The sequence below is a fragment of the Sminthopsis crassicaudata genome, chromosome 3, assembly GCF_048593235.1.
Source record: "Sminthopsis crassicaudata isolate SCR6 chromosome 3, ASM4859323v1, whole genome shotgun sequence".
Taxonomy (NCBI): Eukaryota; Metazoa; Chordata; class Mammalia; order Dasyuromorphia; family Dasyuridae; genus Sminthopsis; species Sminthopsis crassicaudata.
Genome location: NC_133619.1, coordinates 571,332,998 through 571,621,355, shown reverse-complemented (window position 1 = coordinate 571,621,355; position 288,358 = coordinate 571,332,998). Strand labels below are relative to the sequence as shown.

General features: G+C 34.4%; 1 protein-coding gene across 5 annotated transcripts in view; it reads left to right on the top strand.

Moving 5' to 3' along the window:
• SGCZ (sarcoglycan zeta) overlaps positions 1 to 5,768 on the top strand; it is a 531,956-nt gene extending 526,188 nt beyond the window's left edge. Inside the window, exon 9 of one of the 5 annotated variants that reach the window (XM_074304818.1) lies at positions 1,998 to 5,768. In XM_074304818.1, coding sequence (XP_074160919.1) covers positions 1,998 to 2,192 — 195 coding nt within the window. In that variant the 3' untranslated portion in view covers positions 2,193 to 5,768. The remainder of the gene's footprint in view (positions 1 to 1,997) is intronic. The other 4 variants (XM_074304815.1, XM_074304814.1, XM_074304819.1 and 1 more) reach the window with 4 other exon arrangements.
• The last annotated feature ends 282,590 nt before the right edge of the window (positions 5,769 to 288,358 follow it).

The following is a 288,358-nucleotide window of genomic DNA, read 5'->3' as shown; positions in this document are numbered from 1 at the left end:
GAGAATCTATTTGAATTGCATTTGTATGCCTAAGGAAAAGAATAAAAGCAGCTAGAGAGTTCTGCCTCTCTTGATTTAATGATTCCACTGCATTTGCTTTGATTACATAATCATAGTGTTAGAATTAAAGGGACTCTAGATCTGATATTGTCCAAAGGTCTCATTTTACAGACAAAGAAACTGAGGCCCAGGGAAAATCATAGAATTAAAGCATTGCAAGTGATGTTGACATTTTCTTTGTCCAATCCACAGCCAAATAAAAATACTCTAAATACACCCTATGACTGTTTATCCACAAATGACTTGAAAATCTCTGATTAGGAAGGCTCTACTACTCCCTGATATTTCCCCTTCCACTTTTGCACAGTTCTAATTGTGTCACTTTCTTTTCCTCAAGCCTATATTTGCCCTCTGCAATTTACAGCAGTTGTCCCTACCTCAGCTTTCCAGAGTCAAGAAGAATGAATTTTATACCTTTCTACATAATGCTTCATTATACACACATGGCCTCCATCCCAGCTCCCGTCCCCTAACCTTCTTTTCCAGACACAATATGCCTCATAGCTTCAATAGATATTAATAGGGCCTTTCAACCTGTGGACATTTCCACCTTGTTCAGAGAAGGCATATCTTGTTAGGGTTGTTTTTAACATAGTCTTAATTTCCTCTTGCAGCCTTCTCATTCTTCACTTCCAGAGAACCATTCCTATATAACAGGTAACTTTGCTTGAGGGAAAAAAGGAAGAAGAAAAAATTATCAAACTATTCTATAGATTTAAAAGAAATCCATACCCATTTACCTTTCAAATCTGTAAAACAGTGGAAGGAGGTATTTTCCTGAGGCTAGGATAATTCTTTGTAATTTTGCAATATTTTTAGATTGTTTTGCAGGTGTTGTTCTTCCTTTTACACTGAAGTCGTATAACTTTAATTTTCCTGACTATTTAATTTTCATCAATTCATATAAGTTTTTACATGTTTCTGTGTTCTTCAAATTTCTTGTTTCTTACAATATTGTAATATTCCATTACATTCATGTACTACAAATTTTTAACCATCCCTCAATGAATGGATAGGCTTTGTTTCTCATTCTTTTCTATTAAAAAAAAGTATTTCAATAAATATTTTGGTGCATGGGAGGACTTTTTTTTATCAATGATCTCCTTGGGATATAAGTCCACAAAATCTGTGGATAAAAGTATATAGACATTTTAATCACTCTATTTGCATAATTCCAAATTGCTTTCTAAAATGTTTATACTAATTCACAGCTCCACCAGAAATGTCCTGGGAGGCCAGTCTTCCCACAATCACTCCAATATTGAATATTCTATCTCTTTTCATCTTTGCCAATTTTAGGAGCATGAGAAGAAACCTCAGAGGTGTTTTGATTTTCATTTTTCTTGTGTTTAGTTATTGAGTTACATTGTTTCATATAGTTGTTGCAATTCTACTTTTGAGGATTGTTTTGTTTCTATCCTCTGACCACTTATCTATTGGAAAATAGCTTTTGGTAAGAATTTCTTCTCAAAATCTTTCCTTTCCTCTTAATCTAGTTTTCCTTTTAGAATTTAGAACTTTTTAATTAATTTTCTTTTTTTTTTTTTTTTTTTTTTTGCTGAGGCAATTGGGGTTAAGTGACTTGCCCAGGATCACACAGTTAGGAAGTATTAAGTGCTTGAGACAATATTTGAACTCAGGTCCTCCTGAATTCAGAACTGGTGCTCTATCTACTGCACCAACTAGCTGCCCCTTCCCCGCTTTAAAAAAAAATCTCAGTCTAAAGTGGAGTGGTAAGAACAAGGGATAGCTGGCAATCAATTGACAGATTCAATTGTTAAGAAAAACCCTCCTTCAGCACCTCAGGAAGATCCTTTGTGATAAACCTAGGCAAAGACATGGACAAGGGTTCCAGAGGATGGGCAGGCATTGGAACCAAGTTCTGAAGGGATCAATCATGTCCAGAAACATTAAACTATGGTTTCTTTTTCTCCTAGATATTTTTAAATGCAGACACCATTCGTCTAGGAAATCTACCTGTGGGATCCTTTTCTGCTGCCCCACCAAGCTCCCCAGCACCTCAACAGACTGTGTATGAGCTCTGTGCCTGTCCCAATGGCAAACTGTACCTTTCCCCAGCTGGAGCGGGCTCCACGTGTCATTCCAGCAGCAGCATCTGCCTGTGGCACTGACACGCCCCTGATGGCACCTCACACCAGAATAGCCTTCCCTTCCTGGCCGTCTGCTACCCAGTTCTGCTCAGTTTGCCTCCCAAGGAGTCCAAGGCACTCTCATACTTTGCAGAGAGTCTCAGTCAAAACTACTCACAGGGAGACAGCACCAAGGTTTGGAGGGACGCTGTTATCTTCAGCAGGAAATCTGGATCCTTCTTGTCCCCCTGGGTGTCTGCTACACGGAGGCGAGCACATGCTTTAAACTTTGGCAGGACCGGGATGGAAACTGCACGTATATACGTGATCTAGAAACATTCCCTCAGCATCCCATAGGGAGACATATTGGGAATTGGGAAACCTGTATGATAACTAACACTACTGTCTGAAAGCACAATTTTCCATTCATCTTTTTGGATGTAAACTTTTATCCCATAATTTTAAAATATTGAAAGCATTGTGTAATGCTTGCTTTACTAAACAATTAAATTCAATACATGTTTTTAAGGAGGAGAGAGAGAGAGAGAGAGAGAGAGAGAGAGAGAGAGAGAGAGAGAGAGAGAGAGAGAGAGAGGAGGGAGAGAAGGAGAAAGAGAGAGAGAGAGAGAGAGAGAGAGAGAGAGAGAGAGAGAGAGAGAGAGAGAGAGAGAGAGAGAGAGAGAGAATATGATTGAGGGAGAGAATGAGAATCCTGCTCTGAATTTTGTTTTTTTCCAATCTAATGTGTCTTTCCTCTTTGTTTGGTATGTCTAGAACTCTGTACATTATGTCATTTTGAGTGTCGTCGCCATTATAACCCATTGTTAAGATGCCACACAATCCTGTCCTCCATCAGATCTGAAGAGCCTTATGGAAACTTTAATGGTTGATACATATGAAGCATTTATTTCAAATGAACATCTAACTTATCAAAATCTAGATCAGAGAAAAAGAAATCTCCTGATGGTATGGAAAATGGATCAAGTTTTAAAACTCATATAGTTATTTAAGCCTTGTTAATAACAAATGTGTGTCAATGGGAATTGAATCCCAATATTTCCTATGTATTCTTTTTATATAGTTAGCTCTGTGTTTCCAAGTTATCCCATTAAATATCCATTAGCTGATGGAAATAAAAGAAAGAAAAAGAAAGAAAGAAAGAAAGAAAGAAAGAAAGAAAGAAAGAAAGAAAGAAAGAAAGAAAGAAAGAAAGAAAGAAAGAAAGAAAGAAAGAAAGAAAGAAAGAAAGAAAGAAAGAAAGAAAGAAAGAAAGAAAGAAAGAAAGAAAGAAAGAAGGAAGGAAGGAAGGAAGGAAGGAAGGAAGGAAGGAAGGAAGGAAGGAAGGAAGGAAGGAAGGAAGGAAGGAAGGAAGGAAGGAAGGAAGGAAGGAAGGAAGGAAGGAAGAAAAAGAAAAAGCAAGTACTAAGAAATACGGCATCCACACTGATTCTACTGAACCATAATTTATATCAAAGTGTCCTACTTTTCTTTAACTCTCTCTCTCTCTCTCTCTCTCTCTCTCTCTCTCTCTCTCTCTCTCTCTCTCTGGAATGTCTTTGATGAAACTGTTTGATTAGTCTACCACCAGAATTCTAGACTTTTATCATTCTCCACTACTTAATGACTTTATTTAAAGTGTACATCTAAAAAAAAAAAAAAAAAAAAAAAAGACTCTAGAATGTTGTCAATCAATTTATCAAAACCCTGCCTAACAAGAGTGTCTTGAAAGTTGCAGGATTGTGGAATGTAAAACAATATTAAATGTTTCCTATTTTGGAAAGGTTGTTTGTTTAACATAAGGTAAGTTGTCTTTTTTACAGGTTGTCAATCAAACTTCAGTAACTCCTAATACCTTTCCTAGTTTGAGAGGTATAATCAGAAGTACCTGACTGATTCTTTTGGGATGGCTGCCTGCTCAGAGTGTCAGTGAAACAAACGGAGACAGTATAAAGTGAAGAGGGTGGGGTGACATTTCTCCAAGTATGTTCATAAGTCACTGGCTTACCAGCTTATTAAAGACCTCTGAAGTCTTTTGGGACAATGCAGATATAAACAAGTTTTCTCACCAGCACCTGTGACAAGTGGTCACATAACTTTTCTAAAAGACCTGCAAGAAGAGGAGGAAGCCCCTCTTCCCTAAAGCAACCCATTTCTACTTTAGGAGAACTCTCTCTGTTAGAAAAGCTTTACATTAAACCTAAATTTGTCCTTATCTTTTTACTCTGTCAAATGATCCCCATTACTAAGTGAAAAGTCCTACCAACATTCTAAAAACATTCCTCATGTTCCCCCAAGCCTTCTCTTCTTTAAGCTTCATGTCCCCATTTCTTTTATCCAATTTTCATATGTCATGAGCTTGAGCTTCTCTTCCCTTGGATAATGCCTGGTTTATCAGTAATAGACAAGGTTTTGAACTGCTATTTCATTGGCACAGATAATTCCCTCTGTCACCACAGGTTGGCTCTTCTTCTTTAGCACAGAGTATTGACTTGAGTATTGAAGTGAAATGACTTTCCCAGAATCACAAAGTCATTATGTATAAAAGGTAGCACAGTAGGTCAATGTACTTCTTTATTTATAGCATCCATCATTGGACTCGATTCTCCAGGTGTCATGTGGCCAGATGTGAGTTTGGTGGAATAGTGACCTGCTTAGGTATAAATAGCATGTCTCTATTCTTGCCACCTACAGTGCACTGGCTGCATGAGCTTCCATGTCATTATTGACCCAACATTGAGCTTGTAGTCCACTCAAATCCCAGGTCCTTTTTCAGATACACTGTTTTCTGGCCATTGGATTGTGTGACCCAAGAGCCAGGTCCTACATTTATCCCTATGATATTTTATTATTAAATCTGAACCAACATTGTCACCAGCCAAGATCATTCTGAACTCTGACTGACCACCTCTTTCAACATTGTGCCATCTATAAATCTGACAAGCATGCCATCAATTATTTTATCCAAATCAACAATAAAAGTGTTGATTTGATCAATAAGCCCAGAAAAATGTGAAAGGTTAAGCAACATTGTCTTGAATCATCTGGATTAACTGTCTACTTAGAATAATTTAAATGATTCTATTCTTCCCCCTGCTTTGATAATTACCCCAAACTTTCCTCTTCATTTAATGTTACATATAGACAATCATTTTATTGAATCTTGTATTATTGCCTCAAATCTACCTGGACAAGGGGTGGGAGAAAGAGCCAATTAAACAAGCAATTATTTAAAAAAAAAGTGATATAATTGTTTAATTGGGTTCAACTATTAATTTAGTTATAATCATACAAAATATTACCCAAGGAGGTTTGAAGAATTTCTAAGGATAAATTGTGACATTTTACTTAGTTAATAATGGTTTTCAATTCAAATTTTCTGAATTTATATAAATTCATGAAAGAACATAGCATGGTAGAAAGAGCCTTGGACCAGTGTCCATGTCCTGGTTCTATCACAAATCAATTTATGACTTGAAAAGGTACCTCCCTTCTCTGGAACTCAGTTTTCTCATCTTTGAAATGAATAACTGGCAGAATATCTAAAATTTGATGGTTTCTTAACAAAGCATGAAGGTGAGTAAAGTTATAAAAGATTATTTGGGGAGCATAGTAATTAGCAAAGAGGACATATATGCTAATTGACACTGAACAATTATAAGATATGAAATCTTTTGTAAAGTTTCCTCATATATAAATATTATATATAATATATAAACATATATAAATAATAATGCTTACAAAACTTATCTCTCAGGGTTTATGGAGCAGGAAGGAGGGTAAATCAAAGGAAATAATGTAGACAAAGTCAATCAAAAAGTTGCCAAACATTTATTAAATATCTATCAGATGCCAGGCACTGTCCTAAGTGCTAGGGATACAAAAAGAAGCAGAACACAATCCCAAGAAACTTATTCGTGGGGTGAGACAACAAGCAAACAAATGTGTACTGACAAATTCTATACAGGATAAATAGAAAATAATTGACAGAGGGAAGGCACTAGCATTAAGAAGAATTGAGAAAGGCTTCCTGGAGGAGGTGGGATTTAGTTGGAAATGAAGCCAAGGAGGCTATGAGATAGAAATGAGAAGGAAGAGCATTCCAGCAATGGTGGACAGCCAGAGAAAATGTGTGGAGCCAAGAAAGTGTCATCGTACAACAGCCAGGAGTTTTATGTCATTGGACTGAAGTACACGTGGATGAATGTAAGGTGCTCAAAGTTCTGGATAAATCTAGGAGGTTTCATAAATGTCAACTATTAAGGAGTAAAATAAATTGAATAGGCAATGATCAAGATCAGGGCCTTAAAAGGATAAAAGCCAGGCTATGTGCACAAAGGCACATAGGTAAGAGAATTCAAAACAAACCTGGGTACCAGCATGGAGTTGTGGCTAGAGTTCTGTGCTTGGAATTAGAAAAACCTGGGTTCGGATAATATCAGTGGGGATTTATTTGCAGTATAATACACTAGACAAGTCACTTCATCTGTGCCTCAGTTTCTTTATCTATAAAATGAAGATTAAATTCAACAGCCTCTAAGTTCTTTTCCAACTCTAAATCTATGACTTTGATTCTATAAACCAGTAGCAATTAGTTCTAATTTGGCTAGAAAGTACATTGAGGAAGAAAGGTCATGTAGATGATGAGCCAGGTCATGGAAACCATGGAAATCATGCCAGGCAATTCATCTTTTATCCCCATGGGCACTCAGAAGTCACTAGAGAGTTTCATAAAGGACAATGACATGGTCAAATTTGAGTATTAGGCTGCTAACTGAAAGGTAGTTTGGAAGGAAAAGAAACCAGAATGAAGAAAACTTCCCTTCACTATAAAAAGGCTACTGTATTAACCATGTAAGAGAGGTTCTGAAATAGGGTCAGTGCATGTATGAATGGTCAAGAGGACATAGATGTGAAGGCAAAGCTGATGAGACTTGGAAAGGGAGGATAAGGAGTAAAGCACGATCCAAGGATTGCTACTGTAAGTGATGGAAGGATAATATTCCCTCCAGCTGGAATATGGAAGTTATGAAGCTGACAACTTAGGGGGAAGTTCAAGTTTGGACATAGAAAATGCTCAAGTTTACTTCATTCCAGATGTTTCTCCCCCCAACCTTCCCCAAGATATTAGAATAACATGACTGGAGTTTTTCATGCAACTACAAACACCGAGCATCAATGGAAGGTGCAAAAGGGACCATGTATATTCATACCAATGGAGTATTTGAGGGTCTTATGCACAGACCTCCAAGAAGAGAATCCTCTTTCTAGCCTACATCAGTGTACCCAGTAGCTTCTCTCCTAGAAAATGTGCCCTGAAAAACTTATCTCTCTCTATTTAACAAATGAATAGAAGGAAAATATATCCTTAAGAACTTACCTCTTTCTATTGAACATGTGCATAGATAGTGATGGTCCCCATGCCCTAGTTGGTCTCATCATATGCAAAGCAAACAGGAATAATCCTGCCTAGTAATCTTTACATCCTTCTTCACTTATCTTCACTGGCTGAACACTGTAAAAGAAGTAGCATGCAATATTTATAGACTGTCTGAAGAAACAATGATGTCCATGGTAATGGTCTATGTTGCAACCCCATTTTTAGGGAGGATAAGATTGCATGAGGAGAAAATAGTCATTTGCCCAGCAGAGAGGCAGAAGGACAAAGAGCAATCTTGATCCTCTCCAAACCCTACAAGATTTTCAGAAGGATGAGATGTGCATACAATTAACCATTATTTATTAATCTACTACCATATATGAGAAATACAAAGCCAAATGGAGTAAGAAAAATACAAAGGTTCAGTTTAGAGCAGAGAAGGGAGGCTTTAGGAAGGAGAGGGCATTTAAGCAGGGCTGTGAAGGATAAAGTAGAAGAAAAGAGAAGCAAAGGAATCCTCTAACCTGATTCCTCTTTAAATATATTGACACTCAAATATAAACATTTAAGATCATCAGTTCCAAGTCAGAATAAACATCATCTAGCCCATTTTTCAGAACAGAAAACTGAAGCTCAGAGAGAAGAAGGGACATGGCCAGGGTCACACAGTTCATGAGTGATTGTAGCTCTGAGTTTACTTCTGAGAACTATCAGCCTTCCCAGTAACCCTTCCCAGTACACACTTTTGGCCAAAAAACAAAACAAAACCCTTTACTTTGGACTCTCCCTTCATTCTCACCATGACAATCAAGGAATGGCTCTTCCAGAGAGAAGTGTGAGCTTCTCTGTTCTTGACTTTCAGTGAATGGCCTTAGGTTTATTTGACGCAAACCTGAAGTTTGGAGACTATCTCCCTTTCTTTCAGAGATGCTCCCATTGCCTAAAGTTCTTTATAATTTGACCTCATCCTCCCACTTAGATCATTTTTTTCTTCAAGAACCCCTGAAAATTCATCGCCCCATTCACACATTTCTTTTTTTTTTTTTTTGATCCTCATTGTTTATTTTTTTTTATTAATTTTTATAATTATAACTTTTTTGACAGTACATATGCATAGGTAATTTTTTTTTTACAACATTATCCCTTGTACTCCCTTCTGTTCCGAATTTTTTTCCTCCTTCCCTCTATCCCCTCCCCTAGATGGCAGACATTCCTATACATATTAAATATCTTATAGTATATCCTAGGTACAATATATATGTGCAGAACCGAATTTTGTTGTTGTTGCAAAGGAAGGATTGTATTCAGAAGGTAAAAATAATCTGGGAAGAAAAACAAAACAAAACAAAACAAAAAAACAATGCTCACAGTTTACACTCATTTCCCAGTGTTCCTTTTCTGGATGTAGCTGATTCTGTCCATCATTGATCAATTAAAATTAGATTAGCTCTTCTCTATGTTGAAGATATCTACTTCCATCAGAATACATCCTCATACAGTATTGTTTTGAATCCCTTACAGCTTACACTTGTGAACACCAAACTGAGTTTACAGAACCTCAGTAGTTGAGATCTCTATCCCATCAACATTGTGGATAATAATCAGTCAGAGTCAGAGTCAGAGTTACTGGCTACCATTTTCGATAGGTATCATGAAAATTTGACCAATGAGATCAATCCTAATGATCGCATAGAGTGTCACTGGTTCATTTCCCACATTGAAGATAATGGAGGCCCTGCTCAAAGGAAAGTCAAAATGTTGAATTACAGAAGTAGTTTGGAGTGCCTTGAAGTATATATAGACCTTCAGTACCTAGTTCTAGTCTACTAATTGGTATTACACAGTAATCTCTTTAATTGATAACAGCTTTGAATCTGGCAAAGAAGGGGCAAATTCAAAGGACTGTAGTTGCTTAGTTGAGGATTTGATTTTGGCATTGTGCTATGTAGAAAGTATGCTAAATGTGGCCCCTCATTTCCTAGGGGGAAAATAGAGGAGGAAACAAGTAATATAGGGAACAGGGTTGGGGGAAATGCATACATTTATATTCTTGCCACACCTTCAAGTTAAATATTCTTTTACAAAATATCATTGTTAAGGGTTTAATTGGAACTGATGTGCTAGTCAGTGGTGGCTAAAACAACTAGAATGAATTCTTGGGCCATTGTCATTAAAGAAGAGACATCTCCATCAAAATATAAGATTTCAATCTTATAAAGGTGAGATTGATAGATCCTTTCTACAGGGCTCTAGTTTCAGTTCCACAACTGCCATCAAGCAAAGACACTGCTGCTCACTTTGTGATTAGCAAACCAGAACGATTAGAATCCTGTATCTGTACAGTGGAGATCCAATCTGGCTCTCAGGAGTTTATCTGTAGTCCAAAGCATCCACAAAGAAAGTTCTAAAAAGTATAGATGCTGCCTCAGGATTCAATTCCCTCCCATCGTGTGACTGCAGTTAATTTCCATTTGAAGCAAGGTTGTGGGGTTACAAGGGAAATGTCTGCTTTACTAGGAATACAGCTTTCTGAGACAGTATTTTGATCAGGCAATCCTTATGCAACTGGTTAGATGGTTTCTTTGACTTAAAATCTGAGGAGGTATAAGTTTTAAGACTTGTCTCTACATATTCATAGTTCTCCTTTGACTGTTTAGTAGATAGCTAGTTGTCTAGTCCTTTGATAACTTGGACTTGCATAGTTACACTAACTTTTTGTAAGGCTCCTAGTAAATTTCTGTCTCCCTATTAAAGCTCTTGACAACAAACTCAGGAATTATATAATCCTTTTTTCCCCCTAGCAGGTCTCTTCTGAGCTAAAATCATGATTAGTTGGGAGGCTTTTTTAGCCTCTTAGTTGGAAAAAAAATGTATTGGTTATGAGTGACTGCATCATTTCTATTCTTTAAGACCTCCGTGCAAATCACTAGATTGGTGTAACTCTCACCCAAACCATACTATAAAGTCTATATGTCTACCTTTCCTAATGGAGTTGTACTAAATAATGCCATGCAAGGATTCCACTGAGGTTTGGGGGTTTGTTGGGGGTGGGGTTGTTTGTTTTGCTCTCACTGTTCCCAATATGTTCAACAGAGTGAGACTGAAAAACTCAAGCTTTGAGTCTCCTGGGGGATGGTTATCTGTGTTTCTATACTTCTTGATGCTTACCCAAGCTGGCATTCCATTGACTAGTAGACTTACAAAGTCTCTACCATGGTCAAATGGATCCTGGCAGAGAGCCCACATGCTAACAGATACTTCAACCACTATACATTAGCAGCAGTAGAAAATTTCCAGCTCCTTGTTGAGCCTGTGAAAACCTGGTAAAAAAAAATCCCATGTGTAAAATGAAGATAATAATAGCACCTACTTCACAGGATTGTTGTGAGAATCAAATTAGATAATATTTGTAAGATGCTTAACACAGATCCTGATAAATAATAAATATTTGTTTTAAAAAATGGATTGGGGTTGGTTCCAATCAGCATTGACACCCCCAAAAAAGTTGGTTTATGTGGAAATTGCAGAAGTGCAATATCCACCTGAATGTTGACATAACCTCTTGGGAATATTCATACTTTCTCTGATATGTTCAAGAAATAGATAGAAGTAGTGTTGTTGTTTTTCACCCAGTATTCCAATAAAACCCTTTCATAGATTAAAAAGCAATTTTCTCAAACATATCTAATAGAATAACTGTAATATGATAATCACTTGACATGGTCCTTTGAAAAAATCCAGTGTAATTCATATATTCTGTCTTCATGTGAGGTTCTATAAGTCCAGAAGAAATGCAGCCATTTGGATTCAATATTTCAGTTTATTCCTAATGTTTTTAAATCTAGAATAACTTCATTTCCTAGCCCTAGCTCCTTTTCCCAAAAGCTCAGGTCTCAAAATTAGTTTCTCTGACAAGAACTCTGCTTTTTCTTTTTTCCTCTCAGGTACCAGACACAATCTTGTGCCCATCTTCCCCAATTAGGTTTAGTGTAAAACCTTGTATTGATTACAGGAACTTCCATTATTTTGCTGATTTTTTCGAGTGTTCTATTCCTCATCCTGTGCTATGTGTTCTTAGCTTTGTACCTGGATCTTGAGCATACTTGCCTTTTTCTTTTGCTTCCGTTGCTTATTCATGAAAGAAAGTTTCAATGAGGTTTATTTTTTTTCCTATAGAAATTTTTCTTTTTAGTCCCATGACCATACTCTAGCTCTGATTTTTCCATCAACTGATGAATATTTGGATTCCACCAAAGTCTATGTTTATTTAAATATCCTTTTAGGACTCAGCTGCATACCATGCCACTGCATGATCCAGTCTAACTCTTTTCTTTAAATTATCTTATTCAATTTTTCTAACTGTAATTCACAAAAATTTCCAACTCAGAAAGAATCTCACTTTTGTACTAATAGATATTATAAATGTGGCATTTACTTGCCCAGTGTTCAACTTTTACCATTCTTCTTTGGCAAACAGATTTATTTATTATGAATACAGAGTTCTTAAACCTTGATTTCTTTACAACTTTAAAAGTAGCTCCTCAAAGACTTTCCATAAATCTTTTCTAAGTATGATGCCTCCTAGTTCTGTAAAGATTCTGATACATGACCTATCCAATCTGCCCATGTCTCTTTTCCAGCATGATGTGATCCCTTCTCAGACAAGATTCTCAACTTGGCTCCACATTGTTGGTGGAGAACAAGGGTACAAAGACAAGCAGTTGACTGTTTAGCACATGAACCACTGCACATAGGCAATTTGCTTGAAATATATAAATTAGCAAGTATAAACATTCAATAAAATTGGAAAAGCCAAAACTGAAGCTATTTGTGAAGACTGAACACAAGATTTTGGTGGATCCAAAACAAGATGTGGTTGAGCAGAACCAAAACAGAAATGCTGGACCCAAACATTCATCAGCTTCCCTAGAGCATCTCTGAGGTCAGTCTGACTTCTATGGTAAGTTTTGGGTGAGTAGTAGGTGAGAGGTTTGTTTTAATTTCTGACTTAGGTATTCTTCTTGGTTTCTCTGTAGTTTTGGGTCATTTTTAAGTTGTGTCCAATTCTTTGTAACCCTATTTAGAGTTTTCTTAGCAAAGATACTAGAGTGGCTTTCCTCCTGCTGCTCCTTTTACAAATAAAGAAACTGAGACAAATAAGGATAAGTAACTTGTTTATAGTCACACAATTAATAAGTGTCTGAAATCACATTTGAACTCAAAAAGATAAATTTCACTTCCTTTAGATCTAGCATTCTATCCACCAAAGCACTTTTCTATATGACTAACCCCCCTTTTCTCATTATGACATGGTCCCCTGCTCTGCTGACCATATCTTCATCCTCTTCAAGTCCCATCAGTTTACCTAAAGTTTTTAAATAATCAAACTTACCAGATAATTTACAAAGTGCAACCAGTGAGGTCTCCCAGGTCTTAAATTTACTGTATATTACCTTATAATCTACCAACTCTTTCTCATGTTTCTCTTCAGTGCTTCTGTTATAGCCCTGTTTTTTTATGCTCTGGGCCAACTTCTAAATTAAGTGGAAAAATAGCCTGAGGCTCTTCTATTTCTATTTCAATAACATTATAATCCCTTTGATGAAAGTTATATTCCATCTGCTCAATAAAATTGATCCATAATGATCATATCTAACAACCTATAATACAAAAATGTGAATGTAAATGAACTATTATACCTTAATAACACAAAAAAATTGTTCTAAGCAAGCAGTACTTAGCATATAAACATCAAAATTATTATGCAAATTAATGACAATTAACAACAATTTTATTAATATACCAAAAATTGTTAACAATACATATTTCATCACAACATATATATAGATACAAAATCAATAACAAATAACAGGACTAAGGTTTCAAATCCCTTCACAATTATTATCTCATTTTATTTTCGAAACAACTCTGGGTGGTAGGTGCTATAATTATCTTCATGTAAAATGAATAAAGATAAATAAAGTAAGACCAGAAGAAGACAGTGAATGACTTACCCAAGCTCATACACCTGTTAAGTGTCTAATGCCAACTCTGGCCTTAGGTCTTTGTTATTCTGGGTTCAGTATATCCTCTGCATCACCATCCCCTAATCTCTCCTTGTCTGCAGAATTTGACCCACCATTACCTCTGATAAAGCCTACACTCTCTACCTTTCCTTACCAAATCAGGTGAACTCTGTACTATATTTTAATAGTATTAAACTGAACAACTAGGTGGTGGGGATAGAGTGCAGGATCTGGAGTTCAGAAAACTCATCTTCCTGAGTTCAAATCTGGTCTTAAACACTTCCTATCTGTGTGCTAAGGCAAGTCACTTGCCTCAGTTTCCTAATCTGTAAAATTAGCTGGAGAAGGAAATGGCAAAACTCTCCAGTGCCTTTGCCAAGAAAGTCTCAGTTGGGGTCATAAAGTATCAGATATGACTGAAAAACAACAAAACAACAACTATTGGACCATTGTTTAAATATCATAAAACTATCCCATTTGAATAGCATAAAGCCATTATTGAATTACTCTCTTCTATATATGTAAAACTCTCTTGATTCTTGTCATCATGGCCTCAAATATTAAACATTTATTGGCACACATCAGCCAATGCAAAAATACAGAGATAGAAGAAAGAGAAGATATGATAGACAAAGAGAAAGCCAGTGTGGCTGGATCACAGATTGGGGAAGGGAGAAAGTAAATTAAACCTGGGGAGATTGAAGTTGTAATGTGCTTTAGGAGTTAAACAGAAGAGGTTGCATTTTATTCTAAAGGAAGTAGGGAGTGTCTGGGATTTATTGACTAGAGGGGTGATATGGTCAGCTCTGTACTGTGTGGGATAGATCAAAAGAGTGAAAGACTTGGGGAAGGGAAAAATTCTGAGGCTATTGCAATATTCATTGCAAGTGGTGAAGTAGACCAGAGCCCTGGTCCCAGCTGTGTGAGGAGAAAGAATGGATCCAATGCAAGAGATGTTGTAGGGAGAGAAAATGCAAGATTTGGTACATGAATATATAGGGGGAGGGAGAAGGAAAAGTTCAGGATAATACCAAGATTGCTGCATTAGAATGAGTCAGGGGGCTACCATAATTGTGGCACCGGACTGAAGTCCTGGGTCTCAAGCTCAAGAGGCATCCTACTCGTTGTTTAAAAATTCAGGAAGAATGACTACTCAGAATCCAGTTGCAGCTCATTACCATACAGCACATAGAATAAGTGAAAGTATAGAAGAGAGATAGGATCAGTGAAGAGAATATAAAAACAGACTGAATTTTGTCCATGCAGGGGGAGAAGGCACAAAATGCAAGGTCACAGGATGCCAAAGTCAGAAAATTCTCAACATGAGGCTCAAGAATGGGAATTGTCTGAGGCAAAAAGGTCTTATCCAAAGTCTTATCCAAAGCACCTTAGGATTAGCCATTTCTACACTGGAGAGACCTTAAGGGTCTCTCATTTGCTTATCCTGGCCAATTACTGCTTTGGGTGAGAACCACAGAAGCCTGATGGATAACAACTTAAGGCCTACTTGCTATGGCTTTTTCAACCACTTAGCCTAAATAACTCCATTTTGTCACATACAACCTCCATTATAAACTGCAATTATAAACCAGAGAAATTAGGAGAATGGTGGGGCCATTGATAGAAATAGGGTCACTTGGAAGCAGGGAATGTTCACTTTTAGTCATGTTGATTGAGTTGTCTGCTGGAAAGCCAATAGCTACCCCTAAAGCTTCTGCCCACTCCAACCTTTTTAAGATTTTGTAATTCTTGTTTTTGAATATTGAATATATTCTTGCTATTCCAGATCCAAAGCTCAATCCTCTGCATCACCTTGCCTTCAGAATTTGGCCCAACCATTATCCCTGATTAACCCACATTCTCTACCTTTCCTTATCAAATCAGGGGAATTTGTACAATATTTTAATAGTATAGAACCACTATTGAACAGAACAGCTAGGTGGTGGGGATAAAGTACATGATCTGGAGTTCAGAAAACTCATCTTCCTGAATTCAAATCTGGCCTCAAAAACTTAGGTAAGTCACTTGACTCACTTTCTTATCTATAAAATTAGATGGAAAAGGAAATGGCAAAAAAAAATTTCTCCTCTGCAATGGGAGATAATCATTTCCTACTTAATTTAAATAAATACCCTTTATGAATTGTCTCTCCCAGGTATCCATCCCATTTAGAATGTAAGCTCTATGAGAGCAGGCGATGCTTTGTTTATTTATTTTTGCCATTCCTGAACTTAGTATAGTGTTGACACATAGTAAGCACCCACAAATTCTCTAAATCTCATTGTCTATCAAATATTTATCCATCTATCTATCCATCTATCATCTGTCAATCATCTGTATCTGGCCATCTGTTATCTGTCATCTCTGTCATATGTCTTTTATCAATCTATATATCTATCATTGCTATCATCTATCATCTTTTTTAATCTATCCACCTACCTATCATCTCTCATATATATCTATTAATCTATCTCCCTTTCTATTTATCTATCTTCTCTATTATCTCTCTCCACAATGATTTAAATGCAGGGCCCTATACAAGAGATAAAACATTTTTTTTTAAATACAACCTTTGACTTCATGAAGAATACAATCTCATAGGGATATATGTCATGTATACATATGGTCAAATTAGCATGTGGTTTGTATTAGAACTAGTCTGCCCAGTAATAAGTGGAATGAGTACTTCCCTGCTATGGAAAGTCAGAAAGGCTGAGTTTGGATCCCTCATCAAATTATTACTTAATATCTGTGCGACCCTAAGCAGGCAGCTAGGTGGTGGCAGCTGGTTGAAGTCTATAAGTTCTGAGTTCAAATCCAGCCTCATAGGCTTACTAGCTGTGTGACTCTAGGCAAGTCACTTAAATCTGTTTATCTTAGTTTTCTTATTTTTAAAATGAGCTGGAGAAGGAAATGGTAAGCTACTCCAGTATCTTTGCCAAAGAAAACTCCAAAAGAAGTCAGAAAGAATCAGACACAACTGAAAATGACTAATTAGCAGACCCTAAGTTCCTTCACCTCTCAGCCTCAGTTTCTCCATCTCTATAATGGGATCACAGAGTTATTATGAAATTCTCTGAAATAAGATACAAAAAACTGTGAAAACCTTGAAGTGCCATATAAATGTTGGCTATTATTAATGCTACTAACAACCATATGCAGGGAGTCATTTTTATAGAGTTCCTATCTATTTTGAACTTTGTCACCTTGACAATTACCCAGCCTGAATTAGTTCAGGAGGACAACTCGATTGCCGTACTTACAAAGAAAACTGGCTAGCTTTGTTGTTCCTGCTGATGGAATCACACTGAATGAGGTCATTAGTTAGATATGAGACATGGCACTGCCTGCTCAGCCATGTGAACTGCTTAGCGCCCATTGGCACTAGAAGCATGGGTATGTGTGTGTGTATGTGTGCATGCTTGCATCTGTGACAGGACAGAGGAAAGGTATTTTTAAAAAAACTGATTTGATGCATCGAAAAGATGTAGAGTAAAAGCATTCATTCTATCTAGTATCAAAGTCAAGAAGTAGGTCAGACACACAGGTTACACACATTGGTGTCAATAGGTTGAACCTGGCAGAGTGTGGAGTGGGTGGTTGGAACAAAGAAGATTTGTGTGGTTTTGATTTCTATCTCTATGACTATTATGGGGCCCTGAGCAAATCACTTAATTAATGGATGGCTCAGGAAACTCACATGAACTCATTCCCAAGTCATAGATGGATCTTGCATTGGTGAAGGAATTCTCTCTTTAGGAGTGTCCGATAAAATGACATTTTTATGTCAGTGTTAACACAGAATAAACATCTAAAAGGTAAAAACTCACCTCAAATTATTCCTGATTTTAAAATTGACTCCTACTAACTATTAATTAAATTAAAGTATTTAATTAGCTTGATTAAGTCAAATTTCTTAATTTAAGTGATTAAGGGTTGGGTTAGATTAATTAAAGTATGAATTCTTTAAAATGGAGACGAATCCTTAAAAAATAGAGCCCACATTATGCCAGATATCACCAGGGCTGTTAAAACTGGTAAATGATAAACCAGTAGGTGAGATTCTCCTGGAAAACATGAAGAAGAGCTGCACTTTGAGCAATATAGTTCTTGTGAGGGTTATTGAGTCTTCTCATTTTTTTTGCAGAGGAAAGAAGAATTATCCCTGAACACAATGATTTAAGAAACAAATTCAGATCAACAACTATTAAATGGGGCTGGTATTGTAAGACGGGGAGAGTTCATGCCATTCTGACTTTCAAATAAGGAAAGATGTATCTAAATCTTATGAGTCAAAGGCCTTGATTCTGGGTCCCAGCCAATACCAGAGCAGAAAATTTAAGTTAGTCATTAGTGTTGAATATGTTATAAATGCAAATAAAAACAAATTGAATGGGCTAGAGATCCATGGTTTTCTATGTAGTAGACCTCCTTTTCTATTCTTTATTATGGGATTAGCAGGAATCAGAAATGTAACTAAGAAAGTTAAGGAAATCTTAGCATAATGTGCAAGAATAAAGAAATCTCTTTGTTTCTATCTCTCTGTCTCTGTCTCTTTGTCTTTGTCTCTGTCTCTCTCTCTCGTTCTCTCTCTCTCTTTCTCTCTCCTCTCTCTCTCTCTTTCTCTCTCCTCTCTCTCTCTCTCTCTCTCTCTCTCTTCATCTCTTTCTCTTTCTTTCTCTGTCAGATGCATGCACACACACTCCTAGCTTCTGTACTTCTCAGAACACATCTAGAGCAGTGTTGTTTTAGATACTATAGGAAAGATATTACTATGTTGATAACTATGTAAAGCAGGATGACCAGGATGGTGAAATCATTGCTAAATGAGGATTATTTAAAGAAATCTAAGATGTTCAACATAGCAGTGGATGTACTTAAGGAGATTATGAGGGCTGTGTATTTGAAGGAACATCCTGTAGAAGAAATATTAGACAGTTTTCTACTTGGCACAAGAAGACAGAACAGAAAATTGATAGAAGTATCAAAGAGAGAAATTTATACTTGATGTCAGGGGAAAATCCTATTAATTGGATCTATCTCAAAATGAAATATGCTTCCTGCGAAGATACGGGGTTCCTCCCCATTTAAGGTCTTCAAGAGAAGGCCAAGTAAATACATATTGGGCACGACATAGACTTTTTTAGGTTTGACTTGGATCAGATAACTGAAACCACTTCCATTTTTAACATTCTGTAATTTTATGATTCTCTATCATCTGCTAATTTGATAAGCATGTCATCTATCTGACAGGTGTGACAGGGAAGAGATTACATTTCCCAGTAGAAGCTACCTTTGGGACAAAGAGAATTGGAGCAGAGGCTGACGGATGACTCCCAGGCTTGCCCTATCCTCCCTTTTGAAAAGGACTTATTGGGGGAAAGTATGGAAAGTCAAAAGAAGGGATGAGAAAGCCAAGAATGAAAGCAGGCAGCACCTGGAGAGACCAGCATGAGAACTATTCAGAAGGCTTTGGCTGATGGAAGGGAGGAAGCCACGGCATGGGGGTGGGGCTGGGGGAGAGAGAGAGAGATCCCAAGATCCTCCAGCATTCTAGACAATCAGCCCAAAGGATATGATGTAATGCAACCCTTGAAAATAATTTATACTCCAATGTTCTCATCAAGTCCACTCTGTTCCCAGAGTAGACCTTATCTTACACAAATAAAAGGCCCCATTCCTTGAACTGTTATCTTGTAGCAGGTCCAGACAGCAACAGGAAGAGGTGAGGGTTTGGGAGGAAACATAATGAGTTCAGTTGGGGATATGCTGAATTTAAAGTGTCTACAACACTTTCTCAAGATGTCCAAGAGAGTTGGAGATGGCAGGCTGGAGATCAGGAGAGATGTGAAGAATGGATAAATAGATCTGAAAATCATCTGCATAAAGATGGTCATTAAATCTTCGGGAGCTGATGAAATTAGCAAATAAGATAGTTTAGAAGGGAAAGAAGAAGAGAGCCAAGGATAGGCACATTGGGAAGACTCTTGGTTAATGGGCACCACTCAACTGAAGATACAGCAAAGGAGACTAAGAAGGAGTGGTCAGACAGGGAGGAGGAGAACCAGAAGAGAGCATGTCACAAAAACCCTAGAGAAAAGAATGATTGACCATGTCAGAGACTTCAGAGAGATTCAGAAGGATGGGAATTGAGGAAAGACCATTATATTTGGCAATCTAAAGATTAGTATTGGGGTTCACCTAAAATGTTGGGGTACTGGGATATAGGTTGCAATGTCATCTCTGAAAGAATTCAGACACAAGCCATCTCCAGATTAAACAAGGGCATTTGCGGGGGGGGGGAGGGGGAGAGATTTACTTGGAGTAAAGGGTGACATAACCTCCAGAGCTCTTCCTTAAGGGTGACAGGGCAGCAGAGTAAGGCAAAGGATTATATTGAGAAGGAAGAGTAAGATAAACAGGATAATTAAAGAAAGCATGGAAATTAGACAATCTTGGGTATGTTTCATGGGGGAAATCTGTGATTAGATATGGCTCAGATAAGATATGCAAGAAAAATTCCCATTTTTTTTTTTTTTTTTTTGTTTTTGCAGAGGCAATTGGGGTTAAGTGACTTGCCCAGGGTCACACAGCTAGGAAGTATTAAATGTCTGAGGTCAGATTTGAACTCAGGTCCTTCTGACTTCAGGGCTAGTGCTCTATCCACTTCACCAACTAACTGCCCCCCCCCAAATCCCCTTTGTTTTAGAAAGAGTCAAGAAGTCCTTTTGAGGAGTAAAGATATTGAGCGGCAACTAAGCAACCATCAATCAGGAACTTTGGAGAGGGCAACTCCTCTTCAGTGACAGGATCAGAAGCTAGATTATAGAGAATTGGAAGAGAGAAAATAGAGATCCTGAATAGAGAACTCATACTACAATGTGTTTATATATGCTTCCTCTCTTCTAATTTTTCTAATTGTATGGAGGGATGGATAGATAGAGAGATCCACACATGCACATACATATATATATATCTGCACACCCATGTGCTTACATATGTCTGTATATATGTGTGGGTATAAATACATATTCTAAAATGTTTATATGCACATATATTATTTATATATAATATCTAAAGGTAACTTGCTCCAGGTCTCTTCATTTTCCATCAGCTGCTCTATTTAATTTTAATTCTATACCATGCCTTCCCCAAGGGGACTCAACACCTGAAACCTTCTCATCATAAAGGTTTTTAGCTTTGATTACTTGATTTAGCTTTGATTACTCAATACCTCCTCAGCACCTTCAGTTGTATCTCCTCTCTGATTGGAGGGCTGGATGGTTCAACAGGGAACTCAACCCAAAGCCTCCCTTTATAAAGGACTCTGAAGTTTCCAGTCAAGTCATGTCACATCAGTTACTAGGCTTGGTTTTGTCTCCCCAAGAGTATCACGCCCTCTATCTCAGGTACCCTTCTAACAACTTCCTTTCCTTTACACTTTACTTTTGTGTATTAGATTGCAACTTCTGGAAAGCAGGGATTGTCCTTAGCATCGTGCCTGCTTTGGCATATAGAAGGGAATTAGCAAATGTTTGTTGACTATTGACTAAGAAATATAGCTAAGAAAGAGAAGAGAGATTCCGGAAGATAGCTAGAGAAGATTAGATCAAGTAAGTTGTGTTTTTTCATTTTGTTTTGTTTAAGTTGAACAAGACATGGGTATGTTTGTAAGTTCAAAAAAATTGGTTTGTAGGAAAGTATCCAGTAGACAAAGAAAGCTTAAAGGTAAGTAAGAGAGTGAGGGTGACAGAAGGTGCAGTTTGTTGGAGAAGACTGGATAGAATAGATCATTTGTGTATAAAAAGGTATTTTTCTCTTGGTAAAAAAGATCACCTCTTTGTGAGAGGTAGTTTTTAAGGAGGAGACACATGGGGAGGCAGCTGAGTGTTCTGAAATGGAGAGGAGGAAGAAGAGGGGACTCTTGAAGAATGGGCTTCTTTTTTCAATAAAATATGAGTCAAAGTTTTCAGTTGAGAGAACTGGCAAAAAGAGTGCAAAGGGAAGTTTGGAAAGGTTTGAAAAAGTGGCATGCTGAATGGGGAAATGAATTGACTAGGTAAGGTTAATAGGGGGCAAATAGGTGGCACCATGCATAGAATGTAGATCTGAAATCAAAAGATTCTCCTTCTTGGGTTCAAATCTGGTCTCAGACACTTATGAGTCGTGTGACCCTGGGCAAATCACATAACCCTTTTTGCCTCAATTTCTTCATCTATAAAATGAATTGCAGAAAGAAAATGGCAAGCCACTTCAGAATCTTTGCCAAATAGGGTCACCAAGTTAGACATAGCTAAAACAGCAGAATAACAACAAATGTGAAGCTAACATAGAAGCGTTTAGAGATAGGCAAGTGGTATTATGGATAGATCATTGGTTTTGCAGACAGGAAGGCCTGAGTTCAAATCCAGACTCAGATAGTAGTTTTATATCTCTGTAAAGTTATTTAAATCTCTGTCCACTGTAATATTCTTCTCTAAGATGTAATATTCTCTTGTTGGGGTTTCCTTGGGGTTCTCTGGAGGCAGCCTTCATTTCAGTTCAGTAATCACCACAAGTGCAGCCAGGAGTTAAAGTCCAAATCCTTTATTGTCTCCTTCCAAGTCTTGTCTCCTTTCCCACAGCCCAGTTAGCTTTCTTATAGTCCAGATCCTTTATTATCTCCTTCCGGGAGCTGGGCAATTTTCTGGAGAGCCTTTCAGTCTGGCCTTGGTTCCAAGAGCTTGAGCTCCCACCTGCCTTCTCTGGCTTGTGAATTCTCTCACTCCAAAGGTTTGTACTTCAGCCTTCAGCCACAACAAAGGTGAAAGATGGAATGAATCTGTCTCAGCCTCCGAGAGCTTCTAGTGTGCTTGTCCTTTTTGGCCCTGAGAGCTTCTCCTTTTATACCCCACACTGAGTACAAACCAATCATTACATCACCAGGAAACAAAGCATTACTTGTTGTAGGATTAAATCAATGCTAAACTAGATTTAATCACTGTCTCCTCAATTCCACTTAGTATGTTGTTTCAAGTTCTGGCCCATAACATCTCCTTCTAGGATCAGCTCAATCATACTGAGCCATGCTAAATTAGATAACTATTGTCTCTATCAATTCCACTGTCTTAGTACCTTGTAAAAATTCTTTGTTTCAAGTTCAGAGTTCTGGCTCATAACAGTCCACCTCAGTTTTCACATCTATAAATGGAGATAATAATAATACCTAGGGATATAATGAGAACAAAATGACATTCTTGTGAAACATTTTATAAACCTTAAAGTACTATTAATGTTAGCAGTAGTATTTAAAAGAATTGCCTTGCTGCAGTGAATGTCCAGTTGAGATTATTACACAAATTTGTAATGGACCCAGTCAGCACAGTTTTGAAATAATCACCAACTTCATTCAGAAACAGATGAAGAATGTCCAGTTTTACATTAGTGATTTCACTTCAGACGGCCAACCTGCCATCAAATAGATCATCCAGGTCACCAGTGGTGCTGTTCTGCAGCTGGCATTGTCTCTGCCTTAGGAAAACAAGAGCAAGAAGAAGAAGCTGATGCTAGATGAAAACAGAAGGAGGTTTGTAAAAATGGCAAGGGTAGGTGAGTGAGTTCAAACAACAAACATTTATAAACTGCCTACTATGTGCTAAGTACCATACTAAGTGCCAGGGATAAGCGATGGAATGTAATAGGGAGAAGAGCTTAGCCTCCCTATTTTAACTCAAATATTTACCTTAAAAAATCCTTCCCTGTTGAGAGAAAAATCGCTAGAATCATATTATTTTGATCAAAGTCTTCTCAACTCAAGTTAATATCCTATAATTTGTCATCATGAAAATTCCCTCAGTCTTTTCAAAGGTGCACGTTCAACCTCCTCGTCCAGAAAAACAAATAACTGTTGTAACTAAATCTACTTGACACAAATGTATCACCCACTCTGCAATAGTTTATTTTTAAATGTATACTGATGTATCCTTTGAGGATATATCATTTTGGAGAGAGAGAGAAGGAGGGAGGGAAGAAGAGAAGGAGGGGTGACAGAAAGAAAGAAGGAGAGAGGGAAGGAAGAAAGCAGGCAAGAAGGCAAGGAGGGAAATGGGAAGAGGGAAAGAGGAAGGAAAGAAAGGAAAGGAAAGAGGGAGGGAGGGAGAAAAAAGGAGAAGGGAGGGAGGAAAGGAAGGGGTGAAGGAGGGAGGAAAAGAAAGAAAGCGGGAAGGAGAGAGGAAAGGAGAGAAGGAAAGAGGGAAGGATGGATAGATGGACTACAGGGAGGGAAGAGAAAGAAATCAATACGTGTAGTGTATATGTGTGTCTGTATGCATGTATTATATACATTCATAATTTGCGTGTGTTAACAACCATATTAGCATTCCTTTAATTCCTTCATGGAGGAAATCCAGAAATATTTCTAGAAAGAGAAATATATATACATGTATATATATAAAATGATAAAGATATGAAAAATGCTAGATACATAGGTACCATCTAATAATCCAGCCAACTGGCATGGCAAAGAACTCAGAGAGCATTTTCATGGTTAATTTTCCATTCTCTAGACCAGAACATTAGAATCTTCTCCCTAATTATGTGTTATGGGCCAGAACTCTGAACTTGAAACAAAGGATTCTTACAAGGTGCTAACTCAGTGGAATTGACAGAGACAATGGTTGTTTAGCATGGTGCTTAACAGTTCTCTAGTTCAATACATGTACTTAGTACTTACTATAGTTCCACAAGATTCATAGCATTGATAAGAGAGCACAATAAGTTCGGACAAACTCAGCCAGGCTCAGAACTGGAAGATAGAGATCGTGGCAGGGATCCTCCTACCTCCCCCACAGAAACCAAGACACATTCAGGAGGGCCTCAAGAAACTGGCAGAGGCAGAGAACACAAAGAACTGGTGGCAAGAGCTCAAGTTCTAGGAACCAAGGAGAGGAATAGGCCTCTAAGAAAGCTAACCAGGCCCCAGGAAAGGAGAAAAGACTTGGAAAGAGATAATAAAGGATTTGGACTTTAATACCTGGTTGTACTCTTGGTGATAACTGAACTGAAATGAAGGCTGCCTCCAGAGACCCCAAGAAAACCTCAGCAGAGAACATTACATTTTGGGCTACAATTTATGGGCTCTCATGAGTTGAGAGGCTCAACTGGGCAGCTCACAGTATCTGTATCAGGTAGAAGACAGCATTTACATAACATTATTATTAATTATTTAATTAATAATTATCATCAATGACAAATTATAACAGATTTTGGAGTGTGGGCCTGTAATCACAATTTCAGCTTTGTTTAACTCCTCATGATTGGCTCCCCATGATTCTTCCATCTATTTCAATACTTTAAGCATCTATCATTCCATCAGTGTGAACACTTTCTTCACTGACCCTGTATAGTAGAAAGAACACTCTTTCTGGAGTTAGCTTCTGAGTTCAAATCCCACCTCAAACACATACAACTTTAATAGCCTTAGACAAGGATCTTTGCCTCCCTAGAATGTTTTCTAGAGAGGTTTTATGGAAGAAAGATCAAACTTGTTCTTTTTTGTCCTAGAAGACAAAGTCAGGACCTGTTAGAACTGGAAATGAGTACAATTATACTTGGTCTCAGATCAAGTTTTTAATAATTTATGCCAATACTGTCTCTGTCCAGAAAGCAAACAAAACAAAGGCAAGTAGATCTGCTCTCTGTTATGTGATAGTTGAGGATTCTTCACAGGTTTGGGTTGAAAGAATTGACTTCTGAGAGCCCTTTTACCTTTGAAGTATTATAATTCTATTCCCTGCAATATTGCCCTCTCTAGATAAATTAACATATATATAATTATACCTTTTCAGGGCTCAGGTAATACTGAAGACACATCTGATTTTTCTTTTTTTTTCTTTTCTTTTAATTAAAGCTTTTTATTTTCAAAATATACCTTTTTTTCTTTTCTTTTAATTAAAGCTTTTTATTTTCAAAATATACATATATATGGATAATTTTCATTCATTTATTTATTTGTATTTTTATTTATTTATATTTCTAAAAGTAGTCAATAAATACGTATTAAGCACTTTCTTTGTGCCATATATCATGCTAAGTGATGAGCATAGAAATAAGAAAGATTATTTGAGCTTCTAACATAGAAAAAGAAGCTGGGAGTTGGGAGGAGGAAACGTACCCAGTATGGTGATATGATAAAGCCTAGAGGAACACAGCCTCATGGGAGATGAAGGATTGCCTCCAATTATAAGAGCCTCAAAGGTAAGAGGTATTGATAAAGTCTGAACTCTTTGGAATGATGGAAAAGTTCCAAGGTGTTCAGCTTGGTGGTGAATGAACAGATGGCTAACTTGAGAACCATCCTTAAGTGAAATATTAAAAGTTTCTGTAAAAAAGACAACAGAACTTTTTTTATATGGATACTAATAAGATCATATCAGAACTTGCTAAATTTGAGAGTCAGCAAAAGGGCAATGAGAAGGCATATGGAAAGTTGTTATCATTGTTGTTTGTCCTTCATTCTCAAAGAGAACCATGATATCATGGAGGTGATGCTATGACATGTATGTGAATTGAATTTAAGTAATGGAGAGTTGTGCAAAGTCATCTGCCTCACTTTCTCCTCCAGAGCCATCTAGATTCAGTGGCAAGATATACATCAGGATGACTGGACATGTCCCCAGATATAATGGGAGACTTTGACCTTTTTAAGCTAAAGTCTTTAACAGATTTGACTGAGGCAATGCTGGATCAGTGTTTAAGAATAGGAAAGAAATGAGACAGAGGATAACCTTTTTTACCTACTCTTAAAAATAATCAGTCTTAGAGGAAAGACAATTGGGGTTTCTGGCCAAAACAGAAACAATTGCTACATTCACTTATCCCAGCAGGACCCAAACAGTGACCAAGTTGGGCTTAGACTGGGACCTATGCTTGATTAATCAATGAAAGTCAGAGTGACTTGGGTTTAAAGCATAGTCCCAGCTCATAAATCCCAAGATATTTCATGAAGTTTCAGCAATCAAAATTTACATTCCTTTGGGCAGAGCACCCATAAGTAAGGGTATAATAACCTATTTGGACAGAGGGAACAGAAGGGAAAGAAAAATAGGAAAGGAAATAAAAGAAGCTGTTGTCCAACTGGCCAGTTCCAGTTGAACAGCTTCTACTTTTACTCATAGAGGTTGTTTGCCTTCATTCTTGAAGAGAAACATGATATCAGGGAGTGATGTCATGACATACAAATAAATTGGATTTTAAAAAAAGTTTTAAATTAATATTATAATTATAATTTTTTGACAGTACATATGCAGGGGTATTTTTTTACAACATTATCCCTTGTACTCCCTTCTATTCTGAATTTTCCCCTCTTTCCCTCTATCCCCTCCCCTAGATGACAGACAATCCCATACATGTTAAATGTGTTATAGTATATCCTAGATACAATATATGGCTGTAGAACCGAATTTTTTGTTGCACAGGAAGAATTGGATTCAGAAGGTAAAAGTAACCTGGAAAGAAAGATAAAAATGCAAACAGTTTACACTCATTTCCCAGTGTTCCTTCTCTGGGTGTAGCTGATTCTATCCATCATTCATCAACTGGAACTGGATTAGATCTTCTTTATGTTGAAGATATCTACTTCCATCAGAATACATCCTCATACAGTATTGTTGAAGTGTATAATGATCTCCTGATTCTGCTCATTTCACTCATCATCAATTCATGTAAATCTCTCCAGGCCTTTATGAAATCATCCTGCTGGTCATTTCTTACCGAGCAATAATATTCCATAACATTCATATACCATAATTTACCCAACCATTTTCCAATTGATGGACATCCATTCATTTTCCAGTTTCTAGCCACTATGAAAAGAGCTGCCACAAACATTTTTGCACATACAGGTCCCTTTCCCCTCTTTAGTATTTCTTTGGGATATAAGTCCAGTAGTAGCACTGCTGGATCAAAGGGTATGCACTGTTTGATAACTTTTGGGGCATAATTCCAGATTGCTCTCCAGAATGGTTGGATTCGTTCACAACTCCACCAGCAATGCATCAAAGTCCCAGTTTTCCCACATCCCCTCCAATATTCATCATTATTTTTTCCTGTCATCTTAGCCAATCTGACAGGTGTGTAGTGGTATCTCAGAGTTGTCTTAATTTGCATTTCTCTGATCAATAGTGATTTGGAACACTTTCATATGAGTGAAAATAGTTTCAATTTCCAGATTAATTGGATTTAAATCAGGATTTAAAATTTCACAGGCTTGTGAAAGTTGTGATCATTATCAAAAATATCACATAGGAAAGAGTGTGAAGGATATTATAAAAGATGTATAACTGAACAATGAAGTGAGCAAAAACTGATGGATAACCCAGGATTATCTGGCATCTGTGCTGTATCAAGAGTTCTAGAGGAAGGCCCTGTAATGTGATTGAAGATTTATGAGAGGATGTGATCAAGTGTTATACAAGAGAAGAAGCAGTAGATCGTTACTATCTGTTTATCTTTGGAGCATAAAAATACTTTGATAAACTCATGGAATTATAGCTATGAATTGGAAAGGACTTAGAGGCCACCTACTTCAATACTAAGGTAGCATGATAGCTAGTATGCCAGGACTGAAGTCAGAAAGACTCCAGTTCAAATCTAGCTTCAGATACTAGCCATGTACTCCTAACTCACTTAACTCTATTTCCCTCAGTTTTCTCATCTGTAAGATAAGTTGGAGAAGAGAATTTTTAAAAACACTCCAGGATCTTTGCCAAAAAAAAAAAATTCCAAAACGAGGTAATGAAAAGTCAGACACTATTAGGCAACAAAAGTTCAGAAACAAGGACCCTGAGGCCCAAAGAGAAGACACAACTTGCCTATAGCCACACATCTAATAGTTGGCAGAACCAGGATTTGAATCCAGTCTTCCGACTCCAAATCCATCACTCTTTGTACTGAAAACACAGAATCTCACAGACCCACTGAAAGATTGTCCAATATAACTAGAAAGGGAGAATCTGAAGAGAAGAATCTGAAAAGAGAAACATGGAGAAATCCAAATATTTATATAGAGAGCTATGCTCTTTTATAAGGAGCTAGAGACACTAGGGAAATTGCTGCTTTTAAGGATTTCAAGAAATTGACTGGGGAAAAAAAGTCCATCTTTTTAAGTTATAGTATTTTCTATATCTTGTTCTGTGCCTCTATATTATGAAACATGCCAGTTTAAATAACAATCCCAACTTTTCAATTAAAAAAATAGAAAAAATCCCATATTTAGATGAGCCAATAAGTGATCAATGGTAATATCTATCATGGGTGAAAGCAGGCTACCCTTCTCAAACCTTGTATAGAAAATGGAGTAGCATGTTATTGATGACTTCTATGAACAAACCAAGGTAGAGCTGATATGAACTAGACAACTCAACTTCTACCATGAACAGATAATATCCCAGAGGGAGGCACTCCAGAGCATCAGGGAAATCCTTTGAGGATGTTTAACCAAGGGCACAGGACATTACAAAAAGTGAGGAGACAGACTATATACAAGGAGGAGGAAAGAAGCTGCCACTCTGGTTAGATCTCAAATCCATTTATTCAAGAGAGAAAGGGAATTCTCTATCAACATTTCTGTTCTATTATTTATCCAAATGTTATTGTAAAGTGGACACAAACATCAGAAGCAGGGTGGGGGGGAGAAATCTGTGGGTCAGGTTGGATATACACATATGTTTCAACATGAAAGGTAATAACTTTTATGCTTAATTAGGAAATTAGAATAAGATTTTTTAGCTTCTTTTTAGTTCAGCAAAGTTCAGACTTTGGATAATGAAAAGGATGAAGTGATTATACCAGATATGTTCTCATTACCTATGCACTTGAGTGGCTTTATTGAAGATAGATGAGGGAACTTGCTCAAAATTACAGAGATAGGAAATTTGAGAAAGACAGACAGTTGACAGAAACAGGGGGAAAAAAGATGGTCATGGGGAAAAAAAGAGAATGGCCCAAAAATAAAGGAATTCGAAAAAGGGGAAGTATAACACTAATACAAGCTTTTTACTTGTATGCAAAGTTACACGGAGCCCATTTCCTATAGTACTGATGCTGAAAATAATTCCTTTCTCAAATGTCTAAATATCATGAAAAATATTTCCTTATAGTTTCAAAATGTTTTTATACTTATGTGGTTTGTGTATGTATGTCAAGTTCAACTTAGATCAAATTTAGTGAGTCCTTCCAATGGGTCTTCCATTCTCCCACAGATGCAAAGTAAATGATATACTAATGACTTAAGCAAAAATTAAACAAATGTGAAAAACCTTGATCATAAAACAATAATCATGGATTTCTTATTATCCCTTTTTGAGAACTTGCCAAAACTAAAAGAAAGATTAAATAAGAAGGAAATGAGGCATGGTGGTATAGTACAGTGATTACAGGATTTGGCATTAAAATACCTGGGTCTTACATACAACCCATGTGGCCTTAAGCAAGGCACTTCACATTTTGGGGTTCAGTTACCTCATCTGTATAATGAAGTTCCTAGATTTTACTCAACTGTTTCTCCAGTCTCTTCCAATGCTAAAATCTGTGATCTTTTCCTTAACTTGGTATTAAGTATCTGAAAAAAAAATATAGGGAGAAATGAGCTATGAGGCCAATAATGACTACTGAAATGGGACTATCAAGGAGTTTAGTCATTTTCTGAATCATGCAGCACAATTAAAAATGATTCTGTCTAATGACAAAAAAGATTTTATAAATAAAAGTAAAAAGAAAGTAATCCTAAACCCATCCATTATAAGACCATTAAAAAATAAAAATAGTATTCATTAAAAAACTATGAAAAAAAATCAAATCTAAATAACTATACCAAAAATAGACTAAGCAATTCTATCATTGCTAATAATTGGGCCAAAGAGCAAATTATAGAAATAAAAAAATTATACTGTAAAATGAAAACTGTTAGAAAACATGCCAAAATTGAAGGGATGTTGCTAAAGCAATTATTAAAGGAAAAAATGTCTCTGGGAAAAAAAAATATATATATATATATACTAAAAAAAGAAGGAAAGAAAAATTATAAATAAACCATGAAATTAATACCACAGAACAGCAACACTAATTCCAAAATTAATTAACTAGCAAACATTTAAGTACCAGTCATTATTCTATGAACTAGGCATACAAAGAAAGGATGATCCTTTAAAGAATACACATCCCCATAAAAGAAACAACATGGACATAATTACACACAAAATATCAATGTTATGAAAGTTAATTTGCCTTAGAAGGGAAGATTCTATGAAAAACTTCCTACAATAGGTGGCATTTGAGCCTGAGTCTTTAAGGAACTTAGGGATTCAAAGAGGTGGAATTGAATAGAAAGAGTATTCCAGACATGAGAGACACTCAATACAACAGACCTGAGATGAGATGTAGTGTGTTAGGTGGGAAGAATACTATACAGGTTAGTAAAGCTGGCTTGTAGTATATACATGAAGAAAAATAAAGTATAAGAATATTGGGGAAGTAGCAGTGTGCCAAGTTGTGATAAAATTTAAATAGCAAACAAAAGTTTGTGTTTTTTTTTTTTAGTCTGAATGTAATAGGAGCTTTTTAAGTGGATGAAGGGACCTACATTCTAGAAATGTTACTTTGAGAGCTCTGTAAAGCATGGATTGGAATGAGATTGGATCTGAAGAAGGAAAACTCATTAGAAAATTGCTGGAAAGGTCCAGGCAAGAGGTCCTAAATTGTGATGATAACCATATGAGTGGAGAGGTTGGGATCATATATGAGAGATTTACTGGCAATAGATTGCCTATATGGAATCAGTGAACTTGAAGTGTCATGATAACAACAAGGTCATGATTCTGGGTAACTGGAATGTTTATGGCTTTCTTGAAAGTAATAGGGAATTCGGAGAGGGAGGCTGCTTTTGGGGGGAAATTGAATTCTGTTTTAAATATGTTGAGTTTAAGAGGACTATGAGACATTCAACAAGAATTAATAATAAGGCACTGGGGCTCCAGAAAATAGGATTGGATATAGAAATCTTGGAAGTTTGTGCAAAAAGATGATAATTGATGAGATTGGAGCCATTGACAGAGTGCCAAAAGAAAAAGGAATAAGGTTCAATACAGAGCCTTAGAGGTCTCATATAGTTAGTGCCTATGATGTGGATGAAAATCCAAGGGAGAAAAGTGAAGAGGAGTCATCAGAATAGAAAGGGAATGAAAAAGAGCAACTTCATAAAAAGTGGAAAGGGACAGTGTATTCAGTAGAAGAGACTTGAGCATGCCAAAGGCTAAAAAGAAATCAGGAAGAATGAAATTCAAGGGAAGACTATTCCATCTGACAATGAAGAGATGCAAAACAAGCACAAGAGGAAAAAAATTGAGAATCCCCACCCCCAGTACTTTGAAGGCTTCAGAAATGAAATATCCTATGGCCCAGTAGAGATGCTGCCATTGGTAATCCTAAACTAAACGAGGAATAAGAGGAAAGAACAGTTAGAATTTTGGACTGTCTTCAAGACCATATGAAGAAACAAACCCCTAAGATCTCCTACTATTGTCACCTCTATATGTGGACCTTGTGGATTAATGCTAAGTAAAGGGGGGAAAGATAGAAGTTAAAAATAAGCACCAATGCCTATAACCATGTTAGTGGAGCTATGAGCTTTTCTGGCATCCATAGGCAATGATGAAAAACTCATTTCATGCTTGTCTACTTCATTAAAAATCATGGTCGAATTGTTTGGGAATGTTCAAGATTGTGATTGGTTGCAAGAATGCCCCCAAACTATGGGTCACAAAGAAACAAGAAGAGCAATCCTGATATTTCTGATCTTAATTTATACAGGGACTTAGCAAGAATGTTTTTAGGAGTTAATCAAACCACAGAAGTTATTAAGTTAATTTAAATTATTAGAAAAATGGCATGTGCATTCTGACAAAGCTATTTGCCATCACGAAGCTGTTGTGTAGTATTCCCAAACCTCTAGGTAATGAAATATATATATACATATATATATATATATATATATATATATATATATATATATATATATATATATATATATATATATATATATCAATGACTTAAATGTTTGCAACAAATTGAAATAATTTACAATAAAATTTTTTAAATTATCATATCTCCCAAAAAATCCAATTTCAATGCTTCATTGTGCTGTAAAGATGAGCCAATGAGTTGTCATTCTGTGGAAGCAGATAATCATATCTACTCTGCCATTAATACTGTGAACAAAGGTAAGATTGAAGTTGCAAATAAGGGAAAGCATGGTTTTATTATAGTTTCAAAGAAATACTATTTCTTGGGACAGTTGCTTATCTTTTATTGAATTTTTATTATTGATAAATACTTGCAAAACACTACCATGAAAATATTTGCAACCTGTAACAATAATCATAATCTTTTCTACAGCATCTTGAGATGTACGAAAAGATTTACCTATATAAACTCACTTGATCTTCACAACCTTGGGGTGGTAAGTACTATTATTATTGCCATTGATTTGCCCAGGATCACTTGACTAGTGTCTGAGGCAGTATTCAAATTCAACTCTTCCTGACTCCAAATCCAAACCTAGCTGCTTGGTTTATTCATGTTTAACAGAGGATAGAAATGTAGAAAAAATTAAAGTATTTGACAAGATCCATGAAACATCTTCAACCTGCACCCTGTTACTCAGTGACTTCATTGAAAAGATGGGAAAAGAGGAATATGGTTAGAAGTATGTAGGAAAGCAGGGTTCAGAAGAAAGGAAAAAGTCTTATAGACTATGTAATAATCTTACACCTTTATCTCATCAATACTTTCTTAAGAAAAGAATTTGTGAGCAGTGGAAATGATGAGCATGGAATCACATTACCAAAAAATAAAATGATTATATTGTTAGACAAGAAAACATTCATTATTGATATTGAACTAGCTATCTGTGTATAGTTAAGCCACTGACTGTTCAGAGTAAGAATCAGAATGAGGAAAAAGCTAGGAGAAAAATAATGAAAAAATTATGACATACAATTGAAACAGCTTAATCACAAGCTAACTAAACAAATAATTGCTTATGAAAAATGGGAAATGGACACACAAATGAAATCACAACTTAATATAATAATGAAATTGGAAAGAAAGAAGTTCAACTGATGTAAATCAACTCCTACAACTAGAGGTGGGGCAAAAGGAGCCCAGAAATCAATTTATCAGAAAATTTGACTTGTCAAATATAGGAATGAATGAATGAATTATTTACTAAGCACTTATTATATGTAAAGCATATCACAAAGCACTGCAGATACAAATAGTAAAGTAAAATAGCCCCTGCTCTCAAGAAGCTTGCATGTTAATGAAGATGACAACACAATTAGAAGATTTCAGCCACAAGTTAGATGCATTTGTATGACCCATCATCATGTTCCATTAATAACTAAACATCAGTCATAAAGAGCTGAAATTTTGCACCTGGAGTAATTAAGAGTCAAGCAATGTCCTGTGAATTTTCTCAAATGCAACCCAACATGATTTCTTCTTATTCAGTTCTGGGTTATGCTCACTATCTTCATGCAACATTTATTTTAAAATTTTGTGATTGATTGATAGATAAATTCAGTGGGTAAACTGGTAGATTTCTATCTCTATTGTCAACTGGAAAATAGTCAATTTTTTTCTTTTTTTGTTTTCCTACCATGGACAGAATTCTTTAAGCAAAGGCCAGGGAAACACTAGTTAAGGATTCAATGAATGACATCATTTGAGGGGTATATGCTGGATTGTCTATGAAGTCCTTCTGAAATCTGATATTCTATGATTCTTTGTTATTTTATAATGCAAAAAAAGAAAAAGATAGCTGCTTTCTCTATTATAATTGAACTTTCTTTTGATCTGAAAGGTGCTCAATTATTTTATTTTCTTCTTTAACATCCTCTTGATCTTGTAAATTATAGTATAAAATGAGATTATTTTGGTTATTAAAAGCAAAGAAAACCATTGCAATAGTCCTATGGAAAATGGGAGACATACAGTACCCAAGGGAAAATTTCACAAACTTATAGGATCACAGTAACAAGTCAAGTCATCTAGTCTAATCCAAATCCAAATAGAAATCTCCACCATAATTTCCATTACAAATGTAAGATTGTATAAATGAGGAAAGCCAAAAGATTGTGGTCCTTATATTAGTTGTTACAATATACTAGATGTTTAAATATCAGGTGTTTACACTAAGTTATCGTGCTTTATTTTCAGATGAGACTGTAGGTCATACCTGACATGGCCTTGTCCAGGGTGGACAGAGAAATTCTTTCTATAAGTGGTCAGCCAAGCAGACATCAGTGCTCTATATCAAGTGACTAAAACCATGTCATCCCATGAAGAGTTGCAAAGCTCTGACAACCAACTGTGCTCACTGCTTCCTAAAACACAATGACCATTTCTGCTGTCTGAAAGATGTTACACACTTCCAACTTCCAGATTAACTGCAGGTGTATGGAGAGTCAATCCACAGGAAGAGAATTTTCCTGGAGCTAAAAATGGCACTGGCTAATCTGAAATAAGCAGAGCTCCCTCTGGTTCCTGGAATATGAAAAGTTTAGCAGAACTGTTTACCCAGAGAAATTAAGCTTCTTTTAACAGTAAGGGGCTTTGCCCATAAGCTGATTGTAGAGACTGCAAGAATTTAAAATGTAAATAACTTTAATCTTGCTTTAAAGTATTTTCTTCTTCCATTAATCCTTCAAATCACTCAGTTTAATTTACTTAAGTCCAACAACTGCCAAAAGTAGGACCACACAAATTTCTCAGTGGCTTGATCCAAAGGAAGAATGAATGAATTTATAAGCAATTCAATTCAATTCAGTTCAATTTGTGTTTATATATTAGCCATCGTCTCCCATCCACTCTGACTGCTACACCTTCCAGACAATAAATCATGATGCAGAGCAAAGCTTCTTAAACTGTGGGTGTCACCCTGAGGTGTGGTCAATAAATGTTTGATTTGTACACCTATTTTATGTTCTCATATACTCAGGGTCACAAAAAAATTTCTCTGGCAAAAGGGATTGGAAGTGGAAAAAGTTTAACAAGCATTGCTGTAGAGGACCTCTAACTTTCTCTAGAAATCTGCCCTTCTCTCTCTTTCCCACCCCATCTCACTTTCATCAAACACATGCCCTACACATCTAGCCAGACTCAATTTAGACTCTTAGGCCTAGGCCATCTTCTTGTCATCCATCCATCTTTCCACTGTATATATGCTCTCTCTTTCCTCCACCGTTACAACTATGGAACCCTAATGATATGGCTCCTAAAAAGGATGTGTCTGTCTATCCCCCTGTGGTTCCATTGAACATCCTTATAACTTTTCCAAAGTACCTCTCCCTGGAAAACACTCAACTAGGTAAATGTAGTCACCCCTTATTAGAATACAAACTCATTGAGGTCAGGTACTGTCTCCCTATTATATTTGAAATCATAGTTCCCCAATATCTGCAACATAGAAAGTGCTTAATAGGGAGAGAGAGGTGGCATAGTGAACAGAGCACTGACTTTGGAGGCAGAAGGAGCTGAGTTCAAATCTAGCCTCAAACACTTGACACTTAGAAACTATATGACCTTGGAAATCATTTAATCCTAATTGCCTTGCCAGAAAAAGTACTTGGCAATTCACTCATTATGCTTATTATATTATATATATATATATATATATGCATTATACAAAAGATAGTGTGATACTTATTCATTCATCTACTTGATCATCATTTATTGTTGTTATTATTATTAACAGTGCTTAAAAATTTTCCAAAAAATATATAAATATCTTATTTGATTGTCAAAACAACCCTATAAGGTAAATACCATTATTATCCCACTTTACAGATGAGAAAACTAAGGCCAACAAAAGCTAAGTGTCTTGGTCAGGCCTACACAGCTAGCACATGTCCAAATCAAAATTTGAACCCAGATCTTCCTAAATCTGACACTATAACCACTATATCACCTTGTTGCCCTTCATTCAGAACCTACTCCAATTCAAGGCCTAGTACTAGAATGCAAAACCAAAATAAAATAACTCGATATACAGTTATATTGGCATCCCAGAAGATGTGGATACCCTGAAAAAAAGATGACTCCTTTGTTGGTCTCTTCTTTCCCCATGCCTGAAGAGTCCCCTCACCACTTACTTAAAGAAATTTTATATCCTCGTGACTTTCCTTTGGTCTTACCTGTAATTAGGCAGCCAGATAGTGCCAGAGTGCACAGAGAGCTGGACCTTAAGTCAGGAAGACTCATCATCCTGAATTAAAATCCAGACTCAAACATGACTAACGAATTGTCATCTTGGGAAAATCACTTATTCTATTTGCCTCAGTTTCCTCATCTGTAAAATGAACTAGAAAAGGAAATGGCAAACTAGTCTAGTATCTTTATCACAAAAAAAAAAAAAATCCCAAATGGGGTCATGAAGAGTAGGACATGATCAAACTGCAAAAATTCCAATTCTTCACCCTCTTTGAGGCCTTCAGTATCTCTATTTCATTGTACTTTGCTCTGACTCTACTCTCACCTCCTCTCTCGTCTTGCCCTGATAGTTAGTTATTTCAGTTTTACCATGGAATCTCTTGCCTCCTTGTTCTATCTCCAGTTTTCTCTTGACAAATCTCATAATTTGATTGCTCCTACTATCTGCATTCTCTGCTCTCTACAGTATCTGCTCATAAGTCGCTGAGCACAGGCAGAGTTAATTTTATGACCCTTGACTGTATCTATTACAAATTCATATTATCCATTCACAATTGGACCTCACTAAAAGGCAACACTTTTGTTTCTCCCTTCTTGATTCCTTTTCTCACTCCTCATAGAAATGATTCCAAAATTTCTTTTCCCTTTCTAAGCTTTCCTCAGCAAAAGATCGTGCCTCTTACTTCATTGGAAAAAATTAAGTCATTCAGTGTGAGCTCCCTCTTTTGCCATTCTCTTCACTGCAAAACATAATGACACCTTTGATTCATTCTTCCTTTATCCTACTCACTGATAAAAAGGTGACTGTGTTCTCCTTACTAAGGAATAATCCTTTTCCACTTCCCTCAGCTCATTTTCAATCAAACCCACCTCCTCACTCCACTTTTGAACCTCTTCTTATCAAGTGATTCCTTCCCATCCAAAGGTGTATTCAAACTCAAATCTTATTGACTCCAAAGGAAGTGCTCTATCCATCATACAACCAAACTATCTGATAAGAAAAGCAAACTATTAACAACTTGCTGAAAATGTATCCAAAGTCCCTTACTGAAGAGAATCAACTTGAAAAAGAAAACATCTCTAAGAAATAGCTTCATACCTCACAAAATGGCAAAGGAAAAAATGGAAAAACTAAATGTGGAGATGGAGAAAATAAGTGAAATAATTTATCATTGGTGCAACATAGTTACTGTGTAATTATTCAGGAGGACAATATGGAATTATTTGACTATGTTTTCAATATTTTTCACACTCTTGAATACTGAGATTCTACTACCATAACTAAAATAACTTTATGTACACTGATATTCTTAGCTTATCTTTTATGTGACCCCATTACAGGAAAATGACTAAATAACTATGTCATATGGATGTAACAGAACTATACCATAACAGAACAGAACAGAATTACACCATAAGGTATATTAAATTTTGACAATTCACAGAAACATCAGAAAACTTGAATGAAGTAATGGAAAAGGAGAGAAGTGTAGAGTATCACAATATAAGTGAAATCAACATGGAGATGGGATAAGACAGTTCAACTACAATAAAAAAGAAGGGTACCCTTATGTCCAAGTTGATTCACTTTATTGAATTTGAGAGTTGGAAAGGATGTCAGTAATCATCCAGAGCCACCCACATTCAAAGAGAAACCTCCCTTCAGTGTACTTGACAAGCTGTCAATGAGCTCAGGGGTTTTTAAACTTTTCCCACTCCCAACCCCTTTTTACCCAAGAAAATTTTATACATAGGCATATAAAATAGGTATACAAATTAAACGTTTACTGATAATAAATCATACTTTCATGATTCACATTCAGTTATGTGAAGAAGTTTTGATTTAGCCTTCTTTTCAAGACCTCCAAGGACAGAGAACCCACTATCTCTCCATATATTTCATCATCTTGTTATCTACCCTTCTGTTCATGTAACCTTATTAAATGTAAGCTCCTAAAAGAATGGATTTTCTTTGTACTCTCACCCCATCAATCATCTAGCCCAATGGTTTGTGTGAATATGTATTTATAATAGACGGGTTGACTTTCATCTGAGTAAAATCTAAAAAAGATGTCAAGCTGACATATTGTTGAGTTACCATAATTATCTTTTTATCTCTTATTTAACTCTTATTAAACTTAAGTTAATTTATTTAACAAAGACATACATTTGCCTTCTTTTGTTATCTTTTCCCCCTCAGACAATTTAATTTTTTAAAAAAGAAGTTCCTTATACTTCACATTCAATGTGTCTAACTTCTGCCATGAAACAGAGCTAAGCACCTAGAAACTGAGCAGTTAAGTGAGTCTTCAGTAACATGAATTGTATTACCTATTTTAAGAGATATCACTCCTGAAAGGAATATAATATTTTTAAAGAAACACTAGCTTTACAAAATAATTTTAATCTTTTAAATTTGACTCTTCTGATATGTTTAAAATATTATTTGAAGTACCAAAAACATAAAAAGCATGCTTTAAGAGAAGAAATATACATCAAGGATCTTTTAGTATTTTTCTTTCATTTTGCAAGTGAGAAAATGGAAAAACACTGTATCATAGAAAGAATGTTGGATTTGGAGTCAAAGGACCTAGGTTCATATCTTTTCTAATGTATTACTTCTAGTGCTTCCCTGGGACCAGGTTTCCTTATCTGTGGTAAGAAGGTTGGAGTAAGTGGCCACAAAGCTCCTTCCACTTATTTCTATAAACTGTCCCTTCTGATAAAAATGACTAAATCATAGGACTTTGTAATATTATTTGCAATAACTATCTTATGGTTTTACATAGACATTTTTTCTTTTTTCATTATTTTTTTCTTAAATGTTTAAAGGAAATATATTTTTGGATTATATTTTTAGTCTTGGAAAGATGTATCAACAAAGTTAGTCACTAGTTCCTGTTGTATGAAAGTCTCTAAGATATTTGCTTTGTCTAATGTCCTTTCTTGTCATTGCCCCTGTCTTCTGCCCTAACCCCAAAGGAGATATTGCTTAGTTTATTTCAATTAAATATAAATCTTAGCCCCTAAATTTGAAGGTATGGGAAATGGAGGAAAAATGAGAAAAAATGACCCTTATCGAATATTCCCTGGATTTTCATTTTCTAGAATTCTAGGCAAAAATGAGACTTCTTTCATTACTCTCCCACAGACATGAAAGAAGCTTGATTCAGTTGCAGCATAACTTCTAGTGATGATGCTAGATGGAACTGTTTTATTATAATAAGCCAAAGAATGCCGGAGGTATCTGTACACTGTGAAATTTAATGGTTTGTGAAAGAAAGGTGCCTGGGGAGCTCAAAAGGAAAACAAAGCTATAAAAGCAGCCAGACATTGGGCTGTCCTGTCCTAGGAGGGTTCTCCAATTCATTGAATACTGATTGCCTTTTTATTATCAGAATCAATACAAATGTTGTTAATGTGGTATCTAGAAGTCATAAAAATGGAAAATTGCTCCTTTAAACATTAGCTGAACATGACTATTTTAAACCATCTATGTGGAAACTACATGGAAATATGGAGACAATAGGTCCCCACGTGGGTAGGTCTGGCAGTGGCTTTTTTTTTCTTCAGTTTTTGTATTTTCCAGTATATTTCAGGTGCCTCAATTTGCAAATGATTCAGTACATTATTTCCCAAACCAAAAGGATTAGCAGTCTGCCAAGTCTGATTCCATAGTCCTATTTACTTGTGTTTTGTTTTCTTGGCTTCTGAATAAAATGAATATCCTTCAAGCTATTGTCTCTGCCTTTTAGAAATTCAATTAGAGTCAATCAGTTGAAAGGCAATGTAGGATAATGGATATAGAAATGTTTGCGAAGTTCAAATGACCTAAGTTCAATTCATGTCTAATCAATTTCAATTCAGGTTAGCCTCTGTGGCCTTATCCAAGTCATTTAAATTATCAGTTCTGAATGCGAGTCTCTAAGGCCATACATTTCAGACAAGATGTTGACCTACTTTCTCACCAGAGAAATTACAGATATGATCCAAAATGATCAACCAATTCATTATTTAACCAACATTTATTAATATCCTACTATATGAAACATGAGGACAAAGACTTTTTTGTTTTAATAAACAAATTATTCCAAAGATTTCTTGTTTATCTCTCTCTCCCACAGAAAGTCCTTCTGTTCTCTTCTGTTAATTTTTTTAAAAAGAAAAATATTTCTATTCTTTTTCTTCTTTCCCCCTTTTTATTTTCTTTCTTTTTTATCATTACCATCAATTTGTACTGACCTCAATTCATCAACCTCCAGTCAAAAAAACAAACAGAAAACTTCTAGCAAGGGAGCATAGTGAAATAAGGCAAAATTATACATTGTCAGTATCTAATATTCCATGTTTCCTTCTGTATCTTGTTGAGTCTCTTACCCAGCATCTCTATCAAGAGATAGAAAGAAATATGTTTCAATATCCATCTTCTGAAGATATGCTTGGTCATTGCGCAATTAAGAAGTCTTAAATCAGTGGTCCTCAAACTTTTTAAATAGGGGGTCAGTTCACTGTCCCTCAGACTGTGGGAGGGCCGGACTACAGTAAATACAAAAACTCACACTCTGTCTCCGCCCTCAGCCCATTCGCCATAACCTGGTAGGCCACATAAATGTCCTCAGCGGGCTGTATCTGGCCTGCAGGCCATAGTTTGAGAACCCCTGTCTTAAATCTTTCAAAGTTGTTGTGCTGTGTCTAATGGGTATTATATTGTTTGCCTTCTCAATGGGTGAGGGAGGAACAGAAAGAGAGAGAAAATTTGCAATTGAATAAAAATGATTTTTTTTTTTTAAATTAAAAACAAGGTTACTGTGCTTTGCTTTACGATGTTGGAGTAACTGCATAAGTTATACCCCTGTTTCTTCCTACTTCATTTTACATCAGTTTGGTTGGTTGATTGTTATCCTTCATTTTATTCTCAAAGAGGACCAAAATGGCATCACTATGTTAGAGTCAAATTAGTGTGTTAAACTGTGGCTGATCAGAACAATATGAGCCTGGAATGGTTTGCCACAGACTGGACACAGAGTCCCTATGAACATTTGAGATGGTTTCTTTAACTTTGAACATCTCATCTTTTTTCTGAACTAATAATTCATTTCTACTTTGCTCCTCAGAGAACAGCACAGTTCCTGATGAAGGCATGCCTTATTGGGCAGTCCTGTGCCAGTGTCTCCCATATCATACACTTTTAAAAATCTTAAGACAGACCTTGGATGGCTTTTTCTGACCATCTTCTAAATAATTGCCATGTGTGAGTTTTCTGCGAATAATCTAATGCTTCTCAGATTTCTTTAAACCCATTCTTTTCTTCATTTCTTATGGAACAATAATAGCTCATTATATAAAAGTAATGACTTTTATATAATAAAAAGTATTTTTATATAACATACTTTGTTCAGTCTTTTCCCACTTGATGGGCACTATGGATTCCAATTTTTTGTTACATCAAAAAGAGCTGCTATAAATATTTTATATATTTTAGTCCTTTTTCTCTTCCTTTGCTATTACTGGCTCCTGTGCTTGGTAGAGCTATTGCTGTGCCAAAGGCTATGCAGTATAGTGACTTTGGGAATTTACTTCCAAACTACTTTCCAAAATTACTGGACCAATTCATAGCTTGAATAGGGCAACAGTGTATCTATCTTCTCACCTACCCTCCAACAATTATTTCTCTGTCATTGTTGCATTTGATTCGAAGATGTTCAAATTTCTATTGCTACTAAGTTTAAAATTGTTTATAATATTGTTAACAGCTCTTTTTTTTTCCTTTGAAAAAAGAAAAATATATTTACAAAGCATCTACTATGTGACAGGCAACATTCTAAATGCTTTATAAATGTTATCTGATTTGATTCTTTAGCAATGCCAAGTGGTAGTTATTATCATTTTTTTACTTATGTGGAAAGTGAGGCAAGCAAAGGTTAATTGACTTGCACAGGGTCCCCAAACTAGTAAGTATCTGACCTTGGATTTGAACTCAAATCTTTCTAACTTAATCCCATTTTACTATCCACTGGACTTCCTACCTGACTGAAATAACTCCATTATGTTTATAATTTTACTAACATTGAAACAACTCTACATTCCTGGTATCAACATGAATTCATAATTGAACTTGAATATGGTTCAATATATTTCAATATCCTTTCGTATAATATTTTCTTCAGTATTTTTACCACAATATTCATGAGGTATATGTATCTGTTATTTTATATCTGTTTTGTCTCTTCCTGGTTTATATCAAGATCATAATTGTATTTTAAAAGAATTTTGTGGAAACCCTTATTTTTCAATTTGGGAGATTTTTTATTTATCATTGAAATATTTAGGGGGAGACAGTTAAACATTTGATACAGGTGACTTTTAAATTCATCCAGATGTGTTTTATTTGTTTTACTTTAGTTTTTTCATGACTTCTTTATGTCCTTCCCTGCTTCCCTTTCCTGCCCTTCAAAACTGTGTCATTTAATTCTCCATTTTTTGTTTCATTAATCTGAGTATATTTGGCAACTATTCATTCATTTTAATTAGCAATTTCATTGGCATATAATTTAACTAAAGAGTTTCAAATAATTTCTTTTATGTCTTCTTCATTCACTGTAATTTTTTTTTTTCTTTTTCTCATCTTGCTAAGCCATTGGCAGCTTGGCTATTTTTCTAATTATCTAATTTTTTAGTTAGAAAAATAAGTCATCATTTTATTATCATTTCAATGGGGTGAAGTATTTTTCAACTTTATTTTGATTTTCAGAATTTTATATTGTTGTTGTTTAGGGATTTTCTTGGCATTTTTTGTTTGCTTGTTTGCTTGAAAGCATGTACTATTCATTTATTTAGACTTTATGTTTTTTGATGACAAAAGTGTTTAGATATATACATTTACTTTAAAGACTGCTTTGTCTGATTCTTTAAAGTTTTCCTGTAGTGTCTCATGGATAGCATTCTCTTTGATGGAATTAGCTATTTCTATTATGATTTGTCCTTTTTGCTGTTGTCAAGTCACTCAGTCATGTCCTATTGTTTATAATTCCATCACAGCATGTCAGACCCTTCTATCTTCTATAATCTCTTAAAGTTTGTTCAAGTTCATTTTCATTGTTTCCATGATATTATCTATTAATCTCATCCTCTGCCCATCCCCTTTTTCTTTTGCCTTCAATTTTTCCCAATATCAGGGTCTTTTCCAAAAAAGTCCCATCTTTTCATTATGTGGTCAAAAGATTCAGGCTTCAGTATTTGACTTTTCAGTGAATATCCTGAATTATTTTTTTTTGGCAACAATCTGTGGTCCTTGGTGAACTTTATTTATTTATTTTTTATTTTATAATTATAACTTTTTTTTTTTGGATAGTACATATGCATGGGTAATTTTTTTTTACAACATTATCCCTTGCACTCCCTTCTGTTCCGAATTTTCTCTCCTTCCCTCCACCCCCTCCCCTAGATGGCAGGCAGTCCCATACATGTTAAATGTGTTATAGTATATCCTAGATACAATATATGTGTGCAGAACCGAATTTGTTGTTGCACAGGAAGAATTGGATTCAGAAGGTTAAAAATAACCTGGGAAGAAAAACAAAAATACAAACAGTTTGCACTCATTTCCCAGTGTTCCTTCTCTGGGTCTAGCTGATTCTGTCCATCAATTGGAACTGAATTAGATCTTCTCTTTGCTGAAGATATCCACTTCCATCAGAATACATCCTTGTATCGTTGTTGAAGTGTATAATGATCTCCTGGTTCTGCTCATTTCACTCTGAATTATTTTCTTAAGTATTAATTGATGTGATCTCCTTGCTGACAAAGGAAGTCTCAAAAGTCTTCTCCAGCACCATAATTCAAAAGCATCAATTCCACAATCTTCAGCTTTCCTTATAGTCCAGTTCTCATAGCCATCCAAAAATTGCTATTGGAAAAACCATAGTTTTAATGCTATGGATCTTTATTAGCAAGATGATGTCTCTGCTTTTTAGTATGCTGTCCAGATTTGCAATAGTTTTCCTTCCAAGAAGCAAACTTCTTTTAATTTTATGACTATAGTCACCTTATGACCGACCAGTATTTTTTGCATTAAAGTTTTAGTCTCTTTAATTTTGAATGTTCTTTTCAAAGGTCATTTATTACATTTTTTGTAAGTACAAAGTATATTAAATTAAATTTAAATATTTAAATTAAATACAAATAAAAGAAATATGTTTGAAACCTCAGCTCTGGCAGAAGGAGAACATACTTCATAATTAAATCTAGCTGTTGCCTCAGTTTTTTCATCTGTCAAATGATTAAGTTGAACTAGATGGCTTCTAGCCAGAAGAACCCAAGAAACATTTCAGAATACACAAAATTTGATGGCTCATGGACAAGATAGATTGCCATGAGACAAAGAGCCTCTAGTTCTTATGTGTTTGAAAGAATTCCTGGAAACCAGAGAATATATTAGTTGTAATTTTATTTACATTGTGATCAGTAAAGAATATGTTTAATATCTCTGCTTTTCTACTTTTGTTTATGAGATAGGTATGGCCATAGAAAATGGCCAATATTTGCAAAGCTTCCATACACACCTGTGAAATACATATACTCCTTTCTAATCCTAATCATCAATCACTAAAACTTTGTCAGATTTATATTTCCTAAAAATTTACTCTGATGCTTCTCTTTTTTTGTGTTTTTATTCTATTTGTCACAGTTGCAATTGTTAATTGCACCATGTCCCTCTGGAGAGCCTTCCTTCCCATTCCCAGTCAACAACTCTGGTCCACAACACCACACGGAACCCTGCACTGACACACGTTCCAACTCCACTGAAACTTCCCCATTAGAACATTCTAGCCTTCCCACCCACAGGAATAGATTGGGATAGGACTCAGGCATCCCTGGAAGCTTCCGGAGCACTAGAAGTGTCCACCTTGTCTACTTTCATTTTTGCCATTTTTCCTAACCAGACCTCTTTCCCAGGATCTATAGACTTTCTAGAAATTTGTTTTATAATCCTAAATCAGTCTTTAGATTTGGAGAATTCATTATTCAATCCAGGGCTATTTTACATCTTTATTGGAGGACGTGTGGGAGACTTGGTCTTCTGAACTACCTCCTCATGTCACCATTATAACTGGACTTCTGCCAAATGCTCTCTTGATGGTTGAATCTTTTCTCCATTTTCATCTCCCTCATGGCAGCATTTGACAATGTGGTGTCCAATCTCTCTTCCTAGATAGTCTTTCCTTTCTAGGTAGTCTCTTAGTTCTATTGTCTAACTACTTCTTGTCAGTCTCCTTTACAGGTTCACCATTCACATTATCCTCACTAATAAATGGCATCCCCCACAGTTCTGTTCAAGGTTCTTCAATTTTCTTAGGACATGTTCTTACTTAACAGCTATATCAGCTCCCATGAGTTTAATTATTATCTCTGGGCCAATAACTCCCATATCTATATATTTATCAATAGCTTAGAACCATTGTCACACATATCCCTAACCACTCCTTAGACAATCCAGGAAAGTAAAAGTGTCTAGAGCCAGATGTGGACTCAGACCTGGCACTTTTTTCAATTCATCATGTAGTTGTCCCAGAATCAAGAAAGCCTAAGATCAAATATGACCTTATACTTACTAGCTGTGTAATCCTAGGCAAGTCACTTGCCCTCTGTCTATCTCAATTTGATAATGTAAATGAGAATGAGAATAATAACAATAACAATAATAATGATAGCATCTACTTCCCAGGATTGCTGTGAGGATCACATGAGGTAATAATTGCTCATCACTTAGCATAGTGCCAAGCACATTGTAGGTAGTTAATAAGTTCTTGTTTCCTTTACCTTCAAAATATATTCACAGTTAAATAACTCTTTAGGTATTATTTTAAAAATGCTTTCCAGAAAGGCTTAACCAATTCACATTATTATGCTTATTTTCCTATAGCCCATACATAGTCATTTCTGCTTTTGTCATATTTGCCAATTTGATGCGTGAAATAGATCCCCAGAAGAGTTTTCATTTGAATTCCATTGTTTATTAATGTTGGAAAGCAACAACACACAGAGCCCATTCTTGAAGTCAGGAAGATATGAGTTCATATCAAGCTTTATTCAATAGCTGTGTGATCCTGGGAAAGTCATTTAACCTCTGTTTGTATCAATCTCCTCATCTATAAAATGAGGGTAGTAATGGCACCTATTCCCCAGGGTTGCTGTGAAGATCAAATGAAATAACAATTATAAAGCCCTTAGCAAAATATCTGCAAATAATAAGCACTATGTAAATATGAGGTATTACTATTACTTCTAAGAATTTTAAAAATATAATGTTGGTAATTTGAATTTCTTCCTTGGAAAACTGCTGGTTCATATCCATTGATCTCTTGGGGAATGGATTTTGCTTGTTCTTATAAATTTAAATCCTCTCCATATATATATATATATGCATATATATATATATATGGAGAGGATTTAAATTTATTTAATTTATTATTATTATTAATTTATTTAAATCCTCTCCATATATATATACATTATATATATACGTTATATATATATATATACATTATATATATGCGTTTTATATATATATATATACATTATATATATATTTTATATATATATAGTTAATGAGATTTTTATTAGAAAAATGGACTGCAAAGATTACTCCCTTTTACTCAACCTACAGTTAATTCTTTCCATTTCATTTCAAATGGCCTTTTCTATTTCTGCAAAATCATTTTGATTTTATGTAATCAAATCTGTCCCTTATGTCATCTATGATCCACTTATGTGGTCATGAACTCTGCTTTTAGCCATTGCTCTGAAAGGTATTTTCTTCCTCACTCCACTAATTTCTTTAAGATTCAACTTTTATATCTAAGTCTTGCATCTTTTTGGAGTTGATTTTGATGTTTAAAGTGTGAGGTTGATATATACTTAATCTCTGCTATTTGGCTACCTGATTTTTCCAGCAGTTTGTCAAGTAGTGAGTCCACCCATATTTATTTATTTATTTGTTTGTTTGTTTGTTTATTTTTTTATTTAAATAAATATAAAAGTTGTATTTACATATGTTTATATAATTAGTTATATAAATATGTATATATTTATTAATAGATATGTTTATATTTATGGATTTAATTGTATATATTTGCTATAGTTGGTATATACTATATACTACTATATATGCTAACTATATGTGGGATACATATGACATATACATACTTTCTGTATGCTATACTAACTATAGTGTGTGTTATACAAACACATGCACACACATACACACTATTTTTAGTATAGTGCTATTACTACTTCCTGCCCTATTTTTCATTATTTTCTTTGAGATTCTTGACACTTTGCTCTTCCAAATGAATTTTGCTATTACTTTTTCAAAGTCTGTACAATATTTTTTGGTAGTTTGACTGGTATAGCCCTAAATGGATAAAGTAATTTAGGCAGTATTGTCATTTTTAAGTTATATTGGAATGCCCATAAGCAATGAATTTTTTTCCAATTATTTAAGTCTGCTTTTATTTCTGTAAAGAGTGATTGTGGTTGAATTTTTATGATTTCTCTGTATGTCTTGTTTTTTAAAAAAAAGACTCAAATTTAAAATTATTCTAAAAGGAATTATTGTCTCTGCTACATTTTATGGGTGAATTTATTTCATTTTACTTTTTGTGGCCTACACAAGGATGGTGGTTATTTCTACAGAGAGCAGGGACATATACAAAATATGTTGTGAAAAAAGAAAGAAGATTTGTTAATAATTACAATTAGGCATGAGAAATGGGTGTTAAAAAAAAAGTTGAAATGATCCCTAATTGTAAGACTGAATGACTGGGAAGATGGTACTCCTGATAATAATAGGAGAGAGTGAGTAGAGGGGGGAAGATGCTGTGTTATTTTTCAGATACTGGACTTGAGTTATTTATGAAACCATCCACTTTAAGATATTCAAGAAGCTGTTGGAAATAAAAAGTAAAAAATCAGGAGATGAAGCCTGGATGGATATATATATATATATATATATATGGATATAATATGTCCAGAAGGCTCTGGAAGCCTGGATATTACAGATAGATAGATAGATAGATAGATAGATAGATAGATAGATAGATAGATAGATAGATAGATATGTATATATAATATATATATGCATGTGTATGTATGTATATGAATATAACCTGAGAATATATCTAAGTTGCCCTAAGAGAAATGATCATCGAACTGATGGTATTTGATGGAGACACCAAGTAAAGTAAAATAGAGGAAGGAGAAGACCCAGGACAAAGTCTTCAATTAGTGGCCTGGACCTAGATGAATATCCAGTGGAGACTGCAAAGAGGTCATTCCAGAAGGAGTATCGAGGAGAAGTGAGGAGCCAAAAGTGTCAAAGACTGTAGAAAGATCAAGAAGAAAATGGACTGAGAAAAGTCATCATTGATAATTTTGAAGAGACATATTAAATGATGGGATCAGAGGAAACCAAAGTGCAGAGTTAAAAAAATAGTGAGAAGTGAAATGATTGTAGATGGCCTCAACAAGAAGTTTAGCCATAAAAGGGAGGAGAGTTATAGGATGATATTTAGACAAGGTGGACAGATCCAGTCAGGTAATAAATCAAGGAGACCTTTCTATATTTGTAGGCAATAAGGAATCAATTAGTAAAAAGGGATCAAGCTAGATGATAGAATATGGGTAAAAGGTGGGGCAATTATCTGGAAATGACAAAATAAAATGGGATCACTTTTTTATATAGAGGAATTTGCACTGTTAAGGACTACCTCTTCACATAAGACAGAAGTGAGTTAGGAAAGAATGGCAGAGGACACCCAATTGATGTGAAAGGAAGAGAAAAGACAAGGGTATTCTAAGAGAATGGCTTAGAGAACAGAATATGAGGCAAAGTTTTCAATTGGAAGGATAAGGAGATGGGGAGTTTGGGAAACTTAAGGTTTGAAAGTTTGCTGTGCTAAGTGGTGTAGTATGGGTTTTCTTAAACTTTTTCCACTTGCAACACTTTTTTGCCCAAGAAAATTTTATATGACCCAGAATATAAAATAGACATCCAAATCAAAACATTTATTGATAATAAATCATAATTTCTCAACTCCCATATTCAGTCACAAGACTGAATGCAGTTGAGACCCACAGTTTAGGTCACTGGGCTATAGTGACCCAATTATGGAAATGTAGAAGGATTGCCTTGCCATAGTGAGGTTCAGTTGAGATTACAAAACATAGTGGATTTCACCAGCATGGTTTTATAGATGAGGATTGGTACTTGTCAGTGTAGGCTGGGCACTGTCTGCCAAGCTGGTCCTATCTCCTACAGAAACCAAGGAGCAGGCTTCTCTTTGGCTCATTTGCAAGGACCCTTTGCCTTGAACCTACAGCATCTCTTCTCCAATTAGACTTTGCACAGTGTTCTGGCAGTCTTCCTATTCTAGACCTAGACTGGGAAGAGGGGGAAGAGGTTGTAACTGACTCTTCTTAATTTTATTTATTATTATACATTCTGGGAACATTTTGGGAGCTTTCCCAGGATATTTATGAGTAAGAAAGGCTCTTCCAGTTATGGACACATCAGAATTGCCCTACCACAATTCTTAAATCCTAGAGTTTATATCACCAAGACCAGTACCAAAATATGATGATTATAAATTAGAAATATTATTTCATTGATCTCTATGGTTCTATCCTTTCCTAAATCTAATACCTATGATCAAAACTGTGGGTACTAGTTTGATTAGAAAAGAAATAAATGAGAATATCTTCCAGTGATTGTAATGCTAGAGAAACTGAGGCAAGATAGAAAATAGAGAATATTTAATAATTTATTTAAAGGGAGAGATTTACTGGGACCAAATAGATGTATGATTTGGTCCCAGGGCTGAATGAAACTATCATCTCCAAGAATCCAACAAACCGTGTAAGTTCTCAATGACATATATATGTGTAGCTCAGATACAGGGGGTAGACAGAGGCAGGGGAGGAGTCAGGGTGCTAAGAGCTGGAATGGGACTCTGCCAGGGTGGGATGAGCCACTGGAGATGGGATGATATAATGGGGGAAGGCCCTGGTGATGAGGGGAAGCATCTGATAAAACAGTATCTGATATTCTGATAGATTGGAATTGGGGAGAGGCATTATGACATTCTAAAATATAAGATCTTTTATCCTTATCAAATATTCTGATGATTAAGAGGGAGGGGTGGTTTTGAAGGATGGAGCAGAACAATTAGAAACAGAGGCAGTGAGAACAATTAGGGAAACTGAGTCAGGACAATAAAAGAGAACTGTGGCACAACATGATGAACCAAAACATCCATGCTAATTATGCTTATTTTCTTTATTGTATCTCTCTTAGGTCTTTTTTTTTCCTTCACTGGATGTTCTGAATTCTGAGATATTCAACAGCAAGCAGTATATAAAAGAATGAAAATCTAGACATTTGGATTTGCAATTTCCATAATGTGTAATACAGCGGTTTGTAAAACCAGGCTTTCCAAATAACTGGGGAATGCTATCTGCTTAATCATTCCTTTTGAGATACATCTCATTTCTAAAAAGGCCTCTGGAGGAAAACTCTCACCCAACTGGCTGTGTAGTATTTCAGCATACTGTCCATTGGTTCTTTCCCCAGAATTGAGCATCTATTGGAGCCATCCTTTTTACCAGGAAATTGGTGCACTCACCAGCTTATAAACCTTTCTATGAGAACACTGCTTCTGAGGCTCACAAAGAAAGACATTGTATACCTCTGCTGCAGTGGGGCTTGGTGAGGAATTCAGCCCCCAAAATGCTAAGTCTCAAACTCAAAGACTTCCGGCCTCCAGGAAAACAGAAGCTGTCAAGCTATGAATTGTAAAAATATTTTTTATTCTCTTTATTTTTGCCATTTCCCAAAGGGGGAACAGAAAGTAGCTTTACTTTTGATATTGCTTATTTACATCGATGCTTTGAAATGTCCACCAGTTTCACAGGATAAGTGCTCTCTCTACCAAAGCTAAGTTTATGTGTCTTAGCCACTGTCTTCCTATGATGCTATGGCCAACCATCTGACAATGAATTAGCTCCACTGTGCTTAGTGAGGCTGGAAGTAAACAGATGTACACATGAGCCCTCTTCTTGGCATTGCCAATTTCAACAATCATTTGTTAAGCACTTTTTATGTTCCAGACCCTGTGTAGACGAAGACAAAAATGGAACAACTCCTGCCCTCTTGGAATTAAGATTCTTTTGTGCCAGCTAGTGTTTCACTAGCATAGCTTTGAATAAGCCAAGTTCTCCACACCAAGAAGCACCATCTAGAGGACTTTTGTAGAGTAGAGGCATATCCATACTACAATTTAAAAGAGATACTTTAAAATTTCACAATTTCTAAAGAGACACTTTACATTCTCCAGTATTTAAAAAGATACTTAAAATTCTACAATTCAAAAGAGATACTTTAAAATTTCTTAATCTCTAAAGAGATACTTTAAATTCTCCAATCTTTAAAAAAGATAATTTAAATCTTTTCAAAGATACTTTAAATTTTACAATTCAAAAAAGATACTTTAATTCTACAATCCCTAAAGAGATACTTTGAAATCTATAATCTTTAAAGAGACACTTTAAAATTCTACAATCTCTAAAGAGATATCATAAATTTTACAATCTAGAAGATAGACAGGTTTCATTTTGATTAAGACATTTACTCTCTGGCCAAGCCAGTTGTCCTCTGTTAGCAGGGCACCAAATGGTTGTTGTGTGGATCCAATGAAATAATATATGTAAAATGCTTTGTAGCCCTTGAAGTGCAATAGGAATATTTGCTTTTGAGATCATTGTTAAGTCTCCAAATCTAACTAAGCCAAAGTTTCTTCATCTGTAAAATGAAGGAAGTGGAATAAAAGGCCTCTGAAATCCCTTCCAGAGTTAGCTCAGGGATCCCATAAGTCCATAATTAAAAAACACAAAGGGAAGAGAACTTAGGGGTATGTCATTTTAAAAGAAATGACCAGAACCATTGCAATTTTGCTTTTGAGGGGGACATTTTTAAAGAAAATCAAGGTGTTTTCTTAGGAGGATTCTGGAGACACAAGAGGCCCTGATGTCTGATGGGATTCAAAACATCATTCTTGCAATTTGAGCGGGAAAGCTACCACCTAGCCCCTAGCCTAACAGAAAATGCTGGAGACTCCAAGGGAGAAAAAAAATAGAGATACAACAGCTGAGTTAGCAGAGGAACATGAGGGAAATTAGGGAAGGGGTATGTTCTAGAAGGCATGATAGCCACTGGCCTCAGAATCTCCAATGACCAGCCAATTCATGGGATTTCAGTTTTTCCTGGCAATGCCCTAGAAAGGGAATAGTCCTTATTGGGGATCTGAGTAGGTGATGTAAGAAATGGATGGCATTTGTTTTCCACAATTATGAAAATTAAATTAGAAACCTGAAATCTACAAAGACATCAAATAATAATCAAGGGTAGAGTTTATCTTACCCCCCAAAAAAAAGAATGTAAGCTCTTTGGGAGCCTTTGGGGGGCTCTTTTGTAATCAGGAGTGTGTGTGTGTGTGTGTGTGTGTGTGTGTGTGTGTGTGTGTGTGTGGCAGGGGGGAGATTTGAATATTTTGTTCTTTATCCTTAGCCCTCCTCTGTTACCCTTCCCCTTTGAAAACTGGAAGCTTCTTTGGGATCAAAGAATGGCTATGTAATGAGCAGTGAAAATTTATGTTCTGTAACTTCTGTAATATCCAATTAATGGGGAAGCAGGGGAAGGACTTGTGTTTTGGGATAGGAAATAAAATCTGCCTTTGGAATTTCAAAGCTGTGATCTACTAACCTAGACACCCATTCTTGCAAGAATGTAAAATAAATCTTTTCTGCATTCATCAGTGAGTCAGTGGAGTTCTTGGTAAGATATTTTGTTTCTTACTGTGATCATCTTGGAATATGCAGTAAGACTTGAAGAATGAGTTTCCAGAAAAATAATAATGACTCCTCCCTTAAACCTGGTTTACCTATCCTTGTCTTTCTGAGAAGCATGCTGGGTACAAAGGAACTGGGTGTTTATCACTATGATAGTGTCTAGGACCAAGATACAAGATATAAGGGGGAAACCGTGGAAAATCCAGACCAGTACAATCCAAATGGGTAATTAATGCAATGCCTTTCACTATCCATTTCAATTATCTAATTTATTTAGATTTTTAATTATTTATTCAGTAGTTTCAATTAAACATTGATGGCAGAAATTAGATATGGATCCACACTTAACACCATATACCAAGATAAGATCAAAATGGGTCCATGATTTAGGCATAAATAATGAGATCATAAATAGATTACAGGAACAGAGAATAGTCTACCTCTCAGACCTGTGGAGGAGGAAGGAATTTATGACCAGAGGAGAACTAGAGATCATTATCGATCACAAAATAGAAGATTTTGATTACATCAAACTAAAAAGTTTCTGTACAAACAATACTAATGCAAATAAGATTAGAAGGGAAGTAACAAATTGGGAAAATATTTTTACACTTAAAGGTTCTGATAAAGGTCTCATTTCCAAAATATATGGAGAACTGACCCTAATTTATAAGAAATCAAACCATTCTCCAGTTGATAGATGGTCAAAGGATATGAACAGACAATTCTCAGATGATGAAATTGAAACTATATCCAGTCATATGAAAGAGTGTTCCAAATCACTACTGATCAGAGAAATGCAAATTAAGACCACTCTGAGATACCACTACACACCTGTCAGATTGGCTAAGATGACAGGAACAAATAATGATGAATGTTGGAAGGGATGTGGGAAAACTGGGACACTAATACATTGTTGGTGGAGTTGTGAAAGAATCTGGCCATTCTGGAGAGCAGTCTGGAATTATGCCCAAAAAGTTATCAAACTGTGCATACCCTTTGATCCAGCGGTGCTACTACTGGGCTTATATCCCAAAGAAATACTGAGGAGGGGAAAGGGACCTGTGTGTGCCAAAAGTTTGTGGCAGCCCTTTTTGTAGTGTCTAGAAACTGGGAGATGAATGGATGTCCATCAATTGGAGAATGGTTGGGTAAATTATGGTATATGAAGGTTATGGAATTTTATTGCTCTGTAAGAAATGACCAGCAGGACGAATACAGAGAAGTTTGGAGAGACTTACATCAACTGATGCTGAGTGAAACGAGCAGAACCAGAAGATCTCTGTACACTTCAATGCTGTATGAAGATATATTCTGATGGAAGTGGATATCTTCAACATAGAGAAGATCCAACTCACTTCCAGTTGATCAATGATGGACAGAAGCAGCTACACCCAGAGAAGGAACACTGGGAAATGAATGTAAACTGTTAGCATTACTGTCTATCTACCCAGGTTACTTATACCTTTGGAATCCAATACTTAACGTGCAACAAGAAAATGGGATTTACACACATATATTGTATCTAGGTTATACTGTAACACATGTAAAATGTATGGGATTGCCTGTCATCAGGGGGAGGGAGTGGAGGGAAGAAGGGGAAAATTTGGAAAAATGAATACAAGGGTTAATATTGTTTTTTTTAAAATTACTCATGCATATGTAATGTCAAAAAATGTATAATTATAAAATTAAAAAAAAAATCAATTAAACATTGGTTATCTACTTGTGAATGAGTCTGGAATGGAGTGAGGGGCCAGGGAGAGAAGGACCAGAGAGTGATTAGAGGGAACTAGAGTGATTGGAGATCTCCATTTCTGTCACCGTGGATCGTGTATTGAACTTGGAATCAGGAAGACTCATCTTTGTGAGCTCAAATCTAGCCTCAGATACTTCCTAACTGTCCCCTGTGGTCCCCAGTTCCTCCTCTGTAAAATGAGCTGGAAAGGAAAATAACAAACCTATATCTTTGCCAAGAAAATCTTTAAAAAGGGTTATAAAGAGTAGGATACAAACTGAAATGATTGAACAATGAACCTTTCTCTTGTAGAATTAGTCTTAAAATAAGCCCGTCTGAGGCTTTGGGAATCGTTGACATTGGTAATAGAAGCAGTGAGCTTGAAGCGCCATCTGGTGGTCTGATCAGATATGTCGCCATGAGTAGTTAGCCTTGCAAACAAATCTTTAGTGACTCCAGCTTGAAAAGATCCGGTTGCCCCTGGAAAATAGGTTTATTTGCTTTCACAGGCTTCTATATATGTAAATATCCTAGAAACAAAAGCAATGGCAGAGCCTGAGAACTAAATAAAACTCGGAAATTAAGGGAGAACAATTGGATTAAAATCTGAGCCATTTTCTAACCATTATAGTCTTTTTTTCTTTTTTTTTTTAAATGACAGCTTTTTATTTTCATAATATATGCAAAGATAGCTTTCAACATTCACCCTTGCAGAACCCTGTGTTATAAATTTTCCCTCTCTTCCTCCCACCCCATTCCCTAGAAGAAAAGTAATCAAATATGTTAAACATGTGCAATTCTTCTATATTTATTTCCACACCTTTATCATGCTAGGCAAGAAAAATCAGATTAAAAGGGCCAAAAAATGAGAAAGAAAACAAAAAGCAAGCAAGCAAACAACAACAAAAAAGGTGAAAAGATTATGTTGGGATCCACATTTAGTCCCAATAATCTTTTTTCTGGATGCAGATTCCTCTCTCTATCATAAGCCCATTGAAATTGATCTGAATCACCTCATTTACCATAATATTCCAGTTTAACCTTAAGAACATTCAGACTTTAACCCCAGAGTTACCCATACTTACATAGGTGTACATGCACACATGTCACATCTGCATACATGCCTATAAACTGTGTTTGAATCATAACCACTACATCTTGACTGCTGCTATTGCTGTCTGTTTAGGGAAATTTGGGGGCAAAAAAAGAGAAGAAGAAAAGGAGATCTAAGAATTGGACCTTGTAAAGTAACAAATGAAGACTGACTTCACATTCCTAAGGCAACACTGGTGTTAGACCACTGCTGTGGATTTCCCTGATCACAGTTCCAGAGGCAAGAGGAGCACTAGCACTTAGGGTTGCAGGAGAACAGGAATCCTAGTCACAGTTCCAGGTCAAGAGAAGCACCAGAGCTGTAGGGGAGAAGAGTCCTTTTATGAGCTGAGACCAGAACGTTGATAAGGCGATCAGGGACCACAAACCTCCCAGAATCATATCACGTTGAAAGCACCAAAAACATGCAGACTCCAAGAACTACCTCTGAAAACATCAGCACAAAAAAAATTCTGAAGTTGGAGACAGTTGCTTCCCATCGCCAGGTGAGCAGGCCAACTCTAATGTAAAGTTCCAAGTTAAGAAATAGACCAGCAAACAAAAAAGAACCTGACCAACAGGAGAATAGGAAAGATGATAATATATGAAACCAAAGGCCTCCATTGGAAGATGTCTGACTATTGGGAGACTAATGCATTGTGAATTGGTCCAACCATTCTGGAGAAAAATTTGGAACTATGCACAAAGAGCTATAAAACTGCAGATGGTTTGCCATATGCATACTGGGTTTATATTCTAAAGCAACCATAAAAAAGCAAAAAAGGACCTACCTATGCAAAAATGTTTGTTATAGTTCTTTTTGTGATGACAAGAAATTGGAAACTGAGGGGATGTCCATCAATTGGGGAAGGTTTGAATAACAAGATATACGAATGGAATGAAATACTATTGCTCTTTAAGAAATGATGAGCAGGCAAATTTCAGAAAAACCTGGAAAGATTTACATGAATTGATCCTGAGTGAAGTGACCAGGAGAACAATGTACACAGTAAAATCAAGATTATGTGATAATCAGCTGTGGTTGACCTAATTCTTCTCAGCAATACAGTGATCCAAGACAATTCCAATAGATTTGTGATGGAAAATACCATCCACATCGAGAACTATGGAAAGTGAATGCAGATCAAATCATACTATTTTCACTTTGTTCGTTGTTTTTTCTTTCTCATGGTTTTCCCCTTAGTTCTGATTTTTCTTTCACAATATGACTAATATGGAAATATGCTTAAAATGATTTATAACCTATATCAGATTGGTTGCTGTCTTGGGGAGGGGGGAAGGAAGGGAGAAAGAAAGAAAAAATTGGAACTCAAAATCTTACATAAATGAATGTTGGAAACAATTACATGTAATTGAGGGGGGAAATGCTATTAAGTGGGAAGGAGCAATTCTGGTTTCATAACCCATTCCTAATTGTTCTATTATGTAGTACTTACTTCTGTGATAGTAAATACTGTACTGAGCTACAGCCTACCATCAAGTTGCCAGATATCTGGAAGCACAGTTTGTTTTGTAAGGAACATCCCAAATAGGAAATCCTCATGTGTAAAGGAACAACATCCTAAGATCTCTTTCCTTCCTTTTTTCAATTGTCTTATATGAAAAAACACTTTTGAGTCTTATCCAAAAATTTGATTTCCAGTCATCTTCCCCTTTTCCAGGTCCATGTTATATAATACCATGCTTTAAAGGCTCAGACCACTGAATCATCAGTATTATTAATCCTACTACCAAGAGCTCTCTCTTTCAATGAAGCAACCTCAAAGGATTGCATTGGTTTGTCCTCCACAGATATTGGGGTTTTGTGGGTTCTTTTGAGTGGCTGTAAAATAGAGAGTATTTTTGTGCTCTATAATTAAGGAGGTCATATATGGTTTGTTTTGCTTTGTTTTGTTTTTAATTCCTAGCTCAGAAATTTCTGTATCTCTGCTTTCAACTTCTTCCAATATTCCCACATGAAAAGCACCTGGAATCTTGGTTTAGGAACCACTGAAGACATGTTATGTCTTGGTCTTAAAGCCATTTCATGATACTTTTAAAAATTTTATTCACTGGATTATTATCACAATTGATACTGATTTTTACCCCCCCAAAAAAAATGATTTCAAAAGAGAATTCTTTATCCTGAATAGCTCTCTATACTGAATGTCTGTTCTTTTATCTAAAATTGCTGAAGATCCATTTTTCTTAATAGTAATATAAACATCAGTATTTACTAAAGAAAGGCATAAATGTAATTGTTCATTTTCTGTTCTTCAGGTTTTATGGTATTTAAGTTTTTGGGGAGGATGCTATCCAAAAATGTACAAAGTAATTTCATCAAAAACTTATAACAGTTTATTTCAGTATGTGGGGGGGAGGTGGCTTTTTTTTTCTTTTCTTTTTCTTTTTGTTTCTATGATATATAATTGGAATAAAAGGTTTCTATGATGGATTAATGGAATAAATAAATGATCTCACACAAAAGTTTATCAGAAGACTGTACAGAATAAGTAGGAGTGGGGGAAGGATAGTAAGACTATGCTTTAAGCTGTAGTTAAATTTAACAAGTAGTTGTTAAATTTAACAAGTAGTTGTAGTAATTAAATTTAACAAGTTAAACAACAAATGGCAAACCTTGCAAGCATCCAAAAGGAAGACATTCAGATATGAAAGTAAGACAATTTTTGTAGTGGCAAGAAAGTGGAAACTGAGTGGATGCTCATCAGTTGGAGAATGGCTGAATAAGTTGTGGTATATGAATGTTATGAAATATTATTGTTCTATAAGAAAAGATCAGCAGGATGATTTCAGAGAAGCCTGGGGAGACTGACATGACTGATGCTGAGTGAAATGAGCAGAACCAGGAGATCATTGTACACAACAATAAGATTATATAATGATCAATTCTGATGGACGTGGCTCTTTTCAATAATGAGGTGATTGAGGCCAGTTCCAATGATCTTGTGATGAAGAAAGCTATCTACACCCAGAAAGAAGACTGTGGAAACTGAATGTGGATTACAACATAGCATTTTTACTCTTTTTGTTGTTTGCTTACATTTTGTTTTCTTTCTCATTTTTTCCCTTTTTTATCTGATTTTTCTTGTGCAGCAAGATAATTGTATAAATAGGTATGACGTATTGGATTTAACATATATATTTTACCACATTTAACATATATTTGATTACTTGCTATCTAGAGGAGAGGGGAGAAAATTTGGAATACAAGGTTTTTTAAGGCTCAATGTTGCAAAATTATCCATGCATGTGTTTTGAAAATAAAAAGCTTTAATTAAAAAAAATGAAAGTAAGACAATTTAAATAATATCAGTCATTAAAATTACAGGAGAATTAGGAATGATATATTTCAAGAACTAAAAATAATTGAGCTGTAACTTAAAACAACACATCAGGAAAATCTGAACCTAACCATTGACAAAAAGATGGATGAACAATAAAAGCTCTCTTTGGGGAGGGGCTGGAGGTGAGTACATTTAAGAGAAATGATAGCTCTTTCAATTTTCAAACACAGTACAAGAAAGATAAATAAGTATAAATATCAGGAAAAGATAAAATGATGAAATCAATTCTCTCATGTCTATAGATTTTTTTTTTCATGAGAAAGACTAATCTGTGGTCTATGGGAAAACTTCAAAAGATAACCACAAAAGAACAGAAAGGATTTAGGGAGCTAAACATTTAAGAAGAACTAAATCATCATCAAAAGAGAATGAGGATTTTAAAGAATATCCTATTAATTAAGCATCACTATCCCCAACTTCAAGTTAATATCTATTATGAGAGTCAATACAGCCTGGAAAATTTCACTAATTGGGAATTTGTTGTTATTCAATCATGTCTGATTCCCCCTGACTCCTTTTGGGATTTTCTTGACAAGGATATTGAAGTAGTTTGCCATTCCTTCTCCAGCTCATTTTATAGCTAAGGAAATCAAGTCAAGCAGAGTAAAGTGACTGGCCCAGGATGACACAGCTAATCAGGGTCTGAGACCAGATTTGAACTCAGATCTTCTTGATACCAGGCCAGGCACTATATCTATTGTACTACCTAACTACTCCACTAATAGGGAGAAGAAAGGTCATTGAAGAGCAGTGGTTAACATACCTTTACTAAGTCCATAGATGAAAAAAGAAAGGATCATTTTTACAGTCAGTTCATAAGAGTAGGAACTATGGCATGTATGAGAGTGGAAAAGCAATAGAGGGGAAGAAAGGGGGTTCCCAATAGATCTTACCCTAGAAAGGAAAAGGAAGGGTGCACTGAAAGTTGCTCTCAGAAGAGGGAAAGAGTATATCTGCAGTAAAACAAGAAATGAGGGAGGAAGGGAAAGAAAGAAAAGATACTTAAAACATTGGTAAAAAAAAAATCAAATAAATTTTAATCAGAGTGGTAAACATGAGCAAAGAAAGTAGTATGAGCCTGTGAGAAAGCATAGCATTTTATTGATCAGTTAATCAATCACTGTATCCACTTTGTGCTAGGAACTGGCCATAAAAATTCCCAGAATGAAGCACTTCCTACTTAAAAACACCTTACATACTAGCAAAAGGATAACCTGAGATAACTCAGTAGAGAGCGATTAACTAGGAGTCAGGAGGATCTGAGTTTGAATCCCCCCTCAAATATTTGCTAACTGTAGCATCCTGGGAAAGGCATTTTACCTCTCCATGCTTCGGTTTCCTCATTTAAGACAGAGATGATAATTGCACCCAGTTTCTCCCCTCCTTTAATTTTGTGAGAATCAAATGAGTTGACAGACACAAACATACCTGGTTGGTAGATAATGGATGGGTGGATGGAGGTATGTATCTGATGGAGGATGAATATATAGGTAGTTGGAAGAGAGGATAGACAGACAATAAATAGATGGGCAGAAAGAAGGCTGCATAGATACTTAGCATGTCTGCCTCAGTTTCTTCAATTACCTTTTTCTGATTAATTAATTACAAATCTATCATTTTTATAATGGGGAGGGTAGAGGAATATATTAGGAAATTAAGTTAATAGGCAAAGGCTATCAAAAAAGTTTTTTGGGGGGCAGGGGAAATATCCTAAACTATTTGTTTTTCTACTTCCCCAGAAATCTACCTTGACAACCTATCAATGTAGATGACAAAAAGAGGAGGCAATCAATCCCCAAGAAAGAAGTGGAATTTTGTGAGGTGGAACCGGAGTCTTGTCAAGAGCCTAGAATAAAAAATTTGCAGCAACCCAGTGCAAAGAGTTTGGGAAGGAAGTGACGTCAGGCTCATGATCTAAAACCTACCAGGAATCCCATAGCAATGAAGACAACCGATTTCTTTAAACTGGAGCAACTTAATATACCCTGTGGGGTAACTGATTTACAGAGACAGCCACAGTTTCAAACAGGGATTCCTTATTTTTATTGTCTCCTTTTCTCTTGGGGCCTGAGTCTGTGGAACCCTGTTTAAAATCTTATTATGTAATGCATAAAATAAAGGACAGGACAGGTGCTGGACCCAGTACTAAATAACCCATGGGAGCTGATTGTTAAGTTTTCAATGTGAGGCAATAGACAAATATTACAAAGTATTTATCTATTGTTTGTTAATAGTTCAGACTTAAGAAAGCAATGGGAAAAATATTAACAATGCAGATTAAATGTAAAGGTGGATTGAGTATTTTTTTCCCAGAGAGCCTATAGTTAAACATTTACCAGCATATCTCTTGTTATTCTCCAATTTCTTCTTGGATCATCCATTATTTAGGAGAAACATAAAACAGAAATAAGCTCTTATGTGTAATGGGTAAGGCGATGAACTTAAGAGTCAAAAAGACATAAATTCAAATCTTACTCCAAACCCTCATAAGACCTTGGTAAGTCATTCTATCACTCTTTGTCTCGATTTTCTCCATCATAAAATGAAGGGGTTGGTATTCAATGGTTTCTCAGGTCCCTTCCAGCTCTATTTCTAAGATCCTATGATGTTATATCTATAGCATTCTTATTAAATGTAGAAGCAGGCATTTTTATTGGATGATTTGGGAGGTTGGTTTTTGTTTGTATTTTTGCCACAAAAACACTCATTTCTCACTCACCCACTCATACACCTTAGAATTTACAATCACTCCAAGGTGTTATTTCTCTGATATCCAATTGTAATTGGATCAATAAGGCATACCATTAACAATAATGGGCCAAATAGGACTATAAGAAGAAGCATCTCCTAACAGTAGCAAATCTTTTGTAAGTATTTGTAACTGAAAGAGATTCAAATCCAGACAAGTAAACAAGCATTTGTTGAGCCTTTACTATGTGCCAGACACTGTGCTAATCATTGAAAATACAATATAAGAAAGAAGAAACATTTCCTGATATCAAGAAAATGACTTTCTAAACAGAGAAAACAACTAATAAAGGGAGCTTGAAACTTGAGGAGAGGAGGTATCTTCAGATGACCAAGGCAGAGAATGCCAGAGATTGAGGAATGAAACCAGGAAAGGAGCAGAGCAAGAAGCATGGCTGGCCTGGGAATATCTTTAAAATGGAGGTATAGAGAAGAAACTCAGCAGGAGGAGGAAGGATCTCAGTGACAAACAGATTTTCCAGGATGAAAAAATGGGAAAAGGCAATCTGGGTCTTTTGAGTGGCAAGAATTCTGCTCAATGCTTCCAAATCTATTCTTAGATGAGGGACACATATTTCAAAGCCTATGGAGAACATTCTCTTTGACTCCTTGTCATTCTTAGTCATCTAAATCAAGTCACAGGAGGATTTGATGACCTGAAAACAGCAAAGTTTTACAATCAAGCTGAAGAAAATTCTGACTTGCTAACTAGTGAAATGGAGGAGAGGAAATATGGAAAGGCAGAGGAGCTGATCTAGTGGGAAATCAAACACTACCAGAGGAGTGATTGGCTCATTCACTTCTCATATGGATGTCTACTGCCAGTGTCTTTGCATATGTGGATGAGTGTGTGTGTGTGCATTATATGTATTACATATATGCATTATATGTGTGTGAATGTGTGCATGTGTTGGGGGTGTGCATGTGTATGTGATGGATTGTGTGCAGATGTTTGGGAGGCTGTGTATGTGTATGCATGTGTGTATATTTGAAGGCAAGTGTACCTAGTATATAAGCATGTGTATATTTTGGGCACTGTGTGCATATGTGCACGTACGTGCACTTCCACAGGGACATCTCCCTGGCTTTTGCTTCCTGTTTGTGAGCTGAATTGAGCTGACTTTGCTAAGCCAGCTCAGCCAGTACTTCTAGTCCAATTTGAGGCAACCTGTCTTTTTGCTGTTCTCCCATCCTTACCCACTCAAAGCCGCAACAACTGGGGGGAGCAATCTGCAGATGGAAGTCATTAAAACTTGATTTGCATGCATATGCCTCACCCTGGTTTCCCAAATCCTTTTGACTTCACTGTTTCTATTACTAAAACTAATTGATAGATGTGAAGAACAACTAATTAAAATGAGCATAAAGCTGTTTTCTCAAATGTAAAATGTGATGTATAAATGCTAATAAAACTATAAAAAATATGGAAATTTTGATGATTACAACATAAACTTCAGATGGTAGAAAGAATCCTGCTTCTCTTTTCTATTGCCCAAATAAATGACTTGTTTGATAGCTGAAGGAATTTTAGCTTAATATTCATAAAATCTTAGCATTTACAATTTGTTGTTCTTATCACTAAGCAGAATTGGAATTTTGAGGATGAACATAAGTGGCTGTAAATACAGTTACAAAAAAAAAAGGTATCCCCAGACTAAGTTGTTTGCCTAGTCCCTTGTGATCTGAATGCAACATAATCATGGCTTTGGGAACTCCTTTGAGAGAGGAGAAACTGTTCCTTGCTTGATGTGTCAAGGAGAATGTTGATCCACTGGGATGATGGCCATGTCGGAGACCATTTATCCAGCAAAAGCAGCAATAGATTGACAGTCAAGCTGCCAGAAAAGGGAACTCTGGATGCCATGTGAAGAAAGAGGCAACATAAGGAAGAAGCTCAAGATCCAGGGGAAATGACCTGAAGAGAGAATCTAAGTACCCACAACTCAATCGTTTCTCCTAACCCATCATCTTTCTCACCCTCCCACAGATTAATGGGCTACTGAATTCTGACTGATATTGACTTGAAAGGCTGGTTGGTTAATTGATTGGTTGTTGTCTTTCTATCTCAAAGAAGACCAAAGTAACATCACTATATTGGAGTAGAGTTACAGTAGGTCCAACTGTGACTGATCAGACCAATACAAGCTCAGAATGCTCTGTGACAGGTCAGACACAAATAGTCTCTTTGAACATTTGCACTGACTTCTCTAATTTTGAACTTCTCAAGTGCAACTCCATTGGGCAGCCCACATTTTTTCAAATGTCAAATTTATGCTTGCTAAAAAGACTATTTTGTGAAGAACTCACACAGAGCAAGAGTTCACAAGGTGGTCAGAAAAAGTGATTTAAGGAAGTTCTCAAGGTCTCTTATGAACTTTAGGATTATATGACTTGGGAGACACTGGCCTAAGACTTCCCTGCATGGTGTGCCCTCATCAGAGAAGGTGCTGTGCTCTATGAGCAAAGCAGAATTGACTTAAAAGACAGAAAGCTGGCAATGGAAGTAAAAAATCACAGCTACCAGTGATTGACAGGGTTATAAAGATGACTCCGGTCTTCTCCTGAGACAGCTGGTAGCACAGTGGAAAGAGTGTTGAGCTTAGAGTGAGGAAGACCCAAGTTCAAAATTACCTTCAGATACTTATTAGTTGAGTGATATTGGAAAATCATCTTAATCTCTATGTTCCTCAGTTTCCTCTACTGTGAAATGAGGATCATGATAGTACCTTACACTGGTAGTTAATAACAGAGCAGGATATGGGTTCAAATCCAGCTTCTTTTCTTTGTGCCAAGTGGCCCATATTTTGGATACAAGTTCCTAGAACACACAAAAGGTTAAACATTTACAGAAATGTTTTGGACCAGATCTCACTTGACCAAGCAATAGGAAAAGCTGACAAAGCTATAAGTCACTAGATTTGTTTAATGTAACTGAAAGTGACACTTCCAGGGGGGGGGAAATTAGAAATGTCAAAGATACAAGAGAAAAATCCCAAATAAGAGACCTCCACATGAACTTCCTGCCTATCATGGCTGCAATGAAGCTTTGAATACAAGGTAAGACTTGTGGATTAGCTGATAGGCTAGGGGAAGTAAGGGGGTTATGGCCACCTTTTAAAAGAAGGAAGACCAATAGAAATTACTGAATAAGGATCCTTAAGAAGCCCAGATTTATTGATTAATGCCAATGAAGTAATTAAGTGATGGAAAATGAGCAACATGGGACTGTAGGTTGCAAACAATTAGCATCTGCAGCACCTAGAAAAACCTGATAAGATAGCTGGAATGACCTGTCCAGGAGCTACTTTGTTAATCCAAATGACAAATTACTGTCAATACACACCCTTAAATGTCCTCCAGGTGGCAGCAAATAAGCTGAATTGGGTCCTGGACATAATGTGAGATGGAGCTGCAAGGCTCGCATCTGCCTGAATAGAATATCCAGAGTGAAAATTTAAGAATGACCTTGAAATAGATGTTATTATTCCAAATATTCAAGGTCTTCAAACTACATGGAATGAAAAAATTTCAAAACAAAGAGACCTTGGGGAAAAATCAAAAGAAGTATGAGCAAGACAAGGTACACATCACATAGATGGCAGGGTGGTGTAGTGGTCAATGGTAGACCTAGAGTCAGAGTGTTCACTAATTTGTTTTTTAGTTATGCCTGACTTTTTGTGAAAATTTGGGGGTTTCTTGACAAAGATACTAGAGTGGTTTGCCATTTCCTTCTCCAGCTCATTTTAAGGATGAGAAAATTGAGACAAATAAAATTAAGTGACTTGCCCAGGGTTACATAGATAAGAAGTATCTAAGGCCAGATTTAAACTCAGGAAGAGGATGAGGAGTTCAAATCCTGATTCAGAAACTTTCTAGCTATGTGATCCTGGGCAAATCATTTCATTTTCTTAACTATAAAATGGTGATAATAGCACTTATCTCCCATGGTTGTTGTAGGGATCAAATGGGATAATTTTGCGCTCTCTCCCTCCCTCCTCCCTCTGTGTGTGTGTGTGTGTGTGTGTGTGTGTGTGTGTGTGTGTGTGTGTCTCTGTCTCTCTGTCTCTCTCTCTTTCTGTGTCTCTCTCTGTGTCTCTGTGTGTGTATGTCTCTCTCTCTGTCTCTGTCTCTCTTTCTCTGTCTCTCTGTCTCTGTCTCTCTTTCTCTCTCTCCCTCTCTCTCTCTCTGTCTCGGTCTCTGTTTCTCTGTCTCTCTCTCTCTGTCTGTCTCGGTCTCTGTCTCTCTGTCTCTCTGTCTCTCTGTCTCTCTCTCTCTCTCTCTCTCTCTCTCTCTCTCTCTCTCTCTCTCTCTTTCTCTTCCTTTCCCCCCCCCCCGTGTCTCTGTCTCTGTCTTTCTCCCTGTCTTCCTGTTTCTCTCTCTCTTTCTCTCTCTGTCTCTCTTTTTGTCTTTCTCTGTCTCTCTTTTTCTCTTTGTCTGTCTCTACCTCTGTCTCTCTGTGTCTCTGTCTCTTTCTATGTGTGTCTATATGTCTCTCTTGGTTTGTCTCTTTCTCTCACTGTTTCCTCTCTGTGTCTGTCTCTCTCTCTCTCTCTCTCTCTGTGTGTGTGTGTGTGTGTGTGTGTGTGTGTGTGTGTATGTGTGTGTGTGTTTGTCTCTTTCTCTGTCTCTTCCAGTCTCTTTCTCTCTGGGTGTGTCTCTCTCTGTCTCTCTGTCTCTTTGTTTCTTTCTCTCTTCCTCCCTCTCTTTCTAGCTCTGTCTGTGTTTCCCCTTCTCTGTCTGTCTCTGTCTCTCTTTCTCTGTGTGTGTCTCTCTGTGTCTCTTTATCTCTCTGTCTCTCTTTGTCTCTCTATCTCTTTCTTTTTCTGTGTGTCTTTGTCTCTGTGTCTCTCTATCCCTGTCTGTCTCTTGTCAGTCTCTTTGTCTCTGTTTCCGTCTCTCTGTCTCTCTCCCTTTGTCTCTTTCTGAGAGAGAGACAGAGAGAGAAGGGGAGGGAAAGAAGGAGAAAAGAAGGGAAAGAGAGGGAGGTGGAGAGAAAGACAGAGAGAGGGGGAGGAAGGGAGAAAGAAAGGAAGGAAAGGAGGGAGGGAGATTCTTGTCTTGATCAATTTTAATTTTTTTTTTGTTTTTATTTTGAGTGCCAAATTCTCTCCCTCTTCCACCACTCCCCTGCCAACTAAGAAAGCAAAAAAGACATTACCTATTATACATATAAAGTCATGCCTTCTTCACTTATTTTGCCATTGCATCCATTCTATATCTAAGTATATGTAAAGTTAAAGTGGAGGCTCTCAGCTAGTCTTTGTAGAATTTCTCTGGATTTTCATATTCTGCAATTAAAAGCACTCCAAACCAAGATGACAAAATATCCCCTAATATTCCATTTCTCATTACTCTGGGAAACCCAATAAAAGTCATTCCCTCTCATCCTTATTTCCTTCTCAATGGAGGAACTCTGTGTTTCTCCCAATTTTGTTCTATTTCATTATAAACCAGAATATGAGATGAGGCTAATTCTTTGTTCTCATTGCCTTATGTCCTGTTGTTCATTTGATAAGGATGCCCCCTGAAAAACACCAATAATTAAATAATTATATCTAAAGGTTCTAAAAATTCTGATTCTTATCTTCTCTTATCATATCTTTTTCTCTATCACTGACACTGAAAAGGCAGGAAAAAATGATTATGACTTAAGACATATAGAAAATATGCATGTGAGCAATATAAAAAAGGAATATATAAACTGTTACTATAAAATTCTAGAAAAACACTCTGGTATTGTATTCAAAACTTGGTCTCCCAGAGAGAAGACTATGGGAACTGAGTGTGGATCACAACATAGTATTTTTACTTTTTTGTTATTGTTGTCCACTTTCATTTTGTTTTCTTTCTCTTTTTTTTTCCTTTTTGATCTGATTTTTCATGTGCAGAATAATTGTGGAAATGTGTATAGGAGAATTGCACATGTTTAATATATATTGGATTATTTCTTGTCTAGAGGAAGGGAAAAGGGGAAGGGAGAGAGAGAAAATTTTAGAATACAAGGTTTTGCAAGGGTGAATGTTGAAAACTATCTATGTATATGTTTTGGAAATAAAAAGCTTTATAACAAAATAAATAAATGAATGAAAATTTGGTCTGGACTTTTTTTTTTGCTCTTAGACTGGGCCTGTGCTTTTGTGTATTAGGGAACTCCCAATGGGTAGCCAAGACTGATTGACAGCTGCTTTTCCACTTCAAGTCTTACATTCTCGCTGGATAGTGAGAACATGAGTGTCAATGTCTCTGTGTCAGAGGTGGTTATCGACCCTGGGGTCTGCATATTCTATAAAACTTATAGACTCAGAGAGCTGACTTGTGGACCAAGAAGACCTAGGTCTGAGACTCTCCTGTGATACCACTTGACTGTGTAACTGGGCAACTCGTTCTAGGTACCCCCCGAATTATAACTTACAGAAATGTCCCAGACTGCATTGATAAAGGCATTTCTCATTGTCAGTTGACTCGCTTGATTGTAATTGAATTTCCATTGCATGGCTAGTAAAGGGCAAAGTCAGTGCTACCCTCAGATTTCCTGACTTAAAATCCAGAGTGCTTTCAATAGGATATCCCAAAAGTCTTGATGCAGATTGAAATTGATTCCCAGTTTCTTGGAGATGCTTGTATTTCTACTACACTACTACATACTGTTAAACATCTGAGCCTTCACTAATTAATTCACTTATTCCTGGCTCTTTCATACATTTACTTCTGATTTATCTATAGATTCATTTGTTTCCCCACCCATGAAGCTGGGGGATTTTAGAGGGGTGTTTTTGTTCCCTTCCTTCTCTCAGTATGATGAGAAATTAGAATTGGAGTCAACAGAGAGAAGGCTAAGAAGTGGATCAGGTATTTCATTGGTTTAAGGAAATCCCTGGTAAAGAAAATCTCTCTACCAATCAGATCAATGGATCCTCTGAAATTTATAATCTTACAGAGTTCTCCACAGGAAAGCTTCTTAACCCATGGGTTATGACCCCTAAGGGGTTACACAACAGAATGGAGATCATGAAATTATGATTTATTATCAGTAAATGTTTGGTTTCTCTATCTATTTTATCCATGCTTACATAAAAATTTTTCAAGAGAAAAGAGGTCACAAGGGGGAAAAGTTTAAGAATCCATGATCTAGAGCCCTGAGAATGAAATGACTGGCCCAGAATCATGCAGCCAGAGTCTATCAGATGTGAGACTCCTGCCTAGATCTTTCAGCTTTCAAGGCTGTCTCTCCACTAAACTGTGTTCCCTCTCTGAAGGCAAATCACTACAGTTGAGGTGGATCATTTCAGTTACTATGCAATAAGATTGTTCTTGTTTTAATGTACATTGTATAATCATACAAAATTAACAAATTAAATAGCAAGTAAACATTACATCATTACATTTTATAAGACTAGGGGGTAAGTTGAATCAATCAATCCTCTAATCCATCCCTTATGAAGTAACTACCAAGATATTTTATCAATTAAGAACAATTCCAGCTGGAGGTGGCCCAATGAATAGAATGCTAAATCTGGCAGCAAGTTGAATTCAGCAATTGAACTTGAATTCACAACTTGCAACAGATACTTTGTAGTTTTGTGATCAGAGCAGGTCACTTAACCTCTGCCTCAGTTTTCTGATCTGTAAAATGGACACAATAGTCGCAGCTACTTTACAGGGCTATGAATGCTATTGATCAAATGAAATAGCATGCAAATCATTTTGCCAACCTAAAAATACACTATAAATGCTGACTATTATTATTATTATTATAGTACATATTATAGGTTGGTCCATGTGCCAAATACTTAACAGATATTATCTCACTTTATCTCCCAATAATCCCGAGGGGTAAATGTTTTTATTATCATTATCCCTGTTTTATATTTGAGGAGACTGAGGCAAATAGAAATTAAGTGATTTCTTCAGGATCACACAGCCAATAAATGTCTGAGCCTGGATCTGAGCTCAGTCCTTCCTGATTTTAAGCCCAGAATTCCAGACATCGAAGTATTCCCTAGCCATTGATCAATTAATGGACATTAAACTAAACATAAACACACAATTAACCAAGTTGGGAAGGAGTAGAATGCTTCCAGACTTTGACTGAAATAAAGTGATGCTACACAGGAAACAGACTTATGTTGATGGGAGAGAAGCAGTCAAGCCCTGGGGAGCTTGTATAAAGGAATAGGTCAGTCTAATGCCATCAAACCTGAGTGGATTCCACTTGGGTCCACCAGGAGAGCACACTTCAAACCAAGCCCCAGAGAAGAGGTGGGGGGTCCCTTGGATGGGAAGAAGAAGAAGGAAGGAAGGAAAAGTTTCTGTCTTATTCCCATCCCTAATCACAGGGTGAACATTTGAAAATTGCAGGATGTGAGACTTCCCATGAGAGTCCTGATAGTGTTTCTAAAACAGCAGTGACCGATGTCAATGTTTGAGCACAAAACAGACTGCTCAGGAAAGGGATCTTCAGATCAGGACAAGGAATTGAATAGTAAAGGCACATCATGCTTAAGGAGAACCTCTCTAGAGCCACCTAAAGAGGACAAAAGGATTTTCAGGGCAATCAGGATCTATGAATAACTATTTGCCACATATTCTCTCTAAGGCTGAGTCCACTCTCCCCTAGTCTCCATAGGTAGGTCTCCATAGAAAAAGGTGGCCCAAATAGGGGAGGGGGCGGGTCAGGGATATTCTGTTACAATTCTTATTACATCTTAGTAAATATCTGTTTCCAAGGTGATTTTTTAAGACTGTCTCTTATCTCAGAAATAGATATTTACTAAGTTGTAATAAGAGTTGATATTAACTGATAATCAATAAATGAAGCACATTAGTGGGGGATCCATAAGGTAGAGTGCTTAAAAAAAACACATGCTCTGGATCCTCAGGGTCCCACAGAATTCATGAGAAAATGAATAATAGCCATCCTCTGAAAACTAGTTCTGCTGGTGCAAATGGGGGTTTGGAATAGTAGCCCCTGAATCTTTGAACTATATTAAAAGGAGAAGTATGTAGCTTTTAGTGTTTACCGAGTGATTTTAGCTTAAAATACCATCAGACACCTATTAGTTAGAGCAGGGCAAATATTCCTTTGATTCAATGATTTAAGAATTTATGTGACTTAATTCCTTGGAAAGCTTTTTTTATATATTAGATCTGGTTCTCCAATATAGGTTTTAGAATCTGCCTAAAATTTATTATTAAGCCTATGACTCTTTGAGGAAAGGAGGTAGAAAGAAATTTACTACCTGAATCACCTCGGTTTAATTAAAGGCAGCAACTTTGGGGGAAAGTCTCAAATCATTCTTCAATATGTAAAACAGTTTATTGTAGTAATGAACACAGTCATGAAACTCAGGATGTATTAAATGCCCCATGCCCGAGGCCAATGTTTCATCAGTCTGGAATGTAACAGCCAAGGAAGCAAAGAAAACCATAGAATAATAAATGGCATTTCTGAGGGTGGAAAAAATGTAGTAGACAGAGAGAGATTTAAGAAGTACTACCCATTAAAATAAAAAGAAATCTTGTTAATGGATGGAGAATATATTAGAAATTTCATTTAACAAATAATATGAAATGATAACTTACTGAGATGAGCAACAGTTGATAGAATTAGGGCTGGTTTTGGTGAAGAGAAGGTGTAGACAGACTATGACAGTCATCTTAAAGTATCTGACAGGGATTATTTTTAAATGGTGTAGTACACTATGGCATTAGTTCCCGATGGGTAATGTCTAGGAAGCATTGTCAATGTCTAAACAATAAGGAAAGATGGAATACAGCAGATATCCAGCAATGTCGTGATAAAAAGCTGAGAAGGATTTGAATCCAGGTCTTTTGATCATGGGAAATAATCTCATAAATAGTCACAATCTATTAAAATAATGAAGAGAGAAATGATTAAAGCCAAGACATCATTGTATAAATTAACAGCAATATTATTTTAAGAATGACTTTGAGCAAGCAATTTTATACACGTACAAGCATATATATATATATATATATATATATATATGTGGGTGTGGGTGTGGTTGGGTGGGTGTGGGTGTGTGGGTGGGTGTGTACATATATATGCCTATTTGTATTAATGGTAGCTATCTCTAGGTTTCTAGAGTGGGGAAAAGGAAAAAAAATTACATAACTTTAGTATGTATTTTAAAAGAATAACAAGATGTACATAATAGATTTGCTGTCTTGTGTGCAATCATCTTTTTATTATATTATATTATGGAATACTAATTTTAGGCCATAAATGTTTTTAAAAGTCACAATGTAATATTTCATTGGAGACTGATTTAATTATTAATTTTTTTAATATAAATAGAGCCATAGTTAAAAAGATGTGATATATGTAGCTGGATAAGATTTAGAATGTCCCCACTCCAAGAGAAGTCATGATTTCTATCTTAAAAAGGAACAGGAAAAAGGGCACCATGGCTAGCCACTCACTCCTTTAATGTCTTATCTCCACAAGGGACATTGGGTTAGAATTCTGTCTCCTTACTACATCTCAGTTATTTGTAATCTCACCATATGAAGCTCTTGAAAGCATTCAGAATAAAAACCCATTCCCTAATCACTCTAAGGGAAGAAGGGGGATAAGAGTTAACTTACTTTCTTAGCCTTGTTAGCTCTCTCTCACCCAAATACTTTTTACACAAAAAACATAGCAAACATAGTTATCCAAACATGCAAGAAATCAGAAATAGTAGACAGGTTTAGTGAGACAATGGAATACACAGGAGAACATGAGCCCTTTGACTCAGAAGCAAGAAAAACTCTAAACCTAAACAAGGAAAGAATGGGATCACCAGAAAGGTCTACTCTTAGCAGTCCTAGGTTTGAAGGTGCTGGGAATTAAGGGAAATATTGGGGAAACTCCATGTGACTATGGCTCAAGTCCATGTGACTCCTATTTGCCATTCCACAAAGGTCAGACTTTCTCTCTGGCTCTTATCTCTTTAGAATTCCATTCTCTTTCCTCTCAATACCTCCAACAATCAAAGGTTGCTTCTTCTTCATATGTGCCTTTCATAGGGACATGGGTTTAAGAGTCTCTCAACCAAGCAAGAGCTACATCTTTCTATATGCTCTCAGCATCACTGTCCAAATCCCTCTGGGGCAAAGGTGTTCCATTTGCTAAGATGGCAAAGTCCCTTAAGCACTGAGTTCTTCAGTTCCTCAGCTGTTTCTTGCAAGACAGGTTACCTCTGTTTTCCTTTGAAGTTAAAGACTGAATTCTATTCCTATTAAAAAAGAAATATGGGGCTCTGACTTTGTATTATTTATGTACCAGTAGCAGCATCCAAGTCAAGGGAATAGAGTGGAAGGAGTGGTGCAAACTGTTCTTTGAAATTAGTCAAATGCTAAAGTTAGTCTTAGGACCAGGGACTGCATTGGATAATCATCCTAGACAGACCCTGAATGATCTCAGCAAAAAAGCTAATGGAATCAGGCAATGGACTCTAGAGTCTTGAACTCTGTCACTAACTTCTCATGTAACCTAGATGAGTAATTTTCTGGGGGCCTCTACTGCCAAGGGAGGAGATTAAGAAAGATATGGATCTCTTAGCTCTTTATTACTCAAATGAGTGATGGAGACATCACACTTTCATTCCTCGAGGTGAGCCTTAAAAGGTGCCTGAGCCAGACTATGGCAGAGCCCCTTCATAGGGATCTGGTTGTGTGCCACACAAAATGACAGAACATAGGAACACAAATAAATAATGAAGCCAATATAAGGCTAGCCCAGGAGAAGCTCTGCAGTAGCACTTATTGGGAATACTTTTCTTCATTATTACTGTTTAACCATAAGAACATAGGTCAGGTGTGAAATGCATGAAGCTGGATTACATCCCTCAAAACTCCAGAGCCATGTCTCAGGAGTGGATTTCTGGAGAAAAGTTTGTGGTGATGATCCCAACTTTGGAAAATGACCTATCAACATTGCTGGATGGCCACCAAGTAGGACATGTGGAAGAAGGAGGCAAGATCCACAGATTGTTAGAGATCAAAGGGATCAATGGAGAAAGACACTGAAGCTCAGAGAGCTTCAGTGTTTTCCTCCAGGTCACAGCAGAGCTGGGATTTGATCCCAAGTATGCTGAATCAAAATACAAGCACCTGTCACCTCTGCCTGCTTCCTTTTCTTGAGTGCACAAATGTGCAATTGTCAATGATTCCCCTCTGTTCTCAATCTGTAAAATTGAGGGCTTATTCTGGATGAGCCTTGGTCCTTTCCAGATCTAATATATTGTCTCTATAAATATAATGTGGTTGCCAAAACTATGGGCTAGCCACTCATCCCTCATCTAGTTCTTGATTTGGGCAAGTGATGGTTTGATCTGTAGAGCATATGTTTGTATTAATTTCATCATATTAGTCTTATAAGAGTAGGGGTAAAACCCCTACTTTTCTTCATACATCTAATGCATAACACAGGGCCTGACACATAGTGAGCATTTAAATGCTTACTGACTGGCTGACAATAAATTCACTGTCTTTCTCAGGTTAATGATGCCTCTAAATTTATTAAATGGACCATTTATCCAAGTCATAATAAGAGTGCTGAAGACTTATATACCCAAGATAATCTCACAATGAATTCACAACTCAGATGTAAAAGGATATATCATACACACATTAATGGAGTGAGGAATAAAATGCCTTTCATAGCTATAGATCAGAGTTCAGGACAAAACAAGAAATGGAGGGGATTACTGAGGATAAAATTTGAAAAGTTTTTGCATTTAACAAAATCTATGCAACTAAAATTAGATGTGAAACTAACTAGAAGAAAAATCTTTTAGCTTGCTAAAATTTAATGATTTAAATGATTTAAGCATTTTAAATTTCACACATTTAAGAATTTTAAGAAATTTAACCAAATTTTAAGAATGACATCTATTCTGTAATATAAATGGTCTGTAAGTGCAAATATAGTTTCCACCAAATTTATAAGAATGACATCCATTCTGTAATATAAATGGTCAGTAAATGCAAATATAGTTTCCAAAGGAAGAAATAAATTTAAGGTATAAATAAACATATAAAAAATACCCCAAACAGCTGTTAATTAGAAGTGTGCAAACTATTGTAACTCTGAGGTTCTATGTCACACCTATCAAATTTTGCAAAGAAAAAAATTACATGCTAGAGGGGAGGGGAAATAGACATAGTAAAGTACTGTTGGTGGAGCTGTGAATTGATTTAGCCATTCTGGAAAACAATTTAAAATTATGTCTCAATTGCACATGCTCTTTGACTAAGAAATACAGTGGTATTTATGGTATAAAATCTATACTTTAAAAAACAGAAAAGAAAAAGAAAAAAGATCCAAGTATACAAAAATATTCATAGGAACTCTTTTTGTGATGTCAGAAAAAGAGATGAGAATACCAATCAATTTAATAACCAGTCATGCTTTCAGAGGAACAAAAGTGAATCACGTAACCCACTTTCTAAAAAAGAAGTGATGACAGACTCGGTACAAACTTAGACATGCATTTTCATAACCAAACAATGCAAGACTTCATTTCCTTGATTGTGCATATCTATTAGAAGCATTTCATTTTTTCCTACTCCCACCAACAAGGAAAGGAAAGGAAAAGAATATAAAAGAGAAGAGAGGAGAGGAGAAGAGAGGAGAAGAGAGGAGAGGAGAGGCAATAATAATAACTTAGAGAAAAAGGAAAGGAAGGGTAGGAAGAAGCAAGGACAAGCAAGACAGCTTTGAAAACTATAGGCTGACTTCATGATATACTTGCAAGGAAGAATAAGGTTTTTTTTGGTAATAGAGATCTTTATTTTTTAATATTACCTTATTTTTTCACAATTACACGTCCAAACAAATTTCAGCATTACAAGATTTTGAATTACAAGTTTTTCTCTCTAACTCCCACTCTTCCCTTCCCTCTAACTAAAATGGTGGGCAATTTGATATAGGTTATACAAGTGCTATCATGTAAAACACAATTCTAGATTAGTCACAGTTGTAAAAGAAGAAACACATTAAAAGAAGAAAAAACATGAAAAAGAATAGAACAAGTTTAAAAAAAATATTTCAATATGCTTTCAGACACTATCACTTCTTTTTCTGGATGCAGAAAACATTTTCCTTCCATCCATACTTTCTTTGTACTTTGTGCTTGTCATTATGTTGCTGAGAAGAGCTGAGGTTCATTCATAGTTGATCATCACACAACATTACTGATACCATGTGCAATGTTTTCCTAGTTCTGCTTATTTTACCTTGCATCAGTTCATACAAGTCTTCCTAGATTTTTCTGAAATCTTTCTATTCATCATTTCTTATTGCACAAAAGCATTCAACTCATTCAGCCATTCCCCAATAAACAGGCATCCCCTCAATTTCTACCACAAAATGGGTCACTATAAATATTTTTACATTTGTAGGTCCTTTTCCCTTTTTTATGATCTCTTTGAAATACAAAACCTGATAATGGCATTGCTGGATCAACAGTTTGGTTGCCCTTTTGGGTATAGTTCCAAAATGCTCTTCAAAATGTTTAGAGCAGTTCACAACTCTACCAACAATGCATTAGTCTCCCAATAGTCACACATCTTTTAATGGAGGCCTTTCGTTTCATATATAATTATATTTTTCCTATTCTCCCTTGAAAATTAAAGTGTCCATTTTAGTTGGTGTTTATTAAGTTAAAATGAAAATAAATTAATAAAAGTACTAGAAACCTTTCTAGAAGACAACATTTTAAAGAACCTATCAACCAAAAGTTCCTTTTCCATGGAGAGACACAAAAAGGGCAAACATTAGTAGAAGCAGAAGTGGTTTGAGAAAAGAAAGAGTATCAGTAAGTGTCAGGGATAAAGGAATCAGGTTAACATTAATGACATTATCTGGGCCACCAGTCAAAGGATTTAAATTGGAACACCATCAGAGGTCTACTGACAGTTCTCAAGATTCTTGTTGTTTGTCATTCCTTCAGTAGCTCTTCTTTGGCCCTTAGGACCAATACTAGAGGCAGCCCAGTGAATTGCCTCAAAGTCTTAGCAATAGAGAATGGCATCATGTGAAAGAGAACCAAATAGATTCTCATTGAGTGAGGTTGTCTTATTTTAATATCAGAAACATTAAGAAGAGAAAGCTCCCTTCCCAATCCTTGTATTTCCATGAAGGGAGGGTATCAAGCTAACAATGTTAGCTTAGAAGGACAGGCTTGAGCACAAGGTTAGAACAGCTAATGACTTAGCTTCCTGATGCCCTACTCAGGGTCCTGACTCATGGGGACACAGACAAGAAAAGAATTTGATTTAGGTTTTTGTGCCCCACTCCTTTTCCATAGGAGATAGAGAGGGGGATCAGATCTGTCATTTCACATAGGGACAACCCAGTAGAGGAATTTTTTCTCTCAAGAGAGATCTAAAACTGCTCTAAAATTTTATAATTTTTGATAATTGTTTGGGACAGTGAGATGTTCAGTGTTACACGTATGGAGATCAAACTTTAATCCAGAACTTCCTTTCTTCAGTGCTTTCAAGTCATGAGTACATCCATCAACCAAGATGATTGTCTTATTTTTTTTTCCTTAGAAAAATATAGAACATTTGTCATCTGATTTTTAAATGATGAAAAAATCCACAAAATATTTAGTCATTTTGGTACGTTATTATTGTTATTATTTGTCCTTCGTTTTTAAACAGGACCAATGGCATCATCATGTTGGAGTCAAAGTACAATGCATTCAGCTGTGGCTGATCAGTTTAATATGAGTTGGGAAGGCTCTCCCACAGGCAGTCCATTAGAATATTTGGAATGGAGATGTTTCTGGATTTGCACAGCTCATGTTTCCTTTGTGCTGCTACGATCCTGCTTTACTCATGTAGTACAGTGCCTTCTTTGATGCAGGCATACCATGCTGTGTCAGTATCTCTCATGTCTCACAATACAAAAGGTCTTTAGAATGACCTTGAGAATGTCTTGTAAGCCCTTGCTTTGTGTAAATTGTCCATAAAATAATATTTTAGGTAAACATCCATTTAGACAGCCCATCTGAGTTGCACTCTCTACAGAAGAGTTTGAATGCTTGGCAGTTCCTCTTGAAAAAGGACCTCAGTGTCTGAGACTATTTTCCCAGGCAATTTCTAGGATTTTTCTATGACAATTTAAGTGGAAGTGATTCAATTTCTTGACATGACATTGATAGATTTTAAGAGTTTTTTAAGCAAACTACAGTGAAGTCAGCATGATGGTTCTGTAGACCTTCGGCTGGGTGGGCAGTCTTTTATTTCTTCAATCTCCCACTTTCCTTCAGAACCCCCCAAACACTGAGCTAATTCTGGCAATGCCTGTGTCAACCTCATCACCTATGTATATAGCCGTGGGAAGTATACTGCCAAAGTGAATGATCACAACACCAGATTCTCCATTTGCTGTAACTGATGCTTCACAAATGGATGGTATTGTTCTGGCTGTCAGGGACCTTTATATTCTTACTTGTTGATTGTCAGATCCAAATCAACACAAGCAGCAGAGAATCAATCCCTATTCTGTTGCATCTCAGCCTCAGAGGCTGCATGAGCGCATAATCACGTACGAACAAGAAATCCCACACAGAATTTCCTCTTCTTTCGCCTGGCTAAATATAGACCAAAAGGCTCCAGTTCACATCATGGGTAGAGAAGAGGAGGGGGGGAAGAGGAAAGGAGACATAAGAAGTTCCTACTCTTAAGTAGCTTTACTTTTTACTGGAGGAAGCAGCATGTACACAGCTAAATAAATACAAGATATAAACAAAGGAAATGAGAGATGGGCGTGGGGAGGAGAGAGCTCAGAGAGGAGTAGCAGTGTCAACCTTGAAGGGAGCCAGAGAGTCCAAACTTCCCATACTTAATGAGTGATTTCTTGAAAATCCCTTTCTCTTTCTCTGCCTCAGTTTCCTCATCTCTAAAATGAGAAGTTTGGAATAAGGGTATCTCTGATTCTGCATCCCGGACTCTGGTACTGGAGATGAGTTAGAAGAAACATTAGGTACCATTGAATTCAACCCCTTCATCTTACAGATGAGGAAACTGAGATCCAAAGAGAGAAGTAACAGGCCCCGGATCACCTGGCTACCATTAAAAGTATCTGAGGGGAGATAGGCACTCAGATTTTTCTGACTCAAAACCCAGGATTCTGCCCACTACTCCACATGGCCTTTTTTAGTCCTATCTCTTGGGGAAAAAAAAAAAAAAAGATATTTCCCCTAAAGCTACCAGATATTTCCATATGTGTAATAATCAAAAGTTTTCCCAAAGAAATATTTTATGTGTCTTTATATATGTGCACATATATAGAAAGGACCCAAAATAGGGCCCCCAGTTCAACAGTCTATGGGCCTCCCTTAACACATAACATCACACCTTGAAAACCACAGAATTGCAGAGTCAGAGGAAATAAAGAAGCTCTGTAATCCAAGGGCCCTTTAACCTAGGGTCCAGGAACATATATAGACATTTCTGTGTGTTTGTGCTTTTTTGTGTGTGGGGGGGGGTAGATAGGTAGGTAGGTAGGTAGGTAGGTAGATAGGTAGGTATGTAGGTAGGTAGGTAGATATACAAGTAGATGGATAAGGAAAGAGACAGATTCAGTGATAAGGACAGAGAGACATAGAAAAGAAAGAGAGAGACAAAGACAGAAATAGAGATAGAGAGAGGAGGGGAGAAAGAAATGGAGAAAGAGAGAAAGAGACAGAGAGAGAGACAGAGAGAGAGACAGAGACAGAGAGAAGAGAGAGAGACAGAGAGAAAGAGAGAAAGAGAGAAAGAGAGAGAGAGAGAAAGGGAGAGAGACAGAGACAGAGAGAAAGAGAGAGAGAAAGAGAGAGAGACAGAGAGACAGAGGAGAAAGAGAGAAACAGAGAGAGAGAGAGAAGAGTAGAGAAAGAGAAGAGAGAGACAGAGAGAGAGAGAGAAAGAGGAAGAAGAGAGAGAGAGAGAGAGAGAGAGAAGAGAAAAAGAGAGAGGAAAGAGAGAGAGAAAGAGAGAGAGAGAGAGAGAGAGAAGAGAGAGAGAAAGAGGAGAAGAGAGAGAGAGAGAGAGAAAGAGAGAGAGAAAGAGAGAGGAGAGAGATTGAGAGAGAGAAAAGAGAGAGAAGAGAAAGAGAGAGAGAAAGAGAGAGAGAAGAGAGAGAGAAAGATGAGAGAGAAGAGATGAGAAGAGAGAAGAGGAGAGAAAGAGAAGAGAGAGAGAGATTGAGAGAGAGAAAGAGGAAGAGAGAAAGAGAGAAGAGAGATGAGAGAGAGAAGAGAAGAGAGAGAAAGAGAGAGAGAAAGAGAAAGAGAGAGAGAGAGAGATTGAGAGAGAGAAAGAGAGAGAGAAGAGAGAGAGAGAGAAAGAGAGAGAGAGATGAGAGAGAGAGAAAGAGAGTAGAGAGAGAGATTGAGAAGAGAGAAAGAGAGAGAGAAAGAGAGAAAAGAGAGAGATGAGAGAGAGAAAGAGAGAGAGAAAAGAGAGAGAGAAAGGAGAGAGAGAGAGAGAGAGTGAGATTTGAGAGAGAGAAAGAGAGAGAGAAGAAGAGAGAGAGAAAGAGAGAGAGAGATTGAGAGAGAGAAGAGAGAGAGAGAGGAAAGAGAGAGAGAGAGAGAGAAGAGAAAAGAGAGTCGAGAGATCGAGAGAGGAAGAGAGAAGAGGAGAGAAAGAGAAAGAGAGAGAGAGATTGAGAGAGAGAGAGAGAGACAGAATTTAATTTATCTAATTTCTTTCAAGAATTATAGTTAGTAAATAAATAAGCATTTATTAAAAGTTAACTATGTTAGGATTAGAGAAAAGGCTGTGCTTTTTATTTCAGGCATGAAGACCCCCTTTGTCAATCTGGTGAAGTCTATGGACCCTTTTTAATAAAAATGATTTTAAATGCATAAAATAAAACATATAGGATTGTAAAGGAAACCAATAATATTGAAATAGTTATCAAAAATGTTTTTTAAAGTTCATGGACTCTAAGTTAGAACCTCTATTTTAAGGAAAAGATTCTCAAAGAGTAATTGAAAGGCGTTTCATTTAATGGGGAATTTGTTTATTTTCTTTTTTAAAACTAGTTTTTAAATAAATATTATTGATGATTTTTATTTTTACACTATACTTAATTAAGGTAGAAAAAGTCATTAATAAGAAATGGTCAATAGAGTGACCCCATCTGGTGTTATATGAAATATTTTACCCTAGTGTTTACCATTGGTTCTCTTCCATAAAACGTGATTTTATGCAGGTGATGTAAGACTAAGACCTCTTCCTGGTGGAAAAGGATTCCAACTGTGATCTGAGAGAAACTAAAGGCTTTGCTGTGAAAAGGAAAAGTCTATTAGGGATGTGAAATCCAAGGGAAGAGGCAAGATGCAGGAAATGGAGTATGAAGTGAAGATATGAAACTGAGTTATTTCTTGAAGAATTAAGACCACTTTAAAAAGAAATCTGTAGATATTGGAGAAATGGTGCTTATCTGATGCAACTTCCTAGCCTAAGGCAATAATTTGTGGCACACTTCCTTCCTTCTCTGTCTCTTCAGATTGTTTACTTCCTCCTGGATCTGCTAAATGGACCTTCCTATATAGGGTTAGAAAAAAGAGGCCTTGGGGATTATATAGTTCATCCCTTACCACTTCCATCCAAATGTCTCAAGAACTTCTTTTGGGTGTCCCAAATGTCTGAAAAACAAGATGGAAAGTTCTCAAGAAAAGAGACCTATTGGATGCTTCTTTTAGGATGTGTATGATATTATCAGAGCTAAGGAAGCTTCAAAGACTGAGTTACACATTTCAATATGTTTCTAATCATGATTAATTCCTTTTGTATTCATTGTAGGAACATTAATCATGATTAATTAATTTGGTATGAATGTGGATATAACATTTAATTTCTCCCAAATTTCAGGGGAGCCTATTTCAATGAATAATTGAACAAAAATGAGTTACGGAAGGAAGAGAACGAAAAGTTTGCAATGCTAGCCATAAATTGTAAGATGAAACAGTACAATCTAACACTGCCTTAATGCTGCATTAATAAGTGATAGGTTCAGTAGGATATAAATACAGTACATATGACTCTTAGCAATGCCTGATGGTGAAGCAATATTTGTAATGATACTAGGAACCACATATTTTTCTGTTAACTGAGGGTACAGCACTTATCAGAAGTGCAGGTAGAATTGTTGTTAAATACATTTTTATCCCATCACTCTATCACATTCCATTTTGCCATTCTAAAAATCTCTCAGGATGACCTTTTTTTTACTCAATAGGAAAAAAATTCTCTTCTCAAAATGAAAATTTCTTATCATACAAAAGTCTCAAGAATGGTTTGTCATCCTCTTCCCTTGCTAATATTGGCAGAAAATCAACTTCTGGGAGAAACAATAGAATTATTAATTAATTTGTTCCTAGGGCTTCAAAGACTAAGGGACTTGGGACTGCTTTAAGAATCAGGATTGATTTGTTTTTAGTAATGCCTCCCGTGATTGCAAGACTTCTTCAATTTAATTATGTAGAAGGAGATGATTAGGAGGTTAGGAGAGAAAGGTTACATAGAGACATACTTTTTCTAGACACACACAGACACATACCTACATGCATGTTTACATGTACACATGTACATAGGCACTCAGTTCTTCAAGTTATTCATTTCCCATTTCCTACTCCTTCATCCTACCACAACCAGACAAAATGGTTATGTAGCCTTGGCCTTACTTTCACCCACAAACATACCACTTCCTTGTTCAAGAATTCCAAAATTGGGGCAGCTAGATGACATAGTGGATAGAACACCAACTGTGAAGTCAGGAGGACCTGAGTTCAAATTTGACTCCACTCACTTAATACTTACTAACTGTGAGATCCTGGGCAAGTCATTTCACCCCAATTACCTTAAAAAAAACAACAAGAATTCCCAAATCCTTTAATCTATCAACTTTCCATCTCTTCCTACACTCTTGACTTTTCAAATCCTGCTCTCCATCTACACCAGAATCATAACTCCTCGGTTATCTCCTCAACCATCACTCCTACACTAGTCATTCTCTCCTCTATTCCCTATCCCGACCTTCAATTCAACTCTATATTATCATCATCTCTCGAGTCCCTAGCCCCTTCTTATATTTTGACTATATACTGACAAACTTAAACTTTTAAATCACTCTTACCAGCCTTTAGTCTTACACACATGCTACTGAATGAAGGTGGAGAAAACCGAACAGCTATTCTGTTTGAGAAAACTATAAATTCATGTTACACAACTTCAACTAGGTCTAGTGTTCCTTACCAAGGCTAAACCCTCTACCTGCTCAAGCAACCCTATTCTTTCCCATATGCTACAAAAGACTGCCTCCTGTCTTATCCCCATCCTCATTTATTCTCAATCTTTACTTATTCCTTCCCTATTGCCTATAGACATGCCCATGTCTCTTCCATTGTCAAAAAAGTTTCATCTTGATCCTTCCATCCTTAATAACTACCATTCTATGTCTTTTCTATCCTTTGTGGCCAGACTCCTTGAGAAGGTTTTCAGGAAAATGCCCCTCCATTTTCTCTCCTCTTACTCTCTTCTTAACTCCTGATAATATGGGTTCTAATCTCATTGATTCATCAAAACTGCTCTTTTGCTATTACTAATCATCTCTTACTTGTTCAGATCTGAGTTCTTTCTTCTATCCTTGTTTTCTTTCATATCTCTGAAGCCTTTGATACTGTTGATCACCTACTTCTCCTTAATACTTTCTTCTTCCTAGGTTTTGGAACACAACTCTCTCCTGGTTCTCTTACTATCTATCAGATCGCTCTTTCTCAGTCTCCTATGATGGATTCTCACGTAGGTCATGTCTTCTAACCAGATGTCCCACATAAGAGTTCTGCCCAGGGCTTCCTTCTTTTCTCCCTCTACACCACTTCACATGACGATTGTTATCAATTCCCATGAATTTAATTACATTTCTCTGCTGATGATTATCCAAGCTATCTTTCCCTAACCTTTGCTGACCCCCAAAATTGAATCTCCAACTATCTTTCAGATCTCACTGGTAGACTGATAGACATCTTAAACTCAATGTGTTCAAAACTGAATTTATTCTCTTCCTCCTTAAACTCTCCCCTCATCACTTTTCCTATTACCATAGAAGGCAACAACATCCTCCTAGATTCTTAGGCTTGTAACTTAGGGGTCATTTTTGATTCTTCATTACTTCTCATTTCCCACATCCAATCTGTTGCTAAGTCTTACTGATCTCACCTTTGCCACATCTCTTAAATAAACCCCCCTTTTCTCTCTGATGCTGCCATCACTCTAGCTCACAGCCTCATCACTTCATTCCTCGACTAATGTAATATCTTACTGGTGGTTTTGCCTGCTTGAAGTCTCACCCTGTTACACTTCACCCTCCATTTGGCCACCAAAGTGTTTTTTTCTGAAGACGGTCCAACCAGGTCAACCTCTCCTTCCCTCCAACATTCAATAAACTTCAGTGACTTTCTGTCATTTCCAGCATCAAATATGAAATCCTTTGTTTGGAGTTCAAAGCCCTTTGTAACTTAGCCTCCTTCTACTTTTCTAGTCTTCTTGTATTTTACTCCTTGCTAGCATTCTTTGATCCAATAACGCTGCCCCCCTGACAGCTCCACTGAACAAGACAGTCCATCTCTCTCTCAGCTCCAGGTATTTTCTTTGACGGTCTCTCCTGTCTCAAATGCTCTTCATCTTCAAGTCAGCTTGTCTTCTTTTCATTCCCAACCAAAACTTCAAATTCTACAAAAAGCCTTCTCCAATGTCTTAATTCTAGAGTTTTCCTCCTTTTAACTATTTCATATTGATACTTTATATAGTTTGTCCATATTTATTTATTTGTTTGTTATTTCCTCCATTAGATTTTGAATTCCTTGAAGGCAGGAAGTATCCTTCGCAGCTTTTTGTTCCCAGAATTTAGCACAATTTTTAGGCACATAGTAGGTGATTAATTGTTTTATTGACTAATTAATTCATCTTTCCTTTGGGAACTAAGACATATCTTGATGCAAATAAGTAGAAATCTATCTGGTTCTCTGAAGACAAAATAAATTAGAAATTCTAAGTAGTCCTCAGTGTTGAATTGGAATAGTGAGAACGGTTTCTTAGGAAAGTTCAGAGAAACGAAACTTTCCTGGTGTTTTTCTCTCCTTGTTGTTAGCTTTTGCTTTGTAACCACTTTAGTATTCCAGGCTGCCCAACCTAACATTTCTTAGCTCTTATAAATTATGTGGCAGTTTGTGAGAGTAGCATGTCCACCTGAGACAAAATATAGCTCTTTGCATTTTTGCCAAAGCAATAGCCAGTATATCTTTTTCCTTTTTTTTTTCCTCCATCCCTGTCATTAATTGCTACTTTGCATCCAAAAGCTCACAAAAACATTTAAATAAGGACAAAGTTTTGAAAGTCAGGAATACAAGTGAAAAAGTATAAATGATCACTTTTTTGTTTAGCAACTATCCTGATCTATTTCTTTGATACTTGTGTCTCTCAGACCAAACCCCACTTTGGCATATGAGAGCCACCAACCTTATCCAAACTCCTGATGTTTAATCTAGTTCAGGAGTCACTCAGCTATTCTCTTACCTCCTCCTTTTCAAATCCATTCAAAATGTTTGGAAGTTAGAATCATTTTCACCATGTCAAGAATGAAAGAAAAATAATCAACAAGTGCTTATTATGTGCCAAGCACTATTTTGGGGGTACATTAACAGCCCCTGTCTTCAAGGAACTCATATTTTAATGGCATAAATGATACCTGGCCAGGAAATGAGTTATGGAACTTACAAAGGTTTTGTGATTGGAACAAGGTAGTCTATTCACACAACTTTAATAAAGGCAATGGCAGAAGATGATTTCATAGAGTTCTAAGAGCAATAAGAGGAAGGGGAAGAGGAGAAGAGGAAAGAAATCATCACCTATCACCATGTCTCTACTCCACCAGACTTCAGCTCTTTATTCCCATGAAACCAATTTGCTTATTTCCTGCTGACAAAGCTAAATAAATTGCTTCAGCCTATTTTCCTAGTGTTGGAATGCCTTCCCTTCTTCCTCCCACTATCCTTAACTATTTCTATCTTTAAAAAAAAACAGCTCAAAACCTCTTCTTCTGGGAAGTCTTCTTTGACATGCATATCACCTCAGTTGACTAAACATATTTTAGTCAATTTTTTATACTCAGACTATGATATTTTTCCTTTCCAAATCATTACCACTGAAAATGTTTCTATCAGTTCTATCAAACTTTCTATCAAAAGGGTTTTCCCTGTTCTTTACGTTTCCTAATACATCTAGTTTTATCTCTCCTGTTCTTCACACGTTCTATTTATACTTTCTTTCGGAAGTCTTACCCTATATACCTTCCCTATTAGAATATAAACTCCTTGAGGGCAAGAAGGGTCTATGTCTCCTTTAAAAAAATAATTCCCATCACTTAATACAATACTTGCATTAAAAATGCAGTTGTGATTTCATTAGCTTGGGAAATTCCCATCCTCTACAGATGCAGATACACAGTTCATCAATAATTTATAATCTCAGAGAGTTGCTGTGGGGCACTGAGAAAAGCGTTTTGCCAAGGGACTTACAGCTAACATGTATCAGAGACAAATCTTGAAATGAAGTCTAGCAGACTTTATGACTGACCCTCTATTCCCAATCATTATGTTATGTTGCCTTGCATATAATAGATGCTTAATAGTTTGTTGAATTGAATTGACCTGTGTATATTTTGTCTCTTTAAGATGCTCCCTAAGGAAAAGGAACCTTTATTTCATTTATAAATCCAGCTATACCTACTACTACTCCATACAAACTAGGTACCCAAAGACTGACTTTTGACTGATGAATGTTAAAAGGAATGAAATTGCTTCTCCTTCCCATTACCTATCCTAAGCCAGAGTTCTGCAAGGGTATGGTTGCAAAGCTGGCATGTGAATCCCTTATTTCCTAAAAGCAGCAGTTGTTTAATAGGAAATACCAGTCTGGAGAGGAGTATCTAAGTTCAAAAACTACTCGTTCCCTGTGAGATACTTGGCTGCAAAGTGCTGAAACTCTTGAGTTGATGCACTGAGGTTGGACAACTGAACACTTAAGGCTAATTACCCATTGGATAATACTCTATTAGAAAATTCTTGGAAAATGGCCCTTCCCACTCTTCTATGCTGGCTCAATAATTGGTGTGTACAGAGAGTTGTAGGAGGGACTAGGGAGTGAAGTAAGGCTAGCCAGAGTCACTTTTGGGTGGGAGACGAAGAGGAGAGGTCCGGGAGATCCTGCATCCATCCAATTCATTTCTACTCCTAAAGACCAAGACCAAGGACTTTTGCTTATCCTGACTCCAGCTGATTCTGAGGTATCCAGGGAGCTAACACAGTCATCACACTTGGCAAATTATTGCCTCAGTTTTCTCATCTGTAACATGGATAGGTTGGACCAGGGCCTTTAAATTCCCTTCCAGCTCTAGAGCTATGATCTTAAATCTCCTGGAAGGAGCAAGGTTTTTCCTTTCCATTGGTCAGAGATGGGTGGCATTTTTACCAGGTTGTGACACAGGGCCATTTTTTCCTTTCTCCATTGAGCCCATGCTGTTCTTGAACAGTATCTTGTAAATCAGAGGAAATCATCATAAAGACCTTGCTGTGGAAAATGGATATGTCAGCTGATCTCTGCACCATTAATTTTCAGTTGCACAATTTACAGAAATTATATTAGGTCTTTCCCTGAAGGCGGACAGAAAGCTATACCATGCTTTTGAAGCTGTTCCCACTGCAAAAGATGAAAAAAAAAAAAAAAGATGTATATGTGTGTATACATAACGTACAACATACGTGCCTGTGCACACAAGATACATGTGCATGTCACACATCTCCACATATACATGTGGGCCCTGAGCACATGTGTACATGTACACGGTCATGTATATGTGTCTAGCTTGTGTTTATATATATATATCTGTATCCATATCCATATTCATATCTATAGAGCATGATAAAAGGCAATTCTGTGTTTATGGCCCTGGAAATATTTCTGTTGTGGAGGCTCCATTAAAAAATTGAACAGAAACAACCTTGATTTTAAGCTCTTGTTGGCAACACAAACAAATGCTTCATCCTCCTATTGCCAAACAGGGGGAAATGTAGCCAGTGCTTTCCTTGATGAGAGGAAGCCAGTGATCGCTAGCAATATCAGGAATGCTAAGGGGCAGATTGCTGATTGCACAATCAGGAAGGATGAGCAAGACATTTATGGTCTTCAGCTGCAAAAGACTGCAAGGTGTTAGGGAGCTTCCTTCGTGCCTAGGTTTATCAGATGGTTTGTCAGCAAATGCTGTAACATTTTCATCACCCAGGCTGACAAGTATTGCGGAAAACGCGGAAATAACTTGTTTTGAGGCAAGCCCAGTGCTTGTGTATGTCTTGTAAACAATCTGGGGGTGGGGGTGAGGGGACAGTGAACAACAAAGGGCAGCTTCGCAGATCACAGTCCGTGATGATCGCTTGACAGGCCTGTGCCAACTGAGCTGGCGAACAAACACAAAAACCAGTCCCAGGCCTCCTCCCAGGGCACTGTATTTTTAAAGGGGGATAATAAATGCAAAGCTGTGAAAAGCCTGGCTGGGGGAAATGTGAAATTCATCTCCTAGCATTTGCATAACCTAATCAGCAGTGCTCTGTTAATCAGGCTTGGGGAGCCAGAGAGAACATGTGTTCCATCTAGATGTAGCAGAGCAGACTGAGGGTCTCTCTACACCTTCACACCCCATTCCTCCCTCCCTACGCGAATACTACATGGGGCGTTCTTTGCCCCATTCCCTAATAAGTGGCCATTTCATCACACTGAACATTAGCATGCATCATGTTCACAAATGTATGTGTGTACATATAGATAACTCGGGCATCTCACACTGTCTTCTACATAGGGCAGAAGCTATTTATTATACCAGGATGCAGCTTTTGCCATTTCCAAAGCCGTCTTGAGATAGTGCTATTTCTATATTATTCTAATTCCACAATGTAAAGTGCTACAGGGTTCACCTCAAAATTAATGTTTCCATGGCAATCAGATACTTGACATTTTATTGTAAACTATTAGTCTAGAACGGCTTGCCAGCCTATTAGAGGAGAATCAAAGCCAGCAATTTATGTGCTAGAACCAAGAGGAGCCCAATAGGCGAGGCAGACAATTAACTTTCCCCATTTTAAAACCCACAGTTGAAGGGAAATTCAAGTTAACCCAGTTGCAAAAATTGCCCACTGTCCAATGACTCCCTTTGGGATCTCTTTTCCTTACTTGCATTCAAACAGGACTGCACTGCCTTCCCATGGCTCTCCTCCCTACCTTGGAGATCTGCACATGGAAATTCTAGAACCAATTCAAGCTCTATATGAATAAAAGAATGAAATATTCCCCACTGTCACCGGGCAATTTATTTGTGAAAAAGATTTAATGAAGGATTTCAAAGCAGCCTGAGCCCTACAAAGAAAGCTCATTTATGAATCTCTGTGTTCTCTCCTCTGCCCTGAGTGGGTCTGAGAGAGGAAGCAAGCTGACGCTTTATAACTATAGTCAAACTCATCATTTGTGTCTTTTTAAAAATGCATACACACATATATATACTTGCACACACACATATATATACATATACACATACACATACAAATACAGATGTACATTCACACAAACACACATGTACATGCACACACAAACACCCATACACACACACACACATCCTGGAAACCTGTACTTCCGGTAAAGAATGAGAACATTATTTTATTATTATTATTTTTTACAACTTTTTTTTTTAGGACTGAATACTTCCTGCTCTAAGCAAAATTATAACTGAATATGAGGTGATCTTCAGTGCTGTCTGCACCTTTCTTATACAAAATTCTATTTTGGTTTTGATCTTCCTCACTCATCCTGAGGCAAAGTGTTCCTATGCTTCCTTCAAAAAACGAGGGCAGCCCCTTGCACAGTCTTAACCTCTACCTGACTTTTGGGACACTTAATCCATGTTCCAAAATTTTCTCTCTCTCTGACCCATCAAAACACACTTATCTTGTATCTCTTTCTTTAAAGGTTACCTTAAAGAGAGCACCTTAAAAGTGTTGTCTGCTCACCATTGTAACAGCTGTTGAAAAATTATATATATGAAAGTGTTGATGTATTATGAGATAAAGGTATAAGGATACCTCCAAATTTATGTGCAATTTTAACAGGGAGCCAGTTAAAAACACAGAGCCTTAAGCTAAGGGAATAATTCTCTAAGGCAGAAGTTCTTGATCTTTTTTAGTTTTATAGACCTCTTTGGCAATCTGGTAAAGTCTATAGACCCTTTTTCAGAATGTTTTAAGATAAATACAATTAAATTAGGATTAAAAAGGAAAGAAAGTTATAATGAAACACAGATGTAATTTTCTTCCCATCCAAATTTACAGACTCCCTCAAACTATATCTAGATACTGGTCCATAAATGGCATGTTAAGAATCCTTTGCTCTAAGGATAACATGTCAGGCTTTCAGAAAGATCTTTATGGGAAGGAGACTTTTTATACTTTGATTGTGATTTAAAACTAGAAGCAACCTTAGAGATGATTTAATCCACTACTTTCACTTTATAAAAAGAAGAAAATGAAGTTCAGAGAGGTTAAATGAATTCCAGAAGGACACACAGGTAGCAAATGGTATAAATGGTATTCAAATCAAGAACTTCTAACTCCGGAGTCACTGTTCTTTCCATTATATTACATAAATCCTTTGGGCGAACACATACCACATTGAGCCTTTGTGACTATCTCAAACCCTGACATATGGCACACAACATATGAGACTTTTGCAGATTCTTTGATTCCAAGGTCAATATATTTTCCAGTGTACTTCATAATTTAACTAAACTAGTGTTAAAATATTAAAATATTTTTTAAAAGTGGCTTCCGTATTTGGGAAATGGCCTATAATAGTCAATTACTAAAATGCTTAAGAGGTAGTTATGGTTTACTGGAAAGAACACTGGTTCTGAAATAGGAGGACATATGATCTCTGATACTAGTTTATATTGGAAAGAATAACAGATCCAAAATCAGAAAATTTGTGTTTCTATCTTAGTTCTGTCTGCTAGTTACTACCTGTACTTCTTTGAGAAAATCACATTTCTTCTCTGAACCTCAGTTTTCTCATCTGTAAATTGAGAAAGTTGAGATAATTACCCAGATCTATTCCTTCACTAAATCTTCCAATTACGGAAAATGAATCATAAAGATGATAGCAGTTGACATATCATCTGTACCTTTGCAAATCAATTAGAGTTTTGAGAATTTTATCAGTAAAGTTCTGCCACTACCCTTACTGTTTGTTTTAATACGAAATGCTATTATATTTATAAAGAAAATAAAATAATTGTACATCATAGTCATTTCCAGATATATTCTTCCCTCCTTTCCTTGTAACAAACCAATGAAGCCAAAACAACCAACAGAAACACAATTATCTGACACTGTATGCTATATTCCATAATCCTATATACTTTCTCCCTTTCAATAGAAGGATATATAGTTTCTGATTTTTTTCTCTAGGGCCAAAATTTATGCTTATATAAATCATAGGAGATTCTCCCCAAATTTCATATCAACCTATATTATTTTAATTTTTAGATAACTAGATAATTTAATCTATTACTTGGTTGTATAGACAAAGCCACTGTATTTTGTTTACAAAACATTATAAAATAAGGATGCAAAGGCAATCTGCCAGAGACATCTGCCACACCAATGATTGCCAGGGTTGATTCTAGTTGATCTGACTGATAAGGCAATTATTCCCTTCTTCACTCACCACTTCAGATATCCCACCTAGTTGCATGCCCTGAGAGAATTCTACCTAACAAAGTAGTATTTTCTTTGGCCAAAGATATACAAAGAGCATACCATACCTATTTGACTCTACAAACTCGAAATATCTCTCTTTTTCTAAGAACTACACATTGGCTAGTATGTATTATCAAAGAGAAACAATTAGTGAATTCACGACTTAGGGTTGTTTACCTTTCTAATTTGAAAAGCTTGTTATGAAACTTTTACCAAATCAAAAAAGTTTTTTTTTTCCTCCCATAATTAATAGTGACTGTTTTATTTTCAATATCTTTTAGTTCAATTTTAAAAATGATAAAGATGTGGTTCTTTGTTGATTAACTCATGAAAAGCAATTTGTTCTTATACCCTCATCAAAAGCACCCTAGATTTATACATAGAGACATTGGATAAGTGGGAGAAAAATATATATGTACACAGAATATTTTGGAAGTTAATATTTTTGTTCATTTTTGCCCCCTACCCACCATTTCTAAGATTTCCCCTCTTCCTTCTAGCACTTTGGTATCTTTTTTTTCAGATGATTTGCATAGCAATATATTTTGCCTTAAGCATGGATCTTTATATATATCTAACCCAATTTGACTACATTTCTTGTCTTTTTCTCTTTGGTACCATTTCAAATTCTCTTATTTGCAATCTGGGACTGTGAATTTAGAGTCCAAGTCTAATAGTTCCATTTGTCTCCTCTTAATTATTTCAATCACTCACAAAAACAAAGGTTCTTTTTTTTTAAATGCCAGTGCTGCAATGAGTTGTGGAGTACAACAGTCAACCAATGAATTTAAAAATGAAAAGTATTGAGAGATGCACAGTAGGATGAATACTTCAATGTATAACTCACAAGGAACTTTGAAGATCAGAGAGAAAGAAGATATTCTTAAGAAAAGGAAAATTGACTGGCCATGACATAAGGATGAGGGAGAACAGCAGCTAACAGCTGACAGCCAACAGGATGTCTATCCTGATGATAGGAGAGGCAATTTTCTGAAAGGAATTGGAAACACAGGATGCATAGGCATGGTTAGGTACAATCCACATCATTCTAAGGAACTTCAAAATTGATGAGATCACAGATCCCTTTGAGTATTTGAGAGAAAGTTAGCTCTTGTACTTTGAATATTCGCACTGGAAGATGTTGAGCCAAGGCATGACCCTGAACTTTTTGATGGGATGGAGGTTATGAACAATAAAGTGTCAATGTTTGTGGCATGGAACTACTCATACCACTTTGTGACTACTTATAACTACTAACGGTCTTAATAAATGTGGTCTTGACATTTATAAATATAAATAATTGGTCTTGACAAATAATATAACAGAAACTTAATTCATTGTTTTGTTTATTTTTCTTCTCTGATGGACTTTCTCTTATATGATCCAGGCACATTTTTATATACTTGTAAGGAATAAGCATACCTGGCTAAGCCAAGATGGCAGAGAGGAAGTTGCCTGTGATCTTCCCAGTTTCCCTTAGAAACAATACTAAATCAAGACTCTAAATGGATTCTGAAGTGACAGAACACACAAAAATTTGAAGTGAAACAATTTTCCAGTTTAAGATATCTTGGAAGGAGTTTAGGAAAGGTCTGTTTCACTTAGGTAAAAAAAGAGCATGGCCCAGCACAGATGAAGTATGGGGGTTTTCTGCACACAAATAATATTATAACCTCTACTCCAAATTCTAAGAAGATGTTTTTGACTAAAGAAGGTGAGTGATAGAATGGAAAAGATGATGAATTTAGAGACAAAAGAGTTGAGTTCAAATTTTCTCCTACGTGACCCTGGGTAATTAACTTCACTTCTCAAGAACCAGCCTTTCAAAGAACATGAACTGGGGATGCTTTTTCTAATAGTATCAAAGGATTAGTACCTTCCCCATGCAACAGTGCTGGGTCTCTTTTGCAGTCACAAACACCCATATCTGAAGTGGCCAGCTGGGATTCTCAACGCTGACTTTAGAACAGTTCAAAGATAATTTGATCTTTCAAGGATGAAACAAAGGGACATTAGCCTTACTGAACTGTGTTCCAACTGAGTTAACAAGGTTCGCCCCATACCGTCATCTCCAACCAGTTGGTTGTTTTACTCCTGAAGATAATTCAACTAATCCCAACTCAGCAATCACTTATTTAGTAGCTGCTGTGCGCAAGGCATTGTGCTAGCTGCTGCATTTGCAAAGTTAAGTGCGCAAGGTTCACCAAGAAATATGTATATTTTAAGCCTAAATTGGAGATGCTTGAAGACCTTGCCCAAAACCTTTAAAAGAAGTTGATGGGTTCAAAAAGAAAAGAAAATTCTATGAAATATCTACCAAAGGTTGAAGCCATAGGGAGAGAAGGAAATAATCTGTGATTTGGGATAGACTCCTTTGACATATTCATTGATCTCGGTGACTTGCTGAGTGCTGATAGCACTCTGGCCTCAGGGCCAGGATCCTTGCCAGCTTCCAGATCAAAGGACTGCCTAGGTGCTGAATCCCTGGCTTACTCCCAAGCAAAAGTGCCTGGAGCCACATTTGCTAATTACAGGTTGTGTTCTGCTGTTTCCAAACAGGGTGAAAGTGACAGAAGTTTAACTGTGAATAATTACACACTTGAATAAGTATGTGATTAGCACTATTTGTTGTGGTTGGGGCTTGGAGTGACAGGACAAGAATAGAGTGATTGCAATATTTACAGCTTAATTGTAGAGAAGAGATTGCTGACGCAAACTAGCGGTGTGGGGGTCAGGGAAGACCCCAGCAGAATGTGCCTGAAGAAAGGCACCTTCAGAAACCCACCCGCCTCCCCAGATGGAGAAAGAGAAGAGCTTTGTGTTTCTTGCATGTAAAGTTCCAGAATGCTAAATGTCTTGTTCATTTTGAGCAAGGGAGCAGCTGAAATAGTTTAAAACCACAGCTCCAAAAGCAATAAATCACAAATGCCACCTAGTGGTCCCTAGTATCCAGTGGCTCACCCTAACTGTAAATGTATCTGTAGCCCAGCTGTGGAGCTCATAATGATTTTTGCTGGCTTTGGGTTGGAGCTGCACTGATCAGTTCCTACTCTTCTCCTCCCCAAACCTTCTAAACCCCTTTGCCCTTCCTTTTCTCCCCAGTACTATTTTGCCGTTTGCTTTCCCAGAGTCTCTGAGGTTAGTACTTTGGAAAGTCATCACTACCTTTTTGCATAGTCATTCAAGGGGCTTATTAGAAAATCAAGCAGCGAAGCACTTTGCAGGCTTGACTTTTGACCCACATCAGCAAGAATCTTCAAATAAGTTCAAAACAGAGCATCCCTGGCAGGGACCCTGGATCTTTGGTGCTGTGTGATCTGCCTTTCCTCAGAAACCTTTTCACACTTGTTTCTCCAATGCACATTGCAATTTCCAGGTTTGCATTAGTTAAAAACTTAGCCTAGGCACCAGTATTTGCCCCAGGGCAGTGGCAAGCTCAGAAGGGTAACGTTGAGCTGCATGGGGATGGATATATATATATATATATATATATATATATATATATATATATATATATATATATATATTTTTAAAGCAGTACAGATCTATTTATTTCTTTCAGGAAAACAGCTTGTTTTCATGATGACATTAAATGGCAATGGGACAAGTCAATTTTCTTTTAACAGCTTAACACTGTACCAGTAAAATCCTTTGAAAAAGGCATAATAAACTGAGCAGATGAAATTGAGATGGAAGTAGATGAACTGTGTGACAATGCACATTACCAGATCTTTCTGTGGCTCAGTTTCTTTGAATGCAAAAAAAAACACCCCAAAAAACAACAACCAAATGAAGTACATTATTCCAATGTAGGGAATAAGAATGAAGGGTTGAGGTGGGGAAATGGAGTCAGTTGTAATTTATACTGAGTTCCAACACTGAATCCCTTTTCATTGCTACTTGTGATTCCTAGTGGGTAACATCACTCCTTCCCCTCCTGGGACAGTGTTCACAGCCCCCATCATGCCAGATGTTTCCCTACCCCACCCCTATCCAATATACACTTGTACATTCAGGAATACAGAAAACTCAACAAACATTCATAAAGCACCAACTTTACTCCAGGTGCTAGTCTTCTCAGTCCAAGATTAAATTTAATCTTGTCAAACATACTGGCCTCAGAGAAATAAATAACCTTTTATATGCATGTTCCCCCTGTGATACTCCTCTGCCTAAACTAGGTCATGCCTCATTGGAATTATTACTTCAAGATATTAATCAGTCTGAGCACCCTCCACCCCAACCATTTTGGAGTTCTTCCCTAGACTCCCATTAGAAAACATCAAAAGAGATTTTTGTCTACTCCCCTTATCTTCTCCAGAGGGAGGGGGCAACATGCTAATTTGTCTTGCAGGAGTATACATATTTGTCATAATTTTTTTTTTTTTTTTTGCTTTCTCAAAGTGTGGGGAAGAGAGACAGGAAAGAGAATTCAGAACGGAAATAAAGTGAAATTGAATAAAACAATTAACAATAAACATTATAAACTTTTGACAAATACTATCTTTTTAAAATTTTTATTTCTAGCATTCAGTACAGTTGATATTATGAATGTTTAAGTGATTTTTAATTAATTCATCAAGCTCCTATCCCATCTTAATTTAAATTTTAACCCATGGACAATACCCAAAGGCATGTACAATCTTCAAATTGAGACCTCACATAAATTCAAACTTAACAAACTTATATTAAGTACTTACTATATTCAGAGCACTGTAATGATTGCTAAATGCTAAAATAAGGTGCATTCTCTCATGGAGCTCATAATCTAATAGGAAGATAAAGCACAGACCTAAATAATTAGAATATATTTTCATAGAAATTCATTAGAATTGTAAAATGAAGTTTTGTGTTATATATGAAGGGAAAGTCTTTTTTAAAAATTAATTTTATAATTATAACATTTTTTACAACATTATCCCTTGTACTCCCTTCTGTTCTGAATTTTACCCTACTTCCTTCCACCCCCTCCCCTAGATGGCAGGCATTCCCATACATATTAAATATGTTATAGTATATCCTAGGTACAATATACATGTGCAGAACCGAATTTTGTTGTTGTTGTTGTTGCAAAGGAAGAATTGGATTCGGAAGGTAAAAAAATAACCTGGGGAGAAAAACAAAAAAATGCTAACAGTTTACACTCATTTCAAAGGGAAAGTCTTTACAGTGGAGTAGAGTAAGAAAGACTCTAGATTCGGACCTTGGTTTAAATCACACATTTATTGTGGAGTTAGTTATTATATCTCTCTAAACTTCAATTTCCTCATTAGTAACTAGTGGATTATATTTGTACCATCTGCTTTACAGAGTTGTTCTATTTAGTGTTATTGGCAAGCATTTGGTAAGTAGCTACTGTTTTTCAAGGTCTGTGCTATATACTGACATTGCAAAGACCAAATAGGAACAATTCTTGACCTCAAAAAGCATTCATTTTATTGGGGGAAAATACAGATATAAACATTAAGTACAAAGTAATCCATGAGGGAGAGCATGGGTGTAATTTGAAGGGCAGTTAACAATAAAAAGAAAATAATGTGGGAAGGAAGGTACAGTGAAAGGCTGGATTAATGGGTAGGACTGATGTGGATAGGTGTAAGAGAATGAAAAATTGGTCAGGAAAGAGAACTTCTCTTAGGTAGTCCAGAAACCAGATTCCTTGATATTCTGAATGGACCCAAGGATAATAGATTATTATGCTCCTCACAATAGCACTAACAAAAGTTAGTTCATCAGCATTGTGTGCCAGGTTCACTATGACATGCTTGCACAAGTTCTAGATAAAAGATAATGCTTTCATGCTTTCCCAGTCACTAACCAAGTGAAGCAGGGTTGTGTACTTGCTCTTATTCTCTTCAGCATAATATTTTTTGTGATGCTGAATGTGGTCAGATTTCTTTAAGGACTAAAATGGCATCAAGATCAGCTTCTGCACCAACGGTAAACTATTTAATTTGACAAGGACACAATTTAAAACTAAAGTGGAAGGGAAGTTGGTGTCTGAGTTTTTATTTGCAGATGATTGTGTATTCCATGCAGCCTTTGAAACTCATATACAACAGAGTATGAATTGATTCTTTACCTTCTGTAATAGTTTTGTCCTGACAATCAACATTAAAAAAGATAAAGATTCTCCACCAGCCACCACCACATCCATATGTGGAAAAATGATTCCATTATTCACCATAAAGAGTAAAAATTTGAAAGCTATGGATAAATCATTTTTGTTGGAAGTACATTCTCTAGCGATGTCCACATAGCTGATAAGGTTGATGCATATTGCCAGAGCAAGCTCAACATTTGGGAGGCTCCAAAATAAAGTGTGAGAGGGAAGTATCAGGTTAAATGCCAGACTGAAGGTCATCATTTGGACTATTCTGTTGTATGCCTGTGAAACACAAAACTAAAAAAGTACTTCCATTTGAATTGTTTCAGAACTATCCTAAAGATTACTTGGCAATATAAAGTACTTCCTAGAACTGAACTGCCAAGCAGTCAAATTCTATTGCAGATAGAAAGCATAACTCCAATGGATTGACCATGTAATTTGAATGCCAAACACACGTTTTCCCAAAATATTGTTTTACAAAGAACTCACACGTGGTAATCACTCACATGGTGATCAGAATGATATAAGGATACTCTCAAGGTATCTCTTAGTATTGACTGTGAGATGGGAAATACACAGACAGCACTGTCAAAAGTAGTATGTTTGCAAGGTGCTATACTCCATGAATAAAGCAGAATTGTAGAAATACAAGGGAAACATGAGCTTTGCAAATCCAAAGCCATTGCCACTCTAAATGTTCTAATGGACATGTGTACCCGATCTGTATTAGTGCCTTCAGAACTTGTATTGGTCTCATCAGCCAGAGTCATACTAACCATACCTGCCTCCCACATTGTGATGTGATATCATTGGTGTTCTTCAAAAATGAAGGACAAACAACAGTGAAAAGGTAATATTGATTTGATTATTAATCTCAGAGCAAGATAGGGGTCAGCAAGATTGAGCATCTGCTTATAACATGAAGCAAGAGGGAAAGGTTGGTGCTAGAGAAAGAGACCTTCCCTGGAGTCAGAAGTTCTGGGTTTGAATCTTGTCTTGGATGCTATCTGTGTAGTCTTAATAAGTCCTTTAATTTCCCCAAGTCTCATTTTACTCATCTGTAAATTGAATTATCATTCTATCTGGTTATTTGGGAGAAGTTTTTGTCCTGGCTCGTAACAGATTTTTTTTTACTCTCAAAGTACTCTATGCTGCTCTAAATATTATAATCAAGCAATATAGATGTTGACCTCAAGAATTTTATAATCTCATTTTAGAAGACAATATATAAAGGACATAAGAAAAAGGAGAGTTTTTCAGATATTCAGTAGCTGTATGATGTAGAGATGTCTGGGAAAAGACAGGTTGTTGGCCAAGATAAGGCAAGGTACCTACCAGAGCAGGAGAATCAGGGGCTGGTGCAAATCTCAGGTGAGGGGAGATGAAAAATCATGGTCTGAAAGTAGGCAGTCTGATAACTACGTGGCCAGGAAGAGATAGCAGAGACTTGTTTGAGTTTAGTCTTCAATCTTCAACCAGGTCAGCTCTGCACTAGAACTCTCCCATTCCATTAATCCCAGGGCCACTCTGGAGGAGTTTTGATGCTAGACTGTGGTCAAAGTGAAAGAAAAGGGATTACAAGGGAGATGTTGAGGGGAAAGTAATGTGAAAACTTAAATTGCAATAAAATTGTAAGCTATATTTCTACAAATGACCTAGAGAGCTTCCTATAATTCTCAAGGAATTTGGCATTTGTTTCACTGTCTTCCTCTCAAGAATGTGCTGGTAAATATTTAACAACCAGCTTTAAGAGGTTAAATAAATTTAAACTTAATTGCATTATTAACACTTTCTCTATCACTTTCTTAAATCCAGACAATCAGACATAATAAATCAAGCCCTAATTCATAGTGATTACTAATTTCTATGGTGTAAATGCTGACATTGAAAGTTTAACAATTGACTTGTTGGTTTGAGCTAACACCAGCATGTCCCTATTTCTTCACATGTATCTCTGCACTTACAGTTTGAGACTTTATTTTACTTTTTGCTTAATCCTCAAACCTGTTTGCTTCCTAGCTCATCCACTTTAACTTCCTTGGATATGTACATTCTCTTTACCACATAACGTGTTACATTTTTGATGTTGGAATCTTCTTCAAGTGTTTTTCATAAACTTTGAAATTCTTTTAAATAGTATCTGCCTATAATTTTCTATTTTTTCATGAGACTCAACCCTCCTAAGTCTATTTGCTATCCTCATACTGACCTCCACTTACTTTACTTTTGCCTGCTCCCCAGGCCTTCCTTCAGTGCCTTGATCTTACTTATTTCTATCAAAATCCTGACCTTTAAGTTAGCCTATTTCACTTTATATTGTTTGAGTTTCTTGCCCCATCATCTCTATTTCAGTTTTTTGATTACTAAAAGTTTCTCTGAAGCAGATCATACACTTTTCACAGCTATGGGGAAGAGATATATTCTTAACCAAACAAGTCATAGAGATAATTACAAAAGAGATAGATAACTTTGATTATATGAAATTAAAAAAAAACTTCTACAAAAACAGACAAAACTGATGAACTTTAAAAAGGAAATGGTTGAATGGGAGGGAAAAGCTTCATAGCAAACTTCTTTGATAAAGATTTGGAATTCAAAATATAAATAATTTATTTTATTTTAAAAATATTTTATTTTCACCCCAAATATGTGTAAAATAATTTAATATTTTTTTCAAATATTAAATTCCAAATTCTCTCTTTCCATCGCTCTTCTACATTGAGAAAATAAGCAATTTGACACAGATTGTATATGTGTGGTCATACAAAACATATTTTCAATTAACTCATGATGTAAAAGAAACCCCTCCTACCCAATCACTAAGAAAAGAAAGAAAGTTAAAAAAAAAAAAGATCTTAGGTCTGCATTCAGTCTCCATCTATTCTTTCTCTGGAGATGGACAGCATCTTTCATCATCAGTCTTTCAGAATGGTCTTGGGTTATTGTATTGCTGAGAATAGTTAAATAATTCACAGTAGATCATTATACAATATTGCTATTATTGTGTACAATGCTCTTCTCATTCTGTCCATTTTATTTTGCATCAACTCATGTAAACCTTTCTAGATTTTTATGAGAGCACTCTGGTCATCATTTCTTATAACACAATAGTTTTCCATCACAATTGTATGCAAATTGTTCAGCTCTTCCCCAAATGATGGGCATTCCCTCAATTTCAAATTCTTTGCCACCACTAAAAGAGCTGCTATAAATGTTTTTGTATGTATGTTTGGTTTTTATTTCTTTGGGATACAGACCTAATAGTGGTATTTCTGGGTTAAAAAGGTATGTATGATTTTATAGTTCTTTGGGAATACTTCTAAACTGCTCTCCAGAATGGCTGGAGCAATCCACTATTCCACCAATTGTGCATTCCTGTCCTAGTTTTTTCCACATTAATAGGAGGGAATCTTTAAGGCTTTGCAGAGGAAATAATACATGGGTTAATCTTGGAAGGGAACAAGAATTCTGAATATGGTAACAAACAGGATTTGTTCCAGGTGTTGGTGGAACATCTAGTAGAATGCATTGTCTGGAAAAAGGGAATCAACTTCAGGGAATAACTAAACATAGAATCTATGAAGGGGATAACATGAAAATAAAATTCAAAAGTAGGTTATAGCTGGACTGAAGAAGACTTTCAAAGTAAAGATGAGTTATAATATTTCTTTAAAGGTATAATAAAGAGTTGCTGAAGGCTGATTGGGAAATTGATATGAAAAGACCTGTGAAAGCTATTGTGATAGTTCAGGAAAGAAGTATAATAATCTGAATGAAAGTAGAAATCATGTAAATATTGAAAAGGGGATGCAAGAGAGGTTATGGAGATAGACTTGATGAAATGATTGGATACAGAAAAGAGAGGAATGGGATAATTCTGTGATTGTAAAAGATTTCCAAAAATTAATAGGAGATATCCAATAGATGGTCCAGTGTTAAGCTTAACTACTAATCAACTGCAACCTCTATATGACATTTTAAGGTGAGACAGTGCTCTTTAAATTCACCATGCCAGCTTAGAAAAGAAGCACAAGAGACTTTGAGAGAAGTTGAACTGGCTTTATCCAATGTGGTTGAAAGAGTCACTCAAAAACCCTTTGGAAATATCAGTTTTTGCTACAAAAGAGGCACCCACAGCAGTGTTTCATCAAGGAGACAGTGTGATTGAGTGGGTGAACCTCCCAGCACAACCAGAACAAAGCCTTACTCCTTACCCAGTTATTGTGGCTAGAATTTTATTAAAGGCTATTAAGAGAGTAGTAGAATTATCTGGGATAAGTCCTTAAAAATATACACATTATATACTAACACACAAATTAATGTATACTGTGAGACCATCCCAGAATGGCAAATTTTATTGGCCACAGCTCCAAATTTTGCACATGGATCTTCATTAAAGATAACCTGGCTACTACATAATTGGCGATGGATTTTTGAAAAAAAGGTTTCTAAGGTTCCTCTTAAAGGACCAACAATCTTTACAGACGCCTCCAAAGAAAATATTTGTGCTGTATACTCTCATGATTTAACCATAAAGAGAGTAGTCAGAACTCCTTTTCAATCCACTCAGCAGAATGAATTATTTGCTATCATGCTAGCTATTACTTATTACCCAGGAGACATAAATATAATTACTGATTCAGCCTATTCAGTAGGTGTAGTACAAAGAATTGCCACAGCCCAAATAAAATTTGCAGCCTCTAATATTTATCAGTTATTTAAGGAACTTCAAGAGCAAGTTAGAAAGCATCCAGGCAAGATTTATATCTTGCATGTCCAATCACATAGTGGACTTCCAGGTCCTATTTTTGTTGGAAATTCAAAGAGATAGCCTTTTAACTATGTTAGCCAGTACTCCTTTATTTCAGGAAGCACAAGAATCTCATTCTAAATATCATCAAGCTGCTTGAGCTTTACGTTTACAATTTAGAATAACAAGAGAGGAAGCTAGAAGCATAGTAAAAAGCTGTACAGCTTGCTTTCCTTTCCATGCTCCTACATTCCCTCCAGGGAAGAATCCTCGTGGTTTGAGACCCAATGAAATCTGGCAAATGGATGTGACCCATAATAAATATTTTGGTTGTCTGTCTTTTATCCACATGGTGGTAGACACCTTTTCAGGATTCACTTTTGCAGTGACAACAGTAAAAGAGACAGCCCAAGTGGTCACTGAATTCCTTATCCAAGCATTTGCAATTATGGGTGTGCCACAAAAAATAAAAACAGATACTGGATCTGCATATAATTCTAAACATTTTGCACACTTTTGTGCGCAGTATAAGATTTTACACACCACTGGCATACCTTTTAATCCACAAGGGCAGTCAATAGTAGGGAGAAGAAATAGAGACATTAAGACACTCCTCCAAAAACAAAAGAAAGGGGGAGCCACAGGTAACCCTAGAGAACTTCAAAATTTAGTTCTCTATACCATTTATTTTCTAATTTTTGACAAAGATGCACTGGCTCTGGCAGACAGGTTTTATAATCCACCAGAAGGGCAGTGTCCAGTGCAAGCAGCTCCACTGTCCTTAGATAATCGCCAGGTGATGTGGAGAGACCCAGAAAGTGGTGAATGGAAGGGACCAGATAGATTAACTGCTTGGGGGAGAGGCTTGGCTTGTATTTCTTCAGATAGAGAAGAAATCAGATGGGTGCCAACAAGTTGTATTCGCCTTGTTCATCAGAGAAAGAGACAGACAAAGAGAAAGACCTAAAAACAAAGGAGAAAATCTAAGAAACATCTGACACTGAAAGAGCATGACTAATAAGGAGACTGTTAAGAAAGTTTAAAACCAGCAGGAATCACTGGATTTCCTAACACAAGATGAGACTAATGGACAATGGATTTATGGACATTTATAAATTCTCAATTTATGATTATTTGAACATGTTATTTGTTACATACTTATAGCATGTTATGTTACTATGTATTTATGTAATTTATGTAATTATGTGTAATACCTCCCATATTGATGGATTTATGTTTCAAGGTCATGACCACCCTATGTTCTAAATCAAAAGAAAGGGGGGAGATGTTAGGTTCTTACTAAGTGCCAAGTCAGTACTTAACAATTCTCTAGATCAGAATTCATACCTTTGGTTCAGGCCTTTAAAAGGAGTTTGTACCTTTGGACTTCTGAGGGAGAGTTTACATGTTTAAAAGAGTTTGCACCTTTATGAGGAGCAAGTTTATTGGTTGAAGTATTTCTCACAAGCCCCGTTGAGTTCTCACTAGCCCATTCTCTGCTAGGATAAAAGAGGAGGGCAGTAGGGTAAGGAGTTAGTCTGACTGAGAGTCTAGTCTGGGACAGAGTTGGGACGGCAGTCTGGAAGGATAACTTAGAGACGACCGGACCTTTACAAGAAATTGTCCAAGGAGCCATTGATAACTACTGCTGCCAAATTATAACTATCAACATGCAAATATGTGTGTGTGGTGGGAGGGGAAGGTTTTATTTTATGTTCAGAGAACAGATCAATGGTATGCAAAAATCAACGAATCCTGAGCAACAGTTTCAACAGCTTTGTATAGGTTTTAGTTGCACAGGTGAGATGGACAAAAATGGATTTTACAGAAGACAGGAGAGGAAATTAATGATTTATATATCAAAGAACAGTTAGCAGAAAGGAAAGATCTATATCAGGTAAAACAGTAAACTATTTAGTAAATACCAGGGATATAAATGGAATTCACAAACCAACCATTAACACTAGAAGTAAAGTTGCTGTCTCAGGTTGAAATGATCATCTTTCAGTAAATGATGTTAAGAAAGCTGGAAATAATTTTTATCACAACTTCAAGGTCACAGTGTGACTGGTATGATAGAGCTAACAGAAGCTAAAAGAAGGAAGTTTGGAGTTTAGGTTGGGAAATGTAGATCAGTTTGAGAAGAAAGAGAATGAATTTTCTTTTATATATTTTGAAATATCTAGAAGATATTTAGCAGGCAATTGACTATGTGATACTAATGTTTAAGGGACACATTAAAGGTAGATAGATTTGAACATTATTTGTGTAGAGAACATAATTAAACTCACAGAAACTAGTAAAATAACCAAAGGAGAAACTAAGAAAATAAGAGAGCTAAAGATAGAGCCCACATATACAGGGTTTGAAGGTAAGATGATGATCCAAAAAAGGGGAATGAAAAGGAATGATTAGAAGAGCAGAAAAAAAGGATGGAATAATATCATAAAAGCTATTTGGAGAATTTTTAGGATTTTTGTTAGCCTGAATGAATAGATCCAGCTTAGGATACAGAAATGTAGACTGCAGTTTATTTATTTATTCACTCAAAAGTGTGACACATACCATTGGTAGTGATGGATATGTGTGTTTCACAATTCCATAGATATCACACACATAAATATATCTATGACATATGCACATAAATATGTATGTAGTACACATATTTTCTTCTTCTGTGTTCTATGAACTAGACAATTTAAAGATAGAGCTGTGTTTCCTACAAAACAGTATTAGCTAAGATCAGGTAATATGTAATAAGGAAAAGAATTGGAAAATTTAAGTTGCTATTAATGAAAAAAAAAATCTGTCCTTTAGCATAGTCATTTACAATAGACCAAAAGAAACAGTATCTTCTTTATCAGTGAGTTAGTTAAATCAACATTTATTAAGGCCCTATTGCATACTTTATTAAACAGGATAAAAAGAAGGGGATGAGTCCAGTATAACTATTCTCAGATCCTTAAGTTTCTTTCTATCTGTCCTATCTTTTTTCCTTCCTTCCTTTTGTGTTTCCTCCCTCCTTTCTTTGCTTCCTTCCTTCTTTTTTCCCTCTTCTCTATCTCTCTCTGTTTCTGCTCATCTCTTTCTTTCATTTTAAAGAGCTAAGCCAATTAATAAAAGATCCATCGTTAAAGAAAGGGAAAGAAATATAACAGCAAATATAAGATAAACTAGAGCCAACTATATACTTCCAAACCAGAGGAGGAGAAAGTCATGAAACTGAATTCACTTCATCTACTAGCAATTTATGTTACTAGAATAGTACCATATAAATAATGTTTCAAATGAATACTCACTATTTAATAATTTATTAAGAGCCACTCACTATGCCAGTGATATAAAAGCAAAAAAAAAAAAAAAAAAAAAAAAAAGATGCAATCCTAATCTCAAGAAACTTATAGTCTGATGAAGGATAAGAAGTACATATATAAATATTTAAGGAATCAATGTAAAGGAATACAAAGTATTTAAGGAGGGAGACCACTAGAGCTTGAAGGAGTGAGCTTGATGAAGGATTAAATATCTTTAGACCTGGAGTTGGAAAATCTAGGTTCAATAGAAGCAAAACTAATGCAGGGAGGGCTTTATCTAGCTGGGATTTTGCTGTTCCTTTGTACTCTTTCTACTTTACCCTTAATGACTCCTTAGTTTCATTCTCCACAGCATCCATTTCAAAGCATTCGTGGTTTTTTGTTTTGTTTATTTCCTTTTTCTGCAAATCCTACTCTCAGTTCTCATAGAGATAAGGAACACACTGTCAGTGCATAGGTATGGAGGGACAAATTGTGACTGATGGCAAAAAATCACATATGGGGATGTGTCCATGTTGCTCTCCCTGGTCCTTCTCTGGAAGGAGTATGACATTTATGCTTCTTCCCCTCAAGTGTAAGTAATCTATCCTTTGACAATAGCAATGTACCCTAGGAACATGGTTTTTACCTTGAAATATTTCTTACCAGAGAAGGTATATTGCTCCTCAAGAAATGACAATTTACCATATAGCCAACAACCAAAGATTTCTTGAAATCAATCTGTCCTTTAATAGTGATTATATTTTCAACCTCACTATGTTTGTAGCATGTAGTGAACACTACAACCGTAAATTAGTCATTAACCTCCTTAAACTTTTATTCTTCTGTCTAATAGGAATTAAAAAAAAAACCCACCACCACAAAACCCTAAAGTACCTGTGACATGGGCTACTGTGAGATACAAATGAGATAATACATTTAGAGTACATTATAAACTGAAAAGCCTTATATAAATGTTAACCAAATCTAAATTTCAAAGGTCCCACCCAGATCTAACTCCCAAGATCATAATTAATCATATTCTGCCTTTCAGGTATGAGACAATGTCAAATGCTTATGACTTGTCTTCCCAACCAGATGTAAATTCCTGCAAGGCTGAGGCTGGGTACTCCTTTTCTTTTGTATCCCCTTCAGTTCCTAGCACTGAACTTGCTTGTTGAACACTCATATTCTTCAAAGTTTTACTCTTTACTAAAGGCAACTCATTATTGCTGCAGATGCAGATATAAAGAATAAAACTAAGTAAACTTACAGTCTAATTCATTGAGATGGTATGTATATAAGTATATATATATATATATATATATATATATATATATATATATATATATATATATATATATATACATATATATAAAATATAAACAAATTCAAAGTGGTTAGGGAGGATGGGCACTTGTGGTTGGAAGGATGAGTTTGTGGAGTGAACAAATCTTAATTGGATCTGAAATCAGAAAATCTCAGTTCATCAGTAAGATAAGCTAGGGCTTTGTCCCTTCCCTGAAATTTTGAGGGCATTAACAGTATTTGTGCTTACTTAATAATAGAAAAAAAATTGAGTTTAATAACTAGTTCTCAAGAATAATCAGTTAAAATAGGAATAACAAGTATGATAGTTCACATGCATTTAGTCCTTTAAGGTTTTCAAAATACTTTAGGTAGATTATCTCAGATAAGGTTTTACACATCCATATTCCTAATTTACAGATAAGGAAATGAGTTTAGAGAGATAAAATGATTTGCCCAGGGTTACAATGTTAGAAAGTATCTTATGTTACATTTACTTTTTATATGTGTTACATTTCATTTTATATATACATACACACGCATTTCTCTCTGTCAGTCTGTCTGTATGTCTCTGTCTGTCTCTGTTTCTGTCTCTCTCTCTCCCTTCTCTATCTCTGTGTGTCTCTTGGTGTTTCTGTTTCTATCTGTCTCTGTGTGACTTGGTCTCTATCTTTGCCTCTGTTTTTCTGTTAGAAATTATTTCATGTCTGTCCTTGTTTCATTACCTTCTTACATAGTGCCTGGCATATAATAGGTGCTTTGTAAATATTTGTTGATTAATTGATTCCTGATTCTATTACATCATGCTATATAGCAGGATTCTACCAGAAGGGCTTCTATTTTCCCCTGTGGTTGGGAGAGGGTTTGGTGGAAGAGGAGGACTTTTTAAAAAAAAAATATTTTGTTCTGTTCAAAAGTCCATCTAGACAGAATACTTTTAGATTATTATTTGGGAAAACAGAATATAATATTCCTAGGAGGCAAGCCAATACGAGATGGTTTTTCATATCATCAAAGCATATAATGGATTGATTTGCCATAGTCATGCAGCAAGTATGTGAATGGCTGGAGAGTAGTGTAGCTGTTCATGCAGATCACTTTTTCTGCAATATAGGAGAGACAAGACAAGGCCTTGTGTAAGAGATGGGCCTTACAGATGGATAATGTAACACACCCAGAGTTGAATAAAAGGAGATTGGATAGGATTGAATTTGGGAAATTGTGCAGTACTTTCAGTAATCCTGTGTGGATGGATATTATAAAAACCCATGGGGGGAAAAAAAAAGAGACATCAATAGATTTCTTTTGCAGGGGAGGAAGTTGAAATAGTGAAAAAAGAGTTGGTTGATTTCAGAACATTGCACTTCTAATCCTGTCAATTGGATTTACCACATTTGCAACTGGATCTTGATGCCATTTTATTTTTTCTGGGAACTCCTCACTTAAAAAAAATGGAAATTGAATTCAATTTGGAGTTCTGAACCTGGGATTCACAAACTCTAAAGCAGTCTGTCTATACACTTGAAAAGGACTATGAACTTAGCTAGGGCAATATTCTCATAACTATTTCAATGCAATTAGTTTCTTTTGCAATTCTGTGTATTTTATTTATGTGTAAAAAGATCAAAAAAAGATTTTTAGAAAAGATCCACAGATTCCTCAAACTGTCAAAGATCTTCATGAAACAAAAAGGGTTAAGATGATCTGAAAGGTCCTTTCCAGCTTTACCTTCTGTTTACATAACCAGCTATGACTCAATGCTGATACAAAGAGAAAAATGAAATAATCACTGCCATAAAAGAATTTGCATTCTATAAGGAACTTAATATATATATATATATATGTATATATATATATATATATTTATGCACAAAGTTTATAAAATAAAACATATATGAAAAATAAAAACATACTAATAGGGAAAGAGGTCATTAGAAGCTAATGAGAAAAATCTTTAGTAGCTCCCCATTTCCTTGAGAATCAGACACAAATACCTTCAATACCTTCCTATTTTCTTTAGTATGAAAAAACAAATATCTCATTCTAACATTTAAAGTCCTTGATGATGTGATTCTAATTTATTATTTCAGGATTATTTCATATTATTGGAGGTTTATTTCATATGTTCCAATGAGAATGATCTAGTCATTGTATCCTGAACTCAACTTTCCACTTCTTGTTTTTATGCTTAATTTTTAATTGATATATTTTATTTTGACATCAACAGTATTTCCCAATATATTTCTCTTCTCTCTCTCCTGAAAAAGACTTCTTGTCTCAGTGTTTTTGCATAGGGTACCCTCAATGTCTGAAATGAACTCCTCTTTCATTTTATTTTATTTTTATCATTTATTTATTTATATTTTGCTGAGGTAATTGGGGTTAAGTGACTTGCCCAGGGTCACACAGCTAGGAAATAGTAAGTGTCTGGGACTGGATTTGAACTCAGGTCCTCCTAACTTCCTGCCAGGGCAGGCACTCTATCTACTATGCCATCTAGCTGCCCCTCCTCTTTCATTTTATACCCATACAATCTCATAGATTTAAAGCTAGAAAGGACCTTACGGGCCATCTAGTTCAATTCCCACATTTTAGAGCTGAGAAAACTGAGGCCATGGGAGTGAAGTGACTTGTGAAAAGTCACATTGATAGTAAGCATCATTCGTATCATAATATTTAGTACTCCAAAAGTTTTATTTTTATATTTTATTTAGAATTTGTTCTCCTGTAACAGGTCTCTTGTAACAAAACTAATAATACAATAACCTCCTCTAAAAATGTATGCAACTTTTATTAAAGTTTAAAACCACACTGAGAGGTGATTCAGACCATTTCCAATGGTCTTGTGATGGAGAACATTTTTTGTATTTAGAGAGGGTACTGTGGGGACTGTGTGTGGATCACAATGTAATATTTTCACTTTTTTATTGTTGTGGTTGTTTGCTTGCATTTTGTTTTCTTCCTCATCTTTTTTTTTCCTTTTTGATCTGATTTTTCTTGTACAGTATGATTACTATGGAAATATGTATAGAAGAATTGCACATGTTTAACATATATTGGATTACTTGCCCTCTGGGGAGGAAGTAGGCGGGATGAAAGGAGAAAAAAAAATTGGAACACAAAGTTTTGCAAAGATGAATGTTGAAAACTATCTATGCATATGTTTTGAAAATAAAAAAAAAACTTTTTTAAAAAATAAAACCCCAGTGAGATATTTTATGCACTCTGTCATACCATTTAGTAGATTTAACAGGAATTTTCTGATCACCCTTTGAATAGCATGGATTTTGGTAAGTTGCCCTCTGCCCTTAGAATATTGCTTCACTTTTTTGAAATGACTTTTAGGATAGCCTTGGAACATTTTGTCATCTTGTACAGATCATCACTGCTGTGGCATTGATTGTGGCATTTTAGATATACTACCTTACTTTTTTTACATAATTATTTCATGAATCTTTTTTCTCATCAAATTATAAATTCTTAAGGAGTAAGAAACATGTCTTATGTTTCTTGTTCCTTATGTCATGTAGCTGTTAAGAAATTATTAAGGGAATGAGCTTACTGATGAGAAGCAACTAACAAATCCTAAACGAGCAGGTAGGTGGCACACTAGATAAAGTGTCAGGCTTGAGGTCAGGAAATATGATTTTGGACAAGTCATATAATCCTGTTTGCCTCAGTTTTTTCATCTGTAAAATGAGCTGCAAAGGTAAATGGCAAGCCACTTTAGTATCTTTGCCAAGAAAACTCCAAATGTAAAAATGAAGTGTTGGACATGACTGAAAGGACTAACAACAGTAATAATGACAATTAGAATCCCTGACAAGCTTGATGTTCAGGGAATTTACCTAAATGTCATTGAAAACAGGTATACTCCCATAGAAATGCACCATCAAGGTTATCAGGGATTTTCCAGTTTATGAAACACTTTGGTATCCATCTGGACCAAAATTATAATGCTGCCACTTAGTACAATAGTCCTTGATTTTACTATTATAATCATTGCCATCATGTGCCCAGCATTATCAACAAGAGAAGAATGCTAGGAAATTAAGCATAATTACTTAATTGGTCTGTAGTCATGTTGAACAGTACAGCTTCATTTCAGTGCTTGTGAGTTAAAGGCATTGTCAGCCATGAAACTCTGAAATATTGACCTCTTCTCATTTCTAAAGACATAGAAAACTAGAAGACATAGAAGACTTGGGCTAAACCCAAGTCTTTTTCACTTCAAAACATTTGTTAGCTGTGTAAAAACAAGTCACTTGATCTTTAAGAGTTTCGGTTTTCATCTATAAGATAGAGATAGACACCCCTATTCCCTACTTTATATTCCAATCCAATATATCCAATCCAATGAATATTAATTAAGTGCTAAGCACTGGGCATACAATTAATAAAAAGAAAAAAAAAATTCCTGCCCTCAAAGGGCTTACAAGCTATGGGAAAAAATAATATGCAAACGGAGGCAAGAAAATGGGGAGAAAAGGCAGGATATTAGAAGATTAGACATTTTGTTCCATGAAGTTGAAAGTAGACAGAGCAGTGGATATAGACTGAGTTGGACAGTCTAGTTTCTGCCATCTATAAAATAAGATATTGCCTCTTTCAGTCCTCCAATTAGAGGGGAGAGAGGAGGTTGAGAAAGATAGTGTCACTCAGGAGTTGGGTTAGCAGCATGGTTATGAAATTAGAAGTGAAGAACTTTTCTTGGGAGGGACATCTTATTCTGTGAAGTTGAAATTGTGCTTGGCAGGAGAAACAAAAGAGGAATGAGGCTTTATAAACTTAAAAAAACACTGCATAAATGGCAGTTATTTTAATACTATTTTGTGGTCAGTGTCAGGAAGAGGTGTTAGAACTTGAATATCTGTTTTTCCAATCAGTTTATTGTTTGATGAAGCACAAGGGTTCAATTTAATACAATTCAACAGGCATTTATTAAAACACCTACTATATGCCAGGTATTGTACTAAGCATTAGGGATACAAAGAATAGTCTCTACTCCCCAGGGGCTTACATTCTAATGTTAGAATTCCTTAAGATACATAGCATGTAGCTACTGCTGCTTTATTGTCTTAGTTTATTATGACTGTGGTCTCTCTGGAAGAAGTAAACTCTAACTTGAATATGTGCTCCCCTCTTAAACTCCATAACTATACTATAAATATCGTCACCCCACACTTCTTGTTGAAATTTTAAAAAAATAATAAAAGTGACAACAGTGATTAGGCTTTTCTTTCAAATTCTCATTAAATGCAATACAGTGTTCAGCCATCCTTATCGAAGGACACTTATGCTGGCTTGGTAATAAATGCTTACAATATCAATCTCTTTGTGATATTTTTGGATTGGTCTTTGTTGCCCTTGGGACTAATACAGATATCAGGGGTTGACTAGATCCCATGATCCATCACAAGGAAAGGTCTGGAGATAATAGGAGCATCCATACAAGAAAAAGCTTTTTGCTAGTATGTGATTAGAGTTTAATAATTCAGGGCAATTGATTTAAGAGCTGTTCCCATACTAACGCCACCTTTACAACCTTACAGATACATATCCCCACTTTCCTTTCCTTAAGAGAGGAAGCATCTGATTTAGATTTATCTTTGTTCTTTCTGGATCCTTTATTTCCCAAATATCTACCCATTCTAAGACTCATCAGAGTTTTTTAATCATTACCTGGAAAATATTGACTACCAAAGCACCAAGTTAAATATAGGTAGGAAATATATCTTTGCTGAACTGAAAGTTGCAAACTTGAGTATGATGGGATAAAGTGGTGAAAACAATCATATCCTCCCAGTTCTTTTTTTCAGGCACCCATACATTTACAAATAGATATTAAAATGGCAATCTTGGGTGTAAAGTTAATTTAACATTTATCTGACAATGAATTGTCTAGTTCCCAGGTTAGCATTATTCTTGATGATCTCACTTATCCTAAAATTATATTAATTAATTAATCAATAGAGCATAAAAATTTGCTGTTCTTGATCTTTCTGGAATATAGTATATGATCTTCCTAGAATACAGTATGGAGTATTTAGGGAAGACCAGCATTTCTTCTATAAGGGCTTGCCAAGCTTTTTTCAGAGCTACTTATCCACCTTTAGCGTTCACCCACCGTTCACCTATGGGTCCAAGAATCTGTAGCATGTGCAATGGCCATCTTAGCAGGATAAACCAGTCTGAGCATAATAAACAAGTTCCAAACCAATTGATAAGTACCATAAACATTTGAAGATTTCCAATAATAGAATGGGTAGGAAAAACAAAAACAAAAACAAAAACAAAAAATAAAACATTGGTTCTAATGGCCATGAAGATGGCTTAAGCATACACTGTGGAGCACTTAGAATTTGGTCAGATATTGGAAATAGCATGATAATCCATTGCATCCTGAGCCAATGCTATTCAACTTGACATTTGTCTTGTCACTGGACTTTGATGACTCTGGGGAAAAGAATGAGGCTGACAACTTTGCACAACTCTGCTTCATTTTAATCCAATTCTTTTAAGTGTAAAGACCATTCATGATGTCTTTAGTACTCTTTGAAAAAAAAAAGAATGAAAATACTGTTTTTTTCCTTTCATGCTTAAAGAGAAGCTACAAAAGCTAGAAAGAATGATAGTCCCATTATGATAGGGAATGGTACTGTCCATTGATTATGAAAATCCAAAATGCAAAAATGCTACTATGAATTTGGTATAATTAAAAAAATCACAATAGTATCTACTTAATTTTAAAATATTGATAATTAAACAATAATCATACAAAATCAATTGTGCTTATTCAGGATATAGACTTAATGTTTGTGATCCTCCCCTAAAGATCCCTAATTAGAGATAGATTGCTCACCTTTACCTTTTGCTGATTCATCTACATCTTGAAATTTTAGTTTACTAAATTCAGTGCTTTCCCTTCATTCCCCCCCCACCAAAAAAGATGCTCTTATGGTCTTTTCTTAGTTTTCATCCTTCTTGACTACTCTGCTATGTATATGACTCAGTTTAACAATTCTTTACCTTGACATTCTCTTTTCTGTGGAGTTATGATTCTTCTCCTATATGTATGAATAATTTCTCTCTGTCTTTAACTTTCTTTCTTTTTTTTTTTTGTTGCCTTAACTGCGGTACATCTTTAAAACTCTGATCTGAGTCCTATTCTCTTCTGTCTATATACTCTGTCTCTTTGTGACCTGTTTACCTCCATGAGTTTAATCATAATTTCTATGAAAATAGTCCTCAGAGATACATATATAGATATGTGTACACATATCTATGTGTATATATATATATATATAAAACTTTGATATGTGAAAAACATACATATCAATATACATAACCCTCAAAATACATTTGTATATATATCTATATATGAATATATATGAATCTATATATGAATATGAATATGAATATAATATGAATATGTATATCTATATATGGATATATATATATATATACATGTGTATGCATGTGTATTATGTTCAACTTTGATATCTCTACACACACATATACACATTTTTGTTATTGTTGAATTATTTTCATTTGTATCCAGTTTTTCATGACCTCATTTGGGATTTTCTGGGCAAAGATACAGGAATGGTTTGACATTTTCTTTTCCAGCTAATTTCACAGATGAGAAAACTGAGGCAATTAGGGTTAAGTGACTTGCCCAGAGTTATATAGCTAGTAAGTGTATAAGGTCAGATTTGAACTCACAAAGATGAATCATTTAACTGCCTATAGACACATATACACAAATGTTGCTATACACACACACACACACACACACATATATATACACATATATAGAAATATATAGAAATATATATATATATATATATATATATATATATATAGAGAGAGAGAGAGAGAGAGAGATATCAATATCAATATATCAATATAGATAGATGCATGAGGGACAGTTAGTGATATACTGGATAGAATGCAAAGTGACTTACATAGGGTCATACAACTAGTAAGTAACTGAGGTCCGATTTAAACTCAGGAAGATTGTTCTTCCTGATGCCAGGCTTGGCACTCTATCCATTCCATCAACTGAGTTAAAAACTGGATTCAGATGCTTACTAGATATATAACCTCATCCATTTTCCCCTCATTTTCCTTATCTGTAAAAAGATTTGTAAAGTGATAAACTACTCCAGTATCTTTGCCAAGAAAACCCAAATGGTGTCCCAAAGAGTTGGATATGACTAATCAACTAAACATCCACACATATGTATATATAGCTCTTTGTGACTTCATTACCCCCATGGGTTTAACCATAATGTCTATGAAAACAACTCTCAGTGATACATATATATATATATGTGCAAACATACGCTATATATTTATGTATATATGTAGAACTTTGATATATACAAAATATATGCACATGCACACACACGTTTGTATTATGTATGTGTGTATATACACACATACATACATATGTACACACACACACATATGGAGTCATCCTAGTTGAATGCAAAAAATACCCTGAGGGAGAGAGGGATGGTGACCTGTGTTAGGAAGGTCAAACTAATATTATTACCTCCCCAAAACAGACAGTTCAAGCCACTAAAGTCAAAAACTTTGGGAATAGCAATACCTCCAGATCACTGGTTCTGCCATCATTGATGGGTAATAGTTATTATAGATAAAGAGTCATCTTTCTCATTACTACTGACACCAATTGATGTCTAATAGAACATTTTCCATGTCATCCCTCTTTCACTTCAAGCATAAAATTTACCATGGAGTCATTACAATACAGTTCAATGTCAAATATTCTGGGTCAGAACTAATTCAGGCCATTCTAATGATAGAAGCTCGAGATTAGCTTATAATGGCATTCCCTAGGGAAAACGAAAATTTTGCCAAATCTCAGGAATAGCAGTTCCTTTAAAATGAGATTTTTTTATACCTCTAGTCTTCTTGGACCTGCTAAAGTCTTGATTCCTAAAAAGTAAACTTTCCTAGTCTACCTAAAATAAACTCTATTTCTACAAGGATCTTTTTGTGTATTTATTCATTCTTTAGTACTTGGTGCGTCTTCCAGATGTAAAGATATACACGTATATATACAGTTATCTATTAAGTATTAACATCAAGTAAATTATGAATTATTACTCTATGTAGATGTTCATCGACTGTAAAACATCTTTCAATTGAATAAGCGAGGAAGACTTTTGATATTTATTTATACATGACATCGTGGTAATTTCATCAAGCCCTAGACTATTACAAATCAATGAAATCACAGCAATGAGAAAAAGATATGTTAAACAAAATGGATAAAACACGCACACACATACATACACACACATAGACACTTATTGTCTAGATTCTTATAGGCAGTTAACATAGATAACTTGAAAAGGCTTTTCAGACAGATAAACTGGACTCAGAATTAAATATGAAAAGAACAGGATAGGTTATATTTGGATTATTTATGGTGTTTTCTATGACCTAAAGCAGCATTCTAACACAAAAGATCATGATTTTAACATTGATATTTTTCCAATGGAGCCATTTAGCTATGAATCATAGAACATCATGATTTTAAAAGAATCATATTTGTAGGTCAAGTGACAGGCAGCAGTGTGCAAAGATGGTCTATAATATGAAAATGATTATTAGGTTAGATAAGAGGCATAAAAATTTCATCGATCCTGCTTGTTATTGTCATTTAAAATATTTTATTTTTAAAAATTTCAAAAAACAAAAACCTAGTCCTCTTCCTCCTACCTCCTCCTTCCATTGAAAAGAAAAAATAATTCATTACTTTATCAAGAGGTGGGTATCCTGTCTCATCATTACTGATTTTATGGAGTCATGATTGGTAATTTTATTAGCCAGAGTTCTTGTCTTTCAAAGTTATTTGTCTTTACAATGTCGTTTTTATTGCATAAATTGTTCTTGTTCTTCTCACTTTATTTTATATTATTTCATACAAACCTCCCCAAGTTTTTTCTCTGAATCTGTTCTTTAATCATTTCTTAGAGGACAATAACATGATGGTATAGTCATATAAAATAATTTGTTCATCTCTTCTCTGATAAATACCTCCTCAATTTTCTGTATTTGGATAATACAAAAAACCTACTATAAATATTTTTGAACATATATAGCCGTTTTCTCTTTATTTTATCTCTTTGGGAAGGGACTAGTAGTATAATTAGGGCATAAAATAGGCAATATTTAAGCAACTTTTTGGGCATGATTCCAGTTTGCTTCCCGGAATATCTGGACTAATTCACAACTTCAACAACAGTGCATTAATGTATCTCTTTTTCTGAAACCTGTTCAATTTTTTTGGGGGGGTGTGATCAATTTTGCCAATTTGATGAATGTAGGGAACTTCAGAGTTACTTTAATGTGCATTTCAATAATTATTGGTGGTATGGAACATTTTTAAAAATTTGATTATTGTTAAATTGGGTTTATTCCTTAGAAACCTGTCTGTTCCAATCTTTTGACCATTAGCTCCTCCTGATGTAACAGGGCATGGTTTTTGGGAGAACCCTCAGCACAGGATGCTTCATTACTTATCCTTAACATAGACCTCCAAGTGATTCTTATCAGAAATATCTCGTTTTTCGAGGGAAATGAAGGTGAAGGTCGAAGTGGATTTAATTTGGTCTATCATTCCATTCATATTTTGAGACCTTCAGTTTCTACTTCTGATGTCTGAGAAGTATATCAAATTATACTTTTATCCTTTTGATTTCCTTAGCTTTTTACTTTTATAGGTAAGAGCAACTTGAGGAGCAGAGCTGTAGTCATCAGACATGGCATAGATATATTATTCCTTCTTCCCCTTATCACATCTTAAGTATTAAGGTACACTCCAGAAATCCAAAATCTATTTGCAGGCACCATTTTATGCAGCTCTTCATTTCTCAAAACTACCTTTTTGGATTCCTTATATTCAATTGGTAGTAGTGATAAAAAAAAAAAAAACACCACTATTTGTGCCCCAAGGGGACTTCAGTTTTCTTCCTAGAACTTCATATTACTCAGTAATTCTGTGTTCTCTCTGGTAGTATTATTTGTTTCCAACCATCACCAGAAATAGATTGTTGTCATCATGTTTAGCAGGGGTCAAAAGATTCTCTGTTATATCTCAGATATATGATTTGGGAAGATTGCAGATATTTTTATTGTTGTGTAAGGGTAATGTACAGTCCCTTTTCCAGGGAGTTAAGAGCCACTAGGATTCATCTCTTTTTCTTCTGACTACTTAACTAATTGCACTTGTGGATCTTTATTGTCATCTCTTGGTTTCTAAAAAGCTACCATACTCTGGAAATGGTTCAGCTTTTTCCTCTTTGGGGACAGCCTCCTTCTCTGCCTTTTTTCCCCATTCTCCTTCTGTCTGCTAACTACACTTTTTCAGTAGAATATTTCAGTGCTGTAATAGGTCCTTGATCAATTTCTTGTGTTGTTATTCCATTATATTTTGAGCTGTAATGTACCTTAGACATAACCCAACATCCTCTTGTTTTACAAAAGAAGAAACTGGCTCTTGGAAGTTAACTTGAGAGTGACAAAAATCAGATGAGCAGAGAATTTTTCTAGATGACTTTCTAACTGCACACTGAACTTCATTTCTAGATTTGAACTATTTCCCCCCACTATTTTGGGTCATTTTTGCATCACTGAAATGAACTCTCTCCTCTGCCACCTTATCCTGGAAGCTATTTTCACATTATGATTTCTTTGCTTTTTTTATGCATGGTAATATATTCTACAGTTTACAGGATGATAGATTTAAAACTAGAAGAGAACCTTGAGGTCATGTAGTCTAATCTCATTTTAGAGATGAGGAAATTGAGACCTAGAGAGGTTAAGTTACTTGTATAAAGTCATATATGTAGTGACTAGCATAGACAGAATTTGAACCTAGTTATTCTGATTCCAGATGTAGCATTTTCTTCCACTGTGTCATGTTCTTTTTCAGTTGTTATAGAATACTTATTTTTATGCCATATTTACAACAGACAACTTGTTAGGTGTCCTTATTTTCCTTATTTAACCTAATCATTTTTAACCAAATGTATGTCCTGTAAAATTAAATTAGAATAGGTAACTTGAAGAATATTTCATCTTTTAGTTTATGGTATTTAGAGAGAAAGTAGGGGGCCAATGGATATTAGTATCTCAAATTCATTGGTTGCCAAACTAGGATTATCTGAAATTAATCTCCTTAGTCATTTTAACATATTTTCTTATAATTTAGGCTTCTCTTTCCCTGTGGATATATTCAGAGATAAAAAGCATTTTTTTAAAAGAATTGTCTACCATCTCCTGAAATTAGTTGTAGGGAAACATTACATATGTTGAACACAAAGTAAATCATCACCAATTTTAAAAGGATTTTCATAAATTAAGCAGGAGGATTCTTGTTGTTCAGTCATTTTTTCAATCATGTCTGACTTTTCATGACTCCATTAGGAATTTTCTTGGCAAAATTCCCACAGTGGATTTCCAGTTCCTTCACAAATCAATTTTATACACGTGGAAACTGAGGCAAACAGGGTTAAGTGACTTGCACAGGGTCACACAGCTAGTAGGTATATTAGGCCAGATGAATCTTTCTGATTCCAGGCCCAGCTTTCTGTCCATTGTACCACCTAGTCGCTCACGCAAAATGAGAAGCAAAATGCTACCCCCATAGGTCAAAAAGACATTTGAGAAATAGCTAAAAATATCCTCTTATTTCATAGCAAATATATTGGTAAATATAAATGGAAGCACATTTTGAGAGTTTTGCTACAGCAGATGCTGATTATGAGGCATAAAGAACGAGTACCTTTAAAAAGAAAGAAAAATACATTACCAGAAAGTCGATAAAACACATAGCCAGGAAAATGTCATTTTCTTTCATTTATAGCTCACTAGGATAATAGGCCTTGCCAATTATGGGGGAGATATTTTGATGTCTGCTCAGGCTAAGGCTTTATTTAGATGAACTCCAATCCAGTTTAGCAGTGACTGAATCATATGCACTGTGGACTTCAAAGGCTCTGTGTTCAATGGAGACGTCCAGAATGGTAGTGCTGTGAAAAATAACTAATTGTACTACAGGCAGCCAAGCTGTGGCCATCACTTTTCAGTCACTGGGAAAATGTGGTGTGCAAATGGGCATCCCACTGTGATAAGGGAAGTCTAAAAATAAAAGTTGAGATGTGGTATGTAAATTTAATGGCAGCAGATTTCTACCTGGCTTGGACAACCATTCCTTACAGGTGGCTGTTTTAACAGAGAGCCTAATTGGTGTGTGTGTGTGTGTGTGTGTGTGTGTGTGTGTGTGTGTGTGTGTGTGTGTATAAATATATATATCCTTAACATTCCATTCTGAAACAGGTAAAACTGACATACAATCATAGCTGAATTGTAAAGAGCAGTGCACAATTCTCTCTGTCAAGAAATGTTAATTCTGGGCATTAACTTCAATTGTTCATCTTGAGTTCTTGGTGACATGAGGTTATAAAAGAAAACAATGACCACTACTGACTTTGTGTGTGTGTGTGTGTGTGTGTGTGTGTGTGTGTGTGTGTGTGTATGTTTTGTGTGTACAAGTTCATTAAATATTCTTTTAATGCATCCTTATAAGAGGTGTATCCTAGACAAAGAGAGTCTGGGATGAATTAGAAAAGTTGAATTGTAGCTTCCTTTTTTTAGGCAGGACTTCCATTCAGTCCTAATGATCCTGGGGGAAGTGGAGAGAAGAGGGAAAACATCCATTGTTAAACAAGCAAAAACTGTCTCTTTCCATTGCCCAAATGTAAGAGGCTGATGAATGCTAATCGTGATAGTAATATATATTACAAAAAATAGAATATAATAGGCATATAACTACTGTAGTAGCAGGAGTACCTTTGCTATATGAGTATAGCTCTCAAACTGAAAGGAAGCAAACTTCTGGTTTTACAAATGAGGAAAATGAGGACTCAATATATTCAGTGATTTCTAGAAAATTGAAAAATTTTATTGTCTCTATCTCCTTAAATTTGTTTATATCTAACTCCTTCTAATTGTTTACAATAGAGACCCCACTTTAGAGTAACTCTATTGTTCAGAGCCTCAGCATCTCTTATTTAGATATTATAGAAAACAGCCTTTGTACTAGTCTCTCTGGTCTCCATTGACTACAGTCTGTCTACTACAAAGTAATAAAATCTTAAGCACAGAGCAGATCATCTTGCTCCTCTATTCAGGAAACTCTATTGGTTCTGTATGACTCTATATTCCTTTGGGTTAGAATAAAATATCAATTCCTTTTTGGTCCTTTAAAACCTTTGAAAGATGTGGCTGCAATTTATCTTTCTTGCTTTATTATATATTACTTCACTTCACTCTGTGATGCCCAATAAATACCTTTTCTCTTTCTTCTTTGAATGTCATGTTTCCTATGGCTTCCTTCTAACTTCCACCATGTAGATTTTCTTTGATCCTTTAATATATGGCTAAAATTTAAGACAAAAAAAGAACCATATATCCAAAATATTTAGAATAGGTTTTATATTTCAATAGTATTTTGTTTTTCCAATTATACATAAATATAGTTTTCAGCATTAATTTTTGTAAGATTTTTAATTCCAAATATTTTTTCACCCTCCCTTCATTGCCTCTTCCCTCCCCAGGATAGCAAGCAATCTGATATAGATTAAACATATACAATATTTTAAAACATTTTCATATTAGGTTATGTTGTAAAAGAAAAATCAGAACAAAAGGGGTAAACCACAAGAAATAAAAAGCAAAAAAAAAAAGGTGAAAATTCTATGCTTTGTTCAACATTCAGTTTTCAGAGTTCTCTCTAGATGTGGATGACATTTTCTATTTCAAGTCTATTGGAACTGTCTTGGATAACCACATTGTTGAGAAGAACTAAGTCTGTCTGCACAAAAGCTAAGTCATGCTGCACAAGAATAATAAAATCAAAAGGGGGAAGAATTAGAAAGAAAAGAGGAAGCAAACAAATACCACCACCAACAACAAAAAGTTAAAATACTATACTCTGAACCATATTCAGTCTCCATAGTTCACACTCTGGACATAGATGGCTTTTTTCCATTACAAGGCTATTGGAACTTTCTTGAATCACCTCATTGTTGAAAAGAGGTAAGTCCATCACAGTTGATCATCAAATAATCTTGTTGTTTCTGTGTATATTACTCTTTTGGTTCTGTTTATTTCATTTAGCATCAGTTCATGTAAGTCTTTCCAGTCTTTTCTGAAATCAGTCTGCTTGTCATTTTTTATAGAGCAATAATATTCCATTATATTCATATACTATAATTTATTTATCCCAATTGATAGGAATTCACTTAATTCCTAGTTCATTGGGATATTACAAACATTTTTGCACATGTGGGTCCTTTTCCCTTTTTATGATCTCTTTAGGATATAGGTCCACTAGTATGGTTTCCGGATCAAAGAGTATGCATAATTTCACAACTGCATTTCAATAATGCATTGGTGTCCCAGTTTTCCCACATCCCCTCTAACATTTATCATTATTTTTTCCTGTCATCTTAGTCAATGTGAGGGGTATGAAGTAATACCTAAAATTTGTCTTAATTTGCATTGATGAAATATTATTGTTCCAAAGAAATTATGAAAGGTATAGTTTCAGAAAAGTCGGGAAAAACTGATGTGATCTGATATAGAATGAAATAAGCTGAACTAGGAAGACAATTTATATAATAACATTATTATAAAAAAGAGTAATTATAAAAGACTTATGCACTTTTTTCAATGTGATGAAGAACTATTATTTCAGAAAAGATGATGAAGCATGTTACTCAAATATTGAGAAGGGTGATAGGTCTAAGATGCTCAATAGGGGAAAGAGGAAAGAAGCAAGCATTTATTAAATGTCTGTTATGTACAAGGTACTCAGCAAATTTCTTTAAAATCTTATCTCATTTGATCTCAATAACCTTATGAAATACATACTTGTATGATCCACATTTTATAGTTGAGAAAACTGAAGCAGATTGTGGTTAGGTGACTTGCTTAGGGTCACATATAGTTAATAATTATTTGAGAACAAATTTGAATTCAGATATTCATGACCTCAGTTCTATAACACTTTACCATCTTTTGTTGTGTTCATCATTCAGTAATGTAAGACTCTTTGTGACTTCACAAACCATAGCTCACCAGGATTTTATATCATTCACTTTCTTCCAAAATATGTCCAAGTTCATGTTTGGGCATCCCATCTTTTGATGTCCCCTTTTCCTTTTTTCCCCCGAGGCAATTGGGGTTAATTACTTGCCCAGGGTCACACAGTTAGGAAGTGTTAAGTGTCTTGAGACCAGATTTGACCTCAAGTCCTTCTATCAGGGCTGGTGCTCTATCCACTACAACCACCTAACTGACCCTCCCCTTTTCTTTTTGCCTTTCTACTTGAAGGCTTTTTTCAGTGAGTAGTATGTTCTCATTATATGGCCTAAGTCTTTAAACTTTAGCTTCAGTATTTAACTTTCCAGTGAATAGTGGGAATTAATTTCTTTAAATATTGACTGATTTGCTTTCCTTGCTGTCCAAGGGACTCACAAAAGTTTTCTCCAGCACCATAGTTTGAAAGAGTTGATTCGGTAGCACTCAGCTTTCCTTATAGTTCAACTTTCTGTTTCATACTTTGCTACTGGAAAAAAACTAAAACTAAAACATAGCTTTGACTATATAGATGTTGGTTGTGGCAAAGAAATGACAAAATGTATGCTATTCAAATTTGCCACAGCTATCCTTCCAAAGAGCAAGTATCTTTTAATTTCAAGGATATGGCCACTGTCTGCAAATATCTTTGAGCCCAAGAATATAAAATGCCCAACTGATAGGTATTCATTTAATTTCCAGTTCTTTGCCACTACAAAAAGGGCTGCTACAAACAGCTGATTCCCTTTCTTCTGCTAGGAAGTGATAGGATCAGTTGCCAAAAATCTTAGTTTTTTATATTAAATTTCAAATCAGCTTTTACATTCTATTTTTTCACCCCATTAAGAGACTTCTTAATTAATCTTCATTTTTTGCCATCAGAATGGTATCATCTGCATGACTGAAATTATTGATATTTCTTGTGGAAAACAATTCTGACTGGATTCATCTACATGGATAAATATTTAGTTGTTCATGTGTGGGCAGTCAATGTAATAAAAACAATTTTATTTGATCTATTTATTCAATGTTTTCCCAATTAAATTGCCAAAAAATTATTTTGCTGAGTTGGGAAAAATAATCAAATATTCATTTAGAAGAACAATAGGTCAAAATATCAAAGAAGCTAATTTTAAAAAAATAAAGGAAGGGAATTTACTAGTACCAGATGTTAAACTATTTATGAGGCAGTAATTATCAAAACTATCTGGTACTGGCTAAGAAGAGGAAAGATGGGTCAAGGGAACAGAATAAATATAAAACACATTGTCAAAAGATTAAAGCAACCTTGTGTTGACAGATGTAAAGATTTAAGTTTTGGGGATAAAAATTCATTATTTAGTAAAAATTGATGAGAAAGGTGGAAAACAAACTGACAGAAACTGGGCATAGGCCAATATCTATTACCAAGATAAGGTCAAAACGAATACATTGCCTGGATATATAAAGGAAGATATGACAGGAAATTTGAAAGAACAGAATATATCATTTATCCTACTTATGGATAGGAGAATAATTTTGTGAATAAACAAAAGAAAAAGCATTATGAAGTATAAAATAAATAATTCCAATTATGTTAATTAAAGAAATTATACAAATAAAACCAATGTAGCCAAGATCACAGGGAAAACAAAAGACTGGGGAATAAATTTATAGTCTTAATAAACTTCTCATATATTAAATATATAAAGAACTTTGTCAGATTTATAAGAATAAGAGTCCCCAATTGATAAATGATCAAACTATATTAACAGGTAGTTTTTTGGTGAAGAAATCAAATCTATATATGAATATATGAAAATATATTCTAAATCATTATTTATTAGAAAATGTAAATTAAAACAACTTTAAGATATCATTTTATGCTGATAAGATAAGCTTAAATTATAAAAGGAGAAAGTAACAAATGTTGGAGGGGTTACTGATTCACTGTTGATGGAATTGGTCCAATCATTTTGGAGAGCAACCTGGAATTACAATCAAAGAGTTAAAAAATATGCATGTCCTTTCACCAAACAATATCCCTATTAATCTGTTTCCCAAAATGATTAGGGAAAAAGGAAAAGAACCTATATATTAAAAATATTTATAGCAACTTTCTTTGTGGTAGTGAAGAATTAGAATGTGTGTATATGTATGTGCATATATATTTGTATCTGATGGTAGCGCTTTTTAGAATACTGTGGGGAGGAAGGGGGGAAGTACATAACAGAGAACAAACAAAATGTATAAGGAAGCATAGAAAAGAATATATAATTCTTATTAATTTTTTAAAAAGTAAACAGTATGAAATGGAATTCCATGATTTTACATTTGAATTCTTTTTTAAATGTTCTGCTCCATACATGAAAACGTTATTCTAATGTATTTATTTACTTAAGTCCTGAATGAATAAGAAAACAAAACAAAACAAAAAATAGATACAAGGGCGAGTGATTGATGATGAATACATAAGAATATCATGATCCTTTAAGACTAGTAAAGGGAGAGCTAATGCTAAGAATAACTCTAAGACAAAAACAACTTCTTTTTTAAAAAAAATTATTTATTTTTTACTGAAGCAATTGGGATTAAGTGACTTGCCTAGGGTTACATAGCTAGGAAGTGTTACCTGTCTAAAGTCTGATTTGAACTCAGATCCTCCTGACTTCAGAGGTACATCAACTTCTTTTAAAAGAAACAAAGAGCTAAATTGGAAACAAGAGGAATATTAGAGATAGGACCAGTATTCAGGATGGAGAAGGTAATAACAATAGCAAAAATAAATGAAAGACAAGACAAAATGAGACTCTTTCTTTGCTCATCTTTCTGCTATGGAGAAAGACCTTTGGACTGGGAGAGTTAGAAGAAAAATCATTCTCAAGTAATTGAAATGTAAAATAAGAACAGAGGAGATCAAGCTGTCCTCTATGGATTGAAGGCACAAATGTCAAAAAGTATTGATATTATATTGCTACTTGATTTCTTATCATACCTTTATCTCCTTCAATCATCACGATAGTTTCCATACTTTTATTTTGTTATTTAAATGGAACATTGGCCTTTTATTAGTTGTAAATTTTTGTGTCTATCATTACAAATAGTTCACTATGTTTTTGAATGTGGTTTTATTTAATCATGAAACCAGATTTTGAAGGCAAAATATTTTCAAATATGTAATGGGAATTAATGAGAAAATAGGGCTCAACATATGGAGTTTTGATTTATAGCAAGAACACAACTATGGTGTATGACAGCTTTTTTCTATCAACAATTAAGATGACAGCATTGACAAATTATTTCTCTGCAGTATGAGAAGTGGAGGATCATTCCCTAAGAAACCACCAATATTCTTCTCCATTATTTACCAAATATTTGTTGCTTTGGTAAATAGTTAAGGCAATTTATATTAAATAAGAAAGTAGAAGCATTTAAATTGTCCCAAGGGGAAAATATGATTCCATAATTATGATTATACAACCAGGGTAGAGGATGTAGCTCCAGAGAATTTAGTTTCAGAGTATGTAAAGGTAGACCATTCATTCAACCCATATGAAGGACACTGTACTGGATCTAAAGTATTTGATTTTTGCTCTAGAAATATTATTTCACTGCTCTAGGGAACTTACTATTAGAAGCTCCCTTTATTAATTTAGAGCAGCAATTATTTTTCAATTTGTAATCTGAGGATTTTGCTTGGTAGTACTTGAATATTAAATGATTTGTCCAGGATCACATAGTCAAAATGGTCAGAATCTGGACTTGAAACCAGATTTTGATGCCCATCTTAATATGGTGAATAAGGAATTAACAAAAAATGCAGGAAGGCCAGGATTTAAGTGTCATATTTGACCCATGCTAATTATGACTCTGGGGAAGCCACTTCTTTCTTAGAGCCTCAGTCAAATTCTTGTCTTCAAAGTATTTACATTCCACTGTAAAAAGGGAAAAGTTTAGGAAGGAGAATTGCTGAGGCTCAGCTCAGAGTACTGTAAGCCAATCAATGAAAAAATAAATATGGTAAATACAAATTAAAGGGTTGACCACCATATGTTGGTATTTCAGTAAAAAGGATTCACACATAGGGTAGAAATTTAGACCAGATGATCTTGAAAGTTTTTTCATTTCAGATTTTATGATATTTGACATTCAAAAGTGCAATTTGTGATTCTAGTTTCAATGTATAGTATGAGCAGACAAATTCTCTTTTATCCCAGCCCCTGTTTTTAAGCAATAAAATTAAGTTTAATTTTAATATGTTTAAAGACATATATAAGCAAATTAAATTTAAAAAGGCTTTCATTTTTATATCACAATAATTTTCTAATATACTTCCCAATAAGTCCTCCTTTGTAACAAAGAAACACAACAACTTATAAATTGGTTAAATAACTGTATGCAATTTTACATACCTACAGTCTCTCACCTTTCTTCTAAAGGAAGAAAATATATTTTATCATCCATTGGGAGAGGAGAGGTTTAGAGTTCTTTTCTTTTGTATTATTGTCGCTATTGAGTATATTATCATCCTGGTTCTTCTTACTTTAATCTGCATAAATTCATAAGAATCTTTCTATGTTTCTTAGATTTCCTCATGTTCATTGTTGCTTATCATACAGTCATATTTCTGTTCTGCTCTTTATTTAATTATTCCTTGTAAATAAATGTCTCTTAAAACCACAAATCTTTGGAAATAAATCTATTCACCAACTTCCCTATGAAAGGGTCATTATTAATATTTAGTCTTATTTTGCAATTAACATTATCTTGGCAATTAAATTACTCAATTTATGTCTCATGATGACATCAATCAGTGATATAAATAGCATCATCCTTTATAAGACAAGTAGCTTCTAGGATAAAAAATTAGGCAAGGCTGGTACAGAACTCTCAAATTCATTTTGTTAAATTCAGGAGTTTCAGTTTCAATTTGATTTCACTCTATACCCTTTAAATTGTAGCAGTGATTTATTCATTCAGAAAGGGCCTGTTGTATATTGAATAGAAGCCACAGACACGCCAAATGAAACACTATGCCTTGTGCCTGCATATTGTAGAATTACTCTTAGGAGAGTGTTGAAGAGTTTTCACAGGTTCATAAGCACTGTGGCTGCTTTGAGGCTCTAACATGCTACCAAGCTGAGTAATTTATGTCTTCTTGTGACACTTACAAGGAAATTTTCAAAGCCTCAAAGGGCCTTCATTATATTATTTTATTGAGAGAGACAGAGACAGAGAGACACACAGAGAAACAGAGAGACACAGAGAGAGAGGGGGAGAGAGAGAAAGAAAGAGAGACAGGAAGAGAGAGGGAGAAAGAGAGAAAGAAAAAGAAAGAGAGAGGAAGAGAGAGAAAGAGAGGGAGAGGAAAGGGAGAGAGAGAAAGAGATAGAGAGAGAGAGAGGGAGGGAGGAAGGGAGGGAGAGAGATATGAAGGAAGGAGGGAGAGAGGGAGAGAGAGAGAGACAGAGAGAGAGATTGAGAGAGGGAGGAGAGACAGAGACAGAGAGAGAGGGGGGGGAAGAGAGACAGAGAGAGAGAAAGACAGAGAGGGAGAGAGAGAGAGAGAGAGAGAGAGAGAGAGAGAGAGAGAGAGAGAGAGAGAGAGAGAGAGAGAGAGAGAGAGAGAGAGACGAGAGTTAATCTGGAAAAGCAAGTGAACTATATTTCAGAAAACCTTTATTAGTTTCCTAGAATTATAAGATGGCAAAGCTGGCAGGTCGGAGAGATCTCTCTGATCCAACTTCTTCATTTTTCATTTGATCTTGCAAATTAATTGACTTTCTTTGTTCATTTGTTTCTTTATTAGTAAAATGAGGGAGTAGTTAGATGATCTTGAAAGATAATTAAAAACCTACCATCTTATGATCCTCAGTACCTTCCCTTCATAAACACATAAAGGACGAATAGTAATATCCTGGGCTCTTTTTGGGAACTACAGTTTTGAGAAAGGAACATAATTATTGGAAGCTATGGTTTCACCAACTTTATATAGTATTTCTTGTATCTTTTGCAACATGAAACACCAACATGTTAGATACCTTTAAAATTCAGGAATTAAGATCATCTAGATTTAAAAGACTACAATGAGCCTTATATCCATAACCTGAGAAACAAGTCAATTCTGACTTGTGTAAACCTATATATCATGCATTTACCTTGAATGAATCGATAGCCACAGGAAGGGCTTTTGCCCACAAGTGAGTTCATTTTCCAGTCCTAGAGAACTTTTACTTAAACAAGTGCTCCAAGAAAGGAGGTATTATAACTGCCCTAGATAACATTCCCAATATTTTAACACCCAAGAAAATTCCTGCTTTTTCTAGCAAGAGCCTCTGATTCCTTTATAGCCTATCTGGATAGAATTTGGGGATCAGCTTAAACTTAAATGTTACCTTCTAAAGGAAATTTTTTATTAGACAATTCAGGGTTAATAAGTAATTCATAATACTATTATAGAAACTGTATAATAGTTACATCTCACACACATACTCAGACACTAGAGCACTTCTGTCTGAGATATACCTATAAGCTTATGACATTGATTTCTATGAATTGTTTTATTATTGTCAGGACCAATCCATCAGCCAGTGGCCATCTCCTCTTTAGCTACAACTTCATTACAAATCCAACTTTTCACTCCTCTCATATCTTTCTAGCTGCCATCAGCTTAGGGAGGACAGGTTACCTTGGAGACTAGAGGTTTGGAAAATGTACTGAACCTGAACTAACTCTGATTCAATTATTAGATACCATATACAATTCTCTAATACTTAATTTAAAATATTTTCCGGGAGGGGAGAAATGATATAAAAATGCATATATTTGGAGTAGGTTTCAAAATGAAAGTTGTGAGACACTAGTACATTTTGCTGAGGTATTCTATGAAATTACTCTGGAAGTATTGCAAGAAATTGGGAAACAACTCTATACCTTAACTTCAATTTTAACTAGGAAGAGAGGGACAATAACTTCTGAAATCTGCATTTAGCCTTAAGCTCAATTCAGTCTGTACTGTGTATCCATGCAACATCAAACTATGAGCTGCTTGAGAGTAGGAACTGTCTTTTGCCTATCTTTATACCACCAGCACTTAGCACTGTGCTTGGCACATAATACATCCTTAATAATGACATTATGAATTAATGACATGATCCAAATATTCATTAAGCATTTACTATATTCACTGTAATGTATGAAGTGCTTGCAGAAGATGCAAAGATTTTAAAAAGTGGCTTTTAAGTATGTTCATAAATAATTATAATACTAGATGAAACATAATTAAAGCATAATAACTAATAACAGATGATGTTCATGTAATGCTTTTAACATTAAAAAACATTTTATATACACCATTTTAAATGATATTTATAATAGTCCCATGAGGTATTTAATGTTATCATCCTTATTATATTGATAAAGAAATTTATTCAGAGAAGGTAAGGATTTCCATATTGTCACACAGCAAGTAAATGCCAACAGGGAGTATTCCAAACAAGGCATTTCTAATTTCTAATCCAGCACACTATACTAAATGATATGAATAAAATGCTTTGAATGTTAAAAAGAGGGAAAGAATATTTACAGCAGGCTTTATGAAGGAAGTAGCATTTGAGATGGCTTTTGAAAGATGAACATGGGTGGATATGCTGTAGGCAAGTGGAAGGAGGGGAGAACATTTCAAGAATAATGAATCAAACAAGCAAATTCTTGCAAGCAAGCATGTAATAATAGTTCTTTTACAAGTTTATTAGTTGGGGGGTAGAGCCAAGATTATGGAGTAGAGGAAGCACTCATCTGAACCCTTCCAACATTCCTTTCCATACAACTTCAGAATAATGTCTCAATAAAATTCTGGAGTAGCAGAGCCAACAAAAGATTAGAATGAAACAATCTTCCAGTCTTAGACAAAATAGGAACTTAGAAAGAGAGATCTGTATTATAGAGAAGGAGGCTGACTCATAATCCATATGGATGAAAGGCCAGTGGTAGAACTAAGCAGTAGCAACAAAAGTAGCAGAAGCTTGAAACAAAGCTCCTTCCCCCATATGCTAGGAAAAGAATTAAACATCAACATAAAGTTATAAATCAAGAAATAAGGTGGAAAATGAGGAAACAAGAATTTAAAAAAAAACTTGACCACAAAAATCTGCTATGGTGACAAGGAAGATCAAGACACAAACTCAGAAGAAGACAATGGAATAAAAATAGCTAAAAGTAAAGTCTCAAAGAAAAATAAAATGAACTGGACACAAGCCTGAAAATAATTCTTGAAAGAGTTAAATTTAAAAATGAAATAAGAGTGATAAAATAAAAAATAAGCAAAGCAATGAAAGCAAAGAAAGAAAATTATGAAAAGACAATGAACAAGTTGTTAAAAGAGACACAAAAATTGCCATTGAGCCAGTAAATAGAAATAATAGCTGGCTTCATGAAAATATATATAAAACATTGGTTAATTTGATTTTTAAAAAAAGAAAGGAAAAAAAACAAATTTCCAGTATCAAAAATGCAAAAGGGTAAATGCACCATCAACAAAAATGAAAGAAAGTAATTGTTAGTTATTTTGCCCAATTATCTGATGACAAAAATAACAACCTAAATGAAATGCATAAATATTTATAAAAGTATAAATGCCTAGGAAAAAACAGAAGAGGAAATAGAATACTTAAAACTATCTTAGAAAAAAAATTGAACAAGACATTAATAAGCTAAGAAAAAACTCCCAGAATCAGATCAATTTGCAACTGGATTCTAGTAAACATTAAGGAACAAGCAATTCTAATACTATAAAAAATATTTGAAAAACAAGTAGTTTAAGAAATCTCACCAAATTTCTTTCATTACACAAATATAGTTTAGATACTGAAATCAGGGAAAGCAAAAACAGGGAAAGAAAACACAAGCCAATTTCTTTAATGAATATTGATGCATACTTTTAAATAAAGTGATAGCAAGAAGATTACAGCATTATATCACAAAATTATACATTCCAACCATCTGGGCTTTATATCAGGAATTCAGGGCTGGTTCAATATAAAGAAAACTATTAACATAATTGATCACATCAATAACAACAGAAAAGGAATTTGACATTATTTAACTATTCTTATTAAAACTATTATAAAACATAGGAATCAAGGGAAGCCTATGTAAAGCCAAGAGCAAGCATTAGCTGTATCAGTGACAAACTGAAAGACTTCCCTTTCAAATCAGAAGATGTCAACCCCACTGCTATTATTAAGAATCATATTAGAAATTTTAGTTATAGCAATGACAAGAAAAATAATTTGAAGGAAACAAAGAAGACAATGAGGAAACAAAATCATTACTCTTTGAAGCTGTGATATTATATTTAGATAACTCTAGAGAACAAAAAAGCTAGTTTTTTAACAACTTCAGCAAAGTTGTAAGATACAACACAAACCCACATAAACCATTAGTATTTCTATATACTATCAGCAAAACCCAGCAAGAAGATATTGAAAAGGAAACTCCATTTTAAATAACAAGAGATTATCTAAAATACTTGGGAGTCTACCAGCCAAGACTTTTATACAATACAATTGCAAAACACTTTTCATAGAAATAAAGATACACTTAAACATTTGCGGAAACATTGTAGATTGAACCAATATAATAACAATGAAAATTCTACCTAATTTCATTTACATATTTAATACCTTATCAATTAAAGTATCAAAGAATTATTTTATAGAGCTATGAAAATAATAACAGAATTTATCTGGAAGAAGAGATCAAGAATATCAAGAGAATCAATGAAAAAGAAATGTAAGGAACCTAGGACTAATAGTACTAAATTTTAAACTATATTGAAAAATAGTGATCTTGAAAAGAATCTGGTACTGGCTAAGAAATGGATTGGTGCATCAATGGAATGGATTAGGAACACAACACAATAGCAAATGAATATAGTAATTTAGTATTCAATCCATTAAGATCCAGACTTTTGAGACGAAAACTTGTCATCTAACAAAAATTGTGGGGAAAATTGAAAATTAGTTTGGCACAAACTAGGTAGACCAACATCTCATTCCATATAACAAGATATGGTCAAAAATGGATAAATGATTTTGACATAAAGAGTGATATCATAAGTAAATCAGAGTACCATGGAAAATTTATTCATCATATTTATGGGTAAGGAAAAAAGTTTATGATTAAATGAAAGTTAGAGAATATCGCATGATTAAAATTATAATTTTGATTGGAATTTAAAAAGATTTTGTACAAATAGAACTAATGCAGCCACAAATAGAAGGGGAAAAAAAAGAAATGGAAAACACTTACATCTGGTTTCTCTTTTAAAGTCCATAGTTTTCAAATATATAGGAAAAAACAAGAGTTATTACCAGTTGATAATTGGTGAAATGACATGAACAGACAGTTTTCAGAAGAATAAATCAAAATTATCAATAGTCACATGAAAAAATACTCAAATTACTTTTGATTAGAGAAATGCAAATTAAAACAGCTTTGAAATACCAAATTGGCTAAAAGATAGAAAAGGAAAATGATAAATTCTGAAGGGAATGTGGAAAAATCAGGATCTAGCGATTGTAGGTGGAGTAACTAGTTGACTATTCAGGAAAACAATTGGGAATTTTTCCCCTAAAGGCTATAAAACTGAACTTATCATTTGACCCAGCAATATTATTACGAAGTCTCAGTCACAAAGAGATCAAAGAAAAAGGAAAAGGATGTACTTATACAAAAAGGATAGCAATTCTTTTTATAGTGACCAAAAATTGGAAATTGAGGAAATTCCTATCACTTGGGGAATGGCTGAACAAATTGTGGTATATGACTTAAGAAATATTAATGTACCATGGGGCAGATAGGTGGTGTATCAGGCCTGGAATCAAGAAGATTCTTCTTTGTGAGTTCAAATTTGGTCTCAGATACTTATAAATTCTATGACTCTGGATGAGTCACTTAATCCTCATCTGTAAAATAAGCTGGAAAAGGAAAAAGCGAACCAATTGTAGTATCTTTGCTAAGAAAACCACAAGTAAAGTCATAAAGTGTCAGACACAAATGGACAACAATAGCAATAGCAATTATTGTTGCTAAAAAGAAATGGTAAGCAGGATTATTACAGAAAAACCTGGGAAGACTTATATGAACTCATTAAAAAATGAAGTAAGTAGAACCATAGGAATATTGATCACAATAACAACAATACTTTAGGTATGACCAACTGTCAATCACTTAACTAATCTGATCAAAGCAATGATCTAAAATAATTTCAAAAGACCCAGGCTGAAAAATGTTGTCCACTTCTAGAGAATGAACTGCTGAATTCTGAATAAAGATGAAAGCATACTTTTTAAAACTTTATTTTTATTTTTTTTGTTGTGTTTCCTATGCAGCATGGATAATATAGAAGTATGTTCTGTATGACTTCACATGCATAATTAATACAAAATTGCTTACTTTCTCAAGGAAGGGGAGGAATAGCAGAAAGAGAAATTGGAATTCAAATTTTAAAAATACTGCTAATCTATTTTACATGTAATTGGCAAATATTTAATGAAATTATGTAAAATAGTTTGCATTTTAAAATAATGTGTTAATCTTCTATTGCACATACATATACATATAGACATAAATTACTGTCTGGCTCATTTCTATCTATTTACAATTAATCAGTGAACAAGCATTTATTAAATTCCTATTGCATTGCAAGGTATTATAATAGGTATTGGTAATACAAAAGCAAACAAATTAAGTTTCAGTCCACTCCTTTTAAAATATTTGTTGATCCTAATAAAAGATACAAAGAAAAGATATATTCATATATCTTTTGGTTCAACATAAAGAAAACTATCAACATAGTTGACTACATCAATAATAAAAACAAGAAGAAAATGATTACATGAATGGATGCAGAAAAGGAATTTGACAATATTTAACTTTTTATATGAGTCCCATAAGGAAATTCTGAGTAAGTATCATATAGCCTTGGAGATGAAAACAGAAAATGTGGCCCTAGGTATCCTTTAGCTTCATGGATTTTATTTAGAAGACTACGATATTTTGGGGTTTGATTCTGTCAGCATAAGAACATTCAGAATACCTCACTGTCATAAATATGGTACTATTATAGATATTTTTCATGATGATAGCCTTAAACACCAGCTTAAACAAACCATACCTCTGTTGCTGTCAGCCTTACTTTTATTTTTCTGTTGTGTCTGAAATCCAATCCTCTCCTGGGGAATTACTGCGGAAAACTGGGAAAATCATTCTTTTCTTGTACTTCTCAATTGTGTCTGTAACCCCATACTCTATAGTCTGCTAATGAGAGTGCCTAAAGGTCACTATTAAATTGAAGATGTTTACTTTCTTTCTCCCCTAGTAACTAAGCCTTGTGTCCTTTGCATTGCCTACCATCCAAAACCGTAGATCTAGGAGTTTGTTATAGACTAAGTGATATCTTCCTAGTTCTCCCACTTTAGCTTATCTTCTCCTAAGGCAGCTGGGATGATTAATCATACTCAAGGACTGCTTCACAAAGATCTTTGAAAGGTAGAGCTGGGGGTAGAGAAGGCTTCTATAAGTACAAATGTTTTTGCCAGGGAAAGAAGTATAATGCAAAGCTACCTACATAAGCAATGGGGGCTTAAAAACAAACAAACAAACAAAAACTTGTAGGTATTAGGCAGTTTTTTTTTTTTTTCCCATAAAACTGGATTACACTCATGCATATGTGCTCCTATTACACTTTTATCTTACCCCTCCTTTCCCCCACATACATCAGTACTGGAATATCACTTCAAGTGACCCATAATCTTAATGTGGGTTATTCTAAAATAATTTCTACAATGAGGTACTTGCTTAGCATAAGGGATAGAGTTCTGATCTTCTTGTCAGGAAGAATTGAGTTCAAATTCTGCCTCAAATTCTTAGTGTGTGTAATACTGGGAAAGCCACTTGACTCTTCTTAGTTTCCTAATCTATAAAATTAGGATAATAATAGTATATAAGAGAGGTGTTAAATTTATTTACACCAAGTACTTTGCAAGCCTTAAAGCACTATATTAATTATAATTATAATTATTATGATTAATGTTTCATACATAAATTCTATATAGATTCTTATACAATTCTTGTTCATGTTCTCCCCTACATTCCACACATACATACACACACAAATTCTCAATTTGTTGAAGGCCCATTATTTTTTTAATTTTTTAGTTATTGATACAATTCTTGGTTTTGGCATCATTTCTATTTTATATCTACATGTAAAATGATAGTTTTAGAACATATATTATGCATTTTAATAACTTTTAAAATTTACCTTCTTTTTCTTTTGTTAAGTATGACTTTGCTCACATATCTTAGTAACTCCTGAGAGGTTACTCTTCTTCTAATTTCTATATTTTCTTTGTTTATGCAAACATAAATATAAGAAAATGGCTGCCTTACAGAATTTCTTTAGTTGATGAAAGGAGGGTCAAGTATCCTGTTTCACTTTATGTTATTTGTTCAATCTAAGAATTCTAGCCTTACTTATTTTCTTCACATGGCTTGACCTTAAACCTTGTAAATTATAAAGTTATATTATTGTTTGAACCATGAGAAATTAGCATATATTTCACAGGGAACTTTCTGATTTAATCCATGTTTTTGAGTCTGCAATTGACCCTACTACAAGCTTCACACAGTAGACTGAAATTATAGCAACTGAAGGTGACCAGCACTATTGTGATAGCCTTACGTAGATGACTTGAGGGGGATATAAGTACTTGGCAACTTTTTTGCTTGCATCTGATAGAGAACATGTGAAACTGGAAATGCTTCATTTATTTTCATTCTCTCTATATATTTTTAAGTCATGTAATTGCTTGGGAAGACAGAATAGCATAGCAAAAAAGAACAATAGCTTTGAAGTGAGAAAATTTAAATCAAAATCCTTTTTGCCATTTACTTTCTACCTGTGTGATTTTGTATAACTTAATCACTCTTAACCTCATTTTCCTCATCTATAAAATTAAAGTGCTGGATTAGATGAGCTCTTATAGCCTTTCCAGCTCAAAATTTGTGATTCTGAAATTTCCTTTACTGGATGAAGTAAGGATGGACCAGAAACTAAAATTCTATTTTTTTTTATGAGTATATCCTGACATTTCAAGAATGGGGCCCAATATTGAGGTCAGAACTTGTTGTTCATAAGTGTGTATTATATTCAGAATGTTGAACTAGACTACAGAAGAAATACAAAGTTGAAAATAATTGTCTCCAGTTTCATGGCACTAAGACTCTAATAGGGAAGTACCTACACCCATACACCCATAAAACCATAATATAAGATAATAAATGAAAATTTCTTTTTTTGTCTTTTTTTATTAATTTTATAATTATAACATTTTTGACAGTACATATACATAGGTAATTTTTTTTAAACATTATCCCTTTGTACTCCCTTCTGTTCCGAATTTTTCCCCTCCTTCCCTCCACATCCTCCCCTAGATGGCAAGCATTCCCATACATATTAAATATCTTATAGTATACCCTAGGTGCAATATATATGTGCAGAACCGAATTTTGTTGTTGTTGTTGTTGCAAAGGAAGAATTGTATTCGGAAGGTAAAAATAATCTGGGAAGAAAAAAAATGCTCACAGTTTACACTCATTTCCCAGTGTTCCGTTTCTGGGTGTAGCTGATTCTGTCCATCATTCATTGATCAATTGGAATTGGATTAGCTCTTCCCTATGTTGAAGATATCCACTTCCATCAGAATACATCCTCATACAGTATCATTGTTGAAGTGTATAATGATTTCCTAGCTCTGCTTGTTTTACTCAGCATCAGTTGATGTAAGTCTCTCCAAGCCTCTCTGTATACATCCTGTTGGTCAATCTAAATGAAAATTTCATCAGAAAGTTGCACAACAAAATCTATATAAAGTTTAAGAGGACAGATTTTTACCAATGAGAATGGTTCAGGGAAGATTTCATGCAGAAGGCAGCATTTATGTTAGACAATTGATATTGAATAGTTAGTTGAAAAGAAATAATTTTGTGTTGGTAAACCAAATTAAATTTTCTCGCATCTAAAACTTTTCTCTTCATTATTATAATATTATATAAATAGTAATGACTTGGTTGCAAATCATCTCATTTTTAAATTTCTTTTCAATGCATACTTCTTGCTTATATAAGAGGCTTTCATATTTTATTAGTTTTATAAGGCAATTAACAGTAAATTTAATCCTTATAGCTTAGATATAATATTTCAATATGTATCTGAATAATCTTAAATACATTTGTTCCAATGCAGTAAAGAAAACCATTACTTACTTTGTATGTAGACACTTATTAAAGCCAAGGATTATTTATTTAATTCCACAGTTTTTAGTTTAAAGCCTGAGGGTGATATTTACTTTTTGGTTATTTTAAATTTTCCAGAGAGGATAAATCTGCTTGGACACTTGGCTGAGCAGAATGTTGATAAGAGTTCAGGGAGAAGTAGATGAATATGTGTTGTTATAAGTGAAGCAAATATTACTATTTCTAGGCCTAGAAATGAATGAATACATGAAAAGAAATAATAATAAGAGCTAACATGTATAGAGGGCTTTACTGTATTCCAGGCACTGTGAGAAATTCTTTATAATTATTATCTTAATTGAGCTTCACAACCCTATGAAATAATAATGATAATTATAATTCATAAGAATGATAATAGATGACATAGAAAAAAATTACTTAATTCTTAATTTCCATCTCTTTCCTCTACCAAGGAGAATAATCCACAGAATACAAAGTGTAGATAAAATTATTAGGCTATATATGGAGAAGCAGACTACTTAATAGGTGCTTACTACGTGCCAGATACTAAGATGGCTGGGAATACAAATACAATCAAGCAGAAAGACAATTATTGTCCTCAAGAGATGTACATTCTTGTTCAGGAAGACAATATATGAAAGTTATCTAGAAAAGAATGGGACAGGGAGGCATTGATGTGCTAGGACGTTTTGTAGGGAATTGTTTCTAGATAAAGTATGGTAAAACGTTTATATTTGAGCTCAGAAACTCAGGGATGGAATTTAAGATTCCAGGGGGAAGAGCACTGAGGATGATGGCAGGAGTATATGGTCTATAGATCTCTGGAAAATCAATGACAAAAATTATAAGAATGGTAATTCAAGTCCTTCAAGCCTAGGACCAACTATAGTACCCAAAGTACTAAAATAATTGTGGGTAGTAGAACCAGAAAAAATATATAGATCATAAGGCCAGGGAGTTGTTGAAGTCCAGTCCAAGTATGTTTCTTCTATCCCTCTTTTCCTAGAACAGGCAAGCCACTTTGCATTTGCCTAGTTGGCTACTCATTTCTCATTTCTTTCCCAATCCATTTTGAAGAGTATGGAAGGGGAAAAAGTCATTTGTCCTCTTTCTGTGGCAGTCAAAGCAGTTGACATTTGCATTTATTAAGCATTGAGCTAATCAAAAGGCATGCAAAGAAAAATCTTAAATACTTTTTTGCCTTCAAGTACCTTAAATACTACCAACAGGGATGTGACATATACACAGGTAAGTAAGTATAAGATGATCTGAACAACTGAAAGCTCAGCAGACAGGAATGGCAGTCAAAAAACCCTATCATGGCCTTAAGCTGAATTAAGAGAGCAATAGTGTACAGAAAAAAAGAATTAGTCAAATCCTGCAATATTGTGATCTGGTTAGATAGCATCTAATGTACTGTGTTCAGTTCTGGTATATTTTAGAATGCACACTGTAAAGTTGGATTCTTCTCAGTAGAGAACAAATAAATAGGAGATTAAAGGGAGTAGAAACCATGCTATAAGAAGATCAGTTAAAGGAACTATAGGTTTTGAATCTGAAGAGAAAAGATTTAAGTGAGATGTATTTGCTATTAAGAGCCTACCATGTGTCAGGCACTATATGCTAGACTCTGGTTATACAAAGACAAAGAACAAATAGTCCTTGCCTTTAAGAAGCTTTCTTTAAGCATTTGTAAAATTTACACAACATAAGTACATTTTTTTAAAAGTTGTTAAAAACACTAACTACTGGGGGAAATAACTTCGTGTAGAGTAATATAGTACAACCGGCTGTAGGAACTTACTGGCTGTGTGACCCTGCCCAAATCACTTAACTCTGTTTGCTTAGTTTCTTCATCTGTAAAATGAGCTAGAGGAGGAAATGGAAAACTACTCTAGTATTTTGGCCAAGGAAAACCTGAAAGGGGACATGAGTCAAGTACAACTGAAATTATTGCATTAGCACAAGGGAGTAATATTTGTGCTGAGTTATGGTCAAATACCTTATCCCTTTCTTTTCATCTTGAAAGTGACCTTCTTTCACTTTTTATTTTACTGCATAATATTTGATAAGCAATTTGTAGGAACCAGACCAATCAAATATTTATTGAACACTTACTAGTTGAAAGGCTTTGGGGTAAGATTATTTTGGAAGCATAAGATATATTTGGTGCCCTCAATTAACTTATAGTGTCATCAATCTACATATAAAAATATAACTTAAAATATGATTAAATAAGTGGACAGTGAACAATATAGAAAAAATTGTTCAGAATTTTAAAGAAAATAGAAAATAGGCTCATATGTTCAGGAAGCATTCATAGAAAAGGTAGAATTTATGTCAGACCTTAAAGGAAAGAAAGGTAGTAGAGTGCAATGAATAAAATCTAGGGGCAGGAAAGCGCAAGGCAGATTCATTGGGTTGATCAATTTGGCTGAATCAAGCAAAGTAACTATTGTGCAGTCCCCCCAGAGATGAGGGAAGGAAATTCTTTGAAGTGAATGGAAGCTTCCTTTTCTGATAAGCATTTTAACTAAAATGTGGAGTTGGAGCTAAGTGAGGCACTGACCCTGGGTCAATGTTATTTGGCTTAATAGGTTACTGAATCTCCACTTCCTTTTTGAACTTATTCATGACTCTTATACAATACTGGCTGCAAAATCCAGCTTGGGATCATTGAAATTGGAAATTCTTCCAGCTTAAATTCTGTATTAACTCTTTGTATAACAATCTATTTTCAAGTGTCTTGTTAATTATTACTAAGGTGCTTGAGAGAACATTTGTGTTGCCCTAAGTATCTGAAAGAGTTAATGCAGTTTCTAAAAGCGTCAACCTTACTCTGCTAGAATTTGCCTCCATGATCCTGTTAGTCTGGAAAGGTTAAAGAAATGCATCTTGAAGAGTTTTGGCAGAAATCTTCAAAAGCCTCCTTTAGAATGTCAGAGGTCTTGAACTTCTAACTTTATCTCTAGCCTTATCTGCATTTGGAAAATTGTCTTTCCTGAAGTAATTCCTACATAGCCTTGGGAAAAATGAAAGACTGATGCATAGTATCTGGCTATAACCAGCAGTTATTAAAAAGAAAAAAATGTAGAGCACTCTAATGAGAAAGAACTCAATCACTGTTCCATAAGAACAAAAGAGGAGAATAATCATATTATGCAAAAGAGGGGTGACATAGGTTTGTGATTTAGCATAAAAGTACTTATTATTAGAGTGGCTACATTAGCACATATATCATCCAACGTGCCTATGTATTATTGATAAAGTTTATTGGATTATTTTTAACATCATGTATTTATCTGCACTGATCAGGACTCTACAATTTGCAGACAATGGTTGATTGGTTGGTTCACCAAAGTTAATCAGTCCCTTTTCTTATACAGTATGTCATTTAGGTATGAATAGATTGGGTTATTCTGTAGCCCAGAGGTTGATCCTTTATTAGCGCTTCAGTATCTGATAATTATAATAAAGATCAAAAACTGCAAGATCTAATTAAGTTTGGAACTTTCTAAAATTGACTTTCCATAGAGAATTTCATGCCGAACAAATGTTACAATCTAGAAAATTAAAGCCATAGCCTCTTGCATAACTACGTTTCTTTCTTTTTTTTTTTTCTTGGCAGTCTCATGACCATAAAAACTAAAGGTGAGAAACAGGGCTTGATAACTTTCACAGATCAGGCTGGGTATGAACATATTCCTATGATTCTAGTCTTCTAGCCATTATTTTGAGCAGGATCAAAATTCTATTCTTCTTGACCATCTTGAAAAAATGTGAAAATTTTAATTATATTTTTATTAATGAAAAGCATAAGAATGTAATTTATTCCCAATAAACTTGTGAGATTGGTAATACAAATATGCCTATTACCAGAAAAGAAATTGAGGCAATGGGATCCCAAAGAAAAGTTAAGTGTTGGAAACAACTTGTATTCAAGTTTTTTGATTTTTCTTATTTTAATAGTAAACATTAATGATAGTGATGATGAAGATATCTAATATTTATATAACATTTATTATGTCAGGAACTATTCTAAGAACTTTACAATTATCTCATTTGATCTTCACAACAACTTTGGGGTATAGGTTATTTTTATATCCATTTTACAAATGAGTAAACTCAGGTAGTGTGATTTGTCCAGGGTTACATAGCTCAAAAGTGCCTGGAGCCAGATTTGAATTCAGATTTTTCTGACTTACATTTATCTTTCCACTATACCAAGTTGTTAAAATGCAGCTATTCTTATCTTTCTTGGGCAAGGTGATGTAAGGAACCATTATTTATTGGCTAGAGGAGAGAAATTGGTTTTAAATCTTGTTTTAAGCATTTACTGGCTGTGTGATTTTTGAGCACTTATCAGATACAGAGAACTCAGTATCCTGTGGTCTTTTGAAAAATTGTATAATAATACCTTCCTTAGAGGCTTATCATGATAATAAAATGAATTTTGTGTGTGTATATGTGTATGTGTGAGAGACTTTGCAAAGCTTAAAGCACAAAATAAATGTTAGCTGCTATTATTATTATCATTATTGCTAGTTACTACTTAAGTGATGGGGTTATTTCACTTAACATCTCTGAATCTCATCTGTAAAATGAAGAGTTCAGAAAAGATGATTTCTAAAGTCTCTTCCAACCTAGATGGTTTTAGATTTTTTTGGTTTATTGTTTTTGCTTTTGTGTTGATAGAATGTTGTACAATTGGTGTTTCATAATAGGCACTTAAAATATTTGTTGATTGATTTAACAGATAATTTTCCATGTAACAGCTGCAATAAATTCCTTCCAAAATGGATATATAGTGGTATATTCTGATAGAAGGAAAGGCTGAAGTTAGAGAGCAATCCAGAATTGAGACATTTCCTAGTGGAACTAGGAAACAGGAACACAGCAACTGCTCAAATAAATATTTCTTGAAAGAATGAAGTACTAATACTAACACAGACTCCTTTGCCCTCTTATCACCTGGGGGTAATGCTGGAACTCTGTCTTCCCAGAAATCAGCCGGAGTCAGGATCACTAAAAGTCTTTATTCTTGATCTTTTACAGTCAAGGTCAGGGGATTAAATCTAGCAATCTCCCTATACACCTTCCTCGCTCCAACGCCACTAGAGACTGAGTGTGAGCATCTCAATTTCCTCTTCCTCCTCCTACTCCTTCCACACTCATCACTTCCTCCTCTTTGTCCCACCAATCAAGTCAGCACAGAACAGCTGGGGAGGGTCAACCTTCAAACAAGTTAATAGGGAACCTTCAAATTGACAATTAGTCTCATGTGCTCCATTATCCAAATGCATTTGCTCAGAACTAGCCCTTTACAGAGTAACCTAGAATCAATCCTTTCCCTTTCTCTTTATATTGCTAACTCTTTTTTGGCTCCCACCACTGCTACTACTTATTTTGGAGTCTTGACAGAGGAGAGTATCTATTCCTATTGTTCATAAGACACACCCTATCTTGCTCCAAAACATTCCTTGAGAGCTCTTTGACATTCAGTAGGGACTAAAACAAACCACCTTCTACTTCTTATCCCTTTCCTTTATGGCTTGAGAAACCAGGAAAGGTTACATTGAAATGGAGACCAAGCAGTATCTCAGTTGTGCCTGAAGCATATAAATTATAAAAATTCATCCTGTAACCTGTACAATAGACAGGGTGGATAATTCTATATTCCACTGGTGCCATATCAAGCACAGAGTTTATTCTGCCTTCTTGATGCCTTTGTGCTACTAATAGTCACAGTGATACAGTTTTCTAAAAGGGCTGCATATAACTTCCACTGGAATTCTACTCCAATGCCTCATCAGAGTATAGAGGTGATTCTAAGTTTTCCGAGGAAAACAAATTTTTTTCTTTTGTTTTTGAAAGCATTGTGTTAAATTTATTATGTGTTTTTAAAAAGCAATATGAAATTGAGATTCACAGTTTCATATGAAATAGTCCTTGTTTTGGATGTTAGCATTCTTTTTTGGTGTTTAAATTCAGATTTTTAAACATTCATTAAAAAATTACTTTCTCTCTTTGACAAGCCTCTCCACTCCCATTAAGAATGCAAACAACATAATACCATTATTGTGTGACCTCACACAAAACTTATTTCCAAATTAGCCATGTTGCAAAAGAAAAGGAAATAAAAATTTTAAAAAAAGTTTCAGACTCTGAGTTGATTAGTTCACTCTCTGTAAATGTATAACATTTTTCATCATAACTGCTTTGGAATTATCTTGGATCATTGTCTTGATCAGAGTAGCTCAGTCTTTTACTGAATATCATTATAATATTGCTGTTATTATGGACAATGATTGGTTTGCCACCAAATAAATAGATTAATTTAAGTGGAATTGTCATTTTTATTATAAGCTCTGCCTACCCATGAGCAATTAACATTTTTCCAATTGTTTAGATCTGACAATATGTAAAAAGTGTTTTGTAATTGAGTTTATATAGTTCCTGGCTTTGTCTTGACAGGTAGATTCCCAAACATTTTATTTTTTCTATAGTTATTTTAAATTGAATTTTCCTTTATATCTCTTGCTGCTCTGGGCATTGTGGGTCATATTTTATATATATATATTCCTCATTGCCTATTCTAATTTCTTCAATTTCTTTTCTTCTTCTATTGCTCAACCTAATATTTTTAATACAATGTTGATTAATAGTGATAATGGGCATCACAGTTGCACCCCATTGGGGGTATATTGGGAGTGCTTCTAGATTATCCTCATTTTATATAGTTAGTAATGGTTTTAGATAGATATTGCACAACATTTTAAGGAAAACTTCATCTATTTCTTTATTCTCCAGTGTTTTTAATAGGTGCTTTATATTGTTAAAAAGCTTTTTTGGTATTCATTAAAATGATAATATAATTTCTATTAGTTTTGTTATTGATATGGTCAATTATGCTGATAGTTTTCCTAATATTGAATTAGCTCTGCATTCCTGGCATAAATCTCATCTGTTCATAGTGTAGTATGCTGGTGATGAATTGCTGTAATCTCTTTGCTAATATTTTATTTAAAATTTTTGCATCAATATTCATTAGGGAAATTTTTTCCCTCTTTTTTAGCTGTTTCTAGTTTAAATATCAGTACCATTTTTGTGTTATAAAAATAATTTGGTGGAATTCCTTTTTTGTCTATTTTTCCAAATAGTTTATATAATAGTGGAATCAATTGTTCTTTAAAGGTTTTGTAAAATTCACTTGTAAATCAATCTGGCCCTGAAGATATTTTTCTTAGAGAGTTCATTGATCACTTGTTACAATTCATTTTCAAAAATGGGATTATTTAAATATCCTATTTCCTCTTCTCTTAATATGGGCAATTTATATTTTCACAAATATTCATCCATTTCAATTAGATTGTCAGATTTATTGGCACAAAGTTTGGCAAAATAGTTCCTAATTATTGCTTTAATTTTTCCTTCATTAATGGTGATTTCATCCTTTTCATTTTGATACTGGCAATTTGTTTTTCTCCTTTATTTTTTTCCTAATCAAATTAACCAACAGCTTATGAGTTTTTTCTTCTGTTTTTCTTTTTAAGTCACAAACCCAATTTCTTTTTTGCATATGATTGTGAAGTTTTTATGTTGTGATACATGATCAACTTTTGTGTAATTACCAAATATCACTAAAAATAGATATATTCATTTCTATTCCCATTCAGTTTTCTCCAGAGGTCTATCATCTAGTTTCTATTTGCCAAATTTTAATTTTTGAGGCATTATTTTCTTCAGTGAGATTTTGTTCTTCTTTTTCTATTTGGCCAGTTTTGCTCAAGCCATTGGCAAATTTTGGATTTTTGTTTTTGTTTTGTTTTTTTTTTTCCATTTTTGTAGGTATTTGGGGTTGGGTGACTTGTCTCGGGTCACACAATTAGTAAGTGATCATATTTGAACTCAGGTTTTCCTTGTTCCATAGCTGGTGCCATCTAGCTGCCCCAGGCAATTCTATCTTTTGAGGTTCTATTTTCTATATTTTTTGGTCCTTTTTTAACCAAGCTACTAATTTTTCTTTAAAAATTCTCTCATTTCATTTCCATTTCTCCCCTCTATTGCTCAAATGACTTTTTAAAATCATTTTTTTTTCTTTAACGGCCTCTTTAAAGTATTTTTCTCCCCCAGTAATTCTTGTTGGGCCTTATCCAATTTGCATTTTTCTTTGAGGTTTCATTTGTAGTTTTTTAAAAAAAGATTGTATTCTATTGAATTTGTGTCTTGAGCTTTTCTTCCACTCCAATAATCTTTTCATTATTAGTTTTTTTAAAAAAAAATTTAATTTTCTAATTTTTTTTTGCTTATTTTCAAGCTTGTTTCTATCCTTTGAACTTTATATTAAACTTGGGTGCTGATCATCCAGGGGGAGGGAATAGATTGTTCCTGTTTCAGGCTTTTTTTGCCATGCCATTTTTTCTGTTAGTATTTTTTAAAAATGTTTTTAGTCCTTCTAATGTGATATAATTTGGAGGAGATGTGTTCTCTGCTCTTCTGTTTTGGAATTTGGTCCTTATTTGGTCCTTAAAGTCTTTGCTCCCTTGCAGCCACAAGGGATTTTTTACTGTTGATTAGAGAAATGCAAAGTAAGACAACTCTGAGATACCACTATACACCTGTCAGATTTGCTAAGATGACAGGAAAAGATAAGGACAAATGTTGGAGGGGATGTGGGAAAACTGAGAAACTGATACATTGTTGATGGAGTTGTGAACCAGTCCAGCCATTCTGGAGAGCAATTTGGAACTATGTTCAAAAAGTTGTGCATACCCTTTGACCAAGCAGTGTTACTATTGGGCCTATAACTCAAAGAGATCTTAAAGGATGGAAAGGGACCTGTATGTGCAAGAATGTTTGGGGCAGCCCTTTTCGTAGTGGCAAGAAACTGGAAACTGAGTGGATGCCCATCAGTTGGAGAATGACTAAGTTATGGTATATGAATGTTATGGAATGTTATTGTTCTATAAGAAATGATCAGGAGAATGATTTTAGAGAGGCCTGGAGAGACTTACATAAAGTAATGCCAAATGAAATGAGCACTACCAGGAGATTATTGCACATGACAACATCAATTTTATGTGACGATCAATTCTGATGAACTTGGCTCTTTCCAACAATAAGATGATTGATGCCAGTTCCAATGATCTTGTGATGAAGAGAGCCATCTACACCCAGAGAGAGAACTGTAGGAACTGAATGTGGATCACAACATAACATTCTCACTCATTTTGTTTGCTTGCATTTTGTTTTCTTACTCATTTACTTTCTTTCTTTTCTTCTTCTTTTTTTTTTTGATCTGATTTCTCTTGTGCAGCAAGAGAATTATATAAATATGTTGATGCATATTGGATTTAACATATTTTAACATGCTGAACATATATTGAACTGATTCCCATCTAGGGGAGGGGATGGGGAGGAGGAGAAAATCTGAAACACAAGGCTATGCAAGGGTCAATGTTGTCAAATTATTTATGCATATGTTTTGCAAACAAAAAGCTTTATTAAAAAGAAGGGAATGGCAGAAATTAGATATGGATCCACACTTAACACCATATACCAAGATAAGATCAAAATGGGTCCATGATTTAGGCATAAAGAACGAGATCATAAATAAATTAGAGGAACAGAGAATAGTCTACCTCTCAGACCTGTGGAGGAGGAAGGAATTTATGACCAGAGGAGAACTAGAGATCATTATTGATCACAAAATAGAAGATTTTGATTACATCAAACTAAAAAGTTTCTGTACAAACAATACTAATGCAAACAAGATTAGAAGGGAAGTAACAAACTGGGAAAATATTGTTACAGTTAAAGATTCTGATAAAGGTCTCATTTTCAAAATATATAGAGAACTGACCCTAATTTACAAGAAATCAAACCATTCTCCAATTGATAAATGGTCAAAGGATATGAATAGACAATTCTCAGATGATGAAATTGAAATTATATCCACTCATATGAAAGAGTGTTCCAAATCACTATTGATCAGAGAAATGCAAATTAAGACAACTCTGAGATATCATTACACACCTGTCAGATTGGCTAAGATGACAGGAACAAATAATGATGAATGCTAGAGGGGATGTGGGAAAACTGGGACACTAATACATTGTGGTGGAGCTGTGAAAGAATCCGGACATTCTGGAGAGCAATTTGGAACTATGCCCAAAAATTTATCAAACTGTGCATACCCTTTGATCCAGCAGTGTTACTACTGGGCTTATATCCCAAAGAAATACTAAAAAGGGGAAAGGGACCTGTATGTGCCAAAATGTTTGTGGCAGCCCTTTTCGTAGTGGCTAGAAACTGGAAAATAAATGGATGTCCATCAATTGGAGAATGGTTGGGTAAATTATGGTATATGAATGTTATGGAATATTATTGCTCTGTAAGAAATGACCAGCAGGATGAATACAGAGAGGTTTGGAGAGACTTACATCAACTGATGCTGAGTGAAATGAGCAGAACCAGAAGATCACTATATACTTCAACAACAATGCTATATGAGGATGTATTCTGATGGAAGTGGATATCTTCAACATAAAGAAGATCCAACTCACTTCCAGTCGATCAATGATGGACAGAAACAACTACACCCAGAGAAGGAACACTGGGAAGTGAATGTAAATTGTTAGCACTACTGTCTATCTACCCTGGTTACTTATACCTTCAGAATCTAATACTTAACGTGCAACAAGAAAATTGTATTTACACACATATATTGTATCTAGGTTATACTGTAACACATGTAAAATGTATGGGATTGCCTGTCACCTAGGGGAGGGAGTAGAGGGAGGGAGGGGAAATTTTGGAAAAATGAATACAAGGGGTAATGTTATAAAAAAAAAAGTTACTCATGCATTTATACTGTCAAAAATTTTTATAATTATAAAATAAAAAATTATATATATATATATATGTATATATATATATATATATATACATATATATATATATATGTATATAAAAGGGATTTTTAGTTCTGTGTAAGGAGAGACTCCAGAACATCAATTTATGGTAGGAAGATAGGGATCTTGGGGGCTCCAGTCCTCAGGGGTAAATACATCAAATGTATGAAACTACACTTGGTGTAGGAGCTCACCTAGGTATTTAGAAAGCAATGTACACCATCTAGTATCTTTCCATTTTAAGGAATTATTCTTGCCAAGCATTGTTCTATTTTGAGTTGAAAAGTATTGTATTAAAGTGTCTAAAAACTATGTTACCCTTTAAATTCCAAAGTCCTGTAGCAAAGCCCCAGCCACCTTATACTAATTACTGCTCTGAATTGGTATACAAAATCAATAACAATGATTACTTAATTCCTTAAAGACAAGAAAATATGATCTTTAGGTATAATAGATTTTCAGACTATATTAAAATTTCCTTAATTCCCTGACCAACTTCAGAGTCTGCTGATCAGTGGTTTTAATAAATAAAATGTTTAGTAACATCAGATCTTGTTATGAAACAATGGTTTTTTTGAGCAAGAAGATGCTTCTGTGGTATGTTTTGATAAACCTTGAGAAATTCTCATTCTAAAAAACAAAACAAAACAAAACAAAAACCCCAACAAGTTCCCATCCCCCATCAACCTTTCCCCACCTCTATACCCTCACCACAATTTTCCACATATCCTGTTAGAGATAATCAGAAGTCCTACCATTTTAAATCTATTCCTTTGATTATTAAGTTTTTTTTCCCTGAGTTTGAATTTCTTGCAGTTGTTCCATTATTCAATCATCTCTGATTCTTTGTGATTCCATTTAGGGTTTTTCTTGACAAAATGGAATGGTTTGTTATTTCCTTCTCTAGCTCATTTTACAGATGAGGAATTGAGGCAAAGAGGGCTAACTGACTTGCCAAAGGTCACGCTGCTGCTAAGTGTCTGAGAACATATTTGAACTCAGGAAGATAAGTTTTCCTGGCTTTAGGCCTAACATTCTATCCAATGTATTAGTTGCCCCTTGAGTCCCTTATTAAAATTAAAATTATCCTTAGAAGGAATAACAATTTTAAGCATCATTCCATCTGCCATTTGAAATAGGATTATTTGACAATGAGAAACAAGAAGTATGCACTTATATTGGAGCATGGGAAACCTGGAGGGAAGAAAGGAGGGTTAAAAAGGGTATACATTTATGCAAAACACAATTGCTTTTCCTTGGTCCATAATTTTGCTTCTAGCTTGATCTGCCAAAAAAGGTATTGAGCTGAATAAAGGTAGTGTGAGGTATACTGATGAGCATGGGGTTCATTTATAGGAAGTCAGACTCAATGGATCATCCAATTGCTGTCTGGCATAATTATGTCACATGGACCTAAGGGTCCTCATTTAGAAAGCAGACTCAGTAATAATAGCTATGTAAACTATGAGGCTATTGAGAAAACAAATAGAGAAGAAAACAATGAGGAAACAAGTTGAAAATGCAGAATATCACTTACTTGTAATCAAATTTAAAATAGTCATGCTGTCATAAGCCTAAGAGATTAGAAGGAAAAGGACAAGGACAAAAAAAGAGACTTGGGAATAAATTGGCTCTTTGAAATCTATTTCTATAGGTTTGAATTCAGTCTGGAATAGTGGATTAATTGTGGGTTTGGATTCTAGCAGGTTCAAGTTCAAATCTAGTCATGAACACATTCTAGTTGTATCATCTTGGGCAAATAACTAAACCCAAATATGCCTCAGGAATCTCCCAAAAAGTTATATAATCATTTGTTAAAGTTCTTGAGCTTGGCTTTAGCCAGGATGTCATAGATTAAAATGATACATCTATCAACATTTTAATTTTTAAAAATGCTACTTTTTTCATACACTATCCATATAATTCTTGACAAATCATTTAACCTCTCTATGTACTTCAGGCAATTTCTTAGGACTTAGCTTACTAAATCATAGACTGCTTGCCATTTGCTGCAAAGAAAATTCACTAGGAATCCTATACTTTGACAAAACTACAAAGATTTCTAGCACCTTTAGCCACAGGTCAGACCTTTTATAATCTTTCCTTAGCAAAAAACTAAATGTTAATTCATTCCTGTAAGGGCCCTTTAAATGGGCGGACACGGTGCATCGGGAGATTGAGGCCCAGAAGTAATTTCTGTGGATATTAGGACTGCCTTGTAGGTGGGATCCTGTCCATTTTGAGATAGCTTCGTAATGGGTGACTCTCTCACTGATTGGCTGTGTGTGTGTGACCTCACAGGCCCTTTATAAGCCCACTGCAGGCAGCAGTTGTTCTCTTTAACCTGGCACTCTTCACCCTGGCTTCCTAGTCTGGGTGGCCAAGCCAAGATGGGTAGCCAAAAGAGGTAAGGATTTTGGTAGTGAACACGGGGGTCATCTGACCAGGTGTTCACTCGGGAACCAACAAGTCAGGGCATCAAGTCAGGGCATTATGTGAGTAGGTATAATAAAGGCTTTTAAGATTACACGTGGCTGTTCTTGAGTGCGCTACAGGTTATTAAGCTATAGATTCAAGAGGTTGTGCTGAGAGACCTTTGAAGGCCTCAGAGAAGGTGAGCTGGGTAGAGTTGACACTGCAAAGGACAGTGGTCAAAGGTACTCTGTTGGGCCTAGAGCAGACTAGTAATTGTAACTGCCAGGAGAGCACGTTACAAATGGCACCCCACGTGGGGCACCAAATGCTGGAACTCTGTCTTCCCAGAAATCAGCCGGAGTCAGGATCACTAAACGTCTTTATTCTTGATACCTACTGTCCCCTCCAACAGCAGGTCACGAGTGCGAGAGAGCGTGAGTTCCACCACCCAAGTTTCTCCTACTCCTCCCACACAAGTCACTTCTCCCTCTTTGTCCCACCAATCAAGTCAGCACAGAACAGCTGGGGAGGGTCAACCTTCAAACAAGTTAATAGGGAACCGTCCAATTGGCAATTAGTCTCATGTGCTTCATTATCCAAGTGTATTGCTCAGTTCTAGCCCTTTACACATTCCCATTTGGATATTCCATTATCACTTCAAACTGAAAATGTCTGAAAACAAACTCATCACCTTCTCCACAAATATCAGTCTTCTTGCTGATTTCAAAATTCAGTATTTATTACTTACAAGAAATATTTGAGGATCTATATACAAAAAAATCCCTTAATTGCTTAATTTTTCTCCCAGTCACAACCTCAAATTTGTTTTTTTTAATTCCTCTTTTTCCTATTTATATTTTTTGTTCAGTTTTTAGTATTTATTGTCTTGTCCTGAAACTAGACTATGAAGTCCCTGAGAGTAGAAGTTTTTCATTATTTTTGGATGAATTTCCCCAACCCCCCATAGTTCTTAATATGTTGCCTTGTATTTAGTAAGCATGTAAAAATATTCATTCATTGATTTATTTCTTGAAAATTGCAGTCTCAACTTAGAGATAAGGATGGAAAATTATTAGGGATCATTTTTTTTTCTGTCATTTGGGATCACTTGGAAATCTAAATGTTCTTACTTTCACTCTAGCAATGTCTTTCTGTGAGAATATTTCTCCATCAATATAGGTCAGAATTTCTATAGGCCTACTTTGAATTTTCTGTCCATGTCTTTATATAAAAATTTTTATATATAATGGACTCAATGTCCTGGAGATCTGATTCATTTGTGATATATGTAGCGCAACAGATGCTTATGGATCACTCTTGTGCTATAAGACAACATATAACTCATCATATATAGCTGTTTTTGTCCAGACCCGCTCATGGGAAGATTTCAGTAGAGCCTGAATCCTGATCATGGGTGAGGAGTAATGAGGTGGAACTCAGGAGGATGGTCAAACAGTAGTCCATTTATTCCAAAAATCCTTAGCCTTATGTACCTTATGTTTATGTAATACACTTACATAACTATAGGATACTGTGCATGCTGGACCACATAAACAATTGCTATTGTATGCAGATGTTTCCTTGCCATGCGAACATAATTCTGCTTCAAGTATCACACTAGTTATCATATCCCCTGACTTCTCAGAAAGGCTGAGATGCCCTAAGGGAGGCAAATCAGACACTGTCAGCAGGATTCCTTTCATTGGACTAAAGGGTCTTATACCTCGCCCAGGGTTCCCCACTATCTGTGGCCCTTTACAGTTTCATCACTTTAATTATCTGTAATTTTAGCTCCCTCTATCAATGATAATTAAGACCTCTCCAAAAATTAATGAAAAGTCTAAAGAGCTGTTATGGCCACAACCTATTTTGAAAGACAGCATCAGTTCATTTTAATCTTTCCAGACTTTTCTGAATTCAACGTATTTGTCATTTTTTATAGAAAAATAGCATTCTATTACATTCATGTACTATAACATATTCATTCATTCCCCAATGTACCTTCACATAATATTCATTTTTTTTATGCCACCACAAAGAAGTTGCTATAAAATATTTTTGCACATGTGAGTACTTTTCCTTCTTTTATGATCTCTTTGGGATAGAGATTCAGTAGCAACACTCCTGGATCAAAGGGTATGCACAATTTTATAGCCCTTTGGGCATAAGTCCACATTGCTCTACAGAATGACAGGATCAGCCCCAAATTCCACACTTTTCCTGTATCCCTTCCAACATTTAACATTACCTTTTCCTATCATCTTAGCCAATCTGAGAGGTATGAGGTGGTGTCTCAGAATTGCTTTAATTTATATTTATCTAATCAATGGAGATTTAGAGCATTTTTTCATATGACAGTAAAAGGCTTGAATTTCTTAATCTGAAAACCGTCTATTCAAAGCCTTTGATCATTTATCAATTGAGGAATGACATGCAATTTTATATAGTTGACTCAGTTTTCTATATATTGTAGAAATAAGATTTTTATCAGAAATACTGGTTGTAAAATTTCCTCCCATATTTCTATTTTCCTTCTAATCTTGGATGCATTGGTTTTGTTTGTGCAAAACCTTTTAAATTTAATATAATCAAAATTGTCTATTTTGCATTTCTTAATGTTATTTATATCCTGCTTGTTCATAAATTCCTCTCTTTTCCAAAGATCTGTTTGGGTAAACTATTCCTTGGTCTCTTAGATTATTCATTGAATCATCCTTTATGTCTAAGTCATAAACCCATTTTGACTTTATTTTGGTGTAGGGTTCATCATATCTCATAGTACAACACATTTCTTGTCTGCTTCTCTTTCTTGCAATTTACATAGATAATACTTTGTTGCAAACCCTTATCACATCACACTTGTAGTCATACAATGATCTTCTAGTTGGTCTCCCCTCTTTGGTTGAGACAATGCTTATTTAGTAATTAAGGTTAGATGAGAAATGAAGCAGAGAGTGGCCAAAAAAACCCCCAAAAACCAAAAAACCAAAACAAACAAACAAAAAAAAAAAACTGGGAGGGAAAGACCTTTAGGGTTTCTGGCAAAACCAGAATCAATTGCTAAATAAATTCATTTTGAGCAATCAGGGCCCAAACAATGACCCTGGGGCCTACGTCCATTCTATGATAGGTGGATTTATTTGGATTTAAGGCATAATCCTAGAACTGGGAAAGACCTTATTTTATAAAGGCAAAGCCTTATCACTGCATCTGCCCATCTCTAATCATTGTGATCTTTATCTTGACCACTGGACACAGATGGCTTCAGAGCAAAGTGTGAGGCTGGAGACTTTGCACAGCCCTTCCTCACTTAAATTCAATTCATTTGCAAATCATAGTATTATTTTCTTGATGTTACGATCCTCTTGGTGACTACAACTTTCCTTCTTTAAGGCTTTATAAACTTCAATTGTTCTTCCTTTCAGTTTCCAAATTTATATTTCTTAAAGAACAGATCTGACCCAATCCCCCTTTATTCAGGAAATTCTAGTGGCTCTCTATTTCTTCCATGACCAAATAGTCTATTTGACATTCAAAATCTGTTTCTCCAGAGTTTTCCATGATTTGGCTACACTGGCTTACTTTCCACTTGTTACACATAACAATCTATCTTTTCACTTTGTGTCTTTTTATTGGATGCTCTTCATTCTTGATATGCTCTTCCTCATTACTGTTGTTTCCTGCCTATACTATTTTTTTCATGAATCAGATTTTCATGAAATCTAACCTTTTTTTTTTTTTCTTTTAAATAAATCTTTGCCCTCAGTTCCTAGTGCTTCCTCTTTGGATTTACCTTTCATTTATTCTGTAAAGATCTTGTATTTATGTATCTAGTTATTTATATATTGTATCTCTTAAATGAGGTCCATGCAAACAGGAAGTGTTTTCTTTTCCTTCCCTTCCTTCCTTCCTTCCTTCCTTCCTTCCTTCCTTCCTTCCTTCCTTCCTTCCTTCCTTCCTTCCTTCCTTCCTTCCTTCCTTCCTTCCTTCCTTCCTTCCTTCCTTCCTTCTTTCCTTCCTTCTTTCCTTTCTTCCTTTTTTCCTTCCTCCCTTCTTTCTTCCTCCTTTCTTTCTTTCTTCCTTCTCTCTTTTCCGATCTCCTTTTCCTCTGTTTCTGTCTCTGCCTCTCCATGTATGTCACACACACACACACACCCCAAGTGTTAGGATAGTTCTGGCACATTGTATTCACTAAAAAAAAAATTGGAATTGTTGAATTGATGATTGCCTGAAAAGGCAGAAATAATGAAATCTACTCTGGGAGAAGTTCTAAGAGGTTACTTTTTTCACAACTCCAAACATTGTGAAACCTCCTGGAAGAGACTAATCACACAGGAAAAATCAAATGGATGCAAAATGTATATGGCCCAAATCATTGAAATCTTATTGACATTGTCCATCACCCCTTGTGTATATTTGGGGTTTTCTTGACAAAAATACTGGAATGATTTGCCATTTCCTTTGTTAACTTGTTTTATGGATAAGGAAAATGAGACAAACAGGATTAAGTGACTTGCCTATGGTTGTACAGCTAGTATGAGTCTGAGATCAGATTTGAACGCATATTTCCCTGATTCCAGACCCGGCACTCTAATCAATGTGTCTGCATGGTGTTGGAAAAGAGTCAAGACATCTGCAGTACTCAATGAATGGATGTCTTTCTCTTTCCAAATTTTTCCTCTTTCTTTCACCACCTGTGCCAATTTGTTTTCAGGATGTCTGATTAGATTTCACTTTGTTTAGCCTCCTGAACTACTCTTCCTGCAAGCAAAAAAAAAAAAAGAACAGACTATACAAGATAGTTTGCTTCAACTTTACCTCAATTCATCAGGGCAGTCTTTGGGCATGGCAAACACTGGGGCTCTTAAATGCCAGTGCTTTTCCATTTGGTGTCCTATTGCTAACAAAGACATCTAATTGCTTCTTGCCACAGTTGGATAGTTCAGCAGATAGAATGTATTAGGTCTGAAGTCAGGAGGACCTGAGTTCAGAGTTAGCCTTAAATATTCCCTAGCTAGGAATGTCACTTAACCTTTGCCCAGTTCTATTTCCTCAACTCTAAAATGAGGATAATAATAGTAGTTCTTTCCTAGGATTGTTGTGAGAATAAAATGAAATAGTATTTACAAAATGTTTTACAAGTCTACAGTCTTTACATAAGTATTATTTATTTTTATTATCTATCTGTCTGTCTCTCTTTACACACACACACACACACACACACACACACACACACACACACACACAAGTGTTAGGATAGTTCTGGCACATAGTATTCACTAAAAAAATTTGGAATTGTTGAATTGCTGATTGCCTGAAAAGGCAGAAATAATGGAATCTACTCTGGGGATAGTCCTAAGAGGTTACTTTTTTCACAACTACTATTAATTATTTATTTTAATTATTTATTACTATTATTAATTATTTTATTATTATATTTTCCCATTAATTCCTTCTTAAAAATAAAATTTTCTTACAAAAAAGAGTTGATCACTATGAAAAAACAGAATGTAATGTCATCACATGTTCAATTATGGTATTTGTTATTAAAAGCTTTAAATGATTGCTGCTGAGAAATTGAGCTATTTCATTAAGATTTTTCTTACAGACAAGTGGTAAGCAGACATTCCATAGTTATTTCAAGACTCTAACATCCAATAAGATATTGTTGGCTTCAAATTTTTGTTTTCATGCTTCAGAAGTATAATGAAAAATGCATTGTATTGTTAATCTGAAGGTTTGGGTTGAAGCATTAGTGCTATGACTTAAATTAGCATGAACTGGAGGAGATCATACATGTATTATCTCCCTCACAAGAATGCTACTTAGTTATGCTGATTTTAAGCTATGAAGAAGTGAATAATAGGAATTTTTTATCACTATCAATAACAATGACATTTTATTATTTTGATTATGGTTAATGGAAATTGGCCTCTTTAAACAAAAAAAGAGAAAGAACTCTCTATGCAATTTAGAAAGAAAGTTTCTAGTTGTTCCAAACATTTAAGCTTTATGTGTAATATATTCAAGTTTCTCTTCTGAATGTTTATCCAATAGGAAAATTAAAATGAAAAAGCAGGTATGGTTTACAGACTTGGTTTATAGGTTCTTTCCCAGGTTCCCAGATTCTTAGTGTCAGAAGCAGTAGTGTTCAGCATGATGGCTGCCTCCGGCACTGGGCTCAGAAATGACAGTTGTAATTAATAACTTGGAAAAAAAATCATAGTTTATTCTGGGTGACAAGTGCTGTGTCACTGGGAACGTGTGTTGGAAAGTGATTGTTCTTGTTCTTTGGGAAAGGAATTGAAATATTTCTTCATGATGGGAAGCACAGAGATAGAGTTGCCAATCTTGTTTCTTGGACTGAGTCCTTCCCCTTGCTTCTTTTCTAACTCAGAATCAATAGCAAAAGACTTAAGATCTAGTATCATTTTTGGTATTTTTAGGTTGTGCAATTACAAATGAATTACCTCACATCTCTAGGCCATAATTTTAAATGAAGTGATTGAACTACAAGATAACTAAGGTTCCTTCTAACTAGCTCTAACAATCAATTATTTGATGGCTCTTAGAGATTTAATTGTTCATCTGGTACCTTGGTTTTAAGATTTGAGGAGTGGGTTGTATCTCTCTCTCTCTTTCTATCAATCTATCATCTATTTTTTAAATGTGATGTTTCTGAATTGGAAACATGCAAATTACTTAGGTCTTACTCTTAATTTCCCTTGATGTTTTCACTCTGAAAATATTGATTTGAATCTGCTTTTTGAAGGATTTGATTAAAAATCTGGGCTACAAAAAAAAAAAAAAAAACCAAAACAAAAAACAAAAAAAAACATTTATCATATAAAAGCCTGGTGATTTATCAAGAGTAGAAAAATATTTAGAGAAGAAATCTTGATATGCTGTGAACTTTGAAGGAAAATTCCAGATCAACTAATTCAAATTTCTCATTTTGAAAAGGAGACGGTTCTAATATTCTTGACTTAATCCCCATTTTTCTTTGCTTTTTGGTGTGCATTGTATCTCTGGAGGCTTGGATCATTGCACACATTGTAACATATTGCTGCAGGTTTTGATTGTACTGAAAAGAAAGTCATAGTGATTCCCACAAGTGCCTATTGAAGTAACAATGATGTGGTAAACTGCATAATTATTTCTCTTTTTTTTTCTTCTAACACTCTAGTCCTATTTGAGAATAAAACTGTGGCTTTGACATGACATTTTAAGGTTAAAACCATTTCTATCTTGAAGTACAATTTAGAGACACAATGCCAGTGGCATCCTAATATCAACATCTTCCTCAGACAACAGAGTCTTGTAATTCAGCAGAGCTCTTTATAATGAAATATCTACAGTCAGATACCTGATAACATAGTCATACCTACAAATATGATGGATTTAGGTGCAATGATTGTTTACAGTGTGGGTGGGAGGAGGCTTTATAGATGAATTGGTACAGGAGCTTCATGCTGGGTTTTATGCATTAACCATGAAGCATCATGCTTATGTAAATGTGTAGAAGCCCAATTAAGCACAGAGCACAGAGCCCTGGGAATAATGTTATGGGCTATTGGGCCTTTGAAATACACTCCTTGGCCAAATTTTCAAAAGCAAAGCAGATTTGAGATGCCTTTTTACTCTTGAAAACAGGTGTACAATTGTCTTCTTGGTGCTTATTTCATGCCTTCAACCTTAAACTAAAGTGTTATCCCAGTTGGTATGATTCCTCCTCTTTGCTTAACAGGAGGAGTGAAAGTCCTGAAGCACTGATGAGAAAATAAAAACATTCATTCAAAATCTAAGAATATTGAAGGTACATCGATATTTGGGATTCTTCTCCCCCTTGCCACATTTTGAATGTTTTATATAGGCAGGCCTCCTCTGGAATCTCTGCCTCCCCTTGTCTTCCCCTAGACTTTGGGAGATTAATCAAAATATTCTGGTTTCTACTTTGCAAATCCCTTGCACACAATGCAAATATCGTGAATGAGAAACACAATGCCCCAGAGCATAATCTCTCATTTTATGGATGAATTCTACTCATGTTGAGGATTTTTTCTCCTCTGCCCCAGTGCCTCCTAACTTTTTTCTTGCTTTTTCTCTTTTCTATGAAGCAAATTGTAATGATTCTGATTTGGCAGGGCTAGGGAATGGAGACAAGGAAGGAAAGTTAAGGCTTGAAGGATGACGTCTTGTGAAGTAGAAGAGGATATTATTCTTATATATATATATATATATATATATATATATATATATATATATATATATATTTTATATATATATATATATATACATTATATATAGTCTGTATATGTATATATCACAGATAGGCAAAATAATTATTTTATCTGGAAAAAGGTCAGAGGAGAAGAGATTCTTAAACATTGCAATGTTCAGACAATTATTTAGATTATTTAAATTCACTGGAAAATCAAACTATCAGTCAAGAAAAAGAACTAAAAATAATTTCTTTACTTGTATAGAAAATGCAGTCCTAACAGTTTATTAACTGAACCTTTAGTCATATTTCTGAAAAATTTCTTTATAGAGGACCAACAACCACTAAAGAATCTTCAGACTCCTTTTAGCTCATTAGAAAAACCTAGAGATTAACTAGTAAATCAGGTCACTTCCACATATGATATTGGTTAACATGAAAACAATCATTCATGTCTATGGACAATTTGTGTGCATGTATGTGTTAGGGGAGAATAATCTGGAGGGAGTTGAAGGGGGAATGAAGGTGGGGGAGGAGAAAAAAAAGAGTGAAACTCTTTATAATCTTTGACAGTCAAAGCTAAAGCCTGAAAAACTCTCCTCTGGGAGGAGAAAAGACTTCCTGACTTTTAAAAATGGTGTTAATCCACTGCTCTGTTTTTCTGAAATGCTTCTGGCTATGTGAATAGCACTTCCAATTAGGTTTGGCTGAAAGGTTTGTACAGAAATCTAAAAGGCAGCAAATACAATCTGGGACATAAGGAGAATGAAATAAAAAGATTGGACTTTCTTAGAACTAGCTGTGTTGTAACCTGGCTAAAGTTAGCAGAAGCAAGATTTCTCACTATCCCTAGCAAGTTATGATTTATTTATGGATATGATTCTAAGAATGGTTTTTTATTTTATTTTAGCCAACTCAGTTCCACTGATGTGATACAGATTACCCAGGAAAACATTACCTGCTAGAGACTCTGGAATTTGTTGGTGTATTTAAAACTGATTATATTGCAACAATTATTGAATAATTAATATTTCTATAGAAATATTTACCTTTAAACTTACTGTCACATTCTGGAACTTCCAAATAAGTGGCATGAGGGTTATAGCTAAGAAACATTTTTTTTTCTCCAAATAGTATCAGGTGAACAAACTAATTCCTGAGGAGAATTTTGGAAAATATTGATTCTCTCTTAGCCTAAACAGCTATAAAAATGGAGTAATGTCTTTGCCCCAGAACAAACACGTGTCTGTCTTGTGATTGTTGATTCCGTTGGAAAGCATTATTCTCCCTGTGGTGATGGGGGTCAAAATTTGTATCTGAAGCCAGTTATTTCCAGAGAGAAGAAATATGACATTGGTCAGAGGCAGCTGAATCAAAGTCTCCATAGCTTTACTTTATAGATGGTCTCATTTTCTATGGGAGGTTGAATGTGCTGTGCTTCTAAGGAAAAAAAAAAATGGATTGAGAAACAGGAGGATGGGGGAAAGTTAAGATTTGTGAAACCATCGTTGTGTGCTATTTGCTAGAATGTAGAATAGAAACTCGGTAAAAGCTAAGAATAGTCCACAATTTCTCAGAATCATGGAATTCTGAATTTGAAGGGACTTCATATAGTCTATCTGAATAGACATCTCCTGTAAAACACGTGCCCATCAGTCAGTGAGCATTTTATTAAAAAACAATTTTGTGCTAGGTTTGTGTTAATTTCTAGGATACAAAGAAAGGCAAAAGACAGTCCCCTTAAGGGGTTCAAATTGTAATAGGACATTTCTGACTAATGATCTTTCAGCTTCCACTTGAAGATTTTCAGTGATGAAAAGGGATGAACCCACTATCTTTTTCTCCAGAAAGCAGACCATTCCACTTTGGAATACCTCTAATTATTAGTGAGATATTTCCTTACCATAAAGCAGAAATGTGAATTGCTACAAATTCCATCCATTGCTTTAAATTCTGCTCTGGAGAGTGTAGCAGAACAATATAAACTGTTCTTGTCTAACAAAGATAGCCTATTTTATGACAGTTTTCAGTATCCCCACAAGTCTTTTCTTCTCCAGATGGAAAATTATCACTTCTTTTCACTGATCTTCAGATGACTTGGTCTCTAGTACCTTCACTATGTGTATTTCCCTCATTGGCACATACTGCGTTTCATTAATATCTTTTTTTGTATTACCAGGGAGAAAGTAGCAGGACTAATTAACCTCCCTCATCCCGGAAATTATCTTGCTTTATGAAACTAGAAATTTCAACAGTTTTTGAGCTTCTCTATCACATTGTTGATATATTGATTTTACAATCCACAAAAATCCTTAATTTTTTTAAAGTAACTGTTTATATCGTCCCCAAGTAAAACACACTGCACAAGTGGAACTGGTTTGAATCATCTCATTGAATCAGCCACATCTGTCACAATTGATTGTCATATAGTCTTCTTACTGCCATGCATAATGATCTAGTTCTGCTCATTTCACTTAGCATCAGTTCATGGAAGTCTCTCCAGGTCTCTCAGAAATCATCCTGTTGGTTGTTTCTTACAGAATAATAGTATTCTGTAGCATTCATATACCATAATTTATTAAGCCATTCCCCAACTGATGGGCATCCACTCAGTTTCCAGTTTCTTGCCACTATAAAAGGGCTGCCAAAATATTTTTGCACATATGAGTCCCTTTCCCTCCTTTAAGATCTCTTTGGGATATAATCCCAGTAGAAACACTGGTGGGCACAGTTTGATAATTTTTTGAGCATAGTTCTAAACTGCTCTCCAGAATGATTGGATCCATATATAATGTTGCATAATGTATATTATATAATAGTATATAATGTTGTATAATGTTCAATGACTTAATGTATAACATAATCCACATCTACATAACTGTATGTATATATTCCATTTGTATATATTTGCTTGGTGAAAATTTTAGGGACTGAATGGTTTTTGTTTGTTTGTTTACTACATAGGAAAGACTATGTAGTAGTGACTCTTGGAAAGAACTTGTGTGGATAGAGCAATGGCCCTAAAATCAGGAAGACCTGAGTTCCAACCTGGATTTAGACATTTACTAGCTGTATGACCTCAGGCTAATCACTCATCTTTGATAACTTCTAAAAATAAAGAAAGAACTTGGGAGAAAGCATGCCCCCTCCCCTTTTTTTGTAGAAGGGAAGTTGAAGGGCATAGATAAGAAAGAATGCAGTTTCTGGGTTGAGAGAACTTGTTAGGTAGATAGTTGTCTTGGAGGAGTTATCACATGGTTGGCCAGATTATGGTTGGAAAACTAAGCTGGGAGAACACAGAAAAGATAAAAAATTAATGATGAGAGAAGTGAATAAGAAGAAAACATGGAGAGATGAAGCAGTAAAAGTGTTATATCTTAAAATAGAAAATTGGAAGAGTTGGATATTTGATGCTTCAAGGAAAAGATTATCGACAAGAAAGATAAAGCTCAGGAGTCACAAAAGTGAGAACATATAAACATGGAGATGGGAAGAGAAATAAAATGTTATTTTGAAAGAAACTAGTATAGATTGTTAGATGAACACTGTGAGGTACAAGACCTAGTCATTAAACATAATATGAGAAAAATATAATTGATATAGATGAACTAGAAAGAATATAGATAGAAATAGAACTGTTGTCATTGATGTGAAGTTTGAATAACTATAAATAAATAAGCAGTTTTTTGAACCAAGGAACAGAATTTTTAAAAGAGAGGGAGCAAAATATTTTCCAGGCAAACAGAGCAAGAAAACTTCAGTCTTCACAAACACTGTGGGTATGTGAGAGATCTACACTTATCAGGAATTTCATAACACTGATATAACTATAAGTCATTTTTTTCTCATCTTTTCAATAGTCTATAATATTTCAAGTGAATTTTAATTGTAGAAGGTAGAAGTATCACAGAACAACCAGTTATTTCAAGGAAAAAACATGTTTTCCTAATCGATTGTAATCAAGATATGCCCAATCTAGAAGTAAAATTTTAGAGCAATGATGTGATATATCTTTGATTAATAGTTGCCTCTAACTAATTTAGTATCAAGAACATGTTCTTGTAATTTATTCTATTTATAGATAGCTTAAATTACAAGACTTTTACAGTTGTACAGTAGTTTTGGTTCTTCCAATAATAGCTCATAAACACATAGAAATATCCATACAAACATGCATGCTGACACACTCATATACACAAACACACATACATACATATGTAAATAGGGATATTTTTGAAAAGGAACAAAATATTTCTTATGAAGTTTTGAGACTTAAAGATAAGCCTGGTTGAAATGATCAGGACTCCATTTTCCATGTAGTTGTGTACTTGAGATAAAGGGTGATTGTGTTATGAGGTGAGGCTTCTTTTTAAAGTGGGAAGAGTGTTAAAGAAGAAAAAAAACAATTTGAATAGTCTGCAGCGATAGTGTTCAAAGTTTTAAAAGGTCTTAGGATAATAATGAAATGTCATAGATCAAGGAGAAGAAGTTTTCAAGAACAGAGATGCAAACAGAAATAGTTTGATGCTATTATTTGATGCTGCCTTCAAACAATTATGCCTTCAATGAAAAGTGCACCTAGTTCATTCTGATTCCTTATTGAGTTTTAGAGTGGGTTATTTTCTGTCTTATTCACTTGAGAATGAAGTTCCATTTGTGGGATTATGTATTGCCACTTATTTTCGTCATAATTAAATATTTTGCTTTTTAAATGCATATTCTTTATCTTGTCAGATAATCTCAATGCATATTGAACTTAGGTGATTCTAGGAATAGCTAGAGGTAGTTAGAATGGTCATTCAATTCCAAAAAAGTATAATTGCTATCAGTTTTTCTTTATATTAAATAGACTTTTTAATGAATCCGGAGGCAAGTGGAACATGGACTACATATGTATTTTTTTAAGGCTAACAAAGTGCTTTCCTTGTAATGTCTCCGAAAAATTATCATGAGCATTATAAACTCCAATTTGTAGATGAAGATGATCTGACTCAGAGAAGTTATCACTTTTTGGAGACAAGATTTGAACTCATGTCTGCTCATTTCAAGTTTAATATTCTTTTTTTAAAATCATATTGGTGACTCAGAGTGTGTGACTAAAGAACTTTTCTAAGCAGGGACTCTTAATTTGGGATATAATGACTTATTCTTTAGACTATTTTGATAAATATTTCAGTCTAATTAGTTTCCTTTGGGATCCTATACATTTTATTTTATTTAAAACATTATTCTCATGCAAAAAATAAAGACTCTGTTTCAGGATGATTTCAGAAAAATCTGGAAAGACATTATGAATTGAAGCAAAGTGAAGTAAGAAGAATCATGAGAACATTCTGCATAATAGAAAAAAATATTGTATACTGAGCAATTGTGAATAACAGCAACACAATAATCTAAGATAAATCTGAAAAGATTCATGATGAAAAATGTTATCCACTTGGAGAGAAAGGATTGACAGAGTTTCAGTATAAATCAAAGTATACTTTTTAAAAAAAAAATTTTTAGTTTCTTGATGTTTTCACTTCATTTTTTTCTTATTTTGCTCCTCCCCGAGCTCTCTCAAGAAAGCTACCACAATCTATAATCATACACACATACACATATCCCTTCATATATATCTCTGAAAAACTGTACTATACTTGTTTGTTCTGTTTCTCTGAAAGTGAATATTATTCTTCATAAAGTCCAAATCTTTCCATATTTTTATTATTTCCTATAGCACAGCAATTTTCCAACCTTATATTGTCTAATTATTTTATTTTATTATTTATCTTTAATACACATTGCTTTCTGAATCATATTGGGAGAGAAAAGTCAGAACAAAATGAAAAAAAAATGGAAGAGAAAAGAAAAAAAAACAAACAATAAAGTGAACATAGCATATGTTGATTTATATTCAATCTCCATAGTTCTTATTGCATTTTCCATCCAAAGTGTATTGGGATTGCCTTAGTTTACTGAACCACTGAGATGAACCAAGTTTTTCATAGTTGACCATTGCACATTTTTGTTATTATTGTGTACAATGTATTCCTGGTTCTAGTTGTTTCACTCATCAATCATTTTGTGCAAATCTGTCCAGGCCTTTCTAAAATCAGTTTGTTCATTTTTTTTTTTAACAGAACAATAATTTTCCATTACCTTTATATACCACAGCCTGTTCAGCCATACCCAAATTAATGGGCATCTATTCATTTTCCAATTCTTTATTGCCACAAAAAGAGTTGCTGCAAACCTGCTTGCACATGTGGGTCCTTTTCCCTCCTTTATGATTTTCTTGGGATATAGATCCAGGAGTGCCACTGCTGGGTCAAAGGACATGCATAGTTTTATAGCCCTTTGTACATAGTTCCAAATTGTTCTCCAGAATGGTTGGATTATTTCACAATTCCACCAACACTGCATTAGTGTACTTTTACATTATTTCAAATACTCTAAAACAATATTAACAAGGGTTAAAAGAGGAAGGGAGACTGGGGGAGAAAATGGCCAATAAGTAGGACAGCTTTTCACTATCTGTGGAACTTGCTTTCTTAAGGTGAAAGAGGAAGTGAAATGATTTTGCTGAGAGATGTAAATGAGCATGTGGAAGCTGAACTTCTTGGAGAGTACCTAGGAGAAGAGAGTCTGCAATGGCATTTGATTCAGCCATTGGGATGGGTAGATAATGAAGCAATATCAAGATTAAATATATATGCACCAAGTGATATAGCATCTAAATTCCTAAAGGAGAAGTTAAGAGAGTTGCAAGAAGAAATAGATAGCAAAACTATAATAGTGGGAAATCTCAACCTTCATCTCTCCGAACTAGATAAATCAAATCACAAAATAAATAAGAAAGAAGTTAAAGAGGTAAATAGAATACTTGAAAAGCTATATGTGATAGATCTTTGGAGAAAATTGAATGGAGACAGAAAGGAGTACACTTTCTTCTTGGCAGTTCATGGAACGTATATAAAAATTGACCATGTATTAGGACATTAGGACATAAAGACCTCAAAATCAAATTCATAAAGGCAAAAATAGTAAATGCTTTTTATTCAGATCATGATGCAAAAAAAATACATTCAATAAAAGGCCAGGGAAAAATAGGCTAAAAAGTAATTGGAAACTCAATAATCTCATCCTAAAAAGTGAATGGGTGAGACAGCAAATCATAGACACAATCGATAATTTCATCCAAGAGAATGACAATAATGAGACAACATATCAAAATTTGTGAATACAGCCAAAGTGGTACTAAGAAGAAATTTTATATCTCTAGATGCTTACTTGCATAAAATAGAGAAAGAGAAGATCAATGAACTGGGCTTGCAATTAAAAAAAGGTAGAAAAAGAACAAATTAAAAACCCTCAATAAAATACCAAATTTGAAAATTTAAAAATATAAGGAGAGATCAACAAAATTGAAAGTAAAAAAAAAAAAAAAACTATTAAATTAATAAATAAAACTAAGCGTTGGTTTTATGAAAAAAATCAACAAAATAGATAAACCTTTAATAAATTTGATTAGAAAAAAGTAAAGAGGAAAATCAAATTGTTAGTTTCAAAAATGAAAAGAGAGAACTATCCTCAAATGAAGAGGAAAATGAAGAGCAATTATCAGTAGTTACTTTGCTCAACTTTAGCCAATAAATTTGACAACCTGAGTGAAATAGAGGAATACCTAACCAAATATAGATTTCTCAGATTAACAGAAGAGGAAATAAATTACTCAAATAGTCCCATTTTAGAAAAAAGAAATAGAACAAGCTATTAATCAACTCTTTAAGAAAAAATCCCCAGGACCAGAAATATTAGCATGTGAATTCTACCAAAAATTTAAAGAACAATTAACTTCAATACTATATAAACTATTTGAAAAAATAGGGAATAAAGGACTCTTACCAAAGTCTGTGTCTTTTATGACACAGAAATGGTACATACCTAAACCAGGTAGGACGAAAATAGAGAAAGAAAATTATAGACCAATCTCTGTAATGAATATTGATGCTAAAATCTTAAATAAAACATTAGCAAAGAGATTATAGATATTCATCCCCAAGATAATACACCATGACCAAGTAGCATTTATACCAGCAATACAGGGCTGGTTCAATATAAAGAAAACCATTAGCATAATTGACTATTTCAATTAACAAAAACCATATGATTATCTTAATAGATACAGAAAGAACATTTGATAAAATCCCACACCCACATTCCTATTAAAAACTCTAGAGAGTACAGAAACAAATGGACTTTTCCTTAACATAGTCAGTAGTATTGATTTAAAAACATCAGCAAGCCTCATGTGTAATGGGGATCCATTCTCAATAAGATCAGAGGTGAAACAAGATTGCCCACTATCACCATTGCTATTCAATATTGTATTAGAAATGCTAGCCTTGGCAAAAAGAGAAGAAAAAGAGATTAAAGGAATTAGAATAGGTAATAAGGAAACCAAATTATCACTCTTTGTAGATTATATGATGGTATACTTAGAGAACCCTAGAGAATCACCTAAAAAGCTATTAGAAATAATTCACAACTTTAGCAAAGTTGCAGGATACATCTAATTCCTCTGTGTCAGTTATTGCTCTCATACCTCATTTATATAACTTAATCACTTTTTTTAAACCTTTTTAAGCACAGTTTTTCTTTTTAGAATCACATTGTACTCAGCTCTAATCCAATCTTTTTTTCAAACTATGCAATTACGACAATCTTAGACATGGTGTACATTTTGAAATATAAAATATAGTTTGCTCTTATTGTTTCCTGAAATTAGTAATTGATGTTTACATGGTATTTCTCTTAGATCTTATATGTCAAGATTTAGGTCTCTTTGCATCAAAATCTTGAAAGCCTGGAAATTCATTAAATATCCATTATTTTTTGTTCAGGATTATGGATAACTGCTGGATATGGTATTTTCAGCCAACCTTAGTTCTTTTACTCTTCAATGTACAGTGGCACTTTGGCACTTGTCTGCTTCAAAAATCTTTCAATGTATTTCTACAAAAAATTTTTTTATGGGGTGGCTGGTGTGCTCAGCTGGAGAAGCAGCATGAAAAGGAGTTGCAGAGATACTGAAAGTAGAAGAATCCGTGTGAGTCAAGATGGGCATGACAGCTACTATAGCAGTGGTGGTGAAGGACAAAAGACCCTTGGCAGGTCTGAGCTCAGTCCTGGGAAGTAGAGAGTGAAGGACTATAGATTATATCTCCACACCTATTCAACCCCCCAAGGTCAAGAAGAGAGAAGCCAAGCTGGTCTGGTCTAGCTTGTTTTTACACAGCTGGAAGCCCCACTTGACTTGGTGAATTGGATAGGAAGGAAATCAATTAGTAACTGGTACCAAAATATCATTCTATAGTGTTCTAAGACCTATAGTCTCTTAATGCAACCACTGCTAGATATTGTACAATTTTAAATGTGGGAGCCATAATTAATTTTTTTTCTTTTTGTTCATAATATTTACTCTTTGGCTTAGGGGTTTCAGAATTTGCTATGATGTTCCTGTAGATTTTCCTCATAAAATCTTGCTTAGAGTGAATTTTAAAAACTTAACCTTTTTCTTTTTCCACTTTCCCATATTGCTCTAACACTTGAGGACAATTTTCTTTAATAATTTCTTGTATTACTGTGTCAAGATTCCTTTTTTAAAATTGAGCTTTCAGGTAGTTCACTTATTGTTATATTTTCTATTCTTGATCTATACTCCAGATATTTGTTGATATTTTTTATGAGATTTCTTGTTGATATTTTTATGAGATTTCTTGTATTTTTCCATTCTTTATATTTTATTTTGTTATTTCTTGATCTCTTACAACTTTGCTGGCTTCCCCTTGCCCAAATCTGGTTTTCAAGGAGTCATTCTCTTCCTTAAAATTCTGAAGCTCCTTTTATAGTTTTCTTGTTTTTCTTTGAAGGTTCTTTTTCTGTTTTAGTTTTTCCTCAATTTCTCTCACTTCATTTTAAAAGTCCTTTCCTTTTCCTTTCCATCTCCTCTTCTCTCTTCTCCACTCCTCTCCTCTTCTCTCCTCTCTTCTCCTCTCCTCTTTTCTTTCTTAGAGAAAATCTAAGAAGTTGGAATTTTCTAACATTCTGTCATCATCCCATAATTTCTCCAGATGAACTAATTTTTGATATTGTAAAATTCGATTATTTTTGGATTGGTTGACATTTGACTGGGAGTTGGGCTTACCTTTTGAAGAAGATTGTCCTCTCTTTTCTTTTAAGCAGTGATGAAACTTGCTGAACTATTTTTTAAATCAAATTTCTTGAAATGTGATCATCTTTAAGCTATTGCTTATTTAGTAGGTGATTCCTCACTGATTATAGGGTGAACTAGAAAGTGTTTCTAGCTCTAAAAAGCTTTGATTCTTTGAAAGAAGAATGAATACAAAACTTGTTCTAAGAGAAGAACTGTCTTTTTTCAATGACTGTTAGTAACTGATCTATGTCTTGGACACATAAAAAATTTTTCCTGAAATCAGTGAGATGTTTAGTTATTTGGCTATGGGCACATAGTTACTAATTGTTAGAAAGTATACTTGAACTCAGGTTTTTCTTTCCTTAAAGTCAGTCCTGCATTTACTAAAACATTTTGTGTCTCTGTGGATATATTTTTGTTTTTATTATTTAACATTTAGCTCCAATTGGGACATCCAAATAGAGGATTCACAAGGTTAATAGAAAGTTGAAGAATGGATTTTTAAAATAGAAGCAATGACATACCTTAGGGTACAAACATTGTGAAAAGTTTTCAGTAGGAAGAAAATTGTACACATATATTTATTGTTGTTCATATTTCATTTTTAAAGAGGACCAATAACATCATGAGGGTGATGTCTTGGACTTCAGGTGAATTGGATTTAAATGAGGCTGCACTAAACAAAAAGATCAGTCTCATTCTGTCCTCCAGAGTCACTGAACTCTGTGGCAAGACATAGGTCACAATTGGCAATAGAACTAGATGCATGGGAAATCTTGGCCTTTTTAAGCCAAAGTCTTTCTTTGATCTCACTTTGTCTGGGACAAAACCTATTCAATAATTAAAGACAAGGAAGAATTGAGGCAAGAGTTGGTCATCCAGATGCAACTCTATTGAGACAGGGAACCATTGCCCTAAAATTCATTTAATTGCTGGACAGCTCTTATGTTTAGAAAATGTTTTCTTAAATTAAATCACTATTTTTTCCTTTGAAATTTATACTCACTGATTGTTGTATACTTCAACAACAATATGATGATCAATTCTGATGGATGTGGCCATTTTCAACAATGAGATGAACCAAATCAGTTCCAATAGAGCAGTAATGAACTGAACCAGCTACACCCAGTGAAAGAACTCTGGGAGATGACTATGAACCACTACATAGAATTCCCAATCCCTCTATTTTTGTCTGCCTGCATTTTGGATTTCCTTCACAGGCTAATTGTACACTATTTAAAAGTCCAATTCTTTTGGTACAGAAAAACAACTGTTTGGACATGTATACATATATTGCATTTAATTTATACTTTAACATATTTAACATGTATTGGTCAACCTGCCATCTTGGGGGGGAAGGAGGGGGAAAATTAGAACAAATTGTCAATGTTGTAAAATTATCCATGCATATACCTGGTAAATAAAAACTATTATAAAAAAAAGAAATTTATACTCACTGCTGCCCTTTGGGACTATATAGAGCACATCTAATCTCTTCAATATTTATAAATACTGAAATATTTGAGTGCAGTTATCATGTTATTTCTGAGTTTTTTTAAACAGGCAAAATATGTCAGTCTTCACACAATATCATCTTAAAAGCATCCAAGAATCTTGCTCTCCTATAGACAAAACCCAAAAGTTCCTTTCTTAAAATATATTGCCAACAGCTGAACATAAAAACTAGACAAAATGGCTTCCTGAAAGTAGGGCAGATAAGTTGGACACACCTACTGCAGAAAAACCTAAAAACTGCAATCTGTGCTGAATAATGAACAAGAAATTCAGTGACAAAATTAAATATCTTCTTCTATCTAGAACTGCACAACAAGACATCCAGAAGCTCATATCATCCAGAACCCATGGGAAAGAGTACCTCTTAGTAAAAATGGCACTAACATAGAGAAATTAATAGAATCCCATTTGAAGCAAAGACGTGTATTGTAGAGTTCTGTCTTTAGAGGCAGTAAGCGTGAAAATCTATATGAAAAAAACAACCAGGGCATTTGGAAGTCCATAATAGGAGTTTTAGAAGCAAATTGAAGTGGTAGCAATGGCAATGATTAGATTGGAGTACCACGAATGTTGTGCTCTAAAGTCCCTAGAACTCTGTCCTTAAAGCTATAGAGGACTCTATTATTCTTGTTGTTCATTCATTGTTTTCAAAGAGGACTGATGGCATCAGGAGAGTGATCTTCACTTACAAGTGAATCAGATTTAAGTGAAGTAGAGCTGTGCAAAGTCAGCCTTATTCTCTGTTCCAGAGGCATTGGAGTACAGTGACAAGAGACAGGTCAAGATGACTGGCAATGATCCTGCATGCAGTGGGAGCCTTGACCATTAGTATTCTTTACGAACTAAGGATGAACATCCCAAAGATATTTTGCTAGTCTCAGTTTATCTGAAGCAATGTCTTAGTAATTAAAGGATAGGGAAGAATTAAAGCAAAAAATGTCTTAGTTTGCTTTCAAAAAATCCATTAGGAAAGAAGACTCTCAGTTTCTGGCACGAATAGAAATAATTGATATTTATAAACAGTGACCAAGTGAGGCTTGAGCTGGAACCTATTATTGGCCAATCAGTGAAAGCCAGAGTAATTTGGGTTTAAAGACATGATCCACTAGTTCCATTTGAATCATGATGGACTTTATCAAACCCAGGTTTTTCAGTTATATTTCAAGAAAACATAAATGAAAACTACATGATACAAAAAAAAATATTGTTCCATTTTTTTAGTGATAGAATAAACTTGGAAGAAAAGATGATTTACTCCCCAAATTCCAAGACAATTCGTGAAGTGTAAGAGAGCAAAATTTATATTCATTTGAACAGAGCACCCACATTAAAGGTATGACTATTTATGTGAATAGAAAAAAAAAGAAAAGGAAGAAGAGAAGAAGAGAAGGACAAGGAGGAAGAAGATGAAATAACATCATTGCCCAACTAGAATTAATCAGTTGGATTCCCAGGAGGCAGTTACTATTATTCATAGATTGTTTTTTGTCCTTCTTTCTCAAAGATTATCAAAGACAACAGAAGGGTGATGTTTTAACTTGCAAATGAATTGAATTTAAGTGAGACAATATTAAGCAAAAGTCATCAGTTTTATTTCTTCTTCCAGGTATTGGAGTCCAATAGCAAGATGTAGGTCAAGATGACTGGCTATGTCCCTGGATGCAGTGGGAGATCTTGAGATCTTTTTTTTTTTTTTTTTTTTTTTAAGTTAAGGTCTTTCCCAGCAGAGGACTATCTATTAATCTCAGGATAGCCTGAAAAGTTATAAAGAGTGAAAAGATGTATTGTCTTAGGGATGGAGCAGCAAAGAAGCCAATGTCACTTAATCACAGAGTATTTGAATGTAAGAAGCCTGGAAGGGTCAGAGAGGATAAGGCTATAGGTGTCTGGGAGAATGGTAGTGTCCTTGACAGCAATAGTTAGGAAATTGGGAGTTGAAAAGAAGAAAAGACTTGAGGGATGGGAAAGAGTGAGTTAAAATAAATTAGATAACATGTAAAGTAGTTTTCTTTTTAATTAAAAAAATAGAAAACAGGGGAAAAACATTGTTATATGCACTTCAGAACATAAGAGAATTCAAAATATGTAACAATAAATTTCCATTTCAAAGTAATAGAACACATTGTATTCAGAACTGTTCATCTTTTCTTTCCTTCCTATATGTTTTCTTTAGCTTTCTTCTGTGCACTTTTTACTTTAATCTTTTTTTACTCCTTTCTTCCCTTCACCCACCCCAACCAGCCTGCACTTAAGAACAGAGATATTTATGGTTACACATACACAGGGATCTATACACAGAGATACATATATACACATACACACATATACACATACATACACATCTCTCATACATAGACATGCATTATTTTTTATTTCCTATCCCTGCTAACTATTCTATTTTACTTCTACTACTCACCACCTTGCCTTACTATTGCTTAATCTCCCCATACCCTAGCCCTACCCCAAGAATCCCTCCAAATCTTTTCCCCCAACATTCCCCTCTCTCTTAATCCCTTTTCCAAGGTGTTAATCTATTTGCCCTTCTATACCATGCCTTATCCTATTCCTTCCACCTCTTATTTTTTTTATAAATTTTGAAGGGTATATACTTACACATATACGAAGTACTTTTTAAACTTTAGAGTATGATGCAAATGCTAGCTATTATTACTTTATATCTTTTCTTAGCCTGATCATATTCCAATTTGTGTTATATTCATAATCATAGCTAAAGTTCTGATGGCTGAGGGAAATTCAGTTGAAAGTTGGAATGATGAAGCTAATAGTCTCAGGCTTAACAACTTTGGGTCATAACTAAGATAAAAATTAAGATTATGAGATAAATATGAGAACCATCCAAGAAAAACAAGAAGATTATGAAAAAAAAAGTTGACCAACTTGAAACCAATTAGAAAAGAAGGTACACACTCTTAAAAAAGAAAATATTTCTTTGAAAATTACAATTGGATAAGGGAAAGTCAGTGAAGCTATAAGAAACCAAGAAATAAAACAAAATAAAAAGAATAAAAAATAAAATAAAATGTGAAAGATCTTATAAGTAAAACAATAGATCTGGAGAACAGATCAAGAGGAGAAAATCCAAGAATAATGTATTATTTAGAAGCTGTGATTAAAAAAAATCTTAACACAATATTATAGGAAACAATTCAAGAAATTTGTCCTGGAGTGATAAAACATGAGGGGAAAGTAGAAATAGAAAAAAAAAATCACAGATCACCACTTCAAAGAGGTCCAATTTCAAAGCTTTCAGATCAAAAATAAAATCTTACAAGAAACAAACGAACATATAACAAAAACCAATTAAAATATGCTGGACCTACAATTAAAATTGTGCAGGATTAATCAGAAAACTACAATAAAAGACCTCAGTACCTGAAATAATATATATAAACAATCAAAATAACTAGGTCTGTAGCCAAAAATATTATATCAGCAAAATTTACCATAATATTGAACAAAAAAAATCAATAAACTTGCTGATTTTCAGAACTTTGTTTCAACCAAATCTAAATTTAACCAAATATTTAACAAAAAGCCATCACCAGAAGAAATTTAAATTTCTGTGAGCAATAGACGATTATAAGAAGAAATAATTGAGGATGAAGTCCTTAAGAAAAGAACGCTATTAATAACCACTTCAAAACATACTCCAAATTACTATTAATAGAACAAATGCAAATGAAAACAATTTTAAACTTTGTCTTTATGCTCTGAAAATTGGCAATGATGAAATGAAATGGACACAATGTAGAAGATTCTTTGGGAATACAGGCATATTCATACTTAGCTGGTAGACCTATGATTTAATTCAACAATTCTGTATAACAAGTAAAATTTTTTAAAGAAAAAAAATAAGAAGCTACTCATACTCTTTGACTTAAGGATTCTTCTAATAGACATATGCCATGGAAAGGACAGAAGCAGAAATGAAAGTCTAACATCTAAAAAACTATTAGTGGCAGAACTTATTTGTGGTAGCAAAATAATGGTTGCCTATTGATTGAAGAGTAGTTGAAGAAAATATGGCATATAAGAGGCATGAGGAATTCTGAGATGCATTGGCAGGTTTTTATGATCTGAGACAGGGTAAACAAGAAAAAGAATAAGGTCAATTACAAGGCAAATTAAATTATAACTAAGAGGTAGCAGCTCTCTGAATTATTCAAATAAATCATTTTATAACTAAATTTGTAAACTAAATAAATAAAGTAAACCAATTTTAGTTCTGGAGAATGGACAATGAAATTCATTTCCCTTGTTTGAGAAGTAGGGCTAAATTTTATACTAGGGATGAAAGTGTAAGCAATGGTATTAAGAAATTCAAAATAGCACCAAAAGAATTAGTTTTACCTTCCTCTCTTCCACTGCATTTCTAGTGCCTGCCTTCATTAACCATTTTCAAGGTTTGCCTATCTCTGACTCCTGATGAAGTTCTGAATAAGTTGAAGATGATAAGATGTATGAACCATGGTCTCTGTGATGAAATGAGGAGAAATAGCATTTTCTCAGAGGTTGGTTCCAGGAATAAAGTCATCTGTACTCCATCACAGTTATTTATACATCCTGTACGTTCTTGGTAGAATGCCAACTCTTTCAGGACAAGGGCCATTTAAAAATTGTATTCCCAGTGTTTAGCACATTCCCTTCTATAAAGCTTGTGCTTAATAAAGATTAATTGAATCAAATTTGTCCTGCCATGGCCTCTAATGACTCTTGCAATACAGTTGTAGATATGTATTCTACATTTTTGGTTATGTTTTTGCTGCATCCTTCCAGAGAAAAGTGATTACCTGCTGATGCACAAATGTTGAATTTGGGAGTTGAATTTCAAAGGACTGGGAGTACTTTATTTCTTATGGAAACTCCTTGTCCTTGAAAATCTTAATAGCTTATTTCAGGCAAGCTTCATCGATTTTCTAGGTTATATGCCCAAGTCGGCTCTACATGAAATTTTAGCCCATGAAATGTTTTTACATGAGAGAATCACTTTTAGCTATGGTATATGATGTTTCCAGTTTTGGGACCAACAGTGAAAGTGTTGATGGATGTCTAGTACTGGTTTAGTCAGATTATATATAACAAAATTCAGTATAGAAAATGGGGAACTTATAATGAAATAGAAAAGGCAAGTTAAGGAGAGTGTTGAGGGGACAGGCTCACAGCAAAGGACAATTTGGAAGGATAGAAACAAGTCCAATGGGCAAAGTGAACACTGATGGGGCCCTGGGTGGAATTGGGTGCATAAATTAGTTAATTTTGCTGGGTATTTTTAGAGTTCTTATGGATTGAGCAGGACTAGGCATTGAAAAAAGAGCATTGATGCTGATTCATATGGAAATGAGAAACTTGGGAACGTTGATAGTAAAACTATTCTACTGGACTTCTGGATGTTATTGCTCATCTTATTGGAACACGATGACCTAGGTGATTTGAGCATTCTGGGGCTTCTCACTTTAACATAGTGAAGATGTTTCTGTGTTTCTTACACTGAGGTAGTTAGTATTTTCTGTAATTGGGAGAAATGATATGGGCAGTAGTATATAATACATATAACACTGAAAAGAGTATCAGGAAACTTGAGTTCTAGTCCTAGCTGTGTTGTCTTATGCAAATTAGATATCTCCCTGAAACTCAGTTTCTATTTCTGAAACATGAAGAAATTGGGTTAATTTCTAAAGTTTTTTTCAGTTTTAAAAATCTATGATTTCTATTTCAGTGGAGAAATAGGTTTCTGTGAACAATATTATAATGCCTCAAAGGGAAGATTATTACTTTAGGTGGAGAGTGAGGAGACAGAACAATTTGAACCCTTCAAGAAACAGGCTTTGTTTCCATGCAAATGTCTCTGATCTTGAAAATAGGGGGTAGGGGAAAATGAGAAAATACAGTCTAAATCAGCAGAACTATCCCTAAATAGAACACTTCTGTCAGATTTACTTGAAACATCAGCAGGATGTCTGTGGAAGGTCTTTGTGTGCATCTTTTAAAATTATTATTATTTTTAAGGATTTGTCCTTACTAGTGATTTTTTTTCTTTAAGCACTGAGGAGGGAAAAGATAATTAAATCAGTTCAAGTAAAAACATTGGAAAAAATGACAAAAAGAGAACCTAGCATTTTTATGAAGCTGAAGGACATTTAGATTTGGGTTTGGAAGAAGAAAAAAAATTCTCTCTGACTCAGATAAGATTTTTCTTGGTGTGGTACAGCAAAAGGTTAGGAAGAATAAGTTGAAAAAGTATTATCATCTGGGGATTCATATCTTCTATGTTTTAACTTTTAAGGAATAGGTATAAGTGAATAGATATAGGTATGAGAATAGTTCTTATTGGTTTGGGGAATTTCTCGATGAAGATGTTCCTACTATCAGTGCAAATCATCATCTCAGAAATTTATAGTCTTAGAGAGTTTTCCTTGGTATTGCTAGGCCAGTAGGTCTGAAAGACAGTACTTGAATCCAGGCCTTTTCAAATCTGTGACCATTATAGTGGCACTGCCATTTATGCCACTGCATTGATTAAATTGAAAAAGAGTAATAATATTCTCAGAGAGAAATTTCAAATGATGAGTGATTTTTGTGAATATTTTAGAGTATAAAAGGAAAATTTTTAAAGATTGATGGATGAATAAGAAATATATCCAAAAGATTAATCATTACTTATACCTCAAGTAGGAAGAGAAGGCAGGAATACTATAACTGATGAAAAGACAACATAACCTTCCCATTCATAGTACTAATAAAACAGTAGAAAGAGCTAGAAAGAAAAATTGTATTTAAAATAACTATAGGCTGTAAACAATATGTGTATGTTTATCTGCCAAGACAAGCCCAGGGATTATATGAATACAATTACAAAACACTTTTCACATATGCTTTCACAATAAATATTTATATAATTGGAGAAATATTAATTGTTCATGGGTTGGCTGAAGTAATATAATAAACTTTTAATTTTATCTGTTAATTTAATTAATCAGTGCCATATCAAACTACCAAAAACTTGTTTTATAGAGGCAGAAGAAATGACAGCAAAATTCATCTGGAAGATCAGAGTAACAAGGGAATCAATGGAGGGGGGAATGTGAAGGAAGGCAGCATAGCAGTATTAGGTTTCAAATTTACAAAATGGCAATCATGAAAGCAATCTGGCACTAGCTAAGAAATAGAGATGGTGGATTAGTGGATTAGATTAGATGCACAAAACATAGAAGTAAATTGCCATAGTTATCTTGTGTTTGATAAAACTAAAAATCCAAGTTTATGCTTAGCAAAAATTGCTAGGAAAACTAGGAAGTACTTGGACAGAAACTTGGCAGAGAACAATATCTCACATCCAAGATAAGGTCAAAATAGATCAATGACTTAGGTATGAAAGGTAATATGATAAGTAAATTAGGGGAGTATGGAAAAATATAAGCATTTGATTTGTGGATAAGGGAAAAGTTTATGACCCAACAAGAGATAGAGAGGATCATGGTAAAAATCAAATGGGTAATTTTGATGATATGAATGTAAAATGATTTTTCACAAATAAAAATAATATAGTTATAATTAGAAGGAAATAAGGAAACTGGAGAAAATTACAGAAAATTTCTTGGATGAAAGCCTCATTTCTTAAATACTTAAGTAACTGAGCCAAATTTATATAAGTTCGAGTCATTCCCCAATTGATAAATGATCAAAGAATATGAACAGTTAGTCTTCAGAAGAAAAAATCAACTCTATCAATAGTCACTTGAAAAAAATGCTCCAAGTCACTATTGATTAGAAAAATAAAAAATTAAAACAATTCTGGAATAATATTTCACACCTATTAGATTGGCTAATGTTAGAGAAAAAAATTACAAATGTGGAAAAATTGGAATAATAATGCACTGGTGGTAGAGTTGTGAACTGGTCCAACCATTCTGTAGAACTACTTGGTACTATATACAAAGGGCTATATATTGTACATGCCCTTTTATCTTTTAATACCACTACTAGATCTGAATTTCAAAGAGATAAAAGTAAAGAGAAAAGAACCTAACTTGTCAAAAAAATACAGTAATATGCTTTTGAGAGGGCAAAGGATTAGAAATGGAGAGCATTCTCATCAATTGGAGAATGACTGAACAAACTGTTTTATATGATTGTGATAGAATACAATTGTGCTATAAGAAATGGCAAGTAGCATGCTTTCAGAAAAACCCTGGAAGACATATGAATGTGTGCAAAGTGAAATGAACAGACCAAGAGAACATTGTACACAGTAACAGTAATATTGTAAGGATGGTCAGCTGTGAATAACTTAGCTACTGTGATCAAGATGATGAAAACAGTATAGATTTTCAAAGAGAGATGAAGACACAGAGACACACAGAGAGAAACAGAGACATAAAGAGACAAAAAGAGAGACTGAAAGAGAGAAAAAAGACAAAGAAAGAGAGAATTAAAGAGAGAGACAATGAGATAGAGAGATAGAGAAAGAAAAGAGAAGAAAAGAGAAGAAAAGAGAAAGAGATGGAAAGAGAAGAGACAGAGAAAGCTAGGGGAGAATTGGACAATCAATTTATAAAGAACCTAAATCTGCCTTCTTTCAATTTCTATTTTTGTCTTTTTTTTTTTTTTTTTTTTTTTTGGTGAGGCAATTGGGGTTAAGTGACTTACCCAGGGTCACACAGCTAGAAAGTATTGTGCTAAGTGTTAAATGTAAAGTGTTTGAGATTAGATTTGAACTCAGGTCCTCCTAACTTCAGGGCTGGCGCTCTATTTATTTACTGTGCCATCTAGCTGCCCCTTATTTCCATTCTTCTTAATATTTCTTCTTCCCAATGGGTTAAGCAGAACTAATTTTAATTTCTCTTCTTACTTTTACTCCACCCCTAAAGTCTGATCTTCTTAAATCTATACACTCCCAATACTTTACATCTATCCTTTCTTGGAAAAAATTCAAGATTTCTTATCTCTGAATATTCTCTAATCTGATAATATCCATCATAAAATGTATTATCATGAATTTAAAGCAATGTTTCAGATGTAGTATAACAAATCCACCATTCTGTGGAATAAATAAGGAAAAGATTTTTTGGCTATTATGATCCATGGTTGAGCTTTAAGTTGATTAAATGCCATTGATCTTATACTAGGGTGATGGATTTGTTTAGTCCAAATACAGGATTTTTCTTTTACTGTGATTATATATTAAAGTATGTTTGGCTTATCATTTTTGCCTGTCAAGGTCCTTTCTGTATCCTGATTTTCTGACCCAAAATGCTAAGTATTCCTCTAAGCATTATATAATGTTCAATTTTAATGTAATGAGATATTATCATACTAAAATAAGTGGAAAATAGGAAGAATACAAAGAAATGTTGCATGATATATAGACAAATTCAGTGACAAAGTAGAATTAGAATGCATGCTGAAAACAATAAAAATGCAAAGATAAGTATTCAGAAGGGAACAGAGAAGCAAACAAGTTATTTTTGTTATTGTCTTGTAAAATTAATATATTCTTTAAAATAAATGAAGATTTCAGTTTCTACTAATATATCTTTCACCTCATTCTTTTTTTTTCTTATTGTTACAGCCTCTTCAAAATATAACAAAACTAGAGGTTTTTAGTCCCAGCTGATTACTTCTATGACCCCTGTAACAAAAAAAACAAAAAACAAAAAACAAAAAACAAAACAAAAACAAAACAAAAAAAACAACAAAAAAAACTTTTAACAACTCCATCTCTTCATTAGAATGTAAACAGTTAATTCTTTAAAAAATGCCTTCTGATTCTTCATAACATATCAATATGTTATGCTCCAAGTTAATGTACATTCTAAATCTAATAGGTCACATCATAAGTAAATTAGATAAATATGGCAAAAACATTTACCTATTGATCCAGGGAGAGAAGAAAAGTTCACAGATAAGGGATGGAGATAATCACAGAAGATAAAATGAATAATTTCAATTACAAGAAATTAACCAATTTTTGCACAAACAAATCTAATGTAGGTAAAATTAAAAGGGAAACAACTGGAAAATATCTGTAGTAAGTTTCTCTTATTTCTGAGATGCACAAGGATCTCATTCAAATGTGCAAAAATAAAAGCCACTTCTCAGAAGTGATCTAAGGATATAAATATGTGATTCTCAAGAGAAGTAATCAAGCTACTTATTGTCATAAGAAAAAAATGCTTCACCTCATTACTAATTAGAGAAATAGAAATTAAAGTAAATTTTAAGTTTCTACCTCAAACCTTCCAGATTGGCAAAGATTACCAAAAAGAAAAAGAAAAAAGAAAAATGATTAATATTGGAGAAGGTACAGAAAAACAGGAAAACAGCCACATTAATGTCCTGATGAGAAACCTATGAATGAATGCAATCATTTTGAAAAGCAGTTCAGAATAATTCTCAAAAAGTTGCAAAATGCTCTATGTCCTGTTAGGATTACTAAGTGAGAACTCAAGTTGTCTGGACAGTGACAAGGTGAGAATTCAGGTTTTCTGGACAATTACAAGGTGAGAACTCAGGTTGACTTGATAGAGGGGGCAAGCTCATTGGCTGGGGTGGTTCTTCCCAGAAGCCCTTGCATTATCCCACGCCCATTCTCTGGGAGGATAAAAAGAGACAGCAATGGGCGCAGAGGGCAGATCGGCCTGGAGAAGGATAAGAGCTGGAGGAGATTCAGAGCCAGGATTCAAGAAGGAAGACTCTCTGCATTACATCAGGCCTGACGGGGCTCTCTGCAGGAAGGGAAGTCACTTCTTTGGACAAGAGTTAACAGCAACTGCCTGGAGACAACGGTTCGTTACAGGAAAAAGAATCTGTCGGAGAGATTTGAGTAGACACAGCAGATCTCTTCCCAGAGAGCGATCCAGCAGCTTCTAGAGACGACAGCTCGCAACATTTGGCGTCCACACGTGGGGCAAGGACTTTTGCTTATCCTGACAAGAGGAGCTAGACCAGACCTTTGCAATTTAGCGCCCGAACAGGGACAGACACGGTCCTGATTCCAGTGGAAAAGCTTCCGATCTAGATCTCAGTCTCTCTGACCCAGAACCGTGAGTAACGAGGAAACTTTGTTAAAGATTAAGTGAGCGTGCTAATAGATAAATAAGGAACTTAACTTGTTAAGGGCTAAACCAGGAATCTCTTATAGCTGAAATGGGGCAGATGTTAGCTAAATTCAATCCCTGGACCTCAGCCGACTCATCCCCAGCCCCAGAAGCAACCTCAGCTCCACCCCCATTCAGGAGTGGTACTATAGAGAGTATAATCAACATAATTGAGGAGCAGAGTTTACTTGTAACCTGGGTACAGATTGCTAAACTCTTGGCTGCATTAAGACGCACATCCCCTTGGTTCTTAGAGGAAGAAAAGATAGATGTAGATAAATGGAAGCTAGTGGGATATGAAATGAAAGAATTTCAAGCAAAAAATGGGCCTCGTTCAATTTCTGCAGAAGTATTTTATATCTACAACATAGTTCAATTAGCCTTAAACTATCAAGCAAGTTGTAGGAGAAGGAAAAGTTCTAAAAATGAACAGAGGAGGAAGTGTGAGGAAAAAAGGAAAGATCAAGATCTTTCCCTAGAGCAAGAGGATTTAAATGAGGAATTATGGTATGATTCTCTTGAAGAAGCTTCAACCCTGCCTAGAGAACAGATTATTGACAGGCCCACATCAACCCCACCTTCAGAGATGGAGGAAGAAAGAGGGGAAGAGGCAGAAACACAAACAGAATTGCCTGTGAAGAAGCCTAAGCCTATGACAAGATTAGAAAAAGCATTGGTTAAAGCTAAGAGAGAAGGACAGGATATAAGTGATTTTATACATGCATATCCTGTGATTGAAAATACTGACTCTGTAGGTAAAAAAAGGAGAAGATATGCACCTTTAGATTTGAATACAATTAAGGATTTGAAAAAAGGTTGTACCCTTTATGGGGCTACATCAGCTTATGTCAAAATGTTACTAGATGGTTTGTCTTATGAAGTCCTAACCCCGAATGATTGGAAATCCATAGCAAGGACATGTCTGGAACCTGGAGAAAATTTATTATGGCTTGCGGAATTTCATGAATTATGTAAAATTCAAGTCAGATGCAATTTGGAAATAGGAGTTAACACACAATTCACTTTTGAGCACTTGGCTGGTGAAGGTCGGTATGGAGAGAATTCAGAACAGACTGATTATACCATGACAATATATGAACAAATTGCTAAGGCTGCAATAAAAGCTTGGGGTGTCCTTCCTGGACAGAAAGATCGTGGAGAGGCTTTCACTAAAATACAGCAAGGTCCCAATGAACCTTTTGCAGATTTTGTGGGACGTTTGCAAACTGCTGTCAAAAGAACTATTGGAGAAAATGCAGCTACAGAAATAATGACCAGACATCTGGCTAAGGAAAATGCCAATGAGATTTGCAAAAGAATTATATGGGGATTAGACAAAGATGCTCCTTTAGAGGAGATCATAAGACGCTGTGCTACAGTGGGAACAAATGCTTTTTACACCCGGACAATGATGAACGTGGAAAGACAGGGTCCCTCCTGGCAAGGGACTTCTAGAAAAACTCGGAGATGTTTTCAATGTGGAAAAATTGGGCATCTAAGAGCTCAGTGTAAATATGGAGATAGAGTGAGAAGACAGGGTGAAAGAAGACCTAAAACCCCATGTCCAAAATGCAACAGAGGACTCCATTGGGCATCAGAGTGTAGAATAATTCAGGGAAATGGGATGAGGGGCCCAGATCCAGGGCCCCAGGCAAAAAAGACTTGGGGCATGATGGCAGCTGATGTTACACCTAAAGAGCCTTTAGAAGGCCAGGACTCTGATTTAATCAATCAGCAGAGAAGCAATCACATGGCAGAAAGGGATTACCTGATAAGTCAGTCAAAAGGCAATCAGATTGCAAAAATGGATTACACTTGGGGAGAATACAGGCCTTTTAAACCAACAGGGCTGTGCCCAGTGCAAACAACTCCAATGTAATTGTCAGATGATGAGAAGAGATTTAGAAAGCGGTTAACTGCCTGGGAGAGAGGGTTTGCTTGTATTTCTTCAGCAGGAGAAGGAATCAGATGGGTGCCAACAAGTCATATTCGCCTTGTCCATCAGAGAGAGACAGCAAAAGAGAAAGACCTCAAAATAAAGGAGAAGATCTAAGAAACATCTGACACTGAAAGAGCATGGATAATAAGAAGACTGTTAAAGAACTTAAAAACCAGCAGGAATCATTGGACTTCCTCACACAAGATGAGAATAATGGACAATGGACTTATGGACATTTATAAATTTTCAATTTATGATTATGATTATGTTATATACTTCTAGCATGTGTTATGTTACTATGTTACTATGTGCTTATGTAATTTATGTAATTATCTGTAATACTTCCCATATTGATGGATTTATGTTTCAAGGTCATGACTGTCCTATGTTCTAAATCAAAAGAAAGGGGGAGATGTTAGGATTACTAAGTGAGAACTCAAGTTGTCTGGACAGTGACAAGGTGAGAATTCAGGTTTTCTGGACAATTACAAGGTGAGAACTCAGGTTGACTTGATAGAGGGGGCAAGCTCATTGGCTGGGGTGGTTCTTCCCAGAAGCCCTTGCATTATCCCACGCCCATTCTCTGGGAGGATAAAAAGAGACAGCAATGGGCGCAGAGGGCAGATCGGCCTGGAGAAGGATAAGAGCTGGAGGAGATTCAGAGCCAGGATTCAAGAAGGAAGACTCTCTGCATTACATCAGGCCTGACGGGGCTCTCTGCAGGAAGGGAAGTCACTTCTTTGGACAAGAGTTAACAGCAACTGCCTGGAGACAACGGTTCGTTACAGGAAAAAGAATCTGTCGGAGAGATTTGAGTAGACACAGCAGATCTCTTCCCAGAGAGCGATCCAGCAGCTTCTAGAGACGACAGCTCACTACAATGTCCTAAGATACAATTATACTAATTCTAAGTCTATTATTCATTTCCTCCAAAAAAATCCAAGAAAATTAGAAAAAGTCTTATATGTATAAAAATATAGCAATACTCTTTGGTGTACCTAAAAACCTGAAAATTAAAAATATGTTCACTTTTTGAGGAATTATTAAATATTTAAATTGTGGTATATAAACTTGTTGAAATATTATTGTGCTATAATAAATAGACTGAAGAAAGACATATGAGCCTTTGTCCAAAATCAAATTATTGAGATGAGAATAATTTATACTTTATCATAAGTATTATAAAATAACTAATTTTAGATATTTTAAGCTGATGAAGAATGAAATGAGTAGTACTAGAAGAACAATTATACAAGAACATTGCAAACACAAATAACTTCTAAAGGTCCAAGAAATTACAACTATTACAATGACCACTCATGATTCCAGAGGAGCAATGATGAAATATACTGTCCATAGAGAAATGATGGATTTAGGCTGAAGAATTTTTAATATATATGAGAAAGAGAGCAAGAGAAAGTATGTGTCTGTGTATATGTGCATGCATGCAGCAAATGAAGAGGTTGTTTCGTTGATTATTTTTTTTTCTTTTTTCTTTTTTCTTTTTTCCTGAGGCTGGGGTTAAGTGACTTGCCCAGGGTCACACAGCTAGGAAGTGTTAAGTGTCTAAGACCAAATTTGAACTCGGGTCCTCCTGAATTCAAGGCTGGTGCTCTATCCACTGCGCCACCTAGCTGCCCCATTTCATTGACTATTAATATTGTTATAAGGATTTTGTTTTTCTTTTCTCTCCCTCCCCACCCTTGCCAGATGGATGCTAGATGGGAAGGAGAGAAAAAACATATATCTGTTAGTCAATCAAACCTTTAGTAAAGGCCTACTATGCTAAGCAGTGCAATAAGTATACCAGGGACACTAAAATAGAGAAAAGACAGTCTTTGCTCTCATGTTCCACAAATTCGAATGTGGCATATAATAAGTGAACACATATGTACAAACTAGCTAAGTATTAAATAAGTAGGAAATCATTTAGAAAGAAAGGTCACTCAGATTAAAAAGGCTTTTGGTAGAAGCCAGAATTTTAGCTGAGACAAAGTTAAACAAAAACAACAACAATCATGGGGATGCTACAGATGTGGAATTTTGCATTGATTTTCAGATAAGGTCACTGTATTGTTAATTTTTATAATAATTTTTCTTTGTTAAAAGTTCTCTCATGAAATGGAGATAATGCACAAATTTTTGCAATGTAAAAACAAAAAAAAATCATTAAAACTTTAAAAAATAGGTAGAGAACCACAAAGATAAAGAATATTACATATACTTAAAATATTGGTATGATTTAGCCATGAATATGTATAAATTTAATATATATAGTATAATAATAGTGTAGTATCTCTCTAATTATGTATCTCTAATTATTTGTATTGTATAAGTTGGAAAAGGTCTGCTTTGTAGTTATATTTATATAAACTGTCTATATATTGATAAGCAAGCTTCTAGATGATTTATGCATCTTGTTTTTTTTAATAGGATTTATCTTATGCCCTTTAATATAATATGAAATTGTTGATATTTTGTGTTATTATTCAATGTTCTGCTACTTTGTGCATTTTTTCCAATGTTTTACTACTATAATCATCTTGATTAGTTTTCTTATTATTTGAGTCTTTTAAAGTGTACCATCATGACATTTACAAGTAAGAATATTATTTTCTCCTTTTTGCCTATAGTTTTATCTTTAAATCTACTATCTTTTTTATTATGTGGCTTGATTTACCTTTTTTTAATTGGGAAGGTTTTCTTCATTACAAACAATGTTACCTCTTAGTTTTAAATTATGTTTTTGATTATGTTTAAAATATCCCTTCAAAGCTATTTTTTCTTTTTAATGTAATTGAATAATGTTTTATTAAAATCCTTTTTTCTGTCTTTAATTATGTGTTTTTAGATATCTTTATTATTTATATTATTAATTATACTAAGTCCCCCTTATGTTGAATAATTCTTTCATCACTGATATAAATTCAACTTGATTTTAATTAATTATTTTCTGAATATATATTTATAATATTTTTATTTAAATATTTTTATTCATTAGTCAAGTGGACCCTTAACTATTTTTCTCTACCTTATCCATCCATATTTTGGATTTAAGATGACATTGCTATAATGACAAAAAATTGGCATAATATCTTCTGTGTCTATTTTTTGAGAACCATTTTATATAAAATGGCCCAATTAAAAAATCTGTTTACCACATAGAGATATATTTTTCTGTTTCTTAGCTGTTATATTTTCTTGTCTTGGATGATAACTATACATGAAATAAAGATTTTCAAAATATTTCTACTCTGAATCATAAATAATGTGTTTTATAGCCATGTTATTATTTGAATTAATTTATATATTTAGTGTTATAATCAAATTAATGAGATAATATTTTATAAAATTGGACAAAATATGTTAATAGCCACTTCAATGTTTGCTAGATTTCACTTATACTCCCTTTGGCATTTATTTTTATTTGTTTGATTTTTCTTTTTTAAATTGGGTAGCTTGAAATTATTATTTCTTATTTTTTTAGTTCAGGTGTCTAATATTTTTGCATACATATTAATTTATTAAATTTAGTTTTAATGCAGAGGAAGAAAAAATATTTCTTAGTTGTTCAGTAGTCACAGAAAAAAAGAAATGACCTTAAATTACAGCAGGAGCTTTGAAAGGAAGAACTTGTTAATAAGCTTGGGGAATCATTGGCATATGATACCAAAAGAAGATGTGGAATTATTGTATTCTGGTATCTTTAAGCATAGGATGTGATTAGTTTTGCTGGGCCCAGTGTAAGTTCTTAAGATACCTTCTAGTGCTTGGATTCTCGCTATATATGAACATTTTACAATGTAGTCTTTTCCCCCCTAGGCTATTAAATAGGTTGCAGAAAAGGCAACTCTATCTTTTGATGAAAGCTCCCACAAGAATAAGATGAATTGACGGAGATCAACAAAAGTCTTGAAGGGAGTTAATTCCCAAGTAGCTTCTTTTGCAAATATTTCAAACTATTTGCTTAACAATGAATTAAACCTGACATATTAATTGGTTTTCAGAGCTATGCATGGTGTTTGTTCATTTCTGACTAATTTCTCATACACTGGAATATTTTTAAAATCTACTTGTTCAATTTTTGAAGAACTTTAGCTAGAACAATTAATTGATTTTATAACTTTGCTATCTGGTTACTTATAGGGATATTTCAGAGTTAGAAGATACACCAAAAGCTATTTAGTCCAATCTATCTGAGCAACAATTTTCTCCTCAATATAAATTAAACAAATATTTATCAAGTATGTATTTCAGATGAGACCTGGATCTCAGAATACTTAGACAAAAGTGAAAACATTTCCAACTCCAAGGAATTGATATTCCACTTGGAGATAAACACACATGCAGATAGATATATCTACATGGAGGGGGGGAAAATCACTAACAATTTTTAAAAAATGATCTTTTAATGAAATTTCACACGAGACTTTTAGTCAAGTAATTCTATGATCTTGAGTGGGTTACTTCATATTTCTAAATCTTAGTGTTTTAATATAGATAACAATAATATTATATTGCATGATCTATAATGCCTTTTTCAGTCATTTTCAGAATTTTAGGTGGATATATACTTTGATAACAACTAATAGTAAAATTTAAATGAATACATAAATGGATGAATGAAATGAATTTAGCAAATCTTTAAAAAAAAAAAAGGATAGTCCTAATAAACAACTAGAGAGAGATAAATTAAAGAAAGAAAATATACACAGGTATCATTATTGACTCTAAATGCACATTTATAAAATTAAATACCCAAAATGTGCCTATTAATATATTATTCAAGTGATGATTCATTAATAACAGGTTGGATTTATGAACAATAATGCAAAATAATATTAGGGTATCTATAAAAATAATAGATTACATTAATAATATATTTTAAATTGTATACTTGTATCAATAGATGTAAAATTCTTGACAAAATATAGCATTCATTTGTAATAAAATATTTTAAAACATAGGAATAAGGAGATTATTTCTTAATATGACATTGAGTTGCTATTATTTGTAGTTGAGAAAAGGTAAAAACCTTTGTAGTAAGAGTAAGGTAAAGTAAGAATGTCTCTTGTCACTGTGATTATTTGATTTGGATTGAAATGCTACCTATAGCAGAAATGGGGAAAAAAGAGAAATTATAGGAATAATTGACAGCAGAAAGGTTGTAGGATCTCTTTTTGAAAATGGCATAATGTTTTACTGAAAGAATTCTAGCAAGGAAAGGAAAGAATTAAATAATAGGAGAGATGCTCATAATTGGACTGCACTGAAATAATAAAAAAATTATCATATTTGTTAACAACCTAAAGATTTAGTGACATATTAATTAAAATGTCCAAAGATTATTTTATAGAGTTAGACACAATAATAACTGAATTCATCTTAAATAATTAAAGGTCAAGAATCCCAATAGAATTAATTAAAATAAATAGAATTAAAGAGTGCCTAATATTCTCCATGAAGCCATTTGGCACTTGGTTAAAAAAAAATAGAAAACTTTATTGATGTAACAGAGTAGGAAAGGACTAGAAGCAATAAAATATCATTGCACCTTAGTTTTTGAAAAACCCAAGAGCATCAAATACCAGAATAAGAATTGCTTTATATTTAACAAAAACTTAGAAAAAAAACTGAAAAGCAATTTGTATGAAATTAGTTTAGCTAAACTTGTCATGCTATATACTACAATGAGCTCCAAATGGACATATTGCTTAAATATAAAAGATTAGATAATTAAGAGGAGGAAAAACAACTTATTTCAAAGAAGAATTTTAACTAAAAAAAGAATAAAAGTATTCATAGAAGATAATATAAGCAATTTTAATTACAAAAAATTGAAAAGATTTTATACAAAAAAAATTCTCTACAACTAAAAACAGATCAATTAATTGAAAGAAAATCCAATTTATGGTGGAAGTCCAATATTCAAACTATTGAGAATTGATTTTAAAATGTAATAATATGACATATTCTAAAATCAAAGGATACATGCACCATATTTCAAAAGAGGACTTACAAATAATCAAAAACCAGTTGGAAAAAATACTTCAAATCATCAATAGTAGAATATATGAAAATTAAACAAAAAAAGATTTACTTGAATTCCATTAAATTTTCAATTAAATTAAGGGAAAATAAAGACAAAAATGATAATTGTTGACAGAATTTTAAGTAGATAGGTACATTAATAACAAGAGTTAGACAGATTGATCCAATTGTTCTGTAAAATGATTTAGCATTACATTAAAAAATGACTAAGTTGTACACATCCTTTGAATTACCACTAAACAAGCTTATGACCCAAAGGTATCAAAGACTGAGGGCAAGGCTTCATATATACAATAAAATTATTAATATATAGCACCACTTTTTTGTAATAGCAAAGAATTGGAAGGAACAGGTGCTCATTGATATAAAAATTGAGCATAAAACATTTGAACATTAGTTTTCCATAATAAATTAAAAATGTGAATAATTCATAGAAACATTTATGAGGCAAAGAAGAGCAAAATAAGCAGAACTAGACAATTTACATAACAATTGCAGTAATCTAAGGAAAGCAACATTGAAAGAACACTCATAAATGCAATGACCAATTGTGACTTCAAAAGACTTCTGGTTAAGGATGTATGTATCCTATCTCTTGACACTAGGTAATGAATAAAATATGTGTTTCCAGCCACCAGCAGTGAGTTAACTTATTTTGCTTAACTATATTAATTTATTACCAGAAGGGTATAATTTTAAAAAGAAAATGCTGGTTTTAGAAAACATATCAGATTAGAATTCCATTTCTGTTAATTAGTACCTAGGTGACTTTAGTCAAAATACTTCACCTCAGTTTTCTCCTTTGTCAAATAAAGGGCTTGGACTAAATGTTCTCTAAAATTCCCTTTGATTCTAAATGTATGATCCTATGACATTGGAGAGAAGGTAAGAACATATAGAGAATTCTGGAATAATTTTTATCCATTGAGGAATGATAGTATTCCTTATTCAACCCCATTTAAAGGCACTCCTTGAATATGTCTTTTTAAAAAGATAAAATTAAACAACAAAATGTAACTTAAATATTTTCTATTATCATATAGTATACATATAATATACTATTATTATCATGTGTATATATACATATATATATATATTAACTTGTTTAGCCATTCCTTAATTGATATATCTCCACATCTATAAATATTTTAGAACATATAGGTTCTTTTCCTTTTCCTCTAATTATCTTTGGAAATGGACCTAGTAATGGCATTTCTATGTCAAAAGGTATAGGTAGTTTAATAACCCTGAGCTTAATTCTAGATTTCTCTCCACAATGGTTGAATTAGGAAAAGTGCTTTGTGCTTCAGCATCACCCCAGGCAAACAGGCATCCTTCAGCAGCTACCCTTACTTGTGCTTCAATGTAAGCTCAAGAAAACATATAAATGCTACTGTAGTCCTATAGGTGAATAAGCAAACAAGTAGCCACTGGGTCCCCAATATGTATTAGCACTGCAAATAGGCAACCACCAGTGGCAAGTCTGCAACATGCTTTAATGTAACCCCAGGAAATGCAGAAACATTCCACTGGCCTCAGCACATGCCAGATAACAGCATATTAATATCAAGACTCAGAACCAGGTAATGATAAGATCCTTAAAGCTTTAAACAATGATAACTATCTCCACTATATCTCCTCAGTATAGCACCATATATGGGGGTCCCCCAAAGGCCTCATGGAAAGGTTAGTGTAGCAACAGGTCAATAGCCAGACACAAGAAACCTGAGGTAGTTCCTCTTTTACCCCAGAGTAGAGCTGAAATTTTTAAAAAAAGGAAAAAAAAAAAAGATGAACAAACAACAGCAGCAACAATAAAAGCAAAAAGAATATGACCATAAAATATTATGGTGACAGCAAAGATCAAGACAGAAACTCAGAAGAGGACAACAATGTCAAAACACCTTTGGGAAAAACCCAAAGGAAATTGAAAAGCAGTCTCAAGCTGAGAAAAAACAAAAAACAAACAACAACAACAACAAAAAAAAAACCCAAAACAAAAAAAACAAACAAAAAAAAAACCCTAATAACTCATGGAACACCTCAAAAAGTAGCTAAAATCATATAAGAAAGATAGAAGAAAAACTGGGAAAAGAAATGAGTGTGATGTCAGAGAAATATGAAAAAAGCTAATAGCTTAGTAAAAGAGAACAATTGTTTAAGATGTCAATTGAAAAAGAGATACAAAAATACACTGAAGAAAATAACACATTAAAAGGATAGCTAGCCAAAAAGAAAAAGTACATAAATTAATTGAGGAAAATAACACCTTAAAAGTTAGAATTAGGCAAATAGAAGGTCATGATTCTCTGAGAATCAAACAAACTAATTCAAAAGAATAAAAAAAATGGAAGAAAATATAAATTTTTTCATGGGAACAAATGACCTGGAAAATAGATGTAGAAGAGACGATATCAAAATTATTGGACTACCTGAAAGCCACGATGAAAAGGAGGACCTGGACAAAATCTTTCAAGAAAATATCAAAAAAAAAAAAAAAAAAACAACTACTGTGATATCTTGAAATAGGAGAACAAAATAGGCATTGAAAGAATCTATTTATCACCTCAGGAAAAAAACATTCCAAAGCAACAACTTGATCTTGCTCTTAGCAACTGTAGCATGGAACATGATATTGCAGAAAGCACAGGAGATACAACTACAAGCAAGAATCACTTACTCAATAAAATTAAGTATAACACATCAAAGAAAATAAAAGTCATTCAATGAAATAGAGAATTTTAAGCTTTCATAAGAAGACCAAAGTTAAACTAAAATTTTGATCTCCAATATCCAATACCCAATAGAAGCATGAACAGATATTAAAAAAAAGATAAAGGAAAATATAAGATATTAAATAGGGCTAAATTGTTTGTCTATACACAGGAAGATGATATTGCTAATTCTTTAAAAATTGTCACTAATAGTACAACTAGAAAGGATAGACATAGACAGAGGGTAAGGGTATAAGGTGAATTTGAGGGAATAACAAAAAAACTAAGGTATAAAAAAGAGGAGTAAAGTGGCTGTAGAAGGATGAAAGAGCAGAATGGTACATATTATTTCACAAAAGAGGTATTAAAATATATTAGGGTGAAAGGGAAGATGAGAAACTTTATTAATATTGGCTCAAAGAGGAAATAATTCATAGAATAAGTTGAATATAAAAATATATCTTAACCAACAGGAAAATAGAAGGGGAAGAGAGTAAGTAAAGGGGGAATAGGAATTGTCAAAAGGGAGGGCATATTAGGGAAGATGGTAGACAGAAGCAAAATACTTCTGAGGAGAGAAGAGGTAAAAGGAGAGAGAGGACATAAAAGAGGAAGAATAGGATGGAGAAATATATATAGGTAATAACCATTACTGTAAATGTGAATGCTAAGAACTCTCTTATAAAGTGGCAGCAGATAGCAGAATGAATTGAAAACTAGAATACTATACATACTACAAGAAACACACTTGAAGCAGAAACATACAGAATAAAGATAAGGGGGTGAACAAGAAGCTGAAAGTAAAAAAATGAGATGTCTCTGCCCTCCTGATAGCAAAAAAAGCAGGGGTATCAATCCTGCCTCAGACAAAGTAAAAGCAAAAATAGACTTAATTAAAAGAAATAAAGGGGAAAATTATGTCTTACTAAAAAGTACCATAGACAATGAACCAATATCAATACTAAACATGTCACAAGCAATTCGTATAGCATCCTCATTATTAAAGGAAAGTTAAGTGAGTTACAAGAAGAAATAGCAAAATTATACTATGGGAGATTTCAATTATTCCCTTTCAGAACTCAACAAATCCAACTAGAAATAAACAGGAAAGAAATTAAGGAAATAAACTGAATATTAGAAAAGTTAGATATGACAGATCTTTGGTAAAAACTGAAGGGGAACGTAAAGGAATCTACATTTTTCTCATCAGTACATGGCACATACACAAAAATTGATCATGTAACTGCGTTTAAATATCTGAAAATCCAATGTAGAATGGTAGAAATATTAACTATTATTTTTGGACAATAATGCAATAAAATTACATTCAACAAAGGGCAGTAGAAAGATAGATTAAAAATTAACTTGAAAAAAAAAGTAATCCCAAAGAATAAATGGGTCAAAAACACATAGAATCAATAATTTCATTAAAGAGAATGACAGTGAGAGAACATACCAAAATTGATGGGATGTAACCAAAACAGTACTCAGATGAATTTTTAGATTATTAGGTACTCAATAAAGGTAGCTAAAAGATCCAATGAAGATCCAACTTTTGATTATGACCAACTATTTGTCATTCATTTCATTTGACTAACTAGCAACCGAAATTCTGCTAAATAACTTCTCTTCCTCAATAAATTCAGGAGGGCAGACTTTTCTAATGTTTATACCACGTTAATACTATAAAAGGTTCATAAAATTTTGTGTATTGATATGTTTTCAAACATTCTATAGGTTGTACTAAGTGATGAAAAAATGCAGCATGAAGAATGATTTCAATGAAATATCACTTGCTAAAATAAATAAATCAAACACTATGTTATTGTGCACTGTACATAGATAATAACTGTAGTATCAGATATAAAACTGATAAAGCTTCCAAAAGTCCCAAATCTGAAGCCTTGAAAATCTTTTTAAAAGTAGAAAACAAACAAAAACCCTACATATACACCTTGGACTATAAGCTTCAAATTATTTAAACATGGTTAAATGCTCTTCCTCATCTTCCAATATTTCAATGTCATTGTTATAGTCTCTTTCTGCCTGGATGAAAGGTTTGTCAAACATAGTATAGCATAAGGGCCAAAATTAATTGTGAAAATGATCAACAAAAAAAGTTCTCCTGCATAGCAATAATTTATGCAAGGTGAGAAACTTTTGTAACAAGATAATTTTTAAAATTTTTCTTAAAATATGCATATATACATACAATATTAATGTAAATATTCAGTTTTCAATGTGAAAACAACAAAATGCAATTCTCTTTTAAAATAATAGCTTTTTATTTTAAAAATATATGCAAAGATAATTTTTAGCATTCACTCTTTTTTTTGAACACACATTTATCAATTAAGTTTGCCATCTTATTCAAAACAATTACAATACTAATATTGAAGATTGCTGATCACAAACCATCATAATAATAATGAAAAATAATAATTAAAAAAGTTTGAAATATTACAAGAATTACCAAAATGTGATATATAGGGACATGATAAGAGCACATCAGTATTCACTCTTGCAAAACCTTGTTTTCCAAATTATTTTCCTTCCTTCACCTCATTACCCCTGCTCTTAAACAGAAAGTAATTCAATATATGTTAAACATGTACAATTCTTCTCCCATCATTGTTCTGCACAAGAGAAATCAAGTCAAAAAGGAAAAGATGACAAAGAAAACAAAAGACAAGTAAGCAACAACAGAAAGGTGGAAATAATATGTTTTGACCCACATTCATTCCCCACAGTCCTCTAAGTACAGATGGCTCTCTCCATCATGGGTCTATTGAATTTGACCTGAATCAATTCATTGTTGAAAAAAGTCAAGTCCATCAGAATAATGATGGATTATTTGCACATGTGAGTCCTTTTCCCTTTTTTATGATTGTTTTGTGATACAAGCCCAGTAGAAACACGGCTGGATCAAAGAGTATGCAGAGATTGATAGCACTTTGGGTACAGTTCCAAATTGATCTCTGGAATGGTTGAATCAGTTCACAACTCCACCAACAATATATTAGTATCCCAATTATCCCACATCCCTTCCAGCATTTAACATTATCTTTTCAGGTCATTTTAGCCAATCTTAGAGGTATATAATGGTATCTTAGAGTTGCCTTAATTTGCAATTTTCTGATCAATAGTGAGTTAGATCATTTTTTCAAAGACTTAAATGGTTTTAATTTCTTCATCTGAAAATTTTCTTTTCATATCCTTTGACCATTTATCAGATGGAGAATGACTTGAATTCTTATAAATTTGAGTCAATTGTCTGTTTATTTTAGAATAAGGCCTTTATTAGAATACTTGGATATAAATTTTCTTCCAGTGTTCTGCTTCCCCTCTAATCTTGTCTGCATTGGTTTTGTTTGTATAAAACCTTTTTAACTTAATATAATAAAAATTATCCACATAATTTTTGGTCTAATACAGATAGGCAATCATCATTTGCATAAAATGAAATTCTAATCACTTATAAATTCACTAGAGTCTTAAGGGAACCATAAAATAATTTTTGTAGTTAAAAAATTCTCTTATAGTAAAAAAAAATATTTTTGAATCAGTTCACTGTTCTACAAATTAATATCCCGATTTTTATACACCCCTTCCAACTCTCCCCATCAATTATTTTAGCCAATCTGGTAGGAGTAAAATGATATCTCAAGCTTGTTTTAGTTTGCATTTCTCTAATCAGTTATGATTTAGACCATTTTTATGTCACTATGAATTGTTTTGATTTCTTCATTGGGAAATTGCCTGTTCATATCCTGAGATACTATTTTTTGACTGTGTTCTACTTTTAATATTTATCTCAGTTTCTGGTGGATAATAAGTGTTTAATAAATGCTTGTTAACTGAATAACTGACTGGGCAAATATTTTTGTTCAAATGTTACACTCTTATTTTGTAGATGAGAAAATTGAAATTCAGAGATTAGTGGCTTCCCCAAAGTCACGTAGTTGGTTAGTAGCAGAGACAAGCCTTAGATTTAATTTTTGGATAAGTCTGTCTCTGGTTCCAATGTATCTTAAATGCAGTCAAAGTCTGGAACTTTCTGTCATACTTAACATAAGCTCATTCCATTGACCAAGTTACTTTTCTCAACAATATTTAGTTTAAGCTATACAATAAAAATGACTGGGTTTTAATATATTGACATAGAGACATTCTTTCATGTGTTTCCTAATGGTACCACCACATGTATTGTTGTGGTCTAAATGAGCATATTTCCAAATTGTCTTACATAATTATAAATTGAAGTTTGGTGGAATCCCTGGAGAGCTGTTCCATTAGTCATCTTTGCAGACCTGTTTTAAATCTGTAATGGTATGTATGCATCAAACACCTTTGAACTACTGCCAATTCTGCCCCGCAGGCTTGTGAAAGATTGACTCAAAATTTTTTTAAAATTATTTTCTGCAACTCTCTAACATCTATTTAATGTTTTTCTTGCTGTGCTAATGGCTTAGTACTTAACTTGGAATTTTGAGCTCACACACTGATCTGACCTATGTGTGTTGTTTTATTCTTCCTCAGAGAAGAATTCTTTGGATAAATGAAGAAATATTGGTGAGATGTCTGTCCAATATAAGATAAGATTGGTAAGCTCTCCTACCTACCCTCCTATATCTAAATACCAAAAAAAGAATTGTTATTCTTCTGTGAATCACATGTCTTTCAGAAAATCTGTATCATCCCATTTTACAAAACGAGAACATCAGGTTTAGATTTATCATGATTGATCTTGAAGGTCATTTGCATTGGCTTACATGGTCATCAGATAGTAACAGGACCAGAACCAACCACTCTAGGCCTTTGGTGGCATTATTGTATTGGGACCTTAACTATAATTTTTTCATACTCTTCAAATCCATTCTTGCTCACTCATTCACAAATTAATGTAAGAATTTACAAGTTTGTCCTCTTTATACAGATGGTTCATAGATCTGTATGTCAAGCCTGTATCATCAATTGCTTATTGGATATTTTATTTTATTTAAAAAATATTTTTCATAAGATTTCATTCTATTCCCACTAACATGTCAAGATAATTTTTAGCATTTATTTTTACTGAGATTTTGAGTTCCAAATTTTGCTCCCTCTCTCCCTCCCCTCTTCTTTCCCTAAAATGGTAGGCAATTTGCTATAGGTTATGCATGTACTACCATGCAAAACATTTCCACATTAGTCACAGTTGTGAAAGAAGGAACAGATAAAAAGAAAAAGAACATGAAAAAAAAGTGAAAAATGTATGCTTTAATCTGCATTCAGAGACCACCAGTTCTTTATCTGGCTGTGAATAGCATTTTCCTTCATGAGTCTTTTGTATTTTTCTTGGATCATTGTATTGCTTAGAAGAGCTGAGTCATTCATGGGTGGTCATTACTCAATGTTGCTAATACTGTGTACAATGTTTCCTTGGCTTCATTTAGCATCAGTTTGCACAAATCTTTCCAAGATTTTATGAAATTTTCTTGTTCCTCATTTTTTACTGTATAGTAGTATTCCAATATATTCAAATACCACAGCCTGTTTGGCTACTTCCCAATTGATGGGTATCCTTTCAGTTTCCAATATTTTGCTACCATGCAATGTCTGCTATAAATATTTTTACACATATAGTTCCTATTGCATATTTTAAACTGTATTCTATGCTAACATCTCAAACTCATCATAGCCAAAAGAGAACTCAATGTCCCTCAAGTCTTCCCTCCCTTATCTGTTTTCTAAACCTCACATCTTTTCCAAACTTCATATTTTTGTGGAATATATTACCAATATTACCATTATTCTTATCTTCCAAGTCTATAGCTTTAGCATTACCTTTGACTCCTTGCTTCTGTACCCAAACAAGTAGATAAAGAATGTCTATTATCCAGAATATGAGATGTCACTCAATGGACAGCATAATAGAAGTGTACATGAATGATAGTGAACCCATACTTGAATGGAACAGAAGAAGTAGAGCAGATTGAACTTCCTTTGGGAAATGACAGTTTTTTGAATAACCCCAAGCTTCTCTCCCAAATTAAAGTCTATCTTTTTAAAGCATGTAGTTCTAGAAATATTAAATATCAGATGAGTCAAAGAAGGCTGAATTCTTCAAAGGTGAAGATGTGGGTCACCTAAAGCATAATGGAGGGTTAAATGATAGACAAGAGGAGGCTATAATACATCACAAAGAGCACAGTATCAGTCATCAGTGTGGTTTGATAGCCCCTAAAAAATCTACTGTGAACTTAGAATGCATTGAGAGAGACATAGCTCTCAGGAATAGAAAGATGATAGCTCTGTGGCACTCTCCCTTTATTAAGTTTCATCTAGAACATTAAGCTCAGTTCTAGGCATTATGGTTTAAGAAGTTCTTTGAAGATAAGATTCTACATTTGCAGAGAAGAGTGATCTCCTCTAGAGGAAGGAAGACTTTGAGTTTGTGTCTCATGTAGGTTGTAGAAATAGAATAATTAGCCTAGAGAAGACTCAAAAAGAAATGATAGATATTTTCAGGTATTTGAAAGACTGTCACATGAAAGAAGTATTAGATATGTACTGTTTGGCTCCAGTGGGAAAAGTCAGAAAATATGGGTTAAAGGTATCAAAACATCAATTTAGGACTGATTCAGAAAAACAAACAAATCATATTAACAATTAGAGCTGTATGAAAATGGAATGAGCTGCCTTGAGAGATGGTACATATTTCCTCCTGGGTTATCTTAAGCAGAGCCTGGGTGATAGATCACTTCTCACTTATTGAGGAGATTCCTTCATTTGTGTGCTGGGCTACCATACTTGCTGAGGTTCCATTCACTTCTCAAATTTAGTTATACCTTGGAACTAGGTACTTTGGCAAAGTGGTGTACCATATTTCATCAAAAATGTATGGCTAGAGAAAACAATAGGGATCAATTACAAAGTGAGAATGACACTGCCCAAATTAATAAATATCTACACAATGTCAAATGAGTGTGAAAAGACTCAGAGCACATTGGATGGACACAATGTAATAGATTTATGAATAGGACCTTAGAGTTGCATAGGATGGGAAGGCAGGGATGAGCTGAAATCTGCATTATTGGAGGGAATGTCCACATTAATGAAATCATAGATGTATTGGAATTTGGCAGTATAAGAAGCATTAGAAAAGGGTTAGTAAGGAAATAGGGAGACCAATTAGTCCAGGTTAGGTTTGCTAAGTGTTTGAACTAGTATAGTAACTATATAGTAGAGAGAGGTAAGGGAACCAGTTATACATGAAAAATTGGTAAAGCTTGGCCCTGGTTGGATAGAAGGAGCAAAAAGGGGAAAGAGTTAGTTATAACTTTTATATTATGAACTTGGTTACCTGGAAAGATTAATTTGACCTTCAACATAAATAAGGAAATTTGGAGTATATAAAAGAGGCTAGTCATGGAATATGATGACTTTGAAATACTGAGTTTGTGATACTGATGTTACCTTAAGGTATAAATGCCCACTCAGTAAGTAATCTAGAACTAGAGTTTAAGAAAATGAGTACTAGATATATGTTGAACTTACTTATGTAAAGATGATACTTGTCTTATGGGAACAGCTAAGATCACTAAAGGGAAGATAAAATATATAAACATATAAATTATATATATATACATATAAATTTAAATATATTAAATACAGATATGAATATAAACAATATAAATAATGTATGTATATAGATACATATCTATATCTATCTATCTATCTATCTATATATAAAATATTCCTTTGTTCAGTCATTTCAGATGTTTCTTTGTGATTCCATTTGGGGTTTTCTTGTCAAAGATATTGTAGTAATTTGCATTTTCTTTTCTACTTCATTTTACAGAAGAAGAAACTTAGACAAGTAGAGTTAAGTGACTTGTTCAGTGTCTCACAGCTAGTAAGTGTTTGCAGCCAAATTTGAATTCAGGCCTTCCTAACTATTGGCCTAGTATTCTATCTATTGTGATTTCTTACTGATTACTATTATACACACACACACATGCCCAAACACATGTATGTACAATTACATGTAATTATATATAATATGTTGTCATTAAGTATTAAATATATTGCTATTAAAGTCTAGCAAATGTCTACAGAACATTAAAATTTTAAGAGTTTGAGTGGGCTGAAATTTCAGTTCAGGGGATTAGCTGGAGGAGAAAAAGGAAAAAACAATATCAGATGCTGAAGGAGTAGAGACTATACAACAAAAAAAGGATGGTAGAAGGTATACAAGTTAGGCATTTGCTGAATATAAAAAACACTTGCATATAACAAGGAAAAATCCATTATATATAGAGAAATTAAAGATGTAAAAAATTGAAAATTATTAAAAGTACAGCCTCTTAAAGAAAATGATTGGGGATTGGATCAAGGGCACAGATTGAGTTTATCTTAGGTTAAAAAAATGACTAATTCTTTCTCAACAACTGTAGCAAAGAATGCAGAGAGGTATGAATATTTAGAGTGGTTTTGAGGAATTGAGTCAGACAGAGGAAAAAGCTAATGGTGATTGGCCTTGATTCTTTCAGTAAAGATAAATGTGATATTTGCTAAGGATGTAGTACTAACTGGGGATTTGGGAGAAATGAAATATTCAAGTATCCCCTATGTAGAAATATGCCAGTCAATCACAAATGAGTAAAAAAGAATTTTCTAAAATAGTGAAGACCCACATAATGTCAAACAGAAGGAATTTGTTGTGGACCCAATTGTGTTTGACTTCTAATATCACTCATCATCTCAACAGTAGGAATGGAGAATGGGGATGGTTAGAGCCATTCAAGAGTGATAATTAGCTGTATGCGAATAGCAGTAGGAAGTACATCAAGGGATTAAAGTCTGAACAGGTTGACTAGAGAGTCAAGACTGAAGAGATGAAAATGAAAATAAAACAGAATGATGGACCAGAGGGACAAGGACAGAGATAGAGAATGGAAGTTGGAGTGAGAAGGAAAAATGCTTTTAAGAGGAGTGAAGCAGAAGGAAAAAATGACTGTAGATAATGATCAGATGAGGAACTTCAGAGATTAGGATCATTGAAATGAGTTAATTTGAAATGATGGTGAAATCCAAAGGATATATAACTTTGTGATAACTGAAGCAGTGAGAAAATGTTGGTCTTAAGAGTGAATTGATCTAATGAGTTAAAATACTTAAGAGGACATTAGGCAGGAGTAGGAGTTGGGATGGAGAGAATACTGAGCCTGTCTTTTATAATAAAGAAGGGAAAATGTTCAAGAGGTCAGCAAAATACAGTATCAAAAATGTGAAAAGAATGATATATACAACTAATTAAAACTCTATTGGGTGTTTTGGGAAAAATAGAAATGTTTATAGAAATATGGCAGGAGAGATTGAGTCTGAAAATGGTACTAAGAAGTAGAGGAGGCTAGTTTCTTTTTGGATCTCATTGTGTGTCCCTGTGAGAAAAAAGCAATTGATATTGGTGAGGGTGGCCAATGATAAAATAATCTGAAGAAAGTCTAGGTTTCTGTGAGTTTCAAAAGATAAGAAAAATGTTAAAGGAAGGGATCTATGTTGAAAAGGAATTGGTAAATAACAGGATATTTATTCTTGAAGGTACAATAGAGGAGATGGCAAAGATTATTAAGAATTGGGGATAAGCATTGAATTAGACGCAGATAAGCATGGGTGGAGGGATAAATGGGAAAGGTGTTTTTGCTTTTTTTGATTAATAGAGGAGCTGGTCTGTCATTTGAGGATCAGCCTAGTAACATTTTAGAGGCTCATTACCAAGAAGGCTTATGGGTTCGGCAGGTTATGGATATTTTCAGTCATAATAACTCAAAAAGCTAGTCTCTTAATCTAGAGAGGAGTTATGATCTATGCTTGAGGAGAGAGTGACCAAACAGATGAAACTATAGATCCTAGAAGTATTGAAGCACTATCATGTTGATGATGAGTGTTTGAGCACCAAGGGAACTGTCCACTTCTAATTAGACCCAAGGACCCTTAGTGAGTTGCTTTTACATTTACATTTAAAATTCTAAATTGATGGATTTTAATACCCACAAGAGCAAAGAGCAATGAGATAAAGTCACTGGTTAAGGATCAGCTCATGATGTTTTTCTACTGAGCCGATTCTCACAAAATCAGAAAAGCATTATAAATATATAATAGTATACACTTGGGATGCTATCTTGAGGTGGATTCTACAATATTTATGGATACTTTCCCCCTTTCTCAAAAATCTGAGCCATAGGAAATAAATAAGAAATAGCCATTGAATTTTAGGACAGGATGAGAAGTTCAGGAGTATGAACTTCACAAAGATAAAAGTCTGATGTAACCAAACTGCTAAGCCCTGTCCCCTGCCACAGGACCTCCGAATTAGAAATTAATGTGGGTATCTTTTGAAGTTTGATGAAATATGCATGAATAGCTCCTCGAACAATTTTTTAAAGAAATAATCTTAATAAATCAGAGAAAAGATCTGGGAGTTGTATATGTTTAGCCTAACCAAGAAAAAAAGCCTATAAACTTTTCCCCATATATATTGGATTTATTATATTTCTCCAAAGCAATTTGAAAGGTACTGAGTTATGTTCCCTTTCAGCTTCCAAAAAAACCATAAGTAATAAAAGCAGAAAAGTTGACTCTGAAATTCATTTTCATATAGATTTATAGGAAAACTGCTTTGATGTCTTTCACATTCCCTTGCCAGTATGGGGGAAAAGAACGGGAGGAGGGATGTCTATTAAATTTAACAGAAAAAAAATCCTCCTTCAAAACTCATTTATCTTTTATGAGCCCTGGGCAGCATGCCATAATAATACTGTGCATATTATGAGAATTCTATAATCATTTGGAGTTTCTTCCCTTTCTTTTATAATCAACTGAGTGTTGTTATTGACCCTCCCTTGTACAAAACTGGCGTGAGAGCAATGGCAGTGCAGGATGCTATACAGAACAAAGTTGGGAGCAGATGCTTGTTTCCTTTTTATTATGTACTATGTTACATGGATAATCTTGGAATGCTTGGGAGTGGACGTCTTAATTAACTGGGCCTTCTCAGGGATTCGGGTAGTCCTGCTGGTGTCAAGGAAGGTTTGCCAATGCCTCTAGCTACTGGTGGGAAAAATGACCCATCTGTACTTTCTGCCTGACTAGGTATGTATGAACTGCAAAGACTTCCCAGGCATGTGTCTGGGGCAAATTTTGGCCCTGAAATTTGATTCTGTATTACAAATGTGAATCTAGCTAATATTTTATTTTGTGTTTCTGGACCAACTATAGTCCTCAGTCTGACTGGAGTTGACAGTAAAATGATACATTTTTATTCTAAAAGGAAGAAAACAAAAATTTATTAAATATCTATTATGTGTCAGATACCATGCTGAATGTTTTACAAATATTATCTCACTTGATCCTTACAATAATCCTGGAAGATAAGTGCTATTATTATCCCAATTTTATAATTGAAGAAACAGAGGCAGACAGTGGTTAAGTGGCTTGCTCAGTGTCACAGAGTTAGTAAGTGCTTGAAACTGAATTTGAATTCAAGTCTGCCTGACTCCAGGCTCAATGCTTTATTCACTGTTTCATCTAGCTGTTTCTAGGAATTAGATAGAAGATATGTTCCTATAATGACCAAATTGTTCCATTAACACTACAATTTAGAGAATGGGATTATTGAAGTTAATTGAGTTTTCTGGCTTGCTGGTATAATGGATAGTACATTGATCAAGTCAATACTTGGGTTCCAACCCCATCTCAGACATTCAGTAGTTATGTGATCCTGAGTAAGTCATGACCACTCTGGACTTCATTTTATTCATCTTGATGGCCTCTAAAATGCTTTTTAGTTCAAAATCTATTATTCTTTGATTCCATGATTTATGATACTGTGTGTAACGTGTTGTGTCTTTCCATTGAAGTATTAGTTACTTGAGGATAGGAATTATATATTATCAGAAAATCATATAATCATATATAACAATATGAGACAAAAATTTATCACCATAACTTGAATAAAGTAAGTACTTATTTAATACATATTGAGTAGACAAGATACAGTTTGGTATATTACTGTGAAAACTATCACATTAATGGAAGACAGTATAGGCGCTAACATACTTTTCAAAAACTTTGTCCATCTTCCTCGAATCCTCCATGGTTCTTTTTTTTAAATAAATTTGACTCAATTCCCTAAATGTTTGAGAAATGAGGCCTTTTCCAGAGAAATTTACTTCAAGTTTTTAAAATTACTATTACTAACTATATTCACCCACCTATTTATTCAATTCTTTCCCTCACCGTGTCCCTCCTTAAAAGTGTTTTGCTTCTATCTTCTTCTTCAATATACCCTCCCTTCTATCCCTTTTTACCCCCCCTTTTTAAAAAAAAAACATATTCCTTTTTCTGCATCTCATATTCTCTTCCCCTCCTACTTTCATGAAGGATAAGATAGGTCTGTATACCCAATTGATTATATATGTTATTCTTTTTCTGAGATAATTCTGATGAAAGTTTCATTTTCTCCCCCTTTCTTTTCCCTCTTTTTCTTCACTGTAAAATATTTTTCTTGCTTCTTTTATGGTAGATAATTTATTCATTTCACCTCTTCCTTTTCCTTTCTCCCAGGACTCTCTCAACACTTTATTTTTTAGACATTATCTCTTAATATTCAACTCACACCTGTACCCTTTTTCTACATATACTCTCAATTGCCCTAATGACAACAAAATTCTTATCAGTTTCAAGTTTCATTCTATGTCTATCAATTGGAGAATGGCAGAATAATTCATGATATATGAAGATAATGGAATATTATTATTCCATAAGAAAAGATGAGCAGGCTGATTTCAGAAAAGCCGGGAAAGACTTACATATACAATTGCTGAGTGTAGTGAGCAGAACCAACAGTACATTGTACACAGTAACAGCAAGATTATGTGATGATGAATTATGATAGATTTAGCTCTTTTCAACAATGCAGTCATCTAAGACAATTCCAATATACTTGGGATGGAAAATGCCATTCACATTCATAGAGAGAAATAAAGAGAATAAAGGTTATCAAAGCATAGTATTTTCACCAATTTTTTTGTTTGTTTGCTTTTCCACTTTTCCTATCATCTGTGTGTATGTGTGGGTATAAGTGTGTGTGTGTGTGTGTGTGTGTGTGTGTGTGTTTTGGTCTGATTTTTATCATACATTACAAATATGGAAATATCTTTTAAAATATTGTGCATGTATAACAGGGAGGGAAAAATTGGAATATAAAATCTTACAAAAATGAATGTTAGAAACTATCTTCACATGTATTTGGAAAAATACCATTGAAATAAGAAAAAGAAAAAGAAAAAAAAAAGTATCATCTTCCCATGTAGGAATATGAATAACTTAACCTTATTAAATTTCTCAAGATTTATTTTTCTGATTTAACCCCTGATGCTTTTCTTGAGTTCTATATTTTGAAAATCAAATTTTCTATTCAGCTCTTATCTTTTCATCCGAAATGCTTGAAAGTGCTCCATTTCATTGAATATCCATTTTTTCCCATGAAGGATTATATTCAGTTTTGTTCTGTAAGGCTCTCTAGGATATGATATTCAAAGTCCTTTGATTCTTTAATGTGATAGCTGCTAAATGTCATGTTACTGTGACTAAGGTTCTCCTATAAATGACTTATTTATTTCTCAATGCTTACAATATTTTCTCCTTGACCTAGGAGTTCTGGAATATGACTATCATATTCTTGGGAGTTTTCATTTTGGGATTTCTTTTGCGAGATGATTGGCAGATTCTTTCAATTTTTATTTTACCTTTTGCTTCTAAACTATCAGGATGGTTTTCCTTGATAATTTCTTGAATGATGATGTTTAGAGTCCTTTTTTGATTATGCCTTTTAGGCAGTCCAATATTAAAATTATCTCTCTTAGATCTATTTTTAGATCAGTTGCTTTTCTCCCCACCCCTCTCTCTCCTTTCTTCCCTCCCTTATTTCTTTCATTTCTTCCCTCCCTCCTTTATTCCCTCCCTTCCAATCTCTCTCTCTCTCTCTCTCTCTCTCTCTCTCTCTCTCTCTCTCTCTCTCTCTCTCTCTCTCTCTCTCTTTCTCTCTCTCTCTCTCTTTCTCTCTCTCTCTCTCTCTCTTTCTCTCTCTCTTTCTCTCTCTTCTCTCTCTCTCTCTCTCTCTCTCTCTCTCTCTCTCTCTCTCTCTCTCTCTCTCTCTCTCTCTCTCTCTCTCTCTCTCTCTCTCAAATTGTTTAGTCATAAAGAGAGCCATCTATATCCAGAGAGAAGGCTATGGGAATTGAGGATGGACCACAACATAGCATTTTCACTCTTTTTATTATTTGCTTCCACTTTGTTTTCTTTCTTCTTATTTTTTTTCTTCTTGATCTGATTTTTCTTGTGCAGCAAGATAACTGTATAAATATGTATGCATATATTTGATTTAACTTATATTTTAATATATTTAACATTTATTTGACTACCTGCCTTCTAGGGGAAGGGATGGGGGAAAGGAGGGGATATTATGGAACAAAAGGCTTTGCAAAGGTCAATATTGAAAAATTACCCATGCATATGTTTTGTAAATAAAAACCTTTAATTAAAAAAGGAAAAATATGGTTTGTTGATAATCTTGTGACACTGAGAACAGAAAAAGTGAAATACAGAAATTTCGTTTTAATAAATTCTTTGTTTTCTACCTTTATAAGCAATCATTTCTGAAAAAATGATTTTTCATCATTTTTTGATAAAAACTTGCACTAAAGAAAAAAAAATCAATGCATTTTCCATTTCACACAATTTTTTGCCTTAGTAGTTTCATTTCACTGCTGTGAGAGGGGAGCTATGTGGCTATTGAGTCATTTTAGTTATGTCTGGCTCTTTGATCCTATTTGGAGTTTTCCTAGCAAAGATCCTGGAGTGGTTCACTATTTCCTTCTTCACCTCATTTTACAGAAGAGGAATTAAGGCAAACACAGTAAAATGACTTGCTCAGGGTCATACAGTATGTATGTATATATGTATGATAGTATATATCTGACTCCAGGGCTAGTGCTCTAGCTGTATCACTTCGTATTTTTATTTAATCCTTTAATTGATCTTTTAATTTACAATGACTTACTTTTAGGGATATTTTTATTGTTAAAGTCATTGTTACATTATTTTTTCAGTTTTCCTTATTTTATTTTGTATCGGTCTGCACACAGATTTCTGTCATGTTTATCAGAAGTCCTCTTCTTCATTATTTTTGTTACACATTAAAATTTGATCATATCACTATAGTCCTTTCACCCCAAAAATTGAAGTATCCACTTTGTTTCTAGTTCTTTTCTATCACAATGAATGCAATTATGAATAATTTGATAAATATTTGATGTTTGATAATTTTCTTGGTGTATGGCAAAAATATGTATATTAATGGGATAGTTGGTTTAAAGGTTATAAATGGTTGAGTCAGTTTACTTGCGTAATTTCAAATTTATAATAATTGTTGAACCAAATCAAAGATTCACAACATTCCCTTTTCATCTTCCTATAGCCCCTTCAACATTGAGTTTTCTTCTTTATATTCTTTTGCTAGATAAAGGTAAAGCCTTGGAATTATGTTTTACTTTGTATTTTTTTTTAATTTTAAAAATAATTTTAAGTATATGATCAAATAGTTATTTATTGTTTATCATTTTTTTTGAAAACTGTTCATATCATTAAAGCCATTCCTGACTGATAAATCGTCAAGAGATCTAAATAGGAAGTTTTCAGAGGAATAAATTAAAACTATCAATAACTTTATGGGAAAAGGCTTTAAACTACAAATAGAGAAATGCAAATTAAAACATCTTAGAGGAACTTCCTCACACTAAGATGACAAAAGAAGAAAAAAATTAATTCATAAATTATGGAAGAGTTATGTGAAAATGTAAACATTAATGCATTGTTGGTGAAGCTGTGAGTTAGTTAAACCACTTAGGGTAACAATTTGGAACTATGCCACCAAATTTATTAAACTGTTGATACCCTTTGACCCACTATTAAGTCCATAATCTAAAGAGATGCCAAAGTCCAAAGAGAGAGGGGAAAAGACTTATGTACAAACATATTTATACTAGTAACTAATTTTTATGGTGGCAAAAAATTGGAAATTGAGAGGATGTTCATCAGCTGGGGAATGGGAAAACAAATTGTAGCATAAGGATATGATGGAATATTATTGTGCTATAAGGAGTGATGAAATATTTGGAATTAGGAAAATCCATGAAACTTGAAGGAACTAATGCAAAGCATGTAGAACTAGATTTATGCAATAACAACTATACTGTAAGGACAATAAAATTTGAAAATCCTGCTAACTGATGAATACAATAAATGAGCTACTATAACTCCAACGAAATTATAATGAAACATGCTATCTACCTCCAGACAGAGGTGGATGAACTCAGTATATAAACTGAAGCAAATTTTCCTTCTTTCCTTCCTTCCTTTCTTTCTTTCTCTCTCCTTCCTTCCTTCCTTCCTTCCTTCCTTCCTTCCTTCCTTCCTTCCTTCCTTCCTTCCTTCCTTCATTCTGTCTTTCTCTTTTCTTTTTCATTAATATGGATTTGTATGACTATATATGTTTGTAATGAGTTTTGTTTTTCTTGCCCTTCTGAATGGACGGGAGAGGAAAAGAGAAAGAGGTAGAATTTAGAAGTGAAAAAAATAATGTTTAATTTTTTACAAAAAGAAATGAAAACTATTCATATATTTTAACCTTATGTATTGAAGAATTACTTGGTGTATATTCCCTATGTATTAAATATCATTTTTAAGGTGACATTTGATGAAAATTTTTTTTCACCATGGGAGTTATCTTAATTGATTTTTTTATTTAACTCCAAAGATTTTTAATTGTATCTAATTGAAATGGTATATTTTATCTTTTGGTCTCTATCCTTTATTTGTTCTAGAATATTCTTCCAGGCAGAATTATGAAAAATACTTAATCTTGCTTTCTTTTCTTTTTTTTGAGATAGAACTTTATATAATAATTGTATATTGTGGCATGAAATTTATGATTGTCTAAATAATTTCTGACAATAGTTTTAGTTTTTCCAGTACAAAAATAATTTAAGTAATTTTTGCTTCACTGTTTATCAAAAATTCAACCATTGATTGTAATTGCATCTATTTTCTTTTTGCTTATTTAATTGGTTCCAAAGATCTATATTTCTTTTTTTCAAACAAGTAACACAGTTATTTGGCAATTACTACTTTGTAATATATTTTGAGGTATGTTAATGGCTAACTCCTTTATTTACACTTTATCTCATAATTTTCCTTGAGTCTATAACTATTATTCTATCAAATTATTTCAATATTGTTTCATTTAATTCTATGAATACTTTGTTAATTGATTAGCATTAATGAAAAGGAACTTCAGCCTTAACTAAATAAAAAAGCATACCAGTAAAACTTTAGAATTATAACTTTAAATAATAAAAAAATAATAAAATTCTTCTTCTTCTTCTTCTTCTTCTTCTTCTTCTTCTTCTTCTTCTTCTTCTTCTTCTTCTTCTTCTTCTTCTTCTTCTTCTTCTTCTTCTTCTTTCTTCTTTTTTCTGTTCTTTTTTTCAGAACAACCACCAGAAATGGTAAAAGAAAGGTAGAGAAGAGGCCCAAGTACAAAGGCTTCACTAAGTTAATCTTTAGTAATAACCCTTTCATGACCTGTCAACACAGGCTAGTCAGGGGGACTGAAGGAAGTAATTTTTAGAAACTCTCATGAATACAAGAAAACAGTATCTGTCATGTATAAAAAACAGGTCTAAACATAGTAGCCTCTCCTATTTCCCAATAATGTTCTCTCAAAGATCATCTTCACTCCTAAAATATAAATCTCTTACCAAAAATTGTCTAAAAGAAAATAAAACTGGCAACAAAGAGAAACAAAAAGGAAATATTTTCTTCTTTCTTATTATTTTTGCTGATTTCTTCTTTTTGTTTATATTTTATTTTCCAACGAATTCTTATAGCATTTTTTTGAATCATCCTGCAGGTTATTATGTTCAGATCTGGTCTCAGCTTTGTGACCCTGGGCAAATCACTTAACCTTCTTTGCTTCACTTCCTTATCTGTAAAAATGAATTGGAAAAAGAAATGAAAAATAACTTCAGTATCATTGCCAAGAAAACTCCAAAATAGATTGTGAAGAATTGGATGTAACCAAAAGAACTGAATTGTAACAATAACAGATTATTGGGGGTTTTATTCTTGACTGAGAGTGCCTTGAAGAATCTTGACCAATTTTCTTGTTAAAAAATTATTCACTGATTTGGTTCTTTCTTCAAATATTCATTTTTCCTTCTTAATGAATTCCTGTCACTACTTATTTTTCTGCTATTTTTCTCTGATATCTTTTCTACAAATGTGCTTAATTTTTTTTTTTTACAATTGATCTTTTCCCTTCAAGAAGACCTTTCTGTTTTATTTGTCTGTGTTTCCAGTTTCCTGTTCTTTTAGATAATGTGTGAAAAGAGATCTATGAACTCTTACTGAAATGTAGTTTCATATATATATATATATGTGTGTGTGTATGTGTGTGTGTGTGTATACGTGTGTGTAATTTAAAATTGTATGTAAAATAGTTTTTGACATTTGTTTTTGTAAAACTTGATGTTCTAAACGTTTCTCTCTCCTTCCCTTATGTCTTCCCTCCCCAAGAGAGCAAGTAATCTGATATAGGTTAAATATGTGTACTTGTTTTAACATTTGTCCACATTTGTCATGGTATGCAAGAAATATCTGACCAAATGGGGGAAAGAAAATGGGAAAGAAAACATAAACCAAAAAATAAGGTGAAAATAGCATGCTTCAATTTAGTCTCCATAGTTCTCTTTCTCAGTACAGAGGGCATTTACCATCCCAAGACTAGTGGAATTGCTTTGAATTATCATATTTTTGAGAGGAGTCAATTCCATCACAGTTGAGATTTGTGGTTTTTAAGGAGTAAAACTGACCTTTGAAAGATTGCTGCTAAAAATTATGTGAGGCTACCATATTTCAACCTGTTTTCTATACATGAAAGATACTGTCTTCTTGGATGCATGAGAGGAGTTACTATGAATTATTTTCTTCAGTTCCTAAGTTGATCTGGGATGGCAAGTAATGACAGTATTGGTCATTGATAAACTTAATAAAGACTATGCACTTGGGCCTATTTTCTATCTTTTTCTTACTCTTTCTTATGGCTGCCTGATTTCTCCTCTATAAAGTTTATAATTGCAATCAGAGCCTAATTTTTTGGAGTCCATCTTTCCTCTTGAGTGTTTTCTGTAGGATTCTGACATTTTCTATGGCTGATTTATTTCATTTCTCTTGAGATTTAGAAATAACTTAATTCATAAATATTTACTTTTTAGGGAGGAAATATGCCTATTGAGACACCACCCAGTCATTAGTTCCAAAAACTGATACCAAAAACTGTAACTACTACTAGAAAAGAGGACAGCTTATGTCTGAATAGCCAAATATTATGGAAGATAGGAAGGCAGGTCAATGATGAACTAGGAATGAAAGGAGAAAGAATAAATCTGCTGCTATTTTTCCTATAAAAATTACATACTTTTCCTGTCTTATTATTTTAATAAAATTTTATTTGTTTATTTGGGATATTGGGGGGTATCTATAGTATAGACTACCTCTTAAACAGAACATTGTATTTGGAGTTAGAAAGACTTGGATTTGAAAGCTACTATAGACATTCAATACCTTTGTGACCCTGAGCAGTTAGCCTCTCTGAGCTTTCATTTCTTTATCTGTAAAAAGAAAAGTTGAACTAATTGATGTCTAGGATATCTTCCAGGTAGAAGTCAATTGTAAAGCAGCCATGTCCTGCTAAGGATAGTACAGATAGAATTCTGGGTACAAATATAATGTCAGATGCTTATGAACTACAAAACTCTAGGGATATAATTTACATTTTATTTACCTCAACTTCTTTAATTGTAAAATGGAAATAATTATAATATTTACTTTCCAGGGTTATTATGAGGATCAAATAAGATAATATTTGCAAAACATTTAGCAAGGTAAATAGTAGGTGCTCATAGTAGGTGCTATATAACTATTGATTCAAATCTTCCATTTTGAAAATATATGCTTGCTTTAGGCAAAATGTAATTTCTATGCTTGGTAAGTCAGGAAATAATCATGATTTCACATGTTTAACTTCCTATACCTTTTGGAAGAAGGCCAGCCTCAGAACATATACACAGCAATCCCTGTGTATCCTGTTAAGTTTTTCTGGATTTGCTAGCAAGACTGGCATAAAGATTTGCTGATGGCACCAAAATGCAAAACTATTACAGATAAGGGAATTGTAATTAATTACTGCTCTTGGCATAGAAAGAAGTCTTGTCCATGATGAATTAGGTCTGAGAAGAAGAAAATTATCTAGGAAAAAGACATCTTTGGGAAACATTGGTCTGTCAGGGGTTGGGTTACCAGATGTTCTCCATTTCTCCCTCCCATCTCCAACTAGCATATAAGACTTACTGTATAAGATACAATCTTGCTTTTTTGCTTTAAAAAGAACCATTTTCATATTAAATTATTTAAAACTTTACTGTTGTCTACTTAAGATTTGCCTAACACACTGTGAGGAAGTGACTATGCTGTCAGGAAAATCAGAGTTCAAGGACTAACTCTGACACATGCTAGCTGTGCAATCATGGGCAAGTAGTCAAAATCTTTCAGAACTCTGAGATAACTCTATAAGCCTGTAAGATGCTGAAATCGCAGGTCCTAGTAAAAACTTTATAGCACTTATTCTCATTATAGCACAACATTTTATGTTTTCTAGTGATAATTGATTTTTGGAGAGAATGTAACATTTTGTGATTAGTTAGAATATTGCTCCTGCTTTGGGAGGCTGTCAGGAGGCTTAGTGGATAAATTGCTGGAAGATCCAAGTTCAAATCCTGCCTCAGACACTTTGGAACTACTTGAACTTGAGTAAGTCTACTTATTTTGTTTGTACTTCAATTTCCTCAGCTATAACATGAGAGAGTTAAAATTAAAGGGTTTTATGGTCTTTTCTACCTATAAATTATGATTTCTGATTACTACCATCACTGTTTTCTTTTTAATTTTCTTCTTACTGTAGCCTAAGTCTAATAATCAAAACGAGGATATTTACACAGGGACTCTGCTATCTATCACAAAGAGTTGGAACAATATAATAGCTAAAGCATGGTGTTTTGACTCAAAAGAAAGAAATTTGCATTTTGGATAGATTAATTTATTGGTCAATTCATTTATTTATGTATTTATATTACATATATTAAATCACTGCATATATGGATATAAAACAATAATACTATGTTAAATATATTGTGCATATATTTATATATATTTTTGCATTACTTTTCTTTTAGAAACTTGGTCTCTCTATATAGTTCAGGGTAAAAATGCATTAGTCACTCACAGGTCCAGCTCTACTATTGATTGGCATGGGATTTTTTTAAATAGTTTTATTTTCTACCAGTTACATATAAAAACATTGTTAGTATTCATTTTTTAAAACTATGAGTTCCAGATTCTTTCCCTTCCTTCCTTTCTACCTCCACCAGCAATGAGTAGGCAAACCATCCAATGTAGATTACACATATGTAGTCAGGAAAAACATTCCCATAATCTGTTGTGAAATAAAACAGACCAAAACAAAACTAAAGAAAAACAAAAACAAACAAACAGAAAAAGACTCAAAGGCAAAAAATAAAAATAAATAAAAATATGCTTCAATTTCTATTCAGACCAATTCTTCTTTGGGTATGGATAGCATTTTAAGTCATAAGTTATTCAGCGTTGTATTGGATCATTGTATTGCTAAAAATAGTTAGGTTATTCACAGCTGATCACAATACTGCTGTTACATTGTGCATAGTATATTCCATTTTTCATTAGTTCATGAATTCTTTGAAGGTTTTTCTAAGAGCATGCTGCTCATTTCTTAAGAGCAGAATAGTGTTCCATCATAATTATATGCAACAATTTATGGGATCTTTGACCTGTCCTGGTTTGCCCCTCCTCAGGTAGCCTGGTGGTCCCTCACTGCTGAAAACTTGCCCTGTATGTATATGCTTAATTGGTTTAAGCCATTGAACTTCAGAACTCCAGTATAAGAGATCTGTTAATCATAGACTCTTTACTAGTAGTGATTACAAATAAGTGTCATTATGCTAAGTCTGGTCAGATAACTATTCTCTCTAGACTCGATTTCCTCATTTATGGCAGATTAGAAATAATATAAATTGGCTTAAAAAGTTAGTGCACTTTTAAAAAGCTACTAAATGCCTGAGCTACTAAAGCTACTACTTCAAGATACTGACTTAAAATTGCACTAAGGTTTTTCATAAATGCTATACTTTAAAAAATTTTTTTTAGAAATTTTTTTCAAGATTGAATGACATGATTTAAAACTGCAAGATTAAAATATGAATTGTGATTCATAGTTTGATTTACATATTTATTGCTGGAATGAATCTTAGATATCATCTAGTTCAATCCACTTAATTTTTTACTGGTGAGGAAACTCACTCCTGGAGTGGTAGCAGAGCCCCCAATAAGTTACACAGGTGTCTCATGCTCTTTGTTCTCTAAGTTTGAGCCCACTCATTCCTGTATAAAATAATAGGAGATTGTAGGTTTGTGAGGGAAATATTTACAATTATTATCATGGCATTATTATAGTATCTTATTATTTATAGTACTGTTTTACTATTTTGTTCCATCATTTTAATCACATTCTACTCTGTGACCCTGTTTGGAGTTTTCTTGGCAAAGATATTGGAATGGTGTGCCATTTCTTTCTCCAGCTCATTTTGCAATAAGCAGATATGGTTAAGTGACTTGTTTAAAGTCAGCTAGTAGATATCTATAGCTAGCAGATATCTAAGGCTAGATATGAACTCATGAAAATAAATCTTTCTGATTCCCAGACCAGTGCTCTATCTACCATGTTACCTAGATGTCCCACTATGAAACTATATTACTTGTATATTATATTAAACTATTACTTATGACTATGTAATTATAATAATTTGTAAATTCAGTGTGCTAAACAGAATGGATGAATATACTATATAAATATTATGTTTATTATGTTAACACATGGAAATATAATTCCACATATAATTCATTATAAATCTAATTAATATTATAATTGTAATATTTTATGTTATGATAACATTCTATATTTTCTTTATATATTATATTTTATTGCTATATATTTATTCTGACTGCTTAGCACAGCTTCTTTTATAGTCAGTAATTAATATCTCTTTAATTTACCATAGATTCTTTTTTCTTGTCACAAAACTAATAGCAATTAAAAGTTTGGGGTTTTTGAATTAGATTGCTTATGTACAAAACATTCTTATGTGGGTTAGGCCATAAAATACAAGTTCTGTCTCACATATTGCCTTTCAAAAGTCAGATAAGATGAAATTTTATGCTTTCATCTAATAAACCCACCTAAAGCATATTCATAGACTTAATTGTTATAATGCTTAAACATTTCACCACATGATTCTTGTTACAGTTCATGAAAACTATGAAATCTGAAAATCCCCCAAATTGAAGCCAGAATGACCCCAAACATTTCCTTGGCTTGTCTTTCAGTTTATGTTTTACATAATATTTTGCTGATTTTAATGTTTTATGAAAATTATTAGAATTCCCCATGAAATATCAAATATTTGGGAAACTGAAATAATATCTGATTCTTTCCAACAGACTATCAGTCTTAAACCACTTTCTTTTTTGCTCTATGCCAAATTCATACAATTAATTCAAATCAATTCAATAAGCATTTAATAAATTCTAACTGTGCATGAAGTACTATGCACTAACCACAAGACGGTTTTTCAACATCTGGTCCCAAACACTAATTGTATCACCATATAAAAGTTCAGTTGTTTGGTAGCTTTGCATGAGCTGAGATGATTGATTCATTAACACAATATTAATCTTTCTTTCAAATGAATTGAGACATATTTATATACATTTACTGTATTTGTTGGGTTTTTGTACAAAGCAAAATTTTGCACATGTAAAATTTGTACAAAGGAATGCTATGTGATTATAAATGAAATGATCCCTTTTATGAAATAGTGATTCAACAAAATATTGTAGAAAGCATTTTAATAGGTATTAAAAGAAAGAAAAAAATGAATGAATATATTATTTGCCACCTAGAGAGATGGAAGATATGGATATTTTCCAATGAAGCTTACAGATTTGTACAGAAGCCAGATACAATATAGATGAGAAGATTCAGGAATCTAGACATAATCTAGGAGTTTCATTCTGCTAAAATCAGAACATGGGATCAATTCTTGAACAGATCAGATAATAAATTTGTTTTTCAGAAGTATGAAGAAGAAACAGGGACAACTACATTCTAAGACTAAATCTGACTCACAAGAGTATGAAACAGAAGAGTTTGCAAGAGACTGATTCTGCCATTTTAGAGTTTATAATCAGGTGTTTTCTTAGACTGTAATGAAGTATATTTGACAAAAGTTTAAATAAAAATACTAGACAGCTAGTTAGATATAGGGCATTGTATTTGGAGTTAGAACTAATTTAAAATCTGGCCTGAGGAGGGGCTTTCAAGATGGCGGAGAAGATACACGCGACTGTGTAAGCTCCTTTCTTCCGTCACAACCAACCAGATATAACCAGCCTCAGAAATAGCGCTGAACTGATAGAATCCACAAGGACTGGAAGCATGACTTACCAGCTGAAGAGAATCTGGAGTTTCAGCAGGAAAGGTCAGCTCCCAGGGGAGGAAGAAGAGAGGCCAGCGCAGACAGTGGGGTAGTGGCACACTGCGCCAGTAGCGCTGGGGAGGGCTCTGGGATCAGAGAATCCACTGAGATAAAAGAATCTGGCACAGGCTGTTAGCTCTTCTCTGCTTATAATACAGCAGTTCAGAAGAGAAATCTAAGCAACTTTAAAATTTAAAACCAGATTGGATCTTCCCGGATCCCAGGGGTTACTCAGCAGATCTCGGCACTGGGGGTGTGGACAACATAGGCAATCCAGGCTTTCATTTTGGGGTAGTTGAGAGATTGAAGAGTGGGCGGGGCGGTAACTCATAGTGCCTGGCTCCGCTGGCTGGAGGCTGTGGAACGGAAGTCCCAGAGAAGCAGAACCTTTGAACTAGGGACCGTGGTTTCTGGCAGACACTTCCAGTTTGAGAGCAGGGGCTTTTCACGTCACCTGCTGCAGACATCCACGCCCCACCGGGAGGCATAGGCTAGGCTTTGAGTCGCCTTTACTGTTCAGTCTCAACCTCAGGGAAGCCGCTAAAACATAGCGCCCTCAAAGCACAGCAGTGCTAGTCACCTCTGAGGCACTTCCAGGGAGGGGGTGGGGAACTCTCTCCCAGAGCTCTCTCTTAACTCAGGCGCAGGGGCCGCTGCATCCATCAGGTCTGGGAGAAAGTGGTAAAGAAATAAATAAATAATTTCCTACCCCAGGGACAGACCCCAAAAGATTTTTTAAGTATGAGCAAAAAGCCCAAAAAAACCATAGATTCCTTCTACACAGAGAAAGAGCGGGTATCCAACCCCGAGGAAGTTAACAGCAGAGAGTCAGCAGATAACAACCTAAAGGGGAATGATTCCTGCCCCCCATCACATAACTCTCTCCTTGAAGAGACTATTAAAAAGTTAAGAGAGTTTGAAGAAAAATGGGGAAAGGAAAGAGAAGCTATGAAATTGGAGTTGGAAAAAATAAAGAATTCACAGGAGATGCAGGGAAACAAAATTAGTGAATTAGAAAAGGTAAAAAAATCACAGGAAAGTAGGATTTCTGAATTGGAGAAGATAAAAAAGTCTCAAGAAAATAGGATTTCTGAATTGGAGAAGATAAAAAAGTCCCAAGAAAATAGGATTTCTGAATTGGAAAAAGAAAATAATTCTCAAAAAAAAAAATTAGGGAAATGGAAAAAAATTCAATAGAGCAAAATAATTCATTTAAAAACGAAATTGGGCATTTACAAAAAGAACTAAAAACTGTGAAAGAAGAAAATAACTCCTTAAAAGTCAGGATGGAACAAATAGAAATGAATGATTCACAGAGAACCCAAGAATCAGTCAAACAAAACAAAACAAAAAAAAAAAAAAAATGAGAAGTTGGAGAACGTCAAATACTTACTGGGAAAATCTATAGACCTGGAAAATAGATCTAGGAGAGATAATCTGCGGATCATTGGACTTCCAGAAAACTATGACCAAAAAAAGAGCCTAGATTCTATTTTACAGGAAATTATCAAAGAGAACTGTCCAGAGATAATAGAAACAGAGGGGAAAGTAGATGTTGAAAGAATTCATCGAACTCCTTCTGAAATAAACCCTAAAAAAAGAACACCACGGAATATTGTGGCTAAGCTGCAGAATTACCACACAAAGGAGAAAATCCTGCAAGCAGCTACAAAAAAACAATTTAAATACCAAGGTGCCACAATAAGGGTCACACAAGATCTGGCTGCCTCCACATTAAAAGATAGAAGGGCCTGGAACCTGATATTCCGAAAGGCAAAAGATTAAGGATTGCAACCAAGAATAAACTACCCAGCTAAGTTTAGCATCTTTTTCCATGGAAGAAGATGGTCATTCAATGAAATAGAGGAATTCCATTTGTTTCTAAGAAAAAAACCAGACTTAAACAAAAAATTTGATCTACATCCACAAGACTGAAGAGAAACAGAAAAAGGTACACAGAACCCTTGAGAACTATAACTCTGTTGTGGGTATATAGAAAGTACGCATGGATAATTTGATTTTACTGATATAAAAGAAAAAAAAAGGAGGGGGTGTAGTAAAGGGAAAGGGGTAGTATCAGAAAAAGGGGAGGGTGTGATAAAAAGAGGGAAACTACATCCCAGGAAGAGGAATAGAAAATACACCATATCTGAGGGAATTTAGAGAGGGGGAGAATCATTGTGTAAATCTTACTCTCATCAGAAGAGGCTCAAAGAGTAAATAATTGTCATATTTGTTTTTCAGAGAATTCTCTCTCACCTCATTAAAAGGGGGGAGAGGAAAAGGGAAAAGGAAAAGGAGAATAAGGGAAGGGACATGGAGGGAGGGGGGAGGGATACTAAAAAAAAAAGGGAGGGCTGCGCGTCCCAAGGGGGATCTATAAATTAAATATTGGGGAAGGGATTCAGGGGGATCAAGGGAAAAAGCATAATCTGGGGATAATATGATGGCAGGAAATACAGAATTAGAAATTTTAACTGTAAATGTGAATGGGATGAACGCTCCCATCAAGCAGAGACGGATAGCAGACTGGATCAAAATCAGAACCCTACAATATGTTGTTTACAGGAAACACACTTAAAGCAGGGAGATACATATAGAGTAAAGGTAAAAGGTTGGAGCAGAATCTATTATGCTTCAGGTAAAGCCAAAAAAGCAGGGGTAGCTATCCTTATCTCAGATCAAGCAAAAGCAGAAGTTGATCTAATTAAATGAGATAAGGAAGGAAACTATATCCTGCTGAAAGGTAGCATAAATAACGAAGCCATATCGATACTAAACATATATGCACCAAGTGGCATAGCATCTAACTTTCTAAAGGAAAAGTTAAGAGAGTTGCAAGAAGAAATAGACAGTAAAACTATAATAGTGGGAGATCTCAACCTTGCACTCTCAGATTTAGACAAATCAAACCACAAAACAAACAAGACAGAAATTAAAAAAGTAAATAGAACATTAGAAAAACTAGGTATGATAGACCTTTGGAGAAAACTGAATGACAATAGAAAGGAATATACTTTCTTCTCAGCAGTTCATGGATCCTATACAAAAATAGGCCATATATTAGGACATAAAGATCTCAAAATTAAATGTAGGAAGGCAGAAATAAAAATGCCTTCTTCTCAGATCACAATGCAATAAAAGCTACATTCAGTAAAAAGTTAGGGATAAATAGACCAAAAAGTAATTGGAAACTGAATAATCTCATCTTAAAGAATGACTGGGTGAAAGAGCAAATTATAGAAACAATTAATAATTTCACCCAAGATAATGACAATGATGAGACATCATATCATACCATAATCTGTGGGATGCAGCTAAAGCAGTAATAAGGGGAAATTTTATATCTTTAGAGGCTTATTTGAAGAAAATAGAGAAAGAGAAGATTAACGAATTGGGCTTGCAACTTAAAAGCCTAGAAAAAGACCAAATTTAAAACCCCCAACAAAAAATTAAACTTGAAATACAAAAATTAAAAGGAGAAATCAATAATATTGAAAGTAAAAAAAAAAAACTATTGAATTAATAAATAAAACCAAGAGTTGGTTTTATGAAAAAAGCCAATAAAAAAGATAAACCTTTGGTAAATCTGATCAGAAAAAAGAAAGAGGAAAATCAAATTGTTAGTCTTACAAATGAAAAGGGGGATCTTTCCACCAATGAAGAGGAAATTAGAGAAATAATAAGGAGTTACTTTGAACAACTTTATGCCAATAAATTTGATAACTTAAGTGAAATGGATGACTTCCTCCAAAAATATAGGCTCCCTAGATTAACAGAGGAGGAAATAAATTGCTTAAATAGTCCCATTTCAGAAAAAGAAATAAAACAAGCTATTAATCAACTCCCCAGGAAAAAATCCCCTGGACCAGATGGATTTACATGTGAATTCTACCAAACATTTAAAGAACAATTAGCCCCAATGCTATATAAACTATTTGAAAAAATAGGGAATGAAGGAGTCCTACCAAACTCCTTTTATGACACAAACATGGTACTGATACCTAAACCAGGTCAATCGAAAACTGAGAAAGAAAATTATAGACCAATTTCCTTATTGAATATTGATGCTAAAATCTTAAATAAGATATTAGCAAAAAGACTTCAGAAAATCATCCCCAGGATAATACACTATGATCAAGTAGGATTCTTACCAGGAATGCAGGGCTGGTTTAATATCAGGAAAACTATTAGTATAATTGACCATATTAATAATCAAATTAATAAAAACCATATGATCATCTCAATAGATGCAGAAAAAGCATTTGACAAAATCCAACATCCATTCCTACTAAAAACTCTTGAGAGTAAAGGAATAAATGGATTATTCCTTAGAATAATCAGGAGCATATATTTAAGACCGTCAATAAGCATAATATGCAATAGAAATAAACTGCAACCTTTCCCAGTAAGATCAGGAGTGAAACAAGGTTGCCCACTATCACCATTACTATTCAATATAGTACTAGAAATGCTAGCCTCGGCAATAAGAGCCGAGAAAGAGATTCAAGGAATTAGAGTCGGAAATGAGGAAATCAAACTATCACTCTTTGCAGATGACATGATGGTATACTTAGAGAACCCCAAAGACTCTGCTAAAAATCTATTAGAAATAATTCAGAATTTTAGCAAAGTGGCAGGATACAAAATAAATCCACATAAATTCTCAGCATTCTTATATATCACCAACAAAATGCAACAGCAAGAGATACAAAGAGAAATTCCATTCCAAACAAATGTTGAGAGTATAAAATATTTGGGAATCCATCTACCAAAGAATAGTCAGGAATTATATGAGAAAAATTGCAAAACACTTGCCACAAAAAATAAAGTCAGATTTAAATAATTGGAAAGATATTCAGTGCTCTTGGATAGGCCGAGTGAATATAATAAAGATGACAATACTCCCCAAACTAATCTATTTATTTAGTGCTATACCAATCAGACTCCCAAGAAACTATTTTAATTCATATGGAAGAATAAAAGGTCGAGAATTGCAAGGGAACTAATGAAAAAAAAAGTCAGAGGAAGGTGGTCTAAGTGTACCTGATCTAAAGCTATATTATATAGCAGCAGTCACCAAAACCATTTGGTACTGGCTAAGAAATAGAACGGTAGATCAGTGGAACAGATTAGATACAAAGGACAAAAAAGGGTACATCTATAGCAATCTAATCTTTGACAAACCCAAAGCTACCAACATTAGGGACAAAAATTCATTATTCAGAAAAAAACTGTTGGGAAAACTGGAAATTAGTATGGCAGAAATTAGATATGGATCTACACTTAACACCATATACCAAGATAAGATCAAAATGGGTCCATGATTTAGGCATAAAGAATGAGATCATAAATAGATTAGAGGAACAGAGAGTAGTCTACCTCTCAGACCTGTGGAGGAGGAAGGAATTTATGACCAGAGGAGAACTGGAGATCATTATTGATCACAAAATAGAAGATTTTGATTACATCAAACTAAAAAGTTTCTGTACAAACAATACTAATGCAAACAAGATTAGAAGGGAAGTAACAAATTGGGAAAATATTTTAAAAGTAAAGGTTCTGACAAAGGTCTCATTTCCAAAATATATAGAGAACTGACCCTGATTTATAGGAAACCAAACCATTCTCCTATTGATAAATGGTCAAGGGATATGAACAGACAATTCTCAGATGATGAAATTGAAACTATTTCCACTCATATGAAAGAGTGTTCCAAATCACTACTGATCAGAGAAATGCAAATAAGACAACTCTGAGATACCACTACACACCTGTCAGATTGGCTAAGATGATAGGAACAAATAATGATGAATGTTGGAGGGGATGTGGGAAAACTGGGACACTGATACATTGTTGGTGGAGTTGTGAAAGAATCCAGCCATTCTGGAGAGCAATTTGGAACTATGCCCAAAAATTTATCAAACTGTGCATACCCTTTGACCCAGCATTGCTGTTATTGGGATTATATCCCAAAGAAATACTAAAGAGTGGAAAGGGACCTGTATGTGCCAAAATGTTTGTGGCATCTCTTTTTGTTGTAGCTAGAAACTGGAAGATGAATGGATGTCCATCAGTTGGAGAATGGTTGGGTAAATTGTGGTATATGAAGGTTATGGAATATTATTGCTCTGTAAGAAATGACCAGCAGGAGGAATACAGAGAGGCTTAGAGAGACTTAAATCAACTGTTGCTGAGTGAAATGAGCAGAACCAGAAGATCGCTGTATACTTCAACAACAATACTGTATGAGGATGTATTCTGATGGAAGTGGAAATCTTCAACATAAAGAAGATCCAACTCACTTCCAGTTGATCAATGATGGACAGAAATAACTACACCCAGAGAAGGAACACTGGGAAGTGAATGTAAATTGTTAGTACTACTGTCTATCTACCCAGGTTACTTATACCTTCGGAAGCTAATAATTAATGTGCAACAAGAAAATGGTATTTACACACATATATTGTATCTAGGTTATATTGTAACACATGTAAAATGTATGGGATTACCTGTCATCGGGGGGAGGGAGTGGAGGGAGGGAGGGGATAATTTGGAAAAATGAATTAAAAAAAAAATCTGGCCTGAGATACTTACTAGCTGTCTGACTTCGGGCAAGTCCCTTCATTTCTTTTTGCCCTCAGCTTCTTTATATGTAAAATGAAGGCATTAGAAGGATCAACTACTGTAGTTGTTGTGCAGATCAAATGAGATAAAACTGTCAGGTGCTTAGCTCAGTTCCTGGTTCATATTAAGCATTATAGAAATGTTAGTATTTCTAAGTAATTATTATGATTATCTAAGATTCTAGAAAGAGAAATACCTTATGAGGTTAATTGAAATGCTCTAAAAATAAAGCTAAAGGAAAGTAATTATAAAATTTCCTAGAAAGAAAGAAGGGTATGTTCTTTTTTTTTTTTAATTTTTTATTATATATATATTTTTATAATATTATCCCTTGTATTCATTTTTCCAAATTATCCCCCCCTCCCTCTATTCCCTCCCTCCAATGACAGGCAATCCCATACATTTTACATGTGTTACAATATAGTCTAGGTACAATACATGTGTGTGAATATCATTTTCTTTGTTGCACAATAAACATTAGAATCCGAAGGTACATGCAACCTGGGCAGACAGATATTAGTGCTAACAATTTACATTCACTTCCCAGTGTTTCTTCTCTGGGTGTAGCTACCTCTGTCCATCATTGATCAACTGGAAGTGAGTTGGATCTTCTTTATGTTGAAGATTTCCATTTCCATCAGAATACATCCTCATACAGTATTGTTGTTGAAGTGTACAGTGATCTTCTGGTTCTGCTCATTTCACTCAGCATCAGTTGATTTAAGTCTCTCCAGGCCTCTCTGTATTCCTCCTGCTGGTCATTTCTTACAGAGCAATAATATTCCATAACAGAAGGGTATGTTCTAAAGAAACTAATTTAGCTGCTAAGAGAAATTTTGGATTCTTGACTTTTAGAAAAGTTATGTATAACAAGTAGAGATAAGATAGATATATGTTTCAGAATAAGTATTAGGATGATAATTTATTAGGAAATTATCAAAGACAAGAATGAATTGTATTTCTATTTTAGTTGTATTCACAATATTAATCAACAAGCTCATGAAACATGATGAGAGGGTCTGAAATGCAAATTAAAATAAAATCACAGATCATCTCAATGAAGAAAAAAGAGTTTCCTAAGAAAATACTTATTTTCTAAGGGAAATTTAGATATCTCACTTTTAGAAAGGACATGCATATGTGCATATTCTTTAATATACCAGTATCTCTATGGGGTCTGTATCCCAAAGAGATCATAAAAAAGGGAAAAGGTCCCCCCTCCATGCAAAATGTTTATAGCATCCCTTTTTGTAGTGGTAAAGAACTGGAAACCAAATGAATGGCCATCATTTAGGGAATGGTTGAAGAAGTTATGGTATATGAATGTAATTCAAATTTTTCTTCTATAAGAAATGATTAGCAGGCTGATTTCAGAAAAGCCTGGAGAGACTTCCATGAACTGATGCTGAATTAAGTGAGCAGAACCAGAGGGAGAACATTGTACACAGCAAAAGTAAGATTATGTGATGATCAACTGTGATAGATATGGTTCTTTTCAACAATGAGATGATTCAGGTCACTTCCAATAGACTTGTGATGGAGAGAGCCATCTGCATCAGAAAGAGGACCTGGGAACAGTGTGCATCACAACATAGTATTTTCACCTTTTTTATGTTATTGGATTGCTTTTTTCTTTCTCATTCTTTTCCTTTTTGATGTGATTTTTATTGTGTAGCATGACAAATATGGTAATCTGTTTAGAAGAATTGCACACATTTAACTTATATAGATTATTTGTTGTATAGGGGAGGGGAATAGGATGGAGGGAGAAAATTTTGAAACATAAAGTTTTGCAAGAATGAATGTTGAAAAGTATCTTTACATGTATTTGGAAAATAAAAAGCTATTATGAAAAAAAAAAAACTACTTTATGCCAAGCACTGTTCTAGGTACTACCAATGCAAAGAAAAAAGTGAAGCAATCTCTGTCCTCAAGAAGTTTACACTTTACTAAATATATGACATATGCATTTTTAATTATATTTTTCCTTCCTACATAATTGTATGTGGTTACAGTCCTAGAATAAATTAGACATATGTTTCATTCTCATCTTACTCTTAAGTTTTAGTTCACTCTCCCTGAGATTTTGTGTACATTTGGATTATAAGCCAGGTTTTTGAAGGAAGTCCTTATAATTATAGTAGTTATCAAATTATTTTGATGAAAATTAATTAAGTTTACTGTTTCATTGCTAAGGGGATACACATAGGTAGAAATTCATGAGCTATAAAAATAGGATTACTTTTAGAACCTAATCTAGCAGTCATCTTCTAGGTATGAATGAGAGTTGAGAGAATATCTCAGAGAAAGTGTATATATATACATATATATATATATACTTAATATATATATATGCATATTAAGTATATACCAAAACATAAACAAAATAAATACAGAAAAAATTAAAAGTAGGCATTAACAGAAAGATAGATCAAGAAATATTTCAATTTGAAGAACAAAGTAATCAAAGCTTAAGATTTGCAGGCAAATGGAAAGGAATGTTCAGATGTTTTAATGCATTCAAGTCTCTAGAACCAGATGACTTCTTTCCCACAGTACTGAAAAAATTTATATATTTAATTAAGCAAACATTATTACTGACATTTGAGAGATGATGAATAACATTAAGCAGTATCAGAAAATTTTGGAAAAGGCTGTTATCTATCCAAAAAAATTAAAAAGTTGAATTTAGGGGTTTGATGAAAATCTTTAGAAAATTCTAAAATAGTTCATTATGCAGTAGAGTTGGAATCTTTAGATAAGAAAGTAGTGATGGTCATAGAATTATAAAAGAAGGAATGCTGAATAAAATGCACTTCCTTTTTTTTTGAATAGTTCTTCAATTGATAAATTAGGGACATTCCATAGACAAAATATTTCTCAAATCCACTAAAGCACATGATAGACTCTTAGATGTCATTCTAATGGAGAAAGTTGGCAAATATACTAAATGATATAATTGTGTTATAAAACTAAAAATGTTGATAAACTTTAATAGGAGCACTAAATTTTCTATTGATATACATGAAACTCTAGGCTTGGGTTTGTATTATTTAATATTTTATTAATAACATGAATTAAGAAATCAAAGGCATGTTTATCAAAGTTGTACACAACATATAGTTAATACATTTGTGACAATAAGGATTTCAAAAAATTTTGTCACCTGGAATAATGGACCAAAAGTAAGAAGATAAAATTTAATACAAACACAAGTAAATAATACAGTAAAGTTAAAAATGTCACCTTCAAAATAAGATAGGAGGCAGAGATTGAGAATTCTGTTGAACTTAATAACAATTTAATTGAGAAAAGACCAACAAGTTTTAGGTGACTACAGTTTGAGTAACTATTTTCTATTAACTTTTGTAAAAATGTAGAATTTTCTCTTTATGGAATTGAAATGAAAGTCCACATGTTTTGCTGACTGTATTAGTCATCAGGGTGACATAGCAGCCACAAAAGCTAATACAATCTTCTTCTTTAATAATTCAATATTTCAAGGACTTGTGATTTCATTGGTGCAGGTGCTCCATTCACTGATGCAGGTCACATCCTCTTTTCAACTTAGTAGCTGATTTTCATGAGTTGCTGTGGTTTAACAAGCCTCTTGACATAAGTTATACTGGTTTCCTGATAACATAAGAGGTTTTTCTTTTTTCTTTTTTACTGTCTGTATCAAAAGCCTTTTTAGCTTGATAGAACATGCCAGAGATTGCATTCTATATATGTTTTGGGAATCTGAGGGTATCTCCAGGATGTGTTGATTCATCAGAGTACAACTTTAAAGGGAGCCTCCAACCTTACACTGTACAAATAAAATTATAGGGTCTAGAATAATGGTCTTATGATATTCTACAATCACTAGGTACATTTTAAGTTTGAGGTTTGTATTTACATGCTACATTTTAGAAGAGACATTAAAGATTGGAGCATGCCCTAAGATTTTGGCATAGTAACGAATTTTTAAAAATATGTTAAGAGGGCAATGAAGAATTGGGTATTATTTGTTACTGGAAGAGACTTATTAGGGGCATTTTAAGCAATTCCAATGAAATGCTTACTACCCAGTGCAATGAGTAGAGATCAGGCCTAGAATTAGGAAGACATCTTTCTGAGTCCAAATCTAGTCTGAGACACTTTAGTAGGTGTGTAAACCCAAGTGTCACTTAACCTTTTTGATTCCATTTCCTTCTTTATAAAATGAACTGGAGAAGGAAATGGCAAACCACTCCAGTATCTTTGCCAAGAAAATGCTAAATGGAATCACATAACATGACTGAAATGACTGAACTAAAATAACAAAAAGCTGATGTCTAGATTTTTTAGTATCTCAACTATCATTGCTGGTATTAGTTATAACTCCAGCTTTGCATGACCTTCAAATTTGATAAAAATTCACTTATGCCTTTAACCAAATTATTGTTAAAAATATTTATTTGCACAAAATTAAATCCAGATCTCTGGGACACGGCACTGGAAACTTCCTTCTAGATTGTTACTAAACTATTAACAGTTGTTCTTTGAGTCTGACCATCCAATCAGTCCTGAATCTATCTAATTGAATTATCAGTTAGTCCAGCTTTCTCCATCTTTCTCATAAGACTAGTAAGAAACACTTTATCAAATATTTTGCTAAATAATTCTTTGTCCTCATCCTCTTCCTCCTCTTCCTTCCTCTTCCCTTATTGTGGTAAGTCTCTATCATTACTGTACACAGTCAGTTTTCTTCCTCCCTTATCCTTTGTATTTTAAATCCCTTTTGAACAGATTTTTAATACACCAGGAAAATAGCATTCTTAACAGTCATCAGCAGGCAATCTATTCCCTCTGAGGAGTCTGTCACCCTTATATTTTAATCCAAGAGATACAAAACAAATCTAAATCTGATTTCAAGACATCATTTTTAAATCAATTACTAACTTCTGAAAGCAATTTTTCTTTTTTCTTTTCTTTTTTGCATTTCTTGCCATCAATAGACAGCAATAAATATCAACAGAGGAGAATAATACTTGGACCAATATGAGCTTCATCTTCTCATTCAAATTATTCAGATCTTTGGAAAATGGCTTTGGTTCTAACAGTATAATTTTTGTGCCTACATTAACCAGAAGTTATCTGTTTTGACAGATTTTGTGAGGTTCTCTGTTCTGTCTTGGATTTCTCTATTATCAGTATCAAGTTTGCAAATAGCTGCCACATTACCCTTGAGCCAGTATTCACCAACCAAAACTATTCTTTTCCTCTTACCCTCCCAGCCTTGCTATAATCTAAATGCATATATTTTTTAATCTGACAGATTCTGAGGCTCTATTTTGGCATTCCTTGGGGAGTAGAGATGGAGGGGAAGACAATAAGCTATTTCTTCCTCAAAGCATCTAGCACTTTCCTCTAGAGAATTTATTTTTTATTAGTTTTCCTCTTCTGTGTGACATTCTTCCTAACTTTTGACAGGGGTGAATTTTTTTTCTACTACTTCACACCCTCCCTTTCACTCAATTTCTCCCCCACCTTTTCACCAACTAAAGCTTGATTTTTTATTTTTATGAACACTATTCCTCATAATCTGAGGTGTGATGAGGTACACTCAAAGTCCCATAATTTTTTTTCTTCTTGATGCATTGTAGACATCTTAAATACCATATATTCATTATCTTAATTCTTCAAACAAGATCCTGACTGTAGACCCAATGCTCTATCCATTATATTATCTGATTTCCCTAAATTCTTTTAATTTAGCTAAAATCTTTCTTACTCCTGGAGGCCTTTCTTTGTCCTGGCAACAGCTGCTGATACATGATCTATGTCTGTGAGCTCAGAGCTAAGAAGACAAATATTAATTTTATAGCTTCACAGTATAGAGAGCTGTTAATGCTTTTTTTTTCCTCTCAGATTGTCTTCTCTGTGCTTTCTATCCATCTTTTATGTACCTTGTTCTTTATTTGTTGTATCCCTCATTAGAATGTCAGCTTTTTGAAGGCAGGGATCTTTTTTTAAAATTTTCTTTGAATCCTTAGTACTTAGCACAATATCTGGCATATCATAAATGATAAATAAATGATGCTTTTTGTATTGATATTCTTTTTTTTAAACTATTTTTCATCCCAAACTTTTCCTGATGACTCTATAGCCTTTGAAAGTCACTTTAAATAATGTTATAATCACATTCCCTTTCCTGTTTTTCAAAATCAACCTTTATTATTATTTTTTTTTGGTAAAAGAAAATCTTGAAGCAGTGAGGTAGCTCAGTGGACAGAGTACCAGCCCTGAAGTCAGGAGGACGTAAGTCCAAATCTGATCTCAGACACTTAACACTTCCTAGCTGTGTGATCATGGACAAGTCACTTAACCCCAATTGCCTCAGGAAAAAAAAAAGAAGAAAATCTTTCTGATATAATATTTACTTATTGGGTTGGCCTACTGGTAAACATGACAAATCTAAAACTCACTACCAAGAGCTTATCTCATAATGTTTTAATGAGACAGGTAGCAGAACTGTTAGGTTCTTACTAAGTGCTAATGAGATAATGAGATATTGGGTTTTTATTAAATGCTAAGTTAGTACTTGACAATTTTCTAGTTCCGGACTTTCCTGGTAGTTTGACTTGTGAATTCCTGGGGAAGAGCTTGCGTGCTTGGGAGGAGCAAGTTCATTGGTTGAAGTGGTTCTTCCCAGAAGCCCCTGCATGATCCCATGCCCATTCTCTGGGAGGATAAAGAGGGCAGCACTCCAGATATAGTCAGTCTCTGCTGTACACCAGGCTTGACGTGCGGCTCTTTGAAGGAAGGGAAGTCACTTTTCTGGACGAGAGTTGAAGCTTCTTCAAGAGAATTAGAGTCATCACACCCTAATTCGTCATTTAAATCCTCTTGCTCTAGGGCAAGATCTTGATCTTTCCTTTTTTCCTCACACTTCCTCCTCTGTTCATTTTTAAAACTTTTCCTTCTCCTACATCTTGCTTGATAGTTTAAGGCTAATTGAACTATGTTGTAGATATAAAATACCTCTGCAGAAATTGAACAAGGCCCATTTTTTGCATGAAATTCTTTCATTTCAAATCCCACTAGCTTCCATTTATCTACATCTATCTTTTCTTCCTCTAAGAACCAAGGGGATGTGCGTCTTAATGCAGCCAAGAGTTCAGCAATCTGTACCCAGGTTACAAGTAAACTTTGTTCCTCAATTATCTTAATTATATTCTCTATAGTACCACTCCTGAATGGGGGTGGAGCTGAGGCTGCCGCTGGGGCTGGGGCTGAGTTGGCTGAGGTCCAGGGATTGTCTTTAGCTAACATCTGCCCCATTTCAACTATAAGAGATTGCTGGTTTAGCCCTTAACAAGTTAAGTTCCTTATTTATCTATTAAGCATACTCACTTAATCTTTAACAAAGTTTCCTTGTTACTCACTGTTCTGGGTCAGAGAGACTGAGATCTGGATGGGAGGCTTTTCCACTGTAATCAGGACCGTGTCTGTCCCTGTTCAGGCGCCAAATTGCAAAGATCTGGGCTAGCTCCTCTGAAGGGCTCAGAATAAGTCCTTCTCAAGATAAGGAAAAGTCCTTGCCCCACGTTGGGTGCCAATTGTAGCGTGCTGTTGTCTCTAGAAGCTGCCGATTGCTCTCTGGGAAGAGATCTTTTGTGTCTACTCAAATCTCTCAGACAGATTCTTCTTCCTGTAGAGAACCGTTGTCTCCAGACTTCCCTTCCTGCAGAGAGCCGCATCAAGCCTGTTGTAGAGCAGAGACTTTCTATCTCTGGAGTGCTGCCCTATTTATCCTCCCAGAGAATGGGTGTGGGATAATGCAAGGGCTTCTGGGAAGAACCACTTCAAGCAATGAACTTGTTCCTCCCAAGCACGCAAGCTCTTCCCCAGGAATTCACAAGTCAAACTACCAGGAAAGTCCGGAACTAGAAAATTGTCAAGTACCAACTTAGCACTTAGTAAAAACCCAATATCTCATTATCTCATTAGCACTTAGTAAGAACCTAACACAGAACTATTTCCTTCATTTTACAGAGGAAAAAACAGGCTCAGAGATGTTAACAGGTCACATGATTGACCAAGCTGAACCTCAGATATTTTGGTTCTCATTTTCAATCATGCAGAAGTGTCTGTCTGGCTCCTTATGATACCATTTTTGATTTTGTTGGCAAAGGTACTTTTCTTGGTCAAAATCTTACACAGATTATTTCATGGATGGGGAAACTGAGGTAAATAGGATTAAGTGACTTGCTCAGGGTCACATAGTATCTGAGGCTGAGTTTAAATTCAGCAAGATGAGGGGACTTCCGGCCAAGATGGCGGCGTGGAGGCAGACAGCTGCTTGAGCTCCTCGTTTTCTCTCAGAACTTACTTCATGACAAGCCTCTGACTTAATGCTTGACCCAGAAAGAAATCCACAAATTATCACCAAGAGAAGACATCCTTGAAAGTCGCCAGAAAAGGTCTGTGTTTGCTCGGGGGAGGGTCAATCAGACTGGGCGCAGACTGAGGGCAGACAGCCAGAGCAAGACAGGCAGCTCACACAGCTCAGACCGGAGGGGGAGGAGTACGATCTCTGCCGTTTCTGTGAAAGGGCTTTTGCCCCAGTGTGGATACTCCATCTTGGCAGCAAGCCAGGAGCAGCGGAGAGGGTGTAAACACCGGAGGTGAAGGTTAAAACCCCAGAAAGCCAGCATCTCTCAGAGCCCGGCCACCCCCAACCCCCACCTGGACTGACTCGGTGCATTCTCAGAGCCTCAGAGCGCAGACTCAGTACAGTCATTGCTGTTCTGTTAGTGGCTCTCTGCTGCCCTACCCCCAGTCTGTAGAGGAAGCCCATTAATACCATCCAGCCCTATCCCCCGCAAAACAGACCAATTGTTTCTCTTGTCAGTTTGTTTTCTTTGATTCCTACTCTGACAAAATGAACAAAAAAATTCAAAAGGGCTCTAACCATTGACAGCTTCTGTGTGGAGAGGGAGCAGACTTCAAATGCTGAGGAGACTAGGAACAGAATGTCCCCAGATGTATCCCCTGGGAGGGATATAAGCTGCTCCTCAATACAAAAGAACCTCATAGAGGAAATCAAAAAGGCTCTCACAAGAGATCTGGAAGAGAAATGGGAAAAGGAAAGGGAAGCTTGGCAAGAGAGCCTGGAGAAGTCATCCCCTGCATTCAAAGACAGAATGGATAAAGAAATCAAATCATTGAGAAACAAGATTAGTGAGCTGGAAAAGGTAAACAACTCCAAGGAAAACAGGATTAGTGAGCTGGAAAAGGTAAACAACTCCAAGGAAAACAGGATTAGTGAGCTGGAAAAGATAAACAACTCCAAGGAAAACAGGATTAGAGAGCTGGAAAAAGAAATCAGCTCTCTAAAAAATAAAATGGATAAAATGGAAAAAAATTCCATAGAAGATAAAAACTCAATTGGACAATTACAAAGAGATATAAAAAAAGTGAGTGAAGAAAATACATCATTGAAAATTAGACTGGAACAAGTAGAAATGAATGACTCAAGGAGAAACCAAGAGGGAGTCAAGCAAAACCAGAGAAATGAAACAATTGAAAAGACTGTCAAGTACCTTACCAGAAAGACAACAGACCTGGAAAACAGATCCAGGAGAGACAATTTGAGAATAATCGGACTCCCTGAAAAATGGGAGGAAAAAAAGAGCTTGGACACCATTTTCGAGGAAATTATCAAAGAGAACTGCCCAGACGTTTTGGAAACAGAGAGTAAAATAGACATTGAGAAAATTCATCGATCACCTACTGAAAGGGACCCTAAAATCAAAACGCCAAGAAATATAGTGGCCAAGTTCAAGAACCATCAGACAAAGGAAAAGATATTGGAAGCTGCTAGAAAAAAACAATTCAGATATGGAGGATCCACAATAAGGATAACACAGGATCTAGCAGCATCCACATTAAAAGAACGCAGGGCCTGGAACATGATATTCCGAAAGGCTAAGGAACTTGGTATGCAGCCAAGAATAACTTACCCAGCAAGAATGAGCATCGTTTTCCAGGGAAGAAGATGGACATTTAACGAAATAAATGAATTCCATCTATTTTTGATGAAAAAACCAGACCTACATAAGAGGTTTGATCTTCAAATACAGAACTCAAGAGACTTCTAAAAAAGGTAAAAAGAAATCTTGAGAACTATACTTCTGTCAAAAAAATATGTAAAGAACATATGTACAATTTGTCTTAGAAACTAGAGGTGGAAAGGAGATTATATCATAAAAAAGTATAAAGTGGTGGTACTAAATCTCATGAAGAGGCAAAGGTAACCTATTATATCTGAGAGAAAGAAAGGAGGGAGATGAACATAGCGTGTATCAATAGACATATTCGATTTATGGTGAAACTTCTTCCACTTCATTGAAAAGTGAAAGGGAAGGAGTAAGCTAAGGGGAAGGGAATACAGTAATTTCGAGGAAAAGGGGTAAAATAAGGGGAGGATCTTTAAGGTGGGGGAGGGATCCTAAAAAGGGAGGGCTGTGAAAAGCAAGTGGTGTTTACCAGTTGAATACTGGATAGGAGGGTAAAAGGGAAGGAAAGGGGAAAAGCATAAGCAGGGGTTAATAGGATGGCAAGCAATATAGAATTAGTCCTTCTAACCATAAATGTGAATGGGGCAAACTGCCTCATAAAGAGGAAGCAGTTAGCAGACTGGATTAAAAGTCAGAATCCTACTATATGTTGTTTACAGGAAACACACCTGAAACAGGATGAGACATTCAAACTAAAAGTAAAAGGGTGGAGCAGAATCTATTATGCTTCAGGCAAAACCAAAAAAGCAGATGTAGCCATCCTCATCTCAGATCAAGCAAAAACAAAAATTGATCTAATTAAAAGAGATAAGGAAGGGCATTATATCCTGCTAAAGGGAAGCATCAATAGTGAAGCAGTATCAATATTAAACATGTATGCACCAAGTGGTGCAGCATCTAAATTCTTAAAAGAGAAATTAAGAGAGCTGCAAGAGGAAATAGATAGCAAAACTATAATAGTGGGAGATCTCAACCTTGCACTATCAGAATTAGATAAATCAAACCATAAAATAAATAAGAAAGAAGTCAAAGATGTAAATAGAATACTAGAAAAGTTTGATATGATAGATCTTTGGCGAAAGCTAAATGGAGACAGAAAGGAATATACTTTCTTCTCAGCAGTTCATGGAACCTATACAAAAATTGATCATATACTAGGGCATAAAAACCTCAAAATCAAATGCAGTAAGGCAGAAATAGTAAATGCATCCTTTTCAGACCATAATGCAATCAAAATAACATTTAATAAAAAGCCAGGGGAAAATAGACCAAAAAATAATTGGAAACTAAATAATCTTATACTAAAGAATGATTGGGTAAAACAGCAAATCATAGACATAATTAATAACTTCACCCAAGAAAATGACAATAATGAGACATCATACCAAAATGTGTGGGATACAGCCAAAGCAGTAATTAGGGGAAGTTTTATATCTCTACAGGCCTACCTGCATAAAATAGAGAAAGAGAGGGCCAACGAATTGGGTTTACAACTAAAATTGCTAGAAAAGGAACAAATTAAAAACCCCCAGACAAACACAAAACTTGAAATTCAAAAAATAAAAGGTGAGATTAATAAAATTGAAAGTAAAAAAAACTATTGAATTAATTAATAAAACTAAGAGTTGGTTTTATGAAAAAACCAACAAAATAGACAAACCCTTAGTAAACCTGATTAAAAAAAGGAAAGAGAAAAAGCAAATTGATAGTCTTGAAAATGAAAAGGGTGAACTCACCACTAATGAAGAGGAAATTAGAACAATAGTTAGGAGCTACTTTGCTCAACTTTATGCCGATAAATTCGATAACTTAAATGAAATGGAAGAATACCTTCAAAAATATAGCTTGCCCAGATTAACAGAGGAAGAAGTAAGTAGTCTAAATAGTCCCATCTCAGAAAAAGAAATAGACCAAGCTATTAACCAACTTCCTAAGAAAAAGTCCCCAGGACCAGATGGATTTACAGGTGAATTCTACCAAACATTTAAAGAACAACTAACTCCAATGCTATGTAAACTATTTGAAAAAATAGGGATTGAAGGAGTCCTACCAAATTCCTTCTATGACACAGACATGGTACTGATACCTAAACCAGGTAGATCGAAAACTGAGAAAGAAAACTATAGACCAATTTCCTTAATGAATATTGATGCTAAAATCTTAAATAAGATATTAGCAAATAGACTTCAGAAAATCATCCCCAGGATAATACACTATGACCAAGTGGGATTTATACCAGGAATGCAGGGCTGGTTTAATATTAGGAAAACTATTAGTATAATTGACCATATTAATAATCAAATTAATAAAAACCATATGATCATCTCAATAGATGCAGAAAAGGCATTTGATAAAATCCAACATCCATTCCTACTAAAAACGCTTGAGAGTATAGGAATAAATGGACTATTCCTTAAAATAATAAGGAGCATATATTTAAAACCTTCAGTAAACATCATATGTAATGGTGATAAACTAGAACCTTTCCCTGTAAGATCAGGAGTGAAACAAGGTTGCCCACTATCACCATTACTATTCAATATAGTACTAGAAACTCTAGCCTTGGCAATAAGAGCCGAGAAAGAGATCCAAGGAATTAGAGTAGGAAATGAAGAAATCAAATTGTCACTTTTCGCAGATGACATGATGGTATACTTAGAGAACCCCAAAGACTCTGCTAAAAAGCTATTAGAAATAATTCAGAATTTTAGCAAAGTCGCAGGATACAAAATAAATCCACATAAATCCTCAGGATTTTTATACATTACCAACACAATCCAACAGCAAGAGATACAAAGAGAAATTCCATTCAAAATAACAGTCGATAGTATCAAATATTTGGGAATATATCTACCAAAGGAGAGTCAGGAATTATATGAGCAAAATTACAAAACACTTGCCACAAAAAATAAAGTCAGATTTAAATAATTGGAAAGACATTCAATGTTCTTGGATAGGCCGAGCGAATATAATAAAGATGACAATACTCCCCAAACTAATCTATTTATTTAGTGCTATACCAATCAGACTCCCAAGAAACTATTTTAATGACCTAGAAAAAATAACAACAAAATTCATATGGAAGAATAAACGGTCGAGAATTGCAAGGGAACTAATGAAAAAAAAGTCAGAGGAAGGTGGTCTAAGTGTACCTGATTTAAAGCTATATTATAAAGCAACAGTCACCAAAACCATTTGGTATTGGCTAAGAAATAGACTAGTTGATCAGTGGCATAGGTTAGGTTCACAGGACAAGATAGTGAATAAAAATAGCAATCTAATCTTTGACAAACCCAAAGATCCCAAATTTTGGGATAAGAATTCATTATTTGACAAAAACTGCTGGGAAAATTGGAAATTAGTATGGCAGAAACTAGGCATGGACCCACATTTAACACCACATACTAAGATTAGATCTAAATGGGTCCAAGATTTAGGCATAAAGAACGAAATCATAAATAAATTGGAGGAACATGGGATGGTTTACCTCTCAGACTTGTGGAGGAGGAAGGAGTTTGTGTCCAAGGGAGAACTAGAGACCATTATTGATCACAAAATAGAACATTTTGATTACACCAAATTAAAAAGTTTCTGCACAAACAAAACTAATGCAAACAAGATTAGAAGGGAAGTAACAAATTGGGAAAAAATTTTTACAGTTAAAGGTTCTGATAAAGGCCTCATCTCCAAAATATACAGAGAATTGACTTTAATTTATAAGAAATCAAGCTATTCTCCAATTGATAAATGGTCAAAGGATATGAACAGACAATTTTCAGATGATGAAATTAAAACTATTTCCAGTCATATGAAAGAGTGTTCCAAATCACTATTGATCAGAGAAATGCAAATTAAGACAACTCTGAGGTATCATTACACACCTGTCAGATTGGCTAAGATGACAGAAACAAATAACGATGAATGTTGGAGGGGCTGTGGGAAAACTGGGACACTGATGCATTGTTGGTGGAGTTGTGAAAGAATCCAACCATTCTGGAGAGCAATCTGGAATTATGCCCAAAAAGTTATCAAAATGTGCATACCCTTTGACCCAGCCATACTACTACTGGGCTTATACCCCAAGGAACTACTAAAGAAGGGAAAGGGACCTGTATGTGCCAAAATGTTTGTGGCAGCCCTTTTCATAGTGGCTAGAAGCTGGAAGATGAATGGATGTCCATCAATTGGAGAATGGTTGGGTAAACTATGGTATATGAATGTTATGGAATATTATTGTTCTATAAGAAATGACCAACAGGAGAAATACAGAGAGGCTTGGAGAGACTTACATCAACTGATGCTGAGTGAAACGAGCAGAACCAGAAGATCATTATACACTTCAACAATGATACTGTACGAGGATGTATGCTGATGGAAGTGGATTTCTTCAACATAGAGAAGAACTAATCCAATTCCAATTGATTAATGATGGACAGAACCAGCTACATCCAGAAAAGGAACACTGGGAAATGAATGTAAACTGTTATTTTTACCTTCTGAATCCAATTCTTCCTGTGCAACAAAAAATTCGGTTCTACACACATATATTGTATCTAAATTATACTGTAATATATTTAACATATATAAGACTGCTTGCCATCTGGGGGAGGGGGTTGGGGGAGGAAGGGAAAAAATCTGAATAGAAGTAAGTGCAAGGGATAATGTTGTAAAAAATTACCCATGCATATGTACTGTCAAAAAATGTTATAATTATAAAATAAAATAAAAAATTAAAAAAAAAAATAAATTCAGCAAGATGAGTTCCTGACTCCAGTCTGTATTCTATGAATTGCATCATCTAGTTGTCCTACCTTTGTACTTTTCTCACTACATTATGGGAACTTTGCTTTCTAGTTGTGGCAAAGGCTTATGACTTCAGTAGGACAACTGGCTCTGAAGGCAGAGGACATAGAAATAATCCAGTTCTTTCATTTACCATCACATGACAATAAGTATCTGTAAGATGAAGTTGGACATGATACTTTCTGTAGTTTCTCCAAGTCCTAGATCTATCTTCCTATACAGAAATTTGCCACTAAGTTTAGACCTGGTTTTAAACTTTCATTGTTTCAGTCCCCTTTGGCAGTAAAACAGAAAGAGCAAAATCACTTATAAGTAAAAACAAAGCTAATACAACCCCGGGAGCATAAAGTCCTCAGGCAGTTCTCACTCAGAGAAAACTAAATTGAAAGAATGATTAATTCCTAGAAATGAAGCTTAGCAGATGGAGGTTAGGTGAGTCTTTTAAGTTGGTAAGTTATAATAAGTCATTGGGCAGAAGTTATACATGCCTTAATCGCTAAAGTGAATAATTTATATCAATTATTTTCTTTCCTGGTTTGGTTTGATGGTGCCAATTTCTTTATATTAAACAATTGTCATTTTGAATATTGCCATTATAACTAATGGACTAATTATTTTCTTTGGCCACACAAATATACAGATATCTCTATATATCTTTGTATATGTCTATGTATATATCTATATATGCATAGCCAAATATATAATGCAAAAAACTGAATTAATATGTAACTATATAAAAAGATTTATACCTAAATATGTGCTAAATGTGCATAGTATTATATAAAACATATGTGTGTTATATGTATGTGTATGTATGTGTGTATATATATATATATATACATATATATATAAACACAGCAGGCTGAATATATATGTATAAATTTCCATATACATGGAGAGATGTATGAAATAGATACCTATATATCTATACATAGACAAACATATACATGTACAAAGTATATGCATGTAATAAATATATATGTACATAAAATGTTTGCACATATAATATGCATACATATTATAAATATTTATATTTATCTATTACATATATATTTATGTGTACATTAAATATGTATAACATTACATAAAATATATATGTATGAAATATATATGCCATCATAGACTGTATATGTATTAATTTATTTACATATAGAATATAATGCAGATATCTATGTGGTTATCCGTATATATATATATATATATATATATATATATATATATATATATATATATATACATGCACAAAAATATAATGTGTATATAATAAATATATACAAATAAAATGCTTACACACAATATATATACATATAAATATTTATTATGCATACACATATGAAGATATAAATTTAAACAGCATTACATGATAGATGTATAAAGTATATATAAAACATAACTGTTTGAATACACATATACAAACATGGATATACACATGCACACACGCATTACAAATCCACATGCATACATATTCAGTCTGCTATTTTTTTTAATCTTTGTTTGATCTTCTTATATGGATATGCAGATGCTAGTCTGTAGGGGATATGATTCAAGATCTACACATATATTTTTGTTTTTATGAAATTATATTTTTCTTGCTGCTTGATTTCATTTTTATCTTATTTTTAATGAAATTTGTTTTTACATTGCCTTCATTTCAACATATATTTCTTTCCTTACCCAAAAATTATTTATTATAACAAAAATGATCAAGAAAAAAGGTGGGGGAAACAAGCCCACAAAACAAATAACACATTAGTTGCCAAATTGCATATGCAATATTCTATGCAGATAGTAACTCTACCAATACAAAGATGGAAGAAAGGTGCATTTTCTCAAATCTTTTCTGGGACCAGACTTGGTCATTCTTTTTTGTTTGTTTTTCTCATGTATACTGTAATCACCTTGCATGTTGGTTTTCTTGGCTTGCTTATCTTAGTGCATCATATAATTATCATTCCATATTCTCTGTTTTTCATATTTATTATTTCTTATGTATTCAATAAACCATGAACCTCAATTTGTTGATCTGTTTCTCAGTTAACAGATGTCTACTTTATTTCCAATTTTTTTCTACCAAAAAAAGGTATCACTATGAATGTTCTGATATATGTGGGATATTTAATTCTATCTTCACCTCCTTGGGGAAATCAGTATTTGCTGAATAATTTTTATAAAGTTTAATTTCTCTCACTCAGCTTTTAAATATGGAAGCAGGATGTAATCTAGGATGATAAATGGAGGTATTTGGACTTTAAATATCAGTTAAGTCAGTTCTATTTCATAATCAACCAAACTGAATAACCGAAAAGGTTTAAGTAACTTAGTGAAAAGATACACATAAAAGTTAGTTTCAGAGTTAAGACTGGGATTCAAATATTTTATTGCTTTATCAAGTATTCTTTCTAGGACACAATATCAACTCTTCTTAGAAGAGAAATGTTTCCATCTTCTAGCTTCTACCCATTTAAAAAAAAATTATCATTCATTTATGTTAGCTTGTTGATTCTCCCAACTGACCCACAAGCATTAATATCCCATGAAGGCTCTGCTCTTCTGAGTGCTCTTCTTTTCTCTCAATTTCTCTCTTGGTGATCCCCAATAGTTCCCATGTGTTCAATTATCATCTTTATGCAAATGACTCTTTGTCTCTCTTCTTTCCTCTCTCTCTTTCTATCTGTCTTTGTCCCTGTCTCTCTTTCATACAATACACATAGAGTTTAGATATACTCAAAAAGGCTAAGTCATTTTGCCATCATCAATCAGTTTATAAATTTGGAAATAAAATGCTATCAGGATTATTGCTTTTTATTTATTTTATTTTTTAATTAAAGCTTTTTGTTTTCAAAATATATACATGGATAATTTTCAATAGTTACCCTTACAAAACCTTGTGTTCTAATTTTTTCCTTCGCTTCCCCTCCCCTATACAACAAATAATCCAACATATGTTAAACATGTGCAGTTATTCTATACATATTTCCACAAATATGTTGCACAAGAAAAATTTGATCAAATCTTAAAGGAGGGAAAGGGACCCACAGGAGCAAAAATGTTTGTGACAGCCCTTTTTGTAGTGACTAGAAACTGGAAACTGAGTGGATGCCCATCAGTTGGAGAATGGCTGAATAAATTATGGCATACGAATGTTATGGAATATTATTGTTCTCAGAAATGACCAACAGAGGCCTGGAGAGACTTACATGAATTGATGCTAAGTGAAATGAGCAGAATCAGGAGATTATTATACATAGCAACAGCAAGACTAAATGATGATCAATTCTGATGGACATGACTCTCTTCCACAATGAGATGATTCAAACCAGTTGCAATTGTTCAGTAAAGAAGAGAGCTATCTATGCCCAGAGAGAGGCCTATGGGACTGAGTGTGGACCACAACATAGCATTTTCATGCTTTCTATTGATGTTTTCTTGTATTTTGTTTTCCTTCTAAGGTTTTTTTCTTTATAAATTCAATTTTTCTTGTGCAGAAATCTGTGTATAAATATGTATACATATATTAGATTTAACATATATTTTAACATATTTAACATGTATTGGATTATCGTCATTTAGGGGAGGGAGTGGGAAGGAGGGGAAAAATTTGGAACAGAAAGTTTTGTAAGGGTCAATGTTGAAAAATTATCTATGCACATGTTTTACAAATAGAAAGTTTTAATTAAAAAATAAAAATAAAAATCAGATCAAAAAGGGAAAAATGAAAAACAAAACAAAATGCAAACAAACAACAACAACAACTGAAAATACTATGTGGTTCATATTCAGTTCCCACTATTCTCAAAAAAATGCAAATTAAGACAACTCTGAGTACCATTACACATCTCTCTAATCTGCTAAGATGGCAGTAAAAATAATGCAAATGTTGGAGGACATGTGGGAAAACTGGGACACTAATACATTTCTGGTGGACTTTTGAACTGATTTAACCAGTCTGGAGAGCAATTTGGAACTCTGCAGATGATAACAGGGAACTGTGGGTGAATGTGTGTGTATGTGTGTGTGTGTGTGTGTGTGTGTGTGTGTGTGTGTGTGTACATATATACATACATACCAAATCCTGGATGAATCTCTCCACTTGGATATTAACATGTATAAAACTGACATCCCTCATCATCTTTCCTTCCTCCTAAATCATATCTCCTTGTCTGTCAACTGGGAAATGGTTGAATAAGAAATGGTATATGAAAGTAATGAAATATTATTGTTCTGCAAAAAAAAAGATGAACAGGCTGATTTCAGAAAGGCATGGAAAGACTTATATGAAGTAATGCTGAGCATAACAAGCAGAACCAGGAAAATATACACAGCAACAGCAAGATTATGTGATGATCAACTATGATAGACTTGCTTCTTCTCAATGGTTCAGTGATCCAAGGCAATCCCAATAAACTTTGGATGAAAATGCTATCCAAATAGAGAGAGAACTATAGAAAATGAATGTAAATCAACCCAAATCAACATGTTACATTCTTTTTTTTCCCCTTCTGTTTTGTTTAGCTCATGGTTTTCCCCTTTTGTTCTGATTTTTCTATCCCAACATGATTCATAATGGAAAAAAAACATTTAGAAAAGAATGTACATGTATAATCTCCTAAATATTATTTCTACATATAACTGGGGAGAGTAATAAATTAAAAATATGTATTTTATTCAAATTTCCCTATTTTTAAAGGACATTACCATCCTTCCAGTCATTTAACTTCATAACACAAAAATCATTAACTACTCCTTACCCTCTCTCCCCACTCCAACTATTTAATCAGCATTTATTAAGGATCTAGTTCTGAGCTGAACATTATGCTAAGTATTGAGAATATAAAGAAATAAAAATTTAAGTTAACTCAAGTTGCTAATTATCTAATAGAGAAATCAATATATAAACATTAGGTTGAAATGAGTTATGCACAGGTTAAATAAGAATTAATCAGCAGAGGGAATTCATTAAATTTAAGAGGAATTGGGAAAAGTTTCTAATATATATGTATGTATGTATGTATGCATTTTATTTCATTTATTTCATTAATTCACTCCCAATTATGTGTAATTTTTTAACATTTATTTTTAAAAATTTGAATTCTAAATTGTCTTTTTACCGCCCGTTTCTCCATCTATCTTGAAAAGGTAAGTAAGTTGATATTGATTATACATGTGAAGTCATGCAAAATATATTTCCATATTAGCGATATTGCCAAGGAAAAAAGAGACCACAAAAACAAAAACAAAACAACAAGCAAGTAAAAAAAAAAAAAAAAAAAAAAAGATGCTTCCCTCTGTACTCAAAGGTTACCAATTCATTCTCTGGAGGTGGAGAACAATTTTCATCAAAGGTTTTTGGGATTATCTTGGATCATTATCTTGATCAGACTAGCCACTCTGATCAAATTTATGTACACAGTACATGATGCTTTATGTACACAGTAACAACAATATTGTAAGGATGATCAAATGTGAAAGAGATTTGATCATCCTTACAATATTGTTACTGTGTACAGTCTCTTGATTCTGTTCACTTCACTTTGCATTAATTTATATATGTCTTCCTAGGTTTTTTGAAACCATCCTGTTTATCATTTCCTATAACATAATAGTATTTGATCACAATCATAAACCACAACTTGTTCAGCTATTCCCAATTGATGGACATTTCCTTGATTTCCAATTCTTTGCCACCACAAAAGGAACAACTATAAATATTTTTAGATGAATAGGTTTTTTCCTTTTCTCTTTGTGATCCAGCAATACCATTACTAAGTCTATATTCCAAAGAGATCAAAGTATGAAGTTTTTATAGCACTTTGGGCATAATTCCAAATTATTCTCCAAAATGGTTAGACCACTTTACAACTCCACTAGCAGTGCATTAGTGTTCTAGTTTCTCATATCCTCTTTAGCACTTAGTATTTTCTGTCATAGTCACTATTTCAAAGGTATGAAATAGTATCTTAGAATTGTTTTAATTTGCATTGCTCTAATCAACATTGAGTTAGAGTAATTTTTCATGTGACTATTGCTAATTTTGATTTCGTCTCAAAACTGCCTGTTCATATCTTTTGACCATTTATCACCTGGATCATAGCTCTCATTTTTATAAATCTGGCTCAGTTTTCTATGTACTTAAGAAATGAGAACTTTATCAAAGAAATAGCTTTTTCCCACTTTTCTTTTTTCCTTCTTAATTTGGCAGCATTAGGGTTATTTTTATAAAAGTTTTTTTTTCATTTCACATAATTGGAATTATCTATTTTATTTCCCATGATTTTTCCTATGGCTTGTTTGGTTACGAGTTCTTTTCTTATACATGGATCCAATAGGTAAAATTTTCCATGTGGCCCTAATTTACTTATAATATCACCCTTTATGTCTAAATAATTTATAATTTTGTCCTTATATTAGAATATGTATTGAGCTATTTCTTATACTTAGTTTCTGCCAAACTGCTTTTCAGTTTTCCCCATAATTTTTGTCAGATGCTGATTAATTACTCCAAAAATTTGAATCTTCAAGTTTATCAAAGGTTAGATTACTATGATCATTTACTACTGCATATTCTTTACCTAATCTTTCCCAGTGATCCATCACTCTATTTCTTAGACAATACTAAGATTGTTCTGATTATCATTTTGTAATATATTTGTGTAATTTTGGGGGGGGGGCAGGTAAGTGAGAGATTATTATAAAAATTGGGATTTTTAACTGGGCCATTTACATATTAGTTCTGTGTATTTGTATGTCCCAAATATCCCACATTGATCACCTTCTACTATTCCCAGAGTCTGTATCCAAGTTCAGCTTTCATCACCTCTCACCTGATTTCCTTGTAGTAATTCCATACTTGTTTTCTCTGACTCCAGCTTTTTCTATTCCAATCCTAACTCAACCCAAGTATGTTCCTTAAGTATGGGAGGGAATATATTACCTCCTGCTCAAAGTGACCTTATGGCACTCCTTATTTCTTAGAGATAAAATGTCAGTCATTTAGTCTGCCATTTTAAGCTTTTTACCAAGTGGCTAAAACCTATTTTGATCATAACTGCTGTTATTGTTCAGGGCCTTTTTTTGTTAGGGCAACTTGTTAGATAAGAGTTTGTAACCAAAGAAGACATAGAGAAAATCACGGGAAATAAAATGGATAATTCTGATTATGCCCTTATCTGGACTGTTAATAGCTTTCAGACAAGTCACTCTATCCCATGGCTGTCTGTATTCCATTCCATTTTTCACTCACATATCAAAGTGATTTTTTCAATGTGCAAATCTGATCATGCTATAATTTGGTACATTGAATTCCAACACCTACCCTATTTTTCCAGAATCAAATATAAAATCTTGGAATTTACAACTTTTCATAACCTTGACCTACCTTTTGTGACTTTCCAGGATTTTAGACCCTAAGCTGCTTTACTCATTCTGTGATCTTACTATGTTATCTTTCCAATTCCTCATGATTCTTCATCCCCTACCTCTGAGCCTTTATGAAAGGGATCCCATATGCATGAATGAAGTTCTTTCTCATTTTTATCTTACAAAATCCTTAAAAGAAAGATCATTAGATCAGAAGGCAGAGAACCTGTAACCTCAGTTCAATCACTTATTGTCAAGTATGATCTTGGGGAATATTTATTGATATTCCACCAGCACTATGTAACCTTTAAGACTACATCTAATCCTAAATCTATACCATTATAGCCTTCCTTTAACAATCAGTTTAGGCAACTGAAGAAATGCTTTCCTTAATTTCCCCTTATTTCCCTCCTTCTCCTCTGTGTCTCCTGGCATGTTGAATTCCAGATCTAACTTTTTTCCTCTTATCTGTACTGTGGTGGTGAGGTCGCCATAATTTTTCATGGAATTTAGATCTAGATGAGCTATCAAATCTCCTCTTTCTCTAGAGGAGGGAAAGGAGGATAGTGTTTAGGGAGAATCTTTTCCAAAGCCAAATACAGGGCCAGGAATGCAACTAAGGTACAGTGGCTCCAAATCCAGTGCTTTTTTTTTCTTTTTCTGTTTTATCTGTACCCTCAGTAGCCAGTGGGCTATGATTGTAAAAAAAAAAAAAAAAATAGCTTTAGGTTTTGTCAGGAGCAAGCTTGTACTTTGAGCTGAATATACCCTGAGGGCTAAACCCATCACTATGCTAGCATGGCACACAGTTGCCTTGTGCTTAAACTCATTTCTTTTCTCTGCATTATAACACTGTATCAGCATGACACCAGCTGGGGCATGCACATATTTGAAAGGGACACCTAGGATAGGAAATAGCAGAAGAAGGTTCAGTGCCAGAATTAGCCAGTAACAGTAGGAGAGTAGCACCCTCCTGATGTAGCCATGTTTGCTGGACGATGACCCACTGGCATGAGAAATAGTTCTCTCCTGTCAATCAAACAAATATGCTTTGCAGATGTGATCTTTGTCGGGAGGTTGCAAAGATACAATTCTTTAGGCACTTTTTTCATAAAAAGATTTCTACTTTGTGGCAGTATCTTAAGATGAAGATTGTTCTCGTCAAAATATATTCCAAGTAAATTGTGTATACCATTCCATTTCATTCTGTCCCATCTCATCCCATTTCATTTTATTCCATTCAGTTTGAACATCTTTAATTAACAAAAATACTTTTGTTCTTCTCCCTACCCTAGCACTGAAATAAATAAGAACAACAAAAAACAATTGGGTGTTGTAGTATCTGCTTATAATCTATGTTAATGAAAGAAGTTGAAGTTATTGGATTTCTTGAATTCAAGAGCTCTGAATTTCAATAGGGCTAAACTTGATTTGATGTCCATACTGTATTTGGTACAAATATCATGAGCCCTAGGGAACAGAAAGTAAGAATATTATCCAAGGAGAGGTAAACAGCCCCAGCTCACAAAAAATACAGTTAGAGCTTCTCTGTTAATAAATATTGGGACCAAGTCTATGAGTAACTACTGTTCTTCTTGTCTAAAAAAGTCAACCAAGTTGAACAAAAATCTTGTATCAGATATTCATAGTCAAGCCTTTCTATCCTCCACAGTCTCTTGAAGTCTAAGTTCGTTTTTGTTGTTTCCATGATACTATCTGTCCATTTCATCTTCTGCTAGTCATTTTCCTTTTGCCTTCCATTTCTCCCAATCCTTTGTCTTTGATTTTTTGGAATTGTAAGTGATAATTGAACTAATAGAAGTTTTTAAGTTTTTCATAATTGTCTCTACAAAATTAGTGCTATTAGTCCAGTTTCTGCTCATTTTTCATTACTCATACATGCCTAATTAAATTCCTTTGAAATGATCTTTTTCTTAATTTCTTATAAGTATCACATTCAAATGTCAACAATTGTTCAGCCATTCCCCAATTTATAGACCCTGCACCCTTAGCTTCTAGTTCTCTGATATCAGAAAAAGAGCTCCTATAAATGTTTTGTTGCCTATAGAGTCTTTTCCTTTTTATTTGATCCATTTGGGCTATAGGCCTAGTAATAGTATCATTGCATCAAAAGTCTTACACAGCTTAGCAACTTTTGGGGCATGATTACAAATTATTTTCAAGAACCTTGCATTAATTTTTGAAAACTATCTTTCATGTTGGGATTGGATGTTGGGAATATAGGGAATAATGAATGGTAGATGTTGTAGAGGCTTCAATGCCATTTTTCTATCAATATATTACTATCCAGAAATTAGTCCAACCAGAACTCTCATGAACCTCATGAAAATTTGAGAATAAAGACACAAATGTTCAGACTGTTATGTATGAATAGGAGACAAGGATGGTAATAGTGATAGTAGTGGTGGTAATAGTGATAGAAGTCCTGACTATCATTATTGGCCAAGTTCTAAAATGCCTCTGTTCCAGAGCAATGAGGTGGCTGGGTATGAATGAGATTAAGGCACTCTGAAAATAAAAGCTGAAAATGTCCTTTCTCTAATTTCCCTCTAACTTTCCTCCTTTTCAGAGGAAGAAATTATCTTAATTAATCAGAGCACTAGTATAAATATGGGTATTGATTATTCTTAATGGTTATAATGTTCTATTCTTTCCTGATTCATGTTTATTAAAATCCTATTTACCTTTTCAAATTTAGAAAACATTCTATCTATTCCATGAAATCTTCTTTGACTTTTCTAGACTCTAACAATCAATTTTTTTCTGACTTTTCATGAATATGTGCTCTTCATTTCTCCTATGAAGTTGTCTTAATATAGTGCTACTTAAAATTTTGTAATGTAGTTATTATTGTAAACATCATATTTATATAACAAATTGTGAGTTTCATGAGCTCAGAGACTATATCCTAGTTAATCTTTGTATTTTTCCTTTTCAAGGCAGTGATCTAGTATTAAGAGTTCTAGTACTCACAGAGACAAAGGAACTCTATTTTTAAATTCCACCTCTGAAATTCTCATGTCACATAATAACAGTATAAGCACTAGTATAATATTTTAAGGTTTGCAAAGTATTTTAGAAGTATTATTTCATTTCATCCTTATGACAACCCTGAGGAGATAGTATTATTATCTTAATTTTGCAAATGAGGAAACTGAGGCAGGCATTGTTTAAGTGATTTGCCTACTGTCATACTATGGCTAAGGTTTAAAGCCATATTTGAACTCATGTCATCCTGATTCCAGGCCCCACTGATTCTGTGATAAATGTATTTGAACATAATTTTTAAAAATAATCTTATACATTTTATTTTATATCATTTACAAGTATTCTGAGAATGAGTCCATAGGCTTCACCATTTTGTTAATAGGGTCCATGACATATTTTTTTTAAAACTAAGAACCACTTATTTAATATTGTTATTTTTTTAGTGAAGCAATTAGGGTTAAGTGGCTTGTGTGAGTTATACAGCTACTAAGTATCTGAATCCACATTTGAACTCAGGTTCTCTTGATTCCAAGTCCAGAGTTTTATCCACCAGCTGCCACTAAAACGCATTTAGTTAGCAGTTTCTGATTCAGAGGAGCATAGAATTAGAGCTAGAAAGAATTTACAGATCACCCAATATCCCTAATTTTATAGGTGAAGAACTGAGACTTACAGGAATTAAGGGATAGGGCCAAGGTCTTAAAGACTAAAAAATAGAAGAACTGGGTTTTGAACCAGGACCAGTGACTTTAAGTTCAACACTATTGTTGCTGTAATTTCTGCTGCAATCATATCATTTTACAAGAACTTTTTGGAGACTCAACCTGAGCCCAGTGACTTTCCAAGCCTCTATGTATTTCCTTTTTAATCCAAATTGTAGGCTTCCTCATGACTCAGAGGTGAGAAGGACTTCAAACAATACCAATGGGGTTAAAGATTAAAACCATTTTTAGGTTCTTTGCTTTGTTGGTAGTATTATTTCTAAGATAACAGTTCAGTATCTTTCCAAGAGCTCTCTCTAAATGGCCTAGAAGAAGTAAATCAAAATAGAGTTCTCAGATTATTCTTATTGGTATCATATTGTGTATGTAAACATTGTTTTACAGTGGGTAAGCAGAAGTAAGACAGGTCCCTGCCCAGAGAGTTTATGAGCTTACAAGGACACTGAAAAGAATGAAAATATATAAGAGGCTGTTTTGTTTTTGTTTGAGATTCACAACAGCTGTTGTATTATTCTTGACTAGTTCCAAATTTAATAAGGCCCAATAAATCTCTAAGAAAACAACACTGAGACACTGCTATTGTTTTTGTTTTGGGGCTGAGCTAACAAGGCAGAGTCTTTCTCTCTTGCTTGCTTTCTGGCGAATCTCAGATTGGATCTTGCCAAAAATAAATCCTCAAGTACCAAATGAGCAAACTACAGAGAAAATCAAATTCTTAGCAATCTGAGGGCAAAGGGCCCAATGCATAGAGTAAATGCAATTCTGACCTTCAATGTACGTTGTTGAGAAGTGCTACTCTCACAACATTCTTGAACACCTGAATTTTTTTTTCTTTCCATGTTATCTAATTCATTGTTTATATGATAAAACATATCATTTAAGATTGTGTGTGTGGAAATAACCTCAAGTGAAAATGTCATTCTTTTCACCTATAGGAGGTTCTTCTGGGTTTCTCAAGGTTATCAAAGTCTGGGAGAATAGATAGTTTGTACAAATTCTGTGATGTAAAAGAGAATTCAATTCAAAAGAACTACATATTTCTCAAAGTGATGTTTTTTTTTTGATGCATAGATCTGCTTTTGTCTCTTTCTGTCTGTCTCTCTTTGTCACTCTCTGTCTGTCTGTCTGTTTACCATTCTTGCAATATACTTTCTTTATTTCTGCATCTTAAGTGAACTTATGCTTTTTAAGATTATAATGATTACATAACTGAATAATATATGTTTCTTTGTTGTTTCTTACTGAAATATCTTTATTAGATCCTCTGTACTAAGCCACAAAATGCTAGTTCATTTTGACATACACAAGTGTAGACATTGAAGGAAATATTACGGTGACCTGAAAGATAGATCCCAATATTTGTCTCCCTACATGAAGAAGTCACCAATTACTTTTTGCTATAAAGGAATGCTGGTTCTCCTGCCTGAGGAGAAGGTGAAAAGTCTTGAGAAATACCCTTCTGTGTTTTTGCTTAATAGAAGATTTCTAGACTGTGTTGAAAAATTCAAAAGATAATAAATTAATTCAAAGGAAATGAGGGAAATCAAAACTAATGTCAAGAGGAAAGCAAGCAGGAGTATGAAAGAGAGAAGGCAGAAAGGAAGTTAACTTGTAGTCTTGGATTTTTACAGGAGACAGGTGTTTTTTTTCAAAGAGGGCTGAATTCAGGCCCAGTGATAAAGAATCAGCAATTCATAATAAGGGCTTATTTAAAGATGTTTGTTGGTGGCTTTTTGATGAGGGCTATGCAAATTGTATCTCTGCCTATTTGGGATAACTGTTCTGCCTCCCTGAAATAAGTATTCAAGAATTGTTTTTAGAGAATGTCAAGTCTAATGATGATGATAATAATAATAACATATTTTCATAGCATTTTATATTTTACAAAGTATTTTTCTCACAGTGATCCTGTCAGTTAAGCAAGTAAATAAATGAAGCATGTATTCCTTACTCTGTCAGGCTCTATATTAAGCTATGGGAATACAAAAATAACAAGATAGTCCTTCATTTTTATTGTTTGTTTTTTGTTCCCACCACACCCCAGAAGCAATCAGAGTTAAGTCACTCATCTCAAATCAAATAATTAATGTGTCTGAGGCCCTTTGAACTTAGTTCATCCTGACTCCACAACTAGTGTTCCATTGCATCATCTAGCTCCCTCATGATCTTTAATCTTAAGTAGTTTTCTTTTTAATGGGGAAGACAAGTTTAGCTAGATAGAGAGGGGAGAAAGTAGTATATCCTGGAAGAAGTAGATAAATTAGAAAGGGAGTACACTAGATGATGAGTGGAGAGTTGAAGTAATACAATTAAGTGCAATACCGCAAAATGGATACTATGATTTCCTGTCCCTCCTGGATCTAATATAGATTATGCTGTCTGATATTCAAACACCTTCATAATCTATCTCTCTCTCTACTACCTTCCTAGTCTTCTTATACATTACACCCCTCCACAAGCTTTTCAATCCAGTGAAACTGGCCTCCTGCTATTCCAAGAACAAGACATCTCATGTCTTGGTTTTGGCCATTTTCTCTGGCTGTTTCTCATGCCTAGATTACCCTTGTTCCTCATCACCACCGACTTACTACTTTCCCTGACTTTCTTTTTATTTCAACTAAAATCTCAATTTTCTCCAGAAAGCCTTTTCCAACTTCTCTTAATTCTAGTGTCTTTTTCTCAAAATTTTTATCCTCTCTATATAATTTATTCATATATATATTTTTTTAATTTTCTCCATTATTAGGTTGTGATTTTTTTGAAGATAGGCATTCTCTTTTACCTTTTTAAAAAATCTGTAGTGCTTAGCATAATGCTTGGCACATAATAAGTTTTAAAAATATTTATTGATTGAATTGGAATGAGCAAGACCTGGGTTCAAATCTTCTGTCTAATTACCTTCCAAGATATGTCACCATAGGCAAATCACTTAAATTCTCTGTATCACAGGTAATACCTGCCTCATAAGATCCATGTAAGAGTCAAATAAAATATTAGCTATAAGATCCAAAAATGTTCTTCAGCCAGCTCTATACAATCAATTATAAAATTTCCAATGTGAACATTTGCATTTCAAAAATCAATCTCCACAAATGAGGAGATGGTTTATTATTTTACTGATTGCCTAGATTTAAGAAAGTATAAATAATAGATTAAACTTAAAAGTATGGGAACATACCTTGCCCCTTACCACTCAATCCTGATTTTTTTTTTTACATTTACCAGTACACTTCTTATCATTCTATGATAAACATTTCTTGAACTAAGCAGGAGTGCAGTAAAGGTTCCAGGAAATGAAGTCATCACAAGAATGGAGTTCTGGTGATTGTAGACTAGTAATGATGATGATAATGATGATGATGGTGATAGTGATGGTGGTGGTGCTGATGGTGATGGTGGAAGCAGCAATGATGACAACTGGTATATATAGAAAGAACATTAAGATTTGCAAATTACTTTATATCTTTTATCTTACTTAAGTCTCATGAACCCTCTTCTTAGAGAACTTTAATTCATATTTATAAAATGCTTAGAACAATGCCTGGTAGATGTTATATAAATGTTAGTTATTACTATTATTACTTTTTTATTTTAGAAATATTAACTGAGGTTAAGTAGCTAAGCAACTAACCCAGGAACTGCACAACTAATAAATGTTAGAGCTTAAATTCAAATCTGGAACTCTATTGACTTCAAATCTGGTGTTCTTTTCACTGAACGTTTTAAGTTCACTGAGTAATACTAATCATGTGAGGAGATAAAACGAGTTGGAAATAATAACAACTCATTCTTGTATAGTACTTACATTTTTTTCAGAGTACTTCCTTACAACAATCCTGTAAGATACTTAGTGCAACTACATAGAATTCCCAATCCCTCTAATTTTGTCTGCCTGCATTTTTGATTTCCTTCACAGGCTAATTGCACACTATTTCCAAGTCCTATTTTTGGACAGCAAAACAACTGTTTGGACATGTATACATATATTGTATTTAATTTATACTTTAACATATTGAACATGTAGTGGTCAACCTGCCATCTGGAGGGGGGAGGAAGGGAAAAATTAGAACAAAAGGTTTGGCAATTGTCAATGTTGTAAAATTAACCATGCATATATCTGGTAAATAAAAACTATTAAAAAAGATACTTAGTGCAAACATTACATATACCTGCTTTATGGATAAGAATAGAAAGTTTGTGATTTTCCCCTGATCATGCAATGTCTGAAGTAGGATTAGAACATTAGTCTTCCAACTCCCAACTCAAAACTCTATATATTCTGCTGCATTATGTCTCAAAAATAAAATAAATTTCAAATTTTAACACAGAGAGGCAAATATAATTTCATAGTTTTATAGGATATTATTCTTGACTAAAATATAATAATAATGAGTAGATCAGATTTTAAAAAAACTGGTCAATTGGAGTTCATGATCTGGAGGTACAGGAGACCTAAGTTCAAATCTAGCCTCATCTATATACTAGCTATGTGACCCTGGGCAAGTCTGTCTCCAGTTTCTCAGCTGCAAGTTGGGGATAATGACAGTACCAATCTGACAGAATTATTGTGATAACCAAATGAGATAATACTTATGAAATACTTAGCATATTGTCTGGAACATAGGAGGTGCTATTTAATCACTTTTCTTTCCTCTCTCTCCTTTTAGCTTTGTAGAACTTGCCAGAGCTTATGATCTGCTTTCATATATAGCCTTTGGGAACCCAGGATCACCTCCATGCCATGGTAAAATATTCAAGTAGGACTGTATGATATAGACAGTGATATGACTGAAGAAGTAGTACCATAGCAAGCTGTAATGGTGCAAGCGTTCAATAATCCAGACACCTCTTGAGAATTTTGCTCTATTACTAGCAAACAATCAGATATTTTTTGCTTTGCTTATGGACAATTTCATTTCAAAAGTTTGAGATTACAATGAGAGAGAAATACTACCAATAAGTATGAACAGACAGGTGAAGGGAAAGTTATAGGAATTTGAAGAGAAAATGACAATATTATCTCAGTTGTTAGAGTCAAAAAAGAGAATGTTATTTACAGTCAGGTAAGTATCATTTATTTTAGAGAATGTTATTTCAAAAATCTCAGAGGTAAAAGATGTCTTCGTGACTTGAAACTCTAAAAGGGAAGATGTCCTAAAAGCAGTGAGAATTCCTAAAAATGTTATTTTCATATGATGACCATGAAAGATACCAGTAAGGAAGAGGATGAAGTAGATAAAAAAATAAATGTCATCATAGAAGAAACTCTTTAATAAACTGAAATATATGTATATGTTCAACCTTATTTTTGTTGATATCTTTAGTTTTTATCTTATCTTCATTTCTGAATATACATTCTTCAGCAATTATTTTCCAATAAAGATTTAAAAATGAAAAAGGAAAAAAATAACCTCAGCAAAATCAATTAGCACATCAGTGTTGTCTGACAATGTAGGTAATGTTCCATAGACATAATCTTCTACTTTTTTTCCAAGAAAGAAATGAGGTGCATTTCTTCCTCTTTTCTCTAGGTCCATCTTTTGTTATTCATTGCATTTACATTATTGTGGTCATTCTATATATTGTTTTCTTGCTTCTGCTGACTTTAATCTGTATCAGTTCAAATAAATTTTCTCATGTTTTCCTGTATTCTTCATATTCAATATTTCTTTTCCTGCAGTAACATTCCATTCCATTTATGAATGTAGCATGTTACAATTGCTTTAGCCAGTCCTCAAATCTAGTTCTTTACTAAGAAAAAAAGTGTTGTTATGAATATGTTGGTGTATATAGTACCTTTCTTTCTGACTTTAAGGTATTATTGCTACAAATTTAAAACTAACATGTAGCAAATATAAGAGGGAAATGGAGAAGAATGAATAACCAAGATTATTATGAAACTATGAAAAGGACATTAAGAAAGAAAAGATCCAGAAAGATTTGAAGATTGTAAAAAAAATTAAAGTTCTACAAAAATATTTTCTCTAAATCGAAAGCATGAATAACAAGGAAGAAGCTATGTAATGTTACCTAACATGCAACAGAGTAAAACATTATAATTTTCTTGTGGTTCTTGTCTTCTCACCACATTTCCAATTACATTAATAGTGATGCATGACTAGTCTAAAAGTTCTCAAAGTTAGCATTCTATCATCCCCCTCCTACTGTTAAATCTTTAATAGCATTTGTAATCTTTTCTGTAATTTAAGTCACTTCAAATATAATTTATCTGTACTCCCTCCCCATAGTGCTCAGCTAGCCACAGGTATAAATTGGCAGTTTCTAATTAAGTATCAAAGGAAAACCCTCGTGTGTGCCAAAGGACATCTACAATTGGCTTAATTAGAATAAAAAAGAATGCTCTATTAAAATTGAATTAAAGTTAAAGTTTTATCCTATGTACCTTTGGATATGTAAGTCAAAGGAAGTCTAGGAATAGTCATGATTTCATTTGCTAGATACATCCTGAACCTGGAAGGGTTGCTCATTCCAGATTTATGTGGGACATATTAGGAAAGCAATTGATCCTAAACATGCCTGACTACAATATTCCATGAAAGCTTCTTGAATATTGGGGAATAATTTGTGGGTGCATTGAAATATTTATTCATATTTTAATAAAAATAAAAAAAGTTGTCAGGTTGATTTGACTCACTTTAAAGCCATCTAACTAATACTGAGAAGATTCTACGTATGAGGAAAACTGGAGCTAAGTCCTAGGTCTGCAACAACTGATAATGTCTCAAATCAATCCCAGGACAACTTCTTGTTCATCTTTATGAAAATATAAATAAATGTTGAATGCACCTCCAAATTCTTCTCTCATGTTTGAATAAGCATCCAGTTGTTACAGAGAATAGAGTTCTGGGCCTGGTGTCAGAAAGAATCATCTTTCTGAGCCCAAATCTCACCTCAGACTAGCTGTATGATCCCTGGACAAATCATTTAACTAAGTTTCCTCCTGTGTAAAATGAAATGGAGAAGTTCAGCATCTTTTCGAAGAAAACCCCAAAAGGGTTCTCAAGAGTTGGATGTAGCAAAACAAACAAACAAACAAAACAAAAACCAAGAACTTTGTCTGATTCCAAATCACTATTGATCAGAGAAATGCAAATTAAGACAACTCTGAGGTATCATTACACACCTGTCAGATTGGCTAAGATGACAGGAACAAATAACGATGAATGTTGGAGGGGCTGTGGGAAAACTGGGACACTGATGCATTGTTGGTGGAGTTGTGAAAGAATCCAACCATTCTGGAGAGCAATCTGGAATTATGCCCAAAAAGTTATCAAAATGTGCATACCCTTTGACCCAGCCATACTACTACTGGGCTTATACCCCAAGGAAATACTAAAGAAGGGAAAGGGACCTGTATGTGCCAAAATGTTTGTGGCAGCCCTTTTCATAGTGGCTAGAAGCTGGAAGATGAATGGATGTCCATCAATTGGAGAATGGTTGGGTAAACTATGGTATATGAATGTTATGGAATATTATTGTTCTATAAGAAATGACCAACAGGAGAAATACAGAGAGGCTTGGAGAGACTTAAATCAACTGTTGCTGAGTGAAATGAGCAGAACCAGAAGATCATTATACACTTCAACAATGATACTGTACGAGGATGTATGCTGATGGAAGTGGATTTCTTCAACATAGAGAAGAGCTAATCCAATTCCAATTGATTAATGATGGACAGAACCAGCTACATCCAGAAAAGGAACACTGGGAAATGAATGTAAACTGTTATTTTTACCTTCTGAATCCAATTCTTTCTGTGCAACAAAAAATTCGGTTCTACACACATATATTGTATCTAGAATATACTGTAATATATTTAACATATATAAGACTGCTTGCCATCTGGGGGAGGGGGTTGGGGGAGGAAGGGAAAAAATCTGAATAGAAGTAAGTGCAAGGGATAATGTTGTAAAAAATTACCCATGCATATGTACTGTCAAAAAATGTTATAATTATAAAATAAAAAAAAAGAACTTTGTCTGATTTTCAAACCTATTAGGTCCTTCTATCCAAATTTTCTCTGAGTATCATCCTGAATAAGAATCTTGTTCCATGTTTTGAAGCCTTCCCTGACACTTTCATTAATTAACAATCCATCCCTTGAGGAAGTCATCTTCTTTTAACTGTTATCTCCACAAATGATCTTGCCTTGTGGATTACTTCATCTAATCTTATTCTCCTTAAAGTCATCTCATAGGATGACTATAATCACCATGTACATTTAATTGATCATTATTAACTCATTTTTCTCTTCAAAACATATTTTTATTCTGAATTTAACAAACACCAATTATCATGAACATTCTCTAAACAAAGAGCAGAAAAAGAAGACTGAATAGAAAACAAAGTCTCCATTACAATGAGCTTGATTTTTAAAAAAGCACATAAACATGAATTTTGAAAGTTGCTCTCATTGTCTCTTGAATGGACTGGAGTAAAAAATCTATATATTCCCTTACCCCAGGGAAATGGATAAAAATATTGCCTCTCAAGTTAGACCCATTTAGTTTCAGTTTTATTTCCTAATTTTGTGGAGGTCTAGGCAAAAGAATCAGAAACAATTGGTCTAAGTTTTATACATGTGAATTTTCATAGTAGAGACCTCAAGGCTAAGTAAAATCCCAAGGAGGGGGGAAACTTGGTGGAGGGAGGTAGGATAAACAGGGGATATGAGAAATTTCCAGAGAAATCGTTATAGATTGTCAGGAAGTGATAGGTTAAATGGGAGGGAGATTCAATATTAGTTCCATGTATTCCTTGGCTTTGGTGTCTCTAGCTTTTCCAAGTTACCATTAGCAACCATTATTTTTTAGGAGAAATGAACTCCAAGACTAGAAATTGCAATGCCAAAATTTCTTCAATAAAAAATCTGGATTGAGAAAATTGCTTCCCTATGGACCATATCTCTGGGAATAGAATCTTCTAGAATCAAATTGAAAAATATTTGGTCAAATTCATTTATCATTGCAATTGAATAATGTTAAGAGGCAGCTTGTTGTATAAGTCTAGGGGGATTTTCATTTACATTTTTATCTAATGGACCAGCATTACTAATTCTAATTCACAAGCATATGGACTAAGTAGGCTTTTGGCAAAATAATTCTATCATTGATCACTACTGACGTCCTCCCCTTTCCTCTCCTTCTACCTTTGGACTAGACTTATGATTTCATTGGTATCAGAAATCACTAATAAGGAAACTCTCCATCCCAACACAACATACAGAATCAGAGAACCACTTGTAGAGTGCCAAGAGTTTAAGTTGCTTGCTCTGCATCACATAATCACTGTATGTCAGATGTGAACCTTTTCTATAGATTTTCCTAACTCAAGGCCATCTCTTTATCCACTATGCTAGAATGCTTCAGGAAAAAATACATTAAAAATCATACAAGACTTTCTTAAGCAATAATTGGTCTTTGTATAGAAAACTACCTCACAAATCCTTTTCATAAATATGGAGTGGAAGAAATTTAAATAAAAATGCATTTGATTTCCTTACTGGACTGGGTGGCCAAATTCTTACCAGAATTGTTCCAGTATTTTTGAATGACTGCAAGTTCTGGAGCAGCACAGTCTCCAAAGGATTGAAATTGAAGTTCACCCAAAGGACAATGGAGCATATGGCAGTTGTGAATAGACTGTAAAATATTATGCAAATGATTTTTAAAATTAAAGTTCTTTACTTTCAAAAAAGATGCATAGATAATTCTCAACATTCACCCTTGCAAAACCTTGTGTTCTATTTCCCCCTTCCTTCTCCCCACCCCTTCCCCTAGACAGTAAATAATTCAATATATGTTAAACAAGTGCAATTCTTCTACATATATTTCCACAATTATCATGCTGCACAACAAAAATCAGATCAAAAAGGGAAAAATGAGAAAGAAAATAAAATGCAAGCAAACAACAACAAAAAAGTGAAAATACTATGTTGTGATCCATACTCAGTCCCTACAGTCCTCTCTCTAGGTGCAGATGGCTCTCTTCTATCCTGAATCACCTCCCTCTTGAAAAGTCCTCATCCATCAGAACTGATCATTATATAATCTTACTGTTGCTGTGTACAATATTCTCCTGGTTCTACTCACTTCACTTATATGCAAATAATTTTAATGAAGAAGTGATGTGAATATCTTTTCTTTCTTGACTTCTCATATTATCTTACTTCTTCTCCTTTGGGAAGATTCTTTTACCTTTTCAACCAAGTTCATTTCTTTATATTTCTTGGAACTCTTTTCCTGACTCCTATCCTATGCAGGTACCTTTTTCTGTTTCTTCTTTCTGCTTTCCAGCTTCTTTTTATATGATTTCCTCTCCTATTAGGATGTAAGTTTTTTGAGGGCTTGTCTTTCTTTTTTTACTGGTAGTTGCTCTTAGCACAGTATCTGGCATATGCAAATGCTTAATATATACTGTTGACTTGACTTGAAGGATGTCATCAAGAAAATGAGCAAAACAATGAACAGATAATATAATAAGTAAGAGGAACAACCAAGGAGTAGCCCTCAATATACAATATGCTTGTTCCTCAACATGATAGATAAAGCCATTGTGGTTAACTTCAGGGAAGACATAGACAAGTACAGTTCAGCATAAACAGACATATGTGGGTACAGTTTATATCACTGAAGGAAATAGCTGCATCAATAAAATAATAAATTTCTTTGAGCAATAATTTGAAAAATTTTGAATTTTTACCTCTTTTGTATATATTTAAGAGACATAGTAGATATTTTATTGAGGGAAATGGATAGCGTCTTATTCTATTCAAATTATGTTTTTCTCTACCATCTCTACTGTCTTTTAAAATGACACTAGCATTCATTATATATCTACTATGGCAAGGATTATTGTTTATATTTTATAGATTTAAAAAATGATCTGAAAGTCCATGTGAGTAATAAATATCAAAACTGGAATTTAAATACAAATCTTCTTCTGACTGAAGTCCAGTGCTCTCCATTTTGCCACATATTTTAAGATATTTCTCAAAAATGATTTTTATTTTTTCAATTTCATCATTTCCTTGATAGCTGCTAGTCAGTGATTTATGATATCTTAGCAGTCTTCTTTATTAGAACATAAACTTCCTGAGGGCAGAGATCCTTTGGCTTTTTCTTTATATCCATTATTGCTTATAACATGACTGGCACATAATAAGTATTTGTCCATTAATTGATTGGTTATTGGAATTCAAGAGCAAAAAGAATCTTTTACTAGGAGAGATGTCTGTAGCAGTTAGTATAGTAATGTTTGTAGAATATAAAATAATGTTAGGATCAATTACTTCTTCCTATGTTTTCTCTTTTGGCTTCTAGTTGGTTCTCACACCAACTACTTAGGAATGTTAGTTTCCCGAAATGACTGCCAGCCTCAGCACATATATCTCATGTTTCAGTCTTAATTGATCAGAACCCAGTTTACCTCCCAGTCTCAAGTATAGATCTTTGCATTTTCTAAGTTTTATTAAAGGACTCGATGCTCAGACACTGCTCTCAGTCACAACCACAGGTTTTCTGTTTTTTGCTTTTGTTAGAGTCAATCTTTTTTCTTTCTTTTTTTTTTATTAATCTCATGCTATCATTCATTAGCCCTCCTGTTCTACAGAGCTCAGTGATAATCACATGATAATTTTTCATTGTCTTTGTTCTTGAAAACAGCACATAGTTACAGCTGGAAATTCCCTAGGATGACTATCCTCTCTGAGTTTTTCAAGAATAGCTTGTAAATACTGTTGTATTGTCACTGGGTGGTATTTTTTATTTGGGGGCCTGTTTTTTTTGTTCCTGTTGCAGAAACATTTTCTGGTCATGAAGCAACATTTTCATACTAGTTACAAGAAGCAGTTTTCATCAGATCTTGTATATACCATAAGTCAAATGACATGTTCTATTCATCCAGATTCTTAATTATTTTTAATAATGATAGGCAATCAATCAATTAATAATCATTAGTATCATTTCTATGTGATGTGGTACAAAATCACATAGGTGAATGGGATGGGAGGGGAAGTACAAAAAACAAAATTAAATAGTCCCCACCCTCAATAAACTTCCATTCTAATTAAGAAATAGCATATGCATATATAAGAAAATGCAAACTTTATACAAAATTTGGTGGGTTTGAAGTGGGGAAACATCAACCACTGATAAGATCATGAAAAACCTCATGTAGAAAGTAGCAATTGATCTATGAAGGGTCTAGTTGTAGATGAGGAGATCATTCAATGAATGAAGGGCAGACTAAGCAAAAGTGTGAAGATAATGGGGTAGTTAAGTGTTGCAGTGGATGGAGCACCAGCCCTGAAGTCAGGAGGATCTGAGTTCAAATTTAGCCTCAGACACATAACACTTCCTAGCTGTGTAACCCTGGGCAAGTTACTTAATCCCAATTGCCTCAGAAGAAAAAAAAAGTGTGGAGATAACAGATGGAATGTCAAGTTGGAAGAACACCTAAAAGTCTAATTTGGCTGGACTGAAGAGTACAAAAAAAGGAGTCATGTACAATAAGCCTGGAAAAGATAGTTTGGAGCCAGCCTGGGAAGATATTTAAATGCTAGACCAGAATTAATATTTAATTATATGGGGTTATTGGAAGGCATTGGAATTTATTTTTTGAACATAGAAGTAATTCAACCATACTTGTACTTTAGCAGTATCATTTTGATAGGTTTGTGAAGGATAGATCTTGGAGCAGGCATGGATCCCAAAACTAGGAGAGCAGTTAGGAGGCCATTGCAATAATTACAATAAAGAGTCAAAAAATGAACTAGGATTGTAGCTATGTGAATGAAAAGGAGACAGATATAAAAGATACTGGAGAGGTCTATGATTTGGAAATTTATTAGATGAGAAAATTAGAAATAGTCAGAAGTTACAGATAACTCCAAGGTTGACAACTTAATTGAATGAAAGATTGATGTTATTCTTGAATAAATGTGATGAATTTAGGATGAGTAGGTTTGGAAGAAAAGACAATAAGTTCTAGTTTAGACATTTTGAGCTTGAAATGTCTACAGTCATCTCATTGGAAAGGTCGCATAGATAATTATTGAGGGATTAGAACTCAGTAGAGAGAATAAGATTTATTTAGTTATGTTCACTGAAGCCATCAGGGTTGATGAGATCACAGAAAGACATATGAAGAGAAAAAGAAGAGAAGATCTAAGATAAAGACTCTGAGTATTCCTACTACTGGGAATAGGATACTTAATATCCAACAAAGGAGATTAATAAAGAATCAACTTATAGAAAGAAGGAGAATGATAAGTGTCATGAAGCCTACTGATTTGATTTTCCAGGGTGAATATAATATTGAGGAAGAGAATGTGGTCAACACTGTAAAATGCTATAGAAGTCAAGAAGGAGAAGGATGAATTACTTAAATCTACAGGTACATATAAAAGTGTCTATTATGTATATTAGCTTCATCCAATTTCTCTCAACAATGTTATTAAAAGCAATGATAATAATTTAGTTCTTTCCATTTATACAGGTTTTCAAAGGTTTTTTCAAAGAACTTTATTCACAACAGCCCTATGAGAAGAGTAATATGATTAGTATCAGAATTTTAATGAGAATTTTTATGCTTGGTACAAATTCATTTGAGGAGATGGTACTGTGCAATGATAGCACAAAGAATAACTAAGGGTACCGTTGAGCTGTAAGAGATTTAGTTCATCTTTCAGAAATTTTATCTTAAATCAGAATAGAAGTGGGTGAGGTGTGGATCCTGGAAAAATGGTACCACAATGATGACCCTAAATGTGGTGACCTAAGGTAGTACTACCAGACAACAAGGCACATTGATAATGGCTGCTATAGAAGAAACATGATCCTCTACATATCAATGTCCTGGTTCTAAGCCCCAGCTGCCCCAAGCTAATTCAAGCTCTCAGCAGCATTATTTTCACTGTACAGGTAAGGAAAAAGTTCTCAGAGTTTAATGGATTATTATAGGTCATACAATTAGTGATTATCAAATCAGAAATTCTATCCTTGGACTTTTGACTCTAAATTAACTATTCTGTCTACAATACATAGCAATTCCAAGATAAAATATATTTAATTTTTATCTTCCTTTTCCCAGATGCTAGTTACTACACCGATGAGTAGTGAAAGAAAAAAAAATTGTTAAAAAAAAAAAAAGGTCCTGAATAAGGCACATCACATAATTAACCTCTTGGAAAATTAAGAGCCCACAAAATATTCATTCTCAATCTAGAGTCAAACTGAACTCTAGAAATTCCTAGGGTAATATAACATAATCTTGGGGAATTTCATATTCTTTGTTTTAATAAAATGGTTTTAGGACAGCAAGAAAGCACAAGGTCTTTTATGTGAGACCTAGGCAATGACACCTCTTCCAATATGTGTCATTGACTTGACAAATCACCTTACATAGCTCTGATTATGTCATTTCCTTGTCCCCAAACCTTCAATATTCTCTATTGCCTGTGAAAAAATTCAGACTAATTAGCCTGGCTTTTCCATCTACAATCCAGCCTACCTTTGCAGTCTGATTTCTACTTCCATCCATATATTCTTACTTTCTAACCAAGATGAATTACTTAACATGATAGAGTGAAAAGAGTTTGGAGTTAGAGGATGTAAACTGAAAGTCTTCCTCTGCTATTTATGAGTGATCTTTGGCAAATCACTTATGAACTTCTGCCAAATGAGGAAGCAGCGTTAGATGAACTCTGAGGTCCTTTTCACCTCTATATACCTATGATCTCCAAACTTATTCTGTCCTCTCATCTCTTTGCTTTTGCTTATTCCCTCTTTTCCTTTGCCACATAAGTTATAAGTTCCTCGAGGGCAGGAATTGTATTGCTTTGCCTTGGTATTCCTTTTACTTAGCACAAAACTTTACAGTAGTGGGTGCATAATAAATCTTTGTTCTAGTGAACTGAATGCAGTCTCCCAACCACTTCTGCTACTTGAAATTCTCTCCATTCTTGAAAGCCTCAGTTCAAGTATTGCCTATTTCATGAAACTTCCCCTGATGCTACTTATCAGAAGTAATCTCTTCTCCCTTGAATCTTGTACCTTTGCGTTACATACATTTGCCCCATAATTTAAATTCTCTATATTTTGTATGGGAATGTCTGCCATCTAAGGGAGGGAGTGGAGGGAAGGAGGGGAAAAATTCGGAACAGAAGGAGTACAAGGGATAATGTTGTAAAAAAATTACCTATACATATGTACCTATACATATGTTATAATTATAAAATTAATTAAAAAAATAAATTAATTACAAATCAAAAAAATAAAATAAATAAATTCTCTATATTTTTTCTCTGTTTTATTTTTCCATTCTAGAGGGCAGGGACTGTCTTATTCACTTAATACCCAAGCAGTACAGTACAGTGTCTTGAATTTAGCATATAGAATGTGCTTATTACTATTGGTTGAATTTAATTTATTTGAAATTTTCATGTTTCTTTACCTAGAAAAGCCTTCTTTTTCCAGGCATCTTTTTAATGGCATTAGGTTACCTCACAGTATTGATCATTTTAACAATTCTAAAGAAAATAGTACAATTGTGGCTTCTCTCAGATACCTTGGATAACTAAGAGAGATTTCATTTTCTACACCCTGGACGCAATAGATTTCTTAGAGAATAGATTCTTCTTCTTCCTAATAGTTCTAGGTAGTCATTTCTTGGAGTGATCTCATTTAAAGATGGGAGGAATTTTAGGCATCAGTATTTTGCAGAGCAAAGAAGGAAGATACATGGGCTTCAAGAGTAGTGATTTTTATGCAGCTGTTTTTTCTCTCCTGATCCAGCTGTGCTTTCTGCTTATATGTTTTCCAGGAAGTTATATTTATTAAAAAAAAAAAAACCCAAAACAACTTTTAAGAGAAAGTCACAAGATACAAAGGTCTGAGAAGATAGTTTTTGTTCTTTATTTATTTTGTTTTGTTTTTTTGCTAACAGTCACAGATGTTAAAAAAAAAAAAATTCCATCTGAGATTGTCATCTAGAACTCAGGCATGGACCTGGGTATATTTGGAAGTACCATTGACTGGAAATATCTAATTTTTTTTTCCTTTCTTGTGATATGCATACTAATATGGGTAGAATTTCCCATCAGCCCAAGCAGCATGTATTGAATCTGGAAAGAAATGTCTTTTTTATCTTGGGGCCTTGTGTTTTCTTGTTGTTCTGGCTCCAGCTGTTTTATTTATCACACTCTACTTTTCTGCCTTTATTCTCTCACGTATTTTATCTCTATCATCCCTCTGCTCTGTATTTTATTTTCCTATTTCTTATCACAGTGGATTTCCTTTCAAAGTTCAGGACACTTTTTTTTTTTTTTTTTTAAAGAAAACAGCTCAGGCAGCAAACCCTCAGGAAATAAAATTGCTCAAATTAAATACAAAATTATGGGCCGTCATTCTATAAATACAGGTGAAGGGCAGCACTTCATTTGTACAATGGCAGTATTTTTAGGCTAGCTGTAGATGAAAATTTCTAATAGAGAAAGCCGTATGACTAATAAAAAAGTAAACAATTGTCAAAGCTGATTTATTTTTTGGTCCAAACTTGATATTGCAAAAGTGCTAAGACTTATTCTGAATTTCAGAAACCAATTCATCACTGCAAATCCACAACAGTCTGGTGAGTGGTGCATATGTGTTAGACCCACATTAATAGATATATGAGGAAGATGTAGCTTCTCCTGGGTTTCAGGCATACTTACTTCTACCTGGACACAAATAAATAAATAACTAAGACATATAGAAGTTGTTTGTTAATTTATAATTAGAAGATTCTGAGCAAAGTATTCTACATGGTTGCAATTGAAATTTCCAATTTTTTTTTTTTTGCTATTCTCCTCCACCTGTAAATTAATGTTAGCCAGATTTGGGACCACTAAGAGAAGACACTAAAATTTAATGGATGTCATCACTTTATTTTAAAATAATTGTTCAAAATAGTATAATGTCTTTAGAGTTTCGATGATCTCTAAAAATATCTTTTAAAATTTTTGATAAATATCTGTGATATACTGATCACTTGCCAATGTACTGATCACTGTGCTAATGCCACAACCATTCCTTATAATAAAGAAATGCAGTCAACTTAAACAAACACTTTGGGTATGTCTGGTTTTGCACTTATATTCTGGGAAAGAGAGAGGAGAGTGTGGCGTTTTATCATCAGTTTTATGGGTTCATGACTGGTTATTCCTTTGATCAGAGTTCTGATATCTTTAAATGTGGTGAAATTTTCTTTGAAAAACTTTAAAAAAATGTTTTAGATCTTTTTAAAAAACATGTAAATGGAGTTTGAAAAAGAATATATTTCTCAAATGCAGGTACTAAGAGTACTCTAGAAAAAGAGATCTTGTATGTCAGAATATTATGATTTTGATAATGCTTCAGATGTAACATTTCTGTTTGAATCTTGGAATCAACCTTGGGAATTTTACCCTTGATTTGGCAAAGAGATTTTGTTTCGGCTTGGGCTTTCTTGTTTTCTTGACTCCAACTGTTTTGTTTATCTGAGACTGCTTTCCATCCTTTATTCTCATGTTCATTCCCTTGCTTTCTGATCCCCTGCCTTGTATTTCATTTTCTTAACTCTCATCCCTAAAGATTTCCTTTCAAAATACAGGCATATTTCTAAGAAAATGGCTTGGGGAGCAGGCTCCCTGGGGAACAGGTTTCAAGAAATGAAATAACTCAGCTTAAACATAACAATGAATCACTCATGGGCTGGGCTAGAAAGTCAGGAAAAGGTACTGGATCATTTGCATGGTCCTTGTCTGGCAGTTCTAACTTCTTCATGACAATGAATTATCCAATAAGTTTGTCTAGGGGTGTCGGAGTCCTTTTGGAGTACACAGTTAAATGAAAGCTTTAACATCACTTGAGTCAATGTCAGGTATTGGACTCATCGGTACAACTTTGAGAAACTTTTCTCAAAAACTGTTCAAGTCCCAGAATATTACAGCTGCACATGTTATAAGAGATTATGGAAGACAGCTGGGGCTGCTGCTGATAGCTGAGCAAAAGCAGGTCTGCCTGTCTAGTCTGATTATTAGAGGCTTTCCAGTGGGGCACAAGGTAAAGTTAAGTAGAGGCTATGCTTCTAGCTATCACAGAATCACAGATCATTGGTCCCCAGAGATCATCCAATTCATTCATATGCCTTTTAATTTTTTTACATAACCATTCTGAATTTATCGATAAATCAATTACAATATGGCTCATTCTTGCTAATAAATTGAAAGACTTAGCTATCATAATGCATAAACTTATGTCATTCTGCTCATACTTTCCAGTGATAAATTCAAAAGGCATTTTTGAACAATGTAGAGTAATACTGTATCATTGTAGGTGTTTTGAAGTAGGAGAAACAGTGAGTAGAGATTGACACAAAAAGCATTCTTTGAACTTCCCAGACATCCTAGGTTTAAGCCCCTTTATAATCTGGCCCCTTTCTACTTTTCTAGTCTTCTTACACCTTAAACTTAGGGGTTTGCAGGGCTCAACTCATAAAGCCAATTGTTAAATTTTTAGTGTAAGCATTTCTACTTCAGAAATTGCAAGTACTACAAATCAGGATTTGATTTATACACACACACACACACACACATACAAGATTAAACAATAATAATTTGGTGAATCACACAGGATGAGTTTGAATTAAATTATTCTGATTCTAAAACTAGTCATCTTTCTCCTTCTGCTTCTGTAGTATGTCCTTTCATTTAGTATATTCCATGAAACCCAGGATATAGATAAACAATTTGGTAGGCAATACTTTATTAGTGAAGCACATTTTGGCAATAAACCAATATAAATAAGGAACTTCCAGTTTTTAGAGTAGTCTAGATTTAAAGCTATAACCTTTCCTTCTTTCAGGGGAACTCCTAAATCCTGAATTATTCTTGGAAGTCTCTTCGGAATTTAGGTCAGACATGAATTTGGCATAATCAGTTGCCACTTCAAGGAATGATCTTATTAAATGCTGATTTAAATACTTTTATGGAGGCAGTATAGATACTTTTGACCTTGAATCAAAGCATTTTTCTTTCTTACCCAGAGCACGGCCCAATGCTACCCTCTGACATTATGTTACTCCTTATTATAGTCATCTATAATGGCTATTTGGTTTTCTTTAGCCTTAAAAAATGGTATAATAAGTAGCAGATACTCAGAGATAGAAAATTATCTTAAAAAGATATTTTTTAAGAGAAAATCTAGTCAAACTTTTTTTTTTTTTTACTGATGAGGGAAGCTGGATTTTGTAATTACATCTACTATGTTCAAAGTACTTTCATTTTCAGGGTTCACAATTATGACTGTGAATCATAAATAAAAATTAGCTATTTATGAATATTTTTATTATAGAATTATTCATTTAGGGAATTCAGAAGTTTTTTTTTTAGTTTGTGAACACAAACCATCAATTTATTTAAACAACCTTAACAAGTAGTTATATGACATATGCTCTATACCTTTAGTGATTGCAGCCTTTCAGAATTGGAAGAGGCCTCAGTGGCCATCAAGACCATCCTTAAAAAAATTCCTCCAATAACTTACTTGACAAATAGTCATTCAGCCTTTGATTGAAGACTTTCAATGAAAGGAATCTACTGTTGTGTGTTCTAATGAAGCTCCATAGAGAGATTGGACCCAAATATCCTTATAACTTAAGGGAATGGTAGGGTTAAGTGATGGGTTTTTTTTGTATGTTGGTTCATTTTTTAAAATTAAAAAAAAAAAACTTTGTTGTTGGTTCATTTTTTTAAAGAATTAGTAGAGTGAAAATGTTTATAAACTACAGGAAAAATCTCAATAGACACAGAGAGGTTCAAGTTGAGAGAGACAGTCAAGATGAATAAATCAACACGCATGGAGAAGAAAGAGAAGGTGAGTAGAGAGATTAGCCTTGAGTAAAAGAATGGTTACCTCTTCAAAGACAGGGATGAAAAAATGAAGACCCAGAATATTATATAAGGGTTTTAAAATGTGAAATAAAGGAAAAGATGACTTCCATTTTCTAAGTCTAACAGTGATGGAGATTGCTGAATTGGTAAAGAGATAGACTGGGTCCTTTAATATTTCGCCAATTTCTTGTGGATTGGACTATTCCTTTTGAGTATAATTCTTACCAGGCTCTACTTCAGAAGAGCAGCTTAACTTTTGAATCAAGTTTGAAAAAAATAGCAAAGGATCTTACTAAGGTAAGTACTAGCTCCATCACTCTCTGTTCATTATTGATTTATTAAAATATTTTGAGAAAAATTAGTATATTATCTGAGTAATGGAAAGGTGCTTAATTGAACAAATGACTATCTTCTAAAGCTTTGCGCCTTCAGCCAGAAATTTTGATCTGGAAAAATAATGAAGTTTTAAATCTCTCTGACATCTTTAGCTGGGCCTTCCCTAATGCTTTACTTTCAATAACACTTCAATAATAACCCATACAGATTAAAAATGCAAATAGTCAACTGCTTTTATCATAATCAATCACTAGCTTAAACATAGACAAGTGCAATTTTTTAACAAAAATTTTTCTCTAGTGTCTCTTTCCATCTTTCCTCCCAGAGAGCCACCCTATGTATCAAAATAAATAAATAATTGACATAATTTGTGTATTGAAAAAGTCTGAAAATATGTATAACATACCACCTGTAGAGATATGTGACTGCCCATCTCTACAAGGCATGTCAGTAAATCTCTTCTCATATCTCTTGAAAGCTTTACTTGAACTTTTAAATTTTGTAGTTATTTACTTTTCATTGTTCTGCAGGTGTTTTTCCTACTTATATTGTGGTAGTCATTATTTATATTGTGCAAACATTTATATTGTGCACTACTTATTTTACTTTGCATCCAAGCTTGTAAATCTTTTTAGGTTTTTCTGTATTCATCATATTCCTATTTCTTAGAGCATAGTAATATGCCATGACATTTATGTACCGTAATTTCTTTAGCCATACTCCAATTGCTGGATATCTACTTTACTTCTAATTCTCTGGTATCACAAAAAGTGCTGCTATAAATATTTTGGGGGCATATTAGAATTTCCTTCTTATAGTGTATAAGCCTAGTAGTAGAATCTTAGTTTCTCTGTTCTTCTTTGTAGCGTGTTTGCCCTAACAGATTCTATTCTAATTCCCTGAATTCAGAAATATCATGTACCTTGCTCAATGGATTTGGTATTTCTAATAATTTCTATCCTGACATGACACACTTTCTGCTTTATTCTCTCATCATAACTTGGTCTCATTCTTTTACTGTAAATTTGTTTTTGTTGGTTCTGTTCATTTCCCTCTATTTTTGGCATCATTGGCTCCATGATTCCTTTCCTGAGGGGCTTTACAGATCCCTGAAGACTTTTGGATTGTTTGTTTAAGTTTTTGTAGTAAGAGTTCTTTATTAAGACTATGGTTCTAAATATTTGTTTTTGACTCAATATATAGACAAAAGCCTTTTGAGGACCTGCCAATGAGTCACTATTTCAGCTTGTTAGATAGATAGATAAATAGGTAGAGCACTTAGTAAACATTTACTAAGGGATCACATGATGGTCAGAAGAAGTGATATTAGGACACAGTCAAAGTTTCTCTTAAGAACTTAAGGACCACTCTCATGGCATGTCCTCATCAGAGCAGGTATGCTATGTGAACAAAGCAGAATTGAAATTGCTCAAAAGAAAGAAGACATGCAAATTAAGAGAATCTTCCCTAAATATTCACATGAATCATTTGTTCCTGACCTGTGGTAGAATACTCCAAGACTATACTGGTCTAATCAATAATGGCAGAACATAATGTAATTTGATTCCAATATAGTGATGTTCATTTTGGTTCTCTTTAAAAACAAAACAAAACAAACAAACAAAAACAACAACAACAACAACCAACCCTGAGTCAGGCACTATGATGATCTCTGAGGATATAAATGCTATACAATGAGAGTTCTCCAGGCATTAAATTCTAATGAGAAAGATAATACATAAAGGGGAATTGGAAAGAAAGGCTCATAGAAGAGAAATAGAGAAATGGATTCAAGAGCCTTGTGGAGCCTCATGAAATGGTGGTCTGAGCCACTGACTTAGAAATAAAAAGGTAGGGCTGAGGATGAAGGAATATATCTGTCTAGTTCAGTGAAACCGAATGGTAAAGATGGAACAAAACATGTATCTAACAAACAAACAAACAAAAAACACATAGTTTCAAAACATTTTGTTCTACCAACTTAAACACTGAGCAGATGACCATATATCATAATGGATCTTTTTTTAATCTTCACACTATATCAGATTTTTCTAATTGCCAAAGATAAAGTTAAAGACTAATTAATGAGTTATCGAAACAACAAACTATATTTACTAGGTTTCCAGACAATTTGATGGGATTTCTATCTGGCTTATGAATAAAATAATTTCCTTTGTGCATTGTTGAAGGATTTAGTGTCAGGCTAGATTGCTATGGCATATTAAAATGTCATATAATGGCATCAAGATAGAAAACAGATAATATTTTTATATCACTGATTTGGGGGATCATTCTAAAAAGAGATATTAATTTGCAAACATTTTGGAATATTGTAAAAAGAGTCACTCTTCCAGTGACATAATCATTCAAGTCTATCAAAGGCAAAAAACACCCATATATACCCATCATCTATCTACTTTAAGGATTATGATTGCTTGTCTATACTTGCTGAGGCTGTTAGAATAACAGTGTAGTCACTCAATGATTTAATATTAGGCAGACAACTTGAAAAGTCTTGCTTTTTTGACCTTTGGTGTTTCTGTAAGACATTTCCCCCCCTTTTAAGAACACTTAGAATCTTTTTTATACTGAGCTTCATTTCCAATGGAATTATAAGAGATCTTGGTTCTATCTTAAGGGAGTTAGCCTCTCTCTTCTAAAATACCACCTTGGATTTGTTATCATGTCACATTACGAACTTTCTGTTTTCTGAGATCAAATTCTCTTAATAATGGCAGCATGGTATAATGGATAGAAAATGTGTCCTTTTAGTTAAGAAGACTTTTGTCCAAGTACAAGACAAAAACTGAATGTATAATCTTAAGCAAGATATTACCCTTTCAGTGTTCTAGGCAATTCCCCAAGACAGCAGTTCACAAATTTTTTGTCCCTAGTTTTACATTCCTAAAAATTATTAAGATTCCAAAGAGTTTTTGTTTATATTGGTTATATGTATTGGTATTTGTCACATTAGAAATAAATTTCAAATTAAATATTAATACAAATAGCATATTCTTATGAAAATAATTATATTTTCAAAAAACCAAATTAATAAAAAGTGACTATTTTACATATTGCTTTTACAGATTTCTCTAAGGTCTGACTTAATAGAAGGTAGTTGAATTCTTATATCTACTTCTATATTCAATTTGGGGATTTGTGGTTTTAGTTAAATTACAGCAAGAAAATCTGGCTTCATGTTATATAGTTAGACAAGGGAGGACAGTTAGATAAATAGTGATTGATTATTATGAAGAAAATTATTGAGATCTTACATATTCTCTGAAAGGATTTTGGCCAGCCCCATGGGCCCACAGACCATACTTTGAAAATAGGTGCTCTAAGACTTTTAGAGAAGGTGTCAATATGGTCTGATAGAAGGAAATATAAATAAAATCTTGGATCTCCATAATTTCAAATTTTCTTTATATTTTTATTTTTCTTTCCATTCTTTTGGCTTTCTCCACTCCCATGTCCTCTGATCCCCTTCTCTTCTCCCCTCCAAAAAGACTACCTTTACCCAAAATATATCCACATTATCACTAAAGGTTCCTTTTGCCTGGATGTGCTGTTTTTCAACCTCTCATATGTTTATTATTCCACAAACCTGATGCTGATTTTCTTTCATACTTGATTTAATTTATTATGTGAGTTTGTGTTCAATTTATGGATTTTGAGATGAATCTCTCTCATTGGTTCTTTACACTATGGAATGTATAAACCTGATTTATAAAAGTTCACTTCATTTTGATGTAAAAATAAAACATAGTATTTGATTTTGTCACAGTCGCATGGGGTTATTAAGGAGGGCAGAAAGATTTTTACACTCACAGAATTAGCTCTCTTTGATTATTTAGTCAGAGCAAAGAAGGGGGAAATTGACATTTGCCTGAGCTTGATATTTAAGCTCACATTGAACTTTGATTATTTCTGTTTTGGGGAAATATTTACATTGGTCTGTGGACTCTCTAAACAGCCTGCTGTGTTCAAATTTTGAGCAAATCAGCAACCCTAGTAGACCCTGGTGTGTTCAGACTGTAACATTCTTTATCTATGCAGTAGTTTCCAAACCTTTTAGTATTTTATTTTTTTTTTTTGCCTATCTTTGCCCAAAACTACCGTTAAATCACTTCCCATTTTAATCATTGATATTCTCGTTTCTAAGTTCTTTGGTTTTGAAAAAAAAAAAAAAGTCATATTCTATTTCAGGTTCCCTTCTTAGGTATGCAGATTTAATCAGAGTTGAAAGAAACTTTAGTAATCATCTTGTCCAACTTTTACCTGAAACATGAATCCCCTTTATAATATCCCTGATCAAAGTTGTCACCCAGCCTTCATTTGAATAGTCCCAATGGCAGCCAACTTACTAACCCTAGGGAAGTTCACTTTCATTTTTAGATAGCTCTAATTATTGGAAGATTTTTTTTTCATATTGAGCCTAAATATGACTATATTCCATTTCTTTTTATTGATAATTGTTCTTTCCTTTGAGGCTAGGTAGAATAGGTTGACTCTTTCCCCTTGACCAATGAAATAATTATTTTCAGTTCTCTCTTCTTCTTCAGTTTGTATTTATATCTTAGTTTAGCTATATTCTTTTCCTAAAGAATATAACCTCCTTGAGTGCAGAGAGTATTTTAAATTTAATTGTCACTTTATATTTTCAATACCTACCACAATGTCTTAAAGTAAATGCTTAGTACATTTTGTTTAATTGACTTGGTTTGAATTTTTATACAAAATAACTCTTCAAATACTTGAAAACACCATTTTTTCTCTTTTTTTCTCTGCTTTGACTTTTCTCGTTTTTTCAACTCATACCCTTTACTATATACAGTTCCAACCATGTCCTTTCACTGTCTGATAAATTCTAGTGGTATCCTATTGCCTCCAGGAGTAAATACAAACCGCTCCATTTGACATTCAAAACCCTTCATAACCCATTCCCTTCTGCCTTTGCATTCTTCTTCCATCTTATTCTTCTGCACATGCTCTTCACTGACTTCCTGGCATTACTTCAATAAGGTATTCCATCTTTTCTCTGGTTGTCTCCCATGCCTAGAATGCTGTCCTTTCTTCATCTCAACTACTAATGTCCTTGGATTTCTTTTAAGTCACAACTAAAATCCCACCATGTATAGAAAGCTTCCCCCAACCTTTCTCAATTCTAGTGCCTAACCTCTGTTCATTATTTCTTATTTATCCTTCCCTTCCTTGACATTAGGACTGGAAATTGAATTTTAAAAATGAGTAAAAAAAGAAAAAAAAATGAGTAAGCTTGAAGCTCTGACCACCTTTACATACCATTGTGTCATAAACTCCAGATGTATTATCTCAATCCTTGCTAGGATAATTCCTACTACTTTTGATTATTGCTTCACATCTTGCTGTCTCCTGCTCCCAGTCTTCTTATCTTGACCCCTTTCCTGTCAGAATTAAATTATGATCCTTTCCTAGAATTAGGGTTGTCTGTTCTCCCAGTGTCCTCAAACCTCTTATCTGCCTTTGTTTCCCCTATAAGATTGTATAGTCAACTTATGCATACTGTTTGCAAATCTTAGTTAACTAAAACTCTATATTTATATAAAGTTCTCTGCCTCAATTTCTCTGGTACCATTATATATGTATGATTTGTCTCTCCTATAAATTATGAGTTACTTGAAGGTGAGAACTATTTTTTTTGCCTCTTTTTATATCTCTAGCACTTAGTACAGTGCCTGGCACATCTTACTTATTAATTAACTAATTAATTAATTGATTTGTTTGGAATTATAATTATCCTGCTTATCCTTTTCTATCTTGCTTTAATTTTTGATTATTTCTTTAAGAATGTACTATCTAAAACTAAAAACATTACTCTAGATATGGTCCAAGTCAGAGTATTATGGTACTATTTTTTTTTTTGGTTTGAATGCAATTCTCAGTTAGTCAGTAAACATATACTAAGTGCCTATAATATTCCACAGGGTGCTAAACATTGGGGATACAAATACACACAAAGCTAATCCCTGCTCTCAAGGAGTTTACAATCAAATTGGGAAATACTACACATAAAAGAAAGTGAAAAAGAAAGGGGGCAGTATCTAACTTGGCAGGAAGATGAGGTGTTCCAAATAAGTTCATAATCAGTGTTGATGGAAAATGGGGAGAAAAACTACATTGGGCCTGGTCTTTATGTGGAGACCCTGGAAGCCATTGCCTTCCAATCAGAGGGAGGAAGGAGTATGGATGAGAGCTAAATAGGAGACTAACCTTATTCTTATAGATCTTATTCTTTCTCTATAGACCAGATCTTATGAGCATGAAACTGGATTTTTGATGTTTTTCATTCATTTCAGTCATGACTGACACTTTATGACCTCATTTGGGATTTTCGTGACAAAGATACTCATTTTTACAAATGTGAAACTGAGGCAAACAGAGTAAAGTGACTTTTTCTAGGGTCACCCAACTATTCAGTGTCTGAAATCAGATTTGAATTCATTAAAATGAGTCTTTCTGACTTCAGACCCAATACTTTATCCACATATGCCATCTAGCTGTCCATTGAAACCCAGAATTCCTGAATTGTGGTTCTGCAGTGTATTTGTGAACCAATCAAAACCGCTCTCAGTTTTCATTTCCACCCACACTACCTTTTTCCCATCTATTCAATGGAAAACTTTGTTTCATATATAACTAGAAACTATTCACCATGAGCTCTTTCTTCCTACTCTGAACCACAAAACTTCTTGAAACTACTCCCCTTTTCTTTTCTTTTCTTTTTTCTCCTTTCTTTTTTTCTTTTCTTTTTTTCTCCTTTCTTTCTTTCTTTCTTTCTTTCTTTCTTTCTTTCTTTCTTTCTTTCTTTCTTTCTTTCTTTCTTTCTTTCTTTCTTTCTTCCTTCCTTCCTTCCTTCCTTCCTTCCTTCCTTCCTTCCTTCCTTCCTTCCTTCCTTCCTTCCTTCCTTCCTTCTTTCTTTCTTTCTTTCTTTCTTTCTTTCTTTCTTTCTTTCTTCTTTCTTTCTTTCTTTCTTTCTTTCTTTCTTTCTTTCTTTCTTTCTTTCTTTCTTTCTTTCTTTCTTTCTTTCTTTCTTTCTTTCTTTCTTTCTTTCTTTCTTTCTTTCTTTCTTTCTTTCTTTCTTTCTTTCTTTCTTTCTTTCTTTCTTTCTTTCTTTCTTTCTTGACTCTTGTAAAGTCTTTATCTACCAAGGCTTTACCTTATCTGCTGGTTCCTTTCCTACTGCTTATATATTCAGGTTTCCCCCATTCTTAAAAAAAAATAAACAAGCAAATTATCAAAACCCACTAAATTCTATCCTTAATATTACCATACTTTCAAGTTACTGTTTAGTTTTGTGTTTTTTTTTCTTACAGTAAAACTTGAAAAATGTTTTTATAATCATTGATCCTACTTTCTATCCTCTCATTGCTTAACCCCTTAATATCTCTCTTCTGCATAACACTTGAACTAGGCATATTTGAAGTAACTTCTTTCCCCAAAGTTACCAATGACCTAATTTCTCACTTGAATAGTTTTCTCTCAGTCCTCATCTTTCTTGATTTCTCTATGGAATTTGACACTTGTAATCATATTTGGTTTCCATGAAATGATTCTATTGTGATTCTCCCCTATCTGTCCGAGTATCTCTGCACTATTTCCATATTCCTGGACTGCATTCTTTATTTCCCCTCCCCCTGCCATTTATAATTTCTACCTTCTTTCAAATCACAGCTCTAATTGACTTACATAAGACCTTTCCTTTTTGCATTTCTATTACCACCTTACCCACCTGGAACATAGTAGATACTTTAAAAATGCTTACTGTTGGATTGAAATGTGATGTGTAAAAATCCTGTATAACTATAATGTCTTACAAAAATGTGAGTTATTGTTATTACTATCATGAATGCATCCTAAAATCAAGTCATATCACATCATTGGTTTGAAGTTCAACAAAATTCTTATGCATTTATTTTTATTTTACTTTTATATGAACTGCAACTTAGTCAACTTTTTCATATTTTATACTTCTTTCCCTGATGATTTGAATCTAGATAATGACATTCTGATTGTGTCATAAATCACATTAGCTATTTTCTCAGATTTATGATATCTGAAAATTTAAATAAATTTGCTGACTCTGTCTTCATTCAGATTGTTATTTAAAATGTGGAAAAAACAAGACTGAGTATAAAATCAGAAGGGTTTCCTCTAGAGAGATGGCTCCAGATTGAGGTCAGAACATCAAATAACATTTGAGAAAGTATTATTCTGAACCTGAACAGAATAGAAAGATTATCATCTTGACTTAGATATTTAAAGGAACAGGAAAGTTTATAATGAAGAAATATATTTATTTTTAATTCTAAGTTTGTAAAGGTAAGCTCAACTTAGTGTCATACCTTCTCTTGGCATCTCAGTTACTTTAGCTTTTTCAGTTTTGCAGTCAGTTCTTCTGTCAATGGCACAATGATATTAGATACTTTGACTCGGTATATTTGTGATCTAACTGATATGAACATTTGTTCTATCAATAAAGACTATATTTCATCCATACCCATCCAATATGTTTGACTCTATTTAGTCTCAGTCAACTAGAATTTATTAAATGTCAGGTATTGGGTTAAGCACTGATGATACAAAGAAAGGGAAAAAAGAGAAGTCCCTCCTCTAAAGAAGTTCACAGCACAATGGGAGAGACAACTAAAAATAATTTGTCTATTTCTCCCTATAAGTTTGTCACAACTTCATTCAGTTTGCTGAGACTTTTCTCTCTTTTGGAACAAAGAGGAAGCCAAAAGAGAAGACAAAAGAAACTAAGAGCAATATCAGAGAAGCATGTTGGCTGTCAATGGGTCCAACTTTTGGCTCTTGATATGTGACCATCACACTTTTTTTTTTCACTTGTATTTTTTGTTTGTATATACTATTTTTTTTCTTCTTGTAATAAGTGGTAGCCTGCTGATACTTATTAATACTTTTCATTGCTTGCTCAGTGACATTTATTTTAATTTCTTCAGAGTATATTGTTCTATGTCTAATAGCCAAATAAAAATAGTGGGGAAAATATATTGGTATTAAATTGGTGCATTTCTTTGTCTCAGGAAACCTTATAATTTAAAGTTCATCTTATTGCAAATGTATTCAGAGTGGGAAACTCATTTCATTACCTTTATTTTCCCTTCTTTTGTCCTATGATTCCCAAGAATGGGATAGCAGGAATTATTACCATTTAGGAAGTCTTTCTGAAACATATTAAATGACTCAGATGCCTTCAGCTTCTGGCTCATTAACTGTCAGGACTCAGCAAAAGTAGTACAGTCTTTACAATGTTCAGTAACAAGCAGACAATCTCCTCTTGCTAGATCCCAAGTGGAAAACAATTAAGCTAGTGAGACATCATCTGCCTCTTTTTCATGTTTTTAGTCCTTGCTAGAGGCTCCTTAGGGACTTAGCCTACATGACAACCTGAGGAACACTTTCTTTCTACTAGGCAACAATTTTATACGTTTATGCTCCAATCATATTAAAATGTATGATTTGTACTAGAAATGTATTTTAGAACATCTAAAAGACTATATTCATGCATTTCTTCAACAAATATTTATTATGATCATATTATGAACAAGTCTATAATAGGTACTAGTCAAAGTCAAAGGTTAAAAAAAATCCCTGTTGGATAAAGCAAGTGAATATATAACTAAAAGAAGGTATTTACAAAGTTATAATAACAATTATATAATATTTTAGAATTTGAAAAGTTCTTTACATACATTTTCTAATTTGATACAATGTGATACAGTCACAAGTAATACAATGTAATTTCAAGAGATAAAGTGTGCTAGTGGTTGGTTTATTGGTGGTTGTCCCTTGATATTGAAGAAGATTAAAATGGTATTACTATATATTAGAGTCAAATTTCAGTTTGTCTAACTATGGCTTATCAGACCAAAATGAGCACTGAATGCCCTACCACAGGTCAGGTAAAAATAGTCTGTCAACATTGGAATAAATACTCTAAATTTGCAAATCTTACATTTCTTTTGAGTTACTTTAATTTTGCTTTGCTTAGAGACCATAGTGCCTTCTTTGATGCAAACATGTCATACTGAATGGTACTTTTCCATATGTCCCATGTCAAACAATCAATTCCAAAGTTCTTCACAGTGTCCTTATATCATTTCTTCTTAATTACTATGTAAACTCCTTTCTTTCATGAGTACTCTGTAAAATAGAGATTTAGGGAAACATATATTTGACATTTGAACAACAGAGCCAGCACATCAGAATTATATTCTCTGCAGTTTGAAGACTTGGCAATTTAGTTTTAGAGAAGACTTCAGTGTCTGGTTTGTAGCGTGCTGTCATCTCTAGAAGCTGCCGGATCACTCTTTGGGAAGAGATCTGCTGTGTCTTCTACTCAAATCTCTCCAACAGATTCTTCTTCCTGTAACGAACCGTTGTCTCCAGGCAGTTGCTGTTAACTCTTGTCCAGAGAAGTGACTTCCCTTCCTGCAGAGAGCCCCGTCAAGCCTGATGCAATGCAGAGTCTTCCCCTCTTCCTGGAGTGCTGTCCTCTTTATCCTCCCAGAGAATGGGCGTGGGATAATGCAAGGGCTTCTGGGAAGAACCACTTCAGCCAATGAGCTTGCTCCTTCTATCAAGTCAACCTGAGTTCTCACCTTGTAATTGTCCAGACAACCTGAATTCTCACCTTGTCACTGTCCAGACAACCTGAGTTCTCACCTAGTAATCCTAACATCTGGTACCTTACAATGCCAGGTGATCTTCAGTATGTTGCTAAGACAATTCAGATGAACAATTCAATTTCCTGACATAACTATGTTATATTCCAGATTTCAATGCCTCAATAAGGCCAGCTTAATGGCTCTATAGACATTCAGTTTGGTAGACATGCTAATATCTCTTCTCTTCACACTTTCCTTCATAACTTCCCAAATATTGAGCTAACTTTGGAAATGTAGCCAACCTCATTTTCTTTTTCCCCCTTCTCAACCCTATTATGTATTTATTTTTGATATTTTCTTATTTTTTCCACTCTATTAAATTTTTTTCTTGTCCAAAACATGCATGGACATCAACATTAGCCCTTGCAAAATCTTGTATTCCAATTTACCCCCCCATTCCTACCCCTTTCCCTAGATGACAACTTGTCCAATATATGTTAAACATGGTAGAAATATATGTTAAATCCAATATATACATACATATTTATACAATTATCTTGCCACACAAGAAAAATAAAATCAAACTAGAAATAAAATGATAAGCAAAGTAAAAAGCAAGCAAACAACAACTAAAACAGTGAAAATGCTATGTTATGAACAACACTCAGTTTCCACAGTTCTCTCACTGGGTGTAGATGATTCTCTTCATCACTAAACAAATGGAACTGGTTTGAATACTTTAATTGTTGAAAAGAGCCACATGCATAAGAACTGATCATCGTATAATCTTGTTATTGCTATGTATAATGATTGCCTGGTTCTCCTCATTTCACTTAGTATAAGTTCATATAATTCTCTCAAGACCTCTCTGAAGTCATCCTGTTGGTAATTTCTTACAGAACAATAATATTCCATAACATTTATATACCATACTTTATTCAGCCATTCTTCAATTGATGGCCATCTATTCAGTTTCCACTTTCTAGCTATTACAAAAAGGACTGCTACAAACATTTTGCACATGTGGGTCCCTTTCCCTCCTATAAGATCTTTTTCAATTTCATTTTCAGTATGTATATTCCTGGAAAGTATTCTGCCAAAGTAAGTGAACTTATCCAGAGTTTTCACAACTTCTCCATCTACTGTAAATAATAGATTCAGGTATGGATGGTGTGTTGCTGGCTGGTGGAGCATCTGTTTTTTTGTTTGCTTTGTTTTATTTTTAGGCAAAATTAGTACAAGTAGCAGAGAATCCATACTTTGTTGCATCTCAGTTTTATAGGCTGCATCAAGTGAACATTCATCTGCAAATAAACAAAAAAAAAATCATTATAGGTAACCAAAATAATTAGAAGTAGACAATTAAGCTTTGCTTTAAAGAACAGAAATGATTCTCAGAAGCAAGGAGTTAAAAAAAATAAATTCTCTGGGGCAGAGCCAAGATGGCGGAGAAGCTAGACAGAACTTTCTAAGCTCTCTAATTCCCTTTCTACCAAGTATTTAATTCAGCCTCAAAAACAGCACTTGGAAATACAAAACTTATCAGTGGAAGAGAATCTGGAATATCGTCAGAAAAAGTTTGACTTGAGGTGGTGGGAACAGATCAGCACAGAGCAGGGAGAGAAACGGGAGTGGGGCGGCATCTGTGGTTGGAAGGTTTACACAGAACTCTCTGCTGTAGCCTGACTGCTTTGCTTTGGTGGTGGAGTAGGTGACCAGCAGAGAAGTTGGAGCCTGGTGTAGTGGGTAAGCTGAGGGACACCAAAGCCTGAGAGGCTCTGGCTGTGCCCACCCAAGATCGGAAGTGACCTAGCACAGACCATAACTTATTTCTTCCTGGCATTTGGCAGCGAGGTACTCGTGGGGGGCAGTCATGCAAAGCAGGGGCACAATCCAGGGCAGCCTTTCATCTTTATAGTGAAGGGCTCACCAGGGATAGTGGAATTTCCCCAGCCAACTGCATTCCCCGAGGCAGGGACACTTCTGGTATGGTGAGGAACAGGACAATTGCAAATACTCAAAGTAAGCGTTTGTGGGGGGGCAGTGATACCTTTGCTCCTTAACCACTAGCCCCAAGGTAGTCACTAATCCTCACAGTGAGGCTCCTAGCAGGGCACTTACATAGCCTGGCCTGTGATACCACACATAATCACTTCCCAGCGGAGTTCTTCCCAGAGCCCTCCCTGCAGCTCAGCCGTTCTTTACAGCCCATTGAGAGGGCAAATACTGCTCATAAACCCATCCTCACTCTGCAGAGGAAGCTGGTAATCTCCTTGCCCTGAGGGCAAACCCTGAAGGCTTTTTAAAAAAGTGACCAAAAAAAAAAAAAAAAAAAGGAGAAAACGATTGAAAGCTTCTATGCAAAAAAAGAGCTGGCTTCTAAACCTGAGGAGGCTAATAGCAGACAACTTCCAGACAATTCCCCAAATAACGCTCTCTTAGAAGAAATTATTAAAAATCTGAAGAGAGAATTAGAAGAAAAATGGGGAAAGGAAAGAGAAGCTATGCTAGAGAATAACAGTGTCCTGGAATGTGAATTAGAAAAGGTAAACAACTTCCTGAAATGTGAATTTAAAAAGGAAAAGAATTCACAGGAAGTGCAGGGAAACACAATTAAGGAGTTGGAAAAGGTAAAGAAATCACAGGAAAGTAGGATCTGTAAATTGGAAAAGATTAAGAATTCCTGAGAAAGTAGGATTTGTGAATTAGAAAAAGAAAATAACTCACTAAAAACCAAATTTAGTGAAATGGAAAAAAAATTTCCATGGAGCAAAACAACTCATTTAAAGACTCAATTGGACACATACAAAAAGAAGTTTAAAAAGCTAATTAAGAAAATAACTCATTAAAAATCAGAACTGAACAAATAGAAATGAATGATTCATTGAGATACCAAGAATTAGTCAAGCAAAGCCAAAAAAATTAAAATCTGCAGAAAAATGTCAGCTATCTACTTGCAAGACCTGGAAAATAGATCTAGGAGAGACAATCTGAGGATTATTGGACTTCCTGAAAATTATGATGAAAAAAAGAGCCTAGATACTGTTTTACAGGAAATCATCATCATCAAAGAGAACTGCCCAGAGATAATAGAACCAGAAGGTAAAATAGACATTGAAAGACTTCATCGAACACCTTCTGAAAAAGACCCTAAAAAAAAAAAAAAAGAAACCTCCATGGAACTATCAGACTAAAGAAAAAATATTACAAGTAGCCAGGAAAAAACAATTCAAATACCAAGGTGCCACAATAAGGGTCACTCAAGATCTGGCTGCCTCTACAATAAAGGATCGAAGGGCCTGGAATCTGATATTCCAAAAGGTAAAAGAACTTGGAATGCAGCCAAGAATAAACTACCCAGCTAAGTTGAGCATTTCTTTCCATGGAAGAAGATGGCCATTTAATGAAACGGTTAAATTACATATGTTTCTAAGTAAAAAAACAGATCTAAAGAAAAAATTTGATCTCCAATTGTAGGACTCAAGAGAAGCAGAAAAAGGTAAAAGGGTCTCTTGAGAACTGTATTTCAGTTTTGAATATACATTAAGACTATATGTATAATTTAATTTTAAGGATATAACAAAAAAAGTAGAAATGGAAAGAGGGGTAAGAAAAAGGGGAAAAGGGAGATAATAAGAGGGAAACCACATCCCACAAAGAGGCAAAGAAAACCTGTAATATCTGAGGGAAGTTAGAGAGGGGAAGAAACATTGTGTGAACCTTCTCCCATCAGAATTGGCTCAAAGAGAAAATAATTAACATATTAGTTTTACAGAAAATTCTTTCTCACCTTATTAAAAAGAAGGAAAGGAAAAGGGAAAAGGAAAAGAGCAATTAGGAAAGGGAATAAGAAAGGGAAATAGATTTAAAGGGAGGAGGGAGGGATATTAGAGAGAGAGGGCTGTGTGACGCAAGTGGGGCTCATAAGTTTAATACTGGGAAAGGGGTTTGATGGGGGTGAGGGAAAAAAGCATAATCAGGGGATATTATGATGGCAGGAAATACAGAATTAGTAATTTTAACTGTAAATGTGAATGGGATGAACTCTCCCATTAAACAGAGGCAGATAGCAGACTGGAACAAAAGTCAGAACCCTACAATATGTTTTTTTTTTACAGGAAACACATTTAAAGCAGGGAGATACTTATATAGTAAAGGTAAAAGGCTGGAGCAGAATGTAATATGCTTCAAGTGAAGTAAAAAAGCAGGGGTAGCCATCCTTATCTCAGATCAAGAAAAAGCAAAAATTGATCTAATCAAAAGAGATAAGGAAGGAAATTATATCTTGCTAAAGGGTAGCAATGTCAATGAAGCCATATCAATACTAAACATATATGCACCAAGTGGGTATAGCATCTAACTTCCTAACGGAGAAGTTAAGAGAGTTGCAAGAAGAAATAGACAGCAAAACTATAATAGTGGGAGATCTTAACCTTGCCCTCTCAGAATTAGACAAATCAAACCACAAAACAAATAAGAAAGAAATTAAAGAGGTAAATCAAATATTAGGAAAATTAGGTATGATAGATTTTTGGAGAAAACCGAATGGTGACAGAAAGGAGTATACTTTCTTCTCAGCAGTTCATTGAACCTATACAATAATTGACCATATATTAGGACATAAAGATCTCAAAATTAAATGCAGGTAGGCAAAAATAGTAAAGGCTTTCTTTTCAGATCACGATGAAATAAAAACCACATTCACCAAAAAAGTTAGGGGTAAATAGATCAAAAAATAATTGGAAACTAAATAATCTCATCTTTAAAAAAAATGATTGGGTGAAACAGCAAATTATAGACACAATTAATAATTTCACTCAAGATAATGACAATGATGAGACATCATACCAAAAATTTGTGGGATGCAGCTAAAGCTGTAATAAGGGGAATTTTTATATCTTTGGAGGCTTACTTGAAGAAAATAGAGAAAAAGAAGATCACTGAATTGGGCTTGCAACTTAAAAAGCTAGAAAAAGACCAAATTAAAAACCCCTACTCAAATACTAAACTTGAAATTACAAGGAGAAATTAATAATATTGAAAGTAAAAATACTATTGAACTAATAAATAAAACTAAGAGTTGGTTTTATGAAAAAAACAATAAAATAGATAAACCTTTGGTAAATCTGATTAGAAAAAGGAGAGAGGAAAATAAAATTGTTAGTCTTAAAAATGAAAAGGGGGAACTGTCCACCAATGAGGAGGAAATTAGAGAAATAATGAGTTACTTTGCCCAACTTTATGCCAATAAATTTGATAACCTAAATGAAATGGAGGATTATCTCTAAAAGTATATGCTTTCCAGATTAACAGAGAAGGAAGTAAATTGCTTAAATACTCCCATTTCAGAAAAAGAAATAGAGCAAGCTATTAATCAACTCCCTAAGAAAAAATCTCCAGGACCAGATGGATTCACAGGTGAATTCTACCAAATATTCAAAGTACAATTAATTCCAATATTATATAAACTATTTGAAAAAATATGGAATGAAGGAGTCCTAACAAATTCCTTTTATGACACAGACATGGTACTGAAA